The sequence below is a fragment of the Lonchura striata genome, chromosome 1, assembly GCF_046129695.1.
Source record: "Lonchura striata isolate bLonStr1 chromosome 1, bLonStr1.mat, whole genome shotgun sequence".
Lineage (NCBI taxonomy): Eukaryota > Metazoa > Chordata > Aves > Passeriformes > Estrildidae > Lonchura > Lonchura striata.
Genome location: NC_134603.1, coordinates 88,853,861 through 89,142,218, shown reverse-complemented (window position 1 = coordinate 89,142,218; position 288,358 = coordinate 88,853,861). Strand labels below are relative to the sequence as shown.

Below are 288,358 nucleotides of genomic sequence, written 5' to 3'. Positions count from 1 at the left end.
TCTGTACTAAGCTCTCACCACAAGCTCTAGAAGAGTGATGACCTAAACCAGTCTTAGACTTTTATTGATTATACAAATAAAAACAGAGCTGATGTTTTGTGCTTATCAGGAAAATTGGAGTGAAGCAAAACTCCAAATTAAATTTAGATTGTAACACTTGACTTCTTTCAATGATAAATAATATTTGAAAAAATTTTCCCCCCCAATGAAAGCCTATCTTTCTGAATTGCTTCCCTTTTACTCAAGTTCCCTTCAAATCCTGGAGCCGCTGTATTTTAAAAAAATTTATTCTGTTTTCATTTTTTACTTTGGCTCTCCAATTGACTTTTATCATAAGATAATTTAAGGTTTGGATTTTGGGTTTTTTCTACAAGGCAAGCAACATTTCACGTAAGATTTATATTTATTATACACAAAATTGGGTTTAGGACAGTAATCATTAATGGTAAATCATTGATTCAGATACTGAAGTTACTATTAAGGCTTACAGATCTTAGTGATGCAGGAACATTAGTTCAGCCTTTTCTGCCTGCAGAGGCCTTCTTACTATATGCATCATGAATTCCTTTGTGTGCAGTTAACCAACAAACAAGAAAATAATATATTCAAAGTAAAGAGGAAGTTGAAAGGAAAAGCTATAGTGTCTTTGGCTTCTCTTTTTGGGGGCTTTAAACCTAAAAGGTTTAGTGTTTCATTTTCTTGATTTGTTTTGCTTGGTTTGATTTTTTTCAAACTTTACAGAATCAAAGAATCATCAAGGTTGGAAAAGAGCTTTCAGATCATTGAGTTCAACTTGTGACCTAACATAATGTGGATGCTATCACTGTCATGCCACAGATAGACACAGAATCACATTCCAGAGAAAGCTGAGCTATTACTAGATTTCTGTTTTCTTCCTTACTGTTGCTTGGGGCAGGGGTAGGGTATGTAGTTGTTCATCAGCATTTTAATGGAAATTCATCCTGACTCTAAAAAACAACAACAAAAAAGAACAAAACATTATATAGATAGTGTTGATGGCAAAAGACTACTGAAATGCAATTGTTAAAGTTTTCTACGGTTCTGTTACAGTTTTCTCCATCTGTGAACCAGCAACTGGGTCTTTTGATGTAAGGCAAGAAAAGATGGGCAGATTTTGAATCTGTTGAAGTGTAGTATAGTTTGGTGGATTTACTTTAACAATTCAGACTGTCTAACATACAAATAAGCATTTAAAAAACTTTGATTCCCATGTACTAAACAGAGAGCTTGAGCCTGAGGATTTGTTTGGGTGACGTAGCTTATAAAAGAATGAACAGGTGTCATTGTTTAGGAATGTATTCTCCAATTTAGTATTCCCACTAAAACCACGCTCACTCCCCCTTCCCCTGCCTCTGAATGAAAGCATGGAAGGCAAAGATCATGGGTTGAGGTAAGAACAATTTACTGGAAACAGCAATGAAATAAGAAAACAAACAGTAACAGCAACAATATTAATAACAACAGTTATAAGACAAAGAAACCATTTACATGGAAAACCACAATAAATATTGACCAGCTCTTCCCAATCATGTTTCTCACCCAATTGGAAAAGGATGCCTTTCTCCTTGGAATCAAAACAGATTCACTTTCCCAAGTCCCTAGCAATGATGTGAGGTGGTACCAAATAATATTAGGGTCTGGCCATGTCCCCCTCCAGGCTAGTGAAAAAAATTAACCCTGTTCTGGCTGAAACTAGGATGGAATGTCACAGGTGTAGTAGAGCTCTGTACTGCACCATAATTCACTATCAAATTTAAGCATAATTTAGGTTTATATATAAGTAAATCTCTTTGAGGTAGAAGTAATTTTCAGTTGGCTGAACATCTTGGGATATGAGTGTTCTTGTCACATTGTCATCTTTCCCAAGATATATGAAGTCCCTACTCTTTTTGCCAGGCACATTTAGCATGTTGTTATAATGAATATGAAAAAATATGTATCTAAAATGGGTGAATCTATGTTATTATGGGGAAAAGAAAAACTCTCTTAATGTCTCTAGTTGGGAGTTTCCTGTTACTAATGACTACAAAACTTGAAGTGAAAATCTCATTGTCTGGGGATTGTAACTTTTTTTTCTTTTTTTAATAGAAACATTCTGTCTCTGGAGAACCTAACTTCTGTTGGTTTTCACCTAGTAAGTTTGCATCTGTTTGAAGAAACACTAATTGGTCACACATTCAATGTACCCCTGAGCTAGGTTTAGTATGAACCATACAGCAAGTTACTAGCACCAGTAATTGACAGGTCTTCATACTGAAATGGGAGGGTACTTTGCAGGATTACTTAGATCATGGATCATACAAATACAGATCTACACTTGCAACATGGATGTGTGATACCTGAGTCTCTGAAGGAAATGGGTTTAATGCAAATGAATTTAAAAAGAACATTTTGCAGTTTCCATGTTGTCCTTGGCAAACTGGAAAAAGAAACACCCAAGTGTGCAGTTGGAGAGGATATTCACTCGGGCACAAATGGGTGACTGTGGTTGTGGGATATTAGTCCTTCCTGGATAAAAAAATGAATCTGCATCTCAAATGAGAACTAGTATCATTTGTTGTCATAGCTTCTCCCTTTAACCATCAGCAGTAAATGCTTCAGAAGAAGCTTCAAGAAATTCTATAATTTGCCTGAAGATGAATTTCTGTTAATGATTCTTTCCCTGTCCCTCTGACTTTATGACAGGCTAATGCATTGAAATATTAACGTTTTTATCCCTTCACACATTTTACACTGTCTAGTCCTTTCTCCAAATTTAATCTCATGTAACAGTGAATGCTTTCACTTTAATAGCTAGTATTTCCTTTCATCCCTTTCAAATTTATATCTTTTTAATTCCACTGGACGAACTCTTGTTCGTAAATTATGAAAAAAAAGATGCCTAGAAATGTAGGATTTATCTTCTTTGTGCCATTCATTATTTTATATAAAGCTCTATCATGTCCTTTCTTCATGCCACCCAGATACAAAATTTTCTCTCATCCTCTAATCATTTGCATTGCCTGTCTCCAGATGATCTCTGTGTCTTCTGTATCTATTTTGTAGCTGAGTTCCCAGAACTGAATAAAGTACTCGCGCCATATCAAATAACCAACCTTTGGGAATTACAGTGTTTCCAGACTGATTTTTAATTTCCCACTAGCATTTTGTTTAACAGAGATGTACACTGAACTTTCCACAGTAATGCCAGGAATTTTTTTCTGAGCAGTTGTACTCGATTAAGGCCCCAGTAGGTTGTGTGAATAACCCAAAATATGCCACCCCAGTGTTATGCTAACCCAACATTAATCCCTTTTTCTGCTATGGTGTTTATTCAGCTCCTTAGGTTAGGCTTCCCTTTACTGTCTCTGAGGCTTTTCAACAGTAAGCAAAATTAAATAACTGTGCATTCTGTATGATGCTGCATCGTTTTACCCCTTTCTGGATTGATAATATTTTTAATTAGCCCTTTTAAGTAAGGTGCTCCCTTGAGATGACATGTAGCCACAGGAGGCCATGAGGAGTTTAGATTTGGGATGCATCTACACTGCCCGACACAATGAATACAAACACATTGGGGCATGTCTGTAATGGCCCAACCCAAGGGTTGTCTGTTTCTCAGCAGGCTCCTTCACTGCTTTAATTTCCAGGCCATGGTATCTCAGCACAGCAGCACACGGTGAAGGGTGGGCATGAGCCTGGCCCTGTTGGAAGTCAACCCCGCCATAGTTCATATTTGCTTTCTGACAGTTTTAAATGCTCATCAGTACTTTCTCTCCCACCACAAATTTGGGTAGAAGCCTTTACAAACCTCTGATAATTATTTTGTTAAATGCTCAGCTGCATTTCTGGATATATGTATACATACTTGGTTTTCTTTACACCAGCATCTTCGCAATGTGGTTAATAAAAATATAGAGAAATAGGAAGATTGTGAATCTGAGCATACCACGGATACCACGGGCCTGGTAACTGCAGTGCTCCCTCTCAAGCCCTCCTCACCTCAAAAAACCTTTTGTGTCCCTCATCCCTGAAAGCCTCTTTGAGCCACTGCCACTGCCGCAGTGGCTCTGCCCATCTGGAGCTGCCTCTGAGAAGCAGCCGGCAGAGCTGGGAAAGGCCTGGGTCCTTTTGGCACTCCAGCCCTTCTGTACTGCTGTAGCCTTGTCTCTTCAGGAGATCCAGAAATCTCAAGCAATAGTTTAAAATATGCATTTCTTTCCAAGGTAAAGAAAAAAAAATGCTCTGGAGAAAGCATATTTTCCTTTTACAAAAGACAGAGTCTACAAGTTCATCCCCTATTTTAGCATATTCATGTTTTATTGCTTTCTTCAATTATCACTTCAGCTCATTTTCCATATTCCAAAGTCTCTAATTTCCAAAAGGACTGCTAGCCTATAGACACAGAAAAATGGTTTTGCACTGTCTCCTGTCAGAACAATTATTACATTATTTAAAATTTATATTATACATATCTAAAAGTCTGCAATTAAGTCCCACTGCACTTGCCACTACCCAAATGTGTAACTAATGGCATTTCAGGCCCTCAGGAAAAACATTTAATTCTAAGGTAAACTCCTCAGGGCAGAAATTATCCATATTTTTGTTCTGTGGGAAAGCAGTACCTGGGGTTGGTGCAGCCTAGAGGCTGCAACACAATCCTAATAATAATAGTAATAATAATTAATATTAATATTAAATGTTGTTCCTTCTGTTTTCTCACAGCTTACTCCTATCTTTTGTTTACAGATGATGTAATAAGACTGTGTTTCATTCCTTCAGCTGAAGAATTCTTTATGCAAGGTTTTGGTGCTGGTTAAGGATACTTTGCTCTGCTTCCAGGGAACAAATAGACCAATAGAATAAGTGTTTGGTGGGATGAATGGTGTTCAGAATGAGGACAAATTAAGAAAGAGAGGGGAAACCATCAAAAACTGCTCTGCTCCACATGAATGTTAACACTTTTCAATGTCCCACGGTGAATTCCTTCAGTACACCAAGTTACTGGAAAAAATTTGCTGCACTGAGAAGGACACGCACATCACTGCTGAGTCAGAAGATGGCCATGGTCACATCAGCACACATTCTTTTCAGTGTTTGTTTTTGGGAAGTTTGTCACCCTACCCCAAAGGAGTAGGTACTCCTTAACAATTGCTGCCAGAAGGCATTCCAGATGTAGATTTTAAACATATTGACCTTAAGCCAAACTGGGACATATAGGGACAAAATGTCAAAATGCAAAGGTAGGATAGCTTAGCGTTAAAATGTTACAAACTGCAATTGCTCATTTAGTACTTATTTATTACTGCAATGCAAGGGTTTAATAGTTGTATGTTTCATTCCCCTCTCTGTAAGTATAGAATTATTGTGACTGCCAAGCAACAGCTTGGCATGGTTGCAGTTAGTGCCCTACTCTGTGAATGCTATTGCAAAAGTTAGGTTCCAAATGACATTAATCCAGTTAAAAATTCAAGCAGAGTTTTAAAAAATTTTTAAAAAGCAACAAAAACCACACAGTATAAAACACTTTACAAGCACTAGAACAATGACTTGGCTAAAGTGCTATCCTAAAGATACAGGCGATATCCATCTACAAAAATGGCTCATCTCTGTGAGTAAAATATAGAAAGCTTGATAGGAAAAGTAATCTAGAAGGCATGGCTATCTGCACAATGCTAAGACATGTCCAAATGAATTTTCCTGCAAAACCTTTAAAATATCACCTTATTGTCTCAACTGCCCCTTGTGGAAATGCTATTCTTTACCTTCAGCCTGGAGAGGGAGGTGTTTAGAAGCCTGTGTGTAGATTAAAAGCCCTAGGAACACATGAAAGGCTATCAGTACTCAGGTGCTTTGTATTAACGAAGACCAGATAATAAGCGTGCCTTTCCTATCATTTTTCTTTCCCTTCATGTGTTTCCACCTGGGAGAAAGTGCTATGAATTTATTTTGTAAGAAAAATTATTACGCATTATAGCAACATTGCTTTCTTCCTGTCAAAATAATGACCACTTCTTTAAGCAACATTTCATTGCTCAGCTTTCTTTTCTAAATGCATCTTAAGCTTAAAAGCATTATACACTCTTCCAAAAGATTTTAGATTATGGAATGCTTTCCAGTTTTTAGAGGGTTTTGGGTTTTAAGGTTTTTAAAAACTGTATCTATTATGAATATTGATATTCCATTTGATTAAAAGAATGTGAGCATCCTTTTATATCAGGTAAAATAGGCAGCATTTCTCCTATGCTATGCTATTGCAGATCTTTCACTTTTCTAATGTTACTCTTTTCTCCTCAAAGCAAGCAAATTCACTATACGGTAGAACAAACGAACAAAAAAAATAACCTCTCCTATGCTCTGACTGGATTTATATTACTTTTTTTTTCTTCTTTTTTTAACTCTCAAATTGGTATTTAGCATGCTGATTTGGTAGATAAATGTGTGGTGAGCCCCTGTCTTTCATACCCAACCTTCTCTCTCCCTCATTTGTGCTGCCACTGTCATTTGGCTGTGTGATGGCCTGCCAGCAGCTCTGCTGTAAGCTGGGCTGCTTTGTGAAGAGCTCCTGTGGGGGTCTTTCTTGTCTTTGGCAAACTCTTCATAAAGAGTATTTTCTGCAGTGTGCCAGCAGCTCTTGGCACAGATTCATCAGCTCACAGTGACTTGCAGTGCGGATACTTAATAGTCATCCCCTGTAGCTTGGCAGTAGCTGAGATGGATAATGCAGCCTTCAAGTCGCTCCTTGCACGTTAGGTTTCTTCTGCATGGCAAACTTGGAAAGTCCAATTCAATCCATATGAACCAGGGAAAGAGAGAAGGGGAGATCTGTCTTGCACTTTGAAGGATGTTTTATCAACTTTGCTACTATTGAAAGAATAAGAATGTTTCAGGCAGAGAAATTAGAAGAGGATAGATCCAACAATCTGATACTGCTGAGCCTTCCATGCAGGAGGAGGAAAGGAAGAAGAACAGAGGAACTGCCTCAGCTTTTGTCAGTCATGTCAAGCAGGGAGAAGGATGTGAAGATGGGCATCCCTGTAGGCTGATGCTGTAGGAAAACAAGCCACTCCCACGACTCAGGATAACCCTAAATCTCAAACATGTCAAACACAGTGATATCCCCCACATACCTGGCTGCTTTACCCTAATTCATTTTCAGCCTTTCCCTCCTCTTCCTTCCAATCACCCGTGCTTCCCTGCCTGTTTACAGCACACAGGACAAGCACTTCAGCTCCTCAGCCCATAGGGCCTGCTGCATAATACTAAGTGCTCTGCAGAAAAGCCCCTTGGCACCTTTGGATCATGAGCCACCATCCAGAGGGGTCCCATAAGCAAGTTCCCACACAAAAGCAGTTCACACCTGAGGATGTGGAGCTAAACCACTTTCAGAAATGAAAAACTGTTGCTAAAAATTTGGTCCTGGCTTTGTAGGGGTTTCGTGGTGATGTTCTGGGACCAAACAAGCTGCAAAGGGCAGGAGGGCAACAGCGAGAGTGCACGACAACTCCCATGGTTATTTAATGTCATGGGTGCTCCCTCGGTCCCTGCTGCCCTGGGATCCCTTCTCGGAGTGTGAGTGTACCTGTGTGTGTGTTTTGGGGACAAATCTCCCTGAGGAGGCGGCAGGGCTGGGACGGGGATGCTCTGGGCCGAGAGATCGCATCCTAATCCGAGGATGCAGTCGAGGTGGGGGCGGCGAGGCGCCCTCCCAACCTCCGGCCGGGCTGGGCGGTGCCGGGGGCCGGCTGCCGGCGGAGGAGGAGGAAAAGGCCAGGATATTCCTGAATGAACGGCTCGCTCCTCACCCCACACCTCCGCCCGGCTCCCGCCTCCCTCCCGCCACTCGCCGGTGTCTCTTCGAGGCGCAGCCAGTTTCTATAGCGACGGCGCTGAGCCGCGGCTCTTCCGAGTAGTAACAAAGCCGGCTTGGCTGCCCGCTGCCGCGCCGGGGCTGCGGGGGGAAGCGGCTGCCTCTGCCGAGGGCACCGCGACAGGTACGGAGCGAGGGGCTGCCCGCCGCCCGCCCCGGGGGCCAGGCGCTGCTGCCGCCGGGGCACGGCTGCGGGAGGGACAGGGGCTCGCCGCGGGGAGAGGGGAGGCGTCCGTCCGTCCGTCCGCCCGTCCGTCCGTCCGTCCGTGCGCTGGGGTTGTGGCAGCCGATGGACAGCGGGAGGGCTGCGGGCGGGCTGCCGCAGGTGCGCACCGGCTGCCGCTTCCCGACTTGGCCCCGGCGCGGCCGCGGGCTCCGGGACGGGGCGGCTGCCGCCGTGCCCCCCGTGCCCCCCGTGCCCCCCGTACCCCCCGTATCCCCCGTGCCCCCCGTGCCCCCCGTATCCCCCGTGCCCCCCGTACCCCCCGTGCCCCCCGTACCCCCCGTGCCCCCCGTACCCCCCGTATCCCCCGTACCCCCCGTGCCCCCCGTACCCCCCGTATCCCCCGTACCCCCCGTACCCCCCGTATCCCCCGTGCACCCCGTGCCCCCCGTGCCCCCGTACCCCCCGTGCTCCCCGTACCCCCCGTACCCCCCGCCTGCCGGGCGGCGGCACGGGCGGGCTCCGCGCCCCGCTGGCAACCGCGGGGCTCGGCTCGTCCCTCTCCGCCGGGGACAGCGGGGCTCCGCGTCCTTACGGTTACCCCTTCGTAGTAATACTGATAATTTCGCTGTTGTTGTTATTTAAACCCCCCCCCCTCCCCCCGGAAATTTTGGGGTTACAGAGTTTCATCTCTTCATGTTTATAAAGTAATGATGAATAGGGCAATAGCCTTAAAATGCGCGACTTAGTTTCAAAAGAAGAAATCTAAAGGATTGGTGTTGTAGAGTAAACAAGACAATTACTGCTTGTTTTTAGGAGTAAGTGTACGGAAAGGTTTTAGGTAAAATGAGTCTGTAGCTTTCCGAGTCAGAAGGCTGAGGAGGTAGAGATGATAAATGTTTGCTTATCTTGGGCATCCAAGGTTAGGCAAGAAGAAGCCGTCTTCACCTCCTGCGATACGAATGTCAGAGTGGCTGGGAAGGTCATTAGCAGGTCATTAGCCTGAGCAATGCTTGTGGTGACTGTAATCAATAACATCCGAATGACAGTGTCTGTGTGAATAGACACGGGTTTCTACAGAAGTTTAAAATTCAAAGGAACTTCCTGATGATGAGAGAAGGCTGACCCCGCATGATGAGGTCTTAGGGAGCAGTCATTGTGGCTCATTGCTGAGTGATTTAGGAAATAAACGAGATCCTGGGCCAAAACAAAATTGTGCTGTGACATGTATGCAGCCGGCAGCACGTTAAAGATGGGAATCTTCCTGGCTGTGAACAAGAGGGAAAAGGGAAATAATACGTGAGATGAGGACACTGTGACTGAGGACATAGTTACTGAGTAGGTGGACAAGGACTGACATTTTAAGTAATATGTAATCTAAATATCAGATTATTTGAGATTGAGAACACTATACATAATGTAAGATCAGGGTATCAAAACTCAAAGGCTAAGCATTGACTGGAAGTCTGAGAAGTATATAAATGAAATGCTGAGTGAAAACTGGAGCTACCTGTACATTAAGTAAATTATGTGAAAACAGTGGAAAGAGAAGATACAGCTCATCAGCAATCACGAATACAAGTAGAAAAGAAAATGGAGACAGGCTTCTCTTACATGAGATGTATAAATACAATGAAGTTTTAAATGAGTGTTGATCAAGTTTAAACTTTCCTTAATATAACATTTAAATCAGTATTATCATAACGATATGTGGACTGGAATTCTAGGGTTTTTTTAGAAACAGGAGTCACAAAAAAAAAAAAAAAAAGAGTGTAATTTCTTAGATATGCAGTAGTTTTCCCAGTGTTTATAAGTGGTTGTTCTTCTTTTCTTTCAAAAGTGTCACAACAGTTGTTTTGTTGAAAAAGTTATAACCTTCCGAGTGACCTCTGTTTTTCATGCAACACAGGAAAGCAAACTCTTGAGTTCATAAAAATGTAGCCCTCAGATTAATTTAGTATGATGGAAAATAACATTTCAAGACCACACTGTGAACCACCTGAAATTGAATGCACTTGCAGAAAATAAAAGGTCAGCTGTGCATAATAAGGGCCTGGACACTTCTACCCCCATAACTGTATGGCAGAGAATGAGAAGCATCAGAACTTAGTATCTTAAAAGTGAAAGGGATAGGCAAAATATTTATGCTTATGCTGCCTTATGACATTTCAGTCCCAAAATTGTTCCTTGTGGAGCAATTGCAAACTCCACTAGACAAAGTTTATCAGTGGAAAAAATGTAGTAATTGAGGCAGTTCCAGGAAAGAATTCTGTAGTTCAGTATAGATAATACACCCCATAATATAGGCTAACATGCAAAAGAGCTTCTAGTGGTCAACAGTGCTAGCAATTAGATCACAGTCTCTCAGACTGTCATTTCACACCTTTCTGGTGCTCCTCAGTCCATAATAGGTTTATAGGAAGCCTGCTGTCAAATTTTCTTGAAAAGCATCATCTAAAGCTGTGCATTCTGTGCCATGATGTAAGGCCACTGCAGGAGTCTACTTGCCACTATTCCTCTTGCTGTGTTCAATCTTAATATTTTTATCTATATCCTAGTTTGATGATGTGCTGTTAAATATTTTATTCTGGAAATGTACATGTGCTTGCTGTAGCCAGCAACTCTTTCAAGTATACAGGGACTTATCACCTGCTGCCTGGAGGCTGTGATTTCAGTTCTCCCCACAAGGTTGCTAAGGAGTACTAGGGATCCTTGGAGAGTAAAGCTCAGGAAATTCTCTTGTGGCCTTTGCACACACTGTGTGCTGAAGCAGTGCCTGTCCAATATAAACTACTGTTCTGACAATAATGTAGTATGACCAGATGTGTACCTTATGTATCACACTGTAACATAATTGTGACTTTCTAGTAAAAAAAAAAAAAATCTGAAAGTGTGATGTGCTGTGATAAGCTGAAAAGTGCTCCAGCCTCTTAATAATGTACCTTAGGTTTAAAATTCATTTGCAAAGACAAATCAAGAAGTACAAGATGTGTAGCTTTTAGCCTACTACAGCTCTACAGTTTTTAAAATAAAGTCCTGTGTGTTTCATTCAGATTGTTTTTTCCTGCAGAGATGATGCAGCACAGCATTTTAGGCATAATAAATTTAATAAATAAATTCAACATACCTCTCCTTTTCCCATTTTATCTTTTCCACCAGTGGACACAAACATTCAGTAGAAGTTGAAACAACTCAGCAGTACTTTAAGTTTAGTCCAGATAGCATGAAAAGCTGAGATGTTCTCGCATCTCTAAAGCATTGAGCAGAGACTTCAAATCCATTTAGGTTTTGTCTGATCCTTCTTGTCATTTCCAAGAAATTTAGCCGAAGTGTTACAAAGCAGTAATTCTCTGAAAGACTTAGGTTCACAAGTGTTTTGTAGATACATTTTGCATTTTGAAAGTAACATCTATAAAGATTACCACCACAGGTGATAGTTCAGAAATTGGAGAAAGGAATAGGGACACACTGTCTTACCTCTCAGCTTTTCTACTTCAACTTGGAATTGTCCAAGTTATTTGCAGAAAGGTGGCCTTGTAGAAAAGAAAGTGGTGTGACCATCTGGTTTTGAGAATAACTGTAAGGAAACCTGACGGTGTATGGGGCTGTAGTGAGGGAGGAGGTGGGAGCTGATGTGCAGCCCATGATGCAGACATAGCCCTGGAGTCAACAGGCTTGGTGGGAGAGTTACTTGGGACTGGTATAAGGAGTCAGGTTGAGATGGGACTGGGACTGGGACAGGCTGGTGGAGACCCAGCCAGGAAAATCTGGTGTTAGACTGTGTACATCAGTCCCTCCCAGCAGATGGCCCAGCTCAGGGATGAAGGCTTCTTTTAGGCCCCCTCTTGTAAGTCTTCAAGGCTGTGTTGGCAATATCCATTGCAGAAGGTCTTTGTCAGGAAACTCAAACCTTTCCATAATAGTTCCAGGGCAGGTGTTGTTCCAGGCAGGGGAACTGATCTTGGCAGGCAGTGCATGGCAAAGAAAGAAAACTCCCATTTCAGATGGATAGCCAGTCTGTACTCAGGCAGGAGATGTTCTCCTGTGAACAGAAAGAAAATATTCCCCCCTTGGTGACTCACAGGCAGTGACCTGATCAGATCTGCTTGAAGAAGCATCTGACCTTGAAGCTTCTGCTGTGGAGTATCTTTATGTGAAAGTATGGCTTGACCACTGAGGAGCAACACTGCAGGTGTTTACCAAGAACCTGCAGATGCCATTTCCCTCCCAATATATGATGGGAAGACCTGGAGTATTTCCACAGAAGTATTTTCTGTTGAAAACCAACATGTTCAAAACTCAAACTGATACTGGCCTTCCACTCTTTAAACAATTCCTACAAGTAACTCTCAAAAAAGCTTTAAAAGGCTTATCAATGTTTCTACCGATATTGAAAATATTTATTCAGTTAGAATTTTATTAATATCTTAAGCAGAAATTTTGAGTAGTGTTTGAATCACCAGGTGGAGTGTTGTGTAACGTGTGTGTAATGAGCGCTTTTATCTTCCTGTATCTTTCAGTTCACTGAATTACACTTCTATGCTCTTAAAGTGACAGCTAAATGAAAGTCAAAAAAATAAACAGTGCTGTGTTTGGTGCTAGGTTAAAATGGTACAATGAGTGAATTGCAGGGCCATAAATTATACAATGAGAATAAAAAAACAATTCGCTAAATAACTGCCGACTATGCTGCAAACTCAGTGAAGCTTCCTGTGGAAGAAAATGATGTGTTATTGTATGACTAAAACTGTATTGTAATATATATATTCAGTGGAATGCTGATGTTTTGTAATGCTCTAGTACTTGGATTTGCTTTCAGCATATTACAGATATTTTACTGTGTCCACTGAATCAAAGAGCACTTTTGTAGCTGATGCTTATTCCTGTAATCAAGTTGCCTCTCATTCTCTGACAAACTAAACAGATTGAGCTCTTTTAAGCTTTTCCTTGAAGGAAATTTATTCACCTGAATATTTTTTTGTGACTGTCTCACTGTGCCTGTGAAAAACTGTCTAAACCGTTCAAAATCCTATATAGATTGTGAGCATTGTGACTGTGCAAAATATCTTAGTTTGACTTTCATCACAGCCCAAAAGGCAATGGTATCTCAGCTGTGTTTCCCTCCCATGTTGCTAAATTCATGTTGCAAAGATCTCACATTCAGATCATTTGTCTCTGTGACTTCTCTACATCTCTGATCATTACAGGGGGGTTGGACTAGGTGACTTTTAAAGGTACATTCCAACCAAAACTGTTCCAGTCTGTGATTCTCTATTCACAGTGTAAATTACGTATCCAGTTTACCTGAATAGTCAAAGCTTTTTCTACAGTAATCTGACACACTAACAGTGCAGCTAGCAAGTACTTAAATGTTAAAGAGGAGAACTTTTTTTTGTGTTCATTTCTCATTTTATTTGTATCACTTGACCAAAGTTGTTAGGTGGAAATGCTCTCTGTGCTTTTCAAGATTCTAATATATTTCTCTTTTATTCTCTGCCATCACCACAGCAGACCTAAAGTTGTCTTTTTCTTCTAATAGGTCTCTGAGATATGTCCCTGATGTTTGTGATATTAAACTCAAGGTCAACACCTTGAATAACATTTGTTAAGTAAATGGAAAAGAAATATTATCTTATTAGTCAGATCTATCTAAAAAGACCAAAAAGGGAGAGCATCTTCTGACAGTATTTATACTCAAGATGATAGGCATGGGTACCTGCTCATTTAAAGATTAGCTAACAATGAAAAATTTAATTTTTGGCCCTCTTTGTGGTTTAAAAATTAGGAACAAGTATCTATTCAGTAATATAAAAACTGCCCTCTTTATATTGTAAGTTTTTCTGAGCCTTAAATATCAGCCTTAATCTTAAAATGCCATGTGTTCCATAGGACAAAGGGAGAGCAGAATGCATACCAACAATGAATCATCTGTTTTTGTTATCAGTCATTCAGACCCTTTGGTGATGGATGGGTGAATAGATTGAGCCTAGAGCTCTAAGCCAGCTTGGCAGCTGGCAGGTATGTCCCTGGAAGCTCACCAAAATGCTTTCTGAAGCACCACACTTCTGTTTTAATTGTTGTATTTAGCAAAATCATATCCTATAATATAAAGTATCCTCTTAAGACAATAGGATCACACCTAGCTATACATCTACTATCAGTGGAACTTAAGCATACGGAGATTGTACATGTGCTCTGGTAGGGACATGAAGAAGGATGCTTGGTTTTTTTGGGTTTGTTTTTTTTTTTTTTTTTTTGTGGGTTTTGTTTGGTTTTTTTTTTTGGTTGTTTTTTTTTTTTTTACAGGGTAATAGAGAAACAACTCTTATAAGAGTTGGAAAGTCGATAAATTCCACAAAAATCCCAAGTGAACTAAGTTTTCAGTAGATTTTGTGTCATTTGTTTCTTAAGGATTAATTAAACTTTCTTACATTACTACTTTGAACAACTATGCCACCTGACAGGTGAGTTAAAGGCATTTTATAAGCCTGGAATGGAGAAGCACTGAGTGCAGTGGTATCTTCCTTCCTTCCCCTGGTATACCTCCTAAGACAGCTTGTTCCAAAGTAGTGTGCTGTGCTAATGGCAGCATTTAAGAATATTCTTTTCATGAATTTATTGTAACATGGCCAACACATCTGCTTCATGTTGAAGTGTTTTAGACTCTAGGGACAGTTCTCTGTGTGTTCATCAGTGTAAATGTAAGGCTTCAGAAATGCATATTGACACAGATTTATTAAAATATGAATTCTCATTGACTTTGGGACTGAGAGGAGGGAGGAATGGCAGAAAAAACCACATAGAAAGAAACTTTCTGGGGTGGCTCTTTTAAGTGCAGTTTAGGTATTCAGATATGGCTATGAATAGATGGAACAGCCTTCTGAACTTTATGCCCTTTTAAAAATTAAGTGGCCTGCCTATTTTCTGTTTCAGTAAAGTAAAATTATTCATGAAGAGAAATGTCAGTTGTACCAGTCTTATAATTAATTTTCAGTTTTAATAACATTAACAGGATTCTTCACTCACTGTTTGTCATTTATACAGATAGCTCATAGAGTGCATGTGTGTGTATTTGAAATTCTGTAGGTATCTTGAGAGGGTAACAACTTTTCTTTAGTTCTAGAACACACACACATGCGTGCACACACATTTATACATGGTACCTTCTCAAGACAGCTAGAGTATTTTAAATTATGCATATATATGAACATGTATATTTATATTTGCCAGACAGTCCAAGGGTATAAATTGACATAATAGATACATGTGTGGAAATTTTCTGCATTCAGTGATGAAGATTACTTTACAAACACATTCATCCCTGTAACCTTTTGTTTGCCTTTTGCTCAAGGAAGAGAAACAATTTTACACAGTATGATCAGTAAAGTGCAGCTGTGGACATAATTCTATGCAGGTGTCCAAACCAGAATTATCTATCCACTGACTGTAAAATAGTAACTTGTAATAAACAATCCTGCTGCATATTTGATGCCTCCTCCTTTTTACTGTATCACTTTGCACTTTCATTAACAGTGTTACATCTTTATGCCTAGCTTTTTCCCTCTTTTATTTTGCTTACAGTCTGTCTGCATGCAAGAAATTCAGACTCATTGAAACATATTTTTCTTTTAAGTTGTTTCAAAGAATTACCCTGCATGTTTTATTTTGCTACTCACACATTAGCTTTGTCAACCAAAGCACAGATAAAAAACAAAGCATGAAATAATGCTATGAGAAATAGTAAATACTGGAAAATAAAAAATATACAATGAACAGCATGTGGCTGTCTGTATTGAAAACTAAGGCTCATATCACTCTATTAATGCTGGTCCAGAGTTCTTTGATCATGTTTGAAGAGTTGCATTTGTCTGGGAATATCTGGAGGGTTGATATGGGTCGACTTCAACGAACACTTCCTTTTATGTTTGTATATTCATAAAATTTAAAATTCAAATGTCTTCATGTGTGTTATAGAAATGCACATAGCTGATGGATTAGATTCATTGTTTCCTGTTAAAATATTAGCAATAACTTTCATGAACAAGACACAGTAACATAGATTTTGCTGTGCAAAAGATAGTGCCTAAACAGACGGAAGTGCAACAAGTAGGGTTTGTCAGAAAATTCCAGAGAGGGAGATAATACTATTTGGCATCCGTTTTGAGTCACAATGGATTGGAGTGGTTTGCAGGGATTTTTGTTTGTTTTGACTTTTTTTTTTTTTATGGTGGGGAAGATGGATAATAAGGGTCTTTCAGGAAGAAATATTAATTACAAGTGGCATTTCTGCACTGGCATGTGGATGAGAAAAAAATTTGTGCTCTGGCAGTATGCCTGTTAAAATACCTAATTTTGCACTACCAGACACACCACAATACTTGTATCAAATTTTCTAGAGAATACACTGAAGGTGTGCAGAGCTCTCAGACAATGGGCAAATCATGAAAGACTTGCAGGAAAAAAAAAATCAAACTGAACCCATATATTGCAATATCATATTGTTCTGAGAGAAGAAACAAATCTTGGGAAGGCAATTTCATCAGCATTCATAGCACTAAGCAGTGGCCCAGCTCCTGTGCTGCCAGCTTCAGAACTGACGTCACCTGTCCACCATGACATACTGGGCCAGACTGGCACACAAATACTGAGCAGCTGCCTCACACAAATCTAGTTGCATATCTCTAGCAAAATAAAGACTCTAGTCAGAGATATGAATGGTTATTCACCCATTTGCAAAAAGAAAGGCAGTGTCCTAGGCAGCAAACAGCAAGCATCTTACATTCACTGATGAGCAAAGTGATAATGGGGAAACCACAGGCAATTGTGTTGATAGGAAATGGGTAAATATTGGGGGTCTGTTCAACTCAACCCACTGATTCCAGGGAGGACACTTGACAAAGCTCACATCTTGCATACAGCTCCAGTTGTCCATGAAACTTGGTTTATTTTTTTTTTCTCTGATTTTTCTGTCTGCTACAAGTCTGAGAGAAAGGGAACTGAGTCCTGTATCTCTGCTCTGCCTCTCCAGAGTGTCAGCTGCACTGGAATGACTGAAGTTAGGTTGTTGTGCTCCTGCTTTTAGGCTCTGGGATATGACAAGGAAGATATGCACAGGTCACACCAATTTTTGTGTTTCTTTCAGTTGCACTGGATCCAAAAAGGGCCATTGTTAAGGAATAGACAGTATAGAAATATCTTTGATCCCCTGCCTAGACTGAGTGAATTAGCTAAATGGTGAATATCTCACATTGTGCTATCATTATTGTTCATCATTGTGACAGGCCGGAAAGAGCAAACATAATAATTAACACTCAGCATCGTGATAATGCCATTGTGCCCCGGCTTTAAATTGTTTAAATAAAGCTTCTCTTTTATTTAAGTAACTCCCTGATAGTTCTGTTAAATCTTTCTTTTCTTCAGTCTTGAATCAACTTTTCAATAGAGACATCTTGTATCCTCTGGTGAAGTGGGCTTAAAGGCAGGGAATGTCTGTGTATGTGTGTGTGTCACTCGCTTTCAAGTACTCATTATTGACCACAGCTATGACTGAATTATTTTACTCAGATATCAGATAAAATTATCCAGTTAAACATTATTGTACACATATCTCTTGTATATGTGCAATGTATTGTATATTGTTTATATGTAGATTAAAGCATTAATCTATTTATGTAATGTTTAAAGAAATATATTGAGCTACTTTTCATGGAGTCATAGAATGTTTTGGTTTGGAGGCAACATCAGAGATCATCTAGTTCCAACCCTCCTGCCAAAGTCAGTGACATTGTCCACTAGACCTGATTGTTCAAAGTCCCATCCAACCTGGCCTTGGATTTCCACTTTTTTTGTTTTGCATTTTCAGAAATGCAGTTTTTTATTCCAGTTGAACAACATTTACTAACCACAATATTCTATCTGATGTGGTTTCCTTTATGAAGAGATACTAGTGCTCATTTTCAATGTGAAAATTGCAATTTCAGCTTTTATCTATGCATTTTCCTGAATATATAGTAATGGATTTATAAGTGTGGAAGCATAATGTGTCAAACAGCACACTCCCTCCTTTGTAACACTTGCTGGAAAATGCACTGTGTGTTAGACCTGCTTTTGAAAATCAGAATAATCAAAGACATAGTATATTATAAAGAAAAATACCTGGAAATATCAATGTTCCTGTTGAAATACATCCATATAAATTTTATCTTTATTTGATAGTGCAGTTCATGGGTAGTTGAAATAAAACTACATTCCTCACTGTGAATCACTGTCCAGGGGATTTGTGTCCAGCATCAGGAGGGTTCATAAGGCTCAAATGGACAAAGCCCTTCAGACCTGTCTCTTGTTGAGAATTGTAGCGGGCACCTTGGTGAGAATGGGATTGAATGGGTGCAGAAGGACCAAAGCAACCATGCAAGGAGGACTGTGAGAATGGCACCCAGATGAGGTGATCAAGATAACAGCGCACATCTGACCTTCCAGGGACACCCACTTCAGGAGACAGGTCAGTGAGTAAAGCCTGATGACTCACAGAAGTGAGTGGGAAGAATAGATTGTTTGCTGTTGCCTGAAGACAACAGAAATGCACATCCAGCAGCGGCACGTGTTTGCCAGCCTAAAAACAAGGATGAGGCATATCCTGTTCACCACGTCACTGCAAGGATTGTATCTCCATTATCAGTGCTGAACAGACTTTTGGTTACCTGTTTCCCTGTGCATATCATGGAGCTCTTCTACATATCACATTGAGCTCTTCTAAATTCTTGGTACACAGTTCTGCAATATTATTTTCTGGACTTTTCAGAATGTGAGGTTTAAACCAGATGATTTCCAGAGATTCCTTCCAATGTAAATTCTTCTGTAATTCTGTCATTTGAAAGCAGTATGTTCCATGAACTTCACTGCGCAGGTGATAAGATTAGTCTTGTGTAGGTTTATGGTAATTTCTTAAATCTTACACTTTTATCTTCATTTGTTTGAACTACCTATATTTTGCTTTTTAAAATTGGTTTTAAGTGACCTAGGTAAAAAAAAAAAAGGCATTTCTGAGCATAAAAATTAGTTTTAAATAATCTTGCACTTGAAAAAAATTAATTCAGGGTACCTTTCTGATCAGAAGGTTGTAAACCTCTGAACTTCAGGGACTTGGGATTGAAATGCCATCTCAGTTGTTGGCTGAGACAGGATCAATCACAAACAATGAGGATTATGTATCCACTTAAACAAAAATACAGTGTCCAGACTGAACTGTCCAGTTTGCAGACCTCATCTTGTCCCATTCTTTATGGTGTTAAGCTGATTGTATGAGGCTGGAGCCACAAGTAATCTCTCTCATTCAGCTCTGCTGCAATGTTTTTGGACATACAGAATGAAGGCTTGTTACTCAAAATCAAACGCATCTGTCAGCTCTATTGTGGGCCAGGAGTTGTGCTTTTGGTTTGCTGCTTGTCTGACAAAGTACAGTATCCTTAAAAACACTGAAGGATCTGCTGTGAACCCCACCAGCATTTACCCTTAGTATAATTCTCTGTAAATGAACAAAGTCATTTGTCATGGTGTTGGTCTGACAATTCAAGGAGTAAATGTACAATTAAATAAAACAGCTTTCTCCTTTTTCTTTTCTTTGCTATTTCACTGTAGCTATTTTACTGGCATTTTAGGTATCAAAATGAGTGCTAAATTTTGATCCCAAATATTTTTGTGTTGTATCAGCCTATTACTATTTATCCTCATTCATTCTTATCAGTGTGGTGGGCAACAGAAGGTATATTTCATTACTCCATTTATTTTCATATTCAGATTAATACCAATTTTTTGTATCATCTATTCTTGTATAACACACATTTTCCTCACCTCCCACCTCTGTCTGTACCTTAATATTTCTTAATTTGATTCCTGTCACTTGTAACATATGCCTTGTAACCTACACTTTCCTAGCTGACTTGGCACTTCCATTGCTTCCCTTCCTCTTACTTAACCTCCTTGTACCTTATTTTGGCCATCTTCCTAAAGTGTATAATTCTGCTTCTTTGAAATCCCTCAACAAATTCACCTTGTGTATCAAACTTGGTTTTATTCCACTCAGTCCTTCTCCCCCTGTACATGCTTCCTGCTGTGTTTACTTAGCATGCTAATTTAGAAAGCTTTTTCCTAAATTTTCTTCACTTGCACTTAGCCCTCTCTGTCCACTCCCTACAGCAAAGTCTTTCCAATTCATCATACTGCTACTCTCTTTTCTCTGGTTCACAGCTCTCCTCTGTAAGAATCCCAAGACTTTTCAAGTAACCATCTTATAAATTGTATTCTGTGATCAGTTGCACTCAGACACCACCAGTAAGACAATGGAATCGAGCCCAATGGCTTTGAACAGGTATAAAAGAGAAAAGATAGTGAGCATTTACTTTGATGGTCCTTTTTGCTCCATTTAGATCTTGTGCTTAATTATGTGGTTATTAAGGTGTTGCTGTAAGATGCCTTATAGGTTTTAAAGACAATTATAATGTGTAGTATTTTAATTTGTTCCTCTTGAGTAGCTGAGTTTATATCTTACCATGTGAAATGGTTAAGGATTGCTGTGGAGGGTGAGTGGGATCTCCAGTTCTTTCATAACCACTGGTGTCACAAGCCAGTGGTTCCACCTGGTGTGGAATATTCACAGAATATGAGACGCATCTGAGGCTGCAGTGTCTCATTTGGACGTGATGCTGAATCTGTGTGAGTGTATCAAATGCTTCATTCACGTAATGTTCAATCAGTAAGTCCTTCAGACTTGATATCCTGCCAATGGGGCTGCCACAATTCGTGTATTCATAAACAGTGTCCTTGAGATCTTGTCTGCTCCTTTCTGCATTAACCCAGTGTATTGAAAGAACTTTATCTTCCTGGGGAAGGGAACAGTATCCTGTGGTTTTTATGAATGACTAAATGCCATCATAGTTGTTTACTGATGATGTTCCCTGGTTGGAGTTATATATTATGAAGCACAGTTGTTTCCAAGATTTAATAATGTGACAATTAATTTTTTTTTTTTTTCAGTAGCAGAGCCAAGGAGAAATTGATGGTTGTTTGTGTCTGTTTTCTAGTCAATTCAGTATGACTTCTGCCTTAGCAGGGATTACAGATTTAGGAACTGAATAAATGAGGCAGTAACAAATCTAGAAATGTCAAAATGGTATCCTATGAAATAGCAATTGAGAAAAGCATACAGCAGTAGTTTAATTCTACCAGCTTTCTTCCTGTTACCCAATAAATAAGCATTTTTCCCGAGAAAGGCCTGCATGTGCATCCTAAGAAAATGTTTTCATCCAAGATTTAATTCCTGCTGTCATTTTACAAGCTAAACTCAGTGACAAGTTTTGACAAACAAATCCCTCAAGTAAAGTTTTTCTTAGCACATCTTTAGAGTTACAGGCTACCATAAGGAAAGCAAGAGGAAAAATACTTCTTATCTCAAACAAAGAGATTTTTAAGACAAGCCAATGTTATTTGTTGACATATTTATTAGCATTGCAACTTGTTTGGTTGAATCATTCTTGATTTACACAAGAGGATTTTGTGTAATGAATTACCCATATTCTGTGTTGCCATTTTTCTTATCAAAAGACTTTTGACCATGCTGATGAAAAAGGAGAGAAGGCTTTTATTGCTGTACAATACCATAAATGCATTTCTGAAAATGCTGTGCAGAGCTTCTGATTTTACAGAATTCATTGAAAGCTAGAGATTTGGGCACAGACAGTGTGATATACCATCACCTTTTGTTGTGGACAAGGAATGCTTCATTAATAAGACAAAATGGGCACTAGGGCTATCTAGTGACTCTGCTTAACATAAAATTCACTATTGAAATAGCTGCTTCTTCCCCAGTTCACCTCTGTCTTATGATCTATCCATATAGCAGTGTTCTGTGAAGCCCACTCATAAGCAGGTGTCAGGGAGAAACTCAGGAAAATCATTTTCATTATTTTTCTCCCTGTTTCTCAGGGAGAAAAAACATGAACATTAAGTTTCTCAAGCCTTCTGCTGCAAGTCTTGTCACTTCATACACACAAGGTGTTTACGAACAGGAAAAAGTTTTGGAAGGCATCTCTGTGGAGGAGCACTGATAGACATTCTGCGAATACCAGCATTTGCATAAACTTTTTAGTAAGTAGAGATGAAAGTCTCCATTTTCCATGGTTACTGATCCTCAGAAATCCAGTTCAAACAGACATATCTGAGATTGAAAGGTACAACTTCTGCTGTCTTTTAGGGTATCTGGTATCCCATTTCAAAGCGCAGTCTTCTGTGGCTTAACACTCTACAGTGATGGTTTACAGATAGGCAAGATATATTGGCACAGGTTGTAGACAAAGCTCAGCATATTAGCACAGGATGATAGTGTGGGAAATGGTACATAAGGCTGGCTGATTCTCCTACAAGGCAGATTAGCTTAGCTTCTCCAGAACTCCATGTCATTATAGCTAGGTTGGTTCCACTATGAATCCCGCACAGTTATATCAACTCTGTGCTGCAGTTTAAAGTGTAGATTTACTCACTGTTGCAAAATATATCCAACACAATTACTGAGAAATGCCCCTCAGGGTGCACTGTCTTTGGGTGCACTTTCTGAAAAAGTCCTCCAGAAGCAGAGAAGGACAAATATGAGCTCAGAAGCTCTCAAGTAATATTGCAGTCATTTGACTCTGGAGCAGAATTGGATTTTAATCAATTTCACAGAGAGTTCTTTCTGTCAAGAAACCAAGCCCAAGGAAAAAGGTCTATTTTAACTTTCTGCAAATTATGTGGTTGGTGTTTGCAGAGATGTGAAAAAGTCAGATTCGTAGTGGATGTTGCCTTTCTCACTGATTATTAGTGCAGTATTGTTAACTTTCATGAAGTTTGGTTTAGTAGGCTAACAAACAGCAGTGTGCTATCCTGGTGCTTCAATCATGGAGCTTTCCATGAAAAAGTAATAGTAATAATAATAATAATAATAATAATAATAATAATAATAATAATGAAGGCTAATGCTTCTTAGCTTTTGAATAGAGAATACATCTATATAGGATTTTCTTTTCTAGATCTTCAGTCTTTGCATTCAGCACACCGGAAATGAAAAACAGTGAAATATGTGTTATCCTCTAATGTCTAGTTAATTAGTTCACTTCCTAGCACATATTTCTGGTATCAGTTTTTGGAAAAAATACTTATGCAGTAGGATTTTATTCAGAATCCTTATATTCACTTACTTAAGTGCAAGCAGAGCAGAGGAGATTCATTATTTAAAATAGTTTAAAGAAAGCTGTCATTTAAAACATCTGTATTTTAAAATGTTCCGGTTATGCTTCTGTTCTATCAAAAAAATCTTTCCTTACTTAGTGGAAGGCAAGAAATGTTTTCATTTCCTACTTTACTCCATAAGCCTTAGCCAAGCTGCTCATTTGTGATATTGTATAGAAAACCTAATATCCTTGTGAGTACTTGCTGAAGAGCTGCTGTGCTGATGTTGGGACTTTTATTACACTAAGTGACATTCATAACCTGCTAGTGTTTGCTTTTCTAATCTTGTAGTGCATGTTGCAAAACACTTAAAACTAAAATCCCCATTGACTATTATCAGTTAAAAAAATACCAATACCTGGTCTCAGTTATTAATTTACACTAAACTAAATTTATAGGCTAATAGGGAAGTGTAATGGCTCTCTGTGGACTGTGTTGCTTTCTAAACCTTTAGAATTCTATTTTATGTACTTTCTCTCCATTTTGTGTCTTGATTGGAGTTTGGTTTTTTAATTAGTTTAATATACAAGCTGTGCTTCTGAATATGCCTTGATTAGTTCCAAAATTTCTGAAGCGATGCTTTCCTCTCATGCATTTTGTATTTTGAATATGCTCGACTGGCAGACTTCAAACGTATTCATTTCATTTAACCTTTCAACCATTGTAGTTGCAAATGACATCAAAATGCTCTGCTCAAAGAAAATGCAGTTTCATACTCTTCATTGAGTTTGCGAGATATAACCAGTGTAACTCTTTTGAATGATGGAAAATTTGTAAAGTCCAGGCTGCCCTTGTCCCAGAATAGAATTATGAAGCTCTTTCAGAAACACATTTCCTAAGTGCAGATTTTCCGATTTTTTGTAGGTTCATATTGATCCGATTTTAGACCTGATTGGATTATCTGCTGCTGTGGCAGTATATTTCTACTAGAAACACATGAGAGGGAGATACACTACATTCTTAACTGGATTCTGGTATATCGTATGAATAAATTTCAGCTTCTTTCTGCTTCTCTATCCAGTCCAAAGGGCACTGTATATAGAGTCTCAACCCATAAGGATTCTGCCTTTTGCTTGAAATATTCCATCTAGTAGCACTTCAACTCTTTCATTGACAGTTCAGAATGGGTAAAAAAAATACCACATTTCACTGCTAAATAACATGTTAAAGCTGAGCAATTCATATCAGTCCCCCTGAAGCTTAATTGCTTTATAAGCATTAATCTGAATTAAGCAAGTCTCACCAGAACACTCCAGCAATTCTGATATTGGTGGTGTAGCAATTTATGGAGCTCTGACAATCCCAGTTCATCCCCAGCAGCTACAAAGATACTACCAGACTAATACTTAAAACTGGTCATGTTTCACATGATTCCTGTATTCCTTAAAGGAATAGAATAGAAGCTCTGCATATCATTTGACACAATTTCCCTCCTCCCATCTGCTTTTTCAGTGCCTGCAATTTTATTTCACATACTTCTGTCTAGCATGGTGGGTGTGCATGTTGTGTACAAAGCAGGCCAAACAGAATTTTTTCACAAGCCCTGTAAGAGGGCAGTATATGTTGCTGTCAAAGTTAATGTCTCCTCACTGACACTCGTCTGTTAGGATTGTTCATTTCCCAGGAATGCAATTAAAGACATACAATTTTACTGCATGTCAACCAGATCTACTAATATTGTATTTTTTATATCATCTGAGGGGTTTGTGTTTGCTCTTTTTTAAATAAATCAAGAAGATTTTTTTAAAATTCTTAGTTACATTGAAATTCTAGTGATGACAATGATGTTATAATAATAATAATAATAATAATAATAATAATAATAATAATAATAATAATAATAATAATAATAATGTCAGTTGAGGAGGGGTTATATGCCAACTTTGCTGTATTGCTGAAATAAGAATAATCATTATCCCCAAAATAAGTATTTTTATGTGTGTGCTTTAGGGGAACTAAATGAAATATTAAAATTACACTTTACTGAATCCAGGTTAGAGCATTGTTTCCTCAGACCCCTCACATTTCAAGCTATTGGGACTCTTTGCAGCATCAGCTGGATCAGAATTTAGTTGCCAGTGTTTCAAAAAGGACATCAGACCAGGGCTGAAAATGTTGCTTGTAAGTGGAAATCTGTAATGGATTTGGATCATTTTGATGCAGAGTTTTCAGATATTCTTGTGACAGAAGGAAGTGCAGTTGTTTTTTACCATTTCCTTTCTGTGCAGGATAAGGTGCAAAATCTGAGCGTAGATAAAGCAGAAAATCTTATTACCAAATTTATGTGAAGAATATATAAAATCCATGCCCTGTATAATGTCCACCCTTTTTATTTCCTGTTTGCACTATCAACATAAAATAGGCAATACAGTAAAATCTTTGTATCTAGTCATATCCTCAAAAATGCCTGAAACAGAATATACCAAGTTAAACATACTTATATTAGGTGGGTTTTTCTTAGTGCCAATAGAAAAAGCAAGATGTACAGCTTCTTTTCTGGCCTATTCTGCAATTGTTTTCAGCTTCATTAAGACAAAGTTAATGCCACACTTACTTTCTACTAAATCTTATTTTGAAAGTTAATTGGAACTTATTATAATGCATTAAAATGATTCCCCTGTGTGGAGGGAAATTTCTCACTGAATGATGTAATCAAGATAAATTTTCTTTCATTTTGTCTCACCTGGTCTCTCCTAAATTACATAACATGAACTATGTCCAAATAGTGAGAATTCTGTTATATTTTGGAGATGTTAAATTTTGAGTATGTAACCTAGTACCTTTTATTAGAAGTAATTTTTATTTTAACAGTAGAAGTTATTTTCTTGCATTTCTGGACTTATTTTAATTACTTACATTCAAGCATACAGTAACAAGCAGAGCAAGGAAAAAAATTCCATGGTGCTCTCATCATGTGTTCTGAAACTTAGTACAAAATTGTATTGGCTTTTAATAGTGTCTAATATAAAGATAAATGCTAGACCTATCCGTAGGCCATATGATTAAATATTTATGCCTATATTAAGCAATACTTGGAAGCTTTTTATTTATTTATAATTTTGTATCTTTTTAAGTCATATTCTAGAACCAATGTCCTACAGTCTGTTCAACTCTCAGAAGAGCTCCTAAAGGGCACAAGCACTAAAGCAGAGAAGCAGAACTCTATCTTATTTGATAAAGCTACAAAAAACCACCCCTACTACCAAAGAGGAGAATGTCTAACCTTTCCCTGAAACAGAAGTAAGGTCATGAGTTCTGTTGTGAAATATACATTAATTGGAGTAGATCACTTACTGGTTTCAGAGTCATAAAGGAAAAGCCACTGTCAGTGAGAAAACTGTGCAAGAGAAAATGCCTAAACAGCCCAAGTAAGCAGGTTGTGAAAGAATTAAAAACTATTTTAAAGGAATTAATTCTGTTAAACTAGCATATTTCCAAAATTAAATGTTACCATTTCAGATATGAATTTCAAGCTATCTCTTTTTACTTATCTATTTAATCTGATTAAGCCAGTTTAAATCAAGACAGCTAATAGAAGCTCAGATGTTTTGTCCTTTATTAGTTTTATTCTTAAACAGCTACAAAGCAACCCACAACCGTATGTCACATTGAGTAGTCACTTGGCATATTACTATATAAATAGCCCATGAATTCTATATGAGGAAAAAATTCTTCATAGGAAATATTGGAAGAGGTTTTGTTTTTACCTACAAACCTAAATAATAAAACATTTTTTTCTCCACCACAGTTGCATGATCCATATAAATACTATAGTAGCCTGTAGCTAGAAAGTAAGTAATTGAGAATAGTAGGGTTTCAATAAGGGATTTATTGTCTATTCATACAATTTTCCCTACTACCTGACACATAATGTGAGTTATTGGAATAACAAAAAAGTGTCACAATTTATATTGTTAATAGGAAATGGAGTTGATGATATTGAATATGTACAGGCAAAGGAGAGCCTGTAAGAGCCTATGTCGAACCCTGAATTAAGTGAGCCCTGTTATATTAAAATCTCCCTGTTTACTTAATGGGACGGGGATGAGGAATAAGGGGTTTTTTTAAGAGACTGCTTTTTTTTTTTTCTTTTAGTATGAGATGGCACATTAATATTACATGAATTCCCATACTAAATAATTAGAGACCCATGAATTCCACTTCAGATATGAAAAACTGTAATTTTCTGTGTTTTGCATTTTTGTGACATTATTGTAGAGGATTGAGAGAGATCAAGCAAAGACTCTAAATATTGTAACAAAAACTTCTGATAAGAATGTTTCTCTTTTATAATAGTCTCAGCAGTCAATAACACACAAGTTTTTTGCTGTATATGTTGTGGGGTTTCTCTTTCATGCATAGTTATTGGAGGAATAACCTCATTACCTATGCTGTTGAAAACCAAGCTTTTGTGAAAAGAATGGAGGCATTTTTCATAGCAGTTTACACAGCTGACCATAAGCCAAGCATGGATCAGTACATCACATTCTGTAACTCCTGTGCAAATTCTCTCATTGATTGGAGTTGACAGGGAAATGCCCATTGTTAAAACCCATCCACTGTTAGCAGAAATGTGGCATGAAACAGGTTGAACATGTGATAGCTGCTGGCACTTCGAATGTTTTCTATTCAAATGTCAGATTAGTAAAGTAGTTTGGGGTGGGGTTTTTTTGCATTGTGCTTAGCACAAGCTGGAAAAATCTAGTGTGATGTTCATTTCCTGCTGAGTCAGAATGCAGCAAAGCTCCTCCATGGAACATGAATGCAGTGGCCCACAGGAGATGGTTGCCTTCTGGACTGTGCTGGAGAAGAGACTGCACTGTGTTTGGAAAAGTAGAAATTATCAAAGAGCTTCTGTGACATTTGTGAAGGAAAGTATTTCAATATGTTTTTACAACTCTTCTTTCAGAGCACAGTTTATCTCTTTGGATGCTCTGCCTTTAGATTGGGTTTTTTTTTAGTGAATTGCTAACATTTCTGAATATGTGGTTGCTAGAAGAGATAGCACTTCAGAGTGTTTAGCACATAATATTGAAAGAGGCTTAAAATCAACAACAGATCTGTAACGATAACTGGATTATGTTACAGAAATAATTTTAGTAAATGAGGTTTACCCAATATATTTCTCTAAACAGAAATCTCAGCATATGGCTGTTTCTATCCAAACTAGAGAAGTTGGACTACTTCCTCTCTTTCAGAGAAAATAGACTGAAAAGTCTCCCAGCTGTATTCCTGCTCTACTAATTTTGTTTCCCTCCTTTCTACCAGCTTTTGCCCATGTGGAAAAGAAAAGGCATTTCTTGTGTTCCCTGCAAGTGAACATTTCCAAGAAGTTATTTTTTGTGGAAAGTAAGTTTCTCTTTATTTCTTTATCTATCTATATGTTTTCCTTCTCTTCTTTCCTAAATATGCTCAGCTTGTATTTAAGGAAACTTTTAAACCTTTGAAAATATCACATGTTGAGTAGCCATGGATGATGTCTTATGGAAGTTGCTGAGTTCATGTATTCATTTTAGGTTATATGTGAAATATCAGCAAATTCCCTTCACAGGAAAAAAAAAGTGTGAGAGATGAATGATAAAATATTGGTTTGATCAACTGGGAAAAGATGATCTTCCATTAGGCAAGAGAGGCACAAGTTTTCCATCTACTTTGCCCTGTCAGCATGACTGAGCTCCAATATTGAGAGTTTCATCTACAAGTAATTTCTTCTGGCCTCTCATAAGAACACTTTGTCTACACAGTATTTGATAAATTAGTACAAAGAAGGGCCATAACTTGTTGCACAGCCCACTCACCTTTCTCTCCATGTCTGGGAAGAAAGTCTGGCCATTTGTGGGGTCATACATAAGAACTTGCTATTATTGATTCAGTCTGGTCCTGTGAGTCACCTCCTCTCACCCGCAAGGGAGATTATTCCCTCTGATTCTGGATCTGCCCTCCAGCAGTCACATGGAGCACTGTATTGCCTGCTTGTGTCTTCTACCATCCAGAAGATGCCTCACTCTCTTCAGTTTTTCCCCCTTTTTAGTAAAAGTTTCAAGTAGAGGAGTTCATAAGGTACAGGATGGGTGGCACTGGGACAAAAAGTGAGGAAGTCAGAACTCGAGCAGCAAAAGGAATGATGGATTCACTCCTGTGGTACTTAGTCAGGACTCTTACAAAACACAAGTGCTTGTCATAGAATAACAGATGTGCTTGTTATTCAATAAATTGCAGTGGATACTGTCATCATTGGACGTGTCTAGTAGTTTATAGTGGTGTCTAGTAGTTTATATTTTGTTCAGAAAGCTAGTGTTGCTATATAATACTCACAGGAATGAAATGGTCTGCAATTGCATTGTGTTGATCCCATCAGATAGATTCTCTGGAAGACAGACTAGCAGAAGGACTCTAGGTTTTGTAAAAATTAATTCATATGTTAAATGAAAGAATTATTATCTAGGAGGGCTGTTTATCTACGTAAACAATTGTCAGCCTGATTCTTTGTTCAGTGAGAGATATAAAGCTTTTCAAACAGATCATATAGAATGAATTCATGGTAGCAAAACATTGAATCATAGAATAATTTGTTTTAGAAAGACTCTCCAGGAAATCCAGTTCCCTTTGCTCAAAGCAGGGCTCAATTCCAAGGCAGAGTGGCCTGAGCAGAGCTGTAGCCAATCAAGGATATCTGTAATGTTGTAGGTTTCATTTTCATCTGTCTTGACATGTATTCAGTGTTTGAATACCTTGTGTATTAATTTTTTTTCTACTCTGTAATTGAAATTTCCCTAGTTATAACTTGTGTCTCTTGGTATCAAACAAGCAGGTGAGACAAGTCTAGGTTCAGGTGAAAAGCTGGACATAAGAAGCAGTTTAAAATTATGACAATACCAGAATTATTAAAAATACACACGGTTATTTAAAATTACACATGGAGCTTCACTTTGATCTCCAGTCACTACAGATTTCATACTTGATGTGAAAGACATTGGATTCATCATGACTGCCCCTGGGTTTCAAGGTCAGAAAGAACATGCAGGTTGCAGCTCAATATTTAAAATAGTCCAAATATTAATGGAGCACATCATAGGGACATACCTTCTTGTGGTATCATAAAAAAAATGTCTCAAAGAGGAGGACAAAACATGAATATATTGACATGATCTCTTTTTCCCCCCCTGCTTAATATTGCTTTTAACACTCAACAAGTAGAAGTATGTGAATTCTGGTGAGGGAGCAGTATTCAGAGGGACAGTGGTTAACCTCTTCCTTATCCTGCCTGCTTCCAGTAAATACTCTTCTTCACCAGAGAAGCATGCAAAAGACCAGCTAGAAAATCTTTGATATAGAGCAGAATTTGCTTGAAGGAGTAGCTGGCCATATTTCTCAGGAAATAGGAATTATTTGAAGCCAAATATCTTTAAAAGCCTCAGTTTCCATATATTTTTAATATGTCTCTGATCAGAGAACATTTTAGTGTATGTGATGTATATAATACCAGGGCAGCATTAATTAACCCCAAAAAGATGGCAGTTTCCAGGAGAGAAAAAAAAAAAAAAAAAGAGCAGGAAAGTGGATATTGAGAAGGAAAAATTTCCATAAGAAATCAGGAAAGCAAAAACAAGAGAGGAAGTATCTAAAACCACCATAGAGCTGAGAGTTTGAAAAATACATTAAAAGCTAATAGGAACTAGTGATTACATTTTAATTTTCAAAGGAAAATATGTATAAATTACAAATAGTAATAAGTATTCATACTAAAACAGGTAAGGAGAAATCCAACATCAAAACTTAGTCAAAGAAAAAACAATCAATAATGGTTTTTTACAGACAGACTTTTTTTAGAGACTCTGTGAAATTAGAAAGACGATGAAAGTTGCTTTTTCTTGTACAGTACATTATATTCTAAAGAGTTTGAAAAAAATTGTAGAATAGCTCATGACACAAACTACAACAGGAAGATCACTGTGCTCTGGAAATTGAGCTAATGATCCCAGTTTAGCAACTAGCAACATTGCAACATTGCTAGTCACAGAGACTTGTTATTCCTTATGTTAATGTCAAAATTTGGTACTTAAAGGTGGTAAAATCAGTAAAACACATTCAGTTTGAAAACAGGTTCATGGAGAGATGATCCATATCTGAATAGAATTGGTTGGAAAATGGGTTGGGTTTTGTAAAAAGCCTGGAAATATTAATTAGAAGGATAAACACTAAAATACCAAGTTTATTCATGTTGGAAGTTTTCAAAGAAAGCTCATAATTTTCCATGAGAAGCAGACACATATTTTAGAAGATTTTTGGTTAATCAGGAATCTAGTTTTATGTTGTAGGACAACATTTGCCAGCAGACAACTAACAGTAACTTCCTAGTAATCTTAATTCCCCTCAGGTACAGAAGGTAAATGATACCCAAGATGTGAAAGCCTAAAACCATTGCTTTTTTGTTTGGCTTCTTAATTTTACACAGTTCTTTGCTTTCCTGAAGGCTGGCATTTCACTTTTTTTGGTCCATTTTGTGGTTTGTTCATCCTTTGGAAAGTTAGCATCTTGTGACATTTATGTCTACCTAAAAGTCATCTAGAAGATGATATTTGGAATGAAATAAAAAGAGTAGTAGAAGTTAATAAGGAAGCACACAGTGTAACAAAGGATAAAGGATAAATTGTATGTTCTGTAAAAGATGTACTTTTTGTGTCTTAGAAGATGTCTAGCTTGTACAATTTGAAAATTGCGGATGGTCTAATGTTTACTTTGTCTGATGCATATCATATATCTACAATACAAATAATAAAAACAACAGTAAATCAGAGATGAAAACCTTTAGAGCACTAAAGACATAAATCGAAAGAGGCAGGAAAGGAGTTATTGAAGCAATTGAATGGGAAGGGGGCTATGTCTGTAACAATTTTTAGAGACATATGTATGCTTTTTACATACTATGTTGTTATGTTTTTTTGTTACTGCATTGTCTGATGTTTACATCTTTGTTTTAAAACCCTGGAGGTGAGTTTTACAAATTATGTTGCTTATAGAAGTTATACATCCACCTTTCTCATATCTCCCATCTTCTGTTGGATATACAGAAATGGAAAATTCTTAAAGCACAGTAAGAACAAGAGGCTCATGAAAGAGACTTCACTGATGGCTGGCTGGTAAAATGTATTGATGGAAGAAGCATGTTGCTTAAAAGAATTGCTTCTTGTCTTGTCCTCAAATAAAAGAACAAAAATCTGAATGCTAGGAGAGAGTAATAACTTCCCAATGGAAAAGGAAAGAAATCACATATTTACTAAAACAAATAGTCAGGAAATAAGTTTCTTGAAACAGGCCACTTTTTCATATTCAGTGTGCCTTATGCTTACTGATAATGCAAGAGGCAACTGGACGTAGGTGCTGACTTTGCCCATCATTTGACTGTGGCCAGTTCCTTGCTAGTCTAGCAATGAAGGGATGAGTTTGAAAACCTGCAAAATGCAGTTCTGCCCTCATTTCTCTGAGCAAGAATGTGCCTAAATCTGGAAGAAGTTTTAATTTTCTGGTAGATCAGAGCTGGTTTTGTAAATGCTGGTGACTGTCTATCCCCAGAGCACATACTCCTGGCTAATGCTTTGTTTATAATACATGCACTGTTTCCTGAAGTGTTACAAAATATGATAAGACATTTGTTTAAGTGAGGTAGATGGATCTGGTGGCAAAACTGCTGCACAGAGTGGTAGTGCAGCAGGGCAAATGTGCCACAGACCTCTCCTTAGCTGAGGTGTGAAACAGCTGTCACAGCTATGACACCCTTGAAAACCAGAGCATCTGGTGAATGCCCTTGGAAGACACATTAGCTTTCATCCCAGAAGCCACATATTGAAGGAGACATTTGTTTCAAGCTAAACACTTATTTTTGTAATCGTATGCCCAGCAGCTGGGTGGAGAAAAAGAACGGGCTGCTCCACAAACAAAAATTAACAAAGCCTAATCCAGATTTGACCTAGGTCCCCACATAACCCTGGACCTCTTTCCTATCCATTCCACTCCCCCAAAATTTTATTTCCCCAGAGCATTACCAGCTTCCCCTTGTGTTACCCTCCTCTCTAGCTGAGCTTTAGGCAGCATGCTGCCCATTCAGAGCAGAGGTTGGGGTGTGTTGACCACCCATTACCCTCCAGGATAAATGGTACTTATTGGAAATATCTCTCCTCTACCCAATTGCCAGTGCTCATTTCTTTTTAGCAACATAATTATCTTCAGTACCCCTCTGATTGGTTTGAAATTGGACCGCAGGTTCACAAGTTACTAGGAAAGACCAAAAGCTCCAGGTGTCAAGTCTCATTTCCTTGGGAAACCAAAGTTTAAATAAATGGTCACAGATCAGTGATTAGATTGCAGCTTCTGCTGAGAACTTCATGGGCTGAACTATTCAGAGTTTCAACTCTAAAATAAATCCATGCAGTATGATGCTAAGTTTCATCAGCATGACTATTAGGCCTTGTATGCCACAGAAAAAAGCTACCTTAGAGGTAGTTTTAGCAAAGGAAGCTGAGCTTATAAAAAGTAGAACTTGCATATTTAACTTGCTAAAGCTTTCCCTCTCTGTTTTGCTCTCTCCCCTTCCCCTTTCCTTTCCTGTTTTTGCCTTTGCTTTCAACAAAAATTCCCCTTTGGCTTTTTCAGATGGATGCCTGGCTCAGAGTAAAGAACATGCAGTGCACAGTCCCTAGCAGAAGCTGAAAATGGATGATGTCTACTGATGCTTTGCAATGATGTCATCTCCCCTTTTTCTGTTTGAGATGGGTGATAGGAAAATGTTCTAAAATAAGACTGAGCGACTCCTTCATCCCAACTTCTCTCTCCACGGGTCTGAAAACCATCTGAAGAAATGACCACTCAGCTACCAGAGGAGTCCATGGAGACCCAGAGCTCAGATGAGCTTGAGTGCAAGATCTGTTACAACCGCTATAACCTGCGGCAGAGAAAACCAAAAGTGCTGGAGTGCTGTCACAGAGTGTGTGCCAAATGCCTTTGCAAGATCATAGACTTTGGTGACTCCCCGCAAGGAGTCATAGTGTGCCCATTCTGCAGGTTTGAAACGTGCCTGCCAGACGATGAGGTTAGTAGTCTTCCTGATGACAACAACATCCTTCTGAATTTAGCTTGTGGGGGAAAGGGAAAGAAGTGCCTACCAGACAACCCAACAGAACTCTTGTTGACTCCCAAAAGGCTGGCATCTCTGGTTAGCCCTTCTCACACCTCTTCTAATTGCCTGGTTATAACAATCATGGAAGTACAAAGAGAAAGTCCCCAGACTCTGAACTCAACCCCTGTGGTGGAATTTTACAGGCCTACAAGTTTTGACTCTGTTGCAACTGTGTCCCACAACTGGACAGTGTGGAACTGCACATCCTTGCTCTTCCAGACCTCGATTCGGGTGCTAGTGTGGTTGCTAGGGCTGCTGTACTTTAGCTCCTTGCCTTTAGGGATTTATTTATTGGTATCCAAGAAAGTCACCCTTGGGGTTGTCTTTGTAAGCCTTGTTCCTTCGAGCCTTGTTATTCTCATGATTTATGGCTTTTGCCAGTGTGTTTGCCATGAAGTTCTAGACTGCATGTCATCTTGATAAAAAATACGGTAAAATAAGGTGTATTACCAGATGTGTAGCATAGTTGATTTATCCTGTTTTTGTATTCTTTGTATTCTTATTTATTCTTATTGTCCATCCCACTAAATGCAAGCAGTGGCCCTAGTTACATGGTCCCCTTTTTTTCCAACTGAATTTGACACCCCTCACCCCAAGCATTTTTTGAGCTAAGAACTGGAAATAAAAATTACAGGTTGATTTTAAAGGGTTGAATATTAGAAAGGGATAAAGCAAAGTTGCCTAAATTGGTGCTTGCTGCTGCTGCCACTGTTCAAATGAGTAGGACTTTGCTTTGTACTGGACTGATCAAGTCAGTTCATGTGGTAGGATTCACCCAAGAAGAAATTACTATAGCAGACACCTTCCAGATGCAAGTACTGCATCTCTCCATCCAAAGCATCTCATGCTCTGAAATATCTGTTATTTACAATCCATCATCATTTATAGCAAATTAAATCACTCTACTAATTAATATTGTAAGAAGAATTAAACAAACTAGCAATTTTTTTAGTTCTTGTTGTAGCATAAATACTTGTGGGAGGCCAACTTTTTTTTTTTTTTTTTTGAATGTTAAAAACTTGTCTCCAGAACACTTTCCCCAAAAGAAGCCCATTTTTCCTTGTCATACAGTTGCAGCTCACTGTGAAATATTCCTGCTAATGAATACTTCTGGGGACCCAGCCATGTGTTTGCTGTTCTCCAGGTGCACTTATTTCAGTGTACACACCTTAGGCTTCCCTTTGAGGGTTCAGAGCTCTGCAGATTTCTCTAGCTATGTTCTATTATGCTTACCCTCCCTCCCAGCATTTCCACAACCACTAGACATTTCCAAGCCACCAGTACTTCCTTCCTAATGGATGACCAACCTCATGCACATATACTCTATGGTAGCTGTGCTGGAGAATTTGTCTTATGTGACTTTAGCTCTCAAGATAGACTTCTATTCCCAAACATTAGGAAACATATCTTCAATCAGTAATACAAATTTGAGAGAAAAAATATCTGAAATGGTTAACCGGGGTTTTGTTTGGATGTTTTTTTGGATTTGGGCATTTGGTTGGTTGGTTGGTTGGTTGTTTTTGTTCTGAGTTCACAGACTGAGTACTGTAAGGAGATAATGTGACTTTGGGAAGATTTCTGTTTATGGCATAGTCCTTCAAATTTTTTTAATACTCTGAATTCTCCCTGTCACCATTGTGAGTTGATGGCAATCTAGATGTGGCAATTAGCATGTCTCCATTAGTGGAGCTCAGAGGAATTACTGATACTTTACCATTCCACAAGTAGAACCAGGCCCTGTAAGGCTTGCTTGTATGTTGCATGGTTTAGGCTATTTTTTGAACTACTGGAAGAACACAAAAATAAGTAATATTTAATGTTTATGTGTATAACTAGGTCTAGCAACACCACAGCTGCAAACTGGTTTTCTTGTGCACAGCAGAGTGGAGTTGAGCAGTGCAAGCCTGGTTTTTGGGTCTGGCACAAGATTTAGTTATTTCAGGGCAGTGTAAAAGGGAGAGGGGTTTGTTGCATGAAAATTGAATGTATGGCCTAACAATATACTCTTAGAGCAAACACACTTTGGTAAGAATGAAAAAATGACAGTGGGAAGAGCAGAGCCTGTCAAGAGGATTTGAAGTTAAGCTGGTTCCATTTTTGTAGATGGCACAGGTGTTATCTGCAGTTTTGTTCCTACTGCAAACAGAGAAAGTGTGGAAATGTAAAGGTCCTGCTTTTCTTGACCCTCATTTTATAATAGTGCGTATATATGTGTGTGTATGTACATATAGACACATATGTGAGAAGAAAACTTACAGTGAAATTATAGTTTTCAAGTGTATGGAGTTATGGAGCTATGTATTGAATGATTAAAGGAAATGTTTCAGACTTTTCTGTAATGACAATAATTTTGCCTAAAATATTTTCAGAATTCCTAGAAAATGCTGTTCCTAAGTAGTTGTTTTAATGTTTGTGGTAAAGCACATGTAGTTAGAAGAGGAATCATCTCCAGTCAAGGTTTGACTCATCTATGAACTCATAAATTTTAAGTATCCAACAACAATCGTGTCAAAAAAAAAAAAAAAAAGAAAAACAGAAACCTATGTGGTTTTGTTTGGAAAGACGTATTTGTAGTGTTAGGGGTTTATATGTTTTAGGATTTGTTCAATTTGTCTGAATATAGTGTCTCTAATAAAGGGCTGACTAACAGAGGTTATAGGTTTTGAAAATGTGTGATATATATTAATTACCTCCGCACAACATGCTCTACAGTGCTACCTGTTGTATTTTCCTTTTGATTTTCAGCTGATTATCTTATCTCCAGCACCAGGTATTTGTACTCTGTTTTAAAACAGAGCCTAATTGTAGCAAACCTAAGTGGTATCAGTTACACATCACAGCACAAATTAATACACCAGTTGTTATACTTCTCTACTTTTCAGAATGCCAGCCCATTAAATTTATACTGTTATTTCAGACTGTGCTGCATTTCTAACCCACCCAAAGATGCAAGCATGCGAAAACATATTGATTGTACAGCTATGCTGCCACTCAGCCAGAGCATGCTATTGCAACTCTGGGGTCATGAAATACCTGTATGACTTACAATACGGCCATTGAGAATTGGTGGGAGATAAATCTCAATTATTTGTGGAGAAGAATTTTTGCTGTGTGACTGAGACTAGAAGAACTTCAGATATTACTCTTTCCTTATTTTTATTCTCTAATATCCTTTAGACTTTTGTCTAAAAAAACCTGAAAATTTTTGTGTCCTCTGCAGTAGAATAACTGTGCTGAAATCGATGTTAATGGGGCTAAAATCAAGACTTGCATAATTCTCTGTCTGGTTTTCCTTCCTTTTCTCTGACTGTTTTTCTCTCCTTGGGAAGTAATAGCTCCTGGGGCTGTAAAATACTGCCTGCACACCAAGGCATTTCCCTTTCAATGGGATTTATTCCTGCTGTGCCCAGACATGACTCAACCAAGTACAAAGTGCTAGAAATTCATTACTATAGGATTAATTTCATCCAAATGAGATTTTTTTGTTTTGTTTTGTTTTTAATTCCTGCTTATCCTGTGGATGCAGACCCTGTCCTTGCCAGCTGCCCATTTACAGTATGATATTGTGGTATCCCCTGAGGGCTGGGGCAGGATGATGCAGGAGCAGCTGCTGGGCACAGCTTAGGAAGGATGCACTGAGATGGGCCATCCTGTGAGCAGGACTTGGTGAGGGATGAAGCTGTGCTTGAGCCCAGAGCCCAAAGGGCAATTAACAGAGCGTGGGTTAACAGAGTCTGTGGGCTCTTACATAGGACCTGGGGCTGGGGTTAGGCTGACTGAGAAGCTGAGCAAAGCAGAGAGGGGGGTGTTGTCTATGCCTGGGACAAACGGGCTATTTTGAATAAATATTTTGGGGTAGAGCTGCTGCAAACAGTTTAATGTTTTCATTCTGACCCTTCTGGGGTTTAAAATTCATTTGGAAATTAAATTAATTCACTACTGTTATTACAGTTGAGTACATTTACTTTCCAAATGGCAAAGTACTGAACTTCATTCTAATTTAAATGGATCCTCAGATTTGGGCATACTCCCACTGTTATGTTAACTATTTAAAGCTACAGGACTGGCCAAAGTAAGGGCTGATGTCTCTGATTTAGCTGCATTGTGAGCTTTGGTAGGTCCTGCTATATTGATTCTAGCCCCACAAAAGTGTATATGCTAATATAAAACACTTAAAATAGGCAAACTGTTGTCCTGATAACATTATTGGCAAACTTCAGGGTTGCCAATATTTAACAATGTACCCAAAAATAGACTCTTCCAAACACACTTGATTACCTGAAGATACAGATAAGTGAGTCAGATCAGGATGCTGATAATGCTAAGGGATGGCTTTGATCCCTGTATGGATCATTCACTGGAAAGTTGGACTTGATGATCCTTGTGGCTCCCTTCCAACTCAGAGAATTCTTTGATTCTGTGGAGTCCAGCAGCACAAAGCCAGATAGACAAAACAGGAAAACACAGCTTTCCACCTAAGTGGCTGCACTTCAGCCTGAGGAAAAGGAACTGTGGAGGTTCACCGGAAGGTAGATGAAATTTTTGAGGGACTTCCTTGTTATTGGGTACAAGGCCATTGTTTTTCTTAATTTTAACGAGTTCTAGTGGTAGATTCAACTCATTATTCCTCTTACTTTTCTTCCCCCTCTCATGAAACAAGTCTACATGAAACTGTGGATAAGCAGTATTTTGAAATGAAGCAATATTTTCTACTACATTGAGTTTGCAGCCCAGTCCAGCACGGCAGGGCTAATACTGAAAATACAGCAAAGTGCAGCCAGGATGCGAGAGTGAACAGGGTGCAGCGGGTAAATGGCAGCATGTTGTTGAAACAGTTTTGATGTCAAAGAAAGGAAAACATGGGGCTGTATCCTGCCTTGTCTTGGCTGGTTCCAAATTACTGAAAGGATGTTCCAAGCCAGAGCACCACCATGGCTCAACACTCACCCCTGCATTGCCTCTGGGACAGTTCACTTTAGCTGTGCATCTTGATTTCTTGTACAGGAGTTCTACATCATTATTTCATCTTCCTGTATGGGTGGTAGGTGGAGTGAAAGATCCACAGTGTTACACTTCTAAACATTTTGACTATCCTAAGGCTTCTTAGGGTTGGGGGTTTTTCCATTTCTTCATATTTATTTCTACAAAGTGAGACAGTACATTTTATTTTAAATGCAAGGATTTTAAATTTCAAGGATTAAAAAATTAAAAACAGAGAAAAAAGAAAAAATGTGGGGAAGAAGAACTGAGAATTTTGAAATAACTTTAAGATATTCAAAGTGATAGGAAGAGACTGAGATTCTTTTTACTTTCATACTAACAGACTAGATGTTATCCTTTGAGTGACATCAGTAAATATTTAGTGCAGGAGATTCCCAAGGGAATTGATAAGTCTGCCAGACCTTAGGCACAGACCCTGTACTCCACTACTTTTCTGTAAAGCACCATTCTTTTGCATTAGCCACCTCTGTCAAAGTTGAAAGATCACAGTTCACAAAGAGTTCTGGCACAAAGGATAAATCCCCAGTCTGGGGACAGTAAATCATCTTTTTAAAGACACATGTGACAGCAGCAAATCTTTCAGTTTCAGACCTTAAATAAAGAGAAGTCATCTTGAATTGCTAGCATAAATTTAATTTTAAATCAAGTTTAATTGTGCTGGGCAACACTGCAAGTAGAAAACTTTTTTTTTTTGTTTTTCTGCCTTTTGCTATACAAATGTGCTTTGCATTTTAAAAAATGTATTAAGTGGTAGAAACCAGAGATAGATAGGAAGAAGCCTAATAAGTAATTTTATCCATTTCCTTCGCCCCCATAGAGATGAATGCTTTGTCTAGTCTGGTTTTAAATATCTAAAATGATGAGGCCTCCACCTCTTCCCACAAGGGACTTCTCAGCCATTTAATAGGCTTCTTTGTTAGGAAATACTTGCTTCATACTGATCCTATCTTTTTTCTTCTGCATAATGTAGTCCCTTTCTTCTGTGCCCAGTATTTTAACTTTTATGAAATCTGGGAAATGCATCATATTTATCCATTTCATACTGTAGCTGAATAATTCATAATCCTTGTTATTCAAGTAACAAAAGAGATAAGCAGCCAATAGCTGAGCAGCTAATACTTCACTGAGATGGTGTACCATGTACCAATGGGTATATTTTGTGGCAAGTCCTGGCTGACACTGCTTTTTGCATTAGGGAGTGAAAAATGTCAAGAATGTCAAGTGAAACTGAAGAAATGCATCTTCCCAAGTGCATGCATGGCAATATTACTGAAATTTCAAGAGGTGCTGAGGCAAACAGCCTACTTCTTTGGATAGAGCTTTTCTTTCTATAAGTGGGTGATTTTATTAAAAGTATGCTTTCAAAAAGCATTTGAATTTTCTATTCATAAGCAAACCTCTAGATGAGAATCACACTATGTCAAAACTCTTTAACTTGTTGAGAGACAAGGCTGGATTGATTGCCACTCACTGCTAAGCAGTTTTTGCTGACAGCTTAGCTCAGAAGAAAAATTTAATCCAGCGTTATAGAGTTTGAAAAGATGCCTTTGCAACTGTGACACTGGAATCAGATCTGTGCATGAAAAAATGACTCATGTTTTGACAACAGTAACTGCATTTCTGATTTAATTACAACATATTAGATAATCCTCTACCTCACTCAAAGGGCAAAAAGAAGCAGTGTGACTAAGGAAATCCTAGCTGGACAGCCAGATTTTATGTGATTTTGCATTCAAAAGCTACTTTTTTAAAAGGCAGTGCTATGCTTTATGCTGACCCTGGGCCAGGTGAGAGGTCTGCTAGGTCTCTCTAACCTCATGGCTGTAGTGGATGCACATAAAAAAAAGTATATGAACAGCCCACATGGATGTAGAGCTCCTCTATACCTGCTAATATACGGCAGTCCACAGTTGGAGATCCCTTGAGATGGAGGCTGTGTCTGTGGGTTTGATTCTTGCCTATGGACTTCTCTGGATTCTTTTAAATGTTGTGTTTAACCCACTTATAGTCTTGGCACCTATAAATTCTCACAGCATAGGGTCTCACAATTAATTCTGTATTTGGTGGAAAAGGTCTGCTTGTCTTAAAAACCCCTGAGGTACTTGTTACATCTGCCCTATTTATTCCAATAAGGAAAGAAGTTCTGAAGTATGATGGCATATTTTTTCCTCTACACTCTCAGAACTTCATCTATCCTTGGAGATGTTAACATCAGGGTTTTATCCCTTGTACTTCTTCTCTTCTGCCTTTTGTCCACACTGAACATCCTAGTCTGTTTGATCTCTCCTTAGGCAGCAGGCTTTCCATGCTCACCACCAGCCACTGCACTTGCCTGAACCTTTTCTACATTTTTGTTTGTTTATTTGTTTGTTTGTTTTACTTTGAGGTGGGATGAAGCATTTAGAAATAGATTCTCATTAGTTCCATTTGTTGATAAGCCATGTGATCACATAAGACATCTGTACTCCTACAGCCATGAAAATTACTTTGTCATTTTTATTGGTCCTGACAGCACATCTGAGGTGTTACACTTGATTATTGCTAGTTTATGTGTTATATGGATGTGCATTGATAAACTCATTAACATGCGAGTTTATCCAGTGCATTCTAACATCCCTGTTTGAATTGTTTGGTTCACATGGATGCAGGAGACAGTAGATTTCAGAGAATATTTAATTTAATCTTGGCATAGACTGTATGGATTTTAGCTCTATTGAGCACGTGGCCTGACGTTGCTGGACTGAGCAGCCACTCACCATCTCTCTCTGCCATAGTGATGGCATCTACCTCATCCATTTGCTGCAGCCATCCCAAACTACAGCCTAGAGCTTTTTTTATTGCAAGAATATATTTTTCTTTTAAACACCTGAATCTTTTTATTTCCTTAAGACCTGTGGCCTTTTTCATGCCCTCCTTTCTTCACTCCAAGAAGAGGAGGTGCTCTCAGATAAAAATATTAATAATGACGCTGTTTAGACAGTAAGCCCATTACACTGGGTTCTTCATATTGCCTAGCAGAGCAAAGGTTTGGGGCCTCTTCCTTCAGATATCCTAGCAGATATAATCAGGGACCTCAGCATTTTGCTGTCCTGGGCCTCACAGAAGGCTCCTTGCAGTCCCTGGAGGTCTTCATACTGATGCTCTTTACATCAGTGTCCCATCTTTTAGTTAGAAAAACTGAGTGACTCTAAGGAAACATTATTATTGCAATAAAACAAGATAGAGATTATTTTCTTTCAGTGAAGAATGAAATAATGAAGCTGAAACTTTTTGGGGCACTTCCAGGGTCAGCTGCAAATTTCTAATTACTTTTTTGTTTGTTTTAGTAATTAAACACAATAATAAAAACAGGTCAGTGAGGCTGCATGAATCATGCAGATAGTTAATGAAGTTTCACAAGTAGGTGCTGAAAATGTGTGGGGGAAAAGGGATTAAAAAAATATGAAAATGGAGGAAAAGACTTGATCACACAATAGGGCTTGGGTGGAGAGGGCAAACAGCTGTTGATCTTCTACAAGAGATTGCAGAAATAATTCACAAAGACAGGTAGAATGTGAAGAATGTGTGTGTACACTCCAGTGTATTATGGACACATTGTAGAGTAAAATTGTCAATCCAACAAAATTGAAAAAAGGAAGTTTTAATCATAGGTTTCTTTACTTTTTACTTTGTCACAAAAAATTCATGGGTTTTAAGTTCCAGATCAAGTTGAGGTTTACCAAATGTAACATGAGTTTTATGAGAGGAGTAACTTTGCCTTCTATAACTGTCTTTTTTAGATTTATGTCATAGTGTGGGAACTTCTTTTTGTTTCTGTTTATTTCATGAGTAGAACAATGAAGTCTGCCATAATCTTGCAGACAAGGAAACTATGACATGGAAGCAAATGACATAAATATAACCATTCCTATCTGAAATAATGAAATACCAATGTAAAAGCAATTGTTCCACTCAATAAAACTAATTTTTCAGTAAAGATTTGTCATGATAAGCATATTTCTTAATGTGTGGGTTTGAAGGTCTTTCAGATTTTATTTCTGTTATTTATTGCAACAGTTTAAAATATAGACTGAAGGTAAGTATGTGATAGTATTTCAATGTTTTAACCAAATAAACAAAATATTTTTGTTTACTGCAAAAGTATGTAAAGTGTTTTGTGCAAAGGAAGACTGCAAGAAAACTAAATTAAAGCTAGAAAAAATTCTGGATGATCACTCAACCATGCATTTTTAAAATAAAATACCAGCATGTATGAGAGAGCATTCCAAGTAGCAGCCAGAAAGTCATTTGCAGCATGTATTTTGCATTGGAGTCCTACATTTTCTGGCCTTGCTAACTGACTGGTTATTAAAAACACAGGGCTGATCCCTGGTTTAGAGAAGGAGGTCCTTGCCTGGAAACTCTTAGTCCAGGCACCTCAAAGTCCACAAGCATTTTCTGCTTTCGGAGGCAGCCAGATGCAGGTGGGGTTGTCCCTCGCGGTGTCAGAGAGGCGTTGGTGGAGCCTGGTCAAGGGGACACAGATGTGATTTGCACACATGTGCACAGGGAAATGGAGCTGCTCAGTGAACACACACTTCCCTGGCATGAATTATTCCTTCTTTTAGCAGGACTGCAAGGAGTAAGAGTGTTGTGTAACTCTGCTGGCTTCAGGTGCAGCTAGACCGCAAAGAAGTGCAACTCACAGGGGTGTGGTATGCGGTCTTGTTGAAGTGTGTAGAATAGGAAGATTTATTCACTTTAGCCAGTATGTGGCCACTGGTGTAATTTGCATTTTGAATGGATGAGATTTTGGTTTAGTGATGGCTAGATATAAAACTCATGCAGTGCTTCTTTATTTTTGAAATTGCAAAACCTTCCCTGCCATGTTCGGCTTCCTTCTTCTCTGTTAGTCTGGGATGGCCTAGAACTGCTCAGCTTTCTGATATCCAGATCTCATGATCTTCTATACTTGCAGATATTTGAACCCTGGATTGTAGGACAAATCCACTCTGAGCTGAAAGCAACCCATCCTTGGAAAAAGGTATTGTCTAACACTCTTTCTAGTGTAGAAGTAAAAGCTCAGATTAAAATGTAATTTGTTTTGTCCCATGGTAAATTCAAACATGAAGTGTCTTTCCAACTTTATTTTTACCACCTCAGAATTTAATCTATTTCTCCTGGTTTGTCCTGACAAAACTTTATACATAGGTTTCTAAAATCAAGTGCAGTACATAAACAAATGAGAAAGCATGTGATCTTCACTTGCAAGTTCTTTGTTTCTTTACTGAACAGTACTCATAAAAGCAGCATAAAAATAAATTGGGAAAATAGATAGCATTGTTAGATATCAGATTGAACTTTTAGCACTTAGCCAGTATTGCTGGAACCTCCAAAGAGGAAAATAAATGAAGTTTAGACCAATGTTCTTTATATGTTAAGGCTAAAAGTCAGCTCTCTCCCTCCTCAACCACAGAAAATATCAGTAGCTGCTTATGCATCACAAAGGCCTGCAAACCTGCCCCTCTTGCCATTGACACGTGGTTTGAAAGGTGAATTATCTGGTGGTTAGTTTGACTGGAGGCATTGGTGTTTTGACCTGGGACTAAGCCCCTGGTAGGAGCAGAGGAGTGCACCTCAACATCACCTGGTTGTCCATCCCTATGGCAACAATGGGTGGGGAGAGCTGGGAGGACTGTGACTCCCAAACTTTGAACAATGAGGGCATTTAGAGATGCTTCTCGAAGGATGTTACCTGCCAGCTGTGCCTGCTTGTCTGAAACGTGAATCACAGCTGTCTCCTTGACCAAGGAGATACAGTTGAACCATGTGGCGTCAGACACCTCTGGGAAATCCTACAGAGCAAATTGAGTGGGCTTCAAAGGGAGAAGTGGGAGGAAAATCCTTGTGGGTATCTTTACACAGCAGCAAGGGAAGCAGCCCTGTGTTCCCATTAACAAGAAGAGAGATGATGCATTTCATTCCCAGTGTTGCATGTGATTGCCCAGTACATGCAGCTTGTGTTGCATGAAGCATTCTGCCCTACTGCAGTGCCTTGCATTGCCTGCGCAGCTTTATCCTCTTCCACACTGCACAGCCATTAAAGCTGTAGGGCAATTGCACCTGGGCATTGGCAAAGCCAGCACCTCCTCCCATCCTGTCCCCATGGCTTGCACACATCTGGCACTGAGCACACACAGCCTCTTCTTTTCCAGAGGCCAGCACCATAACTCTCCTTGCCTGTCCCTCTTCCAGCTCTCTGCTGCCCCTGCCTGCCTCCCTGCTGGGTGTCTTTAAGGTTGTATAGGATTGGAGCGAATTTATCTGTAATGAGAATTGTAATTTATCTGAAATGAGAATTATTATTCTTGGAGAGAAAAAAAATCTTTGCAATTTTGACATACATGGAGGTTTCTGGACATCATAAAGTGAGAAGAGTAAGGTCCCACGTCATCTCTGCAGATGGCTGTCCCATCACCCTGTGCCACACGTGCTGCTCTCGTATCAGTGAGCACGCCCTCAGACTACAGGAAAATCTCCCTCAGACCTCCTTGCATGTTGGTCAGTGGTGGCTTCCAAACCCAGACAGAATATACAGGGTGAGGTGGATGCAGTACTCCAGCACTTTGCTACTTGGAAAGTGTAGGGCAGCATCCGTGAGGAAGCAAAGGGAAGAGGGGGAGCAGGAGTGGGGGCCCCCAGAGAGGACAGTGATGTGCAATGAGTAGGGAAGGCCATTGCCTTCCAAGGTGGGGAGGTGAAACTGAGAGGTGGAGGCTAATGAAAACTCAAACCCCATCCTGAACTGAAAAACCTTCTATAAAGACTCTTTATTGCATCAGTCTTCCTTAAGGAAAATTTGTCTGTGAGAAAATGGCTCATAAAATTAATACCAGTGACAGGTAAAATTGGGCAAGAAAAAGTGAGACTGTCACTGGTTAGCTTGGAGGCTTTCCAGTCAGGCATGTCAGATGAGTTTTTCCTAGGCTCATCTGCTGAGCCTAGAAAAAGGTCCTGCTAAAGCTGTCTCAGATCTATCAGATGTGTCAGATCTTCTTCAAAAATTCAGGAAGGATAGAAGAAATATCAGGAAGAAGGGAAAAGACAGGTATGTTTATATTTTTCAAAAAGGAGTAGGGTAATTTTCAAAAAGGGTAGGAGCAGGGAATTAGTGACTGGTCAGCTCTCTGCAGCTCTCTGTGGTTCCCCTGATCAAGCCACCCTTATACTTGAAAGCAGCTGCAGGACTACCCATTGCTCCTACTATGATTGTGTCTTTGAATGATTGAAAAATTCCATATTTGTTATGATAAAGGAAAAATCCAAGGTGAAGGTAAAAGCATAAAGGGAAAAATCTGCTATTAAAAATACACTGTAGGAGTTGCATGCTTCTGAATCACCTAGGATTCATTTAATAACAAATTGTTTCAGTAAAACTGAAGTAAAAGAAATTTTCTATTGATATGGGTTTACTTCAACAGCTGCCAAGCACAAATCAAGGAATGTTTACTTTGGTGCTGTTGTCTGACAGAGAAGGATTGTTTCTGGCAAGCACTTTATATTGTATTAAGACATCAGTCAAAACAAACAAGAATGTGAAAATCGCATTTCAAAAGTAATCTAAAGCCACCATGCAGACTCTCAAACATTAAAGGACACAGTGAGGGTAGGTGTGTTGGTATATTCAAAGAATGGCAATATATTTGTCTCTTTTAAGTTCTTGATGGGAGTGAAACTCTTCTTGATCCATGGATCTATTCTTTTAGCACTGATAGTGCTCAGACTTTACAATGGCAATGACTGTTTCTCCCTGCATGTGGATATCCCAACCACAAATGTGTTCGTGCAAAAAATTTTGACATGTAATTTAGCTGCAGGCAAGTCACAAGTATCTCCTGTATTTCCATCACCAAATACCAGAAGGGTTAGAGAAAAGGGACTAGAGCAGATCAAAGCAGTGTCATTAATATATTTAAAAACCCTTCCAGTTAACAATTTATATGCTGCGTATAGCAAATAGCAAGTTAAAAATACTTCAGGTATGGTAATTTCTTCTTTCAGCTTTACATGGTTTTCTTAAACAGGACTGTTGAAGGAGATTTTCATGAGTGGTTTTTTTTCCAGTTGCTTTGCTGTATGACTTCACCTTTAAATTCTTCAAGCTGACAAAACCTTTGGTAGCTCAGTGTACCAGAAGCTCCTGCTGTTTGTCCCACTACAGCATCTTAATTGCAAACCAGAGATGATAGCTCATGTTCAAAGAGCAGAGACAGAGGTAGGACCAGTGATCTACCTGGGCTCTGATACAGTGTGAAATCTTTCTGGGAATTATGCAGTCTAACAGAGAGAGAACAAAAATTAAAACTTACTTATCAAGAGTGCTCCCCAAACCAAGGAAGGGCCTCACAGCTTCCTGTGAAAAGCTGTACACTCCATCTATCCTCAGGCACAGCACCACACCAAGGTGTGCCTGTATGTGAAGTGCCTGATGTTACTGAAGTCACTGATGGGGTTTTCTCCTTTCTTTTCTGTGGGTAGGGGAATGAGTGTACAGGATGCCTCCTTATACCTAGTGGATGTAAGGACAAAAATGGGGACAATAAAACCCACCACCATGCTATAAAACATAAATATATATGTTGATATATATATTGATATAAATTGATATAAATAAATATGATGATTCTCATCACCATGTTAAAGGTAACACAGTCAAAGAAATACATCTTGCAGCTGCAGCAGCAAGGAGTGAAGAATGAAGATGGAGAATGGCAAAGTGTGTTCTCAAAGCAGCTTGCAGGTGCAAGCGAAGTTCTGCCTGCCACACAGGTGAGTCCTGCTCCTATCTGAAACTTCCGTGGTGCTGGAAAAGGAACTTCAACAAACTGGTCTTGGGTAAGCTTCCAGTTACCATGGGGTGCATTGTTGCAGAGGATGCATAAATATAATTATTCATAAATAATACAGCCAAGATAAAACAGTCCTCCCTGCTAGCCAGACAATGCCCTTGCCTATGGATGGGTCCAGGGGTCAAGTGGACTGTTCCATCTCACCCCCCCAAAATATGTATGGTTCACCCTGCACCTGTATCCCTCCCCCAAAACATCAAGTGCCTGTAACCCCATTGGCCCGAGCCTTGTTCCAGCCCACATTGAAGCCCCCTGAAAAGGGGGCTCCAAGGGGCCAGATGGCCTCTTGGAACCTCCCCTCCTCTTGGAACTCCCCCTCTCCTAGAGTATCCTTTTGTCTCTCCCCTCCCACACCTCCTTAAGCCTTGCCACGTGCTGCGTCTGGCAGCTCGAGGCAGGACCTCTATACATCCCCAATAAACCTTATTCCCCAAGAGCATCCTTTAGAGATCTCTCACCTCAATCCATCTACACTGTCCTGGAGCAGGTAGCTATCGCTACAGTGCATGAGTGCTAAACCTAGAAATCCAACACTCAGGAAAGTATCTTAGAGCAGGCAGCAGAGAGGTAATTTAGATTTTCTGAGGGAACCTGCTTTTCTAGCATGATGATCTAAGGAGGTTTCCCAGCCTGGAAATCTCTGATGTCTGCCTCCCCACCTGTATCATCAGCTACAACTCAACAAACACTGAGATGATTGGCTGAAGCTACATCTTTGCTCACCAGAATGGGGCCATCTCTGAGCCAGAAGCGGTGGAAAACAGGAAGCACAAAAGCTGCAGCATGATGCACTATTGCACACGTACAAATGCTGCATTGCAAAGTGATGCAATTTAGGATCAGAGAATTGTACTGCAAAAGCTGAGGCAGTAAATCAGTGAGGGCAGCACTGTAACAGCATGATCTTCTCTGAAAGCTTCCCACTGCAGTCTCATGGGATCCATCTGACACATGTATTCCTCTTCCCTCTTCCAATCCCACAGATAAGAACTGGACCTTACTGATAAGGTCCTTAAGCCTTACTGGTAGTCTTTAAGCCTATGGTGTCCTACCAGCTCACCCTGAAACTGCAAAGAGAAATGGAAAGGAGGTAGAGGCAGATTTGGGTCTTCATGTGAGTCTTCATGGGTGAGTCCTCCTGCAGCAGCTGATCCGGGTTAAGCACTGAGGTTTATTATCTTTCTAGGTTACTTTGCTAAATAAGTCCACATGCCCTGCCACTTCCCTCAGGCAAATGCTGCCACGAATTGGTCAGCAGTACTGACAGCAGAATCTAGAAAGGTGTCAGGGTTAGCATTTCCCTTTGGACTATTTATTTGAATTTGGGGATTGCACAGTCTACTACATTAGGTAATCCTGCCATTGGTCGCCAGCTGTCTTTACTTTGATGAGTGCCTCTTATGCTTCTATAGTGTTGTAATTAGTAACTTCCTGTTAAGACTGATATCCCTTGACATCTTTCTAAAATACAATTAGAAGGTCCATAAAAGACAGGGAATTCACAATTTTATGGAGCCAGATCAGCCCTGAATCTTCACATTAGTCTCTCCATATGGCCTGATTACATGTGAATAAAACTGACCCATTTTTATTGGATTTGTTTTGGAGAGAAGTGTGGTTTACATTATAAGATTTCTGTTAGGCAACTCTGAATTCTTATTTGCCTTGCTCAGAAGGAGTTTAAAATGAAGATTGTATCCTTGTGGCTCTAAGTTAGGAAAATATTCATGTGTGTGCTGCTGTAAGACATAGGGTCTTAGCACATGCTACTGTCAAGCATGTGTTTAGGAAATTTATTTTTAGGCAGAGGTGAATTTAAACAACATGTTAAAACCTGTCTTGAGCTGGGACACAATAGATAGCATTAACCTGGCTAGATTTCCCTACTGGCATTCAGTTTACCTAAGTAATTTCAACCACTAGCAAAAAATAAAAAAAAAATATGATATCAAAACTTTGCTAGCAATGGTGTTTGTGTATACTGTAAATATGTCATCAGTTGCCTTTTGATAGTGTTTGTAACACTGAACTGTTAATTACAGTCTTGTGTAATCTTGAATTAGTAATTACAGTTTGGTGTAATCTAACATCTTTAAATGTTTTTTATTTGTATTTTTATTTTACTAAATTCAATGGTGTTGCACAAGCTTTTCATTAGTACTGGTCGCTGTTGACATCAAAATTTTTAAGTAAATTTAGCACAATACATTAATGTGCAAATAGAATCCTTCTTAATGAGTCTTTGGCAGATTTTTTAGATCATCCCTTTTTTCCCCCTTCAGACTACAGCAGCAATACAAAGCTTCACATCTTTACCTTCCACAGGTGCTGTCTGCCTTTGTGCATTCTTCAGCCTGCTGCTGTGTTTCCACAGCAGCAGCAATCTTCACAGTTCACACAATAAAATTATTAAGTAAACTGTCATAATATTATGGTAAGATAAATATATATACCTGGCCACAGTTCATTTTCATTTTACAAATCATCAACAAATTTTATATGGAACATGTGAAAACAAGATACGTTTTACAGAGATGCAGACAATTTTGGCATTCCTTATTAGTATGGATGATGGTAATAGAAGAGATGTAAATCAATGATATACTCCTTCTCATTATGGAGATCTTTAAATATAATAATATACACATTTGCAGCACTTAGCATTGTGTAAATCAGCTCAAATAGAAACCAGCCCGTAGATTCCTGTGACATTCTGTCTTAGGTGCTTAGAATGAAAATGATAGAGAATGAGGAGCTGAACAAAAGGTGGTTACCTAACCTCTCTGAGTCCTGAAAGCCTGTAGATTGCAGATTATTACAGTGCCTAAATGATAGGAATATTTTTGATAAAAACTTTCTTTTACCGCACTGAAAAGCCACAGATCAAAAAGCAATGCTGGAACAGAGGGGATCAAAGCAAATTTAGACTGGCTGCTTTGTTTAATTTTTTGTCTTTGCATTTTCAAAATGAGTTCTAATTGTTTCTTGAAATGCTCCTGCCTTTAACTCTACACTTCTGAATTCAGTTTATTTTAAGAATTTGGTATCCTTCATTTACCAGCAAACTACCAGATAAAAATAATGCAGGATGCAAGAGTGGCTCTTTATTTCTAGAACACAGAATCAATACAGTTCTTAGAGAAAGGAGAAGAATGTATTTTTCTAACAAAAATGAGAGAATTATAAACAGGAAAACCACACCAAGCTAAAAGTGAGTAAGTTTGAGCTGGGTGTTATTCTGTGTTTGCAGCTCCCTCAGGAGTGACGAGGAGGAGATTCATGTTACCAAACAGCAGGGCCTGGTCCCATTTGAACACAACATTTATAGCAGTAGCAGTTATCACAAATGTCTACAAAGACTGGTGTTGTGTATGGGTTCAGTGAAAAAATACAGGATTTTAAGGTATGGGATCTACTGAAATAAATCACAGCTTCTCTGAACTACATTTTGCATATCATTTGAAGACACTGACTGCAAGATTCCAGTCATTGTCAAGTTTCTGTGCTTATCTTTGGAGTTCCATCAGTGTAACTGAGGTGAGCTTACAGTCCCTTTTCAGCACTAGGCAGAAAGCCATTGCTGTCACTACCTTCATGTTATTCTATCAGTACCCATTTCTTTGTGTCACCAACATTCCTGACCCCCTGACCACCTTCTCAGAAGCTGGATGGATCCTTCCTGCTAGCAGAACACACACAGAGGCCTTCAGAGCTGTCAATTATTCAGTGTAAACTGCCTGATGAAAAATCTTGTATCAATTCACCCCTTAAGAAGTCAGTACATCAAATTGGTTTGAACCATACCCAGACATTCTTCCAAGCTAGATTAATTTGGAGTCAACTTCATCCTGAATTTCAGATTCCCAGCTCTACCTTTATTTTTTGTTGAAATTACTTTTGTTGAATTTTTTGGGGTTTTTTTAAAAAACCTTACTGAAAAAAAATTGTATCACAGAGAATCCAAAGTCAACAGAAACTTCTGCAAAAACGGAGATAGGACTTGCAGGAGCACCTACACAGCAAGGAGAGGTACTATGTGACAAAAGACCGGTTGTTATCTTGCATTTCTGTGTAAGAAGATGAACTCAAACTCACATAAACACCTGATGGAGAAGCAACAACAAACAGAAAGAAGATGCTAATGATAGGCATGAATTTGAACCATGGTTTATCTGCAGAGCTAACAAAAGCCTCATTTCTTAAATGGATAAGAGGAAATACTTCACATAAAGACCACTGAAAAATCTGTGTAATTAGCTTCTCAGAACAGATGTTACTCAATTGAATTCAAATTAGGGAGTAACAACTCCTAAGCTTGCTAAGATTCATCTGAATTTGAAGTATAAGATTCAAATGTAGATGATCAAACAACAGCGTGATTTATCTGTTAGATGTATCTAAAGAACTGAGCCTGGGGTTTGAATGCATGCAGAGCTTTAAGCCACTTTGTGCAGCATGGTTTTTCTGCTCTCTCTGATCATTTCTTCATCTTTCTTTTTCATTTTTTTTAAGATTTCTTTTTGTGTCATGAGCAGAGTACACTGCTTGTTCATAAGGGGATTGCTCAAATCCTAAGTTCTTCTTTATTTCTGATTTCATTTGTGTGAATGTTTTACTCAACTCCTTCCCATTCTGGAGAAAGAGGAGCCATGTGGAGACTCCTGCTGTCTACTCCAGCTGGCCCTGGATCAGCCATGATCCAAGCCTTAAACTCTCCCCTCCTGCTCTGCTCTCAACTTGCCACTCTCAGAAATGGCCAAGCATCTTCCACAAGGATGTTAGCCACTTTGATTCCTGCCAATCTCACAATACAGCTTCTTCTCCCAAGATTTTGCCTTGACATAATTCTGTGTACAGAGGGCATTAGTGTTGCAGAGTGTTCTTCCTGAGACATCTATGGAAAGTACTTTTTAAACATATAAGGCTGTATTTCTGTTTTGTAGAAAATGTGTATTTTCCCCTAAATATTTGATTATCCATGTAAAAAATGCTGCTTCTCTTCTTTAGTGTCTTAAGGGACCAATGCCTTTCCTCACGATAATTATTTATTATAAACAGAACTTCCCAGAGCATTAGAGAAGATGAGAAAAACTTGGACCAGATGTTAGTCACACTCAGATCTTGTGGTGATGGCTGTCATGTAAAAAGCTATGCAGAACAGAAACTAGCAAGCGAGAAGCTTTCAAGCCAAAATGAAAATAGAATTAAATTGTCCAACCATGCAGGTCTGGTATTCTACTTTCTTGTATGTAGTCTGATAGGCTTCTCTCTGTTCTCTAGAATACTTCATTGGGCCAAATTTGTTTGTCTGTAACTCCATTTACTTTAACACACTCATAGAAGAGTTTAGTTTGGTCTGTTGGATATTGGATGTTTTGTGCATGCAGCATCATTCCTAGGAGAAGATTACTTTAAAAAAAAAAATGTTGCCTACATTTCAAGACATGGTCCATCTTCCACTTGAGACCCAAGAGAGCAAAACAAAAACATCAACAAATTAAGAGTTGGCAGTTGTCTAGGAAAATGGGTTAAAATTATTTTCAAATTTTTTTCTATAGTTCCTTGAGAAACACTTCTATGATGTTGGAGAGAAAGCTGTTTCATGTGAGAGTTTTGTTTATCCTATATTTAATTAATTTCTATCTTAATGATTTAAACCTTAAGTCAGCTACAAAGACTAATTAGGCAATGTTCTAACAAGGATTAATGAACTGTAATTATTATTTATTCAAATCAGTTGAAGAATTACCAGGGCTTATGTTAAAGACAATGGAGAAAGAAGCAAAGGAGGCAGTAGTGCTTTTAATTATTGTTATAATTTAAGTGTATATTGTCAGCCACCCAGCAGTACAGAAGTAGCCATCTAACTGACACCCTGAAATAATGATGTTGGCTTCTGAGTTATTAATTTCATAAATTTTTAAATTACCCCTTTTTAAAGAAAAATCATCGGGAAAAATGTATATATAGGGTATGTTCATACCCTAGTATATACTAGTATTACTAGCTGGTTGATGAAATAAAGTGGCAGGAAAAAGCTACAGAGATATATTTGCCTGATATTTTTCACTGTGTTTAAAATGTGTGGTTTTTTGCTCATTCTCTGAAAGACTCCAGACTGCTTAATTGCTGCAAGTGCCCACGGCTTTTCATCTGCAGTTTTAACCCACCAGTTACTTCCCAGCTGCACTTCTAGCATTCAAAAAGCCAATTCCAGCTGCATCTTAATTTCACCGAAAAGTTTCAACACTCCCCAAATGGAATAGTGCCCAGCTGAACTGCCCAAGGGTGCCCTTTCCCTCATCCCCTTCCCTCTGAACACACTCCTGCTAACAAAGTTGGTGCAGTCTACAGGCACATTATGGTATAGTACCAGGGTTTAAGATCCTGATCTCTAAAGATAAACTAGCTGAGGCAGAACACCAGTATTGGCAGCCCAGATATGTCCTCCTCTGATTTAGCATGAAATACTTTGGTTCAGTGGAACAAAAACGTTCTCATTCTGGTCAATCGAAAAATATTTCCATTTTATGCAATCAGGTAAAAATTGAGATTTTGTGTAAACTGTCTTGCACTTTCTGGAAGTGGGGCCCAATGTCACTTAGGACTCTAGGTGCTAGTAATGAAAAGAGAAGAGAAAGCCATTTAAAGCTGCAGTTCCCTTTCTAGTTCTTCCTTACTCTCAAGTTTCCCAGATCCCAGATTCATTTCTCTGCTTCTCTGTTAATGTTACTCCTCCAAAGTGATAGGAGATGAGAAAGCAGGACATGTGTGTGCGTAATTTCAACAATGTGTGCTTCTCGCCAAAGGAAAATCAATATGTAAAATCACCTTATAAGAGATCATTTTTCCATTTGATAAAGAAGAGATGTGCTTGCTTTCCTCCCATGCAGCCTTAGGTCATGTGCATTTCTCTAACTTCATGTGCATACACAAGGAAGGGCACATGGCAGGGCACAATCACAGCCTGGAAAGGTATCACAAGACAGGAGATGCAGAAATGGCCATGGCATGACTACATGAAAAAAAGTTCAGTGTATAGGACCCTAAAGTCTCCTGCACTCCTGCAAATTTGAGGACTCTCAGTTGCCACAGGGATCCAAGAGCTTAAATCCTTTTCTCTCAATGAAAGCACATCCGTCACTTTCAGGCTACTGAAACCTTGGGGTTCCTTAGGGCAACCACAACCATGGGATTTGAGAGATGAGTCCGTTTGCCTTTACCTCCACAAATATATGTCCTCATTGTCCATTTACTGGAACTATGTGGTGTCTTCGGTACTAGTCTAACATCTCATAATTATTTCCTTGCTCCTAGTAGTGTGCCACCTTCAGTTCAATCCTGAAGATACAGGTGATAAAAGTTAATGTCCATGTGGATTATATGTATTGAAAACACAATTTTATATTGTTAGTTTCATATAATGTGTCTGATTTTTTGTGTCTGAGCTCCAAAATGCTGCAACAAAGATGTGGTTTTTCTACATAATCTTCCTATTTGTTTTTTAAATCTTTCATTCAAATTTATGCAGATGTTCAGTCTGCAGCTATGCAAAATTTCAGATGCTTGTAGACATAGAAAACAAGATCACAAGTGTGTACATAAGCAAAATGCCTCAGCAATGCTGACTTGAAAACCTGAGCTGACTGTCCCCACTTCATCTCTGCATAACTGGCTGATTAGCATTTGGATTTAACTTACCTCTTCAAAGTACAGCAAGTGTACAGCTTGGTTCTTCTGAAGCATTTATATATGAGTTTTTACACAGCATCTGAAATGGAACTTCAGATGTTGTCACACCTACTCCATCTGTCCTCGAGCCGACGTAAAAAGAAACTGCTGACACACACTTCCACACTCAGAAAAATGTTCCTGGGTCTTACTGACAGACATTGCTCTGTTTCGACCACTGCTGCTGTAAAAGCCCCTTGGAATAAAGACATCCTTTTCATTTGGGTGCAGCACTTAGCATTGTAATGTCCCAGTCTGTGACTAAGGCCCTGAAATGCAATGGGAATAGAAATAATGTTGTAATCCAGGCATTTGGAAAATTCTGCTCAGCTGGCTTTCTCTTACGAGAATTTGGCTTTGCTCTTGATGAGGTCATGTGAAAGGAGCATTTATTTATTTATTCATTATTTTTGCATATGTACAAAAGGGTTCTGGAAGCGCATCCTCAGCACCTTTTACACAGCTACAAATTATCTTTATAAAAATATCACTACAGCAAAGTGCAGAGCAGCCACTCAAAAATAAATAGTTAAAAATATCCTTGGCAAATGCTAAGCTGAAATCACAATCCTATATGAGTGAGTTTCTTCCCCAAGCACGGTCCTGTTCAGGGAAAAATGAGGGTCTTTATACTGAACTCATAGAGTCAACAGATAGGATAACTTTCAGAGTTTGAGAACTCAGTGAGTACTAGAGCCTAAAGGCCAGATGTAAACTCCATGGAAGGCCTTCAGATTTCAAGTGACTTTCTTGACACAGCAAAGATGGTTGGCATCAGTGTGTGTGAGATTCCTCCGATTTTCTGTTTCTGTCAATCAAGAAAATACATCTATTCTTCCAGTTATCCATGTCTTCAATAGTATATCAAAATAAGAAGAACAAGCTCACAGTGAATAGGAAATATTGAGATAATTTTCCCATCAACAGCTGTAGGAAAGTAAAGATACAAAAAAAAATGCTGGGTCCTTACTAGGTTAAGGTCTCTCCTCAGACAAAATTATGGCTATCAGCTTCCATTGCATTTCAAAGTGTTTATTTGGATTAGAGTTATACAAAAAATCTAAATACTTAATGGAAATAGTTCTGCTGAAAGTTTTAAATCACCTTCTGGTGAAGTTCTTGTGAATACAGCATTGTAATCTGGAAAGATGTAAAGATTAGTTATTTGAGCCAACTAGTTTTGTCAGGCACTGCCAATTGAGTGGTCTTCCTTAGAAGCAGTATTTAGGGTTTCTTTGTTTCAAACATAAATTCTGTTTTTGAAAATATAAAGTAACTTTTTACCTTGTTTTGTTAAAAAAATGCCAATACATCATTTGCCATTCCTTCAGGAGAAAAGCATATAAAGCAAAAAATGTCCAACTTTTTCAGACATTTACAATAACCTTAACAATACTGAGGTAACTTAAACATATAATGAGTTTCTACTTGTCCTACTGAATTTTAGGGGCTTTTCCTTGTTGATGAAAATATATGAAAAAAATGTCAGCAATTCAGGGGCTATATCTCTGCAATACAGGAATTGTACTCATATTGCCATTTCTCACAGCAGTTCCAAAAAGGATATTCATTAGTGTTTAGCAGGCAGAGTACATATCTACATAATACTCTCAATTAAAAGATGTGAAATTAAAGTCTTCTGAATGTATAAACTCATAAAAAGCTTTTCCAAAAGCCAGAGCACCTTGCTTATTCAGATGACCAAGTCATAACTGAAGTGATTTTATCTTTTTAAAATCTGTTTTTCCATTTTGGCACTCCAGCAGCATTTCACATCAATTAGGTACTCATTTCAGCAGCTGTACCTTACCTAAATGTATTTAGATGAATTCAGACTATTTTTGTCAGATTTTTACAAAATCAATTAGCTTAAACCTTACAGCAACAACATGGATATTCTGTAGGGTTTCTGCTAATTCTGGAAAAGGTATTTTCTGCTGACAAGCAATCAGCTTTCTGCTATTATTAAAAATTATTCAATGGCATTTTTGCCATCTGTTACAATGTATACTCTTTTTTTAATACAATGAAATTTGACACTTAAGTGAAGGGTAGAAAGGTTTCTACACAAGCAAGACCTATCTCAAAACAACTAGGCACCCAGAACTGTAATCTCTTTTCACATATTGCCAAAAATATTTTGCACATAGTTATGTCCCCAAATGACCTTACTGATGTGAAATCTTTTACTGGACTGCTTTCTTTCATCTGGAAATGCTACAAAATGTTATAACCTAGACTATTGGTCAGTAATGAAAGGAAACGGGTTACTTCTTTCAGCCACAGTATTAATTTATAATATCTTGCAGTTAGGGGGTGAAGTTTTACTTTCTGAGTGATTTGCATTTTATTTAAAAAGGAATTGTGTTGTAGCAGAATCCTCAAGAAATGGGAGTTAACTCTTAGTTGGTAATTTCCTTTCTCTTTCTGAATAGTTAGGCAGTTAGCTATCACAGGTTAAAGACGTCTTCTTCCAGGTCTTTTGGCCTCACAAAATTTATTTTTGAAAAGCTCTAGGTAATGTTGACATTTTAATGTTTTTTTTTTTTTTTTCCAAATACATGGGCATTTATTTTATGCCATTTTTATGGTTATAAAGTTATTTGTATCTCAGTCCTCCTGTGAGTCACTCGAAGTGCACCCCAGCAGAGATCACTCTTCATGTCATCCGTAGGGGGGAACATTCCCTATTTTTAGATGAGTCTACAGTGCTCTGTAGAGCAACCAGTCTCAACCCAGACACACAGTCAGTTTCTGTCATTTGTGTCACCTCCCCAGGGAGTCTATCACCAGGTCTCATATTTAAGTCATGATTAGAAGAAACAAAGCATTAGATAACATCTAGGGTATTTTAAGTAACTTATGCTTGCATCTGTCTTGCCTGTGCAGCATTCCTTGGACGGACTGTCTTCTCTGAGCCCTCACCAAGTCTGTGTGACTTCTACAAAGGCAACTGACATTTCAGAAAGTACATCATGGACCTCGTCGGTGTTTCTCAGAGTTTGTAGAGTCATTGATCATTCCTAAACAAATAATGCCTCCAGGCTCAGAAGGAGTTTGATCACATGTCCTCAAGGACATTGGGTTGGCCATGTCTTTATGGGTCTTCAGTGTCAGTTAAAAGGCATCTGCCTAGAAGCTAAAATTTTCTGAATTTAAACATTGCAGTTGTCCAGAAAATGCTTCTATAATTAGCTCAGTCAATCTACAGTTCCTATGGAATATTACACAAAAGAGAAACTCTTCATCTCCGAACTACAGGGTTTGCATTTTTCCATGGAGGCAAAAAGAATAATTTGAATCCAACAAGAGAGTACATTTAACAGTGTCTTGTAATATATAAATAATTATCAACCACAGAGCCTTGGGTCCAGAGCCAGTCTCTAGTCTAGATATACTAAAGACATCTGGAAATACTGGAGGCTGCTAGGAGGCCAGGTCAAAGTTAAGAAAGACAATTTCTTAAAGTGCAACTACAGCCAAAGGTATTGCTTGTTTCCAAAGGATAAAAAAACCCACCCAGGAGTTACATGAAAGGAAACAAGGTTGTTTATTCCCTTTAGCCCATGTTTTGTAAGCAAGATCATGAGTTTTTCTTCTGATTATCCTTGGCAAAATTTCTACCCTCTATCTACAGCTTTAAAACTCTTTGAACACTCATCAGTGTTGTCAAAGAGCAACAGTGTTACCTAAAATGTCAGTCATCGCTATAACTCAGACTGATGGCACACATTCAGGACTTCTGCATCTTTGTCATGAGGTGTATACATAATTTTTAGTTTTAAGCACCTTAAAACATCATTTGGGATAAGAAACAAAAAAGGTTTAACACTAAGATAACATTAAACCCATAACATGTGATTAAATTCAGCCAAACTCCATAGTTCTAATAGACGATAGTTCTAGGATGGAGATGTTTGGAAAGAAAGCTGCAGTGAAAGAAACAAACTAATAGTGTTGAAAGCCTGTTTTGAAAGCAAACACTCAAGTTTGAGCCATTTTGCATAGAGCATGCCACAGGTTTGCCCTGCTCCCTAAAACTGAGTTTCTAGCTGAAATGAAAATGCGGAAAAGTCTGCAGGAACCTTAAAAAAATCCTAGAGGCCCGATGAAAATTATATATGTAGATGCAAAGACAAACAAATGCATCTGTGTGAATAACTGATTAATACTGATTCCAGTTCTCATACCTTAAAGGAAAAAAAAAGAGGAAATGTTTAGTTGTAACTGGCAGCTTTGCCCCAGCTCATTCCTCCAAAATAAAGAAGCAGTACAAGCAACAGACTAATGCAGCTGAAATTGCATCTTTTGCCTTTATAATTTCTGCATACTTTCCACACAGAATATATTTTCTACTCATGTGTATACTGTACCTGTACAGTGCCCAGTTGCATGGCGGGGTGGTTATAAAACCAGCGCTAACTTCAGCAGCCTTGACCCTTAGCATAAAGGTCTTGCCACATAGCCTTAGAGATAACCCTGTGCAATCAATGCCAATTGCATGTGCAAGATTTGATTCTGATATGCTGTTCCAAAATCATGATGGAAAGCCACAGATAGGAGCAACTACCAAGAGCTGAAGCTAACATTATCTATTTCAGATTAAAGTAGGAGTTTACAGCATTTTTAACATGGCTGAACATAAATAATGTGGCATCATATTCAACCACCTCTGTCTGCCTCCACTTCAGCAGATCCCATTTTCCTTTAAACTTACTTTTATGTCATATTTTTCTATTTCACATATTTCTTTATTATGCATTTAACAGTATTGGCTAATGTATTAAGAAGTTTCTGTTATTAGTTTCACAATAGTTTTACTAAAAACATATGAATAGCTAATATCATGTTTATATTATTATCATCAGAACACACCATATAATTTATCTCTCTAACCAACAAACACAACATTATACCTTGTTGGAAAAAACAGTAATTGTTTCAATTGAACCTATATCTTTACTTGTTTGGGTCAAAAACATGTTTTAGACATGAATATTCTGCTCTTACACTGCAGCGTTGGCCAAAGGGGAGGCTATAGCTTTGGTTACCTATTAACAAACAGACCTCTTCACTATTGCTCTTCTGAGCTGTAGTGAGAAATAGCTACCTTAACCTTGGTGGGGCAGGGGAACAGGAGCAGCAAGAGTGGCTTTTTGCCAGCCATCTTAGGAATCCAAACATAGACTTGGAACAGATAACAGTTGGAAGAATCTAGTATAGAGTTTCTTCTCAGCTGGACCCAGAAGTCAAGCCAATCTATCACAGGATTAGATGGAAGTGTTGTCTAGATGAAGGGTTCAAGTGTTTAACTGGTAAAACACATTGTTCTCTCAAAGATCTTACAGATCTCTTTCCCTCTTGCAGGGTTTTTGGGGTTTAGCTTATTTAGCTGCTTTTTTTTTTTTATAAGAAAAAATGATACAGCATATTGTGTCCTCTCTATAAATCAGTGTATTTCATTGATACTTGAAAAAGAAGACTTGGAAATTTGTTTTCCACCACCTTGGGGTCTACCTTGCATTTTTATCTGTTTAAAGTAAGACTGATGTCTCTTGAAGCAGAATCCTTACACTTGACACTATCTGGAAGCATAGTATCCAAAAGGTCAGTTGTTTTTAATGCAGCTGTAACTGTAGAGACAACTGACAAAATGGAAACATTTCTCTGCTGATGGGTGACACCTATTTTTTAGATATGGAAACCAATACAAGGTAGAGGAGAATCCAGATTTCAGTCTCTCTGGTAGAAAGTACAGTTTGACCCTGAGTAACCCAGGGGCCATGAAGAACCCTGGGGCTCTCTGTGCTGCTTAGATGACTCCAGAGACCATTAGCTCCTTCTATCTGTCAGAGCCACAGTCATCTCTAAACTTTCTTTGTCTCATGTCAACGTTCTCAGGGAGGCTTGGTGGAGAAACAGGCTTCCTCTGCTCTGCTTCTGCAATGGCTTCAGAACCTACTGCAACATGGGTTAGTCTAGCCCAAAGAGACAGATGAGAGGATGTCACAAAGGGTCTGACTGGTGCAGGACTTGTGTCTTCATTAGTTTTGCACTTGTTTTTATGGTTTTGTTTTGGATTTTTTTCTGTGCATGAAGCTGTCTCACAGATGCCCCTTATCACAAAGGAAGATTCTTCATAATTATATCTCAGCATTATGGTCCCACTTGATAATTAATTTATTCATTCTCTTGCTATATAACTGTTTCTCTTCTTAACTGACTGACTTTGGTAATAGTTCTCTACATAATTGATTCATATTGCTGTTGATTGTCCCCATTTTTATTTAATATCAGAAATGATTTGCTGTATAACTGCCTCATTGCTTAACTCATTATCTACACAATTGCTCGGTATCATAATTGATTCACTGCTTAACTGTCTCACAGAATAATGAACACCAAGTAACAGCCGTTCACTTTTCACCTCCATTTCCCTTCCCTATATCTGCCTCTTCCTTTCTCTACATGACAACCCAAATCCCGCCTGACATCCATTTTAGGCTCTCAGCCCAGTACAAAATGTCACTGCTACCATCAGTCCCCTAGCCCATATTCAGATCCCCCCGCCCTCTTTAGTATCCTTCCCCATTGCTCTCCCAGCTGCATCACACAGAGTCGACACAGCTTCAGCTCTGGGTCTGTCATATATTCTCAATATACTCTCAGCCTCTTTTTCAAACCTTTATGCTAATTTCTTCTGTCCTCCTTTCACCACTTCAAGTTCAGGTCTGTCCCACCTACAGATATTTTTACGTACTACTAACTCTTGTAATCTTTCTTTTGCATATTTAAACTGGAAGACACCTCTGGACTATTCCACAAAGACTCTTCTCTGCCTCCTCCTTAAAATGTTCCTTCAAACCCACACTTTCTGCACTGCACACAATGCCTGCTACACCAGAGGCCACTACAGTATTACTGTCCTCATATGACAGTGGTAAAACTTTAACGCTGCTGGCAACACACCCAGATTGCTCATGCATCCTTGCACACACCATCACATGGGTCCTGATCCTAATTCTCTTCACAGCATATCATGTCCTTCTTAAAAAGCACACATAGGCTGCTGACTTTGTCTTGTATATTTGCACTGCCCTGCCTGAGATACTTGAGAAAAACTGTAAATAATAGATGCATTTCCAGAAAGTTAAAAAGCCAACACACAATAATCCCTAGGGAGGAAAGGTTTCACCAGCAGAGATGAACCCCAAATTCCAATCTTCTCCTTCCCTTTTCGCTTGCCTGGAAATGATCCTTTTTTTTTCCAAATCTTCTGCCAGAATAAACCAGAGAACCAGATCTCTGAGGTGCAATTAAAATGCAGCACAGAAAGTCCTGTCTGCCAATCCCACTGCGGGACTACTTTAGGAAATAAGTAAGCCCAGGGTCGTGGAGACATGAAATTCTTATTTGCAACTTATATGATTCCCAGCATGTAAAGATAAAAAATAAGAAACTCCTATGGATAATAACTTCACTTACTACCTGCATACAGCAGTCAGAAGCAGCTGCTCCTGCCCCTCTAAATCACAGCAACAATTCCTCCTGCCTTTATTCAGTCAAAGGTGGCAAATGCATAAATATCTTGTGTACAAGTTAATTCTTGGGTTAGCAGGAAGGGATATTGGTCGAAATTGTCCTCCATTGTAATGGCACTCAGTTTTGATGGCTTTAAACACAGATGGTATTTATCTGTTCATTCTACAGGAAAAACACATCCGATGAGAATACAGCAGGATTTAATATTCTAATATAAATGCCATTTCTTGCTGCTGTCAACCATAGCACTTGAATACATATTATATCTCCTTCCTTCAAGAAATCACAGCAGGGTTATTTCTGCCAATTGAACCAGCTTCCAGGGAGACACACTCTGCTGGTGTCTTCTGCAAGGAGGTCGGTGCATGACCCCATTTTAAGATCTCTGTAATAGCTGTTTAGCGACTCAGAGGATCAGGTCAATTGGTTTAAACCTCGTCTGTGTCCCGAGGCTGAATCCGAGCGGCGCTGAAAGGCAGCACCAGCAGCAGTTACTGCTGCCACCTACGGGCAGCATCATTTTGGCTTCATTCCTCAGCGACCCTTTCTTCCTTGCAGGCCATCTACACCTGTTCGCGTGCGTAAACAAGTATAAGGGAAGAAATCTCATACTCATCAATGATTTGTCCCCTAAAAAGAAAACAAAATAACGGAGGAAAGACTTCACCTATGCATGCCCCTGAAAGGAATAGGAGAAGATTTTGACCACTTAAAATAATTATCTGCTGTAGGTAAGGAAAACAATTGTATCTTCTGATTTTCTGCCTTCGGTCTTATGGGCGCTGCATTCACTTTAAAATCACTGGATCATGCTCATCCCTGACCCAACAGCACTGAAATTACTCGAAATGCACCTTATCTTTTGCATATTCATGCAAAAGCTATTACAGCCCTTTTCTTCTATTCATCGGGAAAGCATTCATGCACTGGGGAAAGCATTTATGCACTGGTGACTCTCGTTCTTTTCCATTCTGGGAGGTTTTTATCTTTTTCCATTTAGAATTAAGAACAGTTTGAGGCATTCATCACCCCTGGCAGCTGTTAATCCGCCTGAATTCTATACAATTACTGTGTTAAAATATTTTAAGTAAGTAACAGTACTAGTTAAGGCTATTTTGGATTTCACTTGTGGTACTTTCAGCTCATTAGTCTGTCTCTGAAAGTGGCTAGTCCCAGATGCTTGAGGCGCAAAGTGAAGAACCTCAATAGCAGAGAATTAATGCAAGGGCACAGGAACCAGTCCCTTGTTTTTATAGGGAACTGTATTGTAAAATGCCCTTCGCAAGCAAAGAACATTTAACTAAGAACTGATTTCAGTTTTTGATCCCTCCCAGTTCCTGTGGAGAAGCTTTTCACAAGCTGTATTGTTGAACAAAAACCCATTAATTTCCAATCTACATTTATTTACAGCCACTTTATACCAAATGTTCTTTTACCAGTAATGTTCTTTCAAATAAACAATAGTTCTTTTTTCTTTTTTTTTACCTTTACTCATCCATTTTGCTTACAGATGCAAACAAGAACCTCTCTCAAGCTTTGTTTTGCTTAGTCAAACAAGCCAGTTTCTTTTAATCACCTGTGACTGAAAGGATGCTTTGCTCTCCTTAATTATCCTCTTTATATAAGGGTCTCAGTTTCAACTGGATTAATTTTTACTGAAGTTACCAGAACTGTATTTCATACTTGAAATTACATTATACTCAAGAGTCAATGAATCTTCCCATATGAACCACTGAAAATATCCAACCTGATATACCTTGGGGTTACATTTGCTTTCCTTGAAGCCATAGCACATTGGTGGGTCAACTAAGTCCCAGAGCTCACTTTACTCTCCTTCAGTTTTCACCTAGAAGTACAGAAGATGTTGTAATTAGTGCTTATTTTGCACTTTGCATTACTTTGCCATTTCTGTTACCCTAGTTTCTAAGGTCATTCACCACTTGTTTTATCTCTGCAGATCTCACTTTTACAACCAAGGGGGTTGTAACTCCATATATCAGTGAATGCTGTGTGCCTGTAGGGATGAAGTTTTCAGGACACTAAGCATTTGCTTAATTTATAGTCTTTAAGCAGAGTCTATTGGCTATCAAGGCATAATAGATAGATTAAAGTCAAGCATTAAGCAATAATGAAATAGCAGAAAGTTTTTTGTCCTGTTGACTCTCCTGGCTTGCAACTGCACAATTTCTGCCTTTTCGTGTAGAAATTAGTCCCCAGTGCTCAGTTACCAAAACAGATAACTCTGAAGCTACTGTAGCCTGCTGAAGGTGCCTCCAGAATGCAGGGAATCTATCTGCTGGTAGTACACAACAGTCTCCAACATGGAGAAAATGGTCAAAAATAGGATCTGGAAGATCACAGAATCATGGAAAGTTAGAAGGCACCTTAAAGGCTGGAAGGCATCTGGTTCCAGCCCCCTTGCCATGGGCAGGAACATCTTCCATTAGACCAGGTTGCTCAAAGCTCCATCCAATCTGGCCTTGAGCACTGCCAGGGATGGGGCACCATGTCTTCTCTGGCCAACCTATCCCAGTGCTTCAGCACCATCACAGTAAATATTTTTTTACTAATATCTAATCTAAACCAACTCTCTTTCAAGTTTAAAGTCATTCCCCCCTGTCCTGCCACTACATGCCCTTGAAAGTAGAGACTCTCCATCTTTCTTGTAGGCCCCTATTAGGTACTAGAAAGTGCTACAAGCTCTCCCTGGAGCCTTCTCTTCTTCAGGGTGAACAATCCCAATTCTTTCAGTCTGTTCTTCTATAGAGGAGGTTCTCCAGCCTCTTGATCATGTTCTTACTCTGGACTCACTCAGGCAGGTCCATGTCCTTCATCCATTGGGTGACATGACAGTGGAAAGGGAAAAAATGAAAATGTTGATCTCTGACACAAAGTCATCTGCCCTAGATCTCTGTAGCTCATGGTAGTGACTTTGCTTTCATTAGAGAAGATGAAAAGCGGTACTGTGTGACAGCCAGCATGTGTTGGTGCATCTGACCCCGAATGGGCTGGCTCCAGTTGCAGTCAGAGCCTCCATCTGTACAGCATTTCTTGTACCCGTTATCTGCCATCATGTCCAGGCACAAAAAACTACTGCAGAATGCAAACTGGCAGATGATATAAAAGAAGATACTTCAGCAGTCATAGTTTTGCCTTTCAATTGCCATAACAAGCGCAGAGCTTTGAAAGGGACCAGAAGAAAGTATCAAAGAAAATACACTGCACCAGTTTCTGAATCATCCATAGAATGAAAAGACAATTGCCTGCAGACTCACAAATACCACAATACTGCCAGGCAGTGTGCATGGAACAGTCAAGCAGATGCAGTGAACTTATTATGCACATTTCTGCTTTTACTTACAATGAAAACAAACATGGCTGTGTGAGTCGGCCCGCTGATGTTCCTGACCATCAACAGTGCAAGTGGTTTAAGAAATGGTTGTTCATGCAGTCTGCAAGTACTCTGATAACGCAGAAGTAATATTTATAGTTTGTTTTGTAAAAACACCAAGGGCTTCTACAGTTCTCTTTATCACCACAGCAGCTGGAAGGGGGTGCTGCTAAAGACCTGCTGGCCTTGTGTACGTGCAGTCTCAGCTGCTGTGACACTGCCATGTGCCATGGTGGGTCACCCACCTTTGCATTTATATAGATACGCCTGAATGATGCCATATTGATGCTGATGTGCTGTAATTATTTATTCTAGTAGGAAAAAGAAAAGGTGCCACATGTTTTTTTCTGTGAATTTGTATCTAACAGGAAAAATATCAGTTTGCTCTAAAGGAAGTGCTGCCTGGAGAAAATGGCAGTGGGGTGAACCAAACTCTTCTCCTATTAATTTCCTCAACTATTAAGTAATGCGCCTTAATAACAGTACGTAAGGAAAAAAACACATTTTCCTGTATTTCCCAGAAACCTGCATTTTTAGCAGAACCAAATAAACGGCACATCTGGCCCACTGTAGTGCTTAGGGTACCTGTTCAGTTGTTAAGGCTCCAGACCCACCAAGTTTCCCAATTCTGGGCATTACTTGGTTAATATCTTCAAGCCCTGAAATCTCAGTCCCATTGCAGAGTGACAAGTTCTGTCTGAAATTGTTTGTCTGGATTAGTGATTTAGGGGTTACAGCAGCAGTGCTCCACTAACAGTAGGACTTGTCAGGAAAAGTAATCCACAAACACCAGAGGTTTATGTCCAAAAAGGAGACAGAGGAGTCCCATTACTTTATTTGAACAAAGGGAGAGGTCATGGGGCATTTCCCCTGGAGTCTTTCAAATTTTTGGAGGACGCTGCCTCCTTTTTATCATAATTTCCCGTCTGCATTTCCCTCTCTCTTTCCCCATTGGCTGAGGTACTTGAGAGTTCCCTGAAACGCCTAATACCCTTCTAATGTATAACACCCCCCGACTTTGTCTTTTCCTTGTGCCAATTAGTGGAGTTCCTTATGGAATTTATGGTTCTTCCCTTTGTTTCTTTCATCTCTCCGTAATCATTCATCAGCAGACCTACAGTTTGCAAAGACATATCTCTCATTCCTTCCCGTTGTTTCTTTTATCTCTCAGAACCTAACTTTACTAACCAGCAGATCCACAGCTTGTTTGTAAAGACAAGCCGCTCATTCCTTTCAGACTAGATGGTCTCAAAGGTCTCCTCCAGCCTTGCCGACCCCACGATCTCACAGTTCCATGACCGGCGGCGTGTCCGTCTCCACGGGCCGAGCCCGCGCCGCCCTCGCAAGCACCGCCCCGCGAACCCGGCCCGCCCGCGCCGCTCTTCTGGGCGCGGCCGCTCCGTGAGCCGCAGAATCAATCGCCGCGGCTGGCGGCGTCGCCTGCCGTGTTTGCCTGCGTCCCGGAGGCGGAAGCGGGACGGCGCCTGTGGCGGAAGTGAGCCGCCGGGGCGGCGTGTTCTCGGCTATGGCATCCCAATAGTGGCGACGGCAGCAGCGGCAGCAGCGGTTTCCCTCCTTCCCCTCCCCTTTTCCGCCGTCGGGACCGGGTGGCGCGGCCATGGCCGGGGCCCAGGCGGCCGCGAGCGGCGGGGGGCGCGCGCTGCTGCTGCTGCTGCGGCCGCGGCCCCGCGGCTCGGACGGCGCCAAGCGGGACGGCCGCGCGCCCGCGTCGCCCGCGCGCCGCTGCCTGGGCGGCTGGCGGTGCCCGCCCGCAGCGCAGCCGGGCCCCGGCGGCGCGTGGGGCAGGGGCGGCGGGAGGAGCCGGCGGCAGCGCGGGGAGCGGGGTGAGCCCTGGGAATGGGGGCCTGGGAGCACAGGGACACGGGCACCTGGCCTGGGGAAGGGTCTGCAGCGCAGGCCGTGAGGGAGCTGGCGGTGTTTAGCCTGGAGAAAAGGCGGCTCAGGGGCCGTATCGCTCTCTGCATACTCGGAACGCGGGTGGAGCCAAGGGCAAGTCGGTCTCTTCGCTGAGACACCCAGCGACAGGACAGGGGGACGTGGCCTCAAGCTGTGCCGGGGAGGTTTGGGTTGGACATTTGGAAGAATTTCTGCACAGAAAAGGCGAGCGGACTATGGACTGGGCCGCCCAGGGAGGTGCTGGAGTCACGGTGCCCAGGGTGCCCAAGGACGTGGCACTCGGTGCCCTGGTGTGGTTCACAGCGGGCTGCTCGCTCACAGGTTGGACTCGATGGTCGCAAAGGTCTTTTCCAACCTGACTGATTTTATACTCTACCTCCTGGCAGCTCATGCCCCACCTCGCGTTCATTCTGTCAGGGTGGTTTATACACTACACATCCCAATGGAAACGACTGCAATGTCTTAGATTGGCTTTCACTGTTGAAAGTATTTTCTGCAAAAACACTAAGTGGCAAATTGTGAGTAATTGCTTTTTTTTCCTAAATGGCAAGTGATAAAAGTTCACTTCTTTAACAAAGAAGGGACAGAGTGTGTGGACTTAGCCCTCCAGCTTTGAAGTGCTCACAGGTCCCACCTGCTGAGGTGATTCTGGTAAAAGAGCAGATGCAGGACCCTGTCAACTGGAGGGATTTTTTCCGGAACATTGGAAAGCTGGAGAGCTCTTGTAAGGGGAACATAACATGGCGTCCTGTTTTCCAGCTCTTGCACATAGAACTTACTGATCAGATGTCTTTTCACTTTCAAACAAGCTGTGGTAATCTCAACACAAACTGTTTTGGCATGTGAAAAACATTCCAGGTAGTAAGGAAACTCCTGGAAAGCAAGCATATTGATAAAATATTCTTTCTTAAGAAATAACTTTTTTTCCCCCCAGATGTGAGCATCTCTGTGTCATCTTTACAAAGCAAAGAGAATGTTTCCTTACTGGGAAATAGGAGGCTTTATTTTGACACTCATGCGCTGGTATGCCTCTTGGAAGAAAAAGGTAATTTATTTCAAACAAGTAGCTGTTTTTAATGGCTTTTATAAATTTTTTTTTAGTTTACAAAGTTTGTTACTTTTCCTTGACATGCAGTGTTACACCTTGATTTTTATGGAATCTTGGAGGCTTATCAATATACTAGGTAGGGACATAAGGGGTTTTCTTGGGCTTCCAAAAGGAAACAGCATATATCATTTTATTTGGAATAATTTTTACCCTGTTGATACTTAAAAATGCTAAGAAAAAATGAAATTTTAAGAAATGAGAGCAAAGAACCCCAGAGTTTTCAAGGCAGTGGTTTAAAATGTTTTAATTGGATTCCTTCATATTTAGTCTATTACACCTTGAATATGCACCAGTGTGTTACAACTGGATGGAATATGGACTACTTTGTACAGTGCAGCTTTTCAAATAGAGCACAGAATACTCTAAAAATAGTATTATGCTAAAATATAGATAAGGGAATAAGATTATTTTGAATTCAGTGCTGAGGAGGGAGAGGTACCCTAAGGTGAAGCTCAGTACAGCTGAAGTGACTTGTAACAATTCTCCATTCCTAAAATGGAGAGGTTCTAATACCTTTTCCCTGCCAGGTGGTTTCTTCTTTTTCCGTGGGCCAGGAACTTCTCAGGAAAACTCTCCAGCTCTTTTTCTTGTTTGGTATTTTGAGATACTAGTTTAATGAGCTGCTGGATCAGTTGAGTGAGCACAGGCCAGATTGTCAGGGAGAGGGAGCCTTTTAGGGATAGTAAACTTTTATATCAGCTCAGTTACTGAAAGTGACTTGCTCTCAGCTGTGCTTGCTGATGCTGAACAAGTGTTTCTTTTCATAATGATTAACTCTTATTCCTGACATTTTTACCCCTACACTTTGAGGGTGGAGAAGATGAAGGTATTTTTAGGGACAATGTTTTGTATAGTTTCCAATATATTCAGTTCAAAAAGTTTCTAATAGGCACTCAGAAGCTGGTAGACCTAAAATCAGGACAGTTGGCTGTTGTCGACTTTTGTATGTTCAGTGGCACTGAAGTTTTATAGTGTAATGAAATATCTGCTTTTCAAAGTCAGAATTCCTGCTTGATCATGGAAGTAACCACATGTGAGAGGTGACATGCCACAATAACTCTGGAAAACTCCCTGTTTATCCTCCTGGTAGTCTAATAGTGCTGTACTATGGAAGCAGTCATCTTATGTCACAGACATAGTTTTGGGGTGGGGAAACTTGGAGGTATTGACTGTTTTCTTTTGTTAGTGCTGGATCAAGAATTCTATGTTTTATTATCTTTCATAACTGACATTTGTTGCTGACTATCAGCAAGTGGCATTTCTGTAAACTGTCCGGATTTTGATCTCTCTCTGACTGTTGCCCTTTGTTTCACTTAGGGTTCACTACTCAGCAGTCGGAGGTCATTGTATCTGCACTAGTGAAAATCATGGACAGCAACCTGGATATGATTTACAAGGACATGGTCACCAAAGTACAGCAGGTTAGATCAGAGGCAGTGGTGGGGTTAAAGTAAATTAAAGCCTTGTATGCCTGCTAATGAAATGCGTATTGCTATTTATTACTGTTATACACTGCATTTTAAAAGTTTGAAGGTGAAGAGCAAACACTCCGCTATATCTGTTGACTGGTTCATTTTGTCTTGAGTTTATCAAATAGATAGTTACCACGGTGTAGTGATGGACCTTGAGATTTTAGTACTGTGGGTTAGTGTGCAAACCACAAGTAGTTTTTTAGTTTCAACCTTACAGTAACATGACACAGAGTTACTGCGAAGGCTTAGAGGTATTCAATGCATGGATTTGAATTTCTACATGTATTCTTTTGTAGATTTGTAACAAGGAATTACAGATCCCTTCGGTTTTTTACCACCCTGTTATGTGGTACATTTTATTTACCTCTGTGTCTCACAATGACATTTATGTTATACTAGAATTGAGCCGAAATACAGACCCCTGGGGCTGCTCTGTGAGCCTGGGATTCACAGCCCCAGGTCACCTCCCGAGCACAAGCTGCAATTTGCTTCATTGTAGCCAGGCTGTTGTCTTGAGACATTAGAAAACAGCACCTGCTGTCCCTGGTGTGTAGCAGTCTTGGCAGAAGAGTGTCTCATTAAAAAGTGGGATACTGCAAAAGTGGATTTTGTGACACTTTCCATGTAGGGAGGTATCAAGCCAATCTTCCTAGCTTTCAGATTGTAGGCAAACCTACAGTCCTCCTCTTGTGCTGAATTTGTTCCATAGTCACTCAGGGAAAGCCACATTAAACGGTCCTTGTCTCCCATGGTTAGTTGTATTTTACAACAAGCAGTCTCAGCCTCCTTCTGTGCCTAGCTTTTTTGAATGAAAGTTGTTGTGTGTTGAATATAATGTTACTACTGATGGGTAGATATTTTCTGAGCCTGTTAGATTTGACACTCAAGTGACTTTCTGCCATTGAGATGCAATGTGTAGGTTTGTATAGCAGCTCGGGAAGTGTGTGTGCCATTAACACTGGGCCACATGGTAAATTTGTACTTCCGTATAGTGTTTGATAGCACAAAGGCTTCAGAAAGAGAACAATGAATTCAAAGAAATATTTGGAATATTGTGGATGAGCTATTATCAAAGTATTACCTTGGTTAGATAAAACCTTAGGGAAAAACAGATTTACATGTGTGTGTATGTATAGGCATGAAGAAGACAAAGAATATGGAAGATTCTGGTCTCTGTTTGCTGAGTCCACTGAGGAGAAGAGAGAACAAGAACAATCTGGAGACACTGAGGAGTAAGAAAAGAGGTGTCCATGCAGTACTCTTTCTGTAGACTTTTTGTAATATGTCCAGAACACCGACCCATTTTTTTCAGTCTTGTGGTCAGGTAGCCTGGAGAGGCATCTTTAGATGCTACTTAGAAATGAAATGCTGCAAGGTAGAATTGCATTTTGTGACAAAAGTGAAGTTAAGAGTACTGTGTCAGATCTGTAGGGTCTTAGTTGAGAACCAAAAGCAAGGGACTACTTATTAAGAAGATATCTAGTAGAGAAGGCAGTTCATACTTGCATGTGTGGGTAGTGTAGGACTTAGAACAATGCCTACAGACTTCCTTCTTTGAAAGTTGCAGAGAATTCTTGTTTGTCTTCTGTCAGTTCAGTGTAATGGACTGAGAAGAGCAATTCAAAGCATCAGTTTGTGATTCTGAGCAGTGAGGCGCAGACATCCTTGCAGGGAGAGGCCAAAAAGGAGGTAACTACAGAAAAGTATGGTTGCACTAAGGAATTTTGGTCTGAAGGCCAGCTTTCCTCATTTGGCTCAGAGGCAGCTCTCCCTAATGCCTTTGCTAGCTTAAGAATTTGATTACTTGGAAGCAAATGTTTCCTAGGCTGATAATTGAATTATTCTGATCTGTATTAGCACTGCCAATTTTGTCATACATTACCAGCATTTGAGCCTAACTTGCTTATTTTGTCACTGTCACTCTGTCTTGGTTTCTGAAACTTGAATAATCAACCTGAAATTGCTGAATTAAAAATTTCAGGGTACCAAAATATTCTTTCTTATTTATAGGCACATATGAAGAAAAGCATTATAGTTGTGATATATTCTGAGGTTCTTCTTCCTTCTTTTAAAGGAAATTGCACTTCAGCAAGTAATGTCCCATATTGCTGGTGTGAAAAAGGACATGATTATTTTGGAAAAAAGTGAATTTTCAGCACTCCGTTCAGAAAATGAGGTAAAAATTACTGTCTTGGAAAGTTCTACTCTAGAACTTGCGGGTTTTTTTTGTTGTTTTTTTTTTTTTAAATAATTATGTAGAAAAGCATCTTGTACTGAAGGAGATGACTGGGGCTGGGATGGTTTGGCACCTTCCTTAATGACCTTGTTGATGGAACAGAGCAGAGGGCACCTTCAGCAAGTCTGCAGATGATCCAAAACTGGGAGCTGCTGCTGATACACCAGACAGTTGTGCTGCCATTCATAGGGATATCAACAAGCTGGGAAATGGGATGACAGGAATGGCATGAAGTTGAGCAAATGGAAATGTCCAGTTGTGCCCCTGGGGAATACCCCCAGCACCAAGACAGGCTGAGGGTGACCAAATGGAAAGCAGCTTGGCAGGGAAGACCTGGTGGAGCACCAGGTGGATCATGAGCCTGTAATGAGCCCTTATGGCAAAAGCAGCCAGGGGCCTTCTGGGCTGTGTTTGGACAGCCACCAGTGGGACACTGCTGATTTCTGCCTTGTGCTGTTGTTTGGGAGGGCACAGTACTGAGTAAAACCCATGTGTATTCATCTATACACATACTGAGGACATAGAATACTACTTGGTTTGACTGCCTTTTCATATTATGGATTATAGTCACTGTTACTGATTATGCAAATTCAGTAGATTTCTAGATCATGTGGTTTTATATATAGTAATAAAGTCTAAAATTTTTTTTGTACTTTCACAGAAAATAAAACTTGAACTCCAACAGATAAAGAAGCAAGTCACAGTAAGATACCTTATCAATATAATTAAACATTAACACCTGTCTAATTAGCTGGAAAAAATAAGAAATGCTACTTTCAGAATTTTATTTTCTAAGCTGTGTTTAATTGTTACAATACATGTGATACTGAAATTGCTGTTGACAGTACACTGTGGTCTGCAGCAATGGCACTTTCATGCAAACCTCATTTATGGAGACAGGAAACTGTGACTAGTACAAGAGATGAACCAAAATATAACTGAAGATATTTTTATGTCTTTAATTCTGATTCAGAAAGTAGCTGCTATGGTTAAGGCTGAGTGAAGTTCTGCAATTAGGGCTGCCTGTACATTAAAGATGCAGCATACATTTAAAATCACAGTACTTACTAATCGTGGAGGTTTTGATTGTCTGGTTTGGTGGTTTTTTTGTTTCTTTTTTTCTCTGAAAACTTTCCTGTTACCTGTCCAGAATTTTAATGTCTTTTTTAGGCCACAAAGTTTGGGACCATTATGTTTGGTCCCATTTGTTTGTTTGGGAGCAAATGACCATTGCAAGAAAACAGGTTGTGTAGAAAGCTTACTCTGTTTTAAAATACATTTGGCATCTAATTTTTGAATTGTAACTTATTTTATGGATTTAGTTGCATGTATGTAAATGAGTTAGTGTAATCCACTGGTAGAGCATCAAGGATCTGAGTCATCTTTTCTTAAAATCTAGATGTCTTTATATTTTACTTTTAACTGTAAGTTCAATTCTCACAAGGGCATGTTGTTATATACTGACTCATACAAAAAGACACAATGTAAAACTTCAAGGAAATTTTCTATTTTTTGATTTATTAAACTGTGATGTATTCTGTTGAAAGGACAACTAACACAGAAATTTAATTATTGTTAGTGCTAATCTAATGAGTTCACATTGGCCTACTTGAGAAATGCTTACTTGATTCTAGCAGTAGAATATCTCAGAACATCAGCAATCTTTTGTTTCTCCCACATATTCATCTGATCAGCAGTTTGCCACATGACAAACTGTCAGCTGCCTGGAATTCCTGCCAGGAGGTTACATTAAAATGGTAGCTGTCACCAGGAAAAGCAGGACTCACAGTTATTGATAAAGTCAAATGCAAGTGTACAACTTAATAGTAGTTTTAAAAAGTTAGGTGTTTAAAAATGGAGTAAACATTTCCTGACTTTTCAAATGTCTATAGCTTTTTCTGAAAATCCAAGATGCAGTCTTTAGAAACAGATTTTCTTTTACACTGGAAGGCGAGAAACTGCTTTGAACATTATTTTGAGCATCAAGATTGCTTCATGGAAGAAATCCAACTTACAGGTGTAGCCAGACATGGGCTTCTAGATACTAGAGAGAGTTGCAGGATATAGGAAACGATCTCTGCATTTATAGAAGGATGTGCTCTCAGTTAAGTGCTGTTCTCAGGGTTAAAAGTAATTTTTAGTTTTTGATTTTGAGATCGAATTTGTACTACAGAATGTCATACTTCCCAGGTGAAGAATATAAGTATTTAATGCTTCTGAAAATTACATACATTAATTGAAGAGAAGCTCATATTCATGAGATACATTTAATCTTTATTTTTATATTTGCCCAATTCTTTCTGCTTATGATAAAACAGAAAATCTTGCTTACTGTTTATCAATTTTTCCCATTAGGATGAAATTACCAAAGTTCGTGCAGATAACAAGTTAAATCTAAACCTGGAGAAGAGTAGAGTAAAAGAACTGGTAAGTTTTAATTACTTCTAGAAACATCTCAACACTGATAAATCTCCAAATTTGGGTAAGACCATCGCACCAAAGAGCATTTTTCCTACTAACCTATGGTATCACTCAGCTTCAAGATGGTATTAATCCAAGTTGCTCATCCTTATGCTGCTATATGTAAGGTCCCATGTTTGGGTCTGTATGTCTTACCTGTTTTGATCTTGTTTTAATATCAGGATTAACACATTACAATTAAATTATAACACAATACAAGTAAATATTAGATATTTAATCTAATATGCTGACTAGCTGCCTAGAGGGATTTCTATTTTATATCTCTTTCTCTATTTACACACTTACTATTACTTACACATTTTCTTGAGTCATCATTGGAGATGTTTCATTTCCCTGTATCTAGTTTGTCAGAAAATACCTATTTTGGAACTAGTTGTAAATTTTTTTTTTTTTTTTTTTTTATTGTAGGTTATCCTGGTTCATATGGCTTTTGAGCTTTGAAATACCTAGTAGATCTGAATTGATGTAATCTTAAATTAGGGTAATGTAGATGTAAAATTAGAAGAGTAATGAGTTCTTGAATTATGCATAGCACTCTAGAATTCTGTTCTCATAAATTCTTTTTTTTAATAGCTTTTAGGATCTCAATGAAGTGGCATCTTCTAAATGGAAGGATCTTTTAATGTCTTTTTCTAAATTTTTATTGTTTATTTCTCAGTCCTTATTCCTAGTTGTGTTATAAAAATAATACTTATCTTCAATCTAGGCAATAAGAACTGTTCAAGTAGATACCATTTGTTTTCTGTGTGTGCCCCTTGAAGTAGTGAGTGATTAGTTTAGGTAACAGCTTTGTTGGTGACTCAATATAATGACTAAAATTCTGTTAGCCCATGGTAAGTGCATGAATAAAGTACAATTTGAGCAGGTAGACTTCTTGTTTAGAGTTTAATAGTTCATGCTAATGTTTTAAAAAAACATCATATGAAATGTAGTCATTGTGTATATGATAAGCTTTGCAATAATTTGGGCTCACAAAACTTATACGAAACTACTGCAGCAGTGATAAATTAGGGAGCAATATTTTCTTGTATATTAACGTAGGATCATGGAATCTGGACTTTGGTCTTTTGTGTAGAACCTTACTTTATTTTGCCCCCAGGAAAGGCAAACTTTTTCATGTCAACTTTTTCCTAAAAACATTGACCAACTTTGTAGTCTGTTGTGCAACTATAATTTCATAGTTTCTATGGAAACTGCTCTCTTTTTTTTTTTTTTTTTTTTTTACTTCCCCCATCCTACCATTTAATTGCCAGCTCTGCAATGCATGAACAGAAGAGGAAAAAGGCAGCTGAATGGGAAGCAGATTGTAGCACATATGCTGGGTTGGGGGGAAGATGTATTCCAGTATTGTCTATAGTAGGCACATCATCATTGTTATATTTACTTCAATTGTAATGTGACTAAGGAGTGAATATCTAGCTTTCTGAGAAAAAAGAAAAAAGGATAATTGAAGGTTACTGTGCATTTTTCATTCTTATTAAGTTTTTAGAAGAGAAATAGAAATTTCAATTGTTTTAACTTGAAGCAGTAAGTAAAATGTTCTTATCCTTCCGTTTTCTGTGGCGTAACTGCTGAAAGAGAATTTCTTAGTTTGCCTACACTGATGTTGGCAGTGTTTAATGTTTCAAATTCTAGATAAATGCTTTATCTTTTATTTATTTATAGTTTATTATTTTGTAGTCTCTTCTGCTTTAATTCTCAGAGAATCCTACAATGCTTAGTGCATATCTCTTTATGTTGTGATTTATATCTTCAGTGTACAGATGTGATTTAAAAACTTGAAGTACAGTACAAAAACTTGTATATATTCATGTGTTCATGCATTACAATGCCTCTAAACTTGCTGTTAAAAACCTCAACATGTATCTGACAAAATCGAATTTTTCCTGCACTGTGAAAAATGTAGACTTAAGGGGAAATCTCCCTGTTGAATTTCAGAGCAGGAGGTTTAGCTTTGTCCTTTCTTTTTTTTTTTTTTTTTATGCACTGTGTTTATGTTGATACAGATGTGTAATGGCGTGCAGTAAAAGCCAAATTTCACTGTCTTACACCTAAGAGTAAAATCCTTGAGTCTGACAGAGAGTTCTAAACACAAAGCAAAACTTAAAGAAGCATCCAGAAAGAAGCTTGTAGAATATGAATCATTCAGAAGATGTGTATTTGGCTAACTGCATCTATTTAAACAGATGAACTATTTCAGTCCGTAAAATTATTTTACTTCTCACGGTTCTTTTGATAGTGATCAGTTCCTCAATGTGAGGTCCAATTCTTGCATTTCTACCATAACATAATTTTTTTTAGATTATTTTATAAACATTCTGCCATTTTGACACTTTCAAAAATGGGGATTTACATAAAAAGTCTGAATTTCTTTTTCTATGCCTGTCTTCATTTTGCAGAATCTAGTGACTCCATTAATTGTAGACATGCTGTTATTTGTCTTTTTGTAATTTTCTACATTTTTAGCAGCCTGCTGTCTTTTAACTTCAACTTGAGATCAGTCAAAAGTCCAAACTGAACTCTAGATCTTTAAGGAATGCTTTTCAGTGCTGAAGCATTTATGTAGATTAATCCGATTTTAACGTTAAAATTAAATAAGCTTCCAAAGTGAAGGAAAAATAAGGTGACTTTCCACGTGGGAATGTCAATAGATAAGGTTATTGCTGTTTAACTCAGGATTCTGAGATGGGTGCCTGATGACCTTAGTACTCTTCACTGGAAACTGTTGCTTTATCAGTTGTCTATAAATAATTTAATTGCTCCAGTAGTGGGGCAGGAACCATTATAAGTGTCAAGGTAAATCAACTTGTTTGTGAGTCAGAAAGGTATTGCTTTAAAGGTATGCTTCCTTATTTTGGATTTAACTTTTCCTTTAACCCAAATAGCCATAACTTAAAAATAAGACACCAGCTTCTGATGATCCACAAACAAAAGGCTTCACATGCAATACAAATTTTCTGGTTTTAACAAATATACCATGAAATGACAGAGGTCGGAACAATTCAAATTGTGAGTGCATATAGTGCTGGCTAAAATTTTGTTGATAGCTGAGTCTGATGTGATTTCAAAGTGTTCTCCCCTTCCTGAAGGCAGCAGATGGTTCAGTCTTGATTGTGCTTGTATGCTCAGTGGAGTAGTTCCAGAGTTACTGTTTAGAGTCATAGGTCCTTGCTTTTCAGAAATGCAAATCTGACAGCCTCTCTTCCAGCTGCTTACTAATATATGCAGATTTTGTGGAAGATGAGTGTCTGAAGAACTTGTTGCACTTCACATTTTTGAAGTGTGCTTTTCGAAAGGACAGCAGGTGCCCTACAATTCTGTCTCCTAAGTGCTGTCAGACAACAATCTTGTCCAGATTATATGTTCTATGTAATTTGGAAACAATGAAACATGCTTTTAAGTGTGGAAAAAAAGAAAAACAGTTTAAAGACAGTATTATGTTCAACTTTTTTCTTCTCCTTCTAGTATTCACTTAATGAAAGAAAACTACTTGAAATGAGGACAGAAATAGTGGAATTGGTAAGAACTTAGTAGCTGATTATTACACAGTGAATCTTTTTGTACTTGTGTTATAGACCTTGTATCCTTTTTGGACCTGGTTATGGCCTTATGTAAACACTTAAGTGTCAACAGAATAAAAAGACCTTCATATATATATATATTATTAGACTCTCTGCATGTATATATGAGCTGTTCAGTAGTCACTTTGTTTTGAAACCTCATGTATGTAGTATTTTCTGTAGATGAAATTCCACTCACAATGTGAAATTAATTGTTTCCCCTGCGTTTATAGAGAGAAACTCGGTGGCTAGACTGATTTGCCTTTGTTTTAGAGGAGGTTTTTAACCAAGCACTACTACTTCTCTTTGTTTCCTGAATTTTCCTTAGGAAGTCATCTAGCAGTAAATCATTGATTCACAATGTTTCAGTAGTGCTTATTTGAAACTATCAGCAGCTCAGCAGCTGTTGTTTTTAGTTTACAAGTTTGATTTTTCAGTCTCTTCTGAGTAATCATTTTGTCCCATATTTTTCAGCAGAAGTCCTGTCTTCTGTCATAATCAAATTCTGAATTTGTGGTTGATTTTGTGTCACAACTCATTGCAAGACAAAGACATGCTTTTCTACAGCACAAGACCAATTCTCAATTTTTCTTATGATCCATAAATCTCTCTGCTCCAGTATGACTTTGTCAAGAGAGGCTCTTAGGCTTCTCAGTAGCTCTTACAATTGAGCAGTGACTTTAGTCAGTGGGCTGAATGACAGATTGAAGTTAATGTTTATGCCGTTAGATTGAGATAAGAAGGCATCCAGTTCTGCCAGTTTCTAGATGACTTTTTAAGGAGCATGTAATCACATAAATTTCCTGAGTTCACCAAATTATTCAGTTCCTTGGATACAATCAGCTAAGAAGGAACTTGTCTTTGCACAAGATCTGTATTAGCTCAGTTGCTTAGAGCATAATGCTAATAACGCTGAGGTTGTGGACTCCATCCTTGTTCAGGCCATTCACTGCAGAGTTGGACTTAGGATCCTTGTAAATCCCTTCCAACTCAGAATATTCTGTAACTTCTGTAAGAATGCAAATAAACATGTATTTAAAGAGGAAGCAAAACTACAACTTGAAGGGATGGGTTAAATTTCTAAATAAACTAGGAAGTGTTCAAATTGTGTCATTTTGTTGCTTTGCTTTCTAGCATGCACAGCAAGACCGAGCTCTGACCCAAACAGACAGAAAAATAGACACAGAAGTTGCAGATCTGAAAACAATGCTCGAATCACACAAGCTTGATAATATTAAATACTTAGCAGGTAAGGAATCTGGTGGTTGTCTCTGATGGTGAAACTGCCAAACATTGTTAAATGTTTGGCAGACTCTCAATTGGCTGTATTTATAAAGGCCCTTATTAAAAAAAAAAAAAAAAAAAAAAAAAAAAAAAAAAAAAACACCAAACTTGAAATAGGCAAGATTAGCAGCCTTATTTCTGTACCTAATTCAGAAGAAGTTTTCTGTGATTCACAACTTTATTTTGCATGGGCTTTTTTCAGGTTTTTTCCTTCTTTATACTATTAATAATAATATGTGTAAGAAATCTAAGACTGCCTGTTAACTAGGACCAAAAAGTTCTGTGCCTGACTAAGCAGTCTGCTGCATGCATTACTAGGATTCCTTCATCTGTCTGGAGATCTATGTGCAAAAAGGACATTTCAGTTTTTCTGACTGTTCAAGGCCACATTTTCTTTAAACTTGCACATTTACACAAATGCCTGGAGAAAATACTATATATGTGTGCCTACATTATTGCTCTAGGTAACCTTAATATTTTGACATTTTACTACTGAGTGTGCAGTACAATGTAATGAGGTTTGCAGTATAAAATTATTCTGATTTACATTTTCTGATTATTTTTTCACAGTGGGTTTTGTCAAAAGTACAGTCACATAAGCCAAATAGTACTGTATTTCAGACATATCACTTAGAGACAACCAATAAAATGAAAAATAAAAGGTGGTTTATTAAAACGAGAGGAAATTCTTTTCCTTACCTTTCCTACTCAAAAACACGTTGAACTCTATATGGAAGAAAAAAAAATTAAAATAATTTGTATTGTGTTTGAAGGGTTCCTGTTGCAAACAAAGGCAAAAATATTTTGTGTTTATGTCTTGAAATAAAAATTTGATTTCATTTCAGTAGAAATGTTTAAAACATAAAACTGATAAGCCTCATTAAAAATGAGTTTTGTTCATTTGTTTGCTAAATACTTGTCTGTGTTTTATTAATCCCATTATTTATTTATTTGTTTTACATCTGTAACTTATATAACATCTGTAACTTGCTATATTGAACTTTTTGGAATGGTAAGCAAGTAAGGGTTTCTTTCAGCCTTTTGATAGTGTTCCAGCATTTCTTTTCCTCTCCTTTTTATTTGTCATTTTTATATTCTTCCTACCTTGAAATGGTTTGTTGTAAATGAAAAACTTAATCTCTCACATGGGGGTGGGGAAGTCATTGAACTTTTAGTATTGTAGCAATATGTATCACATAGTTTTCTGAAGAAATGTTTGAGAGATACTGATTTAATGTTATTTAATGTCAATATTAATGCCATTTTCCTTCCATCTTTATTTTCTTTCAGGTTCAGTATTTACATGCCTTACTGTAGCACTGGGATTTTATCGTTTATGGATATAACAAATCACGAATTTAAAGGGACTTCTTTGCCTGAGATTCTGAAAACAAGTTTTTAATCTTTACCTGAATTTTTAACCAAATCTTGACTCTTTTATTTATTATTTTATAAAGCAGACTGTGTTGAGAATGTAACCAAAGACGTGCCTAAAAACAACTGTGCACATACCATGCCAGCATTGAACCTTACCTCTGATGGAAGCACTTCTGCCATTTCCCTCTGTTCTGAGCTGCAGGGCACCTGCTGCTGCCTCTGTGTAGGCAAAGACTGGCATTCCTGACAATGGAGTGGGCCTGCATGCTGTAGAGAAAATCAATGGAATTATATTCCATTGCCTGCTTAGACACAGTGTCCAGACTCAGTTGCATGTGTTGGCCAGAAGTATTTGTTATTAGTGTAAAACTGAAGCTACGTGTTCTGTGGCTTGGAGGCACTCTTGTATTAGTGGAGTTTGTGCTAACTGAATCATGCTCACTTCCCTCCCTCTAACACTTGTTCTTACTGTTGTTACTATGAGCAAATATTTGTTTGGCTATTTTTGTAACATAGCTATCAGCTTTTTTTTTCCCAGATGGCTGCCCAGTCAGTTGTGTTCATGAACATGAGTCCTGTGTAAAGATAGCAGTTTTTGCTGCTTGTTTTGTTTCTAAGGTATTTGTAGAGATTTTTGTGACTAACTTGCCTTTGGTAGACGTAAGTATCTAATACTCATTCCATATGCTAATTGCTTACCTTACCACTGTAACTGGAAGTTGGGAATGCAGTAACATACCCTGGTCGCATTAATTTGTTGTTGGGTGATACAAATTGCCTCAGGTGCTGCCTTCTTGATGAAAGGGAATTGATGCTTCTAGAAAGGAAAGAGATTTTAAATGGTGGTTATGAAGCAGGCTCTTAAGCAAGAGAACTGCAGTACCAACAGTCTTTGGGGCTTTTATTGTTTCATTTCTTAAGAAATTATGTTGATTTTTTAAATGTGGAACTCTGACAGTGATGATAATAATTGAAACAGTAGTGGACAACTGTAAAGATTTTAACTCATGTGAATCAGGAAGTGCCACTGAAAGCAGTGAAGAAAGATGTCCAGTGTATCCAGGTATCTGTCATTCTTCCACTGATGAAATTACTATTTTAGTAGCAGAGCTGCCATCTGTGTTCTTCGCTTAAGGGAAATTTCCTTTTCCAGCTTGCTCTTAGGAGGGGAGCTTGGTTTATACACTGGTGATAAATGCTGTTAGAGCACAACAGGGGCTTTGCTTAATGAAAGTAAAGCTTTTTGGCTACTTTGTGCCTGTACTGTAATAACCATTTAACATTTTTGTGATTGGAAGTGCCAACTTTGATTGTGTGCCAGTTCAGAGGAAGAGATGGATGCCTGTAACAATACTATACTGGCCTGAAATAAAGAATTTTGAATATTTCATAGAATATTATGTGTTTTCATTATAAAAACAACTTTTTGGTTTGAAAAGGGTTTTTTTGAAGGTAAGTCACTGCTCACAGCAAGTCTTTTAAACTAAGAATTTGCAAAGTCAACAGCCCCTCCAAGACACTGAAGAGAAATAACATAAGGAAAATTATTATTGTAGACTAACTTAAAAGCCCCTCTAAATTAATGAATTTATACTCAAGGACTTCACTTTTTTTGTTTAAAAAATTATTTTTTATACTAAGTTACAGGATTTGACGCCTCAAATTAGACAAGCAATAATTCAGTTTTTAGAATGTCTTTGCTCTTGATCTTATCTTCCCAAGGCAGATGGTTCTATATATGTCCATGAAATCAGTACATGTTGGCCTGCAGGCTTGTGCATCTGACAAATAGTTGCTAAAATAAGTGTTTAAAACTAATTTTAAACATGGGGTCTATCCTGCTAAAAACAGATTCTGTGGAAATAAATTTCTATTTAGGGCAGGTAGAAGGAGGTAGTGAAAGATTATAGAGCACCAGCATCTTGGAATTACCAAAGTGTCAGCAAACTAGCACTTCTTGGTGTTTGAGCAAGGAATAAAGTCAATGTGTCATTCAGGAAAAATACACTATAAATAGAACATAATTGTTATCTCCTAGTCCATAAAGCATTCAAGGGTTGTGTAAAAACTTTTTATTCCCAGTCTGTGTGCATTCTCCAAATTTGTTTCTGTAAGACTCTGGATATACTGTATGTTATGTCTAATTGGAATCATGAGCAATTCTAAATGTACAGAGATATTTTTCTGCTTTGATTTTTAATTTTCAGAACTCTGTCAAAATATACAAGTGAAAAATAAATAATACTGTTTTACCGAAGGGCCACTTCAGCTGTGAAAACCTGCAGTAGCTCCCCATTGATTCAGAAATCACAGAATATTTGCAGTTGTAAGGGACCCACAAGGATCATCAAGTAAACTCTTAGGTGAATGGCCTGGATGGGGATCAAACCCACAACCTTGGCATTCTTATCACCATGCTCTAACCAGCGGAACTGATGTCATGTACCTGTTCATTTCCTGCCTGGCATAAAACTAAATAAAAAATAATAAAAGAAAAAAAAATCCAGAAATGTTAGATCTCTCATGCTCCCTCTTTAAGTCAATATGCAAGCTGAAGCTGAGCTCCAGTCCTAATTTGCTTTCAAGATAAGTCCATTTCTATTGTGAGCGTGTAGGAGTAAGGGTCTGTCTATATGAACACTAGTTGTGAGTTTTTCTTATCACTTTCCCCATTTACATAGCAAAGACAGGATGTTCTTAAAGAGTTTTTTTCTGGAGAAGGAAATTGAGAATTATTCCATTTGGTGGAAAGCATAAGTTGCACCAATACTTCTTTGTTTTTTGCAGAACAAATTGAGATCCAGAGTTCTTACAAAACTCTGTTTACTTGCGATATATTACTGGGAGTATCCTGAGTTTGTCTATTTTGCTTTCCGTCTTCTTTTCAGTAAAAATCTGCAAGGGGGCAGTCTCCCTTTCACTGGTATTTATTAGACAAATTGTTTGCTTCAAGTATTTTTTTACTGTTAAATCCCATGCAGTCTATCCCCTTCTCTATTGGAAGTTTTGCTTGCATCATTCATTTCCCAGAATGTTGTAGAGTTGTACTTATAACCACAAGATGACAAATGGAAACATATTTTTAACATAGATACAAAATCTGCTTCAATTTTACTAACCACAAATGTTTTGGTTTACTAGAATAACACTTCTCCTAGTTGTGAATGTTCACTTAAATGACCTTTCCAAAAATGGTGAAATCCTATCTCCAAGCAGCTATTAACAGTGTCTTCAAGATGTTTTGAATCATACTGCTTTAGTGGACTTTTCTTCTCTTAATCTTGCTACCACCTGCAGACCTTGCACAGGAAAACTGGTGAAGTTTTTCATGTGGTTTGGGGGTTTTTTAAATCTGCAGAGTTAGGTAAATTCATGTAACTCTCTTGAACTACTGCAAGATGTGAGCAGGACTTAGTTTTGCATCTCCCCATTGAGTTTGCAGGAATCAAGTAAACTACCTTTATTATTATTTCTAAAAATTACCAGAACTCTGCAAGACAATTTACTGTTTTACAAAACTTCCATTTGAAGTCTATTTTCAAGAAATAAGTACACAGTAAAATTAATTTTTAATGTTTTAATATAATTGAAAATTATTAGTTTCAAATAGTAATGTTTTCTTTTAAATTGTTTTTCCTTTATTTATATAGATCTTGAATTTAAAGGGGTGTTTGCTTATATGTTTGTTGTTGGGTGTTGGGGTGTTTTTCTATTTTAGAATAAAGATTTCTGCATAAGCAATATATTTCTTTTAGTCTCTAAATAGAAAGTTCATTCACAATCAAATATGTGCCTAGAGTTTTGGGGTCACTTCAAGCGGAAGCAAATGCATACTCCCTTGGAGATAGATGGCCTTCTGTGTCTTTGTTAGAAAAGCTTCCTTTGGCTTAAAGCACATTTTTTACCCTGTTGCTAAACACTGTAAAGCAGTAGTGTTGATTCCTTATTTTAGGCTTATGTCAGAGCAGTCACCGCTGATCCTCAACATGCAGTGTGGTAACTCCGTGGAGATCATAGAGGAAGATAGCCAGTGTTTGCACAGTGCTCCTTTGAAGTCTGCCCGTTCCAAGGAAGAAGATTTTGGTTTTCTTGGGAGGGTGCCTAGCTGGTATCGAAAACAAAATACTGGAAAAAAGTAACAGAATATTGCAGCAAATATCAACCTTAAGCCAATGTTTATCCCCATAGTGAGGCGTGTCAGTGTGGTGTAATATTTCAAATACCCCATGTCCCATATGCACCCTGCCAAACTCTTGGAAGTTCATTAGGTTCCTTGTTGTATTCTGAAGTTATATCAGCTTGACTTGAGTAATACTACTCGTGAACAGTCTCGTCTTGTTGGATGAGTAAAAATGTAGCGAGGGGAAAAAAGAAGGGTGGTGTGTTGTTTTGATTGTGGTTTGTTTCTTCTCCCTGCGGGGAAGTGGCACATGTTCTGTGAGAACTTTAAACAGAGCTGTGTGGTACATGAATGTAACAGTGGCATATTTATAGCAAGCAACTGAATTTGGTCAAATTCAGCTTGTATACAAGGCTCCAGGGTTTGCATCAGAGCCGACAGAGACAGTAACAGTTGTCTGGGGGAGGTCGGGAATGGAAGCAGGGCAGGTTTCTCAGCATGAGAGGAAAAGTCAGCATTTATACTGCTTGCTCTTTAATCTACAGCACGCTTTGGTCTTTCTCCATTGTTAGAAACCCTGTAGTCTTGTGCAGGATGGTGGGGAATGCATGTTACTTCATTAATAGGCAGCTATTAAATGTGTCACTGTTAATTGTGATTTTGTCCAGAATAATGGGTCACTCCAAGTCATTCTCCTCTCTTTACCCAGGATCTGTTTTCTTGTGGCTAAGGTATGCTATGTTCTATACACTTAAAAAGTTCTCACAATGATGCAAGAAATTAATAAATACAAAGGCCACTTCAGAAGCTTCTTTTAAAGGCTACTTACCACAACCAGACCCAGATAGTGGCAGGAGCTTTTTCAAATTTTTTATATCACGGCTTTAAAAGAAATCAATTCCATTGCCTCATGATTTGTAGGCAGAGTTCCCTTGTGTTCCTTGACTCCAGCTAAGCCAAGGACCTAACCACCTCTTGTCTGAGCTACCAAGCTCTTCACTGAGCATTTGAGACCAAGTAGAGTGACAGGCATGTGCCTATAAAAAAAAAAAGATGCCTGCTGGTGCTCAGAAAAGACTAAGCATGCCTAGTATGGATCTTGCACATTGATTTTACAATTCTGTTCAGTGGGTTTTTTTGATGTAGTAAGTTACCTGGTCTCATGTGTTGCATTGCACCACCACTCAGAAGGACTGGCCTCTGAGAAATTTTTTAAGAAGGAGCTCAAAATGTATGGAAATTGTGGGGGGCAAAAGTGCAAAATACGGTTCACACTTCCAAAAGTTCATAGGAAAATTATCACAGAGATATTAGTATTTTCATTCCCTCTAAAAAGGAACAGTGTTTAAAAATAAACTGAGTTGATTTATTTCTTTAATTCTTCTAGCCATCTTCCAGTCTCTGCATTGCAGCATGCTCCTGTATGTGAATTGTTTCATTTTTAATAATCTGGTTTGGGCATGCCCAAGCTACAGCTTTTGAAAAAAGCTATGCTAAGATTACTCTCTCTTTTTACTACAGTAAAAATGCATTCAAGACTTCAGCACATTAGATGTATTGTCAGCAGAGCTGCTTAGGCAGTTAACGTGTCTTGTTTGCAACAGGGTCCCAGTTTGCCCTGAGATATCAGACCACACCTGACAAGTTATAAATTTGGTGATTCATAAGGTGCAGCTGACTGGAGGGTTGGGAATGTCTGATAAACAGTGGTAGTCATCAGCTAATAGAGCAAAAAATATATTAACTGTGAAAGGTAAGTGTTCAATAGAAACTTCATCTCCATTTACTTAAAGGCCAGTTTTTTGGAAGGTATTTTTTCTGCTATTACCCACCTAGAAAAAAGAAAAAAAATCATAGGTCTGTACTTGGGCACTCTTAGCTCATTTTCCTTTGCAGTTCCTATTTTCAAATTTTCAATATGTCATTTAATAAATTCTTTTGGATTTTTTTGTATGCTATTTGTAGTTTCAATATTGTTTTCAAGCTTTCTTGTCCCTGCCAGGTTGTAGAGAGATTTGTAGGAGGCAGGGGTTGTTTTTCAGTGTGTTCTTAATGAGGGATTTAATGTATTTCTTAATAAAACAGTGTTCAATGCATTAAAATAGACCAAAGACTCCCTTGCAAGCCTTTACTTGCTGACTGAAGTTAAAGGCTTATTTATATGGAGGTTTCATATCAGTCTTCTGATTGATGTTTGTTTAAGTTTTTGTACAAATTGTATTTCAAGTAGAAATTTAAATATTTTTGTACAGTGTCAGTACATCACCACATTCAGCAAAACCACAAAACCCTGAGGTACTCAAATATCTCTGAATAAAACAAGCCACTGGATTGCATATAAACAGTACAAATATGGGGTGGGGGCAGGAATTGCAAGGTGCTAGAACTCTGTGTACTGTACAAATATCTAAGATGCCAAATAGATAAGACAGTAGCTTATGTTGTCTTTCAGGTGAAAGAAAACATAAGCAAAGCCAATCTCTTTGGTCCATTAAGGAAGGTTAGGGCATGCAGCTCCTCTTTGCTCTTGGACAAAACCCAGCAATGGAGACAGGCAGCTGTTCAACAACTGCCTTTGCAGCAAGAAGCGTAGCTGCCTGTTCCTGTAACTGCTGGTTGCAGTGTGTTAACCCTGAAATTTCTTCACTGTGAGGATGGGGATGCACTGGCACAGGTTGCCCAGAGAAGTTGTGGATGTCCCATCCCTGGAAGTGCTCAAGGTTGGATGGGGCTCTGAGCAGCCTGGTCTAATGAAAGATGTCCCTGTCCATGGCAGGGGTGTTGGCAATAGATAATCTTTAAGGTCCCTTCCAACCTAACCATTCTCTGATTCTATTAAAGTGGAACATTATTTTGTGTACTTTACTGCTGTTCTGTGATGGAACACATTATTAAAAATAAGCGAAGTTTTATATAAACTGCATTAGACTTGGTGTGAAAATCATAACTTAAACATGTGATGGGGGTTGGCTGGTTTTTAGAAATTTTACCTGTGTTGCTCTAACATACTGTGTTTGGGTCCTAATTGCTAATGACCAAAGGCTGATTGTTCCTTGCTAATTACTGAAGTAACAGCTGGGCTAAGTGATATGGTGATAGATCTAAGACAATGAGCTGTAGCCATGCTGGTAAGATTTCTGTAAAGAGATTAGAGAGATAGCCTATAAAAGGCCAAAACCAAGAAAAGTGAGTTGCTTCTTGAAGCACTCCTCAGGGGAAGGAATACTTGAAATATATACAGATAATGAAAGGGGAAAGCTCAAGAAATGGTAACATTAAAGAAGGCCTAGGACCAATAGCAGAAGCAAGTTAGTTGCTAAGTTACGAGGCAATTTTGGACAGCAGCTATGTAGGCAAGGATGGTTTAACAGGTCTGTGCTGAAGTTCCCATGTTCAGAGGTTACATGGAAGCATTATGTCAGCATCAAATCATCACAGAGTGCAGCAATTCTGTTGCTGGGAAAGATACCTGCACTGCCAGGGAAAAGATTGCCTTGATTTCCAATCCACATAGGGCCAGAAGAGCTGGCCAGTGCCAGCCTTTATGCCTTTCTCAGTCCCACACTCACACGAGTCCTTCAAATTCCAGCTCCTACTGGAATAATTATACAGGGAAATCCAGCTTTTGGGAGCAGGAAGGTAGCTCCTGACTGCTTTTCATAGCACTTCTTACCAGGTCTGCAAGCATTTGAACTTCTGCCCTCTCTGAAGAGATCCCAGCCTGCCTGAGGACAAGAAACAATGACCCTTGGCATAATCTTTTCTGGAAATGGGAATGAAATAGGGCCATTGAATCATAAAAAGAGACTCTACTCTTTTGCTGGGATCCCAAGGGCTGAAGGGCTTTTGTCGTAGAATGGATTCTAGCATTTCCAAAGACAAAGGATAGTGAATTCAGTAATGAGTCCCTAGCTAGCCAGCATAATAGATTCACTCTATTTAAACTTTGTCCCTGGAGACCTGTATGTTGATTGCTTTTTTTTATTTGTGGTCTCTGCTAACACAGAGTTCAGATCGATGGAAGTGCTCATCAAATATGTAACTGGCACTTGTGATGGAGATTGATAAATACGGCTAAGTACAGCTGTGTGTTACAGAGACCCAGTTCCTTGCACTGATGCTGTGGACTGCTATAGGCTGTTGCTAGAATCTTTATTTCATTCTTTTTGGTATGTGATAAATGTTAGGCAGCTAGATGGACTTATGAAGCCACATTTGATCTGTATGACGATTATTATTTTCTTTGACCTCTTTCCCTAGTACATTTAATTTCATTTACTGTGTCTTGCTACCTCCACTCATTCAGGGAGCTGTTCAAATAATACAAAAGAAAGAATACTTGGAAATGTGAAAAGAAAACTGCACAAAAAGTACAGCTTTTTCAAGAGTAGATTGTGCCAGACTAATGTGGCAGCTTTCTTTGGTAATAACTGTATATATAACAGACTTTCTGGGCAAGAGAAACACTATGGATCTAATAGATCTTGACTAAGGGTTCTACATAATCTAACTTGAAGGAGACGCAAAGCCTATGCTATTAAGAAGTTACCTCATGATGGGAAGACAAAAAAGAGTTCTGTTAACTGCTGTTCGAGAAAGACCAGTTCAAACTGTAAGTGTTCTGAAGAAGAGCTACCAGGCTATTCAGAAATACAATTTGCTTGCCCTAACAAATGAAAACTGAAGCCAAGCAGACTCTGGGAATGCTCTCACAGGTGCTGTTACTAGCAAACACAGGAAAAAGGAGATAATTATTTAAGGTGACAAGCATAGACTTGCCACAAGCACATTTAGGGTGGAAATTGTAAAGATATGCCTGACCATCAGAGAATTTAGGATTTGGAAGAGGAGAGTAGAAGCAGCAAGAAGAGATGGGTTGGAAAGCTTGCATGAACCAGCAGAGTCACATTATACTGTATTGTGCTTATCTTAGCAAATATAGGACTCCATAGGGAACTTATCTCTGCTGTAGGCTTATGTAAACACTGGAGGGAAATGCTTTTTATTTTTTAGCTATCTGGAAACCTTTACTAGTGCTATTATACAACATTCTATCCACTGGTTCAAATGTCAGGATTATGTCAGCATTTTTTTACAGTAACTTCAGTAGATCAAAAAACACGTCATGTCCTAGTGTTCAATGAGTATGAAAAATGTGATTTCTAAAGGCTTGGGGTTTTATTATTTTTCTAATCTTCTGCCAATGCATATGAAATAATTTACTATAAAACTCAAGACATCACTAATGGGCTATTCCCCTCAGTATAACATGAGTTTAAAAGGGGAAACATCTAGATTCTGAAGTGTGTTACACCTTATTTCAATCTTGAAATTATATTTTAAAAATTTATTTTGAGATATTTTTAATATATATGCACATCTAATTACAGCTAAAGATACTGTAATTATCCTCCCTTCCTGCTAGGTCCTCAGCAGATGAACAAGCCCAGAGAAAGTCTTCAGCCTGGGTGCTCTCTGCCTCACCACACCTTGGTGGATCTTCTCTCTTGCTCCCAGAAGTCCAAAGATGAAAAAGGGTAAATCTGTGTGAAATGTGTGAAATCTACACATGCAAGGAGGGCAGGGAAGGACACATCTGCCCTGTTTTATTTACATTCACTGTATCCAGCCTTAGTATTTAAACAGAGTAACTTCTGAGCACACAGCCCTGGTTTGAAAAAAGGAGTTTCCCACACTGCCATGAAAAGTTGTTTCTTGGATTGTCAGAATCCAAGGCTCACAAGCAATTTGACTGTTTCGCAGTCTTTTTGATTTCATTTTATGATTTGTACGTTCTCTTCCTTATTCAGCCCAAAACTGCAGATGCCTCATTTCACCACAGCCTTGCCTCACTTCAGTCTGGGCACCTCCCCGGGGTGCCTCTGCTGCTCTGCACCGTCCTGGTGCTGCAGAGCCTCTGGCTGGAGATCTAGGGTGCAATTCCAATACCTGGTCTCAAGCCAGCTATGGCTGATGGGAAGCTGCTGGCATTTTGAGAACACACTAATGAAAGCCTTTTCTTGTGTATCGATGTAACCTCTGCTCCTTTTCTGTTCACCAACTCCAGCTGCTGGTCACCATCCAGCCCTGGGATGTTGCAACCCTGCATTGCAAGCCTCTGTGTTCTCATCCTTTGTTTCGAAGCCCCGAAGCCCCGCTCCTGCTGGCAACACCGTGTTTTGCTTCTGGCAAAATGACACACGTCTGCTACTCCTCAAGGGCTGTCTGTCATCCTGCTCTTCTCCACCAATACAAGAGTTTCCATAATCGAGATTTTCAAGTGTGATGGAAGAGGAAATTAAGTGGTTTTGGAGGTGCAAGCTTTCAGCCTACCTGTCCTCTTTTTTTAGTTTTCTTCAGGAGAAATAGATAAGGTCCTTTAAAGCACGTTCTTCGTTGGCAGCTTGGTGAAGGAGCATTTGGAGTGTGTATTAAAGAAGCTGGAATAAACAACAAAACCAAAACATAAGGTCACAATTCAAGCAAATATGCCAGAGGGAACACTAGGAACAGGCGATGTTTATTGCTCAATGTAGTCTAAAGTCCAGGCAGTGTGAGAAGCAGTCCAATGGAGCTCTCCTGAAGCTCGGAGTGGAGAGGTGCACAGAGAGCAGGCCAGAGAGGAGGCAGTGGGTTTTGCTCTGAAAAGGGTCAATAATAATTGTGCAGTAGGCTGGAAATACTTAGTCATATAAAAGGTGTCAGTGCTAGCAGCAGAATAGAAGCTTTCACACATTTCTTTATTTTAAAAAAATGAATCAGACATTAAGCATTGGTGTGAGACAGCAGGTCAGTCACCATTTCTTATACAAACTATTGCAGCTGAAAATGATTGTGGGAAAACTTCCTAATTAGCCCTGTTAGGGTTTTTTGTTTTTTAAGAAAAAAGTAGCTGAACTTCTGAATAGAGTTTCCTGTGGAAACAACGCTTACACAATCAGTGTTTGTCCTGTACCTAATAATTTTTGTAACCCTCTGGCAAATCAGGTTTTAACTAAAGTTGAAAAAGTGATAGTGTTGAACATGATTATGGTTTTTTTTAAACATTTTGTGAAGTCTGGCAGCAGGATAAGGGACAGAGTCAAGTTACTGCCCTGACTGAAGAAAAGGCTCTCAGCCATTATGTGCTGGTCCCAGCCAGCTGGCCAGGCAGCGCACACGTGCCAACAGTGAGTGTATTTGTAGCTTCAAAACAGCCCCAGTTTGTTGTCTCTTGGTAGAGGCAGCGTGATTGGAGGCATGAGGAGAGCTGGGATTATTGTGATGAAGAGAAAGAGATGTGGGACAAAAGACTCAAATCCGTAGGAAATCAGGCTTCGTTAGGTTGTGCTGCTCAGGAACAACATGTTTGTCTAACAATAGCTTTCTGCCCAAGCACATACGTCAGAGCCAGATTAGATTTCTATTTTCATACCTCCTTACCTTTCTCAGGAATGCCTCTGGCATAAAACTCTTCAATTTCTCTTTCTTCCTTAAGGCATGGGTCTCCTGGAAAGTAACTGCAAAAGGTTGCATCTTATTTCTGAATAGATTTATTACTTTGTTTACTTAAAGTCAGATGAACTGGGTTTAATAACCACATCAAATGTTTGCTGCTTTTATTTTTAATCCTCTTGGCTCTTCAGAAAGAACATCACAGAGAGAGAGAACAAATGAGCTGGATGCAATTACATTTTGTGCACACACACTGAGAGCAGAACCTGAAGACAGCATTGTTGTGCAATGTAAACAAGGCATAAACTTACCCTGCTGAACCCTAGTAGCTAGTGATCTGAGAGGGAAAGAATCCAATGGATTTCTGAAGCATGGGGATGAGCCTGTAGTACTGACAGGAAGACCAGGATTATTTTGTTTTCTTTAAAACTGAACACATTTTATACTTGTTGAAATAATAAGCATGGAAAAAAACAACCCACAAGAAAACTTTTAACAGCCACGGTACAAAAGAATGCAGCAATATCCAAGGGAGTTTTTAATTTGCAGGGAGAGAGAACAGGAGCTGTGCTCTTCTTTCTGTCTTATGTAGTCTAAGGTCTGCATTATGCTCATTATAATGATATCAGTGTTTCTAAATTAAAGTTGCAATGCCTAGATTCCACAGGGATGTGTGTCACAGAAATGCATGTGCTAGTAATTAAAACAGAGTGTTCAAATATTGCTTCATGTTCAGACAAGAACCCTTTTATGCAATTGTGTAATAAAAAAATAAAAAAATTAAAAAAAAAAAAAAAAAAAAAAAAAAAAAAAAGGAGAAAAGGAAGCTAGGCCCAAACTGAGGGCAGCATTAATACATTGCACAGCCAATTACATGACAGGAGACCTTGTGCACTATTGCTGGCACCAGCCACACTGAAGAAAAGAAGTGTTTTTAAATACTAAGTAGCATTTCAGGAAGATTTTAGGGAAGTCCATTCAAACTCCAGCTCTGTGCTCCCACTGCTAAGTAACCACTTAGAAGACTCACTCCAAAAAGTGACTAGTCACCTAGAAAGCAAATGAGATACAACTACAATGAAACAGATACTACTGTAGTAGATCCTAGCACTAGGCTACTCCGTATGCAGCCGTCAGGATTGTGCCTTTTCAGGGGCAAGTATTTGGTGCTTTGGGGGCGGGGGGGGGGGGGCGGAAAAAGGCAAAAAGAGGCAACTGGGCTGTGCTGCACTTCACGGGCAGGGGATAGTTCTTCTTGATCCCCCTAGGGACAACAGGTTCGTGAAAATAAATACAGAGCAATTACCCTAATCACAGTCTTAGTAAATGTGATTAATGATCAGTTTTCCAGTGTTTGGGAAAATCCTGTCTTAGTGTTATTTGCCTTGAATTCCTCCCACCGCAATAAGCTATGTAAGTTGACAAAATGCAAATTCAAAAAGCACTACCTTTTTTGTCCCAGGGGTGTTATAATTTCATTATACCAAACCGACTCTTTAGCAGCTGACCTAATTTCTTCTGTTGTTATAATTTTAGAAGGAAGTTTTTAGAGGCTCTTTGTACATTATACGGATTAGCATTCGAAGGTATCTTGGCCAAAAAAAGAGGATGAAAAATAGTCTTTTGTTCCCAGTACATTCTTGGTTTAACTTAGTCAGGAGTGTCTCGTGGAGGAACAGCAGAGTCACATTCAAAGCTTGTTGATTTTGCTCCCAACTTGCCTTTATGTGTTCTGAGGCTGAAATAAAGCTTGTGTTGCACATGTAGTGTGGCTAAAGAATTATCTCCCCTCATCAGCTCAACTGCCAAGGAGATTTACACTGGGTCAAACCTAATGCATTGGCATTTCCCAATCTAGCAGCTCAGATCTGCTTTCAAAACAAACACTTCAAATGTGTCATTAAAAGGCTAAAATACACCCACTGGGAAAGACCTGCATCCCAATAATATGGCTGCATGGGTCTTAGACTGAGTCAAGGGGATCCTGTGAAAAGCAACCCTTTATTCATAGCAGTAGTGAAGGGGATGGGGTTTGTCTCATATAATTTTTGCAGTAACTTGCTATAGTCTGTTGATTTTTGCTCAGTCACACCTGGTCAAACAGGTTTACACTGTCTGCTGCCTCATCATCCATTTCCCTATTTCCCTCCCTTCCTTCCTTCCTTCCTTCCTTCCTTCCTCCCTTCCTTCCTTCCTTCCTTCCTTCCTTCCTTCCTTCCTTCCTTCCTTCCTTCCTTCCTTCCTTCCTTCCTTCCTTCCAGGTTTTTAAAACTTTTTTAAACTGTTGTGCTAAAATTGTAATCGGAAAGTACCAACATGATAGAGTGGGCTTTAGAGGCCTGTCCTGAGTTTGGATTTAAGTGCCTGAGATCACTTGCTTATGACAGATGTTCATTTAAGTACTTCATACATATGACTGAGAGACTGCAGAGAAGAACTTTAGAGTCTTCCCAGCCCTCCCCTGTACGGTTCAAGTAACTACATTTTTTCTATTATGGCACATGCCTAGTGAGAAGTCAGAAAGTGGTTTTTGCATGGCATGAGCTGAAAACTTTCCCCTTGCTCACAAGGGGAGAAAGGCTGACTTGCAGCAATTTTTAATCCAGGAATACAAACTCTGTGGAGATTAACTCTCTCGAAAAGCTGTGACAGCAGGGTTAATTTGGAGTATAGCATTTTTGGACCAAATAAATGGTACACCAGGAAGAGTAGGCGGTCTGGAAGGCGGCTGCAAAAAGTGTGGATGAGTAACCTAGGTTATTGTACTAATGAGATTATGTTTTACTGTAGAGAGAGCCTGAGTCATTTTGTCTTGGCCTGTGTCATGAGGAGGAGAAGGCTAAGATTTAATGACCAAAATAGCTTTATTGCTGCCAGGGTGTACCTTGGTTCCCTGGGCACCCCCTCACAGCTGTTCAGGACAGTTACAGGAAATTTTTCTTTTTAGTCTTCTCTATGCCACCAGCCACTGTTCTGTCACCAAGCCTCTCCAAGACCTCCCTTACCTTCAGGCACACCCTTCAGGATTTTTGGCATCTCCACTAATGCTTGGTGAGATTGCTTTTCCCTGTAATCCTGGGAAGTGTTTACAGCAAGGACCCTCCTGCCTCCCACCCCTGCCTTTTCTGGGCTGGGACTTCCCTTCCCACAGCTGGGGTCTCCCCAAGCCCCCTGATACAGGAGAGCCTCTCTGCACTGTTGGGAGCCCCCCTCTCCAGGGAGCACAACTTTCCTCTCCCTGCAAGCATTGCAATGCTATCAGCCCCTGCTGAGCTGGTTTTTTACTTCCCTGTTTTTTCTCCAAGCACAAACAGAGCATTTCATACCTACAAAAATGTGTATATTTTATATCCTGGTACAGTGATACAACATAGACTGGTGTAAGTCCCTTTTATACAGCTTCTCAGACTCCCTCATAGGGAATTAATTTATTGCGTTTTAATTATATTGATGTAGTTGCAGCAGTACATAGTTCTTCCTGTAAAAATAGAATGAGAAAAATCCCTAGATAAGGGAAATTTTGCTGGTCAGTTTTAGAAAAACTTTCATATGCCTAACTTCTGTTTCAGGAATCCTGTGATTTCTGTATGTATTGATCCCTTCTCCAAGTGATAGAGGAGCCACCAAGGAGAGGTGCTGTTCTGGACCTTGTTTTCACCAAGAAGGAGGGTCTGGTGTGGAATGTGAACTTTGAAGTTCAAAGGCAGCCAGGGCTGCAGTGACCATTGAATGGTGGCATTCAAGATCCCTAGGGCAGCAAGCAGGGAGCACAGCAAGCTCACTGCCCTGGAATTCAGGAGAGCAGACTTGGGCCTTTTCAGGGATCTGCTTGGTAGAGTATCATGGGATAAAGCTCTGGAGGGAAGAGGGGCCCAAGAAAGCTGGTTAATATTCAAGGATCACCTCCTCCAACCTCAGGAGTGATCCATATCAAAAAGGAGAAAGTCCAAGCAAGAGGAAGTCAGGAAAAAAATGCCAGGAAGCCTGAACCAATGAAAAACTTGGTCTAGTAGAAGGTGTCCCTGCACACCGAGAGTGGTTAGAAGTCAATATTTAAGGTTTCTTCCAACCCAAACCATTCCATGACCCAGCTCCATGCATGACTAAAGTAACTGCATAATTATATTTCTGTAACTCCAGCCTTCTCCACAGCTCCCCTTTCCTCAGTTATCTCCAGTCTGCCGTCATTCCGACTCTGTGCTCCGCTAACACAAAGTGCAGTGCCCAAGGTGATGTGACCAGGTACACACTGCACAGCTCACTTGGTCCGTCAGAATTCATGTGTGATGTTGATTTAAAAATTTGAAGAAGAGAGAACTCATCTTCAAGTGTATCCAAACTTGTGTTCAGCCTTACTCATTGCTTTTAATGGTTATTGCTTTAGTATTAGGCAGAACTCTCAGCTGAGTTTCTACAAGACTTGTTGTACCCTAAAAATATAAGCGTGCTTATGGCTCATAGTGGTGGCAGAGCTGCAGCTACAAAGTATTAGGATCTGGGGCTCCCAAATTGCAAAATTACTTTGTTTATTTCCCTTCCAACCCAAACTATTTAATGAGTCTGTAGACATTACCAGAATTAACCACTGTGCAGAGGATGAAGCCCTAAATTAGAAAGCACTAGGCAAAAATTCAAACAGACTGTAGAATTGCTGGACTGGACAAAAAAGTTGTTAGCCTTGTAAGTTCATCTCATTCATTTTCTTCCTTCTTTCCTGCAGTGAAACTACAATTTCTAACCCCCATGTCATCCTTTAAAATATTTTAATGTTTATGTCAGTGCACTCCAGGCAGTTAATAGATTCTTTCATATATTTGTGATTGCTTGACTTTCCTCAATTTACATTTCATTTTTAAATGTTCATGGTACATTTTAATCCCTCAGCGGGGGGAAGTAAAAAATCAACAACCACTAAACCCATTTATATCACTTTTATCAAATTGTTCTTTAATTAATATTGGACATTTTTTTTCATTTAGACTACTAAAAAACATCCAGTTTCCTAACTAGTTTCTTCAAGTTTACCTGAAAGAGACAGGGTGGAAAGGGAAGATAGATTGCCCAAGTTTTATATTTGTATCATAGCTATTCAGGTGGAATGAAAATAAGTATTTAAAAAGGAGTGGCAACAGATTTTTCAAGGATTAGTGTTTATATCACAGATAAAGCAGAAAAAGACAGACATGGCATGGTAGGAATTAAAAGTGGTTAGAAGTGGGTGTGACTGAAGGAGGAAGAAAATTAAAAGTTGAGTGATTGTAAAAGAGAGAGTCAGGGAAGAGATTAAACAATTGAGAAAATGGGCAAGAGTAAGTGTACCAACATTTGTTTGTGATAGGGATGATGGGGCTATTAAGGATTTCTCTCCTAAGGCAGAGCGGGGAAGAAAAGGCCAGGAACATGCAACAATGCTGTGATTTTGAGAGAAAAGCTTGCAAGGCTGGGCATGGTCCATCTGCCCTGAGGTAGGAATGATTTTGATTATTTCAAGCAACAGGGTAGGACAAAATGAAGAACAATGCTTATGAAGAGATTGGAGGAATTGGGTTAGCACTTCAGGGGGCTCCTTGGAAGTTCAGCAGCAGCCACATGAAATTGGCAAAGACACTTCCCCAAGAAGACATAATGGCTAAAATGTAGGACTGGATGGATGGAGAGACCAAGATAAACGAGCTGGTGCCAATGTGACTGGGTACCGATAAACCAGGAAAGAAAGCCTGCTGAGATTCCCATGGAAAATGGGAATAGAAAAGCAAGCCCCAGCTGTTGAAAGGGAGAAGCAAAGATGGAGTTTTGGAAGCCAAGGAGAGCAAATGTTGAGGGGAAAATGAACGTAAGAGACAGAGATCAGTGAAGATACAAAAAAACCCTAATATCTTTTAAAGAGGCAGAAGTCACGAGAGTGATTTCAGTAGTGTGATGAGAGAAGATAGAATGTCAGGATGCAAGACAGAGTAGAAAAGAAGCTTGGAAGTACTCACTGTGTGTCAGTTGTGGTTTTAGTCTTGGTGAGATTTGAGCCAAGGAAATGAGGGGATGTGATTATTGAGAATAAGTGTGCACACTACAGGAAAGTTAGTGAAGGCTCTGAAGGACAGAGGGAACAAGACAGAGAAGTGTTAAGAGCATATGAAAGAGAGGTGGTGTGAGTATTGGTGTTTTCAGGGATTGGTTTATGCAGCCTTGCACTGTGAAGAGAACTCATAGAAGAAAACTTGGTAGCACAGGTAGGGAAGATGTTTTCAGAGATTTTTCCATTCTCTGTCTGAAACTTGATGGATGTACATGGATCCTTTAGCATCAGTGCTGGTTTTTCAGACAAACCAGCAAGATGGAAAGGAATAATCAGCCATAAGGAGAGATAGTTAAGGGAATGGAGGGAAAGAATTTGGTTGAGAAATATGGAACTATCTAATTAGCCTAACTGGCATCTGTCATCTACCATTTCCTACAGCATCACCATTTCCCAATATCCACTGTACTGAAAGTCTATGTAATGACAAGAGGGATTCAGGTCCCTTGGAAGACCAGCAGCTGTACCTGCTGATTTCTAAGGTTATCCCTGTCTCTCTTTTGTCAAAGATGAGAAGCAGGAAAAGAAAAAAACTGTTGTCAAAGTCGTGGTCAGCAGAGATGAGCGCACTATTTGCATTTTACTTTATTAATGTGGGCTATCTCAGCAGGCCAAGTCTAGAATACTGATTAAAGATTCTGTAACCAAAAAAATATGTTGCAAAAAAAGTAGTGACTGCAAATCATTTTTCTCCCTAATGTAAATGAGGCACTGTTGTTGGGGGGACATTGGAGGGTGTGTCATATTTCATTTCACTCAGGAAATACAGATGTAGGCTGGACAAAAAAGGCTCCTGATATTCCACCAAGGAAACATTTTGTAAAAAAAAAGGTTCAGCTGGGCCCCATGGTTGTAATGTAGTCCTGCTCCTAGGTGGTGCCTGCTGTATTGGGTCTACATGTTCTCCCTCTGTTTTCAATCTGATCAGCTCACTGAGCTGGCTCTATCCTTGGTTTCTGGCACAGAAACCCTCAGTCCTATAGAAAGGAAAACCTCTTACAGCTTGAATCCTATCATCTCCCAAAACATAATTGCTCTTCCCTTTACCCCACACATCCCATTAGCTCAACCACAGGTTTTTGTCCCTCCCTTCCTATAAAGTAGCACAGAGTTACTGAGTACAGAGCATCTCTTCATGGCCCTGTGGTTGTGGAAGCCAGTGGGCACAATGTGTTTGAGGGGTGCTAGCACTGAACATGCCTTTCTGAGGCAACTCCAGGAATACACAGACATGTGCAAAATAATCAGTAGCTATGTGGTTTTGCTTGCCTGAGTTTTCTTAGGGCTGGGATCAGAGATGCATTCTGCTCTCCTCCAAGTCATAGGAAACTTACTCTTTAGTTTGAGTTTGATCTCACAGCTAAAGCAACGTGCTACAAAAGGAGGGTTGTCTGTTCTGTTCTGCTCAAGCTTTTTGTGCCTGCAAGAGCATCCCCAGCCTGTCAGGCCCACAGTGGGATTAGACAGCTCATCTCACCTTTAAGAATTTTAATAATTACTTGCTGCCAGAAGGGGAAATCCTACCCCACCTCTTCCCCAGCCTTGTACCCCAGCAGCTTCCCTTCCTGTAGCACTGGAGCTCATCTAGTCTCACAGCAAGGATTTCAAGGGACCTAATCCAGCAGAAAACTAACTGTGACACAGAGGGTGAGCAGTATTTTTGCTGGATTGGGTAGAGGAACCATCTCACCACAGGATCACATTAGCACAACCTGCGGGAGACAGGACTGCCCCCTGGGGTGTCAGAGAGCTGTCAGAGAGGCTTGGCTGTATCATCACACCATACCCCACAGCACTGAGGAATCCATACTTAATGCTGTTTCATGCTCTGCATCCAAGAAAATTCTTCCATTCCTCTCTCCTGGACATCAGGTAAACTAGGCAAAACTGATTCATTCTCCAGCCATCTGACTTTCAAGAGATGGTCCTATTTTGAATGGGAGCAATTTGCTTTCACCAAATCTCTGCTTTCTCATCTCTGGAAGGTGTGTGACATGGATCTGACAGCTCAGCTCCACATCTGCCAGTACATTCAGTAACTCATCAATTTCTTACCTTAAATCAGAATACAAAAATTTATACACAGGCACAGTCTCCAGATTGTCACAGACAGACTTGATGAAGAATCTACACATTGACCCAGAGGACGTGTTAATTTGTTCCTAATTATTTTGGCTCTGGTACCAGAACAAGGAAAAGCAGGTACTGAATTGAGATTAATTTATGTCTATCTTATATTGAACTGACATATGTTTCAGTTTCCAGCACTATTATAAAAGTTAAAATGTATAAAATATGCCATGTGCTGTATTCTGATTAATTGGTGTAAAAAATAATCAGGTATTTTAACCCTTTGAACAAATTTATCTTAGAAAATTTTTGTCACTCCCTACTCTGGCTTGCAGTGACCCTACACTGATATATTTTTTTCTAGGTGTCTTCCTTTTTTCTTTTACTTCATGCTTTATCTGTTGGCACAGACCTAAACCCAAATTTCACCATTGTGTATCCAGGGCTAAATAGCCAACTTACTGTCTTTTAACTGTTAATTTTTAATTTTGTGGGTCTTGGCCCTGTAATCTGACAAGAAAAGTTAAAACTATTGCACACTCTACTCTTTTGCAATGTCTCATCCATTAACATAATCATTTTACTTCGATTCAACATAAATCTAATACAGAAAACCTGAAAGAATATTCATGAAATGAGAATTCTGTCTTCAGTTATGGTAATTAAAAGCACATTTATGAAACTAAAGGTGTTCTGTTGTGTTGGCTTATATCATAATGCTATAATACCTGTATGATACGACACATTACTTTGGTAATCCTTTAATTTGTTTTTGTCTAAACTTTAAATAGTAAAACAAAATCTTCTGGGTAAATAAATGTGCATACAGAAACCTTACATCATCACATAGGCTTCTAGAGGTAGCACTGTATGTTCATTTGGAAAGAAAAATAGACGACAATTCTCTAATCAACACCTTTTAACTCTGCTTATTTACTTGGAGAGATACTCATTTGTCTACAGAAAAGAGCCTCCCCCTCTCCAAGGAAGTTATGCCACCCCTGTGTCCCACAGGAAACCTTGGGCTATGGGGCCTTGGCAGCATGGCAAAGTGGATGTATTTCAGAGCGACACACAAATTCTCTCAGTGACTGATTTTACATGACTAAACGTGTGAGGCTCTTTCCATAGGATGACAGGAATGTTTCAATAGTGGTCTGCAGAGGCACTGCTGTGCACCTCGCTGCCTGTGACCACCTCAGCAGGTGCGGTGACTTAGAGTGACTTCTACTCTGTTGCTTGCAGTAGCTCAGACAGCTTTGAATGAATCACAGAATTCCAAGAATTAGCAACAAACCTCATCACGTGGGCAGCCCGCAGCACAGGAGCTGTCAGAACAACGCAGTGACTAAGGGAGCTGGTGTGATCCCTGGATGTAGAATACCTTCTGTAGGAATAGAGAGAGGTGATATTACAGTAAGAGTAAGGGAATGGTGTGTCCTGTTCTGGTGCCCACACTTGAGGAAAATTATGTTGACAATTTAGGCTTCACAAAGGAATAATAAGAGTTACATGATATCCAAGCAAAGCTGATTTATGGCAAAACACAATCAGTCTTTTTATTTTACTGAGAAAGAGACTAAGAGGAAACCCGGTGATGAACAGCAGGTTGTACAATTCTCAATTGCAAGGAGCTCTGTCATCATCTACAGACAAAAACCATAGCCACATCCCATGGCATGTGAAAGCTAGAAATAAAGTAGGTAGAGTAGTTCAGGGATAAAGGTCAATTAATTTCATCCCAGTATTGTCCTTAGATCATAGTCTGGTTTAAAAACCTGAAAAGCCCTTTTAATTATGATGAAAAAGGTATCAGGAAATGTGTGCATGAATAACTGAGATGATATGCTGTGTAAATAGGGCAAAATGAAACTTCCCTCCACAGAACGTGAAAGAGCTGATTTGGACATTTGCAGTTGAAAAGCTCCTAAGGGAAGATTGTGCAAATCAAGGACTCTTTTGCTGCTATGGGCAGCTTCAGAAGACACTGCTTATGACCTTCTCAAAAGCATGATTGTGTTCTATTCCTTCCTGTGCCATGTTTGCCATGTTAGCCTTTAAAGCGGTTAGTCATTCATCTTCAAATTCCTCCTCAGTGCTGGTCATTCATGTATTCAGGGAAAAAAAAATTCCTGTGCTTCTCTCCCATTAAAATCTATGAGTTTTCAGGCTGTCAAAAGATAAACAAAGTTCAGGCTTTTTGAATGCAGCAAGTAGCCTACTGATTGTGTCCAGGTGAAGAGCTGGTGGGCATCTTTCATTTCTTTGACTTCACACCAGTTTATTTCATGTTGTCTATTTAGATGCTAAGTGCTTTAAAGTGTAAATTGTCATTTCTATGGATGTAGTGGTTAGCACAGCTGAAGACTTTCTTGACTGAGGGCTCTAGATTCAACCTGAATGCAGATAATAGAAATTTATAATAAAACTTCAATTAATGCTTAGTCTTTTATGCTGTATAGTTTGACATAATTTGATAGTTTGCTGCTTTTTTACTATGAACATTTACAGAAGTTACAGTCTTTCTAAGAGAACTCATTAAATGAAGAAGGATTTTGTGCTTTGTCTTGTAGAAAATGTTTCCAGAAGTGGACTGTTTCTTTTACTTCATCTTGTTCTCAAAGAATAGCAGAAGAAATCAGCATTTGCTAATCAACAACTAATCTGAATCTAGGTAAGGTCTGAAAAGAAAATTTCAAATAAAAACAACTTTTAGCTTATATGGGCACTCAGCAGGTCCTTGTCTGCCCTCAGCTCTCTGCACACAGTTCTAGTTGCTATCAGGTCCTGGTTGAAATTCAAATCAGTTTCAGCATTGTTGCTGTCTCTTCTAATTGACTGTGTCCATACACTTAGCTGGTGGGAGGGACAGAGGAGCAAAGCACGCAGAAAGGACAAAATGTTTTCCAACATATGCTAGACTATTCAGAAAAATGTTAGGGATACAGGGGCCTGACACTGGACAAGCATTGGGATTCCCAGTGTCCTGACACAGAGCACTCTGTCAGGAAGCGGAAACCTCTTTTTTTTGTGTTAGAAGCACAAGGACCAGACAGCAGTTGGAAAACACAGTTCAGCTGGTGATCAATGCTGTGCAGCAGCAGAAGCATGTGGAAAAATTCTGGCTAACTTATCCATAATTCATCTGCTGTCCCAAGGAACGCGTGGCTGAAGCAGGATCCCTGGTGCTCCTGCAAGGGAGAGGTCTGCCACCTCGGCATGATGTGGGCAGCAGCCAAGCCTCTCTCACCCAGGTAACCCCTCAGGCCCCAGGAGAGGGGCTGGTCTCCCTCCTACAGCATGGAACCATCCTCCCTTCATGAGGATGCTACTGTGGGGAAGGGTCAGTGGCCCCCATGCCCTGGGACAACACATGCAACGATTTGAGGAATCCATCCCAGCCAGTTCATTCTTCAGACCTTCATAGCTGTGTGTGTGTGTGTGTGTGTGTGTGTGTGTGTGTGTGTGTGTGATGTAAACTCTGCTTTGAGAGACTCCACTCCTGGTGTACAACCTCCTGCTGGTCTGGGTTTCCAAGTGCTTCTGGCAAGCGGCTGGCCAGGTGTTATTAAACATTAATGATCTTTCACACAGAACCCAAAAGGTAGGCAGCTGCAACCCAGGGCAAAGTAGTTTTTAAACCTCACCTTCAGCTTGCCAACATATTCCATATTGAGGGATTTCAGTCACATGATGGGGTTATTTTGAAAGTATGACTGGCCTGAAAGAGACAAGTAGAAAGTCTTGAGGGCTATTTGAAAGAAAAACAGAAGAAACAGGATGAATATCAGAGACTGTGATTTGCAGTTCTGTGCCAAAGCCCAAACTCAGAGGAGTTTGCAAGATAATGGAAAAGAATTGTAATAAATACAAGGAAAAAAATAAAAGACATGAGAGATAAATGAAAGTATATGTTAATTACTTTAGCTCCATCCACACATTCTTCTACTGCCAAGGGCTGAAGACAGTAACTCCTTCAGGACTGACTGCTTCCACTAATTTTCTGAAGGGATGAATGTTGTTGAGAGTTTTCAAAATACCAGAGCTACAAAATAAGTTTGTGGGAAACCTTTCAGACATTAGTCCTGGGACTGTGTGGTCATCCACACAGTGTGGGCAGAGCAAAGAGCTGAAGTGCATATGTCCACAGTAATTCCCAGTACAAGGGCCTCAGGATATCAGCTGGGTTGCAGATGTCCCAGGGCACCCATAGATCAAGAGGGCCCTATGCCATAATACATGCTGTGGTGGATAACTTCCAGCTGAATGCTCTATCAGCAAGAGCATGGAAAAACTTCATGAAACAGGCTTCAGAACTCACTAGATAGTACACACGAGTTAAACACACCAGTTACATCCAGAGTCTGCAAATGTATATCTATTTTACTTCCAGAAACTCTGGATAATTTCAGGCAATTATCTTTCCAAGGCTGTAGCTATTTTTGCTACCTTTTATCTTAAAAAAAAAAAAAAAGAAAAAAGAAAATAAAAGAAAAAAAAATAGATTAATAGAGACATAATCTAGAAAATGTTGCATGTTCTAATAAAAACTGCCTGGCCAAAGCAAAATTCCATTACTACATGATACTTGAGCTCACACATGCTTCTGTAGTTATTTTCTTGTCTTGAATCCAGTTACTTCACAGTATTTCAGTTGGTTATATATATTTTTGTTTTGTGTTCTGCCACTGTTCCCAAGAGCACTCTCCATTGCACAATTCTTTGTATTATTTATTTTGAGGCAGCTTCTAAGATAAAGAATTAGTCCTGGGATTTATTCACGGCTTTGACATTGTCCAGCTGGGTGAGTTCTGGCCAAGTCTCTGCACCTCTCCACCACTGTTTTCCCAGCAGGAAGTGTAGGGTAATAACCCTTTCTGAAATCCCATGTAGTTCTATAGATGAAGTACTGTATAGTTGACAGTCCCTGTTTACAGCAATGGTTTCACTGATGTGGCAGACTTACATACAGAATTTTCCCTTACTTTGTTTGGTTTTTAGCAGATCAAAACGTGAAGAGGACCTGTCAGAGTGCTTAGAAACCTACAACAGAACTGGCAGAAAACAGATGATCACTGAATGCTTCTGTTCCTCAGCCTGTTTTAAAAAAGCCACAACAGTGATAGAGACAAGCTTTTAAATTAGATGTTTGTGACCTATTTGGAACATGTACAAGCAATGCAGACTTTGTTCATTGTTTTGAATTTTTTTATTAAGGTAGCCTCTGTGGGAACAAATACAAAATTTATCATACCTGTAACTATGCACGCCCTTCGCCCAGCCAGGCAGGGATGCTGCTTGAATTACAGCAGCCTCAGGACATGGCAGGGAAGAGCTGCCTAAATTTAAAAGCCTCAGTGTGACACTTACTTTCCAGTCAGTCCAGCCTGAGAGTTCACTTAACTCCACACAGAAGGTCTGTCAAATTAGGAAAGTGTCTCTGCCTCTTTAAAAAGTTCCCAAAAGCAAGATTAAATTTGTCTTCCAGTAACTTTCAGGTTATCAGATTGAGGATTCTCTAAAGAGATGCAAGTGCAACAGCCAAGTAATTTGGCTAGAGATGCATCAGTTAATTTTAACAGATGTTTCCTCTTTCACTCTTCTGCTCTTAAAAATATTCTCTTAAAAATAGTAAATTAGTACTAAATCCTTTTTCTGACAGATATCAGCTACTGGAAAGGTTCTGTATAACATAAACAGTCATGATCCTGTAATTGTTTCGTATAGTAATAAGCATATCTTATCTCTTAAATTTACTTTAGGAGTTCAATTATGTATCAAAAAAATTCCCCCAAAGAGGGATATTAATCAGATTACACCTGGCTTGCCTTTTCTTTGTAACCTCATCTTTATTTCCTCATTTACACATGGCACAATTCAAACACTATGTGCCCCTTCATAGCAAAGCTTTCCATTCCTGCTTGGAGACGGGGGCTTCAAGGGACTTCAAAATCCTACTAATACAAGTGAGACTGGATGATCAGGGACTAAGACTGTTGTTTTGGAGCTGCTGGGCAGGGATTTTTGCAGTATTAGAGTCGGCAATTTTTCCATCATCTGAGCCCTAGTAAACAAAGGCAAAACTCTGCAGTATTATTTTGATATTTATTTTAAGTGTATCATCTTGCAGTGCCAAAGTCAAGTCATGCATCTGTTTATTTTGTAACTAAAGTACTGTTGGTTAAATTGTCCTCCTTACTACTTCAAAATTGTGGGAGGAAAACATATTAGTAGATCAGAATAGTGCACCACAACAATGAATGTAACTCTCATCTAAGACACAGGATACAAGAGGAATCAAACTGGAGTCAGCTGAGGACATCTCTTCTACCAGGCACTCGAGTTCCTCCAGCAGGATGTTATCCAACCCTTGAAACACTCGGAATATTTCTTCCAGTAGAGCTACACCTGCAGTATATGCAGGGTGAAGACATTTTACCACAGTCAAACCATATGCAGCCTGGTTACACTTTGTTGTGTTCTTGGCAGCACTGAAGGAGAATGATTTAGTGAATTTCTTTCATGTATGTGTTTGTAAAAGGCACAGTACTGGATGTTCAACATCACTAAGGAGCCAAAATAAATATACTGTGGTAATGACCTTCAGGATGTGGAAGAGAATGTTCTATCACTTAATGATAAGTAAATAAATAGAATAGCAATTCTGGCCTTGTTAATTCAGCAATGTAGTTAACTTCAATACAGTAATAGACACCTGGCTCCTTCTTACCATTCTTTTAAAGTTCTGTGTTAAGCACTGGACCTGTACAGCCCTTTCTTCTCAGTTAAAAATTGAAGTTCATTCTTATACAGGCTCAGAAACTATACAAGATTTTGATAAAATACATGGCTAATTCTAGTGGTACAAAGCCCTTACTCCTCTTCCCACCTTCCCCTGATTTTAGGATCCATATTAAAAGGAAGTAGAGCTATATTTCAAGTAGTGTTGATGCCCATCTTCATGAAACCCCTCTAAAAGGTACTGTTGGATATGTAATCATTAGCATTCATTTATTTGGAAATGCAGAGAACCTTTCCAGAGCCAGAAAGCACAAGCTCAGATAGCCATCACTTGCACTTCTCGCTGGCCAGTTTTTCACTGCTGCTTTCACACACAGTTTTCACTGGCGGTTCATGAATGAGAAGCAGTCACTTTCTTGTTACAGCAGCGGGATGCCCTAAACTTTTCCTGCCCTGTTGTTCCAACAGTGTTTCCTGGGTTTGTTTTCCAGTTCACATTTAATCCCACCTGAGCCAATACCGAGCTGTAAGCACACAACTGACCAAGGCACATTTAAAAGATTTGTGTGGCTGCATTTATATTCTCTGTGAGGAGGCATGGTTATAATATTTCCTTTTCCTGCATTTTTCACTGTGATTCAACATTCCTGTACACAAGACTATGCCATTTTATGGATTGTGCTTCCATTTAAGTTGACAGAGAACTTGTATTAAAAGTTTGAAAGAGAAGTTACTGCTTTCTCTGCTATTAATAGTATTGCTGGTTTATATAACTTCATGATTCCCATACAGTGGATAAATTATGACAGACAAATAAGTATCTCTGCCCACAAGGAACTTTTACTTCTGCATAAAAAAAGCTTAAAAGATACACAGCATGAAAGTTCAATGCAGAAAACAGACTGAGGTTTGGAGGGCAGAGAGAAAATGCTGCAAAGTAGCAAGTCTGCAAAAGGTAGAATCTTATTCTATTGGTGAGGGACAGTCCAGAATTAGGGCCAGCATTAATGTCTCATAATACATAGAGAAATTCCTGGATAAGCAGTGAAAACTGAGACATCAGGAAGAGAGAAGATGCTATTTTTCTTATAAAGTGTTTAATTTTCCAAGTGTATTTCCTCTTGCCCAGTCTTTTGTGTCACCTCTTCCTATGAGCCAAGGATGACATGTCACTGAGTCACATCTCACTTCAGCTGCATTGCGTCTTCAGCAGCTTTTGTCCCCACCTCTTCAGCATTTTTGCCACTGCTACCTCCTGTTCTCCTTGCTCAGATACAAAACTTGGGCAGGGTGTAGGGACAGCAAGCTTGCCCATAGCCACTGTCACTCTGTGTCCAAGGCCACCTGTGTGCCAGGCTGGGCTATGGCACAGCTTGGCTTTGTGGTGATCAGGGTGCTGGGTGGCACCAAACAGCTCCTAAGGGACCCACAGGGGCCAGGTAAAGACCCTTGCATCAGATAATGGGTTTAATGCTGCAGGCAGAGGATTTGGTCACTCAAGGCATGGTTTAAATAATACTCTGTCTCTAGAAGCCAAATATGTACTAGAAGAAATCGCAAAGAGAAAACATCTCCTACTCTCCCCCCAAATCATTCTATTTAAAATGGCATAGATTAAAATTTACCATACAGTGAGTTTAATGTAAAGATTTCATGCCTTTAAAAATAGTGTAAGACATTATAGAGGTTTCAGTGTCAAGCATCCATAATAATTAGAAATATGATCATTTGGATGAAGCCTTACAGCTTTAATTCTTTTTGAGTGCCCTTGTATTCTGGTTGTCTTAATTTCTATGACCACATATAACTTTTTTAGGAACACAGAATGCTTGATTAATGTGGAGGTGGTTCATATGTTTTTGTCAAATGTGCTGTAATGGGAGGGATGTCTCCAGGCACTTTTCTTTCTCCATTAAATGCTGACACAGCTGAGGTGAGAAGTTAGGTAAGAAGCTCAGTGTAGTGGTCAGTGAAATGATTAATGCTTCTGGTACTGACACAGAGCACTCTTACTGGGATTGGTGCAAGCCTTGCACAGAAACTATAGTGCTTGATGGTTCCTGGTGCACTCCCACAGTGTGTCACCCACTGGCTAAGAGGCCTGGGTGCCCCAGACACCTTATGGCAATCAAAAACTGAAACACGTCTCTTTATGAACCAGTTTGTACCTTTCTGCTTTATGGCAACAACTTTTGAAAAAAACACATTTTCAGGTTCTTCATTTTAGCATGGGCCCTAAGGTTGTTGCAAACAGGAAAAATCAAACTTAACTAACGCAATGATATGATTTTAATATGGGATTTGCCTTGCTCTCATGAATGAGCTGGTTTTTCAATGCAACTTCCTGCTACTGGTTAGTGTTGGAGAGGCTGACCTTCCCTACAGCACTGGACCTCCTACAGATTGCACCTTTGTGAGGGTGAGTTCAGAGCCAGGGATGAACGCTATGGGTCAAATGAATTTAATACAGCACTCCAGGAAACGCGCGAGTTGCTACAACTGTGCTCTCACCAAGCCAAGTCCAAGGTGCTGCACAAAAGGAGGTCTTTGCATTCACAGAATTTACTCAAAGTTGCTTGGCACATCAACAAGGTAACATATTCACTAGAAGAAATAAGGACTTTCTAACACAACAGATTCAGTAGAAGAAATAAGGAGTCTCTAACAAGCAAGTTTATCCTAGCACAGACCATTACAATTAAGTAAATCACTTATTTATTGAAAAGTTCCTTTAATTACCAAGAAGAAGCCAAATGTGACAAATCCATGACAACACTGAATTATTTTACTGCAAATTCTATGTTTTAAAATAAATTCCTCTCTACCATGAGGCTTAACTTATTAAGACCCAGGAGTACAGACAGTATTTGCCTATTAGCAAGCCTTATGCATTAATTACCTTTAGAAGCCGAAAAGTAAAACTGCAGTTAGCAATATACAATGGAGAGCTTTTTGAGATGGAAAGGATTTGCACTCCACACTTTTCCTCAGACTTTCTCAAAATATGCCACATATATTAAATGTGAAGGGACCTATATATACAGATTCCTGTTTGTTTCTCTACAAAGCTGTAGCACTGAGGAGAATGCTGTCAGGTCAAATTTGCTGATTTTTATTATTTTATTGCAAACTCTTCAACACTTTTTTGTTCTGCGGTCAAAGTCAAGAGACCACAATAAGAATCCTACCTTTTCTACTTTTTAAGGAAGTTTTTCATTTTCTGTACCACAGAACTTGTAAATATGAACATAAAGTCTCCTAAAAACTCATAAAACAGATGGCAAATAACCAACCACCTACCCATCTTCTCTAAATGTCTTATTTTTAAGAAAATGGGCTTTTAAGCCAACTTCATTTGTGGGTGGGCATTGACTCATGAGTTTTGAACACTCACTGTGGCAGTGCAAATCTGGATCAAAACTTAAATTCTATGTTTAAAAAAAAAACAGTTGAAAAAATTTTAAAGCAACAGAAGTGCTTTAATTTTCAGATTAGCCAAATTAAATGTGTATTTTCAAACCACTCAACCATTGCTGCTAGTCAAAACACAAGAGAAACCTGTTAATGTCCCAGCCACAGGAGGTTTAATGAAGAGTTTAAGCAAGCGCCTGCCAGGAATGCTCATGGCATAGCAAGTCCATCCATGGAGGGGACAGGAGGATATATCATCGTTCAGATTTTACCAACTTTTTTGTTTCCTAGAAAGGAATTATTATTGGGACACTTCAAAGGGAGGCAGTGCCATGCAGCTGTGACAAATCAGTGATGATACTGTGGTTTTTATATATTCTGAAGATTTTTGTATCTTATTCTATAATATCCTCACACAGGTAAATTCATAAGGTATGATAAAAGAAGCTATCAAGCAGATAAGATTTAGTCATTTTCAAGCTGATTAAACAATATTGTTGATGACAGAGGTTAGCATAGGTCTGGCTTGGCAAACAACAATAATTGCTGATAATGATAATAATAATATGTACTAGAACAGGAAGCTACTCTTCCTCCACGCTCCTGAGCATATACACTGCAATCATGACAGCATACATAATGGCAAGTTAATCTTAAAAACAATCACCTGCAAAATCATGACCTTGTTTGAAATATTTTAATTGCTCTGTCATGCAAGTATTCTCCAAGGTTACTATGATTGAACAAAGTCAAAAAAATACTTTGCATTTTGTCAGACTGTGCTTGGTAGACACATGTTTTTATACTTCTGAAAAGAAGGCAACTGTCTATACATCCTACAGGCTTCTTGTATATTTAACATATTACATAAATCATAACATAGTGTTTGGTCATGTACAATAAAATGCTACAATCTAAAAAGCACAGCAGATATTCAGGATTCAATGCTTGTTTCCCTGGAACAGATGTGAAAGGGACAAACAACACTACAGATTGGTAGAAGTGGAAGCAGCTACAACAGCTAAAGATTATTAGAACACTGTTTTCACCTGACAATTTCACATCACTAAAGTCCATTTAAAATCTACTTTTGCCACTAAATTAACATGTGGAGCATTTAAATTTGTATGTGTGGCAGATGCAGATGGGAAAAAAATAGTTTCTCATACATAAACATCTCTTTTGCTGAAGAGCCAAGTGAGCTAAAGAGAAAAGCAAAGAGAACAGACAAGTGAGCTAAAGAGAAAAGACAAAACTCTATCTGTGTGCAATTCCTGGAGCTTTACTCATCTCACTTCCTGATTCTTCTTTTTGGCCGCCTTTCCCTTAGGGCCCTCCCACCTCTATAAACACCATAACAATAATTATCGCGTCAGTGGAGACTTAAACATTCTTGACATCCTAAGATCTAACAAGTACAGGACATTTCACAAAGGCCTAGCCTGGCTTTCAAGAAGTGGGTCAGCTTGACACATCCCATGTGTTTCTGAAAGCCTGCAGTCTTTGAGCTTGCTCATCTATGGTAATGGGCACCCTACCAATGCACAGGCTGGAAACAAAACACTGCCTGGTTTGCCAGGGAAACTTTAAATTGTTTATCAAAAGCATGTAACTCTTAAATTTCCATCCTAAACATCATAGAGAGGATGTCTTATGGTGCCTAGTCATGCAGCAGTTTCCCAGCTTGGCAGTTTTCTGACCCACCTGCCCCCGCTTAGCTAAAAGGGTGCTGGAATTGCTCCAGCCACATGCAGGAGTCAGGCTGCTGATGTGCCCAGCCAGGGTAAGACAAAAGGGAGCACAGAGTGTTTCCATCCATTAGTCCAAGAAGGCTGCATGGTGACCTCTTCTCTTTTCTCATTTCATCTCCTCCTGTCCTTCAGCCTTGCTTACACACCACAACAGGATTTTTTAGTCCTGGCTGATCTGGCCAAACAAACTCTTTTGCCATTGAAAATCTGGCCGCTGTGGGTTTTTTTTTTTTTTTTTAGTCACCCTTCAATAGTTTTTCTTATATTTCTACATTTAAATCGTGCCCACTTGCTTCCACCCTCGGCAGAAATTCATGATGACTCAGAAATGGATCTTGTCCTGCTAGCTGAGAATCACTTCTCTACTACTGCTATGGTTTGATATCTGCTTTCACAAAGGGAATAAGCCAATGTGTCTCATCATATTTTCTATCCTGCCCCCACATAAATTTGTGTTGTGAATAAAAAGCATTTTATTCAGCATGGAGGGCATTTTAATTTTGTGCACATTTTGACATTTTAGTTAGAATATGATGCTTGTACAGTAACCCAGGCAGCAGAGACTATAAAATCTTCTATTTAGAATCCATTCCAGTGAACAGATTTTCAGTTCTCCTTAAAGTGATTTTTAATATTAAGTAAAAAACCCACAACTCTACGCACCAGAAAATGATGCAAAATAATTGTTCTTCAGCACGGAAAGAGGATATGGTAAAGACATGTGAATAGTTATTTTGGAAGAAAAGCATGAAGTCATCTATGAATAAACTCTCTAAACTCATTAACAAAATGCAAAGAAATAATAAAAGAAAAATTGGACTTCAGAGATTAAATTTGGTGAGATTTTATATAAAGAGTGAATCATATTTCTATAAAACTTGGTGTGCCTGTAGATCACAGTGCTCATGTACAGACCAGAAAGGTAAGAACAGAACAAAGAGAACAAGCCTGATCCTGCTGTGTATACATGCTGATGTTCAAGTACCAAAACTAACTAAATATAGATATCTATCTATTTATCCATATCTCTCCCTATATTTTGTATAGATATATAAATACCACAACTGAAGCTTTGGCAAACAAGTGAGATTGCTAATCACTTTTGCTCTAAGATAGCACAGGCATACTTGAGTCATGCAAAAAAATTATTTCTATTAGCAGATTGCTCAGCTTTATCAAAGCAGAAGCACTGTGAGCAGCAATATAGTAATACTGTAAATTGCAAATGGATTACCATTTGATTCAACAAAGTTAATAGGTGATGATGACCTATAATTCATAAGTGATTCATTTTTGCAAGTCTTCCATTTGTCAGTTCATCAAGCCTATCCTATACATAAGCACTTAAATCAGCAGGTCTAAAAAAGAGAAAAGGGCTCAGGTAGTTTAAAGAGATCTATCCTTCATACTGTTGAAATGTCATCGCCTACTTCTTAGTGGTTTTCTTCTATTGCTAGGACCAGTAAATCAGCTCAGTAGGCACAATAATAAATAGCACACTGCTGATTTCCAAGCAGCTTCTAGAAGGAATATTAATTCCAAAACAGTTACAAAGAAACTATGCAGTGGAAAATCTTAACTGGGAGGAATACTAAACAAAGAACAGCAAACAAGTTACCATCACTACAAACAGGAGATATTAAATTTCAGAGAAGTGGCTGGAAATGTGTCAGGCTGGCAGCCACAGCACAAGTACTAAATTCATGTGCAGCTAGGAGGCTTGGTCCTACTGCAGGGACAAAGGACACATACAGAAATAGACTCCCAAGGAGAATCCTGCCTCTGTTTCTTGATGACAGCCAGAATGCTATCGGCATCACTGGCACAGATGGCCGTAGCCCACTTACTCACTCTTAATGAAAACACAGAGAGCAGCTAACACAGGATCCAGGAGCTAAATTAACCTCTGCAACATCAGGCTGTGCACAAAGCTCTGTTGTGAGAATATGTGTTTGTGCCATCAGGACAGTTTTATTCTTACTGGTGCTGCCTGAAGGGTGTCAGCCAGAGTTGCTCTTCCCTCTCCTCTGGCTCTGGATTCCCTGAGGAGAGCAATGGGTGTACTGACAGCTGATGCCCACGAAGCACATCTATCTGGAGGATATGACTCCTGGACTGAGGGACTGATCACCTGCACTCACTTTAAAACACATGTTCCACACGTTGACTCCCTGCTGATAGGCTCAACGAGAGGCCAAACAAATACCCTCAGTGCCTGGAATGCTTGGATCGCATTTTCTTTGGTAGAAATTTTCTTTGGTCCCTTAAAGTAAACATAAATGGAAACCAAGCATATAGAAGAGAATGTTTGCATTTGAATGTCAAAATTAGGCCTAAGAAAACGGGGGCATGGCTTTCTGCAAAGCTAAATAATCTTTAGCTGATCCATCTACTGAAATTCTTTGAAAGCATCAAAAAAAGAAACTACCCCCAAAAAACAAAGCGATTTTGGTGGACTAGTCAATGTTTTACAGTGTTTCAAAAGGCCTTTGATTAAATCTCTAAGCAAGAGGACTCAAGCAGCTAAATAATCACTGGGCAAAAAGAAAAGTACAATCATGGTTCAAAAACTGGAGATGGCAAACAAAGAGCAGAATTGAACTGCAAGTTTCTATGATGGTGGAAGGTTAATGCCAGCCAGCTTCGGGGCTCTGCGGCATGTCTCATATTGCTGCTGTATTTACCACTGATCTAGAAAGAGGGCTGTATTGTGAGATGGCAACATTTGCAGCTGTCATAATTATTTCAGCTAAGCAAGACAAGAGGGGACTGTGATGATGAGGAAGTGCTAACGAAACAGAATGCACCATGTAATGGCAAATTAAATTCAATACTGAAAATGCAAAACAACGCACATTAGGGAGGGACGTGAGTTCCACTTCGAAATCTGACAAGCTTCCATTCATTTATACTAAACTGGAAAGTAAACTGGGCATTATGTAAATATCTATCTGCTATTTCTAATCCTCACAAAGTTGTAGTCAGAAAAGTTAGCAGAACACAGGAGGAATAAATAACATACTGGTTAATGCCAATTATTAGAATTCTCTATAAAACCTCTGGCATAGTGTGCAGTCAGAAAAAGTGATGTGAATGTGTTTGTCTATGGGCATAGTTTGGAGAACAAACTTTTATAAAAAACAGTGTTCTGCTACACTTGGATTATTTATCCTTGGAAGATGGCAAAAGATGTGATAAGAGCAACCAGAGTAGCAAAGTAGCAAATAATGTCAAGAAGTAAGTGCAGAAACATCTTTCTCCTGTCTTACTGTTCAAGAAACAGAAACCTCATGGTGGCAATCTCAAATGGTGACATGAAGCATTTTGGCACAAATGCTAGAAGTGAGACACACTGAGGAAATCGATATGGCAGAAATTTTATTGATAATCACAAAAGACTTAAGACACATCTACACTTATGAACATAACAAATGTATCTCCCAATGTCTATAGTTGGCCAAATACTTACATTTTTAATGAAAATGTAAACAACCAAGCTTCATGGTTTACAACAACATCTAGATATTAGAAAGCAAATTTATATATAGTGGGAGCCTACAGTGCCAGGGTAACTGACCCTCGGGCATGGTCCAGCTTATGTTTCAACATCTATCCTAGGCACTTCTACACTTGTACAGTTTGCAGCTCCTCCTGATAGGGTATTTTTAGATAACTGCATTTTGTCCAGCCATAAATGCTATTAGACATCACCAAGCAGTTGCATGTGACAGGATATTTTGGTAACTATAGGTGAGAAATGTTTAGCTTCATACAAGCCTTTGTTAGTGTCACACCTCCATTACCTCACATGCCATTTCACACAGATGAAGCATAATTAACCTCCTCTGTTTCCTGCTTCTGTGCCTATACTCCAATATGCTGGCAACTGGAAAAGGGTTTGTGAAGTGATCAATATTTCAGGTTCATAGAATCACAAAATTGTTAGGGTTGGAAGAGATCATCCGGTCCAACTTTGTTGCCAAGGCAGGGTCACCTAGAGCAGGTGACACAGGAACACATCCAGGTGTGTTTGGAATGTCTCCAGAGAGGGAGACTCCACAGCTTCCCCAGGCAGTCTGTTCAGTGCTCTGCCATCCTCAGTTTAAACTTCTTCCTCATGTTCAGGTGAAACTTCTGTTTTAATTTACAGCCACTGCTCCTCATCCTGTTGCTGTGCACCATTGAAAAGAATCTGGCACCATGTTCTTGACACCCACCTTTGAGATATTTATATGCATTAATGAGATGCCTTCTCAGTCTTCTATTCTCCAGGCTAAACAGGCCCAGCTCCCTCAGCTTCTCTTCATAAGAGAGATGTTGTTCCACACCCCTCATCATCTTTGTGGTCTCTGCTGAACCCTCTCCAGAAGATCCTTGTTTTGCTTCTACTGAGGAGCCCAGAACTGGACACAGGTTCTAGACTTGCCAGTGACATTACTTTCCTTTTCTAATGTTTTCCAAGGTAAGCTTGCCAATCTGTAAACCACTTCTCTCTCACTGCTGCCATGTGAATATATTAGTGTGGGCAACCACTGAATAACCAACAACACTAAGCACAAACAAAACCATCCAGCAACATACAAACCAAAGGGAAACAGGCCCCAAACAAAACCCCCTAGAAACACTGCGCTGCTCCTCCTGTCCCCCTGAGCTGAGGCATTCCCAAACTTTCTCACCTCTGGGAAATGCTCTTAGTGGCGTTTCCCCATACCAACTGTAGTGCTGAACACAAGGTGTGGGCAGCAGACCCGCGTTGTGCCTGTCAGGAGACGCAGCCTCCCCGGCGGCACACACCGGCCTGTCTCCAGCTGTTCCCCAGCCGCCATCCCTAGTCAACCCCAATGGAGGCAGAGCAATGCCTCCTTCTCCTTCTTCTCCAGCTCAATGTCATGACCCACAACAGAAGGCAGCATAACTGTATAATTTCACCAGGAGGGGACAATCCCCGTTGGACTCACTCCAGTTACTCAATCCTTTTGCATCGGTCATTAATGCACTGAGGGTTAATGCCTCTCTCCCCATTACCCCTCTGAGCGTCAGCTTGACTTTGTCCCAGAGAAAACCTTTCAACACGTCCGCGTTACACCAGAAATCTTTTCAACAGGTCTGATGTGCCCAGGTCAACACCGAGAGGAGAATTATCATTACAGTCTCACGACTGTAATGCCAGTGACAGGACTCGAGGAAACAGCGTGAAGCTGTGTCAGGGGAGGTTTAGGGTAGAGATCAGGAAAACATTCTTCACCCAGAGGGAGGTTGAGCCCTGGAACAGGCTCCCCACGGATGAGGTCACAGCACCAAGCCTAGCAGAGTTCAGGACACATTTGGACAAAGCTCTCCAGTGGTATATTCTGATTCCATGATCATTTCATAACTAGGGGACAGGCACCACTGGGCTGGCCTTCGGCAGCAACACCAGTAATCCCCTGAGGGTCAGTGTCCCTTTTCCCACTACCCTCGGGGGGTCGCTCAGACTTCCACCTTCCCGGACCCGTGGCGAGAGCAAAGCTCGCCACGGGTCCGGGTCACGCCAGGGAGCCCCCAACAGCTCCGGACGCGCGGGTGCCTGCAGCAGCAGACCCAAGGGGCCCGGCCGTGCCCCCGGTCGGTGCCCGCAGTCCCACCCCCGGCCATCGCCCCGTCGCTCTCCCGCCCCGCCCTCCGCGCCTCGCGCCCGCCGAGGGGCGGAGGCCCCGCCCCGCCGCGAGCGAGCGGAGGGCGCGGGGCGGGGCCGCGGCTCAGCAGACGCGGGGGCGCGCGGCGGCGGGAGCGCGCTGGCGGCCGGACGGAGCGTGTGCGCGCCGGGCGCGCCCCCGACCGGAGGAGGGGCCGGGGGCCGAGCCAGCCCCGCCGCCGCGGCGCCCGCTCCCCGCCCGCCTCCCGCTTCCGCCCGGCGCCGCCGCCGCCGCTCCGCCCGCCTCGCCCCCGGCCCCGCCGCGCCCCGCGACGCCCCTCGCTCCCATCGGGCGCCTCCGCCGGCCGCCGTCACCGCCAATCCTCCCCCACCCCGCGCCCCCGTGTTCTTCTGAGACGCTCCGGTTGTGGGGGTGACCCGCGCTCCGCACGGCCCCGGGCCTGCCCGTCGCTCCGCCCCCGGGCCCGTCCGGTGACAGTCGCGACCGCCGCGGGAGGTGGCGGTGGAGGAGCAGGAGGAGGAGGCCGGAGCCGGGATGTCCGGGCAACAGCAGCAGCAACAACAGCCGTCGTCGCCGCAGCTTTCCTTGGCGGCCGCCGTTCCCCCGCCGGCGCCGGGGATCCCCTCCGCCGCCGCAAGCCCCGGCCCCGCTCCGGCCGCCGCGCTCCTGCTCCACCCGCCGCCGCCGCCTCCGGCCACCGCGGCGCCGCCGCCGCCCGCCGCCGCCACGGCCGGCAGCGGCGGGCCCGCGGCCGCGGGGGGCGGCGGGGCCGGCGCCGCGCTGGGCCTGCCGGCGGGGAGCGGCACCGGCGCCCCGGCGCCCTTCCCGCACGGAGACCCGGCCCTGAACGAGCAGGAGAAGGAGCTGAAGCGGCGGCTGAAGAGGCTGTACCCGGCCGTGGACGAGCAGGAGACGCCGCTGCCCCGCTCCTGGAGCCCGAAGGACAAATTCAGTTACATCGGCCTCTCGCAGAACAACCTGCGGGTGCACTACAAAGGTGAGGAGGGGCGGCCCGGGCCGCCGCGACACCCCCTGTCCCCCCCGGGGCCGGGGGCTGCCCGACCCCTCCGTCGAGCGGTGGCCACAGGAGTAACAATAACAGGAAATAACACACGCTCCTCTCCCTCCTTCTTCCCTGTTTTCCGATCGCCTAAATTCCCCCCCGCAGCGTGGAGATAAGGGGCTTGTTTTCCCTTATTTCAGGTTTATTTTTCTCTCTTTTCCCCTCCCCCCCGCCCCCCCCCCCTTCTTTCTGTCGCCGTGCGGGGAAAGGGGGGGACACAAGGGGCCGCCCCCGCCTCCTTGTGCTTCTGGAGTGGGCATTATGTAAACTCCGAGACTTCCTCCGTGGATTCAGGTATCGCCGGAACGTTTGGGTCGGAGGCAGGAGAATAAAGGACGCTCGGCATGACGTGTCCTGTTTATGGTAATGAGCGAGAAAAAGAAGTAGCTGCTTTTTTTTTTCACCTCTCGAGAAGAGCAAGGGTTAAATGCAGTTAAGAGCAGCAAACGTTAAGCTATTGAACACGGAAATGACGGGAGGGGAAAGCACTGAGAAAAACACGGTTTATTTTTAATCTGTAAAAAAAAAATTACTTTAAAGTCACTGGTAATAGTCTTGCCTAACTATTGCACAGAGTGATCTGAGGGAAGGAACGACAATAGGACTTATATTAATGAAGGTGACTGAAACTTTCTTCCTAGACGTTTCACAGTTAAAGTTACAAATTTTCAAATAAAATGTAAAAACCAGTATGCTTTTGTATTAAAAAATAACATCAGCGAGAATCATTAGAAGAAAAACTTGTGTTGATTGTTATGAAATGTCATAAAACCTGGAAACATAAGCCTACACTCTGACCTGAAAAAACACAGTCACATCTGGTGTTCTAGGCCTAAAGTCCTGAAGTAGAAGTGTTGTGGATTCAAAGCCACTTTTGAGTTGGCTGTGAAGAACTGGATCTTTTGTCAGTCTGTAGTCAAATGAACGTAGTGGGAGGGGAAAAAAACAGCCATGCAATTACTCTTTCTCAGAGTTTGCAGTGGAGAAATTCAAGGGAAATCTTGATAAATATGTTACTGTTTAATCGGAGGAGGAAAACGGCAACACAAACACATGGCAGGATTTGGCTGCCATGAAAGGATTAAATGTACTCTCAGACTTTTTTTTAATAGAGAGGTTTTATTATTACACGCAAAATACTCTGTTAAAAATGCTAAGTTTAATGCACCGTACAAAGGTAATAAAGGAGCTGGATGACTACAAAGCAGGTTTCTAGGAGGCACCGAGTGATTTAAGGATGTGTAATTTAATACTCTGAATTTCCTGGCTTTTGTTCAGTGTTTTATGACCTTGTATTTTTAGAAACATTTTGTATTTTCTGGTGCTTAGTGGCAGTGGGTTGTTTGGTTTTGGTGTTTTTTTCTTCTAAGATGATCATAGCTTAGTGGCTATCAACTTCTGCTGGTTTGTTTTGCTTTGGTCAATTTTTTTTCTCATCAGCTAGAATTTAGAGGTCAAACCTCTCTGATCTCTGTGTTATTTCAGAAGTATATTTTCAAGCTTTCCTTGTGCTGTCCCTGTTTTTCCTCACTTAACTCCTTTGCCATGGTGTTAAGGGAAATCATTACCTCAAAGAAGTTACGGAAGTCATGAAACACAGTTAGTAGGTTGTAACAATGAAGTACCTTTACTCTAGCTCTTAAGTTATAGTAAGTGCTGAAGTTTGAAGAGTTTCCTAGGTTAGCTGAAAGGACTCTGAAAAGGAGGTGCCAATATAGCATGTCTGTACTTTTCTTTTTCCTAAGTGCATATGGAAGTAAATGACTTCTTAAGTGGCCCATCTTTTCTACTGGATAATTTAATGAAGGTGGCTGTTAGGGCAACTCCATGTTTATGTTACCAGCTTGGCGCTTGGAACTGCTAACTGGGCTAAGAAGTGAATGGTATCTGAGTATTTCTACCTGAGAACCAGGGGGCAAACATGCTAAACATCTCCTGCCTTTTCTCCCTCCTGGATCCTTCAGCCCTAAGAATACAATAAAAGGGGAGAAAATGAGGAGATTCAGTGAAGAGAGTAAGGGAAGATGGCAAGTAAGAATGTGCTTAGGACTGTGAAATAGTGTTTCTACAAATTTGTTTTCAAAAGAAAGTGCTCATTGCATCTTCTTTTGTAATTCTGGTGCTTTCAGTGCTTCTGAAATTACCTAAGTATTAGTGGAAGAACATCGGATGTTTTTTTTGAAAGAAAATATGAATTGACCAGAGCTAAAGAACTGTTGTATTCTTGATGAAAATATTCAAGGAAAAGCCAGTAACCTAAAGCAATTCTTACTATTTTCTACTACTGTAGTATAGGTGCCCTGTACGCTTAAATTTTCTCTTCTGCCTCTGTAGATTTCTAGCTATAGATCTGTTTTTCTGGAGCACTTTCCTTCTGTTCTGTGACTGATTAGAGGCAGAAAGTGTTAACAGTAGTGCTTTGCCTTCACCTTGGGTGTGCTTGGGCTACTGAAAAAATTAGTGGAGAGGAACAATCAGCGCAAAAGCATTAAAAGTATAGTTACCTTCATAATTTTAATGTGCTGATGTATTGCAAGCAGGGATATTTTTGTTTCATTGGTTTGTGAGATGAACTATGGTCCTCTTGATGTAATTTTTGAAGATTCCTTTCATTTTCTTGCTTACCAATGGACAAGTTGTATGGAAACATGAAGTGCAGTAGATGTCTCTTTCTGCCCATTGCAGTTGGGATGTTTTGTGTACTGCATTTCTGGACCTGAAGATTTTTGCACGTGTCCTACAGAGTGCTTAAAAATAAAAAGTGCCACAAAACCAGGCATTGATCTAGTGGTGGAGGTTTAAAAAAAAGGAATATAGTCTAGCATCAGGATAAAAGCTCTTCAAAATTTTGTTAAGGTCAACAAAACCCAAGAGTCAGTGCTTCTTTGTGCTGTCTCTCAGAATCATAGTATTACTTGGAAAGGAAAACTTAAATGAGGTGGTGTTTTTGTTTAGCAGATTAGGTAGCTTTGTTTAAATCTTGATACGAAATACACAGACAGTGACATCAGTGATACTGTAAATATATGAAAGAATATAGTATTTTTGTTTTTCATTTTTCATATGGACAGACATACATTTTTGTGTTGCTGCCAGTTAGCTGTGCAAACTGATAGAAAGCTAACTCTGTCTTACTACATGTTGTTTGTGGTGTATCTTTGTAAGGGAGACAATGAAAAACTGTATCAGGAAAAATATCAATGTCATTTCACTTAATTATAATTTTTACAGCTCTGAGCTGTAGGTAAGCAATAAAGAAAGTATAAGTGTGTGCTGCACGTAAAGCTTGCATTACTGCACAAAATTATGTAGCTAGTAAGGTAAGACATCTTTAAAAATATTCCTACATATTTCTAAAATATTCAGAATTTACACATGGATCCTGTTGAAAAACAGGGAATTCATAAATGGTCTATGTGATATGAAAGGTCCACTAGACAGGTTGGGTTTCCAGCAGGTAGTGATTTATACTACATGGTGTAAGGAGATAAAAAGAGACTCAGTGCAGATTTGTAACCAAGGAGGAAACTATATACAGAATTAGGTAAGCAGACAAAATAATTGATGCTGAAATCATGGAAACTCATATAGAAACTTAAATTAGTCTTGTGACAATTGTCCCAAAAAGCTGAAGAAAATTTTGCAATTTTGAGTAAACTGCCATTGCATAAACTTTTTCTAATGTATCACAGGCTAGAGAATCTTAGCCAGGCATTTATTTACAGTGCAGTTGCCTTTGAACTGTCTGTAGTGCAAAACAAAAAAACAAAAATAAACTATTTTTCAGTGCAAACTAGGCATTCCATTTCCTGTTGAAAAACAAAGAGGATTCTGTACTAAGAGTTCTGTGTTATCCCTCAGTGTTACATGGATGGTGTCAGTTTTTCTGGCATAAAACGCTCAGGGTACATTCAATACAGTTACCCTGTTTTGGACAGCCTTGTTGCTCTGAGTTGTCTTACTTTTTTTAAACTGGGGAAGAAGTTAAAGTAAAATTACTAATTTGTGTCTTTTGATTTGGTTTTTTTCTTAGAATTGTAGAATCATTTAGTTTGCAAAAGAGCTCTAGGAACACTCAGTCCAACCACAAACTCAGTAATGCTGAGTCCTCTAAACTGTGTCCCCAAGTGCCACATCTACAGGTTTTGTAAATACCTCCGGGGTGGTGACTCAGATCACTTCCCTGGGTAGCCTGTTCCATTCTTGTCTCAGTGAAACTTGCCTGATGAATACAACAGAAGATTAGGCTTTGATTATTTTATTTTTGGCAGTGTGAGCAAGTCATTGAACCACCTGTTAGAAATAACTACAGTTTAACTTATATAAATTTCGTTTAAGGATTTAAACTGGATAAACACACTTACTTTTGTCTAGGCAGGTGCTCCCATGGATTTCTTTTGGACTGTTTGGTGTGCATGCATTATAAAGTTAGATTTACGTTCAAAGATTATCTTTTCTGAAAACAGAGATAGCTTCTCCAAACTTGTTTATATCTGAGTTAGCTTTTTCCAAGTAGCTAGAATTTAAATTTAGATTAATTTCACTGTAATTTTGCTTAAGTATTAGTGATACTAAAAATCATTTGTGCGAGTGCTTAAAAAATGAAATAAAGCATGATCACCTCATGGTTGTCAAACACTTCTAATGAAAACCCAAGTGAAACAGTTCTAGTAATTGAACTTACCTGTGATCTGGTTTACAGTGTAAAGGTCAAGATTCATAGACCCGTTTTCCCTTCTCTGACCCCTGTGCGTCTCTTTGCAGAGTTCTCTTCTTAATGCTGAAAATCCTTAGTGTTAAATACTACATACTTCAAAAGTGTTCTTTTAAATACACAACCTTGTGACTGTGGAAGGGATCTGATTTGAGGAAACATTGGGCAGTGTTTGTGTGATCTACTTCAGGTATTTGGAACCTCCAATTCAGAAGTACAGAGTTGGGTGTCAAAGTTTCTTTTTTATTTACAAGCAAGAAGTGAGGGTTCAGGTTACCAAAGAATGTGGTAGCAGTTGAAGACATCAAACTTAATGGGCCACTCAGCTCAAGAGTCCCATTGGTGACAGTGGTGATTGCAAGCGCCTGAGAAAAAAAAATCTAAAAACATGTTTGGCATAAAGGGTGTATGTCTCTTTCCCCTCTCAGCTTCCAGCCATTTTAAGCTGGAGGACATTCTGAACTCAAGGCAGTGTCTCAGTTAACTGCAGTTCTAGAAGCTTACCCTGTGTTCTCTTAAACACTAACATCTATTGTATCCTCTAGTAAGAAATTTTGCAGTTCACCTAGCTGGTAAGAGCTTCTTTCTTGTTTTAAAGCAGGCTGATAAACTAGGATGTCATGACCACACATAATTCAGAGTAGCCTGGTGGTACTGAAAGACTTAACTACTATGTTTAGACAGTGTAGAGATACATGGAATATTGGGAAGTACTTAACTGGATGATGTTTAGCCTTCTATACGTATTAATTGTATGTAAATACAAATAAAAAAGAGTATGCTCAAGCAGTAAAATGGGATTCATAGGAGTTTATGTTAAAAGAACAGCAGTTCTAAATTTAGGGTGTCTTCTGTTTTTAATGGGATGAAAGTAGTTTTGGGCACTGACTTCCCCAAGCATGTTGCTTCACCACATGAAGTGTTTGGCAATACTGGTAAGGTATCCTATTACTTCTGCCCCTCTGTTGACCTCTTATTTGCAGTGTGACAGCTGTGTGTGACTGTGTTGTGAACTGGATCAGGGAACTGATCTGCTGCTTAAAAAAATCTGGTAGGTTTCTTAAACCCCCATCAGCTAATCAATCTGGTTGCTGGTATGTCCTTGCAAATAAATGCCTGGACTGGGGAGGAGGTGGGAGAAGGGGAGTTTCAGAAGAAGTGTTAAGAATACCTTAAATAGGTATTGTTGGCAAACACTTAGATTGTGATTTCACAAAGCTAAGTTTGCTGGGTAATAGATTCACATTTTCAATAATATTTGGCTGGTTCCTACTGCTTTGGTCTTTTCTATGTGGAAGACTTTCCCAAATAAGGAGAATGACTCAGACTGAAACTACACAGATTGTCAAGTGCATAGAGTAACCAAGGGAACTTCTTTGCAGTCTATTTTAAAGTAAAAATCTAAAGACATTTTAAAACAAAGTATTTTTCCTTCCTCCGGTGCATTGTTTAATCAGACTTCTTTGAACTTAAGGGATGTCTTAGGAGTTCAGTGTTCTGCCCTTTTAGCTGAAGGATTTCTACGTACTTGGGCGTGGTAATCTGTAATAGCTAAATAGTGATCTACCAGCATTTGAAAACCAAGCAAACTCATGGAAGCTCTGACTAAGATTATGTACTTGGTTATTACACTGTTTGTCACAGCCTGAGGAAATAACTTAAAAGTAGTGAACAATAAAACATACTATGTATGGAGGAGTAAATGCATCACATCGACATGCAGAAATCAACATGCAGAATGTAGGCAGCAAACCTAACATTGTCAAACCTGTGAGGTGATCAAAGGATCCCTGCACAAAATATTCAGTAGTATTGGTGACACACTGAAGCGAGCAATGGATTTGTACTCCGAAAAGTAAGGTGGTTGGCCACTCGTGTTTAAGTAGTGAGTCCTTAACATTAGAGGAAACATGGTAGGTTAGACCTAATGTCAGTGAGTGAAGAATCTGTGGTGTGTTAGAAAGGTTTTGGTTGGTGGTGTGGCCTTGGTGAGAGTTCCCCCTGGCTGAGCACGTGCCATTGGTTAGGAGCTGGTGGGTGCTGGCTCTGCAGGCTCATAAGTACTAACAGTTCAATGAACATTTGCACAAGGGAGCACTGTGCTCAGAGGTTCTGTACAGGTCAATTCCTGACCCTCTGCCCTTAGAGTCTTTTGTACTGTGGGCCATTTGGGCCTTATCTTTCTGCCTGCCTAGGCTGTCATTCTCCTGCAGTTTCTTCTTTGCTGTGTGACCTGACTTGCTGCACCTGAGGCATGATTAATCTGAGCCTGAGCAGTAATGCCAGTGTTAATGCCCCTGGAAGAAGTGTGTTTGGTTGTGGGACTTTTGCATATGCAGATCAATTGCTATGCAGGTGCAGTAGGCCTCCCTGTCTGGGCTGGAAATGACAGCTGGAGTGCTGCAGCACAAGTGATTTGTACAGCACACTCAAAACAGGCAGCCCCTTTCATCATGCTACAGATCCACTTCAAGAGTAGGCATGGGATCTGTGTGTATTATTCTTATGGCAGTGACAGCCAGTTCCTGGTTTCTATCTTACTGAATTACCTTACCTCTTGCCATGATCCAGTATACTTTCCATCTTTTTTGTTGAAATTTTTTAAACTATGTCCCATGGCCCCATGCATGACTGTTGCACCAAAGTTGAGGAGTTTGGGTGTACTTGGGTGACACTGTGCTTGCTTGAGCAGGTTGTTGCTAGAACGAGTCATCTGGTCAACAGCCTGCTTCCAGGTTGCTTTTGTAAAGGGCTGTGAAGATGACACATTTAGAAGGTTGGTGTTAGTAGAATGCAAGTGGCTCTTGGGTTTAGGTTCAAAATCTGGAGAAGAGCTGAAATCTTTATTTATTGTGGCAGAGCTAATGTATAGTGAGCCTAATAAGAAAAAGGAGTAGGAGCTGCATGAGCTCGGTTGCAGGCTGTAAGGCTTAATGCTGTCCTGAAACAACATTTGGAACATGGAAATTAATTGTGAGTAGCATGTTCTGTATAATGACTGATGTTTATTCTGGAGGATGTTAGAATTTAAGTGTCTTCAGTAACAGGTAGATTCAGAAGTACTAAGCATTAGATGTAACTGTCTTATGTCATGTTTCAGTCTATAAAAGACAGTAAGCCCTGTGCATTTGAGAAATACAGTTCTTTGAAACACAGGGTGGCCTTTTGTCAATAGTGTTACTCAGAATGGTGAGCCTTTTTCCTGGTATCCTTTCAAATAATTGTAGGACCTATTTGGATTACTATATCCAGGACTTATTTTAGCATCCTTGGTTGCAATACAGGTGCTTACAGCATTTGAAACAAAATACTTTAGCATAAAAATCAGATTGATTAGAATACTGTATGCTGTTTGCTCATTGTGTAAGCCTTTTGTTTTGAGTAGTCAGCATGCATAGCTTTGAGTCACCTTCTGCAATTACTAAAATATGTTTTTTATGTGTTCTGAATTTTCCTGTTTTTCAGGTCATGGAAAAACTCCAAAAGATGCTGCTTCAGTTCGAGCTACACATCCTATACCTGCAGCCTGTGGCATATACTATTTTGAAGTTAAAATTGTCAGTAAGGGAAGAGATGGGTAAGCAGAGTGCATTGTGAATTAATTATTTCTTGAAATACTGCCTCACATCATCTTTCAGGCAAGGGATGTCTTTGGTATCAAAACTTATATTTTGCCACTTTATATAGCTTGATTCCTTATACTTGAGAAGTTACACTCTTATATTTGATTATTTTAAGAGAGTTGATTGTGGTATTTGTTGTCCACAAATCAGTGTAATTAAAAACATCTCATTTTTTCTTGACAAAAATTCGTGGCTTGAATGACTCGTTTGACCCTGCTGTTACCTTTGAAGGTGTTGGGTCTTGGCTATATGGATTTGCAGACTTTTTTGTAATTTTTAGGGTATGTAGCAGACCAACTTATTTCCTCAGTGTGATCTTTTCATGGATGTCATATCAGTTTTGAAACAAAAAGTTATTCTTAAGGCTTCTTGTTGGTGAACAGTAATAAGAATAAAGGGGAATATTCTGAATAACTGCCTGGGAATTTGTCGCCCTATGGAAAGAACAAGAATTGATGAGTAAGAAGCTGCTGCTTCCCATAATCCATCTGAATTATGAATCTGCTGAAGCACAAGTGTGCTTCAACAGGCTTTTAAGTCTGCTGAGGCAGATAAAATCTCACCTGGGAAAGTCTTGAAGTGCTAATGAAATCTTTGCTAAAGCACTTTAATTCCTTTTCATCTTTCAATGCTTTTGGTAGAGGATGTGTGTTAATTTTGATACACTGTAGGACTGTTTTCTAATGTGCTCCACTACATTCTCTGGTTCTGTTTCAAGGTTCTAGTCAGGACTGGCTGTCCCTGTTCTAGGTTCTGTACAAGCATGTTGCAGGTGCTTATGCCCTGCTGTGAAAATAAATCATGAGAGAAAAGAACTATGGATGAAATTCAGTGCCTTTGTCTTTTCTTTGTCTTGCTGCAGTTGGTTTCTTTCATTTTCCCAGAGTCCTGTAAGCCTTCTGTAAGTCAGAAACAGTATTCAAACTTCTTTGTTTTCGTTACAGTATTGTATAGTGATATTTTGAAAGAATAGCCTCTGAGTAGAGCTGTAGCTTTGTAGGAGCATTTATGTGTTTGTTCTTATTTCTGTTCTCAGAAGTAATCTCTGGGAGAGTTCTTTGTTACATCCATAACTACACTGTGAAGACCTAATTATTTTTAAATTGAGGTGGTAGAAATTAGTTTTTCAAGTAACATTCTGCTTTAGATTTTAAGAACACCTTTATATTTTGGGGGGTGGTTTGTGTGGGTTTCTTGGTTTTTTGGGTTTGAGTTTGTTTTTTTTTTTCAGAACATTTTTTAAAAAGTTATCCTGCTGCTGTAGGTTAAGGAGAGGTTCTTACTGTGACTTGCTAGTGGTGTGTCTCTTCTTGAAATAGGTTTCTGTCTACTTAGTTTGGAAGGTAGCTTTTTTGAAGTCATGGATTTCAAAAAGTGTCCACATATGTGGGTATGTCATTTTACATAGCTCCTCTAAGACTTCACCTTTGATATTTTGTGTTGGATTTTAGTAATTTCAAATTCAGTAGACCACTCAAGACAATCTTGCAAAAGTAGGAAAACATCACCAAGTAAAGTTTTTCAAGGTTTTGTATTTAAATGTGAGATGTACATAGCCATGAGGGAGATATACATAGCTGTGTGTGAGATGTACACAGCTATGACTTGCAAAGTTGCCTGCTGAGATTGCAGGAGGGTTAATACTGCTTCATCCTTGCTTCAGCCTTGTGACCGTCATTTAATGTCACTTTATGGAACAATAGCTGCATAATGAGTTGAAATGTTAATTTTTTTCATTGTGTAGGATAGTATGGTAGCTGGGAAATACTGTACACACAGCTAAAGCCAAATGTAGCTTGGCTGATAAAGACCAGGAGTCAACATGTGATACCTCACTGGATGTTAAATGTGTATCTCTAGACCCTGTTCTCAGGTCCAGGAAGTCTTTGATGAGATGCAGGATGAATCTCTTACAGTAAAGTGTTACCTTGCATTCAAACTAATAAAATTTTCCATAATAAGTAAACTGGGGAACTTAATGCAGAGAAATAGGACTATAGAAACCAGTTTTTGTCAGTTTGGATTTATTAGTTCTTTATCACTGCCTGTTGTGTTTTACCTGACTTTCTCCAGGTACATTTTTACCTTTTTTTTTTTTTTTTTTTGTCATCTGATAACAGGGACAGAGTTCAGGAGGACCATGTCTGTAGAAGACCAGCATGTAACTAATTAGTTCAATTAGCTAAAATGCCTTATTTGCAAAATCAAGTGTTCTCAATGTGTTAGTCTACCTGTGGAAGCAGTAGAGCTGTGTTTTACAGTCCTGTTTAAAGTAAATCCTGGAATACATGATGCAACAGAGATATCCAGTACAGCTTCAAACTTTCATAAATGTCCAAGGATAATTTAGTGGTGTGTGTTCAGAGTTCCCTTTGGTAGCAGCCTTTACTACTTCTATTTATTTTAAAAATAAACTTAGCTTAAAGTATTTAGTCCATATACTATATTACAGGAGTATGTCCAACAGCATTCTTGCTTGTGTGCTCTACTTAGCATGACTTGCCTGAAATAATCAAAAACCCTTTACTACTGCTGTAGGAGATCCATTTTTCATGCTACTGTAGCACTTGAAGATGCTGCTCCTGGAATCTGATCTTGCATATCTGAAAATAGCAGGGCAAAGATTCTTCTTCTTTGAAGAAGCATAGCTCTTTTTTGTTTAGGGTGTGGGTGTAACATGGCTTCTTGTGGCTGTGTTTGAGCACAGCATTGGTTTTGTCACTCTAATGACCTAGGTCATTAAATTCTTTAGCATATCTAGGTGAGTAACTGGCTTGAGTGGAGATTTGAAGGTATGTAATATGTTAATTTTGCGGACATTTGTGACCAACTTTGATGCCATTTGAGCACACTGCAGAAAAATTGTGAAATATCCAGGTTTACTAGGAAGGAAGAACTGGATATGTGAATTGGTGTTGCAGAGTAGATGAACAGCAAAGTTGCTTTTTGATACCTCCATGTGGTGTGATAGGGTCAGTAACTGATGGTACTGGATGAGAAAAAGAGAAGTGAGAATTAAGTTCAGTGAAAGTAGTAAGGTTGAAATATCATTCAAACAAAATCTGTCTTGGTATTCATAGAGTGTTTGACACAAGGAGTCCTAATGTGCTGCTACAGTACAGATATGTGAAATAATTACCCTAGATATTTTTGAATTCTTGCTGAAAGTTCTAACCAGCTGTCATATTGCTTTGTAAATATTTCCTGTTGTTTTTTATTTTTTCAGTTTTCTTTCTCAGTTTCATGTTGTCTTTTGTAGCCTAAGGGCTTCTATTTTTATATCTTCTCTCCTCTTATAGTCTCTTTGGCTTTGCTTTGTTTGGCTCATGTGGAACATTGTGGACAGTTATGTGAGCAATTGGAGACAGTAACAGTAGAAGGGTAATGGATGTATGGGAAACAGTACCAAGGTGATTATTAGAAAGTGTGGTAGGAGGACTATTCATTTATAGTAAGTTATGTCTGCATCTCTGTTGAAATGTCCACTTAACTTAAAAAGAAATTTTAAAAATTGGCCATGAGAAGAAGCAGTCTCTGAACACTCAGAGTTTATGTCCTTTTTCCCACTTTTTGACTGTGTCAGCTTCATGGTAAACCTGATTGGAGGTCAGCTTTTGGAAAATGAGAGTGAGTTCATTTTCATTCAGTTTTGTTCCCCAGTATGGCTGTTTATATCGTCTCATGAGTAGCTATGACAGCAAAAGAGGGTGAAACTAGGAGCAAAAAATCAGAATCTGAAACAAAGGGACGGAATGCTACTTTCAGTCGTGGTACTAGCTTATACCCATTAATTTTAGTTTAAATACAGCCTTTTAGCTTTTTAAATATTTCACCAAGAGAGGCCTGTTTCTTTCCCAGGGAAAATGAACTTCTGGGAAGAATACTTCTATCTTCCACATCTTGAATTTCTGTCCATTCTTATTTATTGATTTTTAAATACAATTAATAAGAATGGGCAAATGATAGTAATACCATATACTTCTAGTCTTCAGTGCTTTTAGAACAGCTGAGGAAGATGTATGCTTATAGTGCAGAATCATGGAATCACAGAGTAGTTTGGGTTGGAAAGGACTTTAAAGATCATCCTGTTCCGACCCCACCGCCAAAGGCAGGGACACCTCCCACTAGACCAGGTTGTTCAGCACTCCATCCAACCTGGCCTGGAACACTGCCAATTTATTTTTTTTTTAAAGAAGAATGAAAACAAGGATTGGAAGTGGTGAGCCATCCAGAAAAATTAATGAAAACTAAGTTTAGAAAGGCTGTATCCTTTTAGCAGATAGCACTGAGTTTACACTTCCGTGAGAAGGGTTGTTTAGTCTGTGGTGTGGTGGTACTGATGCAGATCTTCATGGCCAGGCTTTATAGCACCATGTGTAAGTTCTGCTAAGTGTAGTGCACTAAAATAAAATGTTAGTACAGGAATTCATGCAAATAATCAGTATGTTTTTGGTAAAGCAGTGTTAATAAGGCTTTAAACACTTGTTATACTATGGCTGGTTTTTAACACGGGATATACAATCAATCATCTGTTGTTTTGGCAGTATCTCCTGTAGTATGTGTTGTGTATGTGATGAAGTAGGTGGTGAAGTAAAAAAGCAAAAACTATCCAAAACAAAAATACCATGAGAATTAAGTTTGAGTGTTCATGACACCTATGCCTGTCGTGAAGGCTGAACTATTTTAGAGTGTTTGAGTCATAAATGCTTTGTTGTCTTTTAGAGGACATGTGTAGCTCTTCAAACACAAACTATACTTTTTTATTACAAAACTATTAAAACTATACTTTTATTATTGTGTTGCATTAAGTTTGCTTTTCCTTTAGCATCTAGTATACCCGTTTTCCTGTTCAACAGAAGCATTAAACCAATAAACAAAATATATAACATTGTCAATTGCTGATTGCTTTGTATTTGTATTGTAAATTACTAATATATTCTGAAAATTTTGTGCAGTCCTAAGACCTATTTTTATAGTTTTAATATGGTCTTCAGTAGCTATTTGTTACAAGAACAGGCATTTGTTACAACAGCATGCAAAACTTCACCCAGTTTCTATTTACATGTAAGTAGGCCTTGCAGCATCATTAGCAGAGTACTTGTGTATAGGGTAGAATCTGATAAGGTCTGAAGTATCCCTCTTTCATTAGTGTCTTCATTTGAATTGTAGCAACTGCAAGAAGAGATCAGGTCATGAATCAGCAAGTGTATCTTTTCTTAAACTATAGCACTAGTTCATTTTTTTACCAGAGTGTATGAGACCAGACATTGACAGAAATGAACATTAACTGAATGTATAATAAGATTGTTTGAGGTTTGTGTTTACCTGGTCAGAAATATTGGAACTGTGACAAGTTTTCTTTCTTTGATGGTGTATGGTAGAAATTGAAAATTGTAATTAAAAAAAAAGTTAAGAGAATATATTTGATTTCTTGGTCTTCTTGAAAAATCTTTTACTTCTTTCTTCTGAAGTTCATTCACATAAATACAGTGTATAGATTATAACTTTACTGTAGCCCACATTTACATTATATTATTTTTTTGAAGCTATTCTTTTCTGACAGTATGGTCCCCAAAAAGTCTCTAGTCCTTGGGGACAAGTGTCACAAGATGAAATGGTGAAACCTCAAAGTGAGAAGAATGTCAGTAAATGAGAATCCTTCTAGGGACATTAGAGCAATCACAAGGAAAATGTTACAGGAGTAACAGTTTAGAGCACTATGCAAAATGACTGCCTGATATCTTTTTGATTTTTCCTCTCTATGCAGAATTACATTAATCTGAAACCTGGGTTTATCATGTTCAAACTACTGTTTCCTTGGAAATACTCCGTAAAATTAAATTTGTTTTCAATTTGAAATTAAAGACTCAAACTGTCTATGGCATGTTTTGAAACATTTAAATAGATTAACATCTCATTTCTTATTGTGATCATGCAGACAATAAGGATCTTGAATTAGCACATTTCTACAAAATTGTAATACTGAGTAACTATATTAAAGATAAATGTAGGTACCTTTTTAATGTGCCTTATTTCTGGCCTCATAGTGCCAGCAAAGGCAGTGTAGAAAACTATGGGAGAACATTCAAACTTTTTATGTCATTGCAAGTCAGTTGCAAGGGCCCTGTAGAAGTTCATTGAGTTTTTAAATTCCTACAGATGATGCATTTTTTTTCTCCTTGTCCTCTTTCCAAGATACAAACATAGTGATAAAACAAACTACCTGTTATATAGCTTATTTTTTTTTTTCAGTGTTACTTCTTCTTTTCTTAATAATCAATGCATTCAAAACATTAGGGTGTTTTCAGTTGCCTTGTTTATGGCTGAAAACATCTGCTAGTGCTTTGTCTTAGGTTCCCTACAGATATGATGGTAACTTAGGTTTTAACGCTGTATGGTTGAAGTTGCTTCCTTTAAATGGATAGCATGTGGAAATTAGATGCCACATTGATTACTTACTTTCTGCAGCACCAAAAGAGTTGTTTTTTGAAGGATCATGGAGCAGTTCCCCAGGTTATAAATGTCTTCAGTAGCATATATTGGCACAATGGAAGTCAGAAGGAATTTGACTCTTTGCAGATAGCAGGTGAAATTTCTGTAGTAGGGAGGCTATTACAAACTCATGTAAATATCTGCTAAATTATTTTAGTTGTCTTTATAAATACAGTATGGAATTTTTTGTGGTTTTTTTTACTCTAGGGAAGTGATTATGTAGTATTTGAATTTATCTTCAGCCTTTCTGAGGTGTCTGTGGTTTGGTATAGTTTTTGAGATTCCTCTTTATGGAGTGAGCAGTATAGAATATAATTAATCTGAGTTCTGAATTTTATCAGCTTTCATATTGAAAAATCTTCCATGTACCTTCAACATAGTGGCTACAAGATCAAATGGAACAGTTATAAATAAAAATCAGACTTCTGTCTCTTTCTGGGTTTTGTTAATGTCTTGATCTTTTAGCATCTGCAGTTCTGTGTATCATCTCTTACTGCTGTTTTTTCCTTCTGTTTGGCTCTGGCTCTTTCTATTTTTCAGTTAGTCTATTCAGGCATCCAAGTAGAAACTTTAGGCTCCAGCAAAAATGTAAATTTAATTTTTTGACTGGAAGGATACTTGAGGAGAAAATAGTTATTGTGAGCTTTCTACTTCTTAAACATTTCTCTGCAGAGAAGCCTAGGCTTTTCAGTATGTGTTAAAGGAAAAAAATAGGTCTCATAATACCTCTTTTTTTTTTTTTTTTCCCACATTTTCTCTTTTGCTTTGTGGTAAAAAAATTGAACCTTCAGCAAATTTTGAATTCTGTAATTTTGTGGTGTTCCTGAAGTTTCTATAGGACTTGTGAAATGTAAACTAGAAAATATGCTGAGGCACTAAAATGGTAACCTATATCTTAATTGAACTGGACTGAAACAAGAATAAATACAATTTGAAGTGAAAAAACAAGAGTTTGTAAAATGCACTTGTTTTCTTGGTCCTTAATACCAATTTGGCTGCACTTTAAATTTTCCATCTATAGTCTTCTTATTTCATACTTTCATGGGTTGATGTCATGTCTTCCATGAGTGGTTGTTAGTTATTTTATGAGATCCTGTTAAGAGTTGAGCATGTTAATGAGGTGATGAGTAGCAGCCAGTGGGACTGAAATTGCTCAAAAAGAGGGGCTGCTTAATAAAATGGGCACCAGGCCCTTTGTGCCATTTCCCTGTATAAATGATCCTCCCACTGCATCAGCCAGGGATGTGTCTGGGCAGGGAGCTGGGGTGGAGGGACAGTCCTCAGGAACTGAGGAGAGGCAGCATCAGAACCACACCACTGTTCACCTTCTCTGGTCTCTGAAGCCACTCTGTGTCAGGTCTGTTTTTGGAAGGGGACTGAGGGTGCCACTTCGTGGTGCTGACACCTCCACTTCCCAAGGACAGCTCTTATGGCTGACACAGCTACAGACAGGAAGAACAGGTCCACTTTGGTGTGACAAGACAGCAAGAAGTGCATCCTGAACTGACTGAGAACATTCTGGGCCTGCATTGCACCTGGGCTGCTTGTTGTGCTGTCCATCATTTTTGTCATAAACTAAGGGAGGAAAACTTAAATATGTAGCTCTGCCACTCTTCTTCTGATCCTGGCATGCATGAAATGTGAACTTTAAGCAGCAGACGGGAGGACAGTTTTATGTATTTCCTCCTACTGAAGCAAGTCTTTTTGCAAACTCTGACTCTTGACCGAAACAAGGATTAAGTGTCTTAAAAAAACAAAGAAGTCAGATCCATTCTGTCAAGGTTATAGGTGTGAGGAAGCGGTAAGAAAGTTTCATGTAGTGGTTTGGCATAAATGCAACTCCTGATAGTAAATTTTAGAGCATTTAAATCCTGTCTGTCATGGTACTGTTTTCCCCCTCAATTTATAGTGTACTAATCTAGCTGACCATGAGATTACCTATCTATCAACTATAAAAAATAATAAATTAGTTTAATTGATGAGCCTTTAATTTTGCTCACTTCAAACCATAAGTTGTAGACATTCCTTTTGCCTTGTGAAAAATGTCTATAGTAAATTTATTAATTAGTTGCAATGTTTTTATCTAACTTTAGTTTTTATTAATAGCAAGTCTCCTTCACAAAATGGTGTTAACATTTTGAGTAGTTGGAAGTGAATCCCAGGGAAAAATACATATTGTTAACATCCATCTTCTTCCTGAGATAGTGTTACTGCCTGGTGCTTTCCAGTCACTACCAGTAGGTAAAGATTCCTTGTTCCCAGCTGTATTAAATACAGTTTGTCTGTGTTTACAGCTGTTACTGAGGAAGATTGGAAGTTAGGATATCTGAGGAAGAAAACAGTGGTGATATCAAAATGTTGCCTAAACAATGATATTCCATCTAATATTTTAAATTTTTGTGTAACCTTAGTCTTGTTACTATAAAAATACTGAAACAAAACCTTGATTGCATTTTTAATCTGACGTGCATTCAAAGGCTTTTTGCAGTCAGTGGAGTTCAAGTTATCTAAGATTTTTTTTGAAAGCAAACATCCTTTCTTTAATGAGCAAGAGATTTTCAGTCTTCATATGAGTATCCTTCATGTATCAGACCCTAGACTATGCTAATAACAGTCCTGCCTTTATTATTTAAGACAAAATCAAGGACTTTCTACTTGTTGCTTTCATTTAAAATTGTTTTGTTGAATCCGCTGCTGCAGTGGTGCCTCAGTAATGTATTCAGCAATGCAGCAAAGACTGATCCTTTTGTTTGTTGCCCTTTGCTTCAGCTCGACAGTATTTTTAAATGTAATATCTGCTATATATGGTTCTGAGGTTACATTTCATGCTGGTGTATTTGAAGGAGAGGAAGATGGTGTTATTATACATTAGAAATTATCAGAGGAGGGCTTTTTTAAGTATCAAACATAGAATCAGGTAACATAACTGTTGGAAGTAATCCATAGAAAAAGCAGAAACCCCCATACACAATTAAGCATGTCACTTCTGAGATGTTCTGCTCAGTTTCATTCTGTGTCAAAAGCACTTTAAATAGCAGATTAACCTGCACTTCTAAGTGGAATAGTTGCTTAAAAATTTCATTTTATGAGATGGGAATACAAAGGTCATGTTTGTTGACTTAAACTTTCCAGATTGCCACAGGTTAATATTATGTTTTCATACAGCTTATTATTTCATAGAAAATTCTTGTTAACACATGTGAGCTAGTGTAAAAATATTTCAAATTCTTTGATAACACGTAAATGTAGGTTTAGGTGATTTTTGAATGCTTGCTTTCATTGTTGGAGGGGGGTTGCTTTATTTTGGGCAAGGGACAATGGTGAAAGCCTAGCTTTTAATTTTGTAGTTTCTCTTTTTGTATTCCTGTCGTCTTGGTAATGGTATTAGTTTTGTCTAAGAAATAAACAAAATTGATTTTGCTAACTTCTAATAGGGATTTAGGGATGAGGAAATTCTTCATTTCAGCTTCCCAGTATTTGCTATTAAATTGTTCACTATTGTACTGAACACTGACTTTATTAAAACCACCTTTGTGTAAAGCTGGCTCTTGGTCTGTATTTCAGATTGCTGGTTAGTGTAGTACAAATATTTTCCCCTCTTTAAAGTTTGCCATCAGATTACAAACAGCTGAGTGCCATTGCTGGTAAATTTCTCAAGTTAACATCTGCTCTACAATCCAGGCCTTTAATGTTTCAGTGTGATCTTTTCATAAGTGCTGTGCGAGGTTGCCTTTTGCTGATAAAGTAATGCAGTGTTGCATGTATTTTATAAAATCATTCATTCCAGTTTGTCTGCAAAACGTCATTAAGTACGTTAAAGATTATGAAATTGGTATGTGTGTGGCTGTACTCCTACTTTGAAAATAAGCTGTGACCTTTGGCTTCCTTTGTTCATGCTTTAAACATTTTAGCTAATACCATTACTCTCCATCAACAACCCAGGATGCCAAAAAGAAAAGAAAGTTGTCCTTACCTCCTGCGGAGACAGGATCTGTTTATATTAAACCATACATACTGGGAATCCTGTGTTCTTATGCCACTATTAAATGACCTCTCAGTAGCTTAACTGATAGACGATTAGTCAGCATAGTGTTTCTTGGCAATGTTCCTCATACACATGTATTTTTGTAAGAGACAGATGCATTTCTTTTGTTTTTTTCATTTTTTAGTTACATGGGAATTGGGCTTTCGGCACAGGGTGTGAACATGAACAGACTACCAGGTATGTTTCAGTTACTTACACTGGTTTTTAAAATATGCTTCAGCTTTGGTAAACAGTAGAGTGTAGCATGTCACCTCTGTGTTGTATCTGTTACTGGAGTTATGTAACACTTGCAGCTGAAAAGTTTTACTGTACATTTACTCCTGTACTACTTCTGTCAGCTCTTACTGTTATTTTTAACATTATGCAGATACTTTTTAGCAAACATACAATCTAAAATTTTCGTCATGTGTCCTGATAAAAATAAAGCTATAGATTTCCATGCTCTGTACACTGGATTTCTAGCAATAAAAATTAACTACTATGGCAAAAAATTCCTTTCAAACATGGAGGGAACTCTCCTTCTGTCATTTTCTATACTTTTATCTTTCCAGCCTTCATCGTAAGAGTGTGTAGCCTAATTTTAAATTGTGACTGTTCCATTGACCTGCATGGTCAGGGACACTGTCTAGTTAACAATTGTCTGTAGTATCTCTGAATAGTACTTAACAAAGTTTTGTGTTTGTATACATAAAAGACTGGGTTTCTAACAGATCTTTAAATGTGTAAAAAATATCCATCCAAAACCAACCAACTGACTTTTTTGAAATACCAAAATATAAAACCATGTTGAATTGACCTTTGAGTATCTGCGTTTTCTTGCTTTAGAGTTTTAACTTTCTTACCCAAATGCTCTGGTAGAAATTCATATGAGGACTGCAAGTCCCTGTTACGCTGTGAGCCCACCTAAGGCTGATGAATTATTAGTGGGTGGCATTAAGTTTAAGTATGATTTAGGATGCTATACTTATCAAAAGTACTACTAATCAATGTAACAGCAATAATTTGGGGTTGTCTTTAATTTACTGAGAAATACTTAATATGGTACCAGCTGAAGCTACTGATGATAAAGATTAAGGGTCTAAGTGTGTAAAATACTTCCGAATTAACCTGCTAGGCAGCAGCTTGACAGAAGAGGTTCAGTATTGAGTTGCATAGAGTGTAGATAAGTATTTATAAAAGAGCACAGACCAAGATTGCTTGTTGTGAATTTCACTGAGTAGTGTAACAGTATGAAGCTTCTTAAAGATTCTACAGCTTCTTCACCTGCAAAATCAATACCATATTTGCATGCATAATGATTAGCTCTTGACTCTGATTTTCACTTGTATTGCTAATTTTTTTTCTTTTATTTAAAATTTATTTTTATTTTCAGGGGCAGCATAGATAGTCACACTTTAGTCTGGAGATTCTGTTACTATGCAGAAGCTGCTTGCTGCTGAATAGTCATTGAGAATAATCAGGACTAGAAATATGTTTCCCCAGAGATGCCTGTTTGGTTTGTAGCCAGGAAGAATCTGATTATGACATATGGTAGCAATAGTTTTGCAAAATGAAAGGGAGAACAGGAGAATCTTCACTGCTTGATTGGGACATATCAGATTTGTATATAGTTTTTTGAATTTCAGCATTGTAGCTGATTACATTTTTGTGTTAGTAATACTGTATGTTTGCATAAAGAGAAAAATGTGTTATCTGAATTTGCATTACCTGTTATATACTACAAATGCAATTACTTATTCAGCCATTTTAATAAAAGAAGTTGTAATTTTAAAGATTACACAGTGGCTTTCATAGATAAGAAATATTAGAAAGCAGAAAGCTGAATATAGTAATTAACTGTGTTAACCTGGCTAGAATATACCAACTTAGCACAGTCTTTAATTTATTTAATAATAAAGAAAATTAATAAATTGCAAATGCTTTTTCTTCTCTAGGTTGGGATAAACATTCATATGGTTACCATGGAGATGATGGACATTCATTCTGTTCCTCTGGAACAGGACAACCTTACGGCCCAACGTTTACTACGGGTGATGTCATTGGTTGTTGTGTCAACCTTATCAATAACACCTGCTTCTACACCAAGAATGGACACAGCCTGGGTATGGAGAAATGACAGCATTATGTCTTTAAGTCTTTTGTGAATAGGAAGCCCTCTTCACATCAGGAGCAAAGGGTTTGAATAGTTCTTTTGGTAGTTTGATAGTGTATGAAGTAATTAAAGAACTGGGGAAAATAATTTTTCCATTAGTGCCATTAGCATTAACGTTCCTTGTGGATCTGCATTAATGAAGTCCTTTACTAAATCGACAAATAGTGCTTGAAGGTCATAAAGTAATAGATAATAAAAGAACTGAAGGTCAGGAGAATGGATATAGCTAAAATTCCTTGCTGCTTCAAAAAACCTTACAGTGGATGCATGTTATTTTGAGTATATGTTGGAGAAGAGTGTCTTTTGGATTCCCAGTCTGAAGTCGTTCATAGTTGGGGTAAAGCCATAAATTATAAAAGTTGAGCTAAAATTAAGTCCATTAAACTCATACAGTAAATTGTAGTATTAGGCAACACTGCAAGACAATTTTTGAATTTGAAGATATCAGGAGTGGGTGGAGATAAAATTTTTTATGGAATATCTATTTCAGTTACTTAATGTAATTTAATGAGCTAAGACAGTGTAAAGAAAGAAGAAAAAAAAATTACTTCCTGCATTAAGAAAGGAGTAGGGGCTTGGGAAGAGATCTTGGAATTATGCTGAGGGGAGTAGGAACTTTGAAGGGATAAAGCTCAAAGAAAAACAAGGTTTCTGTGGAAAAGAGAGGGTTGCTGTTCTGTTTTCTTATGTTGGCAAACAAAAAGTAGGTTTGGAAAAAGGGGAAGGGATGTGGTTTAAGTTCTTTTCTAGCCTCCCTGAATGAGAGTTTGTTTGCTCAGGTCTTGAGCAAACGCATCTGACTTGGGAGCTTTCCTGCCTCTACTCACAGAAGGGCTTAGGAGTCTCCTCCTGAGGTCAATTCCATGTGATCACTTCTGTGATGATATTCTTTCATTGTTTAGTATTCCTTCTAAATTGAATGAGTCTGTATACTTTGAGACCTAGGGCAGTTGGACACTTGAACCATGCGCTCTAGTTGGTTTTTTTTGGCATCCTGTTGCAGGATAGGTCCAAGTGGAAGACGATGGGCTTGTGTTTGCCCTAATCTTTAACTGGGTTAAAGCTGAGAAAATCAGTGTTACCTTATTCCCTTTCTGAAACATTCACAATGTGCCTGCAGGAAAGTTGGATCATGTGATCAGCTAAAGAGACACGAGCGTTCTCACTACCCTTATGGTCACATGAAAACGTGAGTGAGCTAGGAAGGCAAGATCAGAACCCTCCTTTTCAGTGGAAAACATAAAGCAGACTGGATTAGGCCAGCTGTGAAACAACAGTGCAAAAGATTAAAATCTGTTTTTAGAGGAGACCAGAATGGCATAGGTGAGGGAAGGCTAATAAAATGTCATGTCATAGACTGAGTCTGACAAACACTTTATGGATTTCAGAAGGAAACTTGACAGCTGTTCTGCTGTCATGGCCTTTGCTAGCTTTTGCTTCTGACATAAGAAAACTGATTCTGTGTTGAGTGGAAAAAGGAATCGGAAATTTTGTCTCATTGAGTTGTTGCAGCTGCTAGTTGTCCGGTATTCCTGTACATTTGTGACTTGGAGGACATTTATGTTTCTTCTCTTGGCCCACATATATGATCTAGAATATAGGAAGTCTCTGGCTCAGCCTGGAATTTAATGCTGCAGAAAGGGTTAAGCAGTTCTCATGCAAGTGTGAAGTCCTGGGTCCCAACCAAATCTCGCACCACCCCCCAAAGACCTCACCACCTACATATCACTTAGTCATCATTTATTTCTCATGCATGCAGCCTCCATTTTGGAAAAGAACAAGTTGGATGTCAAAATTGCCAAATGGAAAAAATTATATAGCTTGGAAAAAGATAGAGTAAGAGCAGGGAATAAATAAAATGATAGCTTTGAGATATGATGGGAGGAAACAAAGGAAACAGATTAACTCAGTATGTCATCCTTCTGTCTCAAAAGATGTGGGTAAGGAATTCAGATGCTCTTGAGGTTTGAAATCCTGGTGAAGAGTAGAGATTGAAAATGAGGATGGAATTTAGGACAAAAGGTTAAAAGCTTTTATTTTCATCTTAATTTGAAAAGATGGTGGTACAAAATAAATTTAAGTTTGAAGGCATAAGTGGATTTGAATAATTCCGCATTAAAAAAAACTTGCAACAATAAAGGAAATTCTGAAATACTGTTATTATTTGGCTGTCAGAAGGAGATTACTGATTTTTGTTTTTTTTTAACTGAAAGCTTCCCACCCCCCGAAATTGCCTGAAGTTCCTGAAGTGTATAGAGGTCATATTTTTCTCTAATCCTGAGACAGCAAAATCACTCCCTTGGTTTTATGCGTAGATGGATGCTTGTAATTATGTAACGAGATATTAAGCTGTTCTGTTTGAAAATCAAAGCATGAGGGTGTGGATTAGATTGAAACATTTGCAGGCTGGTTTGGAGTATTATAGACCTGTGCTGCTTGTGTAAAAACTGTGAGTGAGTATGAAGAAAAGTAATAGCAAACAAAAACAGACACCATTAAATCTTGATGTTGCAGCATCATGACATGCAAGTGAAAAGTATTTTCAGATAGCCTTTTTTATTCTCTAAATTTAGTATGTAACTAGAACTTTCAGACTTTTAAATCTGCCTATCTGTATGATTTGCTTATGACCTATTTTGAAAAAAATTAAGGGCAATTTAAATATTTTTGAATGATGATTACTTTTTGCCAAATACCGCCATTTGTTTTAAAAATGTGAATTGTGCGTAGGCATCATGAATTTCACCATACTTAGCTTATTTCTGAGATGGTTTGAGTGAGATTTCTGAACAGATAATGATACATTTAAGAAAATGAAGCTAGACTCCAGACACATGGAAATTAATCTTAATTTTCTCTTTATTACAGGCATTGCTTTCACAGATTTACCGGTAAGATAAGTGCATTTTTAAACAGTTTTCCTTTGTGTCTTTACACAGATGTTTTAGATCAGACTAGCATTTACTCTATGCTTGATGGAATCACAATGATAATCTTAGTAGCCAATTTGATATTAGATATTTCTCATCATGATTTCATTGGTGATTTTTTAATTGAAGGAGAAAGTGTTTCGGTTTTACACCAATCCTACACGAGGTTTTCCTTTTCAGGTTTTTTTTAGCAGGATAACAATACATGCAGATAGTTATTACAGGCTTTAGCACATACAAAGTCAGAGCTGTATTAAAACACCAACATGGTGGACAGCTGCTTGAGATATTTTTACTGTAACTCATTCTTGATGCCTGATTTTCATGATCTTTGCTTCACAGAATCAAATGTATCATTTTTTTTGTAAGCTGCACCTATCTGAAGTCTTGTAACTTTTGAGTCAATTAAAGTGTGCTTTCCTTAAAACTGGCATCTGTTCCCTATACTACTGATACAGGCATGATACTGCACTTACTTTGGTTTTCTTCTCATCCACTTCATTTCTGATTTAATCTGTTTAAGGTGCAGTGTGTGATGCACGTCCATCTGGCCAGCTACTCCCTTTGTGTGGCCTTAAGAGGCAAGGACAGATATTAAGGAAAAATGAAGTCAGTAACCCAAGGAGCCTCTTAGTTCTACCACAGGGTTGAGTGTTTTGTGTAGGAAACCACTTCCACTGTCCTGGATCTTCAGGATGCTAGCAGGACTCCTTGCTAGCACACGGTGCCAGCTCAGGAAAACTGACACTATAATCTGAAGTATGAAGCGGAACCCCTTTTTAGAATCAATGGTTTCCATCTTGCTACAAGATTTCAGACTTGTGGTTTGTTGATTATTTTAGACTAGGTAACAGTATGAGCATGTTTATTTTAAAAAGCAAATGGTGTATTTGTGAAAATAGAGGCAATATTGGCTTGGGTGTGGTTTGAAAAACCAGAGTATTTTTCATTTCACTCTGGGCTTTAGAGTTCCTACTATTAACCTGCGTGTTCGTAGCTTCTTACTCATAGCTTTGATTTATATAGCTTAATAGTTCTGTAAGTCAACATCCTATTATACCATACCACTATGGTCTGCAGTGTAACTTTGATGTAGGAATATTTATTAAATAAATTTAAAAAAAAAATTAACTGCCTTCCCCCCACACCCACAAAAGACCCCAGCAACAAAACCCCATTCACACAATTGATTGCTTTGTCATTGGCTAAAATGCTCATTGCATTTAATAAAATTGCCTTTATCCCAACAGGCAGATTGTACCTTTCTCATATTTGGCATATTTTAAATTTGCATGGGGATCTAATTTCTAAGCAGAAAATTAAACTGAGACAACAATAAATGCTGTTAAAGTATTTTCCTAGATACAATTCCAGGAGTTCATAGAAACTTCAATGCATTGTTACTGTTTTTGTTAGACACTACAATTGGACTTTGAGGCTATTGAGTTTTCTATCCTGTCAGTTCTTCTTACCACTAAAATTCAGTGATGTTTTAAGTATTTCACCCTAAAAGGAAAATGGCCCACTTTGTAAGTTTTAAGTTTCGTTCTCTTTTAAAAGAAAATAACTGGTCTTTAAAATAATCAAAAATTGTTGCTTAATATTTTGTGAAATTGAACCCAAAAGTTGTAACACGTAGCACAGTTTAAAAAACATGTTTTCTGACTAGAATGTCAGTAAAATTTTCTTCTTCCAAATGAAAAAAAAAAAATTATGAGCACTGGGAATAAAATTAGTCAGTCATTGTATTGCTGTATTGGCAGAAGCTGCATTTACTGCTGGAGCACACTACTAGAAGCAGTGAGGTTATTACTATTTATTAGTTATTATAACTATTACTAGTTATTACTATTACTAGAGATGGAAAAAAAACCCAAACCCACAACAGTGGGGATTTTAGGGCAAGTGTCAAAAACTAACTAGAATATTTCTTGCAGCCAAATTTGTACCCTACAGTAGGGCTTCAAACACCAGGAGAGGTTGTGGATGCTAATTTTGGACAGCACCCATTTGTATTTGATATTGAAGACTATATGCGAGAATGGAGATCCAAAATTCAAGCACAGATTGACAGATTTCCAATAGGAGACCGGGAAGGAGAGTGGCAAACAATGATTCAGAAGTAAGACTTGTAATATTATTAATTTTTTAAAAAGTTGTTAGTTGCATGATTTCAGAGCTCTTTAAAGCATTCTATCTGTTGTCTTGTCCAAAAATGATAGATACAATGAAAAAATAGTACATGTAATTTTGTTACCAGGTTTCATAACAGTGTAAAAGGGAGCATGAACAGATTGTGTGGCAGTTTGGACTTTATAATGATAAAGTGTAAGACTTCTGTTCTAATTTTATCTAATATGGATTGGGGAGCTTGTAGGAAAGTTGCCGTGGTTGTAATGGGCAGTTTTAATACTCTGGGCTCTGGAAATTTCCCATTGTGTTCTCAGCCTTTGGCATGCCAGGTTAAGTTGTGTCTCATTAGAGTTTCTTGGAAAAATGGTGGTTGTGACTTTGCATTTTTTATTTTTTTGGTGAAAACAAAAACTTAATGTGCAACAATTTCACTTCAGTGGGTGGTAATGAGAAAAAAAAGCCAGCATGATTAGCAGTTAATATTTGAACTGATCCTGCCTTTGGGTCATGAATAATTGTTACTAAAATTCATCATAATAGAGTTATGCATTTATTATTCTTAAAAATCATTTTTCTGTACAGTGTTTTGAAGACTATACTGACTCTTAACTAAATTACTTTTGTTTGACTTGTATAGAAATCTGTGCATTTCAAGCTGAATTTTTCAATTCAGTCAGCTTATTTTATCAAAGGGTTTTTACATTCCAGAGTTCTTGGTTTCTTACTTGTATTTAATGAGTATTTCTGAGTTTTGTTTTTGTTTATTTTTAGAATGGTGTCATCTTACTTAGTTCACCATGGATACTGTGCAACAGCAGAGGCATTCGCCAGATCCACAGACCAGACTGTGCTAGAAGAATTAGCTTCCATTAAGAACAGACAAAGTAAGGCTGGAAAGCATGTTGCATCCTTTTTTTTCCTCCCTTAAACAGATACTATGTAAAACTTTCTTTTAAGCAGTGTTGTAGAATTTACTTGCAGCACTACTCCATAGCACAGTTCTTTGCTGTCATCTAATGTTACACATGTATGAGCAGCCGGGTATGAAAAATCTGCACAGTAATACTTTGTAACTTGTTTGATGTAGCAGAATGTGGTAAATTATCTGTTGTCTTTTCTCTTGAATGGAAAGTTGTGAACTGTCTGAAACAAGTGTGTGTAATGTCTCTGAGCATTTGTGAGAGCTAATGGTTAGCCACAAACAGGAACATAAAACTTAGTCTTGACAAGCATTTATATTTTTATCTGAACTGTGGAAAGGGATTGAGTTGAGAGAATGTTTTGTAAGTTAAATGAAACTTGAGTTTTCCTGCTTACAGATGTGAAGGGGAGAAGGACAACTAAGCAGTTCATTTCTAACTTGCCATGCCAGTGCTGTTTAGCAGCCTGATGGAACAGTGCCTTCCCCTTCTATTTAAATCCCAGCTCTGTGACCATCAGCATTCCTCATTACCACATGAGGAAACTGCTTTGGTTGTAAAACAACACATTTGTTGGGTTTTTTTACATTTGGATCAGTTTCATTGTTGGTGAAGAGCTGGCAGACTGTTCGCAACTTGAGCCAAGTTACAGCCACAGAAGCATCAACTAAAGCAGGGACCTTTGTGAGAGATTTTACTCAACTGTAGTTTGATTGGAAGTATGCGTTGTAGGTGAAAGAGACTAAGTTTTTGTTTTTCTTAGTCAAAATTGAACCTGTAGGAGTGCAGTGCAATTTGGATGTTCTTGAGTGACAGTAATTTGAAATGTGCTTATTTATAAAGTTGTGAAAATGAGAAATAAATCACAGAAGAGTGTCTGCAGTCTTATTCTAGCTCTAAATGCACAGTCTGACTACGAAGCAGTTGGATGCTGGCAATAAATAAAAATACTGAGTTCTCATTTAGATACGTGTAGGTGGAGTGTAGTTCTTAAATTTTCCTGTTGAACATTTTAAGGAAACTTGATCTTTCTTTACACTGTTTTTTCCTGAAAGGAAAAAAAATCTTGTTGATTGATGGTTGCAGTGTCTTTTAATCGTTAATGTACATGTATTAATCCATAAGCTGTCCATTTAACTGATGTTGGTTTTGCTGAACAGAAATACAGAAATTGGTTTTGGCAGGATGAATGGAGAACCCATTGAAACAACATAACAGCTGTATCCAAGTTTACTAGAAAAGAATCCTAATCTCTTATTTGTTTTTTGGTGAACAGGAATTCAGAAATTGGTTTTAGCAGGAAGAATGGGAGAAGCCATTGAAACAACACAACAGTTGTATCCAAGTTTACTAGAAAGAAATCCTAATCTCTTATTTGCATTAAAGTGAGTCTTCAAATTATACAGATGTGTGTTTATAGATGGCACAGTACCTTCTGAGACAAGACAGTTACTCATTTAAAGCTTTCACAGAAATTTATACAAAGTTAAGCAGTGCTTTTTAGAAAATGTGTGTATTTCACTTATTTATGCTCTTCTTATTTGCTACATGTTTAACTAGGTTTTGTCATCAAGGTCCTGGTTTGCAGCATAATTCACATCTCCCTGTAGACTTGTTCTCTAGAACTAAGTTCTGTAGTTCTTTTTAATAAATTTTAGTCTCATTTGGGTGTCAAGTAAAACTTAAAATGGAAACTGATATAGTAGCATGTTCAAGAAGGTTAAGAATCCTGATAACATAAGTTAGTCTGTTCCTCCAAAGGGGTGACTGACTTTAAATACCAATTTAAATGAGCTGTTTCATTCCAAGCCACTTCACTAGAAACCTCTGGCTAAAACTGTGGAAATTCCATAATCCCAAAGAGTTCTCTTGGCTTTCCAGGCACACAATAGTCACCTTCATTCTGGCATTTTTACTTGCCAGCTGCGCTGTTCTCCAGAATTTTGTATCGCATTGCAGGGTTTGAATGTGGAAAAAATGCGTTATCGCCTCTAAGAACAAAGCACTTTAATTTTATGTTATGTTAAGTAACTGGGAATGTGTTTGAAGTCTGTCATGCTCAAGTGCTGAACAGAATTCACGTGATAGTACTCCAGACTTATCACAGAATTCACAAAATGTGAACATTTTGATGAAAGACTTCACTCAATAGCATCAATTTTATGTTATCTTTTTCTCAGTCTGTCTTTCCAAATTTTGCCTGTTCTATCGAGGCTACTGAAGCCTTAAGCATAAAGCAGGAGTTCTGAGCTTCCTTAAAGTCCATAGTAAAACCTCCTTATCTAAAATGAAATTGACAAAGCAGCAGCCTCTAAAGGGAAGGTTTGTATGAGAGTTTGCTTTTCAAGCTATTTTCTAGTGCAGGTGTTTAATGTTAAGAATTACCTTTAATGCTTAATGTTCCAGACAGTCAAACTCTGTTCGCATTTACTTTGAGAGAAATAACAGACATGACAACATAATGACATTTCTTTCTCAAGAAATAACCTTGCCCCTGCCAATAAAAGAAAACAGTTAGAACAAGAAAATATAGTTTAAATCTCTAGACTTTGAGGACTTAGTGACAAAGGCTGTCCTCCAAGGATAATATTCCTGTTCTGTTCCCTCACAAATTTGTAATTTGTATTTTTGGTGGAACGCTTCAGAGCTTATTGATGATTGGGTTACTGACATGCAGTATTTTGTTGAGTCAGACTTGTTCTATATTTAACACTAAAATAAAATCATTGCTATTGTTGGTAATTTGAAATGTGTAAATGTAAATTAGCTTAACTTTTTGCCTTTTGTTTAGGGTGCGTCAGTTCATAGAGATGGTGAATGGTACAGACAGTGAAGTGCGGTGTTTGGGAGGCCACAGTCCAAAATCTCAAGACAGTTACCCTGTTAGCCCACGGTCATTCAGTAGTCCCAGCATGAGTCCCAGCCATGGAATGAATATTCACAATTTGGCAACAGGCAAAGGGAGCAGCACACACTTCACTGGTAAGTCACATAGAGGATAGACCACACAGATTTGGATGTACCACACCACATGGAAATTTTTTTTTTTTAAGCTTAAGATTTTATGCTGAATGCTGTGCATAACAGTAAAATGTTAGTGATTAAAATGCAGGATTTCCAGTCACCGGGAAAAACAAAAGTTTCATCATGTAATTTTTGCATGTGCTCTTGGCTTTACTTCTTGCAAAGTAGGTTGCCACCAATTTCTAAGAAGTGCTTCCCTCTGGGAGGTGGAAGGTTCTGACATATATTTCACTTGTCCTTTTGATGATAATTTATGGCTTGGGCAAGATGGTTTAAATCCAGTAAGTGTGTATATGATCCATTTCCTGTGGTGTTGATGGAGAAGTCAGAATAGCTGTGGTTGAGCAGGAAACACCAGAAGCCGGGTGGTATGGCTGAGTAAAAGACATGCTGCTGGCAGCCACATTTCAGTCTGCACAGTTGAAACATTTCTTAGAGCATTGAAGTAGTGGGAAATCTTCAGTGGGAAGTCATGAATGTTCAGAGCTGCCCCAAGCTTATGTGCCCCATGCCTTCCAAAGCACCCCTGCTGAGTGGAAGCTGAGCATGTTGAAGTGGTACCTGACCATGGCATCATTGAAGACTAAGACTCTTAAGGTAGCAGAGACCATCAGCTTGCCCTTCTGTTTAATTTCCAAATCCAAACTGGGGCTGACTGGGGGCACTTTATTTTTTTTTTGTCTCTGGAGTGGAGTGGAAAGTCAGTGTAGGTTGGCCTTCAGAGTAACTGCTGCCTTTGGAAGGGGTCAGTAGCTTTGCTTTTCTTTCCTCTGTGTCAAGAGAGTGCCATAACATGTCCGTGGAGAGCCACTCAGATTTTCCAGTTGTCCTTCAGGTGGTTGTTGGGATGTAGTACAGAAAGTACCTGTAATTTTTGAAATTTGAGAATAGAGGCAGGTTGATTAATGTATTACTAGAATTGATGTTTGAGATTTTGTAAATGGCAGCAGCTGTTTTCTTTATAATAAGCCCTTCCTTTGACCTATTGCTATTTTAGAACATACTTGGGAGCTCTTGGTTTGATGGAATTGGCAATTACATGTTTGCTTCAAATGGTAGTTTTCCTATTATATTTTAGAAGGGTCAGAAGAGATTTTAGCTAGGCATCATAATTTCACGGCATGATGTAATTTTTTTTAGCAAAGCACAATATTAACAATTAAAATAATTACATGGTGAAGGAGGGAGGTTGTATGTAAGTATAGCAACATGCGAAGTATTCAGCACTGAATTCTACTGCACATTTATCAAAATAATTATGTGACCAGAAATTTAAAATGTTTGCTTTCATTCATAATGATTACAGTGGCCTAGAAAATATTTTCTAAAAAACTTCATTAGTGCAATTTTCTGTTTTACCAGTATATTAGTACAACTGGAGAAACTTCTCGTGTCTCTGTTCATACTTGTTAAATAATGCTTAACTTTGCACTCTAGAAGCCTCAAGGGTTCAAATACCTGAAACATGGAGGTGAAGTACTTGAGTTTGTGTGGCAAGTTTAGCATACTTGTTCCTGGTTAGTAAATGCTACACTTATTTCATTTTTTCTACAAACTTATCTGTAAGTACCACTTTCTGACTACAGCTGTTAAAACCTCTTGCAGGGTTTGAAAGTAGTTGCAGTAATGGAGTAATATCAAATAAAGTGCATCAGTCTTACTGTCACAGTAAACACATGACCACCAGCTTGAATGTACCAGAGCTCAACAACATAAATGTATCCAGATCGCAGCAGGTTAACAGCTACTCCAGGTAAATAAACTTTAAATCCTTTTTAATCACATTAAGGTTTGTGTTCTCCATGTGTTTGCATGGCATCAGTAAGTTTTGATATTACTTTTTTTTTTTCCCAAGGACAGTTGAAACTTAGTGCAAGGAGTGGCAGCTTGTGATAACTCTGGTTATTTGACAGTTCAAGCTCAATAGACCTTTTTATCCTGTTGGGTTAAAGAAATGCAGTGGACAAAAATTAATTACCTTGCTTACAGCTATGGTCAGTTTTGAAGTTCCATAGTGAAGGTTAATTAGCTCTTGGGCACTTGAGTTTTTAATTGAAGCCACAGACAAGTGATTTAAGTGTGTTGCACACAAGTAATAAAAAGTTTTCAGATACTCTCCATTTGTGGCAGTATCTGCAAAGTAAACACAGTTGAGATACTATGAAGTGTGGATTCCCTTTCAGTGTATACACCAGGATTATTTGCCTACTCCAGTCACTGTCACAAGTGCAAACACATTCAGTTCAGAGAGTGAAAATAAATCTGTTAACCAGGGTTAATATGGTTATTCATAACCAGTACATAGTAAGCTCTGGGTTGCATGCATGCAGCAGTACCTAATTTGATGTGAAATGCAACAGCACTCAGCTGCATTGTGCAAAGTGAATTCCCAAAACTACCACATAGGATGTGATGATGTGGTGGTGATGACCAAAAGTATTTTAGCTGAATAGTGATAATTGGGGTAAAAAGGTAAGAGTTACAATTTACTTTTTAACTTTCCACAATTTCTGTTTGCATCAGCAGTTGCCTCTGCCAAAATGTCTGGCAATGTCCAGGCAACTTGGAGATTTTTCACAGAGGAAGACAGTTCCTTGGCTGTGTTCTTGCCCAGTCAGAGAGGCCTTTTGGTTTCCTTCCTCAAGGGAAGCTGAGTATTTTTGGTTGCTTAGAAGCAAGATATTAAACTTCCAAATTGAATCTATTTGGTCTTGACAGAGGTTGCTATTCTCTGTGATGGAATAGAGCAGGTCAGGATGCAGTTGTCAGCAAAGCTCAGTCCCCAAAGCCATGCTGGCATTTTCTAAAAGCACTTCTGTGAATTGCTGTAAGCAAAGGGTTGTGAGGAGCTGAATGCTTTACATTTGCCACTGAGTGTCTCTTCAGTGTTCTGCTTTACTCAGCATTTGCTTTGGGGTTTTCTTTTTTTGTTTTTCCTCTGTCATTCCATACAGTAAATAAGAGAAAAGGCATTTTTTCAAAATAATTTGTTACCTAAATATGGTATTTTGCATGTAGGATATATATTGACTTAACTGTATCTTTTATGTATAAATATTAACTATATTAAAAAGTGGGAATAGTATATTTTCTCAATGTATTTTCTTCAGCTCTGTGTACATGCAGTTACATGAACAAGGTAAGAACTTTTTGGTCTGTATTTAGAAAGTGTTATGTTCCTTACTCCTGAATAATGGGGGGCGTGTTTAATTTTTCAGCATCTGAAAATAGTATTTTACTGAAAACTAATGCTGAGACAACCTTAAAACTTTCCATGGTGCTCTGGTATCACCAGTTGCTATCAAAGAAACTGTGGTCTAGCTTGGTAATATTTAACAGCAGCTTTTCAGTAGCTAAGATGAGGAAGTAGTGTGATGAAGTTGTAAAGATAACCTAAGTACTTAGATATGAGTAAAACTTGTATTTACTACTCTCTTTTCAGCAATGATGTAGACATGGAAACAGATCACTACTCCAATGGGGTTGCTGAGACTTCATCCAATGGCTTCCTAAATGGTAGTTCTAAACATGATCACGAAATGGAAGAATGTGACACAGAAATGGGTCTGCAGTGATATTTCTTACATTTTTATTAAGTGATGGCAACAAGGTTATGTTTTTACTTGCAATGCTTCCCAAGTTGAAAAATAGGGTTACTAGCTCAAATCTTAATTTTTTGATTGTTTGTTTTGCTGTTGATGTAAATTTTAAAACCACTGATTTGGGTGGTCCAATATCAGTGTGAGAACAGGGGAAATGGGTGACTCATGGCTACTGAAATTAGCATTAATTTCTAAGGAAGTACCTTTGAGAAAAAACACCCAGTTGTGTAGCACCCTGTGTTTGAGTTGGGAAATTATTTTTCCTCTTTCCGTTCATGGTTCTCATGGCATCTTTGTCCTCCACAGTAAGTGTAGAAATTCTAAATCTTTTATATTGAATTGCACAGTCCTAATATTTAATGCTCAAGAGCTTTATTAGGGAAATATAAAAATGAAAAATGAACTTTTTCCCCATGTGTTCCACCAAAAATATACCAATTTATATAGTTATGAGCTAAAAATTAACTTTGTTTTACTTCATTTGCTTTGTACGCTTGTCATGCCTGTTGATGTTGGTGACAAATGAGTATTTAAATCCCCTCTGCTTGCCCTTTGTGCAGCTGCAGAATTGGTACTCAAACAATGGATTTAAGCAGATGTCAGTTAATATGTAGTTTAAATGAAATGTGAAACTGGAGACCTTCAGAATGCAGCAGCACGTGCACAGGTCTGTGAGCACTTCCCAGTTCCGGGGCATGTGCTGCTGCTGCTGATCCTGCAGCTTTGCTGGGAAATGCAGTGGAACAGCAAATGTTCTGTAACAGCCCTGTAAGGAGGAATGCAAGTTGCTAGGCCATTTTCCCTGCATTATGCTCTGAAACTGGATACTAACAAGACTTTATATCTGTGACAGAAAACCCAAAACAGGTCCTTGCTCCCTTGCAGGCTTTCCTGCAGAGACTTGCTGTGACAGACATGCAGCAGCTGCAGAGGGCACAGAGTTGTGCTTTTTGTAATGTAGTTGTCTCCTGCCTTTGGAAAGTCATCTCAGATTAGCCTGAGCTAGGGACAAATGCCACTACTTGAAGATTGGTGGGTGCTTCACCTACACTGTTTAGCCCCCCCCCACCTTGCCCCCAGGTTGAGTCTGGTGGTTTTTCACTTTCTGAAATATTTATCTATTCTCCTTAGTGCTGTGTATGTAAGGTTAAGTAGGTAATACATTTACATCTAAGGAAAAAAAAAAAAGTGGCCAGTTAAAAATCCTTTTTTGAAATAGTAGCCAAAAATACATCACTTAATAGCAGTGTTAAAGTCAGAAAAAAGAGTGGATTTGTAACTGAAGAGTCTATCAAAATGCTCATTTTAAAACTTGATTCCATTGATGAAAAAAGACAAGGAATGGATAGATGCCTTTTTCTTTATGCAGTGCTTTAGGTGTAAATTTTAGAAAAGCAAATTTTTCAAAGAAGCCAAGTGTTGGTTTACTATTCATAAGCTGTATCAATATCTTTTAAAATCACTAGTACTGGGAATATTGTAGGAAACAGTAAAGAAATCAGTTGTAGTGTCCTGCTTGATTACAAAAGAAGCCTGAGATAACCAAAGGATTAAGATAATGTGTTCTGCGAGGAGTAGGAGCAGTGTAAATGATGCAGCAGACTCCATCATGGTTATTGAGGAACTTCGGCATATTTTTACCCTCTGTCAGTTCCAAATTTTGTGCATCTGTAGAAATGCAATGCCAAAAATGAAGAAAGTTAGAACTCTGTGGGCTTTCATTGTTGTTTTTTAAACTCCCTTAAAATGTTAGGGTAAAATCTGGCTTGGTTTCGAATTAGTTTAAAATTGCCCCTTGTGAATAAACACAGGCTGTGACAGCCTTGGCCATAGTTAACCAGGTCTCTCACATGTTCCTAAGAGCAGTTCCCCAGTGTGTGGTACTGGAGCACGTGGGGCCAGGTCTGTGGCTGACCTGCTCTCTCTGGGCAGGCAGCTGTGTTTGAGTGAATCAGTGCAGAGTCTGTAGATCCATAGGTTGTTACTCTGGGCTCTGTCAGTGGTGATGATGACGATACCGTTTCTTTAGAAGTAGATTCAAGTCAGTTAAGACGCCAGCTATGTGGTGGCAGCCAAGCAGCCATTGAAAGGATGATCCATTTTGGAAGAGAATTGCAAGCAATGAGCGAGCAGCTAAGAAGAGAATGTGGCAAAAACACAGTGAATAAGAAAATGCTCAAGGTATGCTTAATCTTCATGTAAAGGTGAATAACTGTTCTGCCCAGTAGGAACTTCCCACAGCATGTTGTGCTGGAATACTGTTCTGCTTTAACTTCTGCCATTTTACACGTGTATCAGAGCAGATGCTCTGGTCAGCTTGGTATAGCACTGTCTTCTGTCTGTGTAGCACATGCTCAGGAAAGATACTTTTGTGCTTTTACAGTCAAACACAGAAATTAATTTAGCACTTTTCTTTCTCTCATTTGTGACCATCTAACTTGGCCTCTTGAATTTCTGGTTTTGTCTTTTTGATCTTCTGTCAGTGATAAATGAACCGCAAGGAAATCGGTAGAGATGCCCAAAATGTGCTGTCAGTAGTACTCTGCATGTGGATTAGTTTGCCTTGATTTGACTGCTCTGGAAAAGAATTCTCCTGCCAAAGACTGCATGCAGTTTTCAGTCTGTTTTGTCTTACCCCATCGCTTAGTAAAATAATGCTACCTTTTGCCTTGCACTTGGGAAAAAACACTAAATGGAACAAGTTCTGTCACAATTTCTTTTTCTCTTTTTGTACTGATGGACACTGACAGTGACCTTTGTGATTCTGAATCAAATTACTTGAACAAAATACCCCTTCTTTTCACTAGTAGCTTGTAGCTGTAGATGTAATAAAAGTCACCTTCCCACAGGATGCATTCAGTTTGCTTGCATATTCTGATCCTTGGAGCAGCCCTGTTGGAAATCAGCTTGACCCCATACAAAGAGAACCAGTGTGCTCCGTGCTGAATAGTGCAATACTAGGTAAGTGTGGCCTGCTGGCTGCCCAAGGGACTCAGGGTGGCTCGCCTGTGTCCCACACAGGTGGCCCTGCTGCTCCATTGTAATGATAGCAGTGTTTGATACACTCTTCTGGAAAGAGAGGGATAGTTTTGGAGGGTATGTAAAATAACAGGTACTTGTCTGCTGTTATAGTTCAGAGTAAAATCACCTGTTCAATAATGATGCTGTGCAAGGTCACTTCATTGCTCCTGCTTTGTAAGATGTCTTGCTCAAAGAGCAAACTCGCAAATGAATGATTTAAGTAGTTTAAATTTCAAGTTTTCAGTGTATTTTTATGAAATGATTCAGGTATTGTAACTACCAATGTGATTCTTTTTCAGAGACTCACAATCTGCCAAAGCAACCCCCGCTTGCCCTCGCCATGGGACAGGCGTCACAGTGTCTAGGATTGATGGCCCGGTCAGGAATTGGATCCTGCGCGTTTGCCACAGTGGAAGATTACCTACACTAGCTATGCATTTTGAAGGTCTGAAAGGTGTTGTGGCATATTCAACATGGAAAGTAGACCAGCTCTGCTGACTGGAATTTGGAATTTTAATTATGTACTAAGGACAAGTCTGTCGCTTTATGTTGCTTCCTAGTTTACAGCATGATGCAAATGATTTCTAACTTAGTGTTAGGAGATTTCCATCTTTTAAACCTCTTAGTCAACTAAGAGTTGAAAATATTACTGGTATCGTCAGACATCCAAATTGACAAGTACCAATCCTTTGAACGATTGTCCAAAACAAACCAAAAATCCTGCTACCTTGTGGTGGGACGGAAGAATAGAAAACATGGATGTATTAGCATGTGGGTGATGTAAACGTCAAGCAGGATGACTTGCCAACCTCCACCCCCATTGTTACATAGTTCAATCAGTGTAATTTGCAAAATGCAAATGGTTTGGATATAGTGTTGATGGGAAGAAATGATATTTTTTAATGTGTACTGTAAAACTTGAATTACTCAGGAGCTGAGTGAATATGTTTGTTGCTACTTACAATCCCAACCTGTTGATCTTAGTAGTTTTTTGTTTTAACATGGTCTTTTCAACTTTGTTTCCTTGTTTAACTACAGACAGCTTCTGTTGTGTAGGCTCACCAGTTTAACTGTTGTATTATAACAGTATTACATGTCAACACAGTTGTGGTTATGACCTATTTATATAAAAACCAAATATTTAGTCAATTTACAGTCTTAATTTAATCTTTGTACACCTTGCATTTTTAAAAGTGCTTAAATAGTACTATATTGCAATAAAATGTAGTGATATCATAATTAACCAGCCATTAAAAACTTACGTCTACATCCACAGTAGCATGGACATACGTGTATGCTACATTGTCTTGTTCTAGGGCTCCATCCTAGAACAGTGGTTCTTGAGACCTGTGAGGAGAGTGGCTCACCCCTTGAGCTGGGGCTGCCACTTCCCCATGGAAGCTGGGCTGGTCCAAGTGAAAGGCTTTGCCATGTTCTTGCCACACAGTGAGTTTAGCTAACGGTTCAGGAAGCTTACTCAGGACTCCTGCAGATGGGGAAAATCCCTTACTGCTGGGAAAGTAATCATGAGGCTGGAGAGACGTGTCCTGCTGTGGGAGCCAATTTAATGATTCTGCTGTTACAGACACAAGTCACTGAAGCAGCAGGAATAACTGCCTGGTATAAGGAATGCAGCATCCACAATAGTAGGTACAACACTGCTCACTTTATTCTCTGCAAAGGCATTGCCTCACGGAGGCAGCTCAGCAAGCCTGGAACTAGCAGCAGCTGTTCTACAACACTGGCCTGGCTGCTCTGTGGCTTCCCCAAGAACTTCTGAAAGGGAGAGAACAGGGAAGTTGATCAGGCACAGCTTGGTGCCTTCTGCTGGCTGCAGCTGAAAGCAAAGTGATGGTGAATGGGGAAAAACACCTCTGTTGGGTTGAGAGAACTGCCACTGAAAGTCCTTAGCAGCATCTTCTGAAAAAGCTGTCATAGTCCATTTTTAATCTGTGATGCCAGCCAACGTTTCTTAAACCTTGCTGCTTTTTCCTTTTTATCTTGCCCTTAAAAAAAAAAAAAAAAAAAAAGCTGTTACCATTTTTCTTAGCCTATGTGCTCGAGAACCAGCAATCCCTTAGCTGTTGCAGCAGCAAAACAGAACAAAACAGCCTCCTCAAACACTGATAAATTTCCTAAGGTATTTTACGTGCCCCAGGTGCGTTCCACTGGCCAGGAGTACCAGTTTGCACCAGCCTCCTTAGGGGGGTGTGAGGGTGTACAGTGGTGCTTTCAGTGATGGAGCACAGATGGAAAGCAGGCCCTGCTTGCTAAGGATCAATAACTTTTCCTTCTGGTGTTCCTGAGCCTCACAGACTGTGTGGGTGTGCAACTGTCCCCATACATTATGGAAATGAGGGGGAATGAATGCTATTTCCCTGTACTCATACAGAAGTTCTGGGATCTTGGCATCCCTGTTTTTAAGTCTGAGATGTATTTGAAATGCCTTCCAACAGCTCAGGGACTGGAGGCTGAAACAACAGCTACTGAAGTACTTACTTCACTGAGCAGCCCTTGCTCTAGGACAAGAGCTGTCTCTTAACATACAAAAAATGAGGTATTTTTTTTTTTTCAACTTGCATCTCATACACCATCCCTGGGGTTGTGCTCATGACACCCACTGAGGCTGCAGTGCTCTGCTGCCCTTCCCTTACTCTCCAGGTGCTTGGAGTTAAGAGGATCACAAGCCAGGATGTTCTAGCATGGAAACTCTGATTTTATTTAAGTGTACTATTAGCCACATATGCAGAAAATAGTACCTACTCTGACTTTCTATACTCACCCCAAGACTTGTCCACAAACTGAACTGCAGCTTTTTTGACTGAGGCTCTCTTGTTGGCAAGGGAAAAAAATTCATTTGCTGAAATGGAGACAGGTGTTAATAACCAAGTTCAAGCCAGACAAGGCTGCATCCAGACCCACCCAAGCAGCAGCGCTTACCCTGTACCCGGTTGGTGTGTGGCCCATAGAGCTGAGCATTTAGGAAGTCTTTGGCTAGCTGCTGGTGGAGGCCTGTTACACTGTGGTCTTTCAAGCACACAGCCACGTAGTTGTCTTTTGTCCTAGTCAAAGAGAGATGCAAATCCCTGTAGCCTGGTTACAGGATCCAGAACAACAGACACTACTGTCAAGCTTTGCTACTTGAGCACAGCAGCAGCCAGTGATGGTTTCTGATACTCAGATGAGCTTTGTGGCAGTATTAAAAAAATAAAAAGCTGGACCAATACTCTCAAGCTGTTGTCATATGCCTTTGTGTGCCCTGAGTAGTTTCCTTGGGTGCCCTGAGCTCATCCGACCAGAAGCTAGAGCAAGTACTCTCTAGGGCCATCCGTGACAAAGAAATAAAGAGGAGAGAGAAAAATAGACTGAAATGCAGGAATTTGGTGCTCAACCACCCCACCTGTAGCAGCACACAACACAATGTCTACTGCTGTGCTTACAACTGCCCAGCTACCTCACAGCAGTTACATACATGTAAAAATTATTTATACCATATATATACGTGTATGTATGCTAAACCAGATAATTAAAGGTGCTTTTTGCACATAAATACACATTCAGTCAGATGAAGGACAGAGGAACATGAAGTGCAGAAGAGGGTACAGCCATGCAGTGACAGAACAGCTGCTGTGATGCCCCTTCCCACACCAGGCAAAATCATCTCCTCCTACCTGGCACCCTTGCTCCTCTTGCCTTTCTTCTTCTGCACTTTGGCCTGGCCTTGCTCCAGCTGTACAGCCCCAGCTTCAAGTTCTTCACCTAGAGTAATTTGCAAACAAAATTTCCCAAATGTTACCAATCAATCAAAACCAGTCAGTGAAACAGGAACAGGACTTAAATCAAGCAGCATTTTTCAGAAGTGCCAGGAAGAACAGCTGTAAGAGGGAGGGAAAGAAATACGCTCAGTGGAACAAAGTACTGCTAGCCAGCTTTCCTTGGCATCAACAAAATGGGATTCATCACTGGACAAAAAAATCAATGCAACATAGCAGCTATGGGTAACCCATAAAGGGAAATCCAGCTCTGGCTTTAGTCTTGCTTCATTCTCAGCCCATCTCTTTGTTATGTCAACACAACAGATCCTTTTTAAATAAAAGCAAGAAAAAGTAGCAGTTACACCATACAGCAACTTATGAGGTTTGGATGAGAGAACTGTTTTAACAAAGTATTTTTTCTGAAGTACTTTGAAGTATAGATGAAGCAAAACCAGCACACACTCTAGACTCTTGATTTTGTAATTCTGAGTTTGAAAAAAGTTACTTAGTATTCTAAGTATGCTATTAAACTTTAGTTTGATATGTAAAGTATAGAGGAAAGTTAACAATGCTACCCAGGAATAGCTTTTATTACTTAAAAAAAAGGCAAAATATTAATCCACCTTTGGGAATCCTTGCTTCTTCTGATGTAACACCTGCCTGTGATTTCCTTAAACACTTCAGGTTATTTAACTGAAGTTACTGCACAGTAAGTGACTTCTGTAAAAGGTTTAAGAATTAGATTGAATCTTTGTATTTTTCCTCAGATATTTCTTTTCCTCGGGAAAAGACAATCTGTCCTGTGCATTCATGTTTAAGACCTCGAGAAGCTCTCTTCACCAGAGCTCCGGGACAGGAATGAGCTCCTGAAGTGTAAGATGTGCCTCATTAGCAAAGGGAGCTGTAACGTACCTGGGTCATCTGCCGCAGCCTGCTCAGCGGGCCTGGGGAGCAAAGGGAAGGCAACGGGTTACTCATCAATTCACACTCCCCGCCTTCGCTCAAAGCCACAAAACCCCCATTTCCAGTCCAGCCTCCCAAGCCAGGACCAGAAGGGGCTGCCCCATGGGTGGGAGATACGGAGAGGGGGATCCTAACACCCACCCCCGCTTCCCCTGGTCCCCTCACCGTGTGGACACATCCTGCAGCTCCTGTAGCTCTTGCAGTTCCTGCAGCTCCTGCAGCACGGCCTCGGGCAGCAGCCTGTGCTTCTGTGGGGGACAGGGGAGTCAGGCGGGCTCGGACACGGCCGGCACACCCCCCGGGGCCGGCCGGAGCCCGGCGAGGGAGCGCGGTACCTTCTGCTCCGCGAACAGCTCCTGGTGCCGCCGCCGCTTCTCCTTCAGCAGCTCCCGGTGCCTGCGGGGAGGCGGGAGCCACCGTCAGCATTCCATGGGGAAACAGGGGAGATTACGGGCGGGGGTAAAGGGGGTGAACCAGGGCTTGGAGGGGCAGAGGCAGTGAGGAGGGGAAGGAGTTACGGGCGGGATAAGGAGGGAGAAGGGGCGGAGAAGGCATAAGAAGAGTGGTGAGGTAAGAAGGGAAACAAGGGGGAAAAAAGGAGGCTAACAAGGGGAAATAAGCAGGGAAAAGGGGAGGATAAGAGGGGGCAAGAAGCGTGAACGGGAATAAAAAGGTAACTAGGAGGGTAAGAGAGATGGAGGGGAGTTTAGAGATGTAAGCGAGGAGTTAAAGGGGCGGTAAGAAGAGTGAAAGGGGAGATGAGTGGGGCTAAGCGAAGGGGGGAAGAGGAGGGAAGCGCTGGTGTGAAAGCCGCCGTTCAGGAGCAGGAGGCCCCGGCGTGTCCGCACCTCCGGGCCGCCTCCCCCACGAGCTTCCGCTCGGCCGCGGCCGCCTCTCTGGCCACGCCGAAGGGCACCTCCTCCGGGGCCTCGTCCTCCGAGGAGGAGGCCGGGCTGGGGAGCGCGGCGGGAGCCCTGCGCTGGCCCGCGGCCGCCGCCTTCGCTCTCCGCCGGCGCACCATGGCCGCCGCCGCGCCGCCCGCCCCGGAACCGCTCCCGCCTTCCGCCGGGGAACCGAGACGCGCGTCCTGCCTCCCGCCCCGCCCCGCGGGATGCGGCACAGACACAGCACACCCGGGTGGCCCCGCCGCGCCTTTATTGCCCGGCTCCGGCCCTGCGCCCCGCCCTGCGCCCCGCCGGCCCAGGCCGCCCCGGAGGTGATCCCAGGGCTCAGGAGGTGATCCAGGGCTCAGGAGGTGATCCCAGGGCTCAGGAGATGATCTCCGTCTCGTGTCGCGCCAGCGCCGGCGGCAGCGTGGTCCCGCAGGGGCCCGGGAAGTGGAACCTGGAAGGAAGCGGCAGGTTTAGGGCATCCCTCTGCTTTACCTGGCGAGTCTGGCAGAGAGACGGGAGAGAGGGAGGAAAGAGGAGGAGGAGGTTGGGAGAGGGGTCTAGGCCTTGTGGGGCGTAGGGACAGACTTCAACCTCGCCCTTTAAACAATACGGTTCGTGTCTTCAGTGACAATTCCACCATGGAAGAAGAATCCTCTTTTCTTCCTTATTAACAGAAACTTACTATTTCGTAACCGCTGGGGGGGGTAACTACTTGACTGGACCAAAGCAGGGCAGAAAGGCGGGACTGAAGGCTGTGGCCTGAGCAGCGTTACCTGAACCTGTTGGTGGCAGGAGTGGGTTCCGTGTTGAACTCCGCGACTGGGACTCCTCTGGCCGAGACCTGCGGGGCGAACATGGCCGCAGGATACACCACGGACGAGGTCCCGACCTGCGGGCAACGGGACACAAGTCACAGGCGCAGCAGGACAGCACTCACACAGAACAAAGCAACCCAGCCCCGGGGTGAGGGCCCTTCTCACAACTCCAAGTGCCCTGAATACACAGTGAATACAATACTGAAGCCTGGGAGATCCCTACAGAAATGAAACCAAATCAGTATCTGATGAGTGTCACTGCAGATGTAGCTATTTAACTTAGCATAGCAATCAGAAATTGATTCTCTTGATGCAGCCCAAAGAAACCCATTTGTAACTGTAGATGGAAAAAAAAAAATCCCAGAAACAAAATGGCACACTGTCTTCAAGGAAAAATAAAAACCCAACAAAATGTTCCTTCTGTTACTTGAGATCATCCTGTAAATGGAAGACAACAGTCTAAGCAAGTGTTTTGGTTAGGGATCTGGAACCTACACAGAATGTAAACCACCCTGCAAAAAAGCAGCACATTTTAACTTCTTTTTCAAACTGAGCATCAAAGTAATTGTATTTTTTACTTTTGAGAAATTAGAACGATAGAATGGCTTGGATTGGAAAAGACCTTAAGGATCCTCTTGTTCCAACTCATCTGCCATGGGCAGGGACACTTTCCACTAGCCCAGGTTGCTTAGAGCTCCATCCAACCTGGCCTTGAACACTTCCAGGGATGGGGCACCCACAGCTTCTCTGGGCAACCTACTCCAGTACCCTTGTCAACTTTGTGGCTCTCCTCTGGATCTGCTCTAACAGTTCCAAGTCCTTATGCTGGGGAACTGTCCACAGTATTCCAGGACTGTCCACAGTATTCCAGGTGGGATCTCACCAGGGCAGAGCAGAGGGGGAGTGAAATTCAACAGCCAAACAACATTGTCTAATGTCTAACCCCTGTGTACCTCTTGACTTCTGAGTAGTCTGTGTACATTTTCAAGCTGAAAGGTCTTTTAATGTTTTGCACTGGACACCAGAGAGTCATTTTGGGGCTTTTAGTTCCCTCAGGGAAGCACAGCTGCGTCTGCTTTACCCAGGAGTTGCCACGTCCTTAGCGTGGTCTCCCTGCCGGTTCAGAGGACAGGTAAGGAAAGAGCCACTCACGACCAAGCAGAGGTCACAAATATCCAGCTCCTTCTCCACCTCCGTGAGCACACCGGGATCCAGGGCTTCACCAAACCACACAACGTGGGGCCGCAGGAGCCCATTGCAGCCATCCTCTTCACACCTGCTCAGACACCACAACGGGACAGCGTCAGGCTGCAGAGCGCCAAAGCAGTTCTCATTCTCGCCTGGGCAGGTCCTACCTGCCATCATCCTCCTTCACAGCCCTCCCTGCACCCTCCTCTACCATGTGCTGGACAGAAGACAGCTCATTCCATGCTACACATGTGCTGGAAGTACACATGTGCTGCATGATCCCAAGGAAGGGGTTGCTAAACAGGTGTTCAGTGCAGATACTTAATTGTGTCTTCCCCTTACTCAGCTCCTAAAATGCATGAAAGTTAACACTTGGCCCCCTTTAACAAACTGGTTGACAGGGTTTTAAGGAGAAAATGAACCAAAAGACAGAAGCATCACGTTAGCCTCTTTTTCCTTAGAAATTGGATAAAAAATGTGTTTTTTTCCATCTGCAACTAGCTAAGGCAAAGCTTCAGGCAGCGTAAAAAAGCATTGTGGCTGTGAGGGGAGCCCAGCACAGTATCCCAGACTAACAGTGGGTGGCACCTGCAAAGTAACAAAACATTTATGCTGTAGCACTCATTCTCTTGCTGCAATTCTCCTACTACTTCACTTACAAACCCCAGGAATTTGGGCATGTTTCATCTTGGTGCACAAGTACACAAACATGCGATGCCTTTAGCACCGTGGTAACTTCTACACGGTCCTTGTCTGATGCCCCAGTAACTTTAGACTCAGTTTCCTGGGACAGAGTTCCAGAGTTTTTTGTCTCCTTTGTGGAATGTCCTTCCAAAACAACGTGAATAGTAACATGAAGCTTTGAGATGCACAAAGCATGAAGAGGTAACAGCCCAACAAAGTGGTCCATACATACTGAGGAAGGTCTTCAACTGGAATTGCAGCATCTTCTGTGTCAGGATCTGGAGCCCTGTAGTTACAAAATGCAAGGACATGTCCAGCTGTACAAAAGGTATTTTACGTATTAATAAAAAATTTAACATTCTCTAAAAGCCTTCATAATCTCTAAAGCACACCCTCCAAAGAATCTGCAACTTCAGCCAACTTTAACACCTACTACAATCCTAAAATACCATACACAAGGCAAGCAGGAATTTGTCCAGAATTATCCTGGAGCTGAGCAACTGTAATAAGCTGGCCAAGACTGCCAAAGGCACAACAATTATTTATGTAACTATCTAATGGTCTGGTAAAATGTAAAAGGAAAAAAAATCCTAAAAATTCTTTGTGTATATGCCTGGCCCATCTCCCTGCTCACTTCCTTTTTTAATGGCAAAAGAAAGAATGGATTACCCCTTCCCAGCCAATGCGGGGCAGATTGGGCTCTTGTAATTCGCAGCCACGTTTCCACAGCTGGTGCACCGAGTTTTAAATAAACTACCTGTAACACACAAAGAGGAAACATCAGGGATGAAGCTCTGAGGTGTGGCTGTGCAGGCAAGTGGTTGTGTTTATCCTGGGCAGCTTTTATTTACAAACCTTGAAGGCTGCACCTTGTGGGTAACTTAAAAAAGGAATGCAACAGCAAAGTTCCACTATGTCACCTTGTTCTGCCTCAGGACATGAGTAATACACAGTCCCGTAACATATTTTGCAGGAAAATCATAATTTAAAATATCACTGAGGGGGATGATTTCTGTTTATTGGTTTTCCTCTTACATCAGAAACAATTTCTTAAAACAAAATACGCTGGTCAACACCTTTTTTGTTTGATGCGAAACTCCTCTCCCAAAACTTTTGTAGCATTACTAACGTGCCATCAAGATAGGCAATATAGCCAAGAGCTAAAAATTGTGTCCATTTTGTAAGGAATGCAAATAACCAAAATTAAACTGTTGCCAAGGCTTCATCATTTGGTCCACAACTGCAAAACAGCTTGTGCAGGTTTCAGGATTCCTGTGCCCAAAGCATGGAAGTGGTGGTGGGAAACTCCATTTACACCTTTAGTGATACTCGAGTTAAAAAGCATCATAGTGCTGGAGGACCAGGATGGATCTTTGTCCTGGGAGACTTCCACCCTGTGGCAGGGCCTGAGGAGTGGAGAAATGAGTGGAGTCACCTCCAAGGATGGAGAAGAGCTTCCAGACCCTCTTTCTCTCCATACCTGTACATCTCCTCAGATCCCAAACCCCCACTGATGCCCAGGTGCTGCATCTGCATGTGCTCTTCTGGCACTTTGTGGGAGTAAGGAATGCCACTGACTACAGGGAAGAGAAGGGGAGGGCCATTGGCTGCAGGAAAGAAAGGTAAGGGAATCTCAATTGTTTCCAGTCCCTTTGTCCTCCTGTAGCCAAGGACTGCACAAGTGAGGACAGGACAGAGCAGGACAGAGGAGAAGCACCAGGGCTGATGAAGCCAGGCTTCCAATACACCCTTTGTTGGTGGCAGTCTGACACCACCACTACCACACAGTGGAATTACTGGGGATTTTTTTCCCCTTTTCTAAGTGAAATCACCCAGGTGTGACAGCCACATGCATTCAAGCAGATCGGTGGAAAACTGCAAGCAAAAAGGGAGAACCAGTTCCTGTGTACTGTCAGAATACATTAAAAACAGAAAGATGAGATTCTGTGATCCTAAAGGTAAGGAACAAAGAGAAGATATGAAGTACCTGAAACAACTTCTAGAAGAGAACAGGGTGTTATTGCAAATAACTTTATGCAAGTTATTGTAATTATAAGACAAAATTCTTTTCTCTTTGTATTTATCTCCCTTTCCCTTCTTCCCACTCCCCACCCCAGGTTTCCTGGCCTATGGCAGACGTGACCCAACTCTTACCGTGGATTTCTAAGAGCTGCTTGGTGCCTGCCTTCCTGTGCAGCTCATCAATGTTCTGAGTGATGACCACAACACTCCTTCCTTGCTTGCTGAGACGCTTCTCACACTCTGCAATGGCAATGTGGGCTGGATTGGGATGTTTGCTCAGCATCACTTCCCGCCGGTAGTGGTAGAATTCCCACACACGGGAAGGGTTTCGTGCAAAAGCCCCTGGAGTAGCCAGCTCCTGCAAAAGACATAACAGTCGTCCTACAACGAAAGAAGAATCCCTTCCCCAGCTGAAGCCTGCTGGATTTCTGCCATTTATACTGCTGCCTGCATCACAAGGTCATCAAAAGCAGATTACCTATAACCACGTGCAGTTGATAAGAATATTGTCCACAGCCCTTACAAGGGTGACACGTTAAAGTGTCAGACCAAAAGAGCAAATAACTTACAGAAATAGTGTGGTATGTGGGTTTACACTACACTCCAACCATACTCTGTGCTGACCTACCAAACTATTAGGAGCTTAGCACAAAGCAAGATGAGATACTCCAATGCACACCCACAACTCTCTTTTCCACAGCAGCCACAAAACACAGCATCATGTGAATATATTTCCTTTGCTAGGAATTTCTTTTCTGCTTTAATTTAAGTGTTAACACAAGCCAAATTATATCCATTGTCAAAACCAAAGTCTAACATCTTGTATTCTGTATGCAGGTAAAATTGAACCTGCTTTTCACACTAACTTTAATTTTGCCTTCTCTTTCTCAAAAACGAGGTGCAGCTCAGTCCAGTAACTCAGTGCACAATTCTGCTGACACAGAAACTAAATGCACGTTTCTGATGCAGCAGGACCAAACATTTAAACACACACATGCTTTATTTGAATTGATGATCACTTGAAAGCAAAAAACTCATCTTTAGATTCAAACCAGTTTCAAAAATTAATGTCTCTGACACTTTTTTAGCTACATCAGGATCTTTCAGGAATGCTGTAATTAAAAACCACAAAGAAAGCAGGTGTGATTGCAGCATTTGGGGTAGCAGGTAGTGACAGCAGAACAGCTGCTGAAACACCTGCAGCACCAGCAGGATGAGAGTCATGAAGCCCCCACAGAGCTCACATTGTTGGTGCCTTCAGCTGTAGTCCCAGTGCCTGCTCCCACCTCCTCTCCCACCCCTGTGGCTCTCAGTGCTGGCAAGATCATGACAGCAAGAGAGACAGCCTGTGGGAGAATTAAAGAACCTGCCCTAAAATAAAGCAAGTCCTAAAGCATTTTTAAAGGGTGTTCTGAGACACCAAAATTAAAAGAAAACAGCCAGTCTCTTTTGTCAGTTCTTCCTTTGGTATTTTGGTTTGTTTTAAATGCTAAAGAGTTTAAAACAGGAAAGGCCCCACACAGTAGGAAAACAGTGAGGGTGTCAAAAGATGAGCAAAAAGCTGAACTGCAGGAAAACAAGGATGGTTTAAAGACCCAGAGCTGCCTGCTAGAATGTTGTTTTTCCCAAGCAGCTGATAAACTGAAGGACAGAAGCAGATCCCCAAGAGCACAGAGAAGAGCTGCAGGGGCAGCTGTAGGGAGAGCTCTGTCCTTGCTGCACTGGATGGGACAATATCCACCCTCTTCCTCCACCTGTTCCTGACCCTCCATGCTCACCTGTGTGACGGACACAGAGGTGGCCCTAGAGGCATGGGCCACCAGTACCTACCTGGGCTTGCCACTTTCTCCAGAAGCCTCCAGCCCCTCTGAAGGTGGGGACACCGCTCTCGGCACTGACCCCGGCTCCGGTGATGATGGCGATGTGCTTGGCTTTGGCAAACACCTCTCGGAAATCAGCCATGTCTGTGCCAGGGCAGGGAAACGAGAAAACAAGGAGCTGTTCAGGCGCTCACACTCTCACCTAAGAGGCCACACTCACACTTCCATACACACCTCCCATGACTTTAATTTTGGAATAACAGTTGGTTCCTGAACTTCTCTATGTTGTAATTTAAAGGGCAGTTTCTGGAGATTCTCAAAATATGTGTCTGAGCAGGCTCAGTAGGGCAGGATGTGCTAAACATTATTATAGTCAATACTGGAAAGGCAGAGTCTTTAATTAAAACCCCACATTAGATGCTACCCCAATAACAACTGTTGGCACCACCACCCAGGAAGAGTTTGCTTCCCAATTGTTACTAAAATCTTGAGATAAAAAAAAATACATTTGTTTTGTTGTTGTTTTTGTTTGTTTTTTTTCTCCATGAAGTATCACCTTCAAAATTAAGGTAATTTGGGAAAATGTGCTTTCTTTTGAGGCATTTTTTCTGTTTTCTAGATTTGCAACTGTATTTTATATTTTTTAATGTGTTATTCCCACCACTTTCCCCTGCATGGTAGTTTGGGAAAAAGATTGAAAATTTCCTTTGCCTTTTTATGCGAGTCAAGACAAAATTAAAGAGGAACAGGTTAGCTGCAGACAGACAAGAAAAATATATTTTGCAGTTTACCTCAGATATGAATTTTAAAGCAACACAGGTTAGAATCACAAAATAAATGGCTGAGGTGGGAATGGACCTCTGGAGATTGTCTTGTTCAACCCCCTCTCCTTAAGCAGGGTCAGCCAGAGCAGACTGCTCTGGACAGTGTTCTGTGGGGTGGCTTTTGGTATGGACACGGACAGAGACTCCATAACCTTCCTGCACAATTCAATCCATTGTTTGGCCACCTCACAGCAGACAAACACCATGGAGTGTTTTTATGCATTGCCCTGGAGCCATCATTGCCACAAGGGCTCATCACTGGCTTAAGGCCAACGTGGTGCCCACCAGATCCCCAGGGACATTCCTGCCCAGCTGGTCACCCAAGCCTGTCCTGGGTCTATTTCTTCCCAGGGGCAGGACCCTCCGAGTACCAGCCACTCCTCCCAGCTTCATATTATGTGGAAACTTGCCCAGGATACACTCCAATCTATTGTCCAGATCATTAATGAAGGTGTTTAACAACAGTGACCTCAGTATGGATTCCCTATGGTGTCCCATGAGTGGGCAGCCTCCAGCTTTGAGCTGCTCGCCACAACCCTAATCCTCACAATTTACTAGGTGGTCTTTCAGATAGAAATCAAAACTACCCCCTGCCCCCTATACACACAAAAGCCCACCCAAAGACAGGTAAGTTCCTGTAGGGAGAAAGAGCCATTGGAGAGGTCCCAAAGACCCACAGTACAGAGCCCCTGGACTGGGCAGAGAACACTCCTATTCTGATGCCCCACCTGCTGCTGCAAACCAAACCTCACAAGCCCTTGATGTGTAAAGCTCAGGCCAAAAGCCCTCCCAGACAGGTGTCTGGCAGCAGCCAAATCCTGATGCTCAAGGCAGCAGAAAAAGCAAGTTTGCCTTGACCACCTGACATTAGGGAGTAGCTGTTGTACCTGTGTGCAGTTTTCAAGTTAAGGCACATTGTCAAATTGAAAAACAAAACCAAAACACCCCCAAACAGGTGAAAAGAGGTCAGCCTTAACTCCCAGTCTGAACAGGGCTCCTGGGGTTACCCAGCTCCTGAACTGTCACAAATACTCAAGGCCCATTCTTGTACAAAGAAATGAGGAATTAGTTTTATTACTCATTAGCATTATGAAAGGGAAATGCAATTAACCACTGCATACTTATGTGCATAAATTATAAACATTAAAAAGGTGTTTATGTTGTAACCATGATGACTGTAACAGTTTATGGAACTATACAGAATACAGTCGTAGAAAGGTAATTTTACTAGTCTGGGAGACAAATAAAGCAACCTCAACTGTTTTAAACATTTTTAATTAAGCCATGGATTTCACCTAGCACACAACACCTTCTAGCACTTCAAATCCACCTTAAAAAGCTGTCCGGGGTGCTAAAGCAAACAAATACACGCCTTACTTGAACTAGGACGGGCCATTTCCAAGCCAAACTTCTTTGAAGACGAGGCCTTAAGTCCACAACGCACTTGGGGAACCAGCCTTCTAGCGGCAGACTGGAACAGACACATCGGGATCCCTCGGAAGTGTTTCACCTGGGGAGAAATAAATCAAACGTCAGCGGCCCAGGCAGGGTGCGCATTTCTGCCAGCTCCCCGTGAGGGGCTCTCCTTGGAGAACCAGCTGCGAACACGGAATTCCTCCTGCACCTGCAGAACACGGAGCCATCCCCCAGCCCGGACCCTGGGGCCGGGGTCACCGCTTTTGCTCAGAACGGGGCACATCAGCCCCGCTCCACAGCGGGGCTTTCGGCCGACGTTCAACTTACGCCACGCTCCCGAGCTGCGCTGCTAACCCGAGGCGGCTCCCAGGACCCGCCGGCATGGTAAGAGAAAGGGGAAAGGCGAGGGACGGACCCGCGGGGGCGGCGAGCCTACGTGCCGCTGCCGGCCCGCAGAAGGGCGAAGGGGCAGCAAGGGCGGGCGGGGCCGCCGTGCGGGAGGCGGGACCTCCGTGCGGGGAGGCGGGACTGCCGTGAGGGGAAAGCGGGACCGCCGTGAGAGGAGGCGGGACTGCCGTGAGGGGAGGCGGGGCCGCCGTGAGGGGAAAGCGGGACCTCCGTGCGGGGAGGCGGGACTGCCGTGCGGGAGGCGGGACCTCCGTGCGGGGAGGCGGGATTGCCGTGAGGGGAGGCGGGGCCGCCGTGAGGGGAAAGCGAGACCGCCGTGAGGGGAGGCGGGGCCGCTGTGAGGGGAGGCGGGGCCGCCGTGAGGGGAAAGCGGGACCGCTGTGAGGGGAGGCGGGGCCGCCGTGAGGGGAAAGCGGGACCTCCGTGAGGGGAGGCGGGACTGCCGTGAGGGGAGGCGGGGCCGCCGTGAGGGGAGGCGGGGCCGCCGTGAGGGGAGGCGGGGCCGCCGTGAGGGGAGGCGGGGCCGCCGTGAGGGGAGGCGGGGCCGCCGTGAGGGGAGGCGGGGCCGCGGGCCTCACTCGCGGCTCCGCCCGCCTCACGCCAGCCCGCCGCGCCCCGCCCCGGGCGGCGCCTCGCCCCGGGCCTGCGGCGCCGCACGTCCCGCCCGCACTCCTGGGGGAAAGGCCGCGGCGTTACGGGATGGTGGATGGATGCACTGGAGGCAGCCGCGTGTCGCTCCCCGGCGTTGCGCTGTCCCTGCGCCTTGCCGGAGCGTATCAGCTGGAATGAGACGCAAATAGGTCAGGGAAGCTGGGTGGCTTTCCAGCGTCATTCCTCTCTGCGGTCCGCCCGTGGCCGTTCGCAGTTCACGCATGAGAACTCCGCTGCATTTGGACAGCACACAGTTTATTTATTTATTTTTTAATGAGGAAACACTGTTTTTAGCATGTTTTGGTGCATAAAGAAGGCAGCGCCTGCTCTCATCCAGCCGCCTCCTCCCCACCCTTCCCCAACAACCTTAATCATTGCGGTCCTTTTCAGACAGAGGTTTTGCCACATTTTCCCTTCCCTTTGGATTCCGTAAATGACCAGCTAAGCAGATGAAGAGGCCCCCAAAACACGTACCCAGAGAGGGGAAAGGCTGAAAGCAAGCCCCGAGCTCTTTCGAGTCTGCCGGCTGTCCAGCGCCGGGGGCAGCTCCGGTTCCCCACTGCCGCCGGCACAGGGCGAGTTACCTGAGCGAGCTCGCCCGAGCGCAGGGCAGGAACAGCCCTGCTGCTCCCAGGGGCTGGCAGCCGACACCCCCCGTTACACTGCTCCACGGCACTCCGTGCTGTTTACAGAGGACCGGCGCTTCGTACTCTGCCTCCAGCTGCAAACTCGAGGGAAGCCTTTGGTGGGGGAATGCTGACAGCGAGCGCTGCTGACTAAACGCTTGTGCTGGTGCTTGGTGGGCTGTCACAGCTGCTCCCCGAGCCCTCCGTGTCTCCAGGAAAGTAAGCGTGCTCGGAAAAACAGCGCGTCATAAACTCAGAAAACAAGCTGAAAGCCAGCGTGATCTTACTTAGCATTCTAACGACCCTGATGTCAAAATCCATTAATTCTGTGCAGACTGGGAAAACAGGATGGCAGATTTGTTGAATGAGGGATTGGCTGTGCATAACGTTATTCATTATCATAATTGGTGTTTTGTTTTTTTTTTTTTTAATTGACATCTTGCTACAGATTGTACACTGTACAGACTGTCTAATAAGCTACACTGTGCTTATTAGGCAGTGTATTTTAGCTGCTACTTAATCTTAAAAAAAAAAAGCAATTTGCAGTTGCACTATCACCACAATTTTCTTCCACTTTGAATCCAAAGTTCAAACCAGCAGAATCCTAGTCTAACATCGCTAACAAAAAAAAAAAAAAAGATTCTGTTTCTGTACTAGAATTTTGAGGAGCACATCAACCAAAGAGCTTTCATCTTCCTATCACATTGTTGCACCTGTCAGCTGTGCTCCTAATTTTACATCAACCCAGGTCAGGGCATGTTCACTTGCAAGGTTTGCAAAAGTACAGGTTTTTTAATAAAACCAGAATTCACCATGGCATAGTTTTTGTGAAATGGGTACAGAAGGACACAAGGCTGGCTTGCTTTCGTCTCTTTGGCATATACAGAATGCCTACTCCAAGAGCACAATTATCCCAGTGTTTCCAAAGCCTGAAACAATGAATAGCCCAGATGATGCTGGCTGATTTGCTAACCTGGTGTAACTACTGAATGTGTGCCGTAAGAAAATGGCCACACTGATTTTCCAAATTGTTTGTACTGATCCTGGAAAAATATTTTAATGCCAATGTGTAAGTAGATTTCCTAAAATGTTTATAAAAATATTAAAGTGACATCTAAACTTAACTTCAAGATGCTGGCATGTTTGCCATTGATACCTGGCAGTATTCCACAATCATCTGTGCCCAATAAAATAATTCTGCATAAAATCTTTTTCTATTACAGTAGTTTTCCTTCAGCAGCAGTGTCATTAATGCAGTGAGAGCAACTCAAGGTGGACACCAGAAGCATGAACTGTTCTGCAAAGATACACATTTCAAAATCAATTAACACTTAAGAATCCTGTCTTAGAAGGGACAAAAGCCATGGCAAGGGCAAGTACACTGAACTTCACAGCCCCTCCTTTCACTGCCTCCTCCAGCACATTGCCCTCCCAGATGCCAGCGGCTGGGGCCTTTATATATTTAGCAATGATCCTCTCTTATCTGTCTTCCAAGAACTTGTCCCATCTCCCCTTGACCATCGGGATTCTGTTCTCTGGCAGGAGTTCTCCACCTCTGCTCCCTCTCCTGGGAAGGACAGGGAAAGCAGAAGGTGAGGAATGTGTATTCAAAGGGGCTGCTCTTCTCTGAGGCTCAGTGGTAAGAGAGGTTCATACCCTCTAGTCTTCCACTCCAACATCACTAGCCTTCAGCATTTTTACCAAGTCCTTTGCATCTGAGCAGCACCAGCTAGAAACAGCTCCCTCTTTGAGCATTAAGCCTAATTGTACCGAACACAAGTAACACATTTTTTTTAAATCCCAAGTAAACAGTCTGTATTCTAACACACAACAGGTCTGCACCAATTAAATACAGTATGGCAATATATAAATTACAGGTCTTTACAGTAAATAGTAAAATACGAGAGTCCGCTTATTGTACACAACAATCAAAGAACAGCAGCTTTTCAGTAAGGTCCCAGGTATCTCAATCATTCACTTGCTAAGGAACAAAGAAAAGATACAGCAGGCCATTCACTTCACTCATTTTTTACCATGTTGCTTTACAAATATCCAGAACACTTGTACAGGCATCTACAGTATCTACATGTGGAACAACCTTCTTAGGAATTCATAAGCACCAGACATAAATCCCTCCATCATTTCCATTATTAAAATAAACTTTACAGATTAAAATTACTTTAGCAGGTTCTATTTCATCTTGATAATAAACCAGCAAGTAACAAGTGCAAAGTCTGCAGTCATGATCCATTTACTGCTTCTTTATTTCCCATTTCTCCCCACCCCGCACCCAAAAAAACTAAAACCCCTAAAAAACCCAGAATGTTGTCCTCTCACACCCTTGGAGTAATACTGTTTCTGCAGTCAAACTGCCCAGCTGGCTTTTGCTAACATGTGAAATGCCAGACTCATAGCTTCAGGCATCATCAGTCATTCCAATGCCAAGTCAGCACAGTGGCAGGCCTCAAGGAAGACAAAACATATGAAGCAGTTGGATATTTCAGTGTGCTTAAACATGGAAGGCTGCATGGTGCCCAGTGACTGAAAGGAATATGGCACCAAGTTACCAGTTAAAACATTTACAATAGAAAGATATAAACAGCAAATATGTCAGTCTAAAACAAGTTCTTTGGTAATTAAGAACAGCGGTTGGGTCTTTTTTCCAAAATGGATTCACATCCTGTTTTTTCCTCAATAAAATATCTTTTGTTGTTTAAAATATATCTCCCAAGTTGTTGTGTAACAAATAGTCCAGTACCTCAGTTATCTACAATCAGCTTTAACTGTGTTTTAGTGTGCAGCCATATCTGCCTACTGGCAGACAATCTATAGATACACATTCATATATATATATAATATATATATTATTTATAAAAAATTAGAGAATTAAGTCAAGGACTCTAGAGAATACACATTCCATATGGACAGGTTAAAATGTACAATAGCTTCAAAAATCCATAAAGTTTTCTACACAGTGACGCGTGTAGTAAGTGCAAAAATACTGTGGTTTAGTTAATCCAAGATTTCCTGTTTTCCTGTTTCCTAGAAAAAGCAGAAGCTGCTGCATCTCCTGAATGGCAGAGGACGTCTCCTCCTGTCTTGGGAGTGGCTGATGAGCCTTGAAGCACAGAACTCTTCCGTTTCTCTGAACTGGAAGGTGCCTGAGAACGGGAAGTGCTACTCCATTTCCTTGCGGGAGCTGGTGCTTTGCTGAGGCGCCCGGGACGAACGAAAACACCGTGTCGTGGTTTGCAGTGGAAGTACTCTCTGCCTTTCACAATTCCATCGTGCTTCCCTTCAATGGAAAGAAATGCACAGGATTAAATGCTGGTGCTGCCATTAACACATACAATTGAGGCGATGAAGTGTGAATAGCTTTCATTTTCTGTCAAATAGTCAAGATTGCTCCTGCTGAGTGACAGAGCCAGATGCTTACCATACACTAGGGAGAACAAAACTTGGAAAGGAAGGCTTAAAATGTGACCAAAAAGATGATTTTCTAAAATATTGCTTTGTTAACTAATAGTTTAAAAAGCCAAGCATGTGTTCATTTTGCAAAATAAACTTTGCTTGCAAAGCTCAAAATTTAGCTGGAGACAAATAAGTGATATTACCTGTTAAACTACTAAAAACATATTTTTAAATGACCTGAACCATTTCTGTAGAAGTTTGTTAACACTTGCAGAGCACTGACTTTTTCTGACCCCTCTGAAATGAAGTAACAGAAAGCCTGTGTTCTGGAATTCATCTTTCCCCAGTGGAAAACAATAGATCTCTAAAAGTCACTGACAGCAAACCTATCTGACAAGTGATGCACACTGCTAGTACTGTTCATGAATGTGTGCACACTTATTAAAAAAACATTGTTTCTCTGATCTGTAAAAACAGATGGGTACCAACAGGGAACTACCACAACATGCAAAAGCAGAGCTTTTAGACAATTAAAAATGGATCAGAGCATCTCTACAACCAGAAAGCTGTGATTTGGGTGTATCAGATACCAAGCTTCCTGAAACTGGAGGTACTTCCCATGACTGAACTGGAAGTAATGTTTGTACTATGACTTTAAAAATTGGTCATACTAGCTGCATAGATAACCCAGAACACATTTAGTCTTACCCAGCTGAACATTGAGCTCAACTCCAACCCATATTCCAGCTGAAAAATCCACCGTTCCAACGTATCTCACTGTGCCCATTTTATTACTTCCAACACAGACTTGCTCGCCCACAGCCACCCAGCTTGGCAAGATGTGGGCTTGATCTGCAGAAGCACCTTCTTCACAATCAGAACCATCCAAATGGTCCTTCATAATAAAATCGTCCATGGAAGCATCGGGATAAGTCTCAGGGTCTGAAGGGTCTTTCACCAGTCCAGAACAAAAAGGGCTTTCCACAGCATCCGCAAGCCAGCCGTCAGCTGGTGTTGCTGCAGAGCTCTGCTGGCCTGTGCATGGGCTCTGACCCTTGCCAGGGCCTCGGGGTGACTCCGAGGCGCTCGCTCCATTAGAGGACAGAAGGGAACACAACTGTGGAGCTGCTGAATGGTCAAAGTCCTTCCCATCTTCAACACCCATGAATTCAGTGAAGGAGTGATCTTCCAGAACGTCCATCGTGTGCTCAACTGTCACCTCGCATGCTGAAAATTCGATGGTGTTTTTGCCATCCAAGGAACTTAGAGCTGAGAGGGATCCAGCTCTGGGTAGCTGCTGAGAGTCTCTGTCAGCGGCACTGAATGACAGTGGTACTTGCTCTGTTAAGGCACTGTTTCCTTTCAGTGGTACCACAGGTAACTTCTCTCTTGATAACTCCTTTTCTGATTCTCGACATTCCTTGTTCAAAGAAGATTTTAAATCATGTTCAAGGGATGATCCCGAGGGATCACTAGAGTCCAGCTCCTTGGAGTGACTGGCTAGCTGGTCTGTACTATCACTACAGTGAACAAGCATGTCAGACAGGGTGGCATTAGAGGCACTGTGGGAAAAGTAGCCACTAGTGATGCTGCTAGTGGTAGGACTGCGGGACACCTCTTTCTCAAGAACACGTGAGCTCATGAAGTCTGATTTAGAGGAAAACCACTCCCTGTTCTCTAGGCTAGCATTGTAAATACTGAAGTCAGCAAACTCCTCCGGTACGTAAGGGCGGAAATTTTGAAAATTTTGTGGACTTATCAGTTTCTTATTAATGGCCTCCAACTCATTGTCTTCCTCCTCAGAGTCCTGCAAATGAGAAGAGGAATTAGGATTAGGAACCTGTGACAGTGAGGTTTCCAAAATAAACTAACCATCCTTGATTTTATCTTTCTGAGCATAGAGAAATATATACCTTTAATATTCTTTATTCTCATTGAAAAGAGCTGCTGGAAATGTATCCTATCTACACTGAGCTACTCAATTTTTAGAAAATAAATTCTAAATAGTTCAGGAAATATAAACCAATATTTTATATTGAAAATTATTATTTTGATACACAAACTTTTTTCCCCATGATTTAGACTAATTAAACACACTGAAGGTATTTTATAGGGTTAATTCACTACCTAACAAGATAAACACAAATATGAAGGGTAAAGGCCTTAAGAAGTCCCTGCTGCAATACAGGTTATTAAAAACTTTGGGATGATTAACAACCTTGCACAGTGGGATTTTCTATTAACCTGATATCAGCAAGGCTAAATAATTTTGCTTACCCCAGGTGAACATGTTCAGGATGTTTGAATATACAAGCAAAAAGATAAAATATTACAGCAGATCTTCAAGGAAGCATTTCTATGCACACGTGTTTGTGTTTGGAGGGAAATAGGTGACACTAATCACCCTAATAGAATTTGGAGATGCCTCCCTGATTTTCTCCTTGGTGATGTGTGGGGATCCACCCTGACCAGACCACAGATGTGGCTTTCACAGACTCCATCTGAAGCTGAGAACTTCAGTCTGTAAAGATGAATCTGAGAAGGACTCTGTCAACATGGTAGGGCTGCTCCTCCAAGATAAAATATTGCAGGCAGGACTCCACATGAATGCTTTTTTAAGTACTTCCTTTTTTATATACATCTGTGTCTTCATTTACACATAGATATGCAGGTATAAACATAGGTATATGTATACTCATACATATATAGTAAAAATTGTTAGTTTACAGGAAATGTCTATTAGAAATAATTTTATTTTAGGAAAAATGAAAACTGCTGAAGTCCTTTAAAGAAACTGTAGCCCCCATTATTTCTCAGTTCCTTTATCTGCATCACAGATTTCAAATTCTGATCAAGGCAGATCCTGTGTGATATCTGAAGCACCTGGATATTTTCAGACACCTGCTGTGATTCACCAATGTAAAAGGAAAAGCAGAACAGTTAACCAGATGACCAGAGAATACCAACACATCAGTTTAAACATCCTCTTGAAAATATTTCCTCACTTCAAAATAGCCAAGACTGCTCAAAATAACTTTGTATAAGATTTCCTCAGTTTGCCCATGTCAGAATAATCACAGAATTGTTTGGATTGGAAGGCACCTCTTGAGGCCAATTAGCCCAATCTCCCCTCTGCTCAAGCTGGGTCACCCAGAGCAGGTTGTCCAAGACAGTGTCCAATTGGGTGAGTTTTGAGATCTCTACAACCTTTCTGCACAACTCATTTCCCTCACAGCAGAAAAAGTGTATTCTTGTTCTATCTTGTGGTCATATGGAATCTCATGTGTTTTGATTTGCCTCATGTCCTATCACTGGACACTGCTGAAAAGACTCTGCCTTGGCCCATCAGGTGTTTTTATATATTGATAAAATGCCCCTGTGACTGGTCTCCTTAAGGCTGAACAGCTCCAGGTATTCCAGCCTCTCCCCATTTGTCAGACAGCCCTTATCTGTAACAAGGTCTCATGTCCATTCTTACCATGTTCAAACTCATAGCAAACTCATAGGAAATATAATTCAGTATTACCCATGCAGGATAGACTTTTAAGATTATTCAATATTTTCAATAATATTAGCGATCAATATCTGAAGAGGACATTTCTATTTGTCTAAGTATATCTGACAAATCCAACCACATTTCAGATTATTAATATCTGCTCACGTAAAGTCTCGGTATCCTTTGCTTTCTAATTTTCACAGCACTCTTTCAGAGTTATTTCTCATACAGAATCTGCATGAAGGCTTTAATTTGCAATTATTTATTTCTCTGAAGAGGAGCAATAGTGTTATGAAATGTCATGTAAGACTACTGCGTATTATTTATACTGTTGAAAATCTTGCTACTTACATCTGAAATCCACATTACCTTTGGAAGAAAAAAAATAATACTTCCTTTATTGAGACTATGAATATCCTTCCAAGCACTAAAGCCTTAAGCAAAGCATCTTTTTTGCATATTGCAGGATACCAGTTGCTCATCTCTGAGGGATGTTTTCTCAATCATTCTGCTTACTGCTTCCCTTTTACCAATTTTATTTTTGCAAAACTAAGTTTTGTTCTGTGCAGAACCTTATAGTTTGGGAGTGTTTTTAAACATTAAAAACTAAGAGCTTATTAAATACACTTTTTAAAGTTTGTATATGAAGATTACATATGAACTCCAAACTAATAAATATTTAATGAAAGAAGTATTTCTAGTCAATACTAGTTAAATGTCCCCTTGAGACCAAGAGGTATTTTTATAAGAGTTCTTTATGTCTCCTTTGAAACTTGCAAGATTCCTCATTTGACTGAAAAAACTCCACCTTGGTGGTTTCCCAGTTCAGAATCAGACTGGATAACAGGCTGTAACTAAGAAATGGCAATACAGACATACAGACATTAGTGAGTGATTAGGAAAGGCCAAACAAGTAACCACAGTGTCATTCATGTGCCATTTCAGGGCTATCTGTCATCATAAGTATAAAAGCTAAGCTACAGAGAACCAGTTTTCTAACTAGAACATGGGCTGTGAAAAATGCTGAGATAGGTGAAGAGACATCACCTTGTGACAAACAAAAGATGCCCTTGGTGGAGACAAGACATATTTCCTTACAGAGCTCATCTTAAGTTTCCTGACTGGGAAATTCCAGAAACAAAGCAATTTCAGAGTTTTTCAAATTTCTGTGGATGTGAGATGGGAAAAAAAAAGAAAGAAGGTGCCTCGTACAGCTCAGGCTAATTGGTATAAATAAAGATAAAATCTTTAAAAAACTGGTCAAGAAGCTTCAGCAACTTCCCTGGGATGTAACACAATTATTATAATGAAAAGCAGATTTAAGAACTGGTAACAGAAAGACCACAACAGCAAGAACTAATGAGACAAGACTATACATCAAGTTCTAGCAGTAAAGAAGCAAAATAAGCAGGAGCACAGAGCAGCTTCCCTACACCTGCTTTGCATCTGCATTTTCAAATCCCTAAATTACACCTGTCAAGTAACCTCAACAAGTAAGTTCCCATTTTAGTAATTTAAAAATCAGTAATACTTATCTAGTGGTTGCACCACAGGTGCCTCAATTTTTATTGCCCTCTAGAAGGGTTTCCTCTTAGCAAACCCTCCCTTAAACATGTTAATTTCTGGCAGTATTTAAATACACTTAATATGAAAACATTTAATCTGACCTTAACGTAAGTCACTGTATTCCTATATTATATAGAACGTGCCCCTATATCATGCTGTTTTGATATAGCTGCAATATCAAGCGTGTGTAAGTACCCTCTGAAATTTCAGGTTGAATGCTCTATTTCAGGCCAACTGAATAAAAAATATTTTTTGTTAGCTGCTTTTTCTTCCCCCTTCCTTTGGCAGATGTGTTTTGAATATTGGAATACTTCAGCTTAGTTAAAATATAGGACTCACTGCAGCCCTGAAAAATGGCATAGTCTGAAAAGCCTACTTCCTACATAGATTTCTTTCCTAAAGCGATAAAACCCCCAGAAACATCACTTGCTAAACACAACACCCTAGGCTGTCTGGGCTACAAAAAGTAGCTGTGTAAACCTCTTCCCCACTAGCAGCTGCTAATTCTTGCCTTGTCTCCCCAGGACCCTCAAGGGTCTAAAAAGTCATCAGACAGAGGACTAGATCCAAATGAAAAAATCCATGGTAGTCAAGCCATCACCTGGGTGGATTCGTTCCTTTGACCTGACTTCCTATGCAACCAAACAAAAAACTGTGTGGATACAAGGGAGAAGTCAGTACGAGTCAAGCAGCTGAGAACTGAAAGAACACCTCTTTCTATGGTTCTTTTGGCTACAGCAGGTTTACAGTGTTCAGTGAATCTCATCCCTTCTCTGGCAAAGCCTGGCGGCAGGATGTTGCCCTTTCCTAGCTCTGAAAGCTTCTGTGTATCTGTTGAAAGTAGCACAGGCAAATGCCTGGGTTAATTCAGAGCATGCATGGGGTGGGACTTTGTTTTCACTCAAGGGATTAAAACTGCCCTCAAGTTGCTATGGAAAGTTTTGTAACAATTTATTTTCCAAGGGATGTTTTTTCAACTAGATTTTTTCTTCCAAATACCTACCCATTATTTGTATCAGTGACTCATTGTGAGTCAGCATATCAGTTACCTTATGGAAAATTAACACAATCAAGACTAAAACAGCTGCCACCCAAACCCAGCAGCCAAGCTTCAAATATATACACCAGAACACTCAGGATACTTTGGTCTAGCAACTTGCAAAACAGCATTAGAAATCCAGAACAGGTTTTTTAATGGTTTGGCTATATGGTAGGAATGAAGATAATTATTGAATAGAAGAAAGCATTGCTAGGATTTTGTGGAAAACTGTCCCATAGGACTTAAAGGAAATAATTTGAAGGTTCTGAATTTTAAATCTAAAGCTCTGATTAAAGCAAGTATTTGCAGCCATATTCCACAGCCCCAAACCCAAAACCATCATACAGCAGAAATGATGATACACCTTTTGTTGAAGCAGCAGTGAGAAAAGGATTTAGCAAGTGAAGATTAAAACAAAAGCCCTCCACCTTAATTTGCACCTGAATTATGATGAAGACAGGCTGCAGGTTAATTAAGAGCGGCAATCTTAGTAATATTACTTCTATGTCAGGCAATTATAAGCTTTTATAGTGTACCCACACCTAAATGCACAGTTACTTACACCAAATGGGATCATTCCATTTACTCTGGGGTATAGTCACAAAATCTAGGTAACATACAAGGTATATTAGAGTGAAAACAGCATTGCTCTCTAATCCTTTTCTTGATCTTTTGTGCCCTGTAAATACTACAGCCTCCCCTCTCCCCCCACCCCACAAGACATATGACATATAAACATTAAAACCCAAAACAAAACAAAAACAGAACACCAAACTCCAGTAGAGTTAGTTCCAATGACAGAATACATTTGCAAGCCAGGCAAGCAACTGTTACAACCATAACCTACAATCAGTCACAAGTGGTTATTTCCAACTCACAACTTCTTTTTCCTGCTGGAGTAGTGTGAGTGCCTCAAGCCCACCACCAGGCCTCGAGACAGAAACTGGTACAAAACTTACAATCTTCTCCTCAGGCATGGTGCTGGCCATGCTTCCTGCAGGCACAGCATAGCCAGCACAGTGCACCTGCAATGGAGGCATGCTCTGCAAAGGTTGAGACACAACACACCACACAAACCATGGCTCTGACCATGCTGCTAACTGGGTGCCAAGTCACAAAGGTGTGAAGATGTGATGAAGGTGAAACAGCATTGGCCATACAGACATCAAAATTCAAGTTAATGGGTAGGGGAACTCATGCACTCCTCCCAGAGTTTGTGGGTGAGGAATAGAGGCCAGAATTATAACCACCCCAGAATAGTTTCACAGAATTACATTTTGTCTATGAAAAACACACACCAGCATCTTACTGGAGAATAAAAAGAAAAAGGTGCAAAGGTAGTAAAATAGTTATTGCTACTTTAAAATAGAAGTATCCTGTAATGGACAATACATACTAAGAAGTAAAAAAACCCAGAATCAACAAACCCTGTATTCAGGTAAGAAACAAAATTCCAAAAAGCAAAACTCCACCAGATATAAAGGGTGACCTGAATACTTTTACCAGAGAATTACAAAATTCTGTTACAACAGATGTAAATGATTTTTCAAGTACACAAAATCACTCCAACTCCTTTAAAAAAGCAGGTGGTTTTCAAAGATTACCTCTTGACTAAGTAGAGGTCGGCTTTCAAGTGGGGTCTTCCTTTTATGCTCCTCTTTCACTGGCATTAAGGGCTTGAAAAACTTTGGTGGCTGGGGAGAAAATGCTTTAAAAGGGCTGGCCATTAAAGCATGGGAATTCTCTGCTACAACACCTAGGTAAAAAAGCAAAAATAGTATATTTCAGTTCTTCATATCCTGACTGCAAGATCATATTTCAAAACAACTGAAGGTTAAGCCATGCAATTGACAAAGTTGCTGGCTACAGAAAAAATATCAATATTTAAGTACTTAACCACTGGCTGAGGCATGAAATAATGTAGAGCTCAGTGAGATCCTCAGAAAAATCTGAGGATATCTCAGACAGTATCTGCCCCTTCCATTTTGAGGCTCCAACATTTCTCCTTTTCATCTTGGTCATAAAACCAGTGGGAAGTGTCCTTGAAAATAAAACCGAGGAGCTCTTATGCTTCCTATGTCTCACCTGACCTCTGCCCACAAGACTGCAAATCTGCCCTGTAACCGAGCCAGCCATCCAGAACAGCCAGCATGATCAAAAAGGAAATTATAAGCAAGGAAGCAATGAATAAACCCCCAGCCCACTTTATTTCAGCAATATTTCTACCTGTACTGCCTGGTCAATGTGACCTGAAGGAGTCGAGGCACCTGTGACAAACTGACAGGGAGCCACAGCCGATATCCACATACTATGTAAAGAACCTGTCTAAGGATGCTTCCCACTTTAAAAAAAGCATCTACAAATTCATAAAATAACAGCAGTTGTGTTTTGTTCTTTTGTGTGAGTCTGTGATGCTTTGTTTTGGGTGGTTTTTTTTCCTTTTTTTTTTTCCTTCTACAGTTTTGATTTATATTTAGCACATTCTGTCCTCCTCTTTACCCTCTTTCCTGGATGTCTTATGCATTTCTCCTTTCCTCCCCTATTTCCAGATTATGTTTAGCTCCTTAAGTAGAAGCTGGATAACACATTTATTAGGAATAGAGCACTGGGAATTTAATTTTCAGTTTAATCCAGTAAATAAAAATCCACTAGCATTGTCATTACATATATGAAATCTCACCACTGCCATCTTTGCTCTTGCGAGGTGACTCCCTGGGTAAAGTACCATAGCATGATACATCTTGATAGCTGGAACAACAGTCAGATATATCTAGATGACTTTCAGACCAACCCTAAAAAATAAAAATATATAAATCTGCATGCTGACGCAGACAAAATGTGGAAAAAAAAAATTGGTAAACTCGGGTGGTTTTTTTAAGAGTCAACCAAACCCCACAAACCATAGCTATGTCAATTACTGACTTCAGACAATATTCCTGTCATATAGAAATGCATTGTTTAAAAGGTAATTAGCTGGTCAGAGAAGTAGTTAAAGTTTTGCTCTGTTTCTTACATATGAGTTTATATAATTCTAATATGAAAAGCAGAGAAGGACAATAAGGTTTAATGGAAAATTATATGTAATGGGTGCAGAACTTTGAAGATACACTATGTAAATCAACTGCTTTAAATACTGTTAAAGGAAAATACTATTTCTATTTTCCTTTTTTTTTTCCCAATTCTCAAACACATCTTGCTTCTGGTGGGTATGGGAAATCTGGGAATGTGAGCTGTTTGTCGCTACATTTCCATACCTTGTCATCATCATCACAGGCAGAAAGATCCAGTCGACTACAGGACACCTACAGGACACCAACAGACAGAATGACAAAATGCCTATCTTTTATTTGTGAGATATAAAACCTTGAGGAAACACTGATCGTTTAGTCCTAATAACTATTTTGCTCTCTCTTTTAGGACCATTTTATGTATAAAGACATAAAAGTTTCTGCAGTATGAGTGCGTGAGAGAATACATAAAATGGAAACTACCCCTTATACTATGAAAAAAAGTTAAAGGGACTTGGAGGTAAAAGTAATCTGAACCAGGGCAGCGTTCATCCTGGACTACTTCCCAAATGGATTTCCTTGTAAAAGGAGAAGAGTTTCAACCAACCCTCCCTCTTCCCTGTTAACTTCATTATCTCCTAGTATGGACAATTTTGGGGAGTGGGTTTCACTTCATGGCCACTTCCCCACAGGCAGGTCAGTCCCAGCACAGAGTAATCACTACCATATCCCATTGTGCAAGCCTTACATCAGCACACAGACAGCAGCCCCTGCCCCATCAGTGCTAATGATGAAGGGTTCTTACGTTGTGCACATTTGGAGTGCTGATGCTCCTGCGGATGTTCCTGGCTTTGGTGGAGAGAGCCTCTTTGACAGTCACTGCCTGTGTAAAGAGAACAAAACACTAACAGTAATGCCATGGCCTCTTCAGGAGAACTGAGCATGCAGGATAGGGACTTTTTGTCAGTGTAGCTAACAGAAGCAATCAGGGCTTGCATTCACAAATCTTAATTTGCACACACAACCACCAAAGCTTCTGTCTGAAATTCATTCTGCAGCCTTTGCATGTTCAGGTTCTGAGTACGACATCATTGTCAGCTTTAGTTACTACATCCACCACCTCTGGAAATTTGTATTTCACAGAACTAATTTTATCTTACATTTATCTGTTCAATGCTCTCTAAAAAACCACCCAACAGAAAAAAAAACAAAAAACAACCCAGTATTTTTAAAAGATCCATCATCTCTTCTTGAATTCTCATAATCCAGTGCAAAGGGTGCAAGAAATGCCTTTTCCTTGCCTGTCTTAGCCGTTCAAGGCTCAGAATGTTCTCCACTTGCAGCACACCACGTGTGTATTTCTCAATGTAGGTTTCGCCATCGGATGTGCCTTCATTCTCACTCCTTGCAGCCATCAGTGCTAAGGTCTCACGGTCCTCAATTTCTTCTGTAGCCTAAAGTAGAAGTTACAACATTCAAGGTTTCAAAAAAGAAAGCCAATTGGTTTAGGCCACTTTTTTAGACTGGTTCAATCCAGAAATTAATTTGATTTGGGCATCTTAAACTTAATCAGCAAACCTAATTACAGGCAATGATCCAGGGTTGTTCCATAAAGATGCAAATGATGCTGAAGAGATCAAATTTAGGAGAAGTTTTGAGCATTTGCTGTAGTAAATGCACTTCTAGAAATAATGCATATATAACCTGAAATTGTGTATGTTAAGGCTCAACTAATGACAACTTCCTAGGCAAGGAAATGTAATTTCCTTCCCAAATCTTAAAATATGCAGTGATTTCCCTAGAGTTTAAAGTTTAAGTAGTACTGCAACAAAGTGACAATTACAGGGTTTCAAGACTATTTATGTTTTCATTTGTCCAGTTTGTTTACTTTTAAAATAAATTTTATAGTACATTTACAACTCATACACGCTTTTTTCTATAAAAAGTAATTTATATTCCTGTGAACTCAGATTCCCAGCTATTCTGTTTTCACAAACCTGAACATTCCTCTGAGTACCCTCTATATTTTCCCTGTAGACTTTAAGTTAATGGGCCTTCAAAAATACCTCTACTACAAAAACTTAAACACAGTAGAAGAGAAAATAAAATCCCCACAGTTTTCAACTGTCAACAATCTCACACTGATCTACTTCAGTATATTCACTTTGGCAACCTGCCTCATACCAGCAAAGTAGAACATTTACTTTCTCATCAGTATCACCCACTGCAGTAGGTCAATTTTGTTGATTTCTGTGCATTTGTCAAAGAAATATGGTATTATTTACCTTTGGTATATTGGATACTATTTCATAAGTCACTCCACAGGCATAATATATATTTTTCAAGGATATTCTCCTTTTCAGGCTCTGGGTAAAACTCTAGAAAGAAAGTAATTTTCAGTTACTGTTTTGATAATATTTATGACATCCTAAAAAAATGAAAAGTTGCAATGAAAAATCTGATTATGAAGCCAATCAGAACCATCATTTATTAATTTTACTTTAGCATTTATGATATTTTAAGCATTCTTTACAGCACTGTGCTCAGTATACAATGCTACTAAGTTCAATCAGTTGAAAAATGGACAGTTCAAAGAAATATACCAGTACACAGCTTCACTGCAACCTATAAACATCTAGTTTTCATTTCTCTCTCGTAAGAACTAGGGAGACCAGACTCAAAAAATTAAGCAAAGAGCTAAGAAAACACATTCATTAAATTAAGAATATGAAACAAAGATTAAAAGAATATATAAACTTATTACCTGCTTGTTATAAATGTTGGCTGCAATCCTTTTGCGCAATACCAGTTCCATTGCAGCAGGGTGACTGAGCTGCACAGTAGTCTTCACTATCAAGTAAATTCTCTCATTTTGAGGAGTTACCCTATTGAGGTGCACTGAATCGTGAACAGAAGAGTCCCAGGCAGCAGTGGCTGAAACCTATGCATGTGGATAAAGGAAAAGGAAATCAAAGATACTATTATTCTAACAAAAGGTATAATTTACAATTATTTAACATGGAGTAAAACAATCCCTTAATGAGAGAAACATCACCATCATTGAACAAAGTGAAGTCAAACCTCCTTTTCATAGTAAGGAATTTATCAGAAGAATCAAAAAAGAGGTATTAAGATACTGGGGAAAATAACTATGATCCCAATCCCTGCCCCCATAGGAAGTTTTCACATGGCTGGAGACAGAAAGGAAAGCAGAAGGACTGGATGAAGGGATAAAAATCCTACTGTTACTATATTAGAAGTGTATTAATTTCATTGTAAAATCTTCCTTCTGTGTTGGATTAGATTAACAGCCCAGACAGAATAAACCTGCACCCATTCTGCAGTACTTTTTTTCCTTCCCTCTGCCTTCCCCCCCACTTTGGTGTCCTTTTATTCTGGAAAGAGTCTTTTAAACAATGGCCTGAGTAGATGCAGGATATGGAAGGAATCAGTTAAGAAATTCCAGAATGGATTCAGAAGTATTAATTTCCAACAATTCCCAAAACATACATTTAAAAAACAGTAATTCTGTACTAAAAATGAAAGAATTTTTATTTAAGTATTAAGCTTTGCCTAGTGCACACAATAAAACCTCTTTTTCTCTGAAGAGTTAAGAACCTGCAACAGGAATGATGAAGGGTGAGGAAAGCAGGAAAAGGGATTTTGAGCCAGGCAGTTGAATTATTCTTTGCCAAGAGCTAACACTTGCCATCTCTGAATTAAAGCAAAAGAGCTAACAAGTCATATCCTCCTAAATTCTAAATAAATAGGTCAGAGAATAAAGGCAGCACTAGATACAGATGGTACTTCTAAGACAAAAAGGTAATAATAATAATGATTAAATACATAGAAGTAGGAAATAAAACATAAGAAAAAAGCATTTACACAAGCTAGAGTTGTCAAAAAGGAGGCTTGCTAACAATTTACCTCATCATCACTGTGTTTTATGATCGGCAGATAAAAGAATGGGCTCCCATGCTCCTTTGGTAGTATTGAGTTAACTCCTGATGCATGGGGACCTATTAGTTGTTCATTGGCACTGAGGTCATCAGCTAATGAAACAAATGTGCAAAGAATGAAATAGTTTTATACCAAAGGATATGAATATATAGAGGCAAAGTTGTTAATAAAGGCCTACTCATATTTCATATTACATTTAATCTTACTTCATCTTAGTACTGTGCAGCATTCTGAAGATGATTTCAGCATACAAAATAAATTGAGAATAGCAGTTCTGGCTACATTACGCTTTTTGCTGAACAAACAAAAGGTGTGCAATGATACAATGAACCTATTTAAATATTCTATTTGATTTGATCTTTTGTCTGCTAATTACTACTGATAGTAAAAACAAAAAAAAAAAAAAGAAGAAAAAACAAACCAAAACAAATAAACCATTCCTTGTGAACACAGATGAAATAAGAGGGTATTTCACTTTCCAAAAGTATCTGCTAAAGGAGGTTATTGATGCATTGCCTATATAAATATGTGTAATAGTCCACTGCAGTGCTGGATGTGATAAGGCCTATAGATCCTCTTGTGCTTTATGTTCAGGTTTATTATTAGACTTGTTTCCCAAACAGTCCTTAAATGTGGAGCTAATTCTAGTCTCTTGCTACTTAGAATGTGTATCTGTGTCTTAAGAGTCTGTATCAATATTCTTCTTGCATTTAGAACTAAATACCTTTAAAGGGCCAGGACTCAGATTCTGCAAAAAAAGCTCATTATAATCCTAACACAGTGTTCATTAAATGAGCTATTTAAAACTCTACAGAAATGCCAGTGGAAGGAGCTCTGAAAGCAGTGGGAGATTCTCTGTTAATGCCTTAATGACATGTGAATTTGTACATCAAACACTTACAGGATTTCCTCATTTGCTGTTTGATTCAAACTAAGTTTCCTTTCTTACAATATTTTCTGTTGTACAGCCCATCACTGTACTCCTGTGTTCCCAGACTTTTTATCCTTATTCTAAAATAAATTTGCTTAATTATGCCAACATACACAGCCAGAGGAAAAAGCACTTTACAAGCCATATCAGACAGTGTCATTGCCAGGACTTGTTTGATTTCTTACACCTTTCAAGTCCAATCCTCCATTTAACCATTTATTGACCCACACTAACCCCGATTTCCTCCTCCACAAGTTTCTTAATCTCTTTTTATGACATACCATTCAGATCAAGGAAGAGAACAGGTATATGTGTTTCCATTCCTGCAGGTGGAATCCTAAAACAAAACAAAATGGTAACAAAAAAGGCAATTTCATACCTAAGCTAATTTGGGCAGACAGCTCTCCATGCAATATTCATTAACTGTAACCAATGGCTAAAGCTGTCAGCATTCTGATGGCTACTCTGAATGCCTGTGTGGCACAGACAGCATTTTATTAGCTCACACAGAGCTAAATCTAGAGCTTTGCCAAAACTCAATTCACACCACACAGCATGTGGCACTTACTGGGAGGACCAGAGTTCTAAACATCCTGTTCTGCTCCTTATGAAGTGAACTGGTTGTAGTCATCTCACACATAAAGGTCAGCAACCCTCCAAACAACTGGATATGCAACTACTGGCACTCGTTATATCCATAAACACTCTTTTAGCTATATGTCCACAGCATGCTTTAGGTGGATAAGGGGAAAAACGGCAAGAAAAAAACTATTGCTACATTATTCCCCAAATACTATTGAAGACATTAGTGTACACTTGATTAGAGGAGTCCATTTCTTGTCCATACTTTCCCAAACCTAACATATTGCATTTCTCATTTTTGCATGTCAGCTCCAAAGATCTTAGTTAAAACACAAATTTAAATGAAACTAAAGAGAAATATATTACAAATTCAGATGAAACAGAGAACACATCCTTTGGAATCGGTTTCTTCCCTCTTCATCCTTTATCAATGACATTATCACATGTTCTATAATTCATTTTTCAATCACTCCTTTTCTGAAAGGAATCAAACTACTGGATAGTTTTCTCAACTGTATAGTTGCAAAATACTATATTATATTCAAAGGTGATTTTCAAACCTTGAAAGCTATTTCAAAGCTCTATGTAATATCTTAGCTAAGCAAATCCTTCTTACATTCAGACAGCATCTGACCTTCTAAACTTTCTGTCAGCTGAATGCAGTTTGTAGTATCACAGGAGAACACAGGAAGCTCCAAAACATCCTTAGATTTGTACCCTGCAGCATGCATGGTTTATGTACAAAAAGCTGGCAACTCCAGTGGCTTTTCTGAACATACCAATTTGCAGGGGCACCAGGAATTCCACTGCCTGGTGCTGGAACAAACACTGCATTCCTCTCTTCCGTCAGCCCTACCCACTGTTCCACCAGCCGGGCTTCTCGTTCTATATCATCCTCAGATTTTTCTATGGTGGGAAAGATTAGGATTACAGATGAGACACACTTTTTGTGGTATAGGGCATATACTTATGACAGAGACTTCAAGCTGCAAACCTTGTTTGTTGCTGATCTTTTGGATCTGCTCATCTAAGTATTCTCTGCGTTTTATTAATGCATCAGACCACCTTTCTCGTACACAGTTCAAATCTTCTTCCTAACATGGAAATAGAGAAGGAAGTCACTAGACTATGTGGGTAAGAATAAAAGGACAGTAAATTTCGTGGTAGTTTAATCAGAATTTATATTAAATGGCTTGCACGATGCAGAAAACTTTTTTCCCCACGAATTACATGCACACTGATTAAGTACCTCATCGCCCATGAGGGGAAGTTTATTTGCTTTCAAATCTCAGATTTCAACAGGAGCCTCTGCTGCTGAACAGATTATACACCATGGGCTAATTACTCACAGAGGTGGCAATCAATCTTTTGAATAGCATATGGAAGAGGAAAACCCAGTATCAACAGTTGATCATAAGTTCTCCTGAAGATTAGACAGGTCAATACACCCTCAAACCTGCACAAAATTCCATTGCTAGCAGCTGCTATCAGTGCAATTAAAAGATTTCTCATGCAAACAAAACCCGTCATGCAATCATGCTTTGTGGTATCACAGAAAATCCAGTTGGTTCTTCCCTGTGATATGTCAGGAAGCGCAAAAACAGCCCGAAAGAAGTTAGTACCTTACATTATATTTTTTGAGACTGCTAGGAAACTTAACACATCATTTTAAGGGATGTCAGCATTCTCACCTAACTGGTTTTACTTCTGTTGGACTGCCTATTAGAAAAACGTCTTCTATGTAGAAATCTGAAATTTATTTTACTTTGGGGAGTATTTCTTCTGCTCTTCGTCACCTTTTAAAATAAGTCTTTTATTACACTGTCTAAATTATGACTTATCACACGGGAAAATAGGTTCAAGGTTGGGGTTTGTGCAGATAAAAAAAAAATTACTTCACTGAAGCTTCTGTATCTATCCTCATTCACATCCTCCACTCTCACTCAAGCACTTCAGAAAACTGCACAACATAAAAGGTTATGATATTTTCTTTAGAAAACAAACAAAATATCTTATGCTGCATAATTTGCCTGGAAAAGATGACTGCAGCTGCTGGTTCTTTTCCCTGTGATATTCATCAGAAACTGCTTTCATTCTAAATTAAAGTTTCAAAACTTTTATTCCCATAGCAATTCATGTAGCCAGTTAGGAGAGCTGACTGCAGAGTACTAGAGAAGAAAGGACACTGTAAGAGTATAAAGTCACAAGGTAAACTGAAATAGCAGTGTTGTATAGCCCAGGTAGCCTCTAAAATGCACAGCAGGTGTGTATTTCAAAGCCGCTTTTGCTCGTAAATTTGAGAGTTGCTGGCCATTAGCATTAGCTGTGCCCCATGCCGCAGGATTGACAGCAAGAGCAGCAATACCTGGTAACTATCCATATCACCACCATCATCCTCCTCCTTCTGGTAGGAGAAAATACATTTTGTAAAACACAAAACCCATGCATTTCACTCAACAGAAATTCACAGAAATAACCCAAAACATGATTACCAACATTTCTGCCACAAACTTGTAAAATGTTAAAATCACAACACTCAAATAACTAGTCTTATTAGAGGCAGAAAGATTTTTTAAATTAGACTGTAGCAGGTCAGCCATGATTTGAGTATTAGTGAATATGTTTATTAAAAAAATAAAACAATTAAAATCACCACGGAATCCAGTGCCAGAAAAATGACTGAGCAAGCAGATCACTAATCTCAAGTTTTACAGTTTCATCTGTATCCAAGGTTAGAATTATTTGTGGAACTGAATGCAAACCTTCTTACAAAAGGCACCTTGCTTCCCTGAGTGGCATATTTCACTTGTTCTTTGCTATCACTGTTAAAACCATGCTTTATTTCCAATAGGAATTTGTCCAGTATCAGCTGAAATAATTTATTCTCCTTAAGGACTTCCCTGGCTATGTGGAATAGCCCTTCCACATTGAGTGATGACTTGTTTTGATTCTTATCAAATAACAACTTGGTGCTTTTTGAAAAGCTAAATAGTATCTCATCACATTTCCTCTAATAATTTTTTTTTTTTTTGCTTTTTTCCTCCTCAACTTTCCCCATGTCTGGAAGGGAGGGGAATTAATAGTACTAGGAATCTAATATTAATCACCTCTACACATAAAGGTAAAAACAATTCCCCTATTCCTTCTGTCCTGTCATACTCAGTACTTTATCAGTCATACATTGAGTTATAAGCAAAAAAAAGCAGTTTTAGCACCACAGGCTTACATTACTTGTATTAACCTCAAGCATGTGTAAAACTGCAAATCATGTACAAAGTGTGCCAAGGTCCCTTTTGGAATTGTGTTGGGCTGGGTCAAGAACAGCAGAACCACACCAAACAGAAATTAACTGCCTTACCTGGTAGCTGTCCAAGCCCCTTTGCAGTTTGGTTGATCTGGCAGTCACCCCACCTACAGAGACTGAAAGAATTGCTTCTACCATGAGAGGCAATGTTCCTGAATGCTGCACGGGTTTCACTGTCACCTGAAGTCGGCGAGAATGACCCTAAGCAGAAAATTGAGAGGAGAGAGAAACTAAGAAAAAAATTCAAAAAGTAATTTAAGCATGGATAAGATGGGCAAGGAAAAGATACACACCTGCCTAAGCTGGAAAATTCCCCCTGTGTTTACATCTTTTGCCTGATGGAGTTCAACTGCAGTGTATTCACCCATCTCATTCAATTCTTGTATGGAAATCCACATTTCTATTCTTCGAGTTACTTCATTCCATCTAAAAAGACATCCCCATAAGAACTCATGGTTGCCCCAAATTATTTATGCACAGCTGGTCTTACAAAACTTTTAGAAAGTTGATGGAAGCACTCATTTGTAATTAATTTGTACCTGTCTCTCAGTGTCCTAGTTTTTGCATGAAGAGAATCAACTTCCCAAACAGAGCTGCCATTGCCAGTACACCTGTGACCCCACACCTCAATAGCAAGAGCTCCTTCTGAAATGAACTCCAAAAACTCCTCTGTGACATTCACCACATAGTCCTGGCAATGAGAAAAACATATAACATTGAACCATAATAAATAATTGTATCTCCTCAACCTACTTGTAAGGACACACCAAACAACTAACTGCTGCCTGAACAACCATACAGTTTGCATCACAAAGCTCGACTCTGGACATGAAAGTTACAAAAATCTCAGCAATTCATGCTCCTGCATACCACATTTCATCATAAAAGTGATGTCTCAGCCGCAGTGATTTCTTTTAAGCTACTGAGCTTACCAAAGAAGTATATAATCAGCTGTCATTATATAAATGATAGATTTCTCCACACATTAAAGGTAACATCCGAATTTAAAAGATCCCTAATCAAAAGATATTTTTCTTTTGCTACATTTTGAAGAAGTAATGAGGTGAAATATTAAGGCATTCTTAAGCAGAGTTAAAAGTCATTAATTATAGCACTTGACTCCTCATTCTTCCCCAAACAAAACAAGGTTCAGACTCCAAACAGTTTCTCTCAAACATACAATCCTCCTGGTAACACTATTTCATAATAGAAATATTTACCTTACAGTGAGAGAAGGTCACTGTAAAATGAGCATCTTTGCTCTGAGGTGAAGGCACATCTGGATCTACCACTGGTGCTGCTACTGTTGACTCGCATTGATCCCAAAATGTGTATTGACAAAAGACAAAGTTGGAGAGATTAGGTGGCAGTCCGGTTGCTTCTTTTATTTTTACCTGAGGAGACAAATCAGATGTTGTCAGGAATATGACAGTTTCTTCTTCATCTGCAAATTGAAGACCAACAGCCAAGAAGTTTTAAATGACAGTAAGTATATTTCCATTTAGGAAATCTGATTTTGCCTATCCAGAAATGTAGATGTTAAGGACTTCACCCATGTACATGTTTGTATATTCCTTTCATTTGAGGAAGCTGATAAGCTCGAGTGCAAAATGAAATACTTCATCACAGAGGAAATTAAATCTATACACCACTCATAGATATTCTTGATCACATTAGATGATCAAACTACAGGAGATAGTTATAGGGAAAAACTGTTTCCCCTCCTGTATTGTCCTCATAACACCAGTATTTATGGTGCGGATTTGCATCTACTGGGAACTAGAACAAATTAAATGAGCCACTGGAAACCACAGACTGGCTACCCTCAGCTGGAACAAGAAGAGTCCTGTCAGAGACTTTTCAGCAAGCAATAGCCACTCACCCTACAGGAGAGCTTTTTTGCTCTGTGAATAATTTCTCCGTTGTTATCCATGACTTCCAGACTCCCACTCTCACTGGAGTTCTCAGACGAGTCATCTCCTTCTACCACACGTTCTGGGACAGACCCAGTGACACGCATTACTTCAACATGCAGCCGCCCTGCCACCTGAAAGCAATTACACAGAGAACATACAAGGCCACTTGAAAAACACTTATTCACTGGGGAACAGGACAGCAGGCACCATTTGCTTGCTAAACCCCAGGTGCACAAGGAGCACAAGAGTCCTGCAGGAGCTCTCTGCGTGCCCAGCCCAGCCCTACCTCGCCCTGCTGGCTGATGATGGGCACGGCGTACTGCAGCTTCACGTCGTAGAAAAGGCACTCCAGAAACACGTTGGCAACGCCGATCAAGTTGTGGTTCTCCTGCGCTTCATAGAAAGGATCACCTCTCTTGCCAATCAGCTTCCTTATCTGTTTTAGAGATAATGAAAGAGATGTCACAAAACCACCAGTGTGGGAAGAGGAGATCAAATAACCTCATAGTATTAAAAGGTAGTAGCACAAAAATTACTCCACTACCCATCTTTGTTCCTTCCTGTTACACAGGCAGAGACTAGAATCATATTACAAATTTGAAATGAAATCTTTGAGATGAGACATTATACAATCTTTTCTTTACGAAGGGATATAATAATATGATGACCTGCATATTTTAGCAATGTCAAGGCAAAGCAGACTTTACCATGAGCAACCACAGTAGTCATTGATTTCAAGATGTTTCACCTTTTCTGCTCTGTTTATACTTCTTAAATGAGAGGTCAAACCATCCTCAGGTTGTGCTGCTCTGGCTGCTGGCTACCACTACAAGGGTAAAGGGAAGGTGCAGGATGATTCCTACTTAAGTCAAGTGTTCAAATTACTCCCATAGAGCTGAGATCACACCTGCAGCATTCCCCATACAGCCACAAATAATTCATGCAGATTCCTAGCACAATATGCACTCCTCAGTGAATTTGTTAGTTCCTTCCCTTCCTCTCCTCTTCTGTCTTCAACACATGCATTTGACCTACGTGTTTCTATGTAGCACATAGAACACATGCATTATGGACGACATAGGTCATGGAAAGAATGATCCTGGCTCAGGCAGACATAATGTATTCAAACATGTGCTATCAGTTCTTACTAAAGTCAGCAGTAAAATCATCGTTGTCTTCAATGGGCACAGATGAAGTGCTTGACCTCCCCTGTGCAATGATTTTAGAGATTCCCATTGTCCCGTCCAAAGCATGTAACAAAGGCACAAGAGTTGTTCAAACATTTAAGAATTATTCTTGATACAAGTAATTTAGGTGTTTCCTAATAGCCACAAGAAAATAAGATATATTTCCTATGCACTTCTACCTGGATACTTAGATGATGTCTTCTGGAATACCAGATATCATATCTCTCTCTAGTAAACAAGGAAGTTTTTGGCAAATTTCATGCTTATCTGCTAAGGCTAATGTGCTACTTTAATTGTCACAAAACACCACTTGGTTTTGACAGAAATGCTGATGTAGACTAAGTATCTTCAATTTATTTCTTCCCTGCTTTAAGGCTGGGAAATATACAAATGAAATTAAAGACTATTTCATAGTTTAAAATAAAGTTTTATCACACTAGTATGTTCTGCACCTTAAGCAGCATCCTTGTCAGCTTTGACACATTAAATAATTTTATTTCTAATGCAGCTTGCTGCTTCCTTTCAGAGCTGGTGGTCATCTGCATGCCAGGTAAACATATGCTCTTAGTGGCATTGTGAGTCTCAGCACAATTATATCTGACATTAGCACACTTTAACATCTGAAAACACAAGTGAGATAGGACATACCTGTGTTTTATTATGCATGGGGATTTTGAATATTTAGTATTAGTCATACTGATTTTGTTCTGGGTTTTTGTTTGGGTTGGTTTTTTTTTTAATATAGTACCCTATTCTTTCATATACAAAGTCATTGCACTTGTTGTCTATAACAGATTAAAAAGGATATAAAGAAAACAAACTCAATCTTTGATCAATTTTAAAAATATATAAATTACCTCAGGAATTTTCTCCTTCCATTCTTGATAGAGGTCTCTCATGTCAATCAATTTGTTCTCCAGTTTCTCAATAGTCCACACTTGGGTACCTTTGCCTTTTCTTCTCACTTGAATTGCAGGCTCACTTACTATTGCACCCCTCTAAATCAGAAGAAAAAACAATCAGTGCAGCAAATGTGCATGTAAGTAGTTTAACTCTTCACTCAAACTGCATTCCTAGAAAGGAATAAAATACAGAACATACAGCTTCTCTCTGCATGCCAGTCATGCTACTTCCTCAGATATGGCATGGCCTATACACATCTCTGAGCATCCAGATCTCTTTATCCTTCTCAAACATGACCATTCCCACAGGAATATTAACACAATCAAAGCCCTTAGAATAAGCATATTATCCTAATTGGTATTGTATTTACAGCAGCACTGTAAAACCCTTTAAGACATAAAATTGTAGGAAACTGTAACAAAACCCATTACTTTCTTCAGACATAACTAAAATGCAGGTTCTGTAGGAACATATACTTCTGTTCATATGCATTGCACATATGGTGGCCACACACTTTAAAACAGCAAGAGCCATACTTAATGCTCCATTGCCATTTTTACTTACTCACTTTCAGTACATTAATCAGGCAGCACTTCTATTTTGTCTACACATAATCTAACAAAAGTAACGTTTTATTGCCTCAAGCTCTACAAAGTTTACTCACAAAGCTATGTTTTCCAGTATTCTTTGTTATCATTACCTTTTTGTTGGCACTGAGGTTTTCAGCAGGGATCTGAAGTGTTACTTGATAATCTGTTAGCTTACTCATTTCTTCTGCTAAGAAGTTTGCTTCTCTCACCAGAGTATTTGCCTTTACTATTTGCTCTCGAAGTTTAGCCAGGCTCTGTCGAAACAATTCATCCCTGTGGTGCAGTAGGTAACATGAAAAATACACAGAAACCTATTTCTATTATTGGAAAGCTGCAAGTAGAGGTGCTAACAAAGACTTTTCTGAAACAAGTTTAAGAGGAAATGCTGAGCAGCACTGTGTCAGTGAACACAAAACACTCGCACAATTTTACTGACGGAAAGCAGTGATCACATATTAAACAAACAAATTACTGTTGAGGCACGTCTAATACGGAGATGCCCAAATAAAAGGTCCCAGTAACAGAGGAGCTAGTACAGTGATGATTTGTTTAAAGCCCTGAAGACATTTCAAAATTTCAAGAAAAGAAATAATTGCAGCTGTCTTTGCCTTTAATCTGGAGTCCTGTTCCAAAGAATCTACCAGTCCCAACATGCTAGACTTCATCTTGATAAAACCTGTTCTTCCTAAGACCATAATGTTAGAACCTGCATTCACTGCAGGCCACAGCTCTGTATCACTCCAAGGGATCTGCAGTGACCACAGACCTCCTCCCACTTACTCAAGCATACACATTAAAAAAATATAAATAAAAAACACTTAAATCCTATTTACCCAAGGTATGTTTTAAGTAACAGATGGATGAGCACAGGTTAAAGTCTGTGCACTCAGTTTCTGGACAAATTCCAAAGAGGTTTCTCAGGTCTGTCTGAGCAAATCTACTCTAACAACACCTGGCAAACCTGCTATGACACACACTACACATACACCTGTGTACTAAGATATGCCCTCACCTGGGATTCTCATCTTTAAATTACCTTTTTAAATGATCATGATTATCCTCTGAGCAAAGTTCATTCTGCTTTTCTTTGTAATCTCAACAGCACTTTGTGTCTCATCACTTTATAAAGCTCAACATCAAACTTTGGATATTTCAGTCACCAGCTCTCCCCTATAGCCTTTTTATGTTAAGTCCTACTGAAATATGGTACATGTTGAGCACATACACTTCTCATTTCTATGAATCGCCTTAAATTATACACAACTCTAGGAGGAACAAGGGTCTTCCTATGAATACAGCCAAAGTTTGCCTGCTGCTAACATGACTCTCAGTCACCAACAGAATTCTAGTTGAGTGGCTATCTTTTTCCAAAAAATCCCAAGGAATTGATAATTCAAGCTGCACTCTGACAGTCCCCCGGTACCACAACCGAAATGGTAAACAACCAGCAGTGTTAGAAGCAGCCCTGAATTTTAGTGCTTTCAACATGCCAAAACATGCAGCTTTGTCTCTCTCGCATACGCCAGCCTAGGTTTGCAACAGTGGTGGGTTTTATTGGGCTGAAATAGCTGCTACTATCAGTGAGTTTTTAGCAACTTCCTCCATATCTCCTCCAAGCATTAGATGGAAAATTCCTTTTCCTCTGCTTCTGGTTTCTGTTATCCAGGCTATCAAAATTAAATAAGCAATTCCAGACCAGAGTGACACATTCCACAGTGAGCTATAATTCTGGATTCACCCGGCAAATTAAGGTACTCAAAAATTAATCACAAGTAAGTATTTGATACTGAGAGTGCACTACACCTACAGCCACTGTAAAACAACTGCCTAACTTGGGAAACAGAAGGCAGCTTTTATCTGTATGTGAGGGCTGGAAGAGCCACTGGATCCAACTACAGCCAGTCACTTCCTTAATCTGGGACACCAGCATCTGAAAAGCTTTTTGGGAGGCTCCTACACCAATATTAACTAGATTCTTGAGAAAGGAATGGTTTAAGACTATAAGGCAAACTTACAAGTAACTCAACCAATTATTATGGACAGTTCTTATAACAGTTGCATTTTTCTGCATACAGCTGTGCTAGAACCCTTCCAAAAAGTTAAGGAAAAAATAAAAAGGATTTTTTAATTCTCACTACATTAAACATCTGACAAGCTCCACTAGGGTATTAATTGGAGCAAATACTCATTGAACATGAAATCCTGAAATAACTGACACTCACCACCACCCCAACAAATAAAATTTGTCCAAAGTTACAATGGGTTAACTTTATGCCAACAGGATTTAACACCAGGCCAGGTATCATGTGTCCTTCCACAGTCAACAGAAAGTGGGAATACCCCCTGTGCAATGTGTTCCAGCTGATCTGACAGATACAGCCACATGACCAATCTGATACCTATCAAATTAATTTTGCTGGCTGATCCAGTAGAGCTCAGCTTCATTTGCAACAGCAACAGAGAGACAGCTAAAAATTGCACCAATCAAATCCCCTGCAATCTAGACTCTCTGAACTTTTACACATATTTCATATCCAGTCTTCCCATTCTTCCTAGGATTTCTTGACCTCTGGCCAGTTGGCTGGTAAACATCCTCTCAGCAACATGTTGCCATGCTTTTACAGCAGAAACCACTCCAAGATTTTTTTCTGGTTTATTTTTTAAGATGATCTGTTTTTTTTTCCTCTTTTTTCAGCAGCCAAAACCTCTTCTAGAACTACAAATAAGTAAAAAGCATACCTAAGAGGATCCTCTGAAGGACAGGAAACTGATAATGGGTTCTTCCAGAAAACTGCTTATTCAATGGTCACCAAAACATTATCAGACTCTTCATTAATTGCTCCAAAGAGAATCCATTCTCCTTTTCTTTACAATGCAGCAAAGTACAGGCTTCAAGCAGTTCAACAGTTATACAGAGTAAAGCATTCACCCATGAAATTCAGAGGCAAAACTTCTTGTTCAAAGCACAGCTCCTCCTCAGAAACATCTAACAACTACTGAGAAATGAAAGCTGGTGGAACACTTAGTCTTGATATCACTCCAGATTCTCTTTTTTGTGATTACTTAGTTATTGTGTTTAATCTTAAGCAAATCAATTACCATTTGCTCTTTGCAGCCCCCAAGGACAGGCAAGTTTTTTGCTACTCCCTTTTCCCTTCTGCTGCATCTTTCTAGAGGTACTGCCTCCCCTACCAGTAAGCCCAGTTCTCTGCTGCTGCAGTATGTTATCAATGATTTCTTGAGGACCTTGCTGTGCCCAAAGCAGTTCTAAATACAAAGACCTCCAGCTAATGCATTTCTCACTCTGCACTCCTTGTGCAGCCCTAAAAGAGTCTGTAAATCCCAACCATGACTCTGCAACATTTTACATTCAGATTCCAGTGATTCTGTTTTTAACTTTTACAGGGGCAAACAATTATTTTAATTAATGTTGAATCATAGAACTGCTTCTCCCTACACTTGCCATGAAAAACATTCTAGTCATCACTGGTCAACAGTTAGCTATTTGTTTAGGTTTTTTTCCCAGGCCGAACTGGGCATAAATTGCAAAACAAAATCTTGCACAAAAACTAAACCAAGATCTGTTCTCTTCTATATCTGACACTCTCAACTGAAAGCTGCAAAACAATCTTCACTATCTTGGTTTAGATCCCTCTTGTAAATTGATTTGGTTTTTTAATAGTGAAGAATGAAGCAAAAATAATTACATAAAAAAGAGCACGCAAACTCACTACATGTAGAGAAACAACCACGGAGTGAATAAGAACGCTTCTGTTTTAAAAGAAACAGATGAAATAAATTTATAAGAAACCTGTTAGAACATCTAGGCATTCTTCCTGCTAAATTAGCCCCATGACAGAACACTCACTGGTATTCAGAAAACTTAAATCATCCTGGTTGCTGCCCCTTGAACTTCTCTCCATGGAGCTGGCATCCTTCTCTCCTCAATGACAGCAAGAGCAAGCTTTTTCCATTGTCAAAATGCAGGCACTCTTCTCACATTTTCCTAGACTGCATTTCAACTGTTCCCACAAACCTCATGATGGTCTTTCACAAAGGCCGTGTTCAGGAGCCTGTTATTCCTTTGCAAAGAGGCCGATTCACCTCACAGCAAGCCTTTAAAACTTCCTAAGAAGCTCAATGAGAGCAATTCTCTGCTAAAGCTGGGCTTACTTTTAGAAACACATACGTAAAAACATATACGGTTCCCGATTCTCTGTATTTTTTGTGGGTTTTTTTGATTGCAAAATATTACTGCTTTCACTGTATATGGACAAAACACAATACTCCTTACTGGACTCTTTAGTCTTAGCTGACAAATTTACCTGTCTGCACTATTCTTTTCTTTTTTTCATGAACTAAAACAATAATTGCTACACCAAACATTTTATAAGCAGGTTTCAAGTTTAAAAAAAAAGAAAAAACAAACAGACAAAAAGCAAACCACAGAAAACCAACCTATAATAATGCTCAAAAAAAGCTAAATTTTTATGCCTATTGTGTGTTAAATTTTGCACATGTTAAACATCACAATTCAGCCCTAAAGAAAATGCTAATGCTTTGGTGGAAGTGCAGATCTTATTCTGTACATCAACTCCACAAAAAGTGTGGATTTTGGATGCAAGGTTCCAGCCACATCTTTCACCATTTGTAGTTCTTACTACTTTGTTTAACTCCGGAATTCTCACCTCTCCTCTGTCCAGAGATTGACTTTCTGCTGTGCAGCCTGAGCAGTGTAGGCGAGCCTGTCGCTGCCGTGCGGGTGCTGCCTTTCGGGGGAGAGCTGCTGCCGCAGCAGCTCCAGCTCGCGCTCGTACATCACCCGCTGCTCCTCCAGAGCACTCCGCTTCTCCTCCAAGTACTGCTTCTCCAAGATCTGGACCACATTTTGTACTGGGTCTAAAAAGAAGGGAAGGGGGGAAAAAGAGGAAAAAAACCCATAGAAAACGTGAGAAAATGTCATTTTGGCATTACAGGATACCTATTCTTTAGTTGGTAACAGCAATCAACATGCCCCAGGAGACTGCAAACACAAATTGCATCCTAAAGCAGAAGCCAAATTATTAAATATTGCATTAAATAGATAAATCCAAACTAAAATTAAAAAAAAACAAATGGCATGCAAAAGGCTGAAACAACGGTTGAGAACTGTGTCTATTACACATTTAAGTGCTATGTAGTTATAATATATTCCAGAATCCCAGTAGGAAAAAAGAAATGGATGGAAAAGGAAACAAATTAAAAGAAAACAAAGCAAAACACAAGGGAAGATGATGTTAACCAAAGAAGGAAACAACTTAAGGAAGTAAAAAGCAATGTACTTTCTCTGTTTTGGCAGAGAATGAAGCATGTTGGAGAGCTGCAGATGAAAACCGAGACAAACAAATGGTCTGGCTGGTCACACATCACACTGCACTAATGTGCTGCACAGCACTGAGGCAGACAAAATATGTCCAGGGGGGACCTTCTGCATTTAGCTTTACAAACCACATTTCATCTCAGTATCAACACAGAATAAATACCTGTTTGAATATTCTATCCTGAAAAAACTGCTTGTGGCAATCAGCTAGGGATAAATCTGAAGTGCATTCAAATTAATGAAATATTAATCTCTCTGTTCCCGATCTTAGGTCCAATGCCAGCCTGTGCCTCTGAAAGAGCCATTTAATAGAGCAAGCTCTGTGTACTACCAGTATATATACTTGGTTCATGCACATATCTCTGAAAGCTCAAATACAGCAAAAAAAGTGGTTTGCAAGAGGACCATCTAGATGACTGAGTGACAGCACACCACCCAATAGATTGCTGATTCAGAATGCCACAAGAGGAAGGGAGGGGAGTTCTGAAGCTGGAGTGCTGGACTGTTAGAGAAAGCAATACTGCAGCTCTGTGACATGCCAGGATTTTCAAATGCAAAGAACTTTAGCTTTAAAATAACTGTTTATGATACCTCTTTTATTTCATTATTAAACTGAAAAAAAAATAAAAAAAAGGAGTTGCTGCAACTTTTAGGGATGCCAGTCTATTGCAAAGGAGGGAGAAAAATAAACCTAGATTTAATTACACTGTCCCATTTTGTGACTAGAGGTGTGCCACTCAAAAAAAACCCCACAAAACTAAGAAACACATCTGTGTGATTTAGTTATAAACCATCTGCTCTTTGCTTTTTGCAAACACTTCAAGTTGCTTCCATGGCCTTATTAATGGAAGAAATCACTGGCTTCAAACCAAAGGCATAATAAATACCACCACAATGGTAAATATAAAGCACAAAGTTAAAAATCAGTCAGTATAAATAGCAACCAAATAGCAAACTAGTGATGCATAAAAATGTCTTAAAATAACTAGAAATACTACTTTTTAGTACATGACATTCTCAGAAAGAAGTTAGCTATTATTAGCTTTTAAACAGTTCAACAAAAAACCCTGACTTAACCAAGTTCTAAATTTCTGGACTACAAACCAAGTTATTAATCTTCATCTGCACCATCATGATCCTCCTAACTCCTCCAGATAACACCATGCTTTGCTGCATAATTCTCCAAAACAATTTCAGTTATTTATAAGAATGTTTGAGAAAATCAGGTATTACGCAGATGATAGAGACATGGAAGAAATTAAAATCCCTCCATTGTGTTTGCAAACACAGGAAATTAATCTAAGGCTGACTCATTAAGATGAGACTTTCCTAAATGGCTCAAAGAGCAGCTATGAGTTCAAGAAGCAGATTTTTTTAATAAAAGTAAACTTTTCAGCCACTTAGATTTACATGATCGCAACAACCATAGGATCAAATTACACCATGGTAAGTATTTGAAACAAAATACAAGAATCTAGTATAAAACTTTCCAATTGCAACATAATCCTGTACTGCTTGGGAAAAAAAGAAAAAAAGGTGGATTCTGCTTGTAATGTAAAACAAATTCAGTCTTAGAAAACTTTTTAATTTAGCTTTTGAAAGAGTTTACTAAGAACAGCTTTATAGCTGTCACAGGAAAAAAAAATATAGTGTGAGTTATAAACTATCTAGGTAGAATTTGAAGAAATAAGCAGTCAAGATTTTTTACAATTCAAAAGAGCTATAATAGTGTTTAAATTAAACACCATGTTCTGCAATTTTGGATTCCTCATGCAAAGTCAAATAACAAAGGAAGATTCTACCCAGTGTCTGCCAAATACACAGCAAATTTCATACAGCGTTAGAAGTTCCAAGTCCCAATCCTTTACATATTTATATGACAAGAGTTCAATGACCCTGAAAAAATATTCATATGCAGTTAATCCCCTGCAAAATCATACACTACTTACACAGAATATAAAAATATATTTTTTTTCATAGAATGAGCAGCATTTATTATCTTGCTACAATGTCATTTAATTCACATATGGAATCTGTTAATCCAGTCACACTGATGCTGAATAAATTCCCTAACATTACTTGCAAGTATATTTGTCTAAGCAGGTTAGAAAAGGGTTACGACACAGGCTGCTTTGCTAAATTTTATGAAAATCCTCTCCCTGAACTGTAACAGTTTTGTTTGCTAAAATGAGAAGCTGCCTAACCTAATCACATTGTTTACTTAACCACTGCACAGTATACAAGAATAAAGTAAACTTCTTTGATGCATTCTGTGTTTGACCAGCATCACAAATTAGCAGTACAAAGCTGATCTGACAGAATCCCACAGAGAAAGTTAACATGCTGAAGGAAGGAAAAAATCAGGATGTTTTCTTTACAGCAGTTTTCAAAGTTACACGTTTTTCTCAGAGGTTCTTTGGAGCCAGATGGAGTCTGTGACACTGTTGTAGTGGTTATATGCCATAAAAACAAATGTGTTTGCGCCCTAGAGAAGCCAGGATATTTATTTAAAGAGGATTATAATTCTCAAACAAATCCAGGGGGAGGGAAAAATCCAAAAACCAAAACAAAGGAAAACCAAACCCTCTTGCTTTTGGGCTGTATCTATACAAGATTATAAAATAATTATCTAACCAAATTTTTCAAATACCTCTTCATTCCCCCTCTTAGGACTTCCCCAGAGAATATGTATAATAGCATTAACAGTCTTCAGTCATTTAGTTATTTCTTCCTCCTTACTCATATTTATTTTTCATTTTAAAGAAGAATAAATAAATGGTACTGTAACAAAGCTGCTTCACTTCTTACACAACAAACTGAAAGCCTGTGAGAAAAAAGGTACTTTAGCTATACCACTGAGAAAGTGCTGCTAGGTTCTGTTTATCTAACTTCAAATCAAAAGAGCAGGTTATGATCTTCACAGTCACTTGTTTTGTCAGCATTTTATTATCACTAACTACTCCAATTTAGTTAAGCAACACCTATGTGGGAGTGAGCAGAAGCAGCAGAAACTGGGATGTGACCCTTCTGAAACAGTGTGATGACTACAAACACTTGTTCTGCAGTAGGGAAGAAAGAGCTTTAAGGAACAGCAAGGTCCGAAACTGTTCTTGACCAAGACACAGAAAGCAACCAACCAAAACAAAAACTGATTTGGACCACAATCGGAAAAGCTTACTGAACTAAAATGTAAAGACACTTGGAATGTTGTGAACAATTGTTTCAATCAGCTGGATAACATATGAAAACCAAAAATGTGACCCACTGTTCAAAGAACACTGACTCATTATAGACTGATACACTTGAGTCAAATCTTCAGTTAGTAACAAGCAGATCAAGCATCAATTAATGCTTTCAGACTTTTCCAGCAGCCTCATGCACAAGCCAATTGAGTTCAAAACCTTTGTCCCAGTTTTGGCACAGATATGGGATGGTCTGAGGCCTTAAAACAGGCAACAGAGTCTTCACAAGGGATGACAACACTGAAGACCACCATGATGGCAGATTCATCTGAAATTCATCTCCTGGTATGAGTGAACCATAATGAGATTATTTCTGTTATCACACAGAAGTTTCATATCAATTTAAGTGACCTGATCCTGTAACTCACACAAGCAACCTCATTAAAAATTAAAATGTAAAAAACCTACAAAGTATTGCTGTATCAAATACATGAAAAGATGAAGAAAGGAGGACAGAAAACAATGAACCACCATCTATTGTGTCTTCTTGATCAGGGACCAAACCCTAAGGTATTTGCCTCTCTTTAAAACACCTGCACAAAGCATTCCGTAGTTTACCAAGTTTTTCAGCATTTCTTTATACTCTATTGCATCACATGAACTATAACCTGCCATCTGGAAATCATGAAAAAGCCATATTGTTTTATATACACCATACCATTATTTTATCTATATTGTATCTTATTGTGTTGTTCCAAAAAAGCATCACAATTTGTTTTAACAAAGATGAAATTAAATATTGAGAGTGATCAAGAGTGGAAAAACAAGCTGGTATTTGCTTATTGCTTTGTTAACATTTTAATGTTTTTTTAATAAGGTTTAAATGGTGTCAGTAACATTTGATACAAAAAGGAGGATGAGCCATATATGGTGCATCTCCCCCTTTTTTCTATAGTAACTTGCAAAACCAAGGACTTAGTAAAATTCAATGATCATTTCACAGGCATATGGTTACAACTCAGCTGCACTATAAAAGAGAGCAGAGGTACAGATAAAATCGTGTCAGGGCACAAACCAACTACTAACCCGTGTGTGTATTTATACCTACGTGTGCATATTGTTTTTACATATATATATATATATGCATATATATATGTATATATACACACATATATTTGCACACTTTATTCAACTATATCTAACACTAAATTTATTTAACTATATTTAACATTGTTTCTGTACAATATCTTATCCTGAAAATCCTCCAAATACCCCTGGAACAAGTGTATTGTTTGTTTTACCCAGAAATTGAGTTCCAGGCTGAATTTGTTACACAGTCCAAAAGAACATTTTTATCTGACAGTTGCCTTACCATTGCTATTCAGTGTCTTCATAATAACTTCCATTTGTGCAAACTCGTAGTTGTAGTCTGGCTCTGAAGAAGCTTCACTAGCTGCATCCAGATCATGCTCTCCTAAGGAAGTTTCTTTCTCAAGGTCTTTCAGCCAATCTCTGCGTTTCCTCTTTGGTAAATTGATTCTGAGTAAAGATGGAAATTTAGTTTATAAAAAAAAATATCTAGAACAATGAAAGGAAAAAAATTAGACTGGATGTAAAATGGGTGGAATATAAACATCAACTATTACCTAAAAAAGTGGTTGTTTCCCCATAATATTCTATCTCCATGCCATAACTGAGTGGCTGAACATACCAGTGCACCATTTACACAGGATCTGAAAGAAAAAAATACAACTCTGGTGAAATCTTGAAAATAAAAGATTGAAGAGCTGTTTCTCCCATCTACTGACACTCACTTGTATCATATGGTACCAAACCAGCTAAGTTCTCATGAAAGGATCAATGGGAAAGTTACTGGTCTGATTTCTATTGTCAGAATCAGCACCTTTCTCCTCTGGCTTTGGCTGGTACAACTCTTCCGTAAACATACAGATGGGGTTGATTTTGCTTGCAAAGTTTTCTTTAAATGCCTGTTTCTCAAACTGGGTCACTGCCTGTTTCTTATAAAGTCCTGACATAAATGTATGCAAATCCTACTGATAGAGTTCTCCAAGATATAACTTAGTCAACACTGAGTTGTAAAACATGCTGTTAACATATTCGGCATTCACGCGCAAGAAAAGATTCTTAGATCCAAATTTTATTCTTTCAATAAATGGAGTCTCTATTATTAACAAGGGTCTATTTTTGTGAACATCTGGTATACTGCTGTATTTCTTTGTAGGTTTCTTTGTATTTAAGTTTCAGTCACAAAATGGGAAAAATTGAGCTGTTGAACTTTTGCATGTGTGAGTCACAAAGCAGAGCATTTTATCTGAAAGGGGAAAAAATTTCAGTAAAATGAAAAAGGCTTTTCAGATACAGCACTCTCATTTCAGCAGTCTCTCTCATGTAAGTCAACACAAACACATAAGCATTTCATTTTAAATCACATCTTTATTTAACTTTTTTCAATGAAATTCTGGTAGCTAAATTTCTGTTGCTACTCATATCTTAAGAACAGTTAATTAAGCATTGCAGATCAGCCATGAGTAAAACAAAATATATTTTTTCCACTGACATGTGCCCTTGTTCCTGCCAGTCAAAATGACTGATTTCCAGTACAGTAACTCTACCACCACAAGCCTGAACCCCATCTGTTTGAAATTTTGTACTGTAGGCTGCAAATGAAAAATGCAAATGCATTTTACTGAAGGAAGAATGAAAGAAATCAGATTTTTTTATGTGTATCTCAAACTTCTGTTTCTCATTCTAATACTAATCTGTACATTATTTAGATACTCAAATTTCAGACAAGCAGCATGACTGTTAACTAGGACAAAGGTACTGCTTTATCACATGCTATTGGAGATCAAGTGACAAAGACATTTACAATTCCACCCAAGGAGCCACAGTGGCCCTGGGATGAAAAAAGATTAAAATACAGAAGTAGAAACAAAAGGTGAAGTGTTACTTTACACTGCAGACACAACAGTAATCAAGGATTTAGAAAATAATTCAGACCTTTAAAGCACTTCTTCCTCACAAAATATTGAACTTTACAACAGGAACTATTCAAGAGGCACCATTTATTCTCTGCCATCAGGACATAGGCTGCAGTCCCATCACACAAGCCAGGACAGCCAGCAGCATCTCAGGGATTTCATTACAACCCAAGATACAGACAGGCAATGGCCCCTCACTCCTACCAAATACCTTCTCTAGATGGATTATTCCGAGCCATACCATGGATAGCCTGTTGCCCTGCAGAGTGGGTGGGTGGGCATTCACACATGCAGGGAAATCTTAGTTTTAATCACCAGATTTCCCTCTGAGTACCTGTTTAAGTCAACTGTATTGAAAATACTCATTGATCAGAACATAAAGGTACTTCTGTATGTGCAAAATAAAAATGTATGAAAATCACTATCTGTCAAAGAAAAGCAAATTTCCATTTCAATGGAAAGTGCTGCTGATCTTCCTTACCTTGCATTATCTTTTGGTGTGAGTGTAACTTCTCCATCTAAAGCAATATCAATCTCACAGTGTTCTGGCTGGATTCCTATACCAAAGAGCTGTATATCCTGAGAGGTATCTGCACCAACTCTTGTGTGATCCTAGAAAACAAGCTGTTACTAAGAGACAAGCAAACCACCACTGTTGACATAACTAAGAAAATATTAGCTGAAGTGCTGAGACTGCACAGTTTGTGTGTCTGTCCAGCAGAAATGGTGCCACAGCAGATCTGAAGACTGCAACAATTACACACAAAGTGTTGTCCTGCCCTGAACTTCATCTTCATACAGTTTTAGCTAAAGCAAAATAAAGCGGTTGACTCACAAATTCTGATTTGAAAGTATTCTCATATTATACCTGCATGCATACATTAAACACAAAAACCAGAAGAAAACCAATCATGTCATATAGGTATAATTAAGAGAACAGCATGGATAGTAAAATAAGATACAGAGTTCCCTGCTTTTCAGAAAACAGCTGTAAGCTATACAGCAACTCAACTAAACATACTATTCTCTACATAATTCTAAGTCACATTTTATGTTCTGCTGAAATAGTTTATTTTGTTAGTGTTTGAGAGGTTGTGTTTTATTTGCTAATGTTCAAATACTGAAGCCCTCCTTCAGCTATCAAAGCAGAAGAGTAGCTATAAAAATAAGACAAAATAGTCTTTCATATATTATTGACAAGCAGCTCACATTTCCCTACAAACCTACTAGGTTTGTATTTGACACTTCTTCACTCTAGCATGGGAAATGCAAAACAGAATAGTATGAAAGCTAACGACACTGGGAAAATAGATTTCTGCAAATTTTTAGCAGTGTTTTTCTTAACCCCCTCTCTGATAAGCTTTCCTGTCATTGAAGACCATGTTATTCTTACTGATTACTACTGAACATCATCTCTTTATGATTAAGTCTTCACATTTAAAGCAATTCCTAGCTCACTAACAAAAAGGAGCATCTACTATGAAGCTCCTGCTTGAAGTTCAGGCCAGAAGACCACTGGCCAGGCACATCCTGTCTGGAAAAGCTAGAATTTGATTTTGATCTCAACACTGGCCCATACTGAGCATTTCTCCTGCTGTTGGCAATCAGGAGATCAATTAGGAAAACAGTGAAGCTGAACTGCAGGGAGCTGAACTGAAGGGAGAACAAAAGCCTTAACAGTAGGAGGAGGCCTACCCTATTTTGCTGCAGCAAAAAAAATCTACATCCCCCTGAGAAAATTAGAGCTAGAAATTCAAAGCAAGTGTCCTTCCATTCTGTGTACATATCCTGTTCACAACCTTACCTTTAAATAGTAAACCAAAAGCTCATTGAGAGCAGGGTCTGCATTCAAGTTCACCAGGTAACACTTGTCATCTCCAACCTTGATACCTGAAGACTCGAGGGAGATTCCCATGCTCTCCAGCTGTCTTTGCCTCTCCTGCCAGCACAAAAATAGGTTAATCTTGCCTGCTGCAATATGTAGGGACAAGCACAGAGCAACTAAAGCTGAAGATGCACGTGTTGAGTATGCATTCTGTATATCACCACCAGACACAGGTACCATAAGGTCAGGAGAATTTCTTTTTACACACCAACCATAAAAAGTTAGAAGTAATCCTCAAACATCTGCCTCCCCAAAATGGAGCTTAATTAAGCAGTCCTATTAAATTTATTAGACTTACCTACACAGCTCTATTGAGTTTATTAAACCTATATATTTAAGTAACACAATGTGGCTTCAAGTCTCTATGTTAGTAAAAAATGAAACCCAGTTCAAATTACTTCAAAGATAATCGTAGTCATAGCTGATTTAGAAAATAGCATGCCACAGTTTAGGCTTATTCTTTTGCAGTTTTATTATTAATTCAGCTAAAGCACTTACTTGGTCATGTGAGTTTTTTGTTGTTTTGTTTTTGTTTGTTTGTTTGGTTTTGTTTTGTTTTTGTGGTGGTTTTTAGTGGGTTTTTTTTTTGTTTTGGTTTTTTGGTTTTTTGCTGGTTAGGTTTGGATTTTCCCCTCACCCCTTCTTTTCTTTTTTTTAAATTTATTTAAACAGTGTTTGTACCAAAATATGCTTCTGGAACATTAGGACTAGATAGAGAAACCAACACCATTTATTCTTCAAGCTATAGATGGAGGCAATGATGGAAGAATACACTAGAATCCAGAAGGGTTTTTTAAAAATAATAATAAACAAACATTAATGACTACAGGTACACATTTTCCTTTTCTGGTAAGAAATCACTAAAAGCAAAAGTAACAAATACCATCCACAATTGTGATCCCTCTATAATTCTTCAGTGCTTAGTCACTTCAAGGGAAACACGTCCATGGTCCCACTGCAGTCTTACAAATAAATGAGCTGCCCAAACATACTTTGATGTTTTATTTTAAAATCAAATACTGGCTTTTATCAATACTATCATGACACCACTAGATTAAGGCTAATAAAATCTAGACTCTAAAGAATAACCAACAAACAGATGAACCCACCCCAGAAGCAAGGGGAGAAGAAAAAATTCACAGACATTTTAATGCAGTGGTGGGAAAACATCATAGTCCACTAAAGTTCATGAAGCTCAGCTGACTACTACTATATGAGTATCTGGCTTTCCTCCTAAAAATTTCTGAAGTACCTGTGCAATTTCTTCTGTTTTCCTTAGCTTTTCTTCCCAGGTGACTGTCAGCTCTTTTATTAGTTTTTCTGATTCTTCCAATTTTTCCTTCAGTTCTGGTGCCTTCATGGCCTAAAAGGTAGAAATTAGCAAAAAACCTCAGCTACTCTTACTACTGTGACATCTGCTTGCACAAGGGACTTGAACACAGCAACATAATATCAAATGAAACAAGCATAGAGTTTTACTACGTCTCCAAGTTTTTCAAGGTAGAAGAAGTTGAAGAAATAGGAAGAAGAAGAAATAGGAGGAGAAGAACAGAAGCCACCTTTGTTGGATCCAGATCTCAAGTAGCTGAAGATTGACATAGCTCCAGAGCTCATGGTAAGAATAAAAATCTCTGGGCCTGGCCACTCAAACTTCATTGTATTAAAATATGTGAATATTTAAAAACTTTAATTCCTAGCTGTCTGAAGTTCAAGTGCAACATCTTTTTTCCAACAGTAGTTTCAAACACAAATCCCTTTAGACATTTAGCCTTCCATCCTATCCTGGTTTTTTAACTGTTCTTAGAGTTGCATTAAAGCTTTCAGATTGACCCTGCTGATTACCTTCAGAGGAAGGCATGTTCTGGAGCTAACACAGGCTTCTCATTTCGTAACAGGAAACAAAAGGAAAGGGCTTGAAGATGTCCAGTGCCAAGTAACAATTCAACAGGTTGGCCTATAACCCTATATAGCTGTTTTTAACAGAAGGTAGATGAGAAAACACTTAACAAAATAATTAGTAAGACTTTGGACACCTTCCTACTGATTGTGTTCAGCTGCAGCCTGCCAATATGCTACAATACTGTTTTACAAATTAAAATAAGGGCTTAGAACAGGGTTTTATTTATGAAAAAAGTGAATGGCTCCCTTTCCTTAAAGATTTTCCCATTTCACTCTATAAGGAAGTGTTCACATGAATAACACTATTCTTTAAATGATGAAGAAATTTAAACACATTTACCCTCAAGCACAGTGCTGTTCCTTTTCTATCAGTATTTTGTGTCCTTCCGGAAAAGATAAAAAATATTTTCCAACAGTTTAAGCACCTAATTTGTTCAGATATCTGGGATACCAAATAAACTATCCTACCTGGATACTTACTATAGTCTTCAAATAGAAGTATAAATCTAAGATAAGCATCAATCACACTGCGTCAACTATTAAGGCAGTGAAGCAAATTGTTGATGGTTTTAAGTGTTGCATTTCTGACAATTTTTAATAGATTTTCACAAATGTCAGAGAGAAACATCCCCTGAATTTTGTTGTCCAATAACAGATTTATGACTTTTTACACTTTTCCATCTGACATTATATATACAGTTCACCAATGCAAAAAATAAATAAATTTGTTAATAAGTGAGTCTACACAATGAAGATGTAATCTAATCCTTATCTGTGCTGCATCAATTATTGCTTGGCCTTGAGTTCCTCAAGAACTGAAAAGAGTCACCATCAGTACAATGTTGTCCTCATTTAAAAGTTATTAAAGATAAGCATATATTATGTTGGATTCAGGATAAAAGATAGAGTTTTGGTTTTTTTTAAAAAGGAAAGAAGAAAAAAGGATGGGTGCAAGACTCTTGCTTTCCACGTTTTGTAAGAAAGCTGGTCTTCCAGAATGTGACATTTGAGAAACTCATTTTGCATTGTACTGTGTATAAAGTTACCTCAGCTTGTGAGAGCTGTTCTTTCAGTTTCTCAACTTCTTCACGTAATTCTCTGATGACCCTAGCATTTGGGTCTTCATTCACCACAGCATGATTAACTATCCTTTTGGCTCTGTCTGCATATCTCAGAGTTGAGAGTGTTTCTTCATAGTTGTCTGCTGCTGGACTAATTGTGGCTATCATGGCAGTTTGGCTGTTTCCTCCTAAGTTGTCCTGTAGAGCAGTCACAGGAAGTTCAAGAGTTAAAAACTGTTCTGAGACTATACAGTGTCTTCACAAAGAGACTTAAAATACTTAATAAAGGCATTGAAAGTACTATTTAGGCACTGAAATGTACTCTGGATATAAACTAATCTGTGTGCTCCATAAACATTTCTACTCACCTCTACAACCTTCGATTCTATTACAACTGAAAATAGTCAAGTAGGGATTTTGCACTGAATTAACACAAGATACACTTTGCTGTCCATATTACTTGGAATAACATAGCTATGAGAGTTCCTTTACTCAATTCTTTAAAAAAGATGGGAAGTCTATGTGCAGAGGCATATTACAATAATGCTACAAATGAAGAAGCTGACATCTTGTGAACATGGTGAACAGAAAATATAAATTACCTTGAGAAGCCAAGTGAGTACAGAGTCTCTGTAAGGCACAAACTTGTTTTTCCCCTTTCCTGCTGCCTGGTCAGCAAGTGATGATATAACCAAGCCCAGTGTTGAAAGTGATCTATAAATGCAAAACAGCAAAACAGCTTTAACACATATTCCAAATGCAGATTTAATAAAACACAGAAAAAACTGATTGCTCTGTAGAACTTCACATCTAATTTTTAAAATATCATAGAATTTAAGTTGGAAATGGCCACAAGAGATGAGCTAGACCATTGCCCTGCTCTAAACTATGCAGTGTATTTCTTTAAAGTTATATATTTGGAGGAAAAAAACTGGCATCAACAGTGTTTCATCATAGGTGGTACTAAGATCGTATTTCAGAAAGACTGAGACTATGTTGTAATAATTTAGAATAGTTTGAAAAGTCTAAAATAGACTGCTTCAGTATATGAAAAATCACTGCCCTTGGTTAGACAATACCTCTTCTCAGAGGATAAGAATCCTTCTGATTTGGATGCAGTCTCATGACAGTGTTACAAGTCATGTTGGCAGCACAGCGGGAACCCCTGGCTCGGGGAACAGTGGTTAAGAACGCTGACTCAAATGCCAACTAAAACAAAACAGTTCTCCAGCTATAAGGAGGCATCCTCAGAACAAATCCAGCTATGGCCCAGGAGTACTCATCTGCCTGGTGAAGCAGTGACCAGCCATAGAAGCTGCCGATCAGAAGAGGCAGACAAGGAGATCCCTTGACAAATAGGTTGGGTTATAACTGAGGTAGAGCCTCAGCAGCTTCTTCTGGGGCCCACAGACCAAACAATCTCCCACTTATAAAGGTGCTGCACCAGTGTGAAAGAGAAAAGCCCCCACATTGCTTAGCAGACAGCTGAATCCCAAACGCTCTAGAAACATGAAGAAAATAGCCAACTCATGCATTTTGGTACAGCTTCTACCAACAGCAATCCATTCAAAGCATATGTGCACTATATTATGCAATTCTTATATAAACCTGTGTAAATTTTAAGTGACATCAGGGCTCTTGGGTTGAGTATGTTTAAGATAATGAGCTTGTTGAGGAGCCTGAGAACATTAAACAGATGCCTAAAGGAGACATTGCTGAAGCCCAAGAGAATTCTGGGTCTGTCACACTCCTGCTCAAAATCCAGCTAATCTCTATAAGTACCAAGGAAAAAGCTTTAGCAGCATTGCAATTAGATAGTCAAATAATTCTTTAATTGTACTCTTCCACTCCACCCTCTTATGTTTTCTTTTCAAAGTAGTAATACTATTTTGGTTTATAGGCAGCATTTGCACATATTTAAAACAGAGATTCAGTGCTGCTTGAAACCGCCCCTGGTTCAGAAATAGCACTTAGAAAATGATAAAAATGTTGCAGAAGAGTATTTTAAGGAAGATATCCAAAGGTAAGTTAACAAGAACCATTACATGTGCCACAAAAGGTATGCCATATTGCATATAAAGACAGCACAGACTTGGGAGTAAAATTAAAAGAAATTTAAGGAAAGGCTAGGTAGGTAATCTGAACTCCCAGACAGCACTCTATTTTGTAAATTTGCCTGTAGTATAATTTTCTGATTCACCTCTGAAAAACTCATAGCAAAAAATAGAAACTTTAGTTTTGTGGCCTAAAGAAAAGCCCAACAACCACTGAATGCTTGTGAGGGGAGGACAGAAAAAGAAGAACTAGAACTAGTTCTTGCCTCCAGCCTCTGATCTCTGTAGAGAGAGATGACAGCATGCTAAACATGCAAGAGCAAATAGTAGGATGCTCCCTGATGCTCTATAGCAACCTCCTCCAGCACAACTGAAAAGCACCATCAGCACACTCCTAATGGAGTCCATGGAGCATAAAACTAAAAAACTACCCTAGACTACTTTCCTCTGATTCCTCTTTCTCTCTTTAAATGGGGGGAAATATGAAAACCAAGCCCAAACCCTGAGGGAGGGGGAAGAAATGGACAGTCAGAAGGGAAGTAGGATGAACAGGGATTCAAAAAGACCTGTGTTTGAAAACTATTTCCCACCTGGGCTGCAACACCAATTTGAGTTATGGGTACTGTATTTTAATGAACAGGAAATGATAAGGTACAGTTTATTAACATGGGATTAAAAAATGTGATAATATTACTGCTCCTTATAAATATTGATTTTATTTTAAGAGTAATATCTGCAATAAGAGCCAAATTGGAATAATTTATGTAGTTTGCTTGAGATTTCATAATACAAAGCTGCCCAACAATATAATTACAGGACTCATCAGCTGCTTTGCTTTTTGCTGGATGATGCATCAGAGATCTGTCATTACTCTGATCCTATCTCACGGTACTTATATCATGAATTAACCAGAAGTCCTAAGCCCATAGCACACAGCAGACTGAGTCACTCCAGAGGGAGCACAGTGGACTTGCTGCAAGATTACAGGAAAGTGCCATTTCTGCACACTGTCTGTTCTCCTTGTCCCTGTTCCTCAGGCACCAGGCTGTCCTTGCTAGTGGGCAGTGGGAAGCTTGCACACTCACACCACAGCCTGAGCCAGCAGCATTCAAAAGGAAGTGGCACTTGCCCATCACAGGGAAACAATTCTGTCCCTAAGTGACACCCATTCAAGCTACTTCTGTACAATTTAGAAACAAATACTTCAATGAGCAGAATCCACTTTTCTATTAATTAACTCTGAATACTAAAAACCTCCTTCAAATCAGCTTGGAGCCAGACCTGTCCCAACCTATTCCTTGTCCCCACCTACACCTTCTTTTTGCATTCAAAAGTTAAAATGACAACAGCTATGATTTTACTAATCAGAGGTAAAATTGCAGACTGCTCACAGAAAGTATTTTTTTTGGTAGCCACTAATTGACAGATTGTTTATTCTGCTTCCTCCTACTACTGTGTTCTGGAAGTTCTTTGACTACACCACAAAGAGTTGTTAAGCACCTCCTTTTCTGCACTGGGTATGGGAACTAGCACATCCTGGAGAGGAACGAGCACATCCAGCTTTCCTATGAGGTATGGCAAATCTCCCAAAAACCTCCTTTACACTAAGGTAACTCTACACCAGCTTTGAGAAAAAAACAGAAGCCATCTCCATTACAACTTAAGGGAGATATTGACACAAAATGACACAACTCTCAGTTGCTTCAGTAAGTGGGAGTGCAGCCCCACTCTGAAACATGCTGTCCCCAAGACAGGAAAGAACATTTTCAACAGGAAAGGTTGTGGGACCAAGGCTGCATCTAGCCACAGCTCTAGCCAGTTTTCATCAGAAACAAACAGTACAGACACTGAATAAACAGGCACATTATTTCCACATTCTTCTTCAAGGCAATAAAACATAAAACTAGCAGCAAGTTTACTTGCCAGCAGGTCAATTTTTTTATCTCATTAAACATAACACACGCCACCGATATATGTTACTGGGGTTTTTTATAGAAGAACTATAATAAGAAAAGGAGCTGACATAGTAAGGTTTAAATATACTCTATCAAGTAGTACTCCAGAAATAAGTTATTATCTTTCCCTAACGAGTAAGTTGCATCGTACCCTAAAGAAGATTGCACACATTGACCTCCAAAGAACTAGTCTGACTAAACATATACATCTATTTTTAGGCTTAAAAAAGTCAGACTTCATTAAAGCTCCAACAGCAAAACTCTAATAGAAGACACCAAACACTAAGAATTCTCTTTTGCCTATCAGTTCCAAAACAGATTTCAAATAGAGAATGTTAAATAAATTGACTAAGTATTACAGATTTATATCATACAAGAATTTAATTTAATAGAAAATGTAGAGCTGCTTAGTTTTCTTTTTAAAAAACTTTTTACAGACATGTTTGATGCTTTTATCTGAAGTTCTGTATTATCAGAGGTTCAGCATAGGCCAAACAACCCTCTCCTATAGCATTGATACCATGCAAGTTTAACACTGAATGAAGATACTAAAAGGAAAAAAAAAAGAAGTCTTTCTGTATCCATAGTTATATTATAGTTATATTTGTAATTTGTTAATTGCTGTTGGGAGAAGTGGCATATGAATTCTTTCCCAAAAATTAGACAGAAACATCTAATTTCACCTTTGTTTATGTAAAATACAAATATCGTTTCTAGTAAAACCAATCTGAATTTAACTAGGAACCTGTGGGGTAAGATTACAGTATCTGCCATTAGGCAAAGACAGCCACATCATTTTGTTTCATAAGAAATATGCCAATGTGGCTACCAATATGACACATTAGACACAAAGTAGATTAGAAACTAAGCTAGAAAGAGTAAACATGTTTAAATTAACAAGAGGTAAATTTGAATCATTGTTAAGTATGTGTGCTGCTCATACACATATTGTGCTGTCATTGTGAACATAAAAAAACCAAAACATTTTGTAACATTTTGAAATACATTGAAAAATCAGTGGCTTTTAATGTAACAGTTACAGTCTTTCTTTCCCAAAATATTAGTATATTTTAGACAGCAGTAATAATGCGCTACATTCTTGCTTTTGCACAATAGCACAGTAATTATGGCTAAAAATGTGCTTTGAAACTTGTCATTGCTTGAGCACAAATGCCCAAGGCAATGCTAAACCAACACAGCTTCATTCTGATCCGATTTTCTCAAACTGTGCATTATACCCTTACATATTTTAATTCATGTTGGAACAAAGCCATTCAACTCTGCAACTTTGCATTCTTCCTTGAGCAGATGATGAGACAAACACATAAGCCTGGGGACAGGGTGTATAAATGAATCACAAAAGGTATATGCTTAATTAAAGAGCACTCCTGCCACTTTTTCCAGATAAAATTCATACAGCTTTCATCTGAGTCAAGTATGAATCAGGATCCCTATGCCAATGTCAGGAAACACATGCTTCTCAGCACAGAGCAGCTGAAAGAGCCATACTGAACTGCTTCTGATGAAGCTCATTTGAGCTGACTTGTGACAAGCACACCAAGAGGTGGCCAGGGAACCAACAGTGATTCCTTCAAGATTAAGGCTCGCAGCCTGCGTATGCCGATGTCTTACTTGTTTATGTTGCTGCCTTCCTTCAGGCGCTCTCCTGCAGCTCCCGTTTTGGACACTCTCTCGCTCCCAGCCAGATCCACCAGGCTGATCTTGCTGACCTTCTCACCAGAATTCTGTACAGATGGGACATGGGAGAACAACAGCTAAGAAACACTGGCATGAAGCACTGTTCTTCATAATAATGTGGGTTAAAATATCACATTTGAGACATGAGAGATGACGGAACTGTCAGAAGTCTTATATATCTTTGAAAGTCATATATTTTCTAGTAAAGGCCTGAAGCACCAAGGAACCAGAATCAGCTGTGTGGTAACCTTATGGCAGCGTAAGCCATTAAAACATGTTAACTCCAGTAATAGTTAAAACATAAGAAAGTTTTGTGGTGTCAACATAATCTTAAAAAGCAATCCATTTGTTTTTTTATGTGGTGTGCTTCCTCACTCTTCCAGGGTTCTCTCAATCTTGATTACTGGACTCCACGGCATCACAAGTCAAAACACAGTCAAACAGATAATGTATGTGGAAGAGAAAGGAAGAAGAATCCACCACAACTTCATTAATTAATCAGCAGAAATACGTACACCAGAATGCAGGTCATAGAGTGTCTGAGTCACTGTAATATTGAACACAGCATGAGAGCGGCTGCTTTCTTCATTCATGTTGGTTGCAGCAACTGTTCGTGATTTGTTTCCCTCTGACATCAGTGACTCAATATCCTAGAGCAAAAAGAGTAAAACAGGATGCTAGGATAAAAGCAAAGTATTGTGCTTGCTGACCAAAATCCCCATCTAGATGGAAGGGTGTGTGGGAGAGAGGAAGAAGGGAAGGTAGAAGTAATGAGAAAATTCTTTGCACATTTTGAAATGTATTGCTACAGAGGCATATAAATCCACAGAACAATGTTAAATCATACCCATGGTTTTAAGTGCTACACTTAAAGCTCAGCAACTACTGTCAGTTCACATTTTCCTTATCTGCTGCTGAAATATATTGGTGACATCCACATTACAAATCATATTGTGTAATGCCAGGAATCAGGCCAGCACGGATTCACTTACACAAGTGAACACAGGGCATCTCTTTACTGACCTGCACTAATGCTATCTTCACTTAATGGCTCAAAACATTACCTCACTTCAACCTGTACCTTTGTGCAAGACAAAGATGACTACGCAGAGCCAGATATATGTGCTTACTGAGTCTTCCAAAACCATTTCTGAAGTCATCAGCCAAAACCTAAGCATGAACAACACATACTAGAATTTGCACAAAAGAGATGTGCTTTCAAACTAAGCAATTCACCATAGAAGCTGCAAAATCAGTTTTTATAATGGTATAATATGCACAGATGCTGCAGAAAACATAAGAAAAGTAGGACATAAACTACACAAATAATTAACTTTTTTTGAAAACACTTCCAAATCAGATTTCCAAATCAGTTTCCTCATAAAAAGGAAGTCCTACACAATTCATAAAACTGCACTGCTTTAATTTTTTCCATTGTGCCTACAGTGGTTCATTGCCTTCTACAATATTAATTTATTTGAATGTGTTTTGGTAAATCAAGTGGGCTTAGACGCTGTTGTGATTTAAGTTATGAATTACCTATATACACACCTATATAAAACAGAATGTAGTGTTCAACAACAAAGTCAAATTCATGCTGAAAGACTAATATCCTTATTTTAGAATCATTGTATTTCCTGTGTCAAGCAAATATAGAGTTCATGGCATATATTATATGCAGTGAAACTGCCAATTAATGACTTACTACTGCTATATTTGTAACTGACAATATAAGGGCAAACCCAATGCTTTCACATGAAATAAATATTCCTGAAGAATTAAAGATCTTTGGCCATATGTGGCCAATAGGCCAGTGATTATGGCCAATATGGCCAGAGATCATAATTCAAGAACCAAAATATCTGGATAGACATTATTTTACTACTTCTGTGACTCCTACTGCTCATGTACATAGATGTTATTTATAAACTTGTTCCTGGCTTAGATTTACCTCAAAGTTTGTAACAGCCAGCTGAGACAGGCCATCGACATATGGACCCAACACCTTGTGCTCTCGAACCTTGAGGGACTGCCGACTCCTGTGGAATAAAGTACACCTCATGCACAATCTACTAATTAGCATGGATATCCAAAAATCACCCTAATATGAAACAAGTACCATTAATATAGCAGAATTCAATGTATGTCTTTTTTAATTATAACAGGAAGAAAAAAATATTCCAGAATTTTTAACGCAAATAATAAAGACTCAAACCAATCTAACCAGTTTTGATCAATATGTATAAATTATTTTTAATGCATCTTCCCACCCTGGTATTTGTGGCTGGAACAAAACCTGAAATGCCTTGATTGGCAGAAAGAATGCTGAGCAAAAAAAGAAAAAAATGAGATTAAAAACCTTCCCCCCAGCAATTTGCTAAATTCTTTTTACATTTTCTATACTTCATTGGCACATACCAAGTAAGTCTGAAATCTATCTTAACTAACTTGCATACAACACATTCAGCAACTCTGTTCAAGAGCTGAAATATAAACCACATATATCAATGCTCAGTTGAACAAGTCTTGTCAAACTGCTTTCCTGTATACACATCTCCAAGCCAGAGAGCGTAACCACTATTTCTGTACAGACAAAACAGAAGAAAGAATTCCTAAGTAAATTCTAAGGTGTCGCCTTTCTACATTCAAAAACGTTCAATATCTAAACCATAAGGACCAAGCTGTAAATATGCTTCAAATTTCTCCTAGCTGCTGAAAATTTCTACAAAAATACTGCCTGGATCATCTGGCAAAAATGCCCCAGAATTTACTCGTATGTGGTCTTGCTTTCTGGTGGTAAAGTATTTCATAAAGTATTTGTTTGCATCAGTAGGATGCTATCCAAATGTTTAAATTAATCACATCAGCTATTATATGAATATCTTCTTCTTTCTTTGATATCTAATCCTCTCTAAAGAAGTCACATAAACATACACTCTGAAAAAAAAACCTTCTCAGGGGCTTCCAAAACCAATTCCTATTTTTATAGTTTTAGACAAAAATACAGAAGGCTGTGGGGGAAAGTGAAGCTACTCACCCTTTTGGGTCAAGCAGATCTCTGACTTTTTCATTGTAGATTTCCATATAGGACACTTCAACTTTAAAAGAATGAGATTCATTTTCTTCTACAGAGATTCTCTGAAATAAAGCACAACAGAGCCGTGGGATCAGACCCAGCTGCTCTGCATTGCCCATCATGGAAAAGGACTTTCCTGAACCTAAAAGAAAAAAAAGGAGAAGAAAACGCCTTAGAATATAATTTCTTAATTACTCATTCATTCAAGAAGCACATTTTCATTCTCTTTTTATTGCTCCAGGAGCATGTATCAGAACAACATGACATGCTATTTCAGAGAGATAGCTTATTCTTTGGACAAGGTAGAGGTAAACAAAAAGAGAAATTATCCTGAAGGTTTCTTTCAGTAGGGACATTACTTGGAGCCCCTTGGAATACACTTAAACACTCAAAACTGAATGAATCTCCATCAGGGACTACTCCTTTCAGGGCTTTGAAAGAGGCCATAACAGGTAGCAACCAGGATCATACTGACAGAGCAGCTTTTAAGAATACACTTGTCACTGCTTGTAACTAGACATATATGAAATATCATGATATTTCAAAATGTAACTTTTAAATGTCATCTACCTTAATATTTATGTTTTGTTGTTCTCACTTCCCACGTGTACAAAGTGTTCTCCCCTCTTAGGACACTCACCTGTCTGTCCGTAGGCAAAAATACAAGCATTATATCCCTGAAAGGCCTTTTCCAGAATTCCTTCTCCAAGGCACTTGAACACCACTTCTTGACCTAGAAAATAGTTGGGTTTGTTTATTTTAAATTGTATAATATACTAGAATTAACCAAAAACAAGAATAAAAAAGGTTTACACATTATTTTTTTATCATTAAGAGCACCAATGGAAGCATATTATTCATGTACAACTGAATGATAAGATCAAAACTGTTGCTACCCATGTTTAAATATATTGCTGATTATCTTGTAAAGTGAGCAGTTCTTCAAAAGGTGTCATAGAAGTTGAATGCTTACAAAAATAACACAGATGTCTAAATTTTTTATTATTTCAGTGTAGTTTCTGCAATTAATATGCATTATTTAATCACAGAGTCCTGTAACAAAAAGAGTCAAAAGAATCAAAACAAAAAGAGTAAAAATAGTCCTGTAACAAAATTTCAATGAAACCCATTGATGAACCAGGACATTAGGGGCACATAGGAACAAGTAGTTGCTCTATTGGGAACTAGCCTCAAGTTTCACCATAAGCCATTACAATTCCCCTTGTGCCAAGGTGATTCTGGAACCAAGATAAAAACATTCCAATGACATTCAGGAAGCAAATGTGTATTAGGAGGCTGTGAGACTTCAACAGGGCGGTTTGAGGACATATTCTGCCAAATCTGTAATTTGAAACATCAGCTGCAGAATTTGATATAGTCTGAAAATTGTCTCCTTGAGCCAGGCAGACTTTAGAAGCACTTCTATCTTTCAGATGTAGAAGATGAAAACAGTCATATTGTTTGTTTGTTTTTTTAATAGGAAAGCCCAGAATTTGTACACCACAAAGAGGGTTAATGTGTTGTCTGCTTTGAGTTCTGATCAGACAATTACACCAGCTGTGTGTACACCCAAAACAAAGAGAGCTGTTCACCTTCAGGTGTATGGTTTTAAATTTAGATTCGCTGCCTGGTGACTTTCTGAACACCTGTGATCAGCTGCCTCTCTCATCTTGGTATAGGAGTTTCAGCAATTGTCAGTTGGGAGAAATTATTTCTCACTGTGGGTGCAGTAGTGACTTCTGTACTCTCAAAATGGCATATACCAGCATACAATATACAATCTTGCTACACAATTACTTATGAGAACATCTACATTCCCTAGACCAGAGAATTCCTTCGGAAACACCTCTGGAATGACTGCAGAATGTTTTAGAGGCATGTAAAGAGGACAAGAAAGTACATTACTTTCATTTTCCTTTTATTATAACCTATTTTTTTTCTTCTGTAGAGAAAAAAAAACTAGTGCAGCGACAAACTATAAAATGGTCTTTGTGAGTCTTTCTAGCTGAATTTCTAAAATTCCAAAGTGTCACTGGACTTGCACTAACACAGTTCAGAAACGCTGAATATAGGAACTAAAATCAGAGGAAAATCCACTGTATTCTGGAGTAACTCCACTTGCTTCACCATGCTCATTCAGTCACTTCTCATTCAACTACGGGTCACTTGGTCATTTTATAATACCTGTGCTGAGAGAGCACTGTTCAACAGCTTGGAAACAGAGGATGCTCAACTACTGATGAATGAAATATATTAGCAGAAGATTTTAATAAGAATGTAGAATAAACAAAAAGTTGCTTTCTAACCAGCTCCTGAGGGAGCCACTTATTATCTTGCTGAGCAAGAACACAAAATCAAGCAAAGACTGAAGCTGAATATAAATATTAAAAGAAAAAGCATATATACATTACACAGTGATTGTGAGTGGAAGGCAAAACCTTTTGTCATAAGAAGAAAAAACTTTTATCACCCACTTCTGACAAACAATAAACCAGTAACCTCCTCCATGTTTCCTATGGAAAAAAAAAGCAAATACCAAAGTATTTTAAAACAGTGCATAGTCATAATGACCATAGGATGACCTACAGATTTTTTTACTGATAAATATCAGGGGAGAAATCCACTTTAAATCTCACCAGCAAAGCTGGGTTTATTTTTCAGGAGAGATTTAATTTTCAAACTGTCATCACAAACAGAAAATCAATGAGACACTGATACACAACCCTAAAATGGTATTTTTATTACATATTTGAAGAGCTCAGCAATACCAACACAGAAAAATGGGCCATTAAAGAGTGTTGTTTATAGTACCATTGAAATGATCATGGGATAAAATAAGATTTGGTTTTAAGTGCACTCACAGAAAAGAACACAAAATGCTGAACTTCAACTATAGATATTTTATTAACTTGCAAATGCAGGGCACTGAGAGTAGCAGTATCTTATCCATTACATTTTGCTATTTTTCATTAAGAAACCACACTCCCCCGCCTTGAATTTTATTAGTGGGTCTGAAAACCGATTACAAACTCTGTATCATACAAAATTATGTCCATATGCATTTACAGTCAAAAGAAATAATATAGATTCAGTGTCAACACTGCTGCATTTCTGTTTTGCTAAATAAATCTATACTGTCTGCAATTCATACTTTTTCTTATTTATACAACTTTTCTTCCACAGATGCCTAGCATTTAAGGAGGTAAGCAGTGGTTTTAACTTATGACTTAATTTTCCACAAATGGGAGAAATTTTAAAAAAAAGATTGCCTAACAGGACGATTTCCCCTACACTAACCCTTACAGCCTTTAAGAGGGGAAATCCCAATCTTCCAGCTGGCTAAGACAATTTAGCATCTTAGAGGCAACTGAAGGCCAGAGACATCCATCTCCTCTCCCACCTTTTGCTCAGAGCAGGGGCAAGCTCAGGACAGCACATCCAAGGCTGCCAGGGAGCCCAGGGTAAGCAAATGAGCTGCCAGTTCTCAAACACCAAAATCTCCCCTCTGCCCATCCTTTTGAGGAAAGGGACACAAAGTCTAGTGAATTTTTCTTGCAGACCAGGAACATCTTCAATGTTAACTGAAAACTACAAATAGACAAGACACTTGTGTCTGCTCAAACTCTCACTGTCTCTCGTGTCTGGTTTGCTTCCTTTTAAAAGAAAAGTGCTGCAGTCAGCATACATATTTCCTGTAAAATTACAGTTTAGCTCCAAATCAGGTGTATGGCCTCTCAGGAGCCTGCAGAAACACAGAACTGAGATTTCAGGGCAAACATGATGCAGGTTAATGAGTCTATGAAAAACCCACGGGCAAGTCAATATATTGTGGGGCTCTAGGAATGGACCTGCCTAAGTGCTGCAGTAGTTATTTATGCCATCTCTTCAATCCTTCCCAAACTGAAGGGTTTATTTTCTTCCTTTTAAAAATCCACTTCATTGCAGACTTCAATATGCTCTTACTGTTGTCCAGGCTTGTAAAAAGAATCCTTTGTTCTCATCTCTGAGAATTTCTCAATATCCTCCTTTTCACCAAAATGACGAGCAGTTATTTGTCTCTGTGAGCTTTTCAAGGCGAGCAGGTGTGTCCTTTATCCATGAACTGACTCCTGACCCATTCAAGCCATGACCAAATGATAATAAGCTATTTTGTTTACTCTTAAAACACCTCTACTGCAGCTGATAGGCAATGCTCATCTTCCAGATCAAGGCAAACTCATTCTGTCTTACAACCAAATTACCCCCCTCCTCAAAAACTACTTTATTGACTTCTTTTTCACCCCTTCCCAATGAGAGACCCATATTTGCACCAAACATCTAACTATGTCTTTCAGAAAAAAAAATCATCAGAAAAAAGGTGCAGAAGCTAGCATGTGATGATTAGCACAAACCATTCTTTGCTTGGAATGACACTGACACAAACTGTTCAGAAATGTACAGCATCAATATTCAGTGTAAAAAGCAACCAAACAAAAACAAATGAAAAGCCCCCACACTGAAAGAGTATAGGTTCAGACGAGCTATATGGAGAAACCTCTTTACTGTGAGGTTGACAAGGCACTGGCACAGGTGGCCCAGAGAAGCTGTGGAAGCCCCATCCCTGGAAGTGTTCCAGGACAGGTTGGATGGGCTCTCTCTAACACAATATATCAAGTTGTTAAAGTACCCCCTTACCTTAGGGGGCGGAGATCAGAACACCAATTCCACAAAGGCTTGTAGAGTTTACCTTCTTTTCTGTACTCCAGACTCCCTGCTGTTTTTATGAGAGACAGTCCTGCAAGGACAGCTGCAAAGATGCCCTCCACGAGTTTTTCATCACATGAAGGTTATCTTCACTATTTCTATTCGTGATATCACTGTATGACTTAGAATTTAAGTCTGCAGTTTCCACTTCAACAGGAAAAAATTCCTTAAAAAGCAATTCTGCTGCCAACAGCAACAATACCCATGTTTTCAAGTACTGGAAAGACAAGGTAGGTACTTCCCAAACATGAGCACAGAAAGAAAATTAGTATGAAAAAAAAAGCCTTACGTTCAGCTAAATAAGTTGAAGATCTCTCATAAAAGAAAGATGGCTAATACGATTTCAGGGTCAGCCCTACATCCCCAGGGATTGAGAATTGTTTTCAGTTACCCATGCAATTTAGTTTATCCAAACAGGAAACTCACTCTTGAGTAAATAATATTAGTAAGTGCTGATAGTAGCATAGATTGATCAATAAAGTGAGAAATAAAATAAATCTGATCATGGGTGATAGTTTTATAGATCCTGTAATAAATGTGCATTTCCAGGAGTAGACAAACTTTGGGTTTGTAGACATTAAAAAAAGAACAGCAAGGAAGAGTTATCCATGTACATTGTCTGTGGTACACACCATTCTGTGTGTTCTCATGACTCACTTGTCAATCAGCTAAAGCTTTATTACAGTGTGATATACACAACTATATATCCATTCAACACAGTGCAAGATGACCACGTTTGGTGTTGCACAGAGAGCAATGATTGATAGGGTAGCTTAGTACTTGTTAAACCTTTCACTTGTTAAAACTTTATTTCTGTGATACAGGTAAAAGGGTTTTTCAAGGAACTAAATTTATCACATATGCCTTTTCTAAGCATTTTACTTCAGCCTAAAACTCATACAACTTACATTTTCAAGCAGTCTGGACTTAGCTGTCAAGCATTATACATTTCCTTTTAAATATGCAACTCATCCGTGCTCCTGGCAATGACATTAAATTTACACATCCACAGACAGCTACTTTGGGCAGGGAGTGCTTAATGTACCTAGCTTCCAGATCAGCATATCCAAGAGATACCAGTTTAGCTCCAGAAGTCAGGCGGTCAGATGACTTGTTTGGACTCTAAGATTGTATCAAAGACTGTTACAGCATTAACAGTCTCTGGATGCAAGACAACATCATTTACAAGGTGCCTAGGACAATGAGGTTTGTTCTATGAGGCAAAGAAGTTATCAGAAATCCCAACCAAATCCAGTTACCGAATTTTTTTTTTTTTTTTGTTAACACATATGCACATTGAGGCCAAGCTGTGAAAGCAGACTTAAGAATCCTTAATATTAACAATATGTAAAACCTGAAATATTACCATATCAGCATTTGGTTTTTGGACCTCAACTAAGAAATGCTACTGTTGTATAGGATAGCATCAGCTCATGGCCAAGCAGGTGAACAACCCATTAACTTACACCTGAAACACTTTGTGTTTGTATTTAATTTCTTTAGTTTTGATACTGTATCAAATTCATTATATTCTAGAACATAAGGGCTGGCAGTCACAAGATAGCATCAAGATCAAACAACAACAAAAACAGTGAAACCATTGTTTTTTGTATGCAAGTCTTTAAGCTCACATTCTTAGCATATTTCTGAAAAGAAAAAAAACAAAAACACCACCAAAGCCTCCCACACAGCCTTCCAGCAAGAAAAAAACTCCACCAAAACAACCCCCACCTCCCCCCACCACCAAACAAAACAAGGGAAAACCCCAAAGCCAAAATCCAGTTTTGGTTTTCTTTTTTGTCAGGCAGGAATATTAACTCGAATAGGCAAAAAAACACCTCAACTTTCTAGCCAGTAAAAAAATGGAAGAGATGTGAGGCACCATTTTCTAGAAACCAGTCCAACAAGAGGTTAATAGATACCGACAATAAAACTTCATTTCTTAGATAAGACAAATCCGATTACAACTTCTGAAACATACTACAGAGATCTAGCTTTCACTCAAATGAAAAATAAATAGCTCTAGAGCCCCACTGAATTCACCTGGAGACGGGTTAAACCGAGACAGTTTAACTGTTAAACAAGTTTAACTGGTTAGGAGTGTTTCTCAGGTCATCCCGTCTCTGCTGTGGGTTAGTGCCACGGTGTACCCAACAGGTGTAGCTCCCACGTGCACATGGGGCCAGGATATGGGTGCACACCATCACCTCCTTCCTTTTAAAGGAAACAGGAGTGTGCAGGCACATAAGAAGGTGCTGTGGGCTCCAATGGCTCTCCCAGCCTGAGCTACAAACACTGTGCAGTGCACCTGCTCAGTGCAAAACAGCTCTTGAAGGCTGAACAAATGAAAATTTTTTTTTCCTGAAGAAGCCTCTCTTTCCTCAGGCAATTAAGAAATATAGTGCAGTCCTTAAGATTTGAGATTTCATACCAGAGCCTACCAGTTTTCATACCAGAGTCAGAGTTATAGTTTTAACACACATATATAGCAGTTCATTTATTGAGGTCACTGATCATAAACTTTGAGGTAATGAAGCCTACAATCTTTCAAGATTTCTTATGAGCCACAAAATTTCATAATATGAATATCCAGACTGAATGCTTGGGTTTTTTCCATTCCATGGACCACAGCCTTGAAATCTCAGTGTTCAGAGCTCTCTCTTATAAGGAAAAAAAAGGAAGTCCCCTTATAAAATATGAATATACTAATAGATAAATCCAGTTATGAGAAAACTGCTAGGATTACAGTCTTATTTGGATTATCCAGCTTTTGGGGGGAAGGAGTCATAAAGCTGATCACTCAAAACACATTAGGGTTCTGAACAGCCAGACTATGAATCACTTGAAAGACCTGAGATAACCACACTGTCTGAGGAGATGCTTTATTCCCCTCTCATGCAGAGAGATGCAGAGCACTGAAAACATGCACATTCATCACTAGCATCACTCAGAAGTAATTGCTGATGCAGAAATGAAATTGTGACAGAAACGACAAAAGGCACTTCCAGGTGATTAAAATAAAAAGATATAGCTTAGAATCAAAAGCACCCCTCCTGAACAGTGTCACAAGCACCTTAAAACCTGCATTCCTTCTCAGCTGAGGAGCTAGTACCCAGATGGCTCTATCCCTATAAAAATGGTAAGTTCTGCCTCTGTGAAGAAGTCACTTGAGCATCACAGTGTAAAATGAAAAAAAAAAAAAAAAAAATAAAAACAACCCCAGACCAACTTCAAGAAACAAAGGCCAAACTCCCGTATGTTCTCAAATTATTCACACTGTCCAACATATAGAAAATAGTTTACCTGCATATTTTGTGGTGTTTGATTCATCCATGGACCAGAAGCAGTGATCAAAGGCAAACACCTGTAGAAGCATATAAAAAAGACAAATTAGGAGCCCTGGCTATAATACTTTGGTTTTAAAGCAGTACATATCCATGACACTGTAAGAGCAGTTGGGCTCTACTATTTCTGCAGATCCTAAATCAGAACTGTAAAAAGGCATAATCAGCAGAAATACTTTTGTATCATCATTAGAGTTACAAAGCTCAATACATCTTTTCTACCTGTATGATAATTATACAGATTACTCCTTACTCTATCCCCTAATACAGATTACAAAACACAGACAAAACCTAATAATTAACTCCACTCTTCTCTGGGCACCAACAGTGACAAACGTTTCTGTTAACAGTAACAGCAGCACAAGGACTCAATATACAGAATTTGGCGAGATGACTATTTAGCAGACATCAGCACAATACACACAAGTTTTACCATGGGATGTGCTTCTGATACTCAAAAGAGCATTACTACTCAGTAGAGGAAGCCCAGAAACTACAAATAGAAGATGTAGCTCTATTAGAGAAACAAGCTATCAGAGCCTGCTCTAATGAAAAGACTTCGTATGACTTCAGTAAGAGGTCTAGTGAGAAATTGGATGAGATTCAATATTGTGCTCAGAGGGCTTGCAAACCTGGAGCAGTGTCCTGTAAAAACACTTAACACTCTGGGATTTCATCCAAGTTTATCTTCCTGCACATTCAGAACATCATGATAGACATTTAACTTTGCTTTTTTGAAGGTTTAGGTTGCTACAACACACCTAAAGCTGCAGTGTATTTTTTCATATTTTGCCATGATAAACTGATTGTGGACGAGTTAACAATATAGATTCTGGTTTTCTTATTTGGTTTGGGTTCTTTGGGGGGAAGCACAAGATGTGGGGATAATCTCAAACCATCTTTTTAGTAAAACTTTGCCAAAGATTGTCTTTGCCTGGTCATCCAACAGGCGATCTCCTTTGTGGGACAAACCATGCACATCAGTGTAGAGCAAGAGTCACAGACTCTGTTAGCCGAAATATGCAAATTCCCTGGAGACAAATCCTGAGGTGAGGATGAAGATGGATCACTTTCATTTGGCTTTTGGGAATTAAGAACATCTTGAAGTCCCAGCTATTCAGAGTTACTACACAACATAATCTACAGATATGCTGCAATCTAACCCTTCCCAGAACATCTATTGCTGCAAATATTACACAAGGTAACACCAGGTAACAACCTCACCTCCATCCCTTTCCTCCAGCTTAAAGCAGAACACATCAAATGGACTTAGAGAAGACTTAATACTGAGACAACACTTAGTCTGTAAGAGTGAAGAGTTCTGGAATTCCCTTCTGAAGAAAAAACAAACAAACCCATAATAATAATCTAACAGGGAGGCCTGAGTCACTGCAACACAAATAGAATCAGACATCATCATGAATCAGGATGATCCTTGATGTGACTGAGTCAAAGATGTCGTTTGGCCACTGAACCACAAGTAAAATGCAGCAGTTACTCCACCTTGTCTTCAGACATGCATGTAAGTTGAGGGCATTTTAAATTACCTCTTGTGCATTTGATCATCAAATTTAGTCATAAAACCATGTCATCAGTAAGGACACAAATCTTAATTTCTATAGTCCAAGAACTACTGTTTTTCTCCTCATTTTCAAATTCTATGGAAATTTTTGTCACAGGACTTCCTAACAATACCTAGTCTCTCTGATGATCAAATGGCAAGCAATTAAATTACAGAAAAAAACCCAGACCCTACTGTAAGGCTCCAAAACTGACCATTCGTCCCGCCTTAAAATCAAGTGTTATCTGCAGTGGATCGCACAGACCACTTACCCAGCTATACATGCTCATGTGAAATGACTTAAATGTCAATACAGCACTACTATAGGTCAATTTAATCTATCGTCCTACACATTTTTCCCTTGGTTAACATGGAAAACGATGACAGGATCATTCAATGACTTCTAATTTAAACACTGATCTTGCAAAGAGACTCTTAAAACTAAAATATGGCTTGCAGCCAAGTTTCTTCTAGAAAAGCAGATTTTATTGGGATGTTTTTAAAATGGCAAAAATTGGTCAGACTCATTTTCAAAAGGTCAAAAATGATTATGCAATAAGAAGAGAAAAATTCTGCCTTCAGATAAAACAAATGTAAATAGAGAATTTTAGTTTGTTTCCATAATAAACATAAAAATGCCGGGGCATGGATTTAGTCTATTTATAAATTCTGTTATGGAAAATTGCCAAATCCTTCTAACAGAAGTAACAAGATTACTTTTTAAAAAAAAAAAAAAAAGTGTCAGGCAAAAAGGCAGAGCAGCTGCAGCAAAACTCCCCTCTCCATTAAAACAGGCAGGCAAACACTTAAACATTGCTTTGATTAGTGATGACAAAACAGCAACCTTGAACATTCCCAGCACCCATACCTTAAGGATTCACCCAACCAAAACAATTTTATGGACAGCTGAGACCTTTGGGAAAACAGATTGCAAACACAGGAATTAACAGAGTAAAAATAAGGCACACAGGAGCAAGACACATGGTCCCAATCAGCAAGGCTGTTCAACATGGCATTTATGGGAAATAGCTGTAGGACAGCATTCTACCAAAAGAATAACCCTTGTACAGAAAAGATGATAAAAAAGATACCTATTTTATATTTTTCTCATGCCCAGTGCAGAACAGCAGGACAAGCAATCCCAAGTTGAGCATGAAAGCATACTTGGGGTTAAGACACAGAACATATGCCATGAAGAAACAACTAAATATTCTAAATATTACCTAATGTGCTCCTTTCTTTCTCCTCTCTTCACTGACTATTCTTCCTTAAAATGGAAGTGGTGGGCATTACTCTTTTTTCTGATAGAAGTGTGCAGAATAATTATTTCTCTCTTAATAATTTTTTCTCCCCAGAATTCATTTTCCTGAAAAGGGTATTAACCCCCTGTAAATACAGCTAGCAAAGCCATAACAAGTTCTCTTAATGTTCAAGTCTCAGACTCCATAGCCAATATTCAAACTGGACATTATTCTGCACTGAATAAGTATTTTTAGCAAAAATCTTGACCAACTTGTACCAGAAGTATATCTACCAACTATATCAAAACTACTGAAATGTATTTGAACAATGATATCTGTGACACAAACAGAACTTTTTATACTTCAAGCACCCTATATGAATTAGTTTTTAACTACATTTTGGAAGGTATTTAATAGTATTCTTTATTTTCATTAATAGTGTTCTGGGCTGTTAAACAACAGAGGGAATTAACAAACAAGCCTTTAAAATTTCCTTATTTTCTGCAAGATTCTATATCTTATACTTCATCCTAGGATCTAAAAGAGAAGGCTAGGTAAAAGAAAGCTGCCGGAAACCTGCCACACTAGGGTAGTAGGTTACAAAGCAAAGATTTTGAATTAAGGGATTAACTGAGTACATTCAGTACAATCATATAAAAATGGAAATTTATGAGAAAGAGCCAGCTAGGAAGTGCTGGATCCTGGTACTACCACATCCTGAATCATTGTAATGTGCACATTAGCCTAAATGAGGTAAGTTATGCAGGTCATTTCTAGGTTATAACTATACTTGGACTGTTAGCAACTCTTAGAAATTGTACAAAATATTTGTTCTGGTGACCACAACATTTAAGAAAAATAAAAGATATGGGGCTTTGATTGCTTCAGCAAATGCCTGCAGCAGTGTAAGAGAGCTGACGGTTATTTTGCTAAGGAGACAACTAGAAGTTATCACTACTTCAACAGGTCCATGCATCCATCACATGTGTCAATGAAAACTCTGGAGTTTTGTCTCACATTCATCTGTACCTGTGGCTTTAAAATGAAATTGCAGATTTTAACTAGGTTTTAAACTAGAGGAGACATTGTGCCTGCTGCTGCAGTAATGTATCACAGAATCTGGAAAGACAGCCAAATGTGTGTTCACATTTTAAAAAGCCAAAACAATATTCTATAACGCATAACGTGTTTTCATTAAGGTTCCTAATCAATGGCTTGCAGAAATGATAATTTTATGGGTTTATGCATGTAAGTATACTTATGGAAACTAGTTACAGGTAATGACCACCACACTCAATATTAACTGCATGCCAGTTTAAGCCAAATTACATCATTAGTTTCAAAAGAAGTTTAATTTCACATTCATTATTCTTATGAAGTCTAATCCTCAGTATAGGCCAGGCAGAGTCTGGGGCTTCCAGCATCTAGCAACACATTACCCAGATTGAACATAATCCCTAACACATTGTCTGTGCAGCTATAAAATGTTCCAAATGTATGGTCAGTGTCTAATACCCATTTCTATCTGACCAAGAGATGGCCAAACAATCACATTTTGCTTTCAATGCGAAGCAGTCAGTCAGACAGATTGGGTGACTTATGGGGCTACCTGGCTCCTAAATAGGAAAGGAAGGGAGAACTGAGGAAGGGAAGTTTGCATTCGCCGGGCAGCTGTTCCTACATCCCTCTTACAACTGCTGATGGAGGTAAGTAATACAGGAGGTACACAAGGAAATGGCAGACAGAGTCTGCGCCACTCAGCTTAATGCCCATGGAAGCAAATAAAGAAGAGAAAAAAAGTTGGTCACTATGACAAACACAAGACCTGTGACAGGCCTGAGGAAGTGTGGAGTGAAAATCTGAAGGGAACCTGGGACACAGCTCACAGATCCCAGCTCAAAACAACTCTTACCTTTGCCACAAAATTACACTTAAATGGATTGTTTGCAGAAATAGCAAAATATAAAGCAAAATAGCATCCCAATATCCTTATATTTTTTCACAGCTTCTGAGCTACCAAGTTGATTTGGGAAAATAATTTATCCATGGCTGATGATAAAGTAACCCATTAAAGGTAAAGAGACTTGCAATATTTACAAAATACTGTTTTAAAAATTTTTGATTTTAAGATCAACTATGTGCAGTACCCTAAAAACTGCACAAATCAAGAAATCTCATACCACATCTTTACAAACTCAGCAATGCCAATTTTTCACAGATGGTACTAACCCTTTTCTGTCTCAATCTGGTAAATATTCCACATAACGTCATCAGTTTCAGCACTATAGCTTAAGGATATTAATGACCACCCAACTATACCTAACAATAATGTGACATTTACGCACAAGTGCAGCTGTTCTGGTTTTGTCAAGGAAACACAAGGCCATACATAAGCTTTTACATAATGTCCAGAATAACTTTATCTGCCTATAAGGGAACACAAATGATGCACTACAGAAAATGAAGGCTCTTGTAAAAGCAATAGTTAGTGGAGGAATTACAACAACAGAAAGGAGAGTTTTCTTACTTTTAAAAAAATGTTTAACAATGATCAAACTCTCTTTATTATGCATTATCAACTGATAGAAGAATTTTATAAAATGTCCCAACAGGTACATATCACTTATTCTCCTGCCCTTCCCCTACACTACAAACAACACAGACAATCTTTTCTATGTGAATTTTGGTGGACTTTGGCAACTTTAACATTAATTACTAATTCCTGACTATTGTCAAGTGCAAAGAGAAATGGTTTATTTATTACTAGATGCTTTTTGTTGCCTTTTAAAAATAGTATTTGAACTTTTAAACAGAACTGTTTGTAATTAAATGTTTTACACACACTACTTACTCAGTCTTTCAAATGTTTTTATGAATGCATTAAAATTTTGGCTTGTCCTGGTCATAGCTTTAACAAGCCATGTGCCTTGCCTGCATTCCAGTTGGATTAAAATATATTCTTCTGAATTTATGAAGCTTTTCTCTTGGAAGTTTGAAAAACAGATTTTTTAATATGTGTTCTTTTTTTTGAAGCTGTGCTGTTCACATACCACAGCAATATGACCAATACTTCTGCAGCGTTAAATATTTTCGAGCAGAAACAAATGTTAAGAGATACTTACCTTTGGTGGTTTTCTAGATGATTTGCAATAAACCCAGCAACAGTGATGAGAAGCATGAGTACACCATTCACATAAAGAGATGGGAACAAATAAAAAAAAAAAAAAGAAACAAAGTCAGTGTATGTCATGACTATAATTTAAACTTTTTTAAAATCCACAATGTATTTAAGAGTAATCAGATCAGAAGATATTTAAATGAGACACCACATAGTTTTAAACAGTAATAACTTAATTACTAATACTGTCCCACATTAAAAAGAAAGTCCCAGATTCCTTATAGATATAAAAATCTAACTGAGCTGTGTTCCAGGAGAAAGACAAGCATCTGTTTTGTCATAAAAGATGAAACACAGCCCATCTCTGGTGGCAAATAAACCGAGCCTACAAACTGTCAGACCAAGGTGCCAGGGTGAAGCCCCATTGAGTTCAGCAGTGCTACACAAGCACATCCAAGGTAAGAGTCAAGCAAATTTCTTCCAGAGATTACAGAAGTGAAGAAAAAGAGCCCTGTGTAGGTTGTGTTCTCCCTGGTCACAGAAAGCCCACACAGAGTGTAAGAAGCCAATGCAAAAACACCATTGCCATTCACACCCAACTCCAAGTGCTATCAGAACTAACACAGGGGTGATAAACCCCCAGTCTAAAGACAACAGCTCAGAGCAGTTCAAATTGTCCTTAGATGCTTTTATGCTTTTGCTGGCAGGTATATGGCCACATTATACATTAAATCACCTTGGGTTTTTCTGGTGGACTTGGTTTCAAGTGAGATCGCTGCCCTGTCTCACTGAGCAGCCGTGTGCTCCCTGATGCCAATGCAAGAGAGGAGGTGAACATCCAGTGCAGAGTTAGACGACTTTCTAAACTACAACCTTAGGCATATGTTTAAATTATATATGGAAATAAGAAATTTCCACTCGCTCTTCACATCAAGGGAAAATAAAGCATGGATGAAAGAAACAGAAAATGAGGATGAAGAGGAAATAACACAATAAGAAAGGTCTATAGACAAACAACACAAGCAGAGAATGCAGTAAGGTTTATAAGGTAAGGACACAGATGAAAAGAATAGCAACAGACACACTACACAAAATTTAAATATATCAAATATATATTTCTGCACTCTCAGTGCAGAAACACCTGGGACCAAGTCATGCCTTCATCCACCAGTCTGTACATACCAACCCCACTAAGCTGGGAGGAGGGCAGAGAAGACACAAAGCACTTTGAGTTTTCTTAGCAACCCACAATACAAGGGCTCAGCAAAAAACTCTGAAGGTATGCAAATCCACAAACATATCTTACACAATCTTTTCTGCCTACTCTCAGCTCGTACCTCAGATGACACATCTGCCTGAAACAGAAGTTACAGAGCTGGGACACGGGACTGGTGTAATGCAAACACTATTTGCCTCCAGCCAAACCACTAGCTGGAGCTTTACCCTTTCATTAGTGGTGGCTACATAGCTCAGTCCATGGGTAGCTCATGTATAGGTGGCTCAGAAATTGTGCAGAATGCACTCTTATATATCTGAAAAATACATTTAGCTCTACCCTGAATATTACCATTTTAATCCATTTTCAGATGTGATGCAATTACAGTGTTATTAGCTTGTCCAGACAGAGTCCCAGCACCACCTCTAACCTTCCAAGAGAAGTTCCTATTGAAAGAAGTTATCCAAGGCTTTTTGGAAAGCTTTTAAATACATTCATACCTTGAAAAATAATTTAGGATTGTATCAGCTTTACTAGAGAATTCCTGATAGACTGCTGTACAGATTCAGCCGAAGTCCTAAACAGTTTATTTGGAAGGAAAATCCAACAGAAAGTTTAACGACTGCTTTTTCTTCCTGGGATCATTCTTATAAGCCCTAATTAGAAAAGGTACAGAACATCACTGAAGTAAGCAAATGCTTTAACACATGATTCTTAAGATATTTACTTCAGCAGTGTAAGCCACTACCTTTTTGGAAGTTTCCTCTAGCTTTACTTTGATGTCTATTTCAAGAAAAGCATAATAGTCACTTTTTCAATCCCTGGTGGATGGCAGAGCTTCCCAGTAGCATAATTGATCTCTGGGATTTCAAAACACAAGGAGCTGCAGCTTCCTACCATATACCACATCCAAGTGCTCCACACTCTTAATACCAACTTCAGCAACTCCCTGCATCACCAACAGCAATATGACCAAAAGCCTACGCAATAAGTCAGCCATATTAACTCACAGGATAGATTTTAAAGCTATTTGGATATATCAGCTAATCAACTCAGTATAACCATCATTCTGGCAGTGACTCAGATGGAAACAGTCCAAAATATTTCAATCAAAGGACTCAAACTAATAACTAAAGAACTGTTTACATTTTACCAGAAATCACATTGATGACAGCTTAAAGATGTGCTATAAAATCCTGCATTAGTTTAACCAATTTTTGACATATATTTTTTTGTTTGCTTCGCTGTATTTATTTTATAAATATGTGCTTCCTTACTTCTTTCCATTTCCAGCATTTTTCAGCTTCATAGATAATTGAAGCTGTCTCAATTTTTACCAAATATTGACAATACAAACGGTCACTCAGTGTCTTAGCTGGGGCTGGAGAAGCAGACACACACAAAACGCATGTATGGACATCAGACCAGAGATACAGCAACTAAAATGTTTATTTCCAGGAATTTTCAATTCCATGTCTAGTCATCCACGGTATCAATGACAAGATACAGGTATGCATTTTGAGTGACAACAAAATCTTCTCTAAAGCAGACAACTAGTATAGACTTCAGGAAATTATCAAAGTTACCTAACCTTGTAATGCATCTGCACAACAGTAGGGTTTCATTTAACCTGATGGGCATCTTCAATCTGTACACTCAGACAGAAGACTGACTTTTTAAACACGCCTGGAATTCAAAACCCAAGCAAATACAACCAAGAGTCTGGAAAATATTCTCACAGATCAAATGAAAAGTATGAATTTCATGACCACAAAGCCCACTGAACTTCTGGATTTCCTCCTGCCTTTGTCCTTAAGCCTTCATGACTTTAGTAAAATATCACCAGAATCATTTTCTAACTTTACTGAGCAGTATATTTTCTGTGGGTATCTACTCAGGCTTTTTGTTTCACAACAGTACCAAGCCTCTCCTGCCCTGCTTGGCTAACACACATCAAGATCTCAATGCTTAGCTACCTCAAACTTCAAGCTAGATAAAGAAAGATAGATTACAGAAAGGTTTATGCTAATGTCAACTTTTTATTCTGTTATCTCTTGCTGAAACTAAACTCAATACTTTCCACATTTGCTAAGAGAAGTCACTCACAAAATGTCAGTTCTCATGTTCTGTCAGCACATGAATGAGAAGTCCTCCTGACTGCACGCACATTCTCTCTCTAGCACCTCAGCCCATTGCCTGTGACAGCACACCACAAGAGGAATGCATTTTGCTAGTAGTTTAACAGCAGCAAAGGTTCTTTCTTCACTTTTTAACTCTCTATAATCTCTCTCATAGTAGTCTCCTTTTGTCATACAAAAAGTTGATACAAGATGACATTGCATATTCTGACTAGAAAACTAGTCCCATGCAATAGGAAGCAACAGAAGACACTTCTGCACTATGAGCATCCAGAAGTATGCAATAATGACATCTTAAAGACTTTGTAGCTTTCAAAACAAGACTTTTTTTGTTCCTTAGTGATAGTAGTCAGTATTCTCAATCAAATGTCTTTCCTTCCATCAGAAGGAAAGATATTTTATACACCAAAAAAACGCTTGAAATTACAAATTTTTCTCTACATTTCTTGTAATGAAGCTTCATCACCACACCCACCCCTCAGTCAAGAAAGTCACCTTCAGTAGGGACAAAGTACATTATAAAATGAGAAGGTAGGTGTAAAACCAGGTACTCCACATTAAAGGACACAGAAGAACAATGCATCTCTGAAAAACAGGTCTTAGATTCTTTGAAACATGCACACAGCCCAATTAATCTCCAATTCAACTGTTCTAAGCAGCCAAGTAGGTCACAATTGCACTATAATTATTTCACATTTTGGAGATTATTAGGGGTTTTTTTCCCTATACTTTCTCACATTAATCAAGATGAAGCAAGCATTACCAGCTATTTTAAATAACCACACACAGTATCTGTGAATGAATGAACCAGATGAGATTGCAGTTCTTGTAAGCTGACTACACCCAAAGTCAATATTTAATACACTGCATTTGAAAAAACTTTTTGTCTCATCAAATGTGCAACCACAGTAAATTCATGGTACTGATTTCCCAAATATATAATTGTTTACATTTAGTGGTTACATAGGCATTGACATACTCTTTAGGGTCACTAGTCAAAAAAATATTACAAGCAATTATCAATATATAAGAAAATGGAAAAAAGTCTTCAGATCTTTTTCAACTTGTCATATAAAACAGTCTTTCCTTGTAAGCATAAAGATGATCAAATTGCAAAGATCATCCTGATAAAAATATTTCTCACGTTTCACTGCTCCAGCATCTTTGGAGTCTAAAGACCAGCTGTTCAAAACAAATATTTTTGAGTGGTTTTAGATTTGGTTTGATTTTTAAAAATCAGGCTGCCTTACAGCTCAGGCTGAGCCTGCCCCCAGCACTGTGTGTTTGCCTCACTCAGTGGCTGAGAGCAAGGGAGCAAACCTGTGGAAGGATCATTGTAAGGAGTGTGCCTCACTATCCAGGACAGAAGTAACTGCACTGTTTGTTTATCCATGTGTGTGCAGCTTCCACAGTGGCAGCAGCAGACAGCAAGCACTCACTAACTGCAAACACCCCTATCTGCAAACAGTGTAAATTATGTAGAAGCAGAGAGATTGTGTTTCTCCTATCTTTCACAGGGAGGTCATGCTGCTCTAGGACCTTTCCTTGTCTCCTGGTTTATCACTGCAGCTGCTACCTGCAAGCATGATACCAAGCACCTTAAAAAGTGTGGCTTTATATTATTGATGAACACAGTACTAAACTACCTAGATAAAGATCACGGTCTCCCACAGCAGCAGTTTCAGGTGATTATCCACTGCAAACTACTGGTAGTACACCACTATCTCTACAAAGAACACAGAAAAAAGGACATTTATTTGCCCATTTCCCCCATTAATTTTCTAAACACAGAGTAAAGTAAATGGCAGGGGCAGTGCCCTTAAAGGGAATAGCAACACACCCTTGTGCTTGCCTGGGGTTACCTCCTGTATAGCAGACTAATGAAGCTGGCACCACAATTCCTTACTGTGATTCTTGGAAGAGTTACTTTACATGCTGTGTGAGCACACATACATACACAAATATAAATAATTAGTTATTTTATATTCTTGTGAGCAGCAAGAATAGTATTTAATCCTCCTACCCAGCAAAAGCCTGTTCTACAGACAAAACAATCCTTTGAAGAACAGCAAAAAACCCCAAACATTTTAACAAGTAAAGCAATTTGAGCAAGTGCCTGCATAATAAGGTGGTAGCTGATCATAATCAGAAACACCATGAGAAAGACGCATACTCTAATAAGTTGTTCTCACACGCTTTACAGAAACCTACCACATGCAAAGAGGAAAGTCAGACACTAAAATCAGAATGACCAATACAGCAGTGCAAGTTAAACAAAAGAGACATCACAGTAGCAGAGTGACTTCCATGACACAAAGGAAACAAAGACGCCTGGATATTTCACCATAACAGGGTTCTACAGAAGTTCAGTCATTACAGCAAGGAAACGAACCTGGTTATGAAACCACCCCAAGCTCATTAAAATAAGTGAAAGGCATAATATTCTGACATTTACAAGATGGAAGACAAAGTGACAGCTGTCCAGGAACTTCATTAGTTGCTAACTTACCTTCACTCCCAAACTGAGTATTTTAACTGCCCAAGGCATTATTATTCCAATGCCAACGATTTGTTGATGTGAAGTTCAAGTGTTTCTAACCTTTACACAGAAGCCTTGATGTAATGTAAAAACAAGTTCTATCGACAGCCCAAGAAAGGACTGATACCTGCCCTGAATGCAACTGCACATCACTTTGCAAAAAGCAACTGCCTTAACAGAGCAGTCACCACCCGTTAGCAGAAAGATTAATTTGTTACTCTGCTAGAAAACTCAAAAAAAAAATCTAAAATCTGAATACTCTCCCACATAAAATAAGTTGGGGGTTTTAACAACCTGTTTCAGCTAATTTGTTTAGTTTCAATGAAAAGGCAAAAAGTAACTAAAATTGTCACTCTGCTCTGAGATTCAAGAGCTCTAACACAACCCTGCTGAGACCCTACCTAGAACTCCCAAGTTAAATGATCTATTTTCACCAAGTCTGTAATCATACTAATTCAAAACTTATCCAAGACTCTAGTTATTGTAATGAAAACCTGCTACACCAATTACAAGTACAGTATAACCACAAGGATAACAAGTTTGTTCTTACTAACATCCAGCTATAGCCTCAGCACAAAGAAGCAAAGAAATTAAAGTCTACCTAATGTTCCCAGGTACTTTACCAAGTACTGCTGTCCCTTTTAAAACCAATTATTTTTCCCTCCTTTTCAATAAAACTGAAAGTCCAAGAATCTAAACAAGTAGATTGTTACCACTTAATCACGGTTAGCTAATCAGGACAAGGAAATAAGGGAGGGAAAAAAGAATTTGATCTCAGAACCCAAGATCTATTAGCCCTTAAGGGTAGTCTCCAAATGAATGATTCTTAGCCTGAATGCAATGAAACTGCTGTCAGAGCAAACATGCTGCAGGTCTGGAAAGTATGTAGAAACCTATTCTAGGAGTGTTAATAGAATTGCAGTGGCATTTATTAGGCACCTGTTATTCTTATCCTATTGCATTTATTACCAGTGCTCTTGAGGAGAAAACACCCTAAGCATTAACTGGCATTTCAACTCTGTACACAAACTATGGAGATTCTCAACCCAGCCCATCACTCAAGTTGGCTACTGACAGCTATTAACTACCTCCTAAGTTTCCCACGTCAATGGAAAATGTCCCCTTCCAACACTACTACTCTTTTAGCATTTCTTCAGAAATGCTGCTTTTAAGAACCATAAAAACACCAGTGAAAATATACCCCTGTGAAAGTAGTGCTCAAAGCTTTTGAAAAATATACTGCTATTTTATCACTATGTACAGTACTTAATCCAAGACAGATTATTTCCAAGGGTATGTGAAAAAAAATTGTAAGCAAAACTGCATTTCATAAATTAAATTTAATTTTGTTAGTTTGCTGGTTCGAAACTCAGGTATTACAATTTGCTGAACAGATATAAACAGAGAAATTAACAGCTTCACTGACAAAGCAGAAGATCTCTCGTCATTAGAAAGACTGTGTACCAGAAAGAACTAAAGGGTAGGTGTAAATCAAGTGACTGGATCAGAACTTGGGTTGTAACACATTACTTTCCTCAACAAATGGAAAAAAGAAAAAACTCCACTCTTACTAATACAAGATAGGCATATTTTTCTTACTCAATTAGGACAAGGATATTGTTGAGAAGTTACTGCATGTACACCAGTCCTGACCATGTATTCTGACTGGACAACAGACAAGAACCCCCAGGTTTCACTGTCACATTCCTTTGTTATAACAGGGAAAACTACCATTCAATTGTCACCTACTTTATTTTACTAATGAGATTTCAAGAGAGATGCTAATTGGGTTTGACACTTCATCCTTTCACACAGCTCTGCAACCCCTATGTTAGTATTCTTCAAACAATTGCAGTATGAAAAAGTTATCTGAGATTCAGCAGAACTCACAAATTACTGGTTTTGTTTCATCCTAGCATGTGTTTTTATTGACATGAATATTAAATGAACTTATGAGAAGGAAAACACCATTCATTAATTTCTCATTAAAATTAAAACTTAGGTTTGATGACAATACACTTTAGCACAGCAAATTCAACAACAGCATTTAGCAAAAAAAAAAATAATTCTATCTCAGCTGGCTGCAACACCAGCTTCCAGCTTTTGGTAACTTTGAGATTACATTATCCACTTTAACTGACAGCATTAACAACTGCTTCTGTTTACCTGAAAGCAGACATAATACAGAGAAAGATGCTGATTCGTGGGATGAATAAGGTTTATTGTGTGGAACAATATACCAAGAATCAACTCAAACAGTGAGTAAGATCTCCTGAGCTGGTGCAGCACAAACACCTGGAAGTACTGAGGAGATTTGGTTTTTATACAGCACTCCTACAAGTGGCACCTCTAGACATCTTTTCACAGAGCTCTGCAAAGCTTAAGAAGCAACACAGTTTGTGCCATGAAATGAGCCACACAATTAACCCAAAGGCTGGAAAAATTCTTCAGTGTGATCTCCAAGTTTACCAGTTAACAAATCAGGCAGGTAAGCACCTTTACAGAGAGATGACATCAAGCACTGACTCTATCATGGAAAGGGACAACCTGAGAGCATTTCTTCAATCTGAGAATAGATCATTCCCAGCAGAGATGGGTGGCAACTGCTATGGAACTCACAGTTTTTCTTTTCATCTGAAGACCTCTGACAGAGGTTAGACACCTTTCTAGTAGACACCAAAAAGGTAAAAGAGAACATCCTACATGACAAAGAATGTGAGAAAAAAAGTATTTAACAGGCTCCCCTACTACAGTGAGCTGTGAATTTGTGACAATTTGTATAAATATTATGTTACTTTGAGTCACAAGCATTTCCCTTTTTTTTACAGCAAAGCTTGCAGACCAGGCCCCTCTAGCAGGCATTATGGGATGTATGTAATGTGTGTTTGGTGGAAATGACAACCACCTCCTTGCCAGATGCTTTATGATAAATTTAAGAGTGACAAACACACCACCCTTCTAACCAACTACTAGAACAAGCACTGTGGAAGAAAAAAAGCCAAGATCCCTAAGTAATCCTGGACTGAAAAATCTAGTGCACAGTGCTTTTGTACAACAAAAGAGGAAATATTTAGACTTGTAGCAGCACTACAAGTCTAACATCTTTACAGGGCTAAAAAAACAAGGATCATTTTACGACTGAAATATATTAACTTAACAGATAACAAATAAAAGACCAAAATGGTATTTCAATCAATATTAAGAAAATTATTTTGCTGGATCTAATTGAATTCTAAATGGTTGAATTCAAGTTCTTAAAGAAGCCTGGATTGATATGATGAAGAATAATAAAATCATAAGAAAAAAATTATTAGGAACTGGAGTATTTTTCCTGTGAGGAGAGGCCAAGGAAGCTGGCATTGTTCAGTCTGGAGAAGAGAAGGCTTGAGGGGAATCTCATTAAGGTATATAAATATCTGAGGGAAGGTCCAAAAAGGAGGGAGACAGGCTGTTTTCAATAGTGCCCAGTAACAGGACTAGAGACAGTAAGTTCCATTTTTTCACTCTGAGTGTGATCAAGTGCAGGCTGCCCACAGAGGTTGTAGACTCCCCTCCTTAGAAATACTCAAGAGCTGTCTGGACACAGTCCTGCTCAACTTGCTCTAGGTGGCCCTGCTTGAGCAGGGGGGTTGAGCTGGGGCTTCAACCAGATGGCCTCCAACCTCAAACTCTTGTAAAAAAACATTAAAATCACTTTTTAAAGATGTGGTACACAGCAGTAGCATGGACATTACATATATAAATATACAAAAATATGACTATATAAATGTATAAATTGTAATCTGCAAGGATTGAGACTTGGGAACTTCTAACCATTACTATAATCCCACACTTGTGTCAATTTTAAAGAAATCAATAAAAAAAAAAATAATCTCTAAAAATCCTTAGATCATGTGTTCCCACACCAATCCATATGTAGTAGTTTCACCAAAAAAAAAAAAAATTTCAATGTAATATAAAATTTGTGGCAGCTCAGCAACCTTCAGTGGGATTTCATACCTGGCTTTTATGACAAAATTTTTTTCCACATCTCCAAAAAAATACAGGCAGTCTTCTGTGAAGAATATTATCCACTGTGCTCATCAAGTGAAGTTACCAGGCAAGGCTGGGCATCCAACCTCGAGAGGTTTCACCTCTCAATTTTCAGTGAGCAAGCTTTGACAGTACTACTTTTAACATCATAGTAGCAAATTCTCTAATTCTAAGCAGATGGTCACAGTCATTACCAAGAAAGTGACAGTACAGCTGCAGTGGAAATAAAATGCCTAAAGACAAACTGAAAAAATGTACAGTAAGACTGAGAAGGGATAAGGTACAAATTAGAATAAATCTTAAGAGATTTGCATGTGCAAGTCAGCAATGTGAATGGGTAAAACAGACAAAGCTGATTTACTGCTGACTTTACATAGAGACTCTCCTATAGTGGGAAGACAGTTACAGCTTTGAAGTGCCTCAGTGGAGAATGAGTCCACAGCTAAATGCCAGCATGTGTAGTGCTTAACTCAAAAACAGAAGAGCAGCATAATTTATTTGTTTTGTTACAATAGACTTCATTTTTACAATACCTGAAGAGTTGGCCTCTGTCCCATAAAAATTTCAATTCATTTGAAAACCCAACAGCAATACTACAGTGTAGGTCAAGAGTAAAATTCCTGATTAAGTTTTACAAGCAGTTTTCAATATAAGAAATGGTGGTTTCAAAGAGTAAATGTGAACTCACAGGATTAGAAGTACAGAAAGAATGCAGTTTACAAGATAGCAGAAGAAGTCATCTCAGACCTCACAGACACTGATGGCTTTCAGGAAGTCTAGAAAGAGGTCACAATATAATAGCACACAAGTCATTAATGTGATCAGACACTAAAGAACCAAAATGGATTTTCAGTATTTCCTGAAAAGACAGAAACAATAATTATTTGTGTCTATTCTTACAGCTAAAGAGTGAGTTTACATCTGCCAGTACACATTAGCTGGCTGAATAAAGCAATAAAACAGAGAGCAAGAATCTCCATGTCACATAGTCTATAACTGTTACAGACAACAATGCCATAAAGTATTTTGAGATTGAGTAGCCTTCCATGAGGCAGAACAGCATTGAATTTGAATTATTTTGACTCATTCTCCTGCTGTCCAGAAGGCTTTCCCAGTTTTTCATAGTGAAGAAATTGGATCCATTTATTTTCCTCTCGTAGCAACACTGTCCTGTAATTTAAACCTTCAATCAAACCTGGCTTTCTACATTTGCTGTCATATGTTGCACTTCCCTCACAGCTCTAAACACACTTCTGCATAAAAAGGTTTTGCAGTTCTTCTCCTCTTCCAATCAGTTTGAATTTATACTTTAGCATAGTGAACCTAAAATGCAGAGACTACAACAAAAATCCAAGATATTACCAAGTCCAATACTACCAAGAGTCTCTCAGAATGGCATTGTTCCTGTGTTGCATTCATACTAAGCTGTTCATGAAGGAACATTTAAATTTCTTAAAAATGGAAAATACAGAAAAAAAATCTTTTTGCACAGAAAGAATAACTCTTTCCAGACTTTGCTATATTCCTTCAGTACTCTTGAAGAACTGTTGCCTAACTTCTGTAAATTGCAAAGGGAAGAATCATGACACATTTGGGTTTGCAGTAGAGACCAGAAAGGAAGTAAAAATCATATAAATTGCTTTATTTTATAAACCTGAAGCTAGCAAAAAAACTTTAGAAACTTTACCTAGCAAATTCTTTCTGAGAATATCTTAGAGAAAGGAAAATTTTGAAAGCAGAGATTGTATCTTTAATTAGACTGCCGGTGAAATAGTTTTATCTCTGCAGGAGATGGGGGAGGAGGAAAAACACGTAAGGCTTCAAGTGTGTACACTGTTTCAGGGCTGAGGCAGAATGAGTAAGCTTCAGACTAAGACACTGGCAACAGTTGCTCTAAGAAAACTTCACTGTAATTGCACAAGAAGTTTCTATTCTTCCCCAACTTCTTGCTCCTAGCTCCATGCCACAGCTTCTCACATTCTGCTATGCTTCTGCCAGAAAAATGCAAGACAATGGAAGGACTGGCGGAAGGTTAATTTGCTTTGACATTCTTTATTTGAAAAATTATCTTAGTTTTACAGAACCAGAAACCAGGTCTACCAATGCAGGGAACGTGCACAGCAAGCATCAATGTGCAAGAAACCCAGGGAGAGGGGGTGAAGTTGTACTGACTGCTAGATCACTGCCATATCACAGAAGGGGCAGATTCTGCCTCTGACAGCCATCTGGTCCTTTAATCAAGCCACCTGATGAAGACAGCAGAAAACCCAGCAGCAGCCTAGTGCAGCTGCAAAACACAGGTCTACTCAGGAGCCATGGACAGTGAGAAACTACAGATGGAATTGACTGGTATGTTTAACCTTAACGGCCTTCCATGACTGGGTTTTTTTATTAATAATCTACCTAGCCCTTCTTAAATCAGACTTCTGAAAGCTGACATCCTCTGGCAAAGCACACAGTTTAATTATAGACATATCTTTGTACTTGCTCTGAATCCACCTTCTGATAATTCAAGTTAAAGTTCCACAGCTCTTGTAAGGCAATGGGCAGTAAATCCCTTCTCCTGTTGTTCATGGATGTACAGATCCCTAACCACATCCCTTTTCCCTTCCCAGCCGTCTTCTTTTGGCTAAAGACTTCTTGCTTTATTATTGGTTCTTCAAGTAGAAGTGGTCCGTAAGCTCACCACCCTTACTGCCATTCTCTCTCTCCCCCCAGTTCCAGCTGACCTTTTTGAGACAGAAGGGTCAGAATAAACCACAGTGCAGAGCACTTTGCAGCCATACAGAGACATGAAACTCCCTCCCTCATTCCCTGCTCTTTCCCAACATGCTTTCCCAGTAGGTCATGTCAGTCTCTTGCCATTTTTCACCCACTTGCTGAGCACTGAGCTGAGGTTTCCCCCAAATGAGCACTCCAAAGAGATTCGCCTGGGAATAGGGAGCCCAGAAACCAGGGCTGGGTACATAAGGTCAGAAAAGCTTTGTGTTTCACAGCGAGTTTCATGTACCCCTTCATCATTCAGCCACAACCCACCTGAAGGCCATCCCACAGCTTTCTGTGGCTGCCACGTTCCAACAGCAACCACAGCAACACCTTGCCAATATATTCCATCACACCCATACCCACCCCCTTCTGCCATTCATTTATAGAAGAAGAAATACCAGACCAAGCAGACAGTCTTCAGGACTCCGTACAAGATGCTCAGGGGTGAAAGAGGATTTTGGCTGGAGATGTGGCTCACGCCTACTGAGTCTGTTACTTTTATTAAGTGGAAGAAGCTAAAAGTCACAAGTCTGTGGGCTGTGGCTGACTTCTTTTCCTCCAAAACACTTGAAGCACGAATATCAGTGCCCTGACAGCTTAAAATAACTCACTGTAAAATTATTTTGAGTATTGAATCTTGCAGAAGTCTTTATTAAAACAGGCTAAGAAAACTTGCACATCCTTTCCAAAGGGAACAAAATCATGTGCAAAACCTTACACACCTAAGCTATACACCCAATGCCATTCATATAGGAATTGCTGAAAAGTAATGTAGGAAATAAGTTTGAGTCTTAAAAATGCTATCAATATTTTTGCTAGACACTAAGTTTTTAAACTAAATTAAGTGTAGATACATTAACTACAGAAGCTCTTGGTCAGCCTCTCCCAATTATCTGTAATGAAGATGCCATTACTAGAACACTATTTACACTTGTTTCAGAAGAAAAAGATGCAGATTTAAAAAGTGCAGCACTTAGAAAAGAAAGTGATACAAAAGTCCAAAATCAAAATTACAGTACTAAACTTTGACATATCCTTCAAAAGCAAAATATCCTTCTACCTTTGGACCTGTATGCACAATCAAATCTAAAGCTTGGGACAAAAGCATGACTCAGTCCTCTTTTATTTAAATATATTGCAAACAAATTATGTGGCATCATCTAATTCAAAAGCTGCATCCAAGAAATTGTACTCCAGAAGAAAAAAAGCAAGGCTAGAGACAGCATATCCGAGGGACTAAACATATTTGCTGTATTTTCAGTTTGCAGGTTGCAATGGAATACTATACAAACATCTTATCTTTTCTACCTCTCACTTTCCAAATACTGAGATCAAGATAAGTGAAACACACAAAAGCTTTCTTCAAACACAGCTCTCTATATCTATTATTATAGTATAAAGTGAGTACATTTTGGGATTGCAATTTTGTTTTTATTTAATGTACATTGTGCTACACCTGACAAAAATGGATGTTCTTTGCTTGCCCTACTGAACACACCTGTAGGTAACTAGTCAACAGAAAAGCAGAAATGCAATTATTTCATATTCAGTGTGTCTCTCCTAATCTAAACAACCTCTTTGTAGGCAATGGAACCTATCCCTAACAAATAGAAATTTTCTGTCTCACTCAAAAAAAAAAAAGAAAAATCCTCGGGAAAATAACATTATATACTAAATCAATGCAACCCTGCTTGTCAAGAAAAGGCAATAGTATCGCATTCTACCCAGGAGGGAAGGAAAGAGGGAATGAGGGCCGGAAGTGGAAGAGAAAGATTCTTTTTTCCTTGTAGAAGAAAATGACCATTAGTGGTTATCAGGTGGAAGACAGATTCCTTTAGACAGCTGACCAAAACAAAATTTAAACTAAAAATTTGGTTCTTTTCCTTTTTGCCTTGACTTATTTTGTAACTACACATAAGTGGTACTCTTTTCTTGCCAGTTTGATTATTTTCTGCTCTTCCTTTTCTACTCTCCTCAAATGAAATTGTTTGATTGGATTTTTTTGTTTGTTTGTTTTTTTAAAACACTCTGTAATGAACTGGAGTGAATCTAATAAAGCTGAAGAACTCTGAAACAAAAAATCTGAAATACTGCCAACATTAATTTTGGCCAGTATTCTTATCAGAGTCTCACTAAATGAGCTCAAAATAATATATGGCTTGAACATTTTGGATTAAACTCCACTGTACCAGAGCGAACTCACAAACTGCAACATTGCAGTTTCAGTTTTCTGTCTATTCTTTGACCATTTTCCATAGATACTTTTCAGATCTTCTTTTAACTACCGTGTGTTTTAATATTTATTGTAGCAACATGATAATGAAATGTATACAAGTCACTGCAATCACAAAACTCTTCCAAAAATACAAAGACAGGATTTATTCCAGTTGCAGAGGAGCCACATCCTCAATCTCCAAGCCAAGTTTTAAGTTAGGCACTAGGTATACAGCTTAGAACTGTATAATGGAAATACTGAGAAGCTCTTTGCCATAGCATCACTGGCAATAAAAACACCCAAGATTACAAACAGTATCATCATGTGAGCATTCCAGGCCAGCCTATAAATAGAATTCAGAAAGAACAGGCCTCTCACAAATACTGTGCTTCAGTTCAAAGTGTATCTTCTAAAAATACTGAGTATGTTCAGTAAAGTGAGTCTCTCTGAATTTTGTGAATTAAATACCTATTTACACATCCTATCTCTTTTATTTAGCTGATGATAATTCATTATGGACTTCTCTGATGGACTTCTGGCTGAACAAGTGTATACTATAAGGAACAAGTGTATGTGAGTGTTATCAGTATTTGATTTATCCAGGAATATGCATATATTTCTGGACAAATCACTACTGTCCTTGATAGTACAGAAATACCATGACTAAGAGGCTGTCTTGATAAACATCAAGATCAGAATTTATGATTCAGTAGTTAATTTGGGATTCCAGCCACAAAAACAAAAAGACATGATATTATGCAGAGATTCTTATGGATAGGATGCTAATCTGCAGCTACCTGGACAGATGGTAAAAATACACATTCAGAAAAAAATATTTTTTTGATATAAAAGACCAGATTATTTCAGTACCATTAATTATTTTTCCAGAAAGAACAAGAGAACAACAGATTCATACTCAGGGTTACACCACGTACTTATACAATAGAGGGAGTGGACACATTCCTCAGGTAGCAGATCAGTAGTACGCAGCGTTTCAGAAACAATCACAACTTCCTGAGAGATAGTGGAAAAGATAATTCATGTATTACTCAGGATAGGCTTACTCATTTTGCTTTGCCAAAAATGGAAGGTGTTGGACACTCAGGGAAAAAAAATGACAAGTTACTTGAAAGTATTAATGACTTAGAAGTTTATCAGTGGCTGTAAATGTCATTTTTAGCAGTTCATATGGATATAGCCAAAGAAAAAAATACTAGTCTGGTGTTTCTGCAACAAGTCTCACCAGCTTCTGTAACACTATCTCACACATCAACCACTTCATTCACTAACAAACCAGTGACAATAAAGTTGAATGAAGAAAAAAAAAAACAAAAAACTGGATTTCAACACATCCCAAACTATCTTCGCTTGCTGTGGCATTAATCAAGCTGTCCATGACAAGCACTTTAAGCTTCTGCAGACCTGTTAGTGATTTCAGCTTGGCACAGGAGCAGTCATAGCAAGGAGTGTTCTGACTGCCAGCCCCTCTCCCTCTATTTCCCAGAGCAGCTGGTGGCTCAGTAACCTGTTCTGGAGAGATTCCCAGCAGAGCACTGGCATATGAGCAGCAGCACATGGAGCTACTACAGACTCCAGGGAGTGACCCAGACCCAGAGCTGAGGACCAGAGCTGACCAGCAGGACATCCAACCAGCACTGCACATACACCATAGTGCCAAAGAGGGTGGAAACTCCTGCAGAGTCTCCTCCTGTTCCCATCCCTCTCACCTCCAAGCAAGAATCACTGACCTGGCTCCTGACCATTCTGTGGTTTTGAATGGAAGCTGCACAGATAGAAGAGTTTACTGTTTAGAAAACTAGATGCAACCTTCAGCAAATAGCTTCTAGAGAATGAAGGGGGAAGGTGGAGGAAACCATAACTCTGTTTTTTCTTTCTTTAGTCATTAGTAAACTTCATTTATTTACCATATAGCACTGAAGATCTAAATTTACTAGACAAGCTATTAAGTGTAAACTGAGAAAAAAAACGTCCAACATAACCACAAACTATATGGAAATCTCTTTACATCAGTAACAATGCTGAGACAGTGCCAACAAATTTTGCAGCATCCTGACACATTTTTATAATCTTCTGTTTAGCTGCAGTTACAGACCTACTTCAGAAATCCAAATATTTATACAGATACTAGAAATAAATAGAAAATAGTCCCAGATAGAACAGGAAACTACGGCATTCTCAGTATTAAAGACAACTAATTAAGTCTCTGTGATGGACAAAGAAGTGTACACAATAAATGTTTTTTTTTCTGACAGAACCACGCACAGCTTTTAATAGAATATAATCCAGTTATCCTTGTTAACTACATCAGTTGATTACTGATTCTATTTAAAGGAAATACATAATAGGAATTTTAAAGCATAGGTTTTATTCCTGACTAGCAGGACAGATCTGTGCCATTACTAAAAAGTGCTCTGAAATACAGAGAATGTATGTGAGACAGTTTAGTTTCCAAGTTGCATGTTGAAACAGGAATGTGCTCTTTTGTTCTATTTTTTTCCCCTCATTTAATCATAATGAAGTCACTTGCGACATTACAACGGTTTCCAAAGCAACAGTCCAGTTAGATGTGATGAACAGAAGATAAGGGTGTGTGGGGAGAGCTCTGTAACTCACCAGTGATCTTGGTGGGAAACCCAGCGTATTCTGCAAAATTCATTCTGAAATTCATATTCTGCAAGAATACCTTCATATAACAGGATCAACATTAAACAAGGTGAGAGAATGGGTACTTTTCCAAAATATCTGAAAAGAATGTGTAATTCAGCTGGTCTGTGCCACAGGGAAAATACAATATATACAAAAACCAAGCAGAAAAAAGCTGCTGTAACACAGAACTTAGAGTTGCAATAACATGAATGATAATCCAATGTCTGGCTAGACACTTCACCCTACAGTACTTGACTACAATATTTCCCAAGAACTTAAAGAAATAATGCTTTATGAATCCAGAGCAGAAAGGGTAAGGTGTAAGTAATAACCTTAGATCAAGTCAGGTGCATATGCCAACCAGACACTGTCAGAAACACGAGAAACAGAGGATTGTGCCTTAAAAAACAGGAACTTCAGCATGAGAAATGCAGCCTGAAATCACTCAGAGATACACAGGCATATTTCTATAGAGAAATCACCTTTAGGGGTTTCATTAGGTGTTTGCAATCTTTCAAAACAGAGTGCTTGAAATGCCATGGATTAACCAACTCATGTGTCTGTGTCCTGGGGCATGTTACATGTATATACTGCATATTAATGCTCAACCCACAGCACTAACAACACCAAAAACTGCACACTCAGCATCATTTGAATATGTGAGGCACAGGAGATGTATTAATACACTGTATTAATACTTCACAGATAATTAATATTTTTCCAAAAGATTCTCCTCAGAAAAAGTGGTAAAAATATGTTGCAATATTCTCCATCAAAGCGCATGCCTTCCTTATGAAGGAACAGCCTCAAAGGAGCGTTTGAAGGAACAATTACCAACAAATGTAATTGTTTTATAATTGGCATTTTCTAACTATTGGCATGAAAATTTACCAGGAGTCTTGCCTCAATAGCAAGCCCAGTTCTTGAACCATCCTTCCAGACATTTTGTACCCATGAGTTTTGCACTTCAGGTCAAGCATAACACTAAATTACAATAAAAGGGAAGCTCTGTGGAAATGCAGCAAACCTGTTAAAAAAAAAAAAAAAAAAAAAAAAAGGTGATACAACTCAAGAATATTTACTATGCTAATCAAGAGGCCTGGAAAAAAAATCAACCTCAGAGGTTGTTAATTTCTCTGTTTTAAAGGTAGAGAAACAAACAGAGAATTTATGTTTGAAGTTTGAAGAACAGGAAAAGGTCTAAGTCCTGAATTGTACAATGAGTGCTGGCACACAGCATTTCTGCTTGTAAGAGTACTTCCAACATAGACAGACACCTACCTATAAAACCACAGGACCACAAAGCTGTCTGCATCAGATCCCAAAACAGAAAGAGCTTTAATTTAAAGTTGCATTTTATCTACTTCATGCTTTGGGACAAACAACAACAATGGACTAATGACAGCACCGCTGGTAATCTTGGTATCTTGGCTAGTAATTTTCCAAAGTAATAAAATCCATACAATGCTAATCCTAGAGGGCAGTTCAGTAGAACTAAAGTAAAGCTATTGTTACTGTATTATGAGTAGCTATCCCCTAGTTAAGCTTTCAGAGGGATACATAATCAAACAACTCCAAAAGAGATTTTGGAAACTTATGTTTTTATTGGGGGAACCAATAGCAGGGACAACAATGCAGGAAAATCTGGTTGAAGTGGTTGTTTAAAACAAACTCAGCTGCTTAAAAGTACATTTTGCAAACCTAAAATCTCACTAAGCTTATCTTGGCTGATTTTAAGAATTGTCTCAAAAAATTTTTTCTTAAGAACAACTTGTCTCTAATAGCAGCTCTCTTTGAAAAACACACACATGAAGGAAAAAAAAAATCACACAAAAATAAGAAACTATACTCTCTACATGGAGTATACTTCAGCCATCTGTGAGTGCCAATTGCATTTTCATGGTCAGACCTGAGTTGCTTGCTGCAGTAAAATATATCCCAAATTTTCATGAACGAAAGATTATTGTTCTTATACATCTTAATTTGGTATCAAAACTTGGCAATCTGGCACACTAACATAAATGCTATTCCTTGACAGCAGCTCTTCTCTAGAAGGGAGGATAGCAACATTTGATTGTCTCTGGTGCTCAACAGCAGCAGACACACCAACACCCAGCCTACCTTCACTCTTTGTTCATTGCCAACAGCAACACTAGATTAGCAGTGGAAGAAGTGATAAGAATTCTTAAATACCTCAACCTTCGAAATATTCTTCTAGTATAGCACCCCACTAACCAACTTATATGAACAACTGTAATCCAAAGCTATTCCAAAGACCTGCTCACTTCATTTTACCTGTAGGATTGTGTGAGATGCCGGAGATTCTGCCAGATGCCTACAGTGAGGGGAGGCTTGGTGACCTTGACAGGGAACTCTGAAAAAGTCCTCTGCCCCCCAGATTTGCTCAGTTGTTTGCTTTACTCACATCCTGCAAAGAGCTCTACAGTCAAAGCAATTATTTAATGGTTTGTTCTCCTCCATGTCATAACCTACAGAATAGCTAAGTCTGGAAAAAGCTTTAAAAAAACCCCAAACAACACACAAGCAGATGTATTTCTTCAGAGAACAAGTTTTAAATGTTTTTGCATTCACAAAAAGTCAAAACATACAAGTTACTTTTGTGTACTTTTTTTTTTTCAAACTAATTCCTGAAGAGCTTTTAAAAGTCATCTCTTCTTCATCACTGTAAATTACTTCCATAATCTCAGAAAATCGTGATAAGGGATTTAAAGCAATTTTCCCTTTCCAACAGCACCAGTGCCTTCTGACCCAATTCCAAATGAATCACCTAATCTAAGCTTCAATTTGCATCACAGGATTTTTCTTCCAATGCTAAACACTGACCATTCTATCTACAACCTCCTGCAGCCCCTGTGCGAAACCTTACCTCTGTTCTGCGCCTTTGCCACAAGCTGAGGAAAAAGCAAACATTTCCCAGCAATTCTGTCCCCCAAATCCAAGACTGATGATTCTAATTTACGGTAATTGCACATATTCACTATCTGATCCATAAACCTTGTCTCTTCACAATTACATCATTTCCTTCTTGAAGTAAGTTTATTATTTATTAAAAAGGTGCTTTTCTTCACATCATGGTAGCTCATAATAATGTTCAGAGAAATTTAACATTCAGGACTTGGTCTTCCAGATACTCTATATGTCTTAATAAGTACCAGTAAATGCATTACTTGGGATCTCTAACACTCCACCATGGCACAACAGAGCAGCCATTTATCTTTGCACTGTGATGGAAACGATTACTGCCATCTGTGCTGACTCCAGCTGGTATAGGACTAATATAAAATTCTGTTAGCTGCTTTGAGCTGCTTGTTCAGCTGGCAATAATAAAAGTCAAGCTCATTAACAGCAGTCTTGCATAGCCAAGTTTCTGCTTACCTCAGAAAGACAGCTAAGTATCTCCATGAACCTTTTCACCATTAAAAAAAAAAAAAACAAACTCTGTGATTATTTACTTGGCACCTGTTTTCAATAACAATCACAAAAAGCTTCACAATTACATGCTGGAGTTTTTTTTTTTCAAATACGCCTATCAACCGAGCCAAAATTACTTAAAAAAAAAAAGCTGCTCCATCAAGGCAATATGCTGTTTCCTGTATACAAACCAAAATAAATTTCTAAATCAGAGACCTCTATAATGCTATTAGAGGCAGTTGAAGAATGAGCATCTCTGAAGTAAGTGTTAAGGAAACAATTTTCTACCACTCAACCATCACTTAATTGCAAAATTATTCAGACTTTACATGTCAGTTTATAATTCAAACAGACAAGACAAACTACTGGATTGCTCAAGCAATCTGTCATCTTAAATATACACTGGAGAATTTTATGCTCCCCTGCTTGCAAATTGCAGAATTTTGGGACTACAATCTGGGAGATAGTAGGGATGAAATTTAACAACATTTGTAGCAGGCTTTCCATTCTCCCTTCTCTCTGAAGTCACATTAATGTGACTGTAGGCATCAATAAGCACAAACACCAAGGAAACACTACTTGAACAGTTTAATTTAGCTTATTAAATGTACAAATGCAGTAGAAATTCTCTTGTGAACCGTTACCAGCTTTTGATTCTATCATGCTCCCCCAAAACTTTTCTTTCTCATCTACACGTTATGGAAGAAGCTCCCCTGATACAGCTCATAATACACAATGCTCTTTTATCTTTTGTCCTCCTACAGCTTCTATCCAAAGCTCTACTTGTTTCAATGGTCAACCTTCTGCCTTCAAGTGACTCCAATTTTTCCCGTTTAGAAGTCATCCCTGATTCTTATCTTTCATTAAACTGCTGAGCCCAAATACACAGGCCAAACAAATACCAAAGGAAAAGCTATTTTTACAAGGTGGTGTCCCCAGGTGATAGACATGGGCAACTAAAAGAAGTTAATTACTACCTTATATTTGATGGTTAGAAAAATGTGTTACCACATACTTTCTCTCAAACCTGGGAAATCCCATACCGAGACTCAGAAGAAACTGTTAACATTTTTTAAATTTTCTTACTATAATTCTGATGATTGACCAATATTCCACACCACCAGCAACCTGAGACACACTATTAAAGAAAGAAAATGTTGCAGGTGTAGTTCTTAGTGCAGGCCTTGAAGACTGAAGATTTTTTTCTGTGATACCAGAAACTCAGAAGAGGGTGACCACCATCCCAGCTTTGTCTAAGCAAAATTAAAGCATTCCACACTTCAGAAAGGAGACTGCCTTGTCTCACCCACCATACAATTCAGAAACAAGAGAAGCACAAGGTGATTGAAGGCTAAAGGAAAGACATATCTTGTTTCCTCAAGTCAGGAGATATATTCCTTCTTTCCTTTAGCAATTTCTTCCAATAACTAAGTAAATGCACTTCTGTCCTCCCCTCCCCCACCCCAAACCCTTCACTGGACTTGAGCTTTCAGCTATTAATCTTCTGTTCCTTATATGAAATTATCCATCTACCATTAGCAATAGTAAAATACCTATTTTTTAATATTCTTACTTAAAACATAAGTACGACAGCTAAATTTAACTGAAATACAAAGAACCTCATTGACACTGACACTCTCAGGGCACAGTATTAAACAGATGAAAAGTAGTCACTTCTGATGTCTCCCCATCCAATGTGCAAGGCACTACCTCATCACACTCTTCAGTTCAAGGTCAGTTGTTCATCCAGTACAAGTTAATGTTCTACAGTTTCACTCAATTTTCTGTGAAAAAGCACCAGAATTTTCAGCAGTAAGTTATGCAGCACTTCATTTCAAAAAGACAGAAGTAAGAATTTGCATGGGAGAGATTTAGCTACTAAGCCAAAGTAATCTGGCCTCTCATCAATTTATTGAATTTCAGCAATCCTTCCTATATTGACCTTTTAAACTCTTAATGTTAAATATGAAAAAAACTTTCACAATACATTTTTCTTCTTCAGAAACTACTTAAGGTTGGATTTGCCAAATGCAAAATTATTAGATTAAAACAGACATTTTAATCATCTTGCCTCTCAAAAAGAAAAATCCACAGATCATAATCTGATTTGACCTGTTAATTGCTTGTAATTGATGGTATCTTTACTGAATGAAGACAGCTGGAACATTTTGTTCAAGAAAATTGGGAACATAATGAAAAATAGCCTTCTGACATCAAGAACATGCTCAGAAGTGATTAATCCTCACCTGTTTTTAAGGTCCCAGAGAATTAAGTGCTCAGAAAAGGCAATTCTGACAAAGGGATGGAAAATACGAGCTATTTGATGTCTACTTTAAAAACATTATATCAAATATCATGTAAAAAGAAAAAAACAAGCCCAAACTAAAACCAGTAATGCACTGTTTTTACCGCATTTTAAAATCACAACTGGTATACAACCTACAGAGTATACAACTGGTATACAGCCTACAGAGATCTACAACTTACTACTACATTTGTTCACTAAAATATCTGGATTCTTTTCTTGATTTTTGACTTTTAAACTTTAAAACTCTGAAGTTTTTAAGCTTTTGCAGCCTTTGTTACAAAGCAAACAAACAAAACAAAGTTCAAATGCAAATTTAGGAGAAACATTAAAAATTTATCTTAATTCTGAATGGAAGCCTGTCCCATTCCCCAAGAACCCAACATTTCACACAAGCATGCCCAGCCCAGCTACTCCTCTAACTCCTGTCACACGCTTCACCAAACCTCTGATCACCAATTTATTCCACGCGTTGTTCTGCACATAAACACTGCAATGTGCTTGAAACATGTTCTAGCAGGTTTTGCTCTGAAAAATGTCTAGCTGGGATCAACAGCTTCTCTCTCCACAGAATTTGTCCAGTGAATTTGCAGTAGCATGCTGGCTTCAGCAAAATTACTATTCTCATATTCAAAGCCACTAAAAGAGAGATGGACTCTTTTCTACCACAGCAACTGGTGTTAAGCTCCAAGAGACAGTGACAGGCAGCACAGACACAATGAACTGAGAATAAAGAAATCTAAAGTAAAGAATCTAGCCTCTAAAATTCCACAGGGCTATAATAACTAACAAAAATTTGATTTTGCATATTTTCAGGTCTTATTATAGTTTAAAGGTTGTAGTGACAAAATCAACAACTTTGCTACCTAGCTCCTGACAGAGTTTGCTCAAAGACTGCCAGTCATCATAATCACCTTCCCAAACTGACTTCCTATGCTGTGCAACTCTCACACTTATTGATAGCAGACATCACAGGAACTCTGACTGGCAGCCTGCACAGTGTGCTGTTGTCAGAAAACACTTTTTTCCTTACACAATTTGTTTTTCTCGACACTTACTTTGACATTTAAAAACGCACGTTCAAACAACATGCAGTGTTCTCAATGGAATTTTACTCAAAGCCTATATACAGCTCAAATATTTTAAATCTATGATAATCCTTCTTTCTTAAAACTTGTTCATTCTTCTTTAACTCCTACCAGAATCTTTTTTCCCTCACTGGCTTGCAGCTACCAATACCCCATCAAAATGTTTTTTGAGCTGTGATCCCCGACTGCAGAGACAGGTTTATCTTTTTATGAATATTTGTTTACAGAGAGTGGAACACTACTGTATTATTATAGTAAAAGGTATAAGTTTTTTGAATTATTTTCCCACTGTCATTACCTTTGAGAATTTTAGCCATGTTGCAGATTTATTGTGCAGATGAAATACCCAAACACTGAATCCAGCCAGGAGTTGGTTTGTTTTTTTTTTTTAACTTGGGGCATAAAACAAAGAAGTGGCAAAGAGACAAATCAATGCCTAAAAATAGAGAAGGTGCATGGACCCTTTCATGCAGTGGAAAGCACCTGATTAGGTACTAAAAGGGGCCCAGCTTCAGCATGGATACAGTGAGTCAAGAAACACTCCAGGTTAAGAGAGGGAGGGTTTGAGAACGGGACAATCTATACCATCCTGCAGAAATGCAGAGGCCTTTTCATTCAGCATCAGCATAATAAGCACACCTACATTATGAAAAAAGTTATTCCATTTTAAGATTTGTCTTATTGCAGCAGAAAAAAGCCAACAAAAAACAAAAAACAACCAAACTCTACATTAGACATCTTAAAATAAAATCAAGCTGTCAGCCCTGACATGTTTCAGAGCAGTAGAAAAATATTTATCAATTAGCATACAAAAATATAAATACAAATCACTTAGTAATAGTATTTAAAAAACCCCAATCCCTGTCAGTGAGTACTATAAGGGAAGTTACTCAGAAGAGTGAGCCATAGAAAGCAGACAAAAGAGCTCAGACACAAGTGACACACACACTACCATAATAACTACAGATGATTAAATGTAATCAAAGCTTCCAATTTAGAATAAGCAGCAAAGTGCTGCTGGGAGTTGCTAACAGCATTCAAGTTCTATTCTAAAGCACCATCATTTCTGGAGATAACACTTCACATGGTATCTTTAAAGGGCATGGGAGAATGCAGGTAAAAGGTCAGGAGAACAAAGGGTAGAAAAAGAAGGAAGTTAAACTTGAGGAGAACAGAAAAAGGCATAAACTTTATCTATGGATCTGCTTACACAGAAATTGCTTTACTTGGTTTAGCTGAGTAAGTTTAAAGAGCCTCCAGGGTGATAAGTCAGGCCTGGCTACTGGGCCCAGCTCCCTGCATGCTGACCCAGAGACTGCAGGAAAGTCTTTGGCCTGTGCTGGCACCCACTCAGAGGCAGTTACAAAGGGAATTCTGGGATTCTGCACCGGGATACGAAGTGTTCAGCAGTGATGCTGTACTGCAGTTACACAATGGAAAGTCTCCTTCATAGATAGAGAGAACCATGAAAAATATTATTCCTTCCTAATGACTGTTTTTCTCCAGGTACTGCAAATAACTGTGCTCTAAACTTAACATTCAGCTCAATCAGTAAGGTCAACAGGTGTATTGAAATCAATCTGTGATCGACTTGGCACTTTTTGGCAAAGTATTTCAACTACTCGATTTCTAGTATTCAATAAAATACTTTAAATACTCCTTTATTTAAAGTCACAGCTTTATAGTTCCATCTAGTACCTGTGTTGCAATTCCAGCTCTACCATTCATGATGGGAGCAGGCTGAACCATTCTGGCAACAGAAAATCCCAGATAATAAGAATGTACACTCAGAGATGTTATGGTATTGCATGTTGAGGTATTCCCAAACACCAAATCAACACCATGGTGTCCATTAGATATCTCTACACAGACAGTCCTCACACATGAGTTTTAGGAGACTCCCCATCAGCTTTGCCTCGTTACCTGAACGTGCTCATCCTGCACCGCATCTGAACCAGGAGAGCAGTAGTGGAGGCCCACACCCACCTGCCTTTTGCCCTTTCCTGTCCCTGGCATTGCTCTTTACTCCAACACTGCCACAAACACCAGGTACAGAATGGGCAGCACAGGCTAATGCAGCTTTGCTAGACACACAGACTGTGGGAGTCCAGCACCGAGTCTCCTGAACTGACTCTGCACGGGAGGAGCTGAGCCCCCACAAAGCTTATCAGCTAAACTTCCACGACACTGAGCCGCAATTCTTCTGTTTCAGGAGCTGCAACTCAGCTAATTATCTCTGCCATAAATAACCCACGGCCTAAATTATCTACCCAGCGATCTGCCTGCACAGTGAATAGAGTTACACAAAACAAGCAAGAAGAAATAAAGCAGAATTACATGTGGTCTCTTAAAAAGTTGACCAAAATCCTTAGAATAGATTGAGAAGCCATATATTAAGGAACAAGAAAGACTCTGAGCAAGCAGATCAGTCTGATACACCCTGAAAAGTCATATGAAAGGGCACACAGGTTCTGATAAGCATTACATTAATTAGGGAGCAGCATTAATGAAGTCAGCAGTTCTGGGTTAGTAACACTAGGATAAGGATGTGAAGGAGCAAACCAGGTGAGGAGCAATACTGCAAACAAAACTCAGGTTTGAATACAGCATTAAGTTCAAAATTATTTTAAAAGTTTATCACACTGATTCTTCAGTGTAGCTTCCCACTTTGACCATCATCACTAATATTTTAAGTCGGAGCAACCCTCAGTTCTCAATTTTCAATGTAACAAGGAGTCAGCTGTTTCCTTTTTTTGCCTAAATAGCTATTCTACTCAAAAAAATGGCTAAGACATGTTGTTTGATTAGTAATTCCACACCAACTTAATTTATTTTCATCTACTATGCCTGCAAACTGAGACATGAAACTGAAAGAGCATGCTACAAGAGAAGCAGCAGATAAAGCAGGTATCCCATTTCAAATGCTTTTCAATTAACAGTACTTTAAGAGAAAAATATTACAAAAATAACCCCAACCAAACCAAAATGCCACAGGAGACCAACACAAAGCAGCCTTTGCTCCTTCTATTAGGACAAAACGTTCTGCAGGGAATTTATAACTTTTCTTCAATTTTGGAAGCAAAGCAGAATGATAACTACAAAAGTATTTCAAATAGGAAATATTTCCACCATTATTTGGGAAAAAAACGTGCCAGTTTCCTTGTCAAATCAAACACTTTGAGCTCACTGAACTCTGACATTGCTCGTTACAGCTATTAGTCAACAGGTTGTCAGACTCTTATCACTTCCAAATGTTTCTTGAAATTAATGAAACTAGCTTGCTTTAGTTTTTTCACTTCCTACACAACAACTGCTTGTTGTCAGTATTTCTGTTTTCTTTCCTTGGTACACACTGCTAATGAATAATTTCTCACTCAAAATTCAGTTCTGCAATTCCATTTTATAATATCCCATTTCAGAGTCCACAATGACCCAGCATTTACCTTCCCTTTTCCGTCTGAGCAAAGGCAAGCTCATCTGCCTCTCTTTTTCGAACCATGATGAAGATGCCAATACCTTGAGAAAAACATCTGAACTATGAGATCCTTCAGAAGTCATCCTATAATAACCTCCTATACAAAAGATGACAGATTAAGATCAATTTGACTTAGAGAGGTTTTAATAAAACTAGCTTCACACCTTAGTCACATGAGTACAAGAGTGTTTTCAAAGTCTGTTTGAGCTGTCTTGCACATGAGCTATGGATTTCTTCCTCATTCAGGTAAGAAATTATGAAATAGCAACCAATGGTACAGGTCAGACTACACACCAGAAGAACCATAACTCAGAAAATACACATGTTGCAAAACACTAAGGGCATTCAGCCCGCTCAACACTGCCAACCTGCATTTCTGGGTTTCAACTAGCCCAAAGTTGCAAGAGGACATCCTGAAATTCCAAACAGAGGTACAGCACATTTGTCAGAGCACACAGAACTTCTATCTGTGACTGTAGATGGCAGTGAGGACAGCATTACCATTTCTGACAAAGAGTGCCACTGTGGCAATTCACATCTGCAAAACCAAAACTTCAAGAACTACTTGAGAGGATGCAGCCTGCCCCAAGGAGCAAACAAGGCAGGAGAGATTAGACTGACGTCTATCCAGGTTCAGTACTCATCCACTACACTTTGCTAAGAACTTGAAAATAGAACTGTCAAGGGCTAACTTCTAACTTTCACCATGCAGAAGTCAGACATCTCTCTACTTCAGTACCCAGCAATTCTAACAGTAAAAAGGAATCCGATCATGGTACTGCAATGCTAAGAGAGACAGAACATCTACTAAATTTATTAAAATGTTCAAGTTACTGTTCCATTGAAAGGTACCTGAGAACACTTAAATGCTCCATCTTCAAACACACTCATCCTTGTGATAGACACACAAGTTGTCTCCCGTTAGATTATTTCAGTCAATTTTAAAAGGTTCTCATTCATGACATTTTATGTAATAAACAGTAAAATTTCAGTGTTAAAATATGGATTACAGCCATGCACTGAAACATGCTATGGACTTAGCTACAATGTTATAAACACCTCAAACAATAAACATTCTAAGGACTTGGAAGCTCTTGACAAGGAAGCTACATAGCAAGCTACCCAGTGTTAAATGGTCTGTTTACAACAACTGATTTTCCTTTTTGTTTTCAACTTGGATCTCAACCAGAACACCCATGAAGACTAGTACCACCCCAGAGAATGCCAGGTTTTCAGAAGGATGAAAAGAAGCTTTTTTTTTTTTGCGAGGGGCATGGGGTGAAGGCAGGAGAGATTGTTGATTGGTTTGACTTTCTCCTACAAGTATTTTAAGGAGTTTCATCCTGTTGTTGGGCAAACATTTCTGCAGCTCTCTTTTGCCTTTCATTGTCCTGGTTCCCAAGTATCCTTTCCCTATATATTCTTCCACATCAGCAACAAATCCATTAAGAAGCCATCTCTTGGGTTACCTTATGTGTCAGTTTCTCTGCAGACACTGAAGCAGCATTTCTCAAGGGCACTCCTATCAAAAATGCAGGTTCAAGGATTAGTTTTACACTAGAAGAGTAGGAACTATTCAAAAATTCCTTCTTTTTAAACGTAATGGGCACTATGCAAAGTACTAGCTTGCCTTCTGGAGAGTTTGTTTCAGAATAGCGTATCTGCTGTGGACCCAGAAAGAAGCTCCAAAACAGCGAAACATGAGTGCTGGGATGATGGCCCATTACACACTTAAAACAAAACTTTCAGAACCATATGTTTATCTCAGTGTAATAAAACAGCAAAGCACAGGAGGCCTGCAAATACATTTTGCTCTTACTCCCTTACATAACTGCACAGGTCTCTTAAGAAAACATATTCAAACTCAACTACTTGTTGCTGAGCATTCAGAGGATACATAAGTAATGTAGTAATGCCTTCAGTAAGTAATGCAGTAATGCTACATACTATGAATAAATTAACATTTCTGTTTTACCAAATGGCCAGTTTCTATTTCAGTCCGATTTTGCTACATAAAATTATCTGAAAATATATTTGAAGTCTAAAAGAAATTGAGAAGTATCTCAAAATAAAGAATGACAACACAGTATGACAGGAAGGAAAAAATACCAAAATTCATCAAAATCTTTAGGACTTGCATCATTCGGGGAGGTGGCACTACTGAGCCAAAACAAGTCTGGAGCACTGCAAATTCACATCACACTGCGTATCTAAAAACTCACATTGATAGATGCTGACAAAGAAACTTTCCAAAGCGGAACAGAACATCGCTCATTCAGGGCTATAAGGCAGCTTTGCCAGTAGAGAACTTTCACCAGCTCTGTGCCTCCACTGGAATGCTCTGTTGATTTATCTTTTGCAAAAGCTTGTCAACTGTAAAATAAGCCTCGGCTTTTGAATCACAAAGTAAAATTGAATTTAAAGTAAATATTCAACAAGAATAAGAACTCTGAAGTTTTAAAAATTACATTGCAGCCAATGCCAGTAACCATATAAGTCAGTTTGTTTGGCAGATAAATCACCCCTTCCACCTCACATGATCCTTTTTGCTTCAACTCTGAAACAACCAAGTTTATGAAAGGCCACCTCACCTACATTGGACATGATTTTAATAAAGTCAGACAGAAAGTGGAAACCACATGAGAAGTACCAAATCCTATAGTTTATTACCTAAAATCTGCTGTTCCTTGTCATCAAATACGAATTATTAAGCAAAACAGACTGCTCCACATACTAGTATTTAACACTAGAAAAATTATTGCAGAAGCTCAAGAGACAGATTCAGAATTTTGAAGCTTTACACTAGAGGAAAACTTAATCTTGACTAGAGGCTTTTGTACACTATTTAATTGAGTTGACAATTGTGTTTAAAAGGAGACTGTGGAATAAACTAATGAAATGTAAGCTCAGTAAATAAAATATGTGATTTTTTTCATATCAACATACAAAGTCAGGTACTGGCTACACAAACTTACGCCTCTTGTAACACACACAGCAAAATTACTTCCGGGCAAGGACACAACTGTTTTAGTTAACTTGGTGCTTTGGGTCACAAGTTAATTCAAGAGTTGAGTCCTGTGGTGCACATCATTGCACAGCAGGGACCTTTTTGTTGTGGCCTGCACTCACTGTCTCCAGCCAACACTTTACACTTCCTTAAAGAGCCTTCTTCAGTCTGCCATCAGTAACAGAAATTCTCCCAAAATATCAAACCAGAGAAATTGGTCAGTTAAGCAAGAGCATCTGCACAAGCAGTTGGCATCTTGCTAGAGCAGGCAGTAATTGTTTCCATTAATAGATTCAAACCACGCCCAGGGCAGGCCAAATAAGCAAAGGCACTGCAGTTCTTTCTCATCATTAAAGACAGTCTGTCCGTGCAAGAGACACTGGCACTGCAGCCAGAGGCGGCCACCACTACTCAGCCTGCACCAGAGGAACGCAGGAGTTCAAATCTGGTGAAGTCTCAAACGCAGCAGCAACAAGTGCATTTGTCAATTTAAAGATTTAGCTCTAATCTTAAAACTAGAAGTACCATCATGTTGAATGCCTGAACAGCAGCTGCCTGCCTGCACATGCTGCCCTGCAGGCCTGCTCAGGCTGAGAAGGGATTTGCTTTGTCCCCGACACTTTGTGCCAAGATTCACACCCCAGCTCTGCTCGGCACACAGACCTGCATGGAACGGCAGCTGGTGTGCACTGCTGCTCCCTGAGCTCAGGTTCTGCAGCACCAGCACTTCTTAAGCACTTCCCGAAGTATCTTGAATCTTGTAACCCACATCTGGATTACAATATGTTTACAAGCATCATTTAACTCCAAGTTATTTAACTATTAAAGTACAGTGAATTAGAAGTCTGGAGTCTTACCACATGCACATTTAATAAACCTGCTAGATGCACAACAGAGCAGAGAATCTTGTTTTCCAAACAAGACGACTGTCTCTATTTACACTAAAAGGGTAAGGAGGCGAATGTAAAACTTTCGCTTTAGTTCTGACATCTCCCCAAAAAGGACAAAATTCTCCCTCTGTTTTAAGAGAACTGCATTTTTTTAAAATTCATATTTCATTTCAATAGACAACATATTCAAGGTGTACTGACTAGTAATCCAGAGCTCAAAACCACCCCTGGCTGCAGAAATAAACATATGCATGCACAGCTATACCTTCTAAACACAGAAGCTAAGCATGTCTATAGGCCTTCTGATCTTTTGACACATATTTTCCTGTCCCACAACTTAGATACTTCCAACATAGCAAAGGAGAAAAACTGGACAGGTTTGAAGCTGCACCTCATTCAGTTGTGTTCTACTCAGAAATATTTGAACACTCAGTAACACTCATAACACTCAGTAGTCCAAAAGTACAGAATGGCTACAAAGCAACAACTGCCTAAACATGGTCATTCTAACAACAGTTTTCCTTCTACTATTTTTGTTCTGAAATTTTGCCAGCTAAGTACTACAGGCTGCTTACCCATGATCCCTACAGCTTCCAACAGTAGCTTCCTCTACTAATCACACTTAAAAAACAAATCACAAGGTCCTATCAGCAGTCTGGATTTTACAAAAATGGTAAAATAATGGATATTGCATTTATTCACAGTTCAGGTCACCTTGTGAAGAACCAAGAGCTGTATCACACAGTATTTTGGACTACAAGTTTGTACCTCATTGTGTTCTAAATCACATGGAATTTCAGAAAAGCAGTTTCAAGGAACTGCACCTAGTGTTACATCTGAGGCATGAATGAATTAAAGCAATGCAAAAGTAGCTCCCAAAATGACATTTTCCAACCACACACAATACAAATCCATCTCCTCTGCCAAGGTTCAAAGCTAACAGTTCACATCCTGAACACTGATGTTCAGGACAAACACGAAAGTTACACGAAAGGTCAAAGTCAGATTATTTTACAAGTTCCTGCAAAGATAAAAGTTGCTGATTTTATAATCCACCTCTGACAGGTGATAATCTGAAGTTCACACATCAAAGACATGATCTGGTCAGTCATTTTTTTAGATACAGAACTAATTAGCAGCTGTCCTATTTCAGCTTCCAGAAGTTTCCTTTTGAAAAAGTTACCATTATAATGAAGGCCTCCAACAGTGCTCTTCTCTCATCTCTGATGCTACTCAAAGCAACATACCAAAAACTATGAAGTACCGCTTCCATCAAGGGAAGGACTGCGTACTAAATTCCATCCAAAATGTTGTTTTCTCCAAAGCAGAAGGTGCAACAGCTGTTTTCTGGAAACAAGAGTTTTAGGACAAGCAGCCTAGAGATGAAATCTGTGCTTCAGATATTAATCTTTGAAAGTATTATGACCTACAAAACATAGATAGACACACACACACATCTGTTCCTAGCTATTTATTTTATTAAAGAGATTAAACCTATGAAAAAAACAAGAAAGCCTCCATGTATTCGGGAATAGCACTATAGGAAGAGGGTTTTTTTAAGTAGAATTGGGCTTTGGTGCTACTTATCAAAATGAGGATGGAAGACAGCAGAACAAACAAGTCACAGCATATTTGTTTTTGGTTTTTTTTTAAAGAGTTAAGACAAGCAAGAAAGATACTTTCAGAAAAAAGTGAGATTTTGAGTTCAGGTCTACAATCTGAGGACACCTTTCTTATTTTCTGCTCTGAGATTTTTTATTAAGGCAAAGTTTGCATCAGGCTACTGTGCTCTAATGGAATTAATTGCCCAATAAATGAATTTGTGTTTCAGTCAAAACTACAGATGAAACAGCATTTCCGTTCTACTGTTTCCATGCTTCCTTGTTTATTTCTGTCAAGACAAATATTTTGCTCACTAAAGGACAAATCATGTCATGGAGAACTGTTATCAGAGAGCTAAAGTAAAACTTTTCAGATCCTATGTGTTAGAAAGTGTAGCTGAAAGGAAAGGAAGGAAAGAAGGAAAGCCTATTTTAACAATCAGAAATAGAGGAGGAGCCAAGACCAGCAAGACCTCATTTGTCCTACTGAAAAATAACATCCATAATGCAAAGTCAGATCTTTAGTAGATACAGAGATGTGAAATCTCCATTGTAAAAAATTACTCAATCATTTTGCAGGATTGTCTGTGACTCTATTCTCTAATTATTTCATAGTTACATTTTAATATGGCACCTTGGTGCCAACAACTAAATATAAACATTTATAGCAGGAAGGCAGGATGTATTTGACTGGTTTTGAAACATAATACCCATTTCTAAAAGACTATAAGTTAGAATAGGTTTTTTTCTGTGAAGAAAAGTACGTTGAGAAAGGAAATTCAGGCTGCTAGGTAAAGACGGGAGAAAAATCAGAGAGTTCCTAGAAACTTTCTTCTTGGGAAGAAATGGAAATCTATATTGGCTTGGGAAGGAAATGCCTGAGAGACACAAGAGGTAACTAAAAGAACACACAAGCACACTTCAGCACATATAAAGGAAACTACTGCTACCAGTAAAAGCAAAACATGGGTTAAAGGTGTGAAGTCCAACAACGAACTTCCAAAAACTTTGCCAGCACCAGAGATTATACCTGATAGCAGTTAATGAAAACCATTCCTTTTTGAACTCTGTCTCCCATTATTTCAGTTGATAAAGATTTTCCTTTCAGACTCAGACTGTTCAGTTTTACTGTGTTCTGGTTTTCCTCCTTCATTAGTTTAGAACACTGGAAGTCATGTGCCTGTGGGCAACAGCAGGCCTGCTGCTTATAAAGACAGAACACTTGCATTCAATAACAATTACTATGTTGTAGCTGTGTTTGGTACCTTGTGAGTGCTGTGTGGTCTAGCAGTTAGAAGACACAGTCAGAATCCTGTTCTAATTTATGGTTACAACTTTACCTCTAATAAAATAATGAAAGTTGGATAAATGACAGCACTCTCTGGGATTTTAGGCCTTTTACATCACCTGTAAAACTAGCATTACTTGCCCATCTAAAATCCTTCAGAACTATTCTTAATAATGCCTAAAGACTAATTAAAATAATACAATTGAATTTAGATTTAATTCAAAAACACATACAGCAAAGACAAAGCTTGTAAAATCTGATTTCCCTAACCTTGGATATTCTTCTAAGAGCAAATTTTATAATTTTACAGTTATTAAAGAGTTACCTAATTTTACTTTAGAAAATTCTGTCCGTATCTTTTAAATTATAACTAAGAGAACAAAGCAAATAAAGACCATGGTCCTGAATTCTACTCCCTACACCCTATGGTCTCTTGGCTTCAGCTGAATTTAAAAAAGCAGCCCTGGAATCCAAATTTGCTTTAGAAGGCTACTTATTCTTATTCCAAAATGCAGCACAAACTTGTACTTCCACCAAGCTAGAAAAGGGAAATTTCCATATAAAAAGATAAAACACAAAAAGGGAAAGGTAAGACTAAACTAAAAATATTAAAATAACATATGAATAGAGAAAGACCAATTAATCACCCTAACAAATTAAATAATTTTTGCAATGACATGGTAGCTCTGAAAGAAAAATCCAGTTAAGCTATATTAAAACAAGCTACACAAAGAAAACCAAAAATCCATTTGACATCTCTAACCCTGCCAAGGCATCAATCCAAGTACAAGCAGCAACTACTCAGCAATTCAGAGCCAGTTTATACAGACATTCTATGGTGGGTACACACAGAAGAACAGAATCCATTTCTCATCACGAGAAATTAAACTATTTATATTGAGTAAAAAATATAAACCAGAAGCTCAGCACTGAAGGAAAGTTAAGGATGTCCATAAGGCACTAGAAAGCCCCCATTAGGCATCTTGACAGGTTACACACGATGTCTGCCATGAAGCAGGCACACAAACTATCTGTTTGCACTAATGAGAGTTACTTCTGATCAGTATTTCTGACTGTTCTTTCCAATAACACATCTGGCAGTTGTTTCAAACACACAAGTTAGCAGCTAGCCAAATTCCAGCCTCACACTGTGCTGCAAAAGCAGGACTGCTATCCCTTGCCAGCGCAGCTGCCGACGGTGAGGTCGCACACAAGCATCACAGCTCACCCATAAGGCTCTTGACATAGAAACAGAAGCCAGTTCCCACCAAGAGAATTTATATATTTTATAGATATTAAAGCCTGATAAACACAAGACACACAAGCTCTCAAAAGACAGTCGTTGCACAGCCTCACTGAGTAGCTGCAGGCCAATGTGCACAACAAGCAAAATCCCCACATTACCAGCTCTTCATAAAACTACCTGGCTCTTAGTCTCTCAAGTCTATTGAAATTGTGATTTTTAAGTCTTAATTTTGTTTTTGCTTTATAAATTCTATATATATTTTATTTTTCATACTTGTCAATTCCACTCACTTTGAGGAGTTTGTTATTCTTTTTACACCAGTGTTGTGATGGAAGCTATATACACACTTCAAGAAACTCCTTTTTATTGGGGAAAAAAAAAAAAACCGTACATTCTAAAACAAAATAGTTTTTTAAACCCCCCAAACTTTCAATTTCACAGATGAGCTGCTAAGATCCAGAGAGACAGGACAACTTATAGAAGATCACACAAAGATCTGTGAAAGGAGCAGGAAACAAGCACAAATCTTTCAAGATGCAGGCCAGCACTTTAGCCACAACAATGGTTCTGAAGACAATGCAAGCTGGATCTAAAATAAACTGGTGTGATTACTGCTATATTCTAGTACTTGGGTTAATGTGAGAAGCACCTTCACACCTTGGACATGTAAGAACACAAAAGGTCTCAGCCTTTTCTGCTGGAAAACTACCAAAGCATGACACTCCACCTTTGCAAAAAAATTCTCACACTACGTTTGCTTCATAACTATTATAAAGTGAGTCAAAAATATTTTTTTAAAAAGGCTTAAGTAGTAGGAAGGTGCTAGGCTGAAAATCTCCACACCCATACAAATGATTTCTCACTACCTGGCATTAAATGCATTTAAAAGATCAATTCAACTTGAACAGTCAACAGGTAACTGAGCACATAAAAATACAAGGTAACTGAACACGAGCATACAACATAACCATTCCCCTTGCACCTCCCTGTCTTTCCCCACATTCCCTCAAAGGAAAGAAATCTTTTCCTGTTCTGATCTATTTTTACAGTCTGGTGCATTGGTATTTTGGATTTTTTCCAAGGGTATTCTTTACTGGGGCATCACACTAAATGCCAGATTTCAAAATTATTTTAGCATATTCTCATAGGCTGCTTCACAGAACAACACTGAATTAATAAAGGATCTAGCAATTACAGCCTTTTCAAATGCAAATAGGTTAAAACCTAGTAAACAAAGTTACATATAAAAAAAAAAAAAACCATGAGTAGCAGAAAAATCAGATTCTGCTGCTTGTCTGCTTGTTCCCCCACAGGTTACACCAAGTTGTTAACAGCCTACACACAAGGGAAATTTCTGAAAACAGCACATACTAAGTCCTTTCCTATTCAACAGTTTTGTTGTTGTTTTTTTTTTTTTTTCTTTTGAGCAGTCGATCAAGAATCAACTTCTAAACCTGGGAGATTAACAGAGAGATCTGTCTGCACGCTGGGTACCTCTGACTCCCCCAGGAAGCCAGGTAAAGAGCCTACCCTTACTTCCCACGGATGCAAGCCCAACGCAGCAGCCCCGGTCAGCGCTCGCCCCTCGCCCTCTCCTTCCCGCTGCAGCCCCGAAAAGCACCAAGCGACACCCCAGGGACCCCACCACTGCCCTGACAAAGCCAAGCGAGGCGGAGGAGCCGGGACCGGGCTCCCACTCGGGCCACGGCGACTCGGGGTTTTACCTTTCTCCTTGCTTGGCGTTGGAAGGCGGCGGGTGAAGCACAGTCTGGTTCCCTTCCATCTCCACGATGCACTTGGTATTCAGGTCCAGCTCTGCAAGGCGACACGGCGGGGGGCTGCAGCCGGGGCGGGCGAGCGCACCCCTCCTCCCGGCACGCCGGGGCAGCCCGGCCCCCGCCGGCTCCCCCGGAGCGAGGGGCTGGGGCGGCGGGGGCCGAGGGGCTCGTCTCCCGCCAGCCCGGGCGGGACGCCGCGCTCCGGTGCCGCCCCCGCCCCGAGACGCGCCCAGACCCCGGTTACCTCTCTTGTTCATGGGCCGGACCCTGACGGCAACTTTCACCTTGGTGTCCGACATCTTCCCCGCTCCCGGGAGCGGCGGGCGGGCGGCCCCGCTCAGCGCCGGCAGCGACACGGCGGAGCGCCAGCGTCCATGCCGGGCCGGGCGCGAGGGCGGAGGGCCGGGGCAGGCGGGGAAGGCGACAGAGGGAGGGAGCGAGGGAGGGAAGGAGCGGAGAGGAGGAGCAGGGTCCGGCGCCGGGGAGGGCGGTGGCGGCGCAGCCCCAGCCACCTCCTTGTTCAGCCGCGGGCCGCGCCGGCGCTGGCTGCCGACGGGCTCGCTTGCAGAACCGCCGCCGCCTCCCTGCCAAGCCCCACCGCCATCTTCCGCCTCCTCCTCCTCCTCCTCCTCCCGCCGCGCCGCCGGCAGTGCGGGCGGCCAGGCAGGCGGCGAGAGGGCGGGGAAAGGCGATGGCGCCGGAGAGACACGGAAACACCCGAGCGCCTTCGGACCGGGGGCGTGGGGAGACTCCCTCTACCCCCGCCCCATCCCCGGCCAGCCGCTGCTTCCCAAGGAGCACGCGCGGAGGGATGCGCCTCGCTCGGGAAGGCGGCGCCGCCGGAGCGCGGATGCCGCGGGAGCGGGTCCGCCCGCGGCCGTGCCCGACAGCCGCCGTCCTGCCTTGTGCAGGTGTACCCCACCACCGCAGAGACGCCGGCTTGCCCCACTGTACATCAGGGTTCCTTGGGACAAAGAAAGGAACAGCCACAATCTGCCACGGAAAAAAAATGTTATAGCGCCAGGGGATGTTTTGTTTTGACAAAATACGCACAACCCAGGATGACCTGGCCTGGAAGCGGTGCAGCACCTCGAGGTGATGGAGCAAGGAGCCCTGCCCAGGCTCCAGCCTGCACGTCACCTCCTTGGCAATAAATGGGCTACCTGCGAAGTGCCGGGGCCACTCGCACTGTGCTGCTGTTCCAGGCAGCAAAGGGCCACCACTGACAAGTGCCAGCCCAAACACTGCAGGACAGGGTAGTGGCCAGTTCAGTATCAGAGGAAAACCTTATGAACAATGGTGTTTTATCCGAGCTCTGAGGATGGCTGAGCTTCCAGTGGGCAAGCCAAGAAAGAATTTTAGTTAAAAATACACTAGGGCTCTTTTCAAAGTGTCTTGTTAAAACCTTTTCTCCCCAGAAGTGTTTCCTTAGCATCAGTAAAATATCTTCCAAAGAATCAATCCTTATTATCAATGCAGCTTAACTGGCTGGAATCCCAGTGCAAAACAGCGATGTCTGTAACATTTTCTTTACGGAAGACAGGCTCAAACCCAAATGGGATTATTCTGTCTACTCTGAGGCTAAACCACTGTTGGGAGACTGGGCTAAACAACGAGTGATGAATAGATAGCTGCACTGAGAAAGAGCAGACCTTTCAAACAGAGGTGGAAACAATGGAGGGAGGCTTAGAAGAGCAACCCCTTCCTGGCTGCCAGCACACCAACCAGAAGGGCCCTGCAAAGCCACCGAGAGGACCGTTTCTGGAGGAGGCCTGGCTGTCCCTAATGGTCACAACTCACAGGAATGCTGAAAGGAAACGAGACACGCACTTAGCACAGCAAAAGAAAAAGGTTACCAAATAGAGCTGGGCATCTGGAGAATGTCAGCAGAAGTAGCTGGTGCACATGGACTTCTTGCCTGTAGAAGTAGGCATAAGGAATGAAGTTCATTATGAAATGCATCATAAGCACGTGGCCCAACGAGTAAAGAGAAGGAGTGATGCTGACATGAGACATCCTATTTACTGCTGTAGACTGTAAGAACCCAGATCAAAGTAAGCGCTGGCTCAAGACAGGGCATGAGGTCTGAAATGGCAGTGCAAAAAGGGAGTTGTTCTGTGAAATTTGGACACTGCTGGGAAAGAGAAGACAGCCAACAGATGGAAGGGAAAATACTCCCTTCCGTCTCAATTTTCCACCTCTTAGTGGAAAAACTACATCATTGCAAGATTACGTAAAAAACAATTACATTAGCTGAAGAGAAACTAAAGGGAGTCTTTAGGAGATTGCCTATGATTTTGGCTGTGGGAAGAGTCTTAGGAAGAAATTTTTATGAATGTCTGGTATAGGTTTGTGAATTATATTCCACCATTAGAGGTACAGAAAGCCAACCATGCAAAACTCTTTAAAAAGGCAGATGCAACCTAGTTTGTTCTAATGCAGACTATAACTGTTCACTTCTTGTGAAATTCTGATTTATTCAAGTGTTAGGTAGTTGAGAAAGGGATTTTTAATCTTTCATTCACATCAACGTACCCTGAGAAACAGCTGCCAAAAATGTTGTCTTGGTTCTGCCCTTCTCAAGAAAGGGCTTTCGGCAACATTTGTACCATGACCTGAGCACACCTACTGGGCAGCATGCTTATAGTAGAATGTATTTCTGGTCTCTCCCAACCCTTTGACATGAGGGCAGAATAGGAAGAGGGTCATGTTATAGAGGCCCCATGAGATTACTAGGTAGATCAAAGAGCAATCTGTGAATTCAGGCCAATGAGACGTTTCTCTTCTGGCATTGTATCTCCCCATTGGATTCCATATGGTACCCTTTACATCTCTGTCTTTGCTACCGGTAGCAACTGATGATGAATGTCTCTCACCTGTCAGAATTTGTTAACTTGATCAGTTTACATGCCCCGTGGGAACTGGCAAGGGATACTGATAGGTCGCTAACCCATCGGAATTAGCTGCCAGCCATCCCAGACATGCTGATGGATGGATGGGAGATAGCGGATGAGAAATGACAACTTACTGCTTCAGCAATGAGAAAAGATGAGAGCTGGAGAAAGTGGTGGGTGGGGGGGAACTCAGATGGAAACATGGGGATAAAATCATCTGGAGCCATCCTTCCCTGATTTCCCTTTCCTCTGTTTTCCTCCACCCTCTATATTTTTTTTCTGACTCTACTACTGCAGTCAAAAGGAATTTTGGTGCTTTACTAGGGCCAGGATTTAATCTTTGTCTGTTTCTTGTTTTCCATCTGTTTCATTCTTCTTTCTTGCCTTAGGGCATTCTGTACATTTGCCCATTGATCCACAGTTCAGCAAAGAGCATAAAGAAAACATTGCTCCTTCCTTTGGTTTGGTGGAAAGTTTCAATTGCTGCTCATCTTCCCAAGGCATAACACAAGTAATGGGATTTGATGTGATTTGCCTATGTCTTCCCATATATTCTGAGCAGGAGGATCAATCACTTTGCTTCATGACATGGAAATGGGAGAGTAATACTGTGCATCCAGGTTAATTCCTGAAGCCCTGATGGTGTTCCAATGACCTCCTTTCTTCAGCAAAGGGCAAGGAGAAATGTCAGAAGCCTGCCAAGAATATCCATCTTGTCAGCAGCATCCCCAGCACATACCTTACTGTGCCTGACTGATGCATGCTGTCACTAGCACATCGAACTTCATCTTGTGTCACCAGGAGCCAGAGAGGAGGAGCTGGCAGCGGTGCGAGCATGGGAAAGCAGTGCTATTCTTTTGGTGTTGAAAGTGATAAAAGAAAGACAGTGTTTAATTTTACAGCACCTGAAATCCAAGAGATGCTTACAATGAAGGCTTTTACTTCTAAATTTTACCCAAGGAGTGTATTTTATAAGACTGGCCCAAATAGGAGTTTTGTGTTTCCAAAATTTTACTAAGTATTTTTTTGAATTTTAATTAACAGAGAAAAAAACTCTATTTTGAACCCAAACACATTATAGCATCATCCAGTCAGAAAGAGGTAAAATGAACATATATAATATTTGTAATATAAATATAAAATTAATATATAAATATTATAAAACCAACAGATATTTTAAGGTTAATAATCTAATACACTACCCTTCAATTAGGAAAAAAACAGGAAGAAACCATAGCTTTAACAAAATAATTGATAAATAATTCACTTTTCATGTTGTTGAAAAAGAATGGCTAATACTTCATGCATTTCTAAAAAACAGTATTTAGCACATAGGGAGGAGGTATGGTCATTATGGAAGGGATAAATATTTAGTATTGGAGGGATGGGATAAAATATGACTATATTTGTGACAGGACACAAATGAGTGTCCTGTTATGCAGACAAATTTGAATTTTTCATTTAATAAAATGCATTTAGACAGCACCTGGAGAAGCAACTGTCTGTCCATAATTGCACACCAGGAACCAAATTTCTGTCACACATTATTAGGTTCTGCAAGTAGCCCTGCTGGACAGATGCACTGAATTTACAAGAGTGTGAGGGCAGGAATTTAGCCAGTGACCTGCCTGAGGGCACTTTTCAGGCTGCTTTTCCCCTTCCTTCTTGCTCCAAATTCAAGCTGGATGCTAGTCAGTCTGGATGGTTGCCACCTCTGTCTTATCAAAGATCTGTTTTGACTGTCTCTAAAGCTGTGCAGGAGGCATGAAAATTGTCCTCTATGTCCAGCATATTTATGGCAACACTCTGGACCCAGAAAGGGGCTGCAGTGACAAATGATCTTCTGACACTCAGAAAAAAAATGAAGCAGTTTGAACTGCCAGCATTAAGAACAAATGCAGAATATATGCACCTAAACATTACCCTGCCTGACAGGTGCTGCTCAAAGCTACACAAGGTAAATAGCTTTGAACAGGCACTGCAGTTTAAACCTACCTCAGCTCTGAACAGAGTTGGCTTTCTGTGATGAACAGACTAAATCTGTGTTTACAGGCTAATTTACAAATGTTTTGAATTACCTGATTGGTTTCACCTTGCTGGGGTGATGACCACTGCTAGATCCTAGCTCTGCCTCCATGCCCAGCCTGGCTGGTGACAGGCGTAATCACATCTCCATTGAGCTGAAATATTCCTTCCTGTGGAAGGGAAAAATATCACATGCATTTTCACTGATAAAATCTGATATTTTCTCCCTGTCTCTGATACAATATTGCAATAGGCTTTTATAAACTTCATCCCTAGATAAGTGCAGTAAATAAAACTAACCCACCTGTAAGTGGAGCTGCTCAATTTTAGCTACATTTAACTCCATTACATTTCTGCAGAGGACAATCTCTTTGCTCCACTCACTGAAGAAGAGGGAGCAGGGAGCTCTGTTCCCCATCTCCTATCACTTAGAACAGAAAAATAGTTTCAAATTACTGTGAGAACTTTAATGGTCATTACTACCTACAGATGAGAAGTCCTATTAATAGAAATAAATGAGCTTAGAAGCAAAGTAATGCAGCTATAGCAAGGAAACTGATGGGAAGTAAAAAAGGGGGAAAAGTTAGCAAGGAAACTGATGGAAAGTAAAGAAAATTTCTTTATATTGCTCAGATACATTTCCCTATACTACAAAAGTGTGACTAAAGCTTTTACTGAATCCAAACTGAATCTTATTGCCATCTTGGGAGGGATTTGATTATGGTAGGAAATTTAACATCCCCGCAATTATAACCTCAGATATGAGCAACAGTTCCTCTGACAGCTTGAAACATAAACCTTAAGGAATTTAGAGATTTTAGAGGAGCTAAGGTTTTAGTTAGAGATAAGCCTTACTAGAGTTAATTAAAATAAATGAGTAGGCCTTGATGAAGTTAAGAGTTAGTAGTTAACTAATAGTTGATTGCTTGTCAGCACAATGTTTAGTTAGCTGGGTTTATAATGAAGAATACAGAAACTGACAAATAGCTTTTAGGAACATAAGACAATTGTGGGCCTCCTCTGTTCTGAAACCAATTGAAGACAAGGAATGGGAGTTCTACCAAGAGTTCATTTGCACTGAAAAGGTAAAAAGGTCAGAATGAGGAAGACTTCATTTACTTCCTCATTTTGGGACCCCTCCCCATGAAAGGGACCACCCACCCATTTCAAGGAACAAACTGTACATGCTTAATAGCTTCTGAAATGATTAGCATACAAAGCGAGGAATGGGATGTACCAAAATGATGAATATGTATTTGTATTTTGGGTATTCAATACTTGTATGGATAAAAGGCCTCTGTAATCACTTGGAAGGTGCAGTGTGTATTTGGGAGTTATCCCACACAAAGCCCGGCATCACAATAAACATATACTTTCTAACTTTAAACTGTTAGAGAGTTTTTGTCCATCACAGTTGGATATTGGTACTAGATCAATATCCATATTTCTTTAACAATTCAGCTAGTCATGTTCTTTGTAGCTCACATTCCTTAGTTGTCCAGGAAAGAAATGGTGGCTTTATTTACATTTTTGTTGCTATTGATGTTAATTATCTGTATGCCATCCCTTTTTTATTTCAGGAAACACTCCACCCTCAACTCAAATACCTTCCTAAATAGGGAGAGCAGGGCTGTAGGTCTTTATCCTGGACTCAACCAAGTAATACCTGAATGAAAACCTATGTAGTTCAGTAATCAGTTATTTCCTACGGTGAAAGAAGAGGCACAGATGACATGATAAAAAGCATAGCTGAGATTCCACCTGGAAATTCAGTACAGCATTTAGGAAGAGGAGTTCAGAAGAGATCTATTAAAGGGTTACTGGGAGAACTGTGGAGTGGTGAACATTATCAAAGAAGAGCAGACTAAAAAAGTTCCGTTTGTTTAGTCTAGCAAAATAAAGACTGAGAAGGGATATGGCTGTTTATGCTTTCTTTCAGGCCAGTCAAAAGCATGGTGCTACTGAAGTTCCAGGAAAAACACTAGGACAAGAACAAATGGGAGTAAACTCTCTTTTATACGGTCCTTTTAGTCTGTGTTACATTAGGAGGAGCACTGCCAGCAGGTCAAGGGAGGTGATCCTACCCCAGCACTGGTGATGCCACACCTGGAATGCTGGTTCAGGGAGAGTTTGGGGCTCTCCAGTACAAGAGGGACATGGACATAATGGAGACAATCCAGTGAAGGGCCACAAAGATTATTAAGGCTCTGGAGCATCTCCTAAGAAGAAGGGCTGAGACAACAGGGGCTATTTAGCATGGAGAAGACTCAAAGGGAGGAATCTTATCAATGTATAGATACATCTGAAGAGGAGTGCAAAGAAGAGGGAGCCATGCTGTCTTCAGTGGTGCCCAGTGACAGGCCAGGAGGCAATGGGCACACACTGAAACACAGGAGGTTCCATCTGAACATTGGGAAACACTTTTTCACTGTGAAGGTGCCTGACTACTGGCACAGGTTGCCCACAGAGGTTGTGGAAGCTTCATCCTTACAGATACTCAAAAGCCATCTGGACATGGTCCTGTACAACCAGGCGGCCCTGCTTGGGAAGGGGAGTTGGACCAGATGGGCTCCATAGGTCCATGCAACCTCAGTCCTTCTGTGCTTCTGTCTCAGGCTGGAAATGAATTGACTTCTACCCTAGAGGAATGAATGGCTTTTTACACAGAACAGAGGACTAAATTAAGCTAATTCTAAGAGTGAGCTTGATTGGGTTAGGTGACATGATAGGAGGTTCCCTTTCCTGCTGACCCTACCGGACATGTGCCACTATACAGTCTTTAAATGTCATGGTGATGATAATATTTTATGGTAGTGAAAAGGGAAGGGAAAGGAAACCGTTTTATACTCTTAAAAAGTAAGATCACAAGGTCCCAAAGGAGCTGACATCGCCTATCTGTGGTTAATATAACTATTAAGTTATGTAAAGGGATTGATGTTAAATTCATAGAGGTTTTCCAATTTTTTCTTTCAATTTTCTACTATTTATTAGTAGAAATCAGATGCTTTGCCTAAGTAAAAACAGTGTCACAGCTGGTTTGTAAAGTTATTTACTATTTAAATCAGCAGGCAGGCCCCAGTGAACTGAAGGAAAAGACAATCCTGCCATTATTTCCCCTACCCAAAAAGCTCTTACCCCTCTTCATCTTTATGATTAGGAATGTCTGGTATGCACTCATCACTTCAGTGCATCCATGCAATTCTCTTGTGACTGCAAGTTCCAATTTGAGACTAAGGGCACTTTGTGAGCAGGGAGTTGGCTTGCAAACATTGTCCAGAGCATCACTAATTATTATGCATTTGCTAAGTGCAGGTGTGTGCCTTTCCACAGGTAGGAAAAGTGAGTCTGCAACTTTCAAGTGCCGTCAATTAGCAAATAGATACTACATGCAGTCTGCCAAACATACAGAAGTGCTCAGACTCTGTCTTCAGAGGTGAGCCTTATGCTCAGTAGGGATGAATGGGAAAGCTGTAAATATAAACAGCCTGATTAGTGGCAGCAGCCTCTTGGAACAAAAGAGCAGCTTTCCTGTTAACCCTTCTGCACTTTGTCACAGTCCTCTTGTTGGTTTACTTTCTGCTTTGAGAGAGAAGCTGAACTTTGCTGGCTTCCATGGGAGAGACTTGGAACTGGGGCCTTGCCCCTGGGAGGAAGAGGAGGGTGGGGAGGGAGGAGTACATCCACCAAGCTTGCTTACTAAGTAAACTGAGCTGTTAACCATGCTGGCCAAGCCAAAATTCCTCCTTACACAATTACATTTTAGCAATGCCTGCAAACAAGCACTCCAGCCAAACATGTTATCTTCATAAAGTGTGGAGAAGGAAAGAAGCTCTTGCTTGAAAGAGATTAGAAAGGAGAACAGTACACATGGGCACGTCAGCAAAGTAAGGAAGCTGAGTGAGGCAAAGCCTTGAGAGAGGAGGTGGAATTGTGTTTGTTAAAACATATGGAAGACAGCTCAGCACAGATCTTGGATCTGCGTGTTGCCTATTGAAGTCATCAGGAAGACTCACATTAAGTTGAGTAGGTTTCATCAGTTCCTGCAGAAGGTAAAAACAAGTGCTGAAGGTGCCAATTAAGGTGCATAATAAGACTTATGATCTTTTATTTAGAAAACAAAATACCCCATCATTTCTCCTCCCAGTTCTCTCCAGTCTGAAGAAAACATACCAAAACCAATAACTACCGCCACCACCAAAATTAAAAACATAACAAAAATAATAATCTCATAACTACCACCACCACCAAAATTATCAGCAACAGATCATACTCTCATTTGTCTATTGAAGACTGTCAAAGAATGCAACCACTGGGTATCCTTTGTTGTCATGTCACTTCATATTTTATCTTCTTTAACACATGATAAAAGGCTTGCTCTTTGCAGGTAAAAACATAAATTGAAGAACAGATGGCCCAAGGAAGTTTCCAAGCTTCTTGTATGTTGTCTACACCAACATTTGATAGGAAAACTCAGACTAGTTACAGCAATCACCCACAAAATCCACTACAGGGTCATGGTCACTGGGACCAGCTTGCTGCTATTGCAGAGGACTGAAAAAAACCCCAACAAACCAGTGACTTGCAAGTTAGTGACTTCTGATTTAATTTTTCCCACAATCACTATTACAAATGCAACTGCATAGGAGGAGCTGGGTAGAAGGATTCCTAAAACTGTTAGTCCACACACAGTTTTAATTGTACAGTCTTTCACCCTCTTCTCTCCTGTAATGCCTGTCTCCCAAAGGCATTCCCTGAATTACTTAGGTCCTTTCCCACCATTCATATTGTGATCTGAGGTTTCCTCCCTTTAATCTGACAGCAAAGATGAAAGGCTGTTTTAGAAAAGAAACACAGCAAAATCAAAACATGGACAGAACCTCTGGGGGAATTAACCTTTCTTCTGAAATCAAAGTAGTGAGGACACACATGTACACCACAGTTTGACAGAACAGCAGCTAATGAGAAATACAGTTTGGGAACAGACTAAACAAGCTGGGAATAATGAGTAAGTGTTGTGCAGAAGTCACAAATAGGAAGAATGTGATTGGAATTCAGAAATCAAAAATTTAGCCTTGATTTGAGGTTTAAGTCAAGTCAAACTAAAGGGTGAAAGTCCATGGCTTGATATAGATGTCTGATAATAATTCAGTTGCATGGCTTTTATTTCTCCAGTGACAGAGATACAAGAAAGATTTACTTCTGCCTCCAAGGTACACTTTTCTAAGTGGTTTGGGTTTGTTTTTTTTTTTTAATCTCAGTAACACTGACACAGTGGAAATATGTGAAATATAGTATCAGCTGCATTTTAATGATAATGTCATCCAAGTACTGAACAGCTCTATGAACATCACAAAATAAATTACTAAAAGTTCTAATGCTGGGCCTGGGGTAACTTCAATTTCAGTTTGCCATACTAGGGAAGAAATGCACTTTTCACTTGGTCTTTGAAAGGCAGCAATCCTTCTTGCAAAATAAAACTAAAAGTGGCTACCTACTCTGCAGCCTTAGAAATGTTTTCACAGTCTTAAGACTAGAACCTACAGTGTGATCTCTACTACAGTGTAAACACCATACCTTTTCTAACCTGTTGGCTAAGATTAAAAACCTCTTCTGTAGGATCTGCAAGACATGTTCAGGAATAAGGTCTACACTGAAGCTGGTCCAAAGTGGGTCTTGCCCCAGCTTGTTGGTTACTGAGCAAGTGCACATGCCAAAAGGGAAGTGTGGTATTGCTCCACTCAGTCTAAAGGCCTTAAAAACCAAGCAAGGGTTCAGTATATTATGAAAGAATAAATAAGAAAAGCTAAACTGTTACAATAAATTTCTTTTACAAAGAATTTCTGATGCTGAATGTCATAACTACTTATAATATATTCTAAATATGCACAAGATTTTCAGCACATAAAACCCCAAAGCAGCATTCCCAGAAATTGTCATCGTAAAGTCTGCTGCAAAGACTTCTCCAGGGCAAACCTCTGAACTAATCTGAAACTCCCTGATTTCAAGCCCAGTCCTGCAGCATTTATTTATGTGGACAATTCCATTTGCAGTACTCATGACTGCACAGATAAACTGCTCATGACAGAGCAAGCCTCAATTCAAACAAGTCAGCTCAAGTAATATTAAGACTAGAAAAAGACTAATACACGTACTTTAAATACTTCTGGCTCCATAATATCATGCTGTAAGTTGAGGGGAAGTTGGCGGAGAACTCACTGAAGAGCCCTATTTCCTACCTAATTAAGGAAAATGACAGATAAGGGAGCCAGGCACATCCTTTTCATATTAAAGTGATTATATATTTTTAATACTTAATCTGTCTGACTATTTTTGCTAAATTTCTTACAAAGCATATTTCAATGACATTATATTTATTCTCATGGTAGTTCCTTACTCTGTATTAATAAAAGGCACAATTGTCCTTTGTTTCTTACTTTTAGTACAGATCAGTAGTTACTAAATACTGGTTAAATTCCATAGTACCTATTATTCTGGAACTTGTGCTAGCTGAGTTTTACCTTTCATCTATTTATATTTAGAAAAATTCCCAGTAAGAGTTACCTCCAGTGATTGTGTAGGTGTATAGTTCTTTCAAGATATTTTTTTTTTTTTTTTGGTACTAGAAGTTTTAAAAGCAAGCTTTGATAAAAAACATTTATCTTTTTTTTTTGGTTGGTTGGTTTTCTTAGTGTCTTCAGAGTTTTCTCAAAGTTAATTCTTTCTTTTTCTCAGTTATAATTTTGGATCTCTAATCCTATGTCTTGCTTAAAACTGCCTACACTTTATTCATTACAAGGCATATAATGATATTTAAAGCATTTAAAATGTTTTACAGAATCTTGTGGCAAGCAATAGTTTCCTGATTTAAAAAACAAAATATTCCATGAAAGCAGGATTTGTTCTCTCACTTCAACTCTCTGCCCATATAGTGCTCACCTGTGAGCAAAGAATAAAAATTGCATACATAAAGAGGGATTGTTAGAAAAATGATACGTATTCTTTTTTTTTTTTTTATTAATTCAACTACAGGGAGCATACTTCCCTAAAATGCCTTGTTTGCTCAAAATCTTTATCTCCCCCACAGATTTTTGCTACAAACTAATAGACAATTAAAGCTACAAGTAACTGATAGCTCTCCTAAGGATTGCCATCTGAAAAGTGTCTAATTGTAGCTGGAAAATCTGTTCATATGCAGGTCATTCCTCTGCCAGAG

At 39.3% G+C, this 288,358-nt stretch overlaps 6 protein-coding genes across 10 annotated transcripts; 3 read left to right on the top strand and 3 right to left on the bottom strand.

Moving 5' to 3' along the window:
• Positions 1-7,796: 7,796 nt before the first annotated feature.
• Positions 7,797-43,441, top strand: RNF182 (ring finger protein 182). 2 transcript variants are annotated; one of them, XM_021553275.2, is made up of 3 exons: positions 7,797-7,994; positions 28,560-28,640; positions 33,942-43,441. In XM_021553275.2, exon 3 carries the CDS (start codon positions 34,147-34,149, stop codon positions 34,882-34,884), a length of 738 nt encoding a protein of 245 aa, XP_021408950.1. In that variant the 5' UTR covers positions 7,797-7,994; positions 28,560-28,640; positions 33,942-34,146; the 3' UTR covers positions 34,885-43,441. The 2 variants fall into 2 exon arrangements, with proteins under 2 accessions (XP_021408950.1, XP_077641769.1); XM_077785643.1 differs by lacking the exon at positions 7,797-7,994 and adding an exon at positions 20,374-20,400.
• A 25,019-nt stretch (positions 43,442-68,460) lies between these two features.
• On the top strand, positions 68,461-83,847 carry MCUR1 (mitochondrial calcium uniporter regulator 1). Its single transcript, XM_021553286.3, has 9 exons — positions 68,461-68,861; positions 69,869-69,979; positions 71,360-71,463; positions 73,589-73,690; positions 74,412-74,453; positions 76,106-76,177; positions 79,697-79,750; positions 80,926-81,040; positions 82,366-83,847. Exons 1-9 carry the CDS (start codon positions 68,636-68,638, stop codon positions 82,419-82,421), a joined length of 882 nt encoding a protein of 293 aa, XP_021408961.1. The 5' UTR covers positions 68,461-68,635; the 3' UTR covers positions 82,422-83,847.
• Positions 83,848-120,222: 36,375 nt separating this feature from the next.
• RANBP9 (RAN binding protein 9) lies at positions 120,223-158,646 on the top strand. The gene is made up of 14 exons (XM_021553482.3): positions 120,223-120,685; positions 128,931-129,042; positions 139,750-139,802; positions 141,560-141,727; positions 144,646-144,668; positions 146,645-146,829; positions 147,612-147,724; positions 149,037-149,145; positions 150,552-150,742; positions 152,390-152,537; positions 154,227-154,348; positions 156,416-156,567; positions 157,236-157,347; positions 157,707-158,646. Exons 1-14 carry the CDS (start codon positions 120,223-120,225, stop codon positions 157,835-157,837), a joined length of 2,082 nt encoding a protein of 693 aa, XP_021409157.1. The 3' UTR covers positions 157,838-158,646.
• Positions 158,647-158,955: 309 nt separating this feature from the next.
• NOL7 (nucleolar protein 7) lies at positions 158,956-163,156 on the bottom strand. The gene is made up of 8 exons (XM_021553300.3): positions 162,974-163,156; positions 162,461-162,521; positions 162,291-162,373; positions 162,075-162,106; positions 161,079-161,166; positions 160,348-160,469; positions 160,190-160,267; positions 158,956-159,413 (listed from the first exon to the last, which is right to left on the bottom strand). The coding sequence occupies exons 1-8, from the start codon at positions 163,144-163,146 to the stop codon at positions 159,340-159,342; spliced, it is 711 nt and encodes a 236-aa protein (XP_021408975.2). The 5' UTR covers positions 163,147-163,156; the 3' UTR covers positions 158,956-159,339.
• A 101-nt stretch (positions 163,157-163,257) lies between these two features.
• SIRT5 (sirtuin 5) lies at positions 163,258-172,286 on the bottom strand. Of its 2 annotated transcripts, none has more exons than XM_021553353.2 (9): positions 172,115-172,286; positions 171,749-171,881; positions 169,558-169,691; positions 167,860-168,085; positions 166,375-166,462; positions 165,938-165,991; positions 164,986-165,109; positions 163,792-163,907; positions 163,258-163,469 (listed from the first exon to the last, which is right to left on the bottom strand). In XM_021553353.2, exons 2-9 carry the CDS (start codon positions 171,855-171,857, stop codon positions 163,394-163,396), a joined length of 927 nt encoding a protein of 308 aa, XP_021409028.1. In that variant the 5' UTR covers positions 171,858-171,881; positions 172,115-172,286; the 3' UTR covers positions 163,258-163,393. The 2 variants fall into 2 exon arrangements, with proteins under 2 accessions (XP_021409028.1, XP_077641760.1); XM_077785634.1 differs by having other exon boundaries at positions 172,203-172,274.
• Positions 172,287-175,484: 3,198 nt separating this feature from the next.
• KIF13A (kinesin family member 13A) lies at positions 175,485-276,853 on the bottom strand. Of its 3 annotated transcripts, XM_021553345.3 has the most exons (40): positions 276,471-276,853; positions 276,173-276,263; positions 238,548-238,560; positions 232,583-232,643; positions 225,177-225,269; positions 224,498-224,678; positions 223,412-223,499; positions 221,976-222,110; positions 221,395-221,507; positions 216,356-216,467; positions 215,739-215,951; positions 214,046-214,156; positions 212,713-212,847; positions 211,390-211,520; positions 209,553-209,639; positions 209,279-209,445; positions 204,054-204,264; positions 199,476-199,638; positions 198,730-198,870; positions 196,972-197,121; positions 196,652-196,816; positions 195,990-196,163; positions 195,309-195,460; positions 195,063-195,195; positions 194,824-194,970; positions 193,831-193,869; positions 192,460-192,559; positions 192,245-192,371; positions 191,165-191,220; positions 189,920-190,044; positions 188,757-188,933; positions 188,278-188,370; positions 187,294-187,446; positions 186,798-186,875; positions 186,239-186,286; positions 185,665-185,776; positions 184,589-184,740; positions 183,944-184,027; positions 177,592-178,690; positions 175,485-176,767 (listed from the first exon to the last, which is right to left on the bottom strand). In XM_021553345.3, the coding sequence occupies exons 1-40, from the start codon at positions 276,523-276,525 to the stop codon at positions 176,481-176,483; spliced, it is 5,952 nt and encodes a 1,983-aa protein (XP_021409020.1). In that variant the 5' UTR covers positions 276,526-276,853; the 3' UTR covers positions 175,485-176,480. The 3 variants fall into 3 exon arrangements, with proteins under 3 accessions (XP_021409020.1, XP_021409000.1, XP_021409007.1); XM_021553325.3 differs by lacking the exon at positions 183,944-184,027; XM_021553332.3 differs by lacking the exons at positions 183,944-184,027; positions 193,831-193,869.
• Positions 276,854-288,358: the final 11,505 nt, after the last annotated feature.

Excerpts from the sequence above, each read along its gene's own strand:
- RNF182 (XM_021553275.2), top strand. The coding sequence starts at position 34,147 with ATGACCACTCAGCTACCAGAGGAGTCCATGGAGACCCAGAGCTCAGAT.
- MCUR1 (XM_021553286.3), top strand. The coding sequence starts at position 68,636 with ATGGCCGGGGCCCAGGCGGCCGCGAGCGGCGGGGGGCGCGCGCTGCTG. Across the intron at positions 68,862-69,868 it reads GCGGCAGCGCGGGGAGCGGG|ATGTGAGCATCTCTGTGTCA; the intron begins GTGAGCCCTGGG and ends TTTTCCCCCCAG. Across the intron at positions 74,454-76,105 it reads AGATAAAGAAGCAAGTCACA|GATGAAATTACCAAAGTTCG; the intron begins GTAAGATACCTT and ends TTTTCCCATTAG.
- RANBP9 (XM_021553482.3), top strand. The coding sequence starts at position 120,223 with ATGTCCGGGCAACAGCAGCAGCAACAACAGCCGTCGTCGCCGCAGCTT. Across the intron at positions 144,669-146,644 it reads TTGCTTTCACAGATTTACCG|CCAAATTTGTACCCTACAGT; the intron begins GTAAGATAAGTG and ends TATTTCTTGCAG. Across the intron at positions 157,348-157,706 it reads GCTGAATAGTGCAATACTAG|AGACTCACAATCTGCCAAAG; the intron begins GTAAGTGTGGCC and ends ATTCTTTTTCAG.
- NOL7 (XM_021553300.3), bottom strand. The coding sequence starts at position 163,146 with ATGGTGCGCCGGCGGAGAGCGAAGGCGGCGGCCGCGGGCCAGCGCAGG. Across the intron at positions 160,470-161,078 it reads AAGAGGAGCAAGGGTGCCAG|GACAAAAGACAACTACGTGG; the intron begins GTAGGAGGAGAT and ends CTCTTTGACTAG. Across the intron at positions 160,268-160,347 it reads ACACACCAACCGGGTACAGG|CAAATGAATTTTTTTCCCTT; the intron begins GTAAGCGCTGCT and ends TCTCCATTTCAG.
- SIRT5 (XM_021553353.2), bottom strand. The coding sequence starts at position 171,857 with ATGTGTCTGTTCCAGTCTGCCGCTAGAAGGCTGGTTCCCCAAGTGCGT. Across the intron at positions 169,692-171,748 it reads AATGGCCCGTCCTAGTTCAA|ACATGGCTGATTTCCGAGAG; the intron begins GTAAGGCGTGTA and ends GCCCTGGCACAG. Across the intron at positions 163,908-164,985 it reads TTTGTGACCTCTGCTTGGTC|GTCGGGACCTCGTCCGTGGT; the intron begins GTGAGTGGCTCT and ends CGTTGCCCGCAG.
- KIF13A (XM_021553345.3), bottom strand. The coding sequence starts at position 276,525 with ATGTCGGACACCAAGGTGAAAGTTGCCGTCAGGGTCCGGCCCATGAAC. Across the intron at positions 199,639-204,053 it reads AATCTCTGGACAGAGGAGAG|GGATGAATTGTTTCGACAGA; the intron begins GTGAGAATTCCG and ends ACTGCACCACAG. Across the intron at positions 186,876-187,293 it reads GCCTTGAACGGCTAAGACAG|GCAGTGACTGTCAAAGAGGC; the intron begins GCAAGGAAAAGG and ends CTCTTTACACAG.